This window comes from Dama dama, chromosome 28, assembly GCF_033118175.1.
Source record: "Dama dama isolate Ldn47 chromosome 28, ASM3311817v1, whole genome shotgun sequence".
Classification (NCBI taxonomy): Eukaryota; Metazoa; Chordata; class Mammalia; order Artiodactyla; family Cervidae; genus Dama; species Dama dama.
In genome coordinates, this window is record NC_083708.1 from 25,815,351 (window position 1) to 26,054,866 (window position 239,516).

General features: G+C 39.1%; 1 protein-coding gene and 1 pseudogene across 1 annotated transcript; both read right to left on the reverse strand.

The window, feature by feature from the left end:
* Positions 1-2,185: 2,185 nt before the first annotated feature.
* Positions 2,186-126,928, reverse strand: RNF217 (ring finger protein 217). The gene is made up of 6 exons (XM_061131939.1): positions 126,047-126,928; positions 52,473-52,706; positions 38,013-38,177; positions 18,930-19,131; positions 13,565-13,636; positions 2,186-12,160 (listed from the first exon to the last, which is right to left on the reverse strand). The coding sequence occupies exons 1-6, from the start codon at positions 126,926-126,928 to the stop codon at positions 12,087-12,089; spliced, it is 1,629 nt and encodes a 542-aa protein (XP_060987922.1). The 3' UTR covers positions 2,186-12,086.
* Positions 126,929-195,566: 68,638 nt separating this feature from the next.
* On the reverse strand, positions 195,567-210,912 carry LOC133048172 (inositol-3-phosphate synthase 1-like; annotated as a pseudogene).
* Between the last annotated feature and the right edge of the window lie 28,604 nt (positions 210,913-239,516).

A 239,516-nucleotide genomic window follows, 5' to 3' on the forward strand; every position in this document is an offset into this window, starting at 1 on the left:
ATGTGGGAGACCTGGGTTGGGAAGATCCCCCTGGAGAAGGGAAAAGCTACCCACTCCAGTATTCTGGCCTGGAGAATCCCATGGACTGTACAGCCCATGGGGTCACAAAGAGTCGGACACGCCTGAGCATCTTTCACTTTCTTTGTAAAAAATTGCAGATGTTAAAAAATGGATAAGGTAGCTTGCCTGATTCCCTGGTTAATAGGAGGAGATGAGGAAGCAATCTAGTGCTGTGACTCAAGTGTCTTCCTCAGCCTGGGTTCAGATCTCAGCTCTGTCCCTGACAGACTTTATGATGGGGCAAGTTATTTAGACTCAGTGAGCTTTCTGGGTGGCGCTAGTGGTAAAGAGCCTGCCTACTAATGCAGGAGACATAAGAGACGTGGGTTCAATCCCTGGCTTGGGAATATGCCCTGGAGGAGGACATGGCAACCCACTCCAGTATTCTTGCCTGGAGAATCCCGTGGGCAGAGGAGCCTGGCGGGCTAAGGACATGACTGACGTGACTTAAGACACACGCAATGCTAACAAATAATTTCACAGTGGTTAAGTCTAATGTTTGGGGGGAACCAGGACACTCTAATGTCACAAAAAAATGCCTTTGGTTCTGAAATCAGATGGGGTTTGCAACTGTCCTGACTTCACTTCATCTCCACCTGGATCCAGGCTCTTCCAGGTAACTCCTGGCTCCTTTTCCCTATTCTAGCTTCTCAAATGTCCTTTTCTTTCCTCTTCCCTTTCCCGTCTCCTTTTCATGCCATTCTCCATTTCTTTTCTTTTGGATACCGTTTAATTGCGATGTAGAGAATCCGTCAGCCAGATTTAGAAGGGGTGATCTGGCGAATGGGAGATGCAACCAGGACTCTGTGGATAGCTATCTTCTAGTCTCGCCATAACATTAGATTGCTTGAACTTAAAAATTCACCTCCTTAATTAAAGGACAAGCAAACAGAACAGCTTCCTTTACCCACGCAGGAAGAGACGGCCTTGGGAGGCGTTGCTGCAGGATGCAGACGTCACAGCCTTGCTGTCCCTCCCCTCGTGCATGTGCAGGAGACCCACTTCTCCTGGAACCCTTGTCCACAGGGTGGGCAATGGCGGATGCGGGCCCTGCAGGGAGGCGGCAAGCAGCATCAGGGCCCCCCGCACCCCATCCGTCCTCTGGCCAGAACCTTGTCTAACACCCAGATGAAGTGATACCGTATTTTTTTTTTTTTGTATTTTTTTTTATCATCCCTTTCTAGTCAGTAAGTGTGCCCCCCAAAGTAACCAGTGTTGTACCTTTTATCACCATTGATTAGTTTCATCTGCGTTGATGGTTGTATAAATATATCCTTGTTGCGTCTGCTTCATTTGTTCAGCAACATCTGTGAGTCAACCAGATTTTGGGGCATTGCTCTGTTGTTGAGTTGCTAAGTTATGTCTAACTCTTTTGCAACCCCATAGACTGTAGCCCACCAGGCGCCTCTGTTCATAGCATTTCCCAGGCAAGAATACTGGAGTATGTTGACATTTTCTTCTCCAGGGCATCTTCCTTACCCAGGGATCTAACCTGTGTCTCCTGCATTGGCAGGTGAATTCTTTACCACTGAGCCAGCAGGGAAGCCCACGCATTGCTCTGTAAGTTTTTTAAATATTATTTTTCATATTGTCCTGTAATATTTCATCATGTAAATATATGTAAATATACCCCAGTATACTTGTCCACTTTCCTGTTGATGGGAATGCTTATACATGTCCTTTGGCCAACACAAATGCCCTTGTTTCCCTAATGACAGATCTAGGAAGGCATTATAAGGAAGGCATATGTATTTAGCTCTAATGGCTAGCGATTTCTACTTTTCCCATTCCATGCCAGCCCCTTCTGTCTGAAGAGCAATCACTACCCTAAGCCAAACTCTTACCTTCACAGTATTTGTGTCTTTATCTCACTCCACGCAGAATGACCGTCACTGTCCTGCATGCTTTCCTCAAACTCTGCCACAGCAACACCACACGACCCGCCTTCTAAAATGCACACCCATGAATTTCTGTGCATTCCTGCTTTTCCATTCTTCAGAATCTGGTGCAGAAATGACTTCAGTAACTTTCCAGATTTACTTACATACGTGTAATTTCCACACTGACCAATTTTACCTTTTGATGTCTTTAAATTCCAAATCTACTGGGAAAAAAACCACGAGTCTTCTCTTTTAAAAACTTTTATTAAGCATTGCTAGATGACGGTGCATGATGTCCTGCACACATCATGCAAGTAAACAGCACTCCACAGGAATCCACACAACAGTTCATACAGTGACAAAGCAGCTGGTTCCCTTTATAGTCTGCATCCAAGTAGAGTGAATGTTGTTACACCCCTCCATGAGATCTGGTCTCATGATTAAGATTACCCTTCCATTCTAAAACAATCAACCAAAAACAACAAAAGATAAATGTAGAAGCCCAACCACAATACAGAGCCATAGGGACATTAGTAAAAGCTCAAAATTGTGGACTCCAAAGTCTTAGAAGGTGTCCATCTTTTGAAAGGCTTGACCCTAAAATTTGTGTGATCTGACATGTGGGTTGCTTTTACTGCCAGCAGCAAGTGAGAATGTATTTATGAAGAAGGATCATTACATTGATACATATCCACTGAAAATTCTTGAGGTAATAGATTTTTAAATTTCACTGCTTAAAGAAAAAAAAAAAATCTGTTAATTTCCATGTCCCATCCAGCAGGACGTATCTGTTGGCAGGAAGATTCTTCTCCTCTTTTTTCTTTGTCAAATATTTACACATATTTGCATATACAACCTGTGACTTTGTCTTTTCTAAACACATGATTTATTTTCATTATTCATTATACATTCATCAGGAAAAGCTGAATTATATACTATGGTACATAAAGAATACAACAACACCAGCTTTTTGTATAAAACTAACACAAAAGGCAAAGACCAAGAAGAGCAGGATAATATATTGTCCAAATGTCTCACTGTTGATAAAGCCCACTGTGAATGAGTAACTCCATTTAAATAGCAAACACCATCATTCTTCGGCATCTCTGTGGAATTACAGACAAAATATTATCAAAGACAAGTGGTAGTGAACTGGTCAAATTCCTGAAGTACCACATAATTACTTTTATTTTTAATACTTTGTAAAGTAATTTTGTCCTAATTGGAGCTATAAAGACTTATAGCCATTCCAATTCTTGTTTTAAACTTTAATAATCAGTATTCTTTTTGGTGGCTTAAAAACACATTTCAGTTGTAATGGCTTCAGTTTATGGTGTTTAAGATCCTTTTTTAAAATACTTTAGCTTAACAATGATGATGAATCTAAGAAAAATATATTGGCTAACCTGCTGTTCTGGAGAAAATACAGTGAATGAAGGTGGCGAATGCAGCCTACATATATATATTCCTAAAGTGTCTCATCAGCACTTTAAATAGAAGGACAAAGAAACACTCACAAAAATATATGGCTCTTCAGATAAGAAACAAAGTCAAGTGAAAAAATAAGGCACTAATAACATAGATAAATGTTTCATACTCTCATCACACAAAGCACCATATGGAAGGTTAAAGGGACTATACATTAGTGCTATTGGAAAATGGTAATAAACCCAGTTTCCCCAACCTTAATTCACTAATTTCTTCTTTTCTTAAAAGTAATTAATGTATAAACACTAGAATAGTGGGGGGAGGAATTATATATTATGCTAAAAGCACAATTCATGGGACCAACAGCATGAAATAACCACTTGGAGATAAGAAGCCGATCACTCTGAAAATGTAAGAAATCAAAGTCTTAAACACTCCCAATTTTTCAACATTTTCATCACAACAGAATTTGTTTCCTTTCCAATTTTCTTTTAGCAATTTCTACAAAAGAGTATTAATATTTTCTATTTTATTTCTATATGCCTCATTCTTAAAATATATTCAAAATGACTTCCTCCACATAGTTTTATGAATACCAAAGTTAATATGAAATGACCAATGAAATGTAGAAAGGGATAAAAAGTAAAATTACATAAATATTTGCCAAGGTCATTGAAAAAGCAAAGAAAATCTCTTTTCAACCAGGCTCATATGTTACTATGAAAAGGAGTATGGCATTATTAATGTTACAGAGAAAGAAAAGCATGTAAGGAGGCTATGGACAAGATCTGGTGCGACCTACAAGTGAGTCACCCATCTTAAAATTAAGACATTCTTCTCATTTGCTATTGTTTGTGAGAAGGTCATTTAAATGGACTATATTCTGGTAATTCAAAGGAAGTAAAATGTATTCCTTAGAACTGCAATTTCTAAATATACAATAATGGCAGGTTAAAGACTCAAATGTTTTCTTTTTAGTATTTTAAATTCTTTTTGAAAAAGAGAATAGGCCCACAATTTTGCAACATATACATATAAATAAATTTGTTTCACGAAGACATCTAATAATTTTGTTTGCAATAGAAACAAAACAACTAACTGTCGTGGCTTCTTAATAAATAATGTGTTAACCTAACAACATTTTTATGCCACTGTTTTTGTGTTCTCTCCACACAAAATTATTTTTATGATATCTCAGAACTTATTACTTATTAAGCTAATAATTTCTTTCATAATAAACAAGATTGCCAATTAATTTTTACATTCAAAACCTGTAACAGATTGTCCTTGTTAAGGTATATATATATATGCCAATATACCAATTAGTGTTCTAAGTTTCATACAAAATACAAGGTAGGTTTACTTTTTTCAAGACCATCTAAAGACTTTAATTATGATGAATATGATCAAATAACAAAATTAAGCTCTTGTCATATAGAATTTAAAATAATATGTCTTAAGGAAAGGGTTTGTAATCAGCTGATAAAAATCACACTTTACCTAGAATTTTCTTTATAAAGGAACACAAAGCATGCTAATTTTGTATAAACTGAAAATTTCAGATACCTCTATCATATATTTAGTGTTTACTTGAAAGAATAAAGGTATATTTGGACACAGAAGAAATAATATATAGTGAAAAGTATTATTTTTAAGAACTTGACTGACTTATTCACACTATTTCTCCAGTGGGAGCATGAGGTGAACACCTAACTTTACAGGGAACTGATAACCAAAGTAGTGGGCCAGCTACAAGGAAAAATCTGAAGTAACGTTATCTCAGCAATTTGGGGGGCATTTAACACCCAAGTTTGACTCTCCCTTAAGTTCTTCCATATTATATAATAAACCTATACTAAATATACCTTGAGTATGGGTTATCATATCAATGAAAATGCTGAACATTTGCAAACTTTGCATGGTTTCTCTAGAAAAGGGCTGATATGAGTTATATTCAATGCTATCCACTGTAGATTATCAAAAAGTCTAATAAAATGTTCACAGAGTAAGGATCCATGGTCAAGTCTTACATACAAATGCAACAACATTACAAATCCAGCCTTAAGACCAAGCTGTGGGATTTTTGTTGAAACAAAGACCCCCCAGGCACACATCTGGCCATTGTGGAGGAATCAAGAATGACTTGGGGGTCACACTGAATGAATGTCCACACGTGCTTTCTGTCCACCCAAGATGCAAACACAATATTGACCTTACAATAGTCCTGAAGCAATTTTGAAAGCTACATTTTAGAGTATTTCTAGGCTCTCTGATTCAACTGACATCTCATTCATTTTACTTCATTTTACTTCTTATCAGAGGGCTGGGCCTGGCATGCTGCCGTCCATGGGGTCACAAAGAATTCAACAGGACTTAAGGGCTGAGTAACAACAAGAGGGCAGGGCAGGGTGTTCCAACTCGTATCAAGAAGAGGGACAGTGTTCCAAGCTGTCCTGGCATGTTTCAACTTACAGAAAAAAGAGGCCAAGGTATATATTATATTTACTACCAAGGCCAAATTGTGGGGTCCTTTCAGTTTGATTTCATTAGAGTCAAAAAAGCTAATGGTCAGACAGAATTTATCCCACATTCGGTCAAGACAGTAAGGGGACTACAGAGGGAAAAAGCAAGATAACTAGGAAATCTAGAAAGAAAACAGAAACTTGATGTTCAAGTATGTGAGTATCACTTTACAAGCAGGGGAAAAAGTAGTATGATGGATCAGAGAGACAAAAATGTGGGATAGCCCTGAAAAAACAAAAAAATATTTTCTATGCTAATAAGGTTGTATAATCTAAGCAAAGCAGAGTTAAATACACCTAATGAAATTTCTTTTGTAAACTAATAGGAAGTGGCCAAAAAAGGTAGTAGCAAGCTTTTATGTCTTTTTTTAAATTCATTGCCTTTTAAGGCCATATTGATAGTCTTAAAACAGTCACTTCTTTAGCCAAAAAAGAACATAGTTTCTAACATGGAAAGTTACATGCTGCTAAAATTGGCACTGTGTATGGGGCTATATAGTCCATAGGGTTGCAAGGGGTCAGACATGACTGAGTGACTAATACTTTTTTTTTTTTAATGAGGAAATGTAAAGTATGTGATATTTGAAGGCTTCAGCTAATGATCCAAAGAGACGACTGCAAGTCTCACACTACTGAGACTCTGCTTCTTGGATTTTGGTTAAATGACTAAAGTTCCAGCCCCAGAACAGCGATGGACAGTACAAGCCCCACACGACAGTTGGCTGTGAAATGAGTATAGTTTCACCCTCTGTGCAGTGCCTAGTCCCTTAGTCATGTCCGACTCTTTGTGACCCCCAGGGACTGTAGCCTACAGGCTCCTCTGTCCATGGAGATTCTCCAAGCAAGAATACTGGAGTGGGTAACCATGCCCTCCTTCGGGGGATCTTCCCAGCCCAGGGATCGAACCCAGGTCTCCTGCATTGCAGGTGGATTCTTCACCATCTGAGCCACCAGCGAAGCCCCTCTATGATTTACAAAGAAGTATCTTTCTCTTTTAAAGGTTTGCATTGGAAAGGCAGCATTTCACAATCTTGAATACTCCCCAAATTTGGACTCTGATTTCATTCAGACCAAATGTATAATTATTTCATAATTATTAAAACAATAATTATGGATATTCATATTAAAATGGGATTTGCAACTTATTTTCCAGAGGAAGATGTCATAATTAAAATACAATGATTTGAACAACAAAATATGCTTACACCGGCTATTAACGGTAGTTTTTATTTACTATGGTACTAGTTGGTGGAATATCTTTTATAGATTTCATGAAAAATAAAAAATGCAGCTAAAACTTGCAGTGGAAACTAAGTTAATATTTTAAACAAATATACCAATGAAGTTATTAGGTAACATGTATTAATTGCTTGCTAAATTCAAGCTCCTAATACCAATTTTTAGAATTACTATATGTTTTGGAAACTTGGCTGAATCTTTTTCAGGTATGTTTTACTTGTTTTAAATTTTCCGCTTCTGATTCGACCCTTCTCCCTGCTTGCCTGCCAGATTTAAAGAAGTGACATCTATCTGCTAACACTGTTATTCTACTATCTCCACCAAAACATTGTGATCAGTTTCTTCAACTCTGTCAGATTACTTAAAATGACACAAGTATTTTAAAGTGCATTATTGGACCTTAAGGCTATATTTATAATCGGCATTAACACAAAACAATAAAGCTGACCACAGGAAAGATTACTTTCAAGAGTTGAGACAGATCTCGGCCACAAATATGAAAGGTTAAGCACACAATCCAATGGGAAGACTGACATTAAGGCATATGTGCAGCTTGCATAAAAAATTCAAATATAAAATGGCATTTGGTATGAATTTTTATCTTGGTACTTTAATGAAGTATACCAATTAATATTACCTAGGCCACTAACCTTTATAATCATGAATTCAATAGAGCTTATAAAATTGTAGTGTTAAAAACAACTGCATTGTTTAATAAGGGAGAAACTAGATCAATGTGTTGGCAGATGTACTGTAATTTGACAAAAGTCCAGGAGGAATGAAACTGCTTTGCAGGTTCCTAAGTGAGTTTTTAACCCACTCCTTTCCTCCTCTTTTCTACTGTAGAGGAGCTGGTTAGAGTCTCAGAGAAGTGGAGAAAATGAGGTTGGGTTGTTTCAGGGCTGGAAAACTGTTTGAAAGTCTTGTAGGGGAGCCTTGGGCCATCTATTTGGGTGATAGGATCAAAAGATAAAGACTCACCTGTGGCCTTGGGACTCAAGAGATGATGGGTGACACAAGACAGGGAATTTCCTGATAGGCACTAATGAATCTGATATCACAGAAAGGACAGCACAATTAAAGATATCAGGTTGTAACCTGACCAGTGTTTAATTATCTTTGATTGTTTTCCAGTCTGCTCTACCTTTAGGAAACAATAGCACCTATCAGAAAATCAGGGTGGTGGCAAGAGAATGCTGTTTGTGCCAAAAGGTTTGATTCCTCTTTTCTTCTTGACTCCACATACAGAAGTCTTCAGGAAATGCTGGGAATCGTTGTAAAATAAATGTCATGCTGTTCTGTTTATAAGCACCCCAACAAACCATCAACTTTATGTACACTCAAAATTATTTTTCTGTGGATAATGTGGTCATTCATAATTACCAACATATTGCTTCCTACTTTTCACAATGGCATAATTAAGCTCCTCTGTGGAACAACATGCATGAACATGGATAGTGTTTTTAAAAATGTGACAAACATGATCACTTTAGCCATTTCACTTAAATTCCTCAAGTTTTGAAACTAGGCAATCCAAACATCAATGTATCTTTCTCTCATTATATTATAGACATCTCATTGTATTTTATTTTTATTGGAATAAGGTGAATGTTCTTTTGTGTTGGCAAGATATTTATTGGGCTAATCAAGCATGAGGACAAATTATCCTGCAAAATATGCTTTTCTTTAAAAATGGTGCACTTTTACACAACTTTTTCTCCAAGAAAAGGGTCTTAAATATATTATCTCTATGATCTGCATTCATTGAAAGTGCATTAAAATTTTATTACAAATATAAAAACCAAATTTAAAAACTTATGAAAATGTTCACACAGTGACAAAAATATATGTAAAGGGTCTTCACCAATGTTTTGTAACAGAGAAGTGAAAACAATCTTGATGTCCACTTAATAGGGGGATGATTAAATTAATGTATGCCCCTCAATGGAATATGTAGTAATTTACAAAAGAATGAGGTAACTCTATTTAAACACTTATGGAAATATGTCTACCAACACATAGTAAAATGAAAAATAGTCACAGGACAGTGAGTATTATTCTATTTGTACAAAACTAATACATACACAGATACACACACACATACATATTTACTTATTTGTATATTTTTAGATAGTATCTGGAAAGACCTAAACCAAACCATTAACAGTGGTTACCCCTAGGAAATAAGGGGTGGGGAAAAGCAGAGGAATTTGTATTTTATAATTCCTTATAGCTGATTTTTTTAAAGGAGCATATATTACATTTATAATGAAAACATATTAAAATGATAAGCCTTGGATAAAAAGATATTCATCTTATACACATACTTCTTTTTCTAAAGTCATTTTTAAAATTTCCTCCAAAAGGTAAGGTTGTTTTACCCTCAATGTTGGCACTAACATATAAATAATCTCATTTATCTTTCTCCTTCCTTTTTAAGATCTTAATGACACTTAGCAAAAAAATTCACAAATACCTACTGTAAGTCACTAGCAGGGAAAGGCCTGATATATAGCAACTCTGAAAGTGAAAAATGCACACATTAATTTTAAAAAGTCTACAAAATATAAAAATGAAAATCCTGTGCAATGCTGTGCACACTATCACAAGTGTTGATGAGAGAGCCTTCACTGATAACAGACACTGCTCTGTAAGTGGAAAACTGGAACATTTCCAAATAATATAAAAATATCTCCAAAAGATAAGTTATTCAAAGAAAGGAATAAAAAATCCCTGAGTAGGCCAAAGACAACAGACACACAGATACAATAACCTAAGGAAATAGATTACCCAGGACCAGAGAGTATATTATTTAGCTAGTTGGTATATATGTATTCATATGCAGCTATGTATATATCTAAATATATATACATACACATATCATACATAGACACATCCACTAGATTTAGAATTCATCACATGCACACATCATTAAACTAACACCTAAGTCCAGGAAGGGAAAGACTAATTTACAAAAATTAAGCACTTTTCTGACAAAATTATGTGGATTTAGGGCTAGAACTTTCCATTCTCTCAGTTTTCATACTAAAGGATGTATACTAGGCACTCAATAAATAGTTGTTGGATTGGTAGATAGTTGCATGAATGAAAAAACAGTGTAGAGGCATGGATGAATTTGTGAAGCTACAGCATGACTTCTTATATCATGTTATGCTTTTGAAATATGCTATTCTAGGACCATAAATGGACACAGCCTCCTCTAACTGGAAATAGACTAGTCCAGCAGTAAAGTTTTTCTGAGTGTTACTCAGAGAGAATGGAAGTGCTGGCTTGTTATCTGTGCACATAAACTTCACAATCATGTACTTTTTAGATCAAATAAAAATGATAAATGTTATACTCTGAAGCCCAACAAGACAAACTATCCATGTTAATGCATGTTTTATCACATAATCTATTTCAATTAAGAAAAGGAAGCTGACAAGTAAATGCTACATCAATGCCAATAACTAATGTTAAGTATTTGGAGACAAGTGGAAACTAGGCTTCTTAGGGGTCTTTAATGATGAATACTCATAATGAAAACAAAATAAAACACAATTCAGTTATTTGTCCTTTTCTTACTTTTAAAGACTTCTCAGTTTGGTAAAACATCCTGAAAAAAAAATTTTTTTTTCATTTTTTGCTTCCTCCTCTAAAAGCAGTTTATGTTTTAGATAAACCTGCGAACATAAAAAGTTTTGTTTCAAGTCACCCCTCCATAAGAAGATACCAACACATTATTATGCATTGAAGCACTAAATATAAGAAAAATCCTTCAAAAACAGTATTTGTTTTTATGAAAACCTGGGGACAAATAGAGAGAGAAAGGAGAGGTGAGAGGGTGGGGTTTTAAATAATACCATATGCTTAATCTAAAGCATAATTACTATCATCACGTTGGTTAAACAATTAGCAGAATGGGGATATGTTCAAAGGCCTCAGCAGTTCTCTCTACAGCAAACTCATTTAAATTAACTATAGAGTGAAGCAAGTATGCCAACATGTAAGAAATCTGCTAAGAAGACTGAATGTTTAGGTCTCGAGAATTTCCTAGAAGCAACCTATCAGTTTTGTCAGTTTATAAAGTTTGATAATCCTTGAGGTGACAATGCACAAATTTCCGTGTGTGCATCTGAGACACACAGAGAAACAGCAAGAAATAGAAAGGTTCAACATCAAAATAGCCTGTTGTCTACATTGACTTTAATTCAGTATGTTACCAAATTATGCCCACAAAGGAACGATCATCTTTAAATATGTCTACAAAAATATGGAAAAATAGTGTAGAGGCATGGAACTCGACAAGAACAAGGTATTGGACCTAGTTTTAATATAGATATGTATATACACACACATTCACACCCCTACACGTATACACTTCGGTAACTATGATTCTTCTCATTTAGTTTCATTAGTTCCTTTTTGGGCATTGAGATTTTTGAACAATTAGAGCATCTGAAGGAGGAAGGAATTATACGCTTGGGCCATGGATGAAAACAGGTGCATGTGGTGAGCCTCCATCTTCTGAAAGGTGGCCTTGCTCGTTGGTGCAGGGGGCACTTGAGTTATTCACCCCAAGTCTCAGAAGAAGGCCTGGAGGGACAGTCAGGGACAGAGAGTCTAAGCAATGCTCGGGAGACACATGCTCAGACAGTTCTGAGGATAACTGGTTCTAACTGAAGTACTGTCTTCCAAGAACCATGAAGAGTTATGATATAGATGTTTATAGTCTATGAAAGTGACCGTTTCGTAAAAGCAGCAATCTGTATACGGAAAAGACAGGATACCATGTTGGGAACGCACTGGAGCTAGAGGCATTGTGGCCTGCAGAGAACACGGGGGAAGAGGAGGCAGAAGGTTCCTCTAGACGGTTCCAAGGTGCAGCCCTCTGACGCGGGTATCATCCTATGCGGTTCTTACCCAGACCAGCGCTGTCAGGCGACATCATCTGCATTTACCAGTGCATTCCTGTCCTTGATCGTTTTCTCTGTTTTTTACAAAGGCAATAGATAGGAAATACAAATAAACCTGGGGATTAAAAAAAAAAGAAAAAGATTAAAGTTAATTAAAAGGACAGGCTTTTAGTACTATAGATTTGTAATGTTTCTATTTTCAAATGTTCATTTTGCAAGCTATTTATTAATAATCATTATTTAGCAATACATGAAAAGAGGGAAGATATCTATGCTATGAAACGTACTTAGTTTTTCAAGATTCTCTTCTTTATTCTTTTTGTTTGTTTTTTAAACTCTCTCCTCACCTTTTAACAGAGTCTGTGACACCAGTTTTGATATAAATTTTTTTTAATCACAATACCAAAACAAGTTTAAGTCTTCTTTATTAACTCTGATCATATCTTTCACACTGATATTCATGCTTCGGTTTCAGGCCATATAACATGTTACTCAAGAAGATGGGGGGTGGAGCAAATGTCAGCTTTGATTCCCAATTCTACCATTTGTGAGGTCCTAGTGACTAGCTTTAATTTCCTCAACTGTAGAATGCAGAAATAGCATCTACTTCATAAAGCCTCACTCATTGTAAGCACTTATAAATGTCAGTTACTTTATAACTCTATCTATCCTGCACATACAAACTACTTGCTAAACAGAACTTTACATATAAAATCAATTTATGTAGGAAAAAAAGAGAAATCCTATCTACTACGTGGAACAATTATCCAAGCAGCCTTTAGCTATCATGTTTTCTTTTAAAGTCTCTAAAGCAGTGGTTCTCAAAGTGTGGTCCGTGGACCATCAGCACAACGGTCACCTAACCTTTTAGAACTAGAAATCCATGGGTCCCGTCTCTATAGTGAAGCAGAAACTAGGGCAAGGACCCGTTAACTTGTGTTTTAACCAGCCTTCATGGTTCTTATAAAGCACTCCAGAGTCTCAGAATCACTGCTTGAAATGTGTATTTTAATATACCTGTATGAATGAAACTATATTTATCACTGATACATTTTCTATTTGTCAGTGCTCAATTTTATGTTGGGCATGTGTTCCTACACACATCAAACGTATCTTTTTGACCCAGGAAATCCTTTCATTAGAACTAACCAAACTGTATCAGAGCCTCTTTCCTTTGATGCTCTAAACTGAACTCAGAATTGGAAAATCTGGGTTCTCGTCCACTGGAATCTTTTGGTAAAATACTAGTTACACTAACTTTTGTATTAAAAGAGGTCTAATAATGCTTTATAAGAAATATGAATGAGAGTATTCATGGACTGAAAAAGTGCCACACAAATACATCCTATATGAAACACACTCCTCTGAATCTATAAATCATGCACTGATGGCTTATCTAGAGCAAGCATGGGACAGGTATCTCCCCTACTTAATAACTGACTCACTATTACATTTACATTCGTGTTCTCTCTATGGCACCCAGAGAATTCTTATCTCAAATACGTTAAGTGTCTCTTACCGATGACAACTGCTATGGCCCCTAGTGCTAATCCCAAGACCAGAATAAGAGGTGCAACGAACAATTTTCCAGCTGGAAAACAAAAGGCAAACCATTTAGAGAGTCTTAAACTAAATCCAAGATACAAATTCAGCAACGCTTTTAAATATCACAGTGTGTATTTTTAAGGAGTCATTATAATTAAGGCAATATTTCTCTGGAAATGTATCAGGTGTAGAACAAATATGTAAATTTAGTAATTTCACTCAAATCCTGGGCACATGAGTCATCCATCTCATAAATTACTTACCTTATACAACCAAGAAAATTCTAAAGCTACTGACTCACTTTATTCCACCAGAACCATTCAGCTTTGTGCTTTTCCTTTAGATCGCTTCCATTTTAATTTTTTTTTTTTTAATATTCTGAAAGACTAAAAAGGGAGTGACACATCCTGAGCTGGTCAAAGAAAATCTAATTAGCTCACAAAATGGAGAGCTAGCAGGTGCTACTAAGGGTTCTGCCCAAGCCCACATCTGAAAACATGATTTATATATTTCCTGGGTCCAAAGAAAACTAATAGGAACATCTAATATACTGAATGACAAATGGGATGTTTCAATACTGTTGTTAGAGAAAATTACCAGTAGACACACAATATACTGAAGGGTATTCAAATAAATCATTTTAGCAAACTTTTACTAAGGGTTCTGCCCAAGCCCACATCTGAAAACATGATTTATATATTTCCTGGGTCCAAAGAAAACTAATAGGAACATCTAATATACTGAATGACAGATGGGATGTTTCAATACTACTGTTAGAGAAAATTACCAGTAGACACACAATATACTGAAGGGTATTCAAATAAATCGTTTTAGCAAACTTAAAAAGGAAGCGCCTATAAGAAGGCTAAACACTGGTAAGGATGCCAGGGGCATCAACCAGCATTTTTTCTTCTGAATGAATAACTGAGCAGTGATCACAATAAACTCTAGTTACAGCACACAGTTCACAACTAGAATCCCACTGGTGTTACAAGGCACTAGCACAAAAATAGAGGCTAACAGTTAACATCTTTACATTGTCATTTTTATCATTACATGGTCGTCTTGATCTCAAAGCATGTAGCAACAGCTACAGAACCCAAGCACAGCAAGAGAAGAGGAAGGGATGGGGGGACTTTGCAGTAGAATCACATTGCTATTGAAGAATCAAGCAGCAATGCTATTCTATAAATAAGGATGGTAATTTGGAATAACCAACTACATTAGAAAACAGAAACATAATGCTGCCGTTTGTTGGAAATTTGTCAGAAAAATATTAACATTTTTTATTCTTAAGAAAGGGTCTCTGGAACCACAGAAAACATATAGACAGAAAATATTTCTTTTAGGAAATTTATTTTTTAATATCTAATTTTGAAAAAATTGCCATTCAGTTGACAAAATGTCTAACCATGAGGTTTACTTACATTTTTCACCTATGATATAATTTATCAAGCAATACTAAATCCCATTGAACAATTCTATTTTGTACACTCATAAAGCTATGCTTGAGTTTAGAATATATTGACTTGCATATTTTAAGTGAATCTGTTTTTTCTTCTGTACATGTAGCTCAGTGTGCTCATTCATATTTCTTTTTTAAGTAATTATCAATTTTCATAAGAATGATATATTTTCATAAAACATGACTGCAAAGTAACAGCGCTATTACTTTCAAACATCACAGAACTCGAAGAACCAGATATGTGCTCTCTTTTTCTCTGGGAATAAACTTACTACAATCATGCAATCAATATTTGATACATGTTTAAGTTTACTTTTAAAACTGTCTTGAGGACAGTTAAGCTCAGATTCTGTTATTCCTAGATCAATAATAATTCTTTTAAAATACTATTCTTAATAGCTGAAACAACATTCTATCATATCCATATATCCTATCTTATTTAAATATTTTAGTACTTATTTTTTGTTCCCTTTTCTGCTATTTTAAATTATACTTGCATGTACACCATTGTCAGCCTAGATTTATCATATTTTAAAATGTCTATCACGTTACCATCAAATTTATTTGTAAAAGAACTGCACAAAATTTCCAATTCATTCAATAGAGTATGGAAATTCAGCACAGAGTATTAACTTGACAAAATATTTGCTAATCAATAATCCAAAGAAACCTCATTTTATTTTAATTTACATTTCTCTGACTACTAATAATGCTGAATCTTTTAAAACATGTTTATTAGCTATCTTTATTTCTTCAATTCTGGTTCCAAACTTCTTTTCTTTTTTTAAAAAAATTGATATTTATTTTTTGGGGGCCTCCATTTCTTTTGCATAAGCTATTTTTATATATAAGCTACTTGTCAACAAGAAATCAATGAAACACCTGTATTTTCTTCACCAATGTATGCTTTAATACTTTGAATATTTGTATGGAATAATATGAGAACTAAGCATTTTTCTGTCACTTTTATTCCCAATAAAAGTGAAAAATCTTTTCACTTTTAAAAGATGAAAAGTGAAAAATTCACTGAAAAACTCTGCCTCCTCCCTGAAAATGTAAAAGTGAAAGTGTTAGTCACTCAGTCATGTCTGACTCTGTGACCCCATGGACTGCAGCCCACTAGGCTCCTCTGTCCATGGGATTCTCCAGGCAAGGGTACTGGAGTGGGTTGCCATGCCCCTCCTCCAGGGGATCTTCCCGACCCAGGGACTGAACCTAGGTCCCCCGCATTGTGGGCAGATTCTTTACTGTTTGAGCCACCCGGGAAGCCATTCACTGAAAAATCTGCCTACTCCCGACTAGGGAGATACTTCCACGTCAGAAGCCGCTGACCATCCTCCAATCGCTGCTCTGTCTTATTCTCCAGAGGCAGCACCTCTGCTCTGAGGCTGGGCAGACGGTGACATGAAATGAAGACCTTGTTTCTCATCCTCCAGGCGTGAGAGGAGGGCAGGCCCTTTTCCTGTCTCTATCCAAGGACATCTGCAGGCTTCCCAAACTGTAGGTCAGGGAACAGAGGTGAGGAGGGCTTTGCTGCCATCCACCTACTCTCTTCCATGGCAGGGAGGAAGCAAGCTTGGGACTGACACAGTAACTCCTTGTCCTGCCTTTTGTAGGGATGAGATGTTTGAGACTGAACTGCTCTTTTATTTAAAAACACTGCTTATAAAATAATTTTATTCCATTTTGTAAAATGTAATGGGTAACATGGATTACTGTATTCTTCCCTGTTTGTCCATAGGAGAAAAGTCCACATTTTCCTGCCATAGCTGTGATGGTCTGACAGCAGTTTGAGGTGATCTGACAGCTGTCCTGAAGGTGGAAAAATATGTGTAGGAGGGAGAACTTATAAGGCCAGCTGCTCCCTGCTTTGTTAGGTACATCCTGACACACGAGTACACACGTGTACACACACACACACACGAAAATGGGCCCCAAAAGGAAACCATTTACAGAAATCGGTAAAATTTTAAAATGAAGACAGTACAAAGAAACTATTTCCCTGCTGACAATGTTTTTATGGCCTGTCCATCCTACAGGCTGTTAAATAACTTGGCTGTATTTTATGATCTGGGAAGAGGATTCTGAGGCATCAAGGCAAACAGTGAGAGGACCTAAAGAGAAGGTGTCCAAATATCACTGGACAAATAGGGTGGGAAACAGCTTTATTTAAGAATGACTAAACAGAAAAATGAAAAAAAAAAAAAAAAGCACAGTCTAATCAAAGATTATTAAAAATAAAAATGGAAGGAAACATCCTGCAACAAAATAGCACTGAAGTAGGAAAGAAAAGAACCAGCAATGCAGGAAAAGATACAGGCGTTGGTTTTCAGGTTGTTCTCTGTATATATAGACTTACAAATAGGTTATAGCTCAAAAACTTAATTTGCAATTAGCTTTCTCATGGTAGTATTGTTATAAATAGTGGTTACATTCCCTAGTTATCTCTCCAAAGCCTACTAAACTAGTAAGCATATATTGGTCATATAATTGTAACATACACTATTATATGCAAATAAACCAAAAAGCATTAAAAATCATTAAAACCAATCTTGTCTATATTCAATGCTACTGGTTATGGAACATTGCGTTTAACTAAATAAAGCTCAGGAAGAGTGTTTTACAGAGATCATATAAGATTTTAGAAAATGATGGTACTGGTTTCCACATGATAAAATTAAGTTTAAAAAATATGTTCTGTGGTTTAGCTGTCAGAAGTATATCATTACCACCAACTGTTCTGAGTAGCCTGCCATGATTCTAGCAAGGTGAGTGGTTTTACAACCCTAACGAAGTGATGGAGGGTTGAAGAGAGATATGAGAGAGTTTCATGAGGTAAGGAGAAAGGGAGAAATGTGGATGATGTTTAAAAGTATTGCATACGTGAGAAAGACTGCCAGAGGAAGAAATAATGGAGTTCTGGGTTATGAAAAAGAAAGGAAATTTCATGGTAGGTATATTCCAAAGGAGGAGGGAGCCATTAGAAGAAGAACTATTAGGCCAGAAGAACACTGCACGCAGGTATCTGTGTTTATGTTTGCATATTTGTATATGAGACCATGTGTTGTTGAGGATGAAGAAAGCAGGAAAAAGTCAATCCATAAAAGCATTTCATGCATGCATGCTAAGCTACTTCAGTCATGTCCGAGTCTCTCTTTGTGACCCTATGGACTGTAATCCATCAGATTCCTCTGTCCATGGAATTCTCCAGGCAAGAATACTGGAGTGGGTTGCCATTTCCTTCTCCAGGGGATCTTCCCGATCCAGGGATCAAAACCATGGATATTTAAACTTGGGTTTGTATGCAATGAAGGCATTTGATGCTCATTTCATTAACTGTTAGCTATTAATATTAACTTCTAATACAATAGAAAATACATACTAATAGAAAATATATATGACTTATCAACTATATAGGTACAGTGGAACTCTATCACAAGACTCTGAAACACAGGGATTTAAAAACTTGTACTGTTATGTCTTCTGTGAATAAACAGAGGTTATGTGTTAAGACCCATTGCTAGGTATCGTCACTACAAAAATAAATGTGACAGTGTCCCCTTTTACCAAATCACTTACAATAGGGTTTCAGAAGACTAATGACTTCACATTTCTGCGGTATATTCAATTACTCGTTTTTTGAACAAAATCCACTTGCTTATATAGGTAGTGTCCTGTTAACAAACTTCAGTTTTTTTTATTTTAAACACAAAAGGAGAGAAAATGTCTTCCTCATATTTTCAGCTAAAGGCTCTACTAGAATACATGACAGGTGCTGAGATTTATCATAGCTGCTGGATTACATTTCTAAGCTCTATCATCATCACTGCATACTTCCTGAGGAAGATTCCTATAAATAATGTTGGACACTCACCACAGACTGACCCTCGCACTAATCTCCTTAGGTGAGGTCTCTCTGGGAGGTAGCGATATTTGCATCCAAATATACTGAGGTTTGAGGTGTGGTCTCCAAAGAAACGGAGCTGGCGGTATCTCTCCCCACATCGATAACAAAAATTAGTGTTACACTGTGAACAGGTCATATGGTCACACCCTTCAGTTCTCTGGATGTGGATCTGTAATAGAGAAAGAGGGAAAGAAGAACAAGGTTATTAAATTTTTAATAAAGTATCTATGGAACAAAAGATACAAATTTCACCAAAATAAAAGCCTTAGATAGCATTCCTGAAGCTGTGAGTTTGCTTATAATCACATTCTTTAAGGCCATCTTTATATCAAACCCTTTAGATATGTAAAGCTCAACAACATTTCAGATGCTGAAGCTGTTCACTTATTTTGACTAGTATAGACAAACACATCCTGAAGAAAATTCACTTATCTTACTAAACATAACATCTCACTCAATGATTAGGAAGCAATGTAAAATGCTGTGAAGGTATATTTTGTTGATGCTATGATAAGCAAAAGTGAGGTGGCCTGCAAAATAAGAAGAGACAAAGATGATTCTTTTTTTTTTTTTTTTTTAAGATGATTCTTTAAAAGAGAGGATTACATAAAATTTTTTAAGGGACAGAAACTTCTCTTTGTGTAAGGGAATGACAATAGGTGTAAAGTGAAAGTGAAAGTCGCTCAGGTATGTCTGACTCTTTGCAACCCCATGGACTATACAGTCCATGGAATTTTCCAGGTCAGAATACTGGAGTGGGGAGGCTTTCCCTTCTCCAGGATATCTTCCCAACCCAGGGATTGAACCCAGTCAGGCAGATTCTTTACCAGCTGAGCCACCAGGAAAGCCCCAGTAGGTATAAGTGTATTTGCAATACCATTTTAGTTCCCAGCTCTAATTTTAGTTGCAAATGCCTCTACAGGACTGTGCACACAATGCTACCTGTACAACTGTTGTCGTTGACAAGTTAACAGGAAAATACAGAAGTTGTTGCTGTCAAGTTACAGGTAAATACTGAGGTTACTTCTTATCTCCCAGGCTACAATTTAGATGATATTACTTACGTGAGAATATAAAAATGTGATAATATCCATACAGGGACTAATCCATGTGGGGGCACATACTGAGTCAGATCAGTACAATATCGGTTCCATTTATCCCTCCCCCTTCACTCACCTAAAACTGTGAGGAACCAAATATCTGGGCAGTGTAACTGACATTCCCTGATTGCCAGGTGATCTCCTTTATCACTTCTTCATATGGATGATTCTTAGACTGATGCTAGACTAGACAGTACCTTCCTGGACAGGAAAGGACTAGCTATGGTCAAGGGCATCTGGGCATCAGTGGTCAATGGTAACTACCAATCATTATTTGGTCAATAGAAGCCAAACTTGCTTTTCCTGCTATTGGCCACCTCATCTTTTTCAATTGTATTGATTTTTTTCCCCTTTTACCTGACAGTCCCTTGAGAGTGGACCCAGGTTTTGTGGAGCCTGAAGGTTATCTAATTAGAGGGGTTCAGCGGGTGCAGTGGTAAAGAGTTCGCCTGTCAATGCAGGAGGCGCAGGTTTGATCCCTGGGTCAGGAGGATCTCTAGGAGAAGAAAATGGCAACCCACTCCAGTATTCTCGGCTGGAAAATGCCATGGACAGAGACTGGTGGGCTACAGTCCATGAAGTTGCCAAGAGTTGTAGATGACTGAGCACACACACACTTAAAGGAGAAGCGTGCAAATTGCAAATTGGATGCCTACATAGGGGCCCATGCAGGTGAGGCTCTCTGCAGCTTAAGTTCTGCAGCTTAAGCTCTGCAGCTTCCTGGTAACTTCTCCCCTGGTGGCCCTGTAGTGCCTGTTTCTATGAATAATCCTGACGAACAACTGCTGTGACTGCATCCACTTAGCTGAGCAGATGGCATTTAGGAACGATGTAGGCCAAGGCCCTACTTAACCCTTGAATTATTTCTCATCCTTTAAACCACCTGAGCATTAGGAGAAAACATGTTCAGAGACAACTGCCAAGCATCCAAAATAAAGGTTACTTCTTCATATCCTCAACCTTTGGACTGTATATTGTATTTGATCTTGATATGGAGATAATAAATCTTAACAGATTTCCTAGTCACATATCATAGTGTTGTATGTGACCTAAAAAGGGAGAAGGACTAATATTTGCTTAAAGTCTATTATACACCAAACTTTGTACATACATAGCATCTGTACCCTCATGACCAACCATAAGACTGGCATGTTTATTCATAACCAGAGCTCAGAAAAGTACTCTGCTTGAATGAATGGAGAAAGGATTTTGATTCCTGTCTATTTAGTTATTACACTAACATGAAAGTGAAAGTGTTAGTTGCTCAGTTGTGTCCAACTCTTTGTGACCCCATGGACTGTAGCCCGCCAGGCTCCTCTGTCCATGGACTTCTCCAGGCAAGAATACTAGAGTGGGTTGCCATGCCTTCTCCAGGGCATTCTTTACAACCCAGGGATGGAACCCAGGTCTCCCACATTGCAGGCAGATGCTTTAACCCTCTGAGCCACCAAAGAAGCCCAGGAAGGTAAGGACCCTCTTATCATAAACTTAAAAGATAAAACCAGAGGGTCAATCATATCCTTTGCTGACAGTGTCATCATGTCGGCCTCCTACACGAGGCTGTCTGAGTCTTTCTGCTTGGTTTAGTTGCTCTCTGGACCAATCCACATTCTTCCTTTAAAATAATATTCAAACTTTTTCTGACAAGAGACTTGTTCTAATAAGTTAAACTTGTCGCTGACAGTTCATTTACCTCAAAATTTCGTATTTAATTTTCACTGTTGTTTTACATCTGTTTGTAATACTTGTCATTGTGTTCTAAAATCTTTATGTGGTATACTCATTATTCACTTAAATACCGAAAGACTGTAATTTCTGGCCTATTTTAAGTCTTTCTTTATTTCAAAAACAACACTCAAAACATAGCAGGCTACTAAAGTACTGTTAGTCCAATAATATGTCTCCACAGAAAGTGATAAAATTCTAAGCTCTGATAATACTCTATAGGAACCCTATATGTTGCAGGGTAATATGGTTCTATAGAGTAATCTGAATGTTTTACACACATAACAGCAATGACTTAATCATGAAAAATGGTTTCAGAACTTCTGTCAGGTACATAGTGAATCCTTTAATACTGTTGCAAATATATCTTGATTATATATGAATATTTTATAACTTCAGGCTAAAAGAGAAATGAACTGACATAATGCAAGTTAACTTGTAACAAGAGACATGACTTTTCACATTTGCTAATATGCAAGCCATAATTTTGAACTTCTAACACCCAGAGGATGATAAATTTCATGTGCTAAATGAGTTCCCTGAATATATTTTTAAAGGTCAGTTCAGTTCAGTTCAGTTCAGTCACTCAGTCGTGTCCGACTCTTTGCGACCCTATGCACCGCAGCACGCCAGGCCTCCCTGTCCATCACCAGCTCCCGGAGTTCACCCAAACCCATGTCCATCGAGTCGGTGATGCCATCCGACCATCTCATCCTCTGTCATCCCTTTCTCCTCCTGCCCTCAATCTTTCCCAGCATCAGGGTCTTTTCAAATGAGTCAGCTCTTTGCATCAGGTGCCCACTCTTTTCAAAACATCAAAGCTTTTAAAAGTAGGTGTAAATTACATTTATGTAAAGTCCATTTTATTTCTCAGTGAAGCTTTACAAATATTTTTATTATAGCTTCAAAACATTCATCAGTTTATCTCTGCTAAAATACAAACTAATTGCCCAAGTGTAATTCAGCACCAAAATTCTGTATTTAATTAAGAGATGGAGACAGAGTAAGACAGATGAGTTATTTCTAATCCACTAGATTAAACTGACTACCCATAAGCCACAAACATCATGTGATTTGTTATCACAGACAGGGTTTCTTCTCTCCATCTATACCAAATCAAGATGGCAGGTACATAAGGAGCTGAATATTTAAACACTACATGTTGCTTATATATCTCTATATTTACAAGTCATAAGATAAAATGTTCAGGATATGCCAGATATTTCTTTAATATGAGTTTGATACTAGGTCCACATAGTAGCGGTAGATCGAAAAGACAACATGGAGCACCTCTGAGCCTGTGACATTCTTTACAGGACATATGAACACCTGCAATAAGACATTAATCAATGTATGTACCCTCCTCTTCAAGCTGTTTACATTTAGTTTAATAAAATGCCCACAAACTATCTTAAATTCTAGTTCTATTGAACTAGAATTCAGCTGTTTATTTTCATACAGATTCTACTTAATTTTAAGGTGGAAAAATAACAATGTACTGCTAAATATCCAACCCATTTTATAACTAAATCAATACACATCTGCCCACAAATATTTATCTCCACTTTCACCAAGAATGGAAGATTTATTTTACCCTTTAAGTGGAAAATGATAACTAAATTAACTGTTATCTATTACTGTTCCCAGTAAGATTTAGTCTATGTATAAAGTGATTTTAATGTACGCATTTGCCTCAATGGCTTTGATATTGGGAGGCATGAATTAGAAACAATAATTATGAGAGAAGGTTTTGAAGATCCGATGACTAACTCTTAGTTCCTTACTTATCTCACTATACTAATTCTCCCCAACACAGGGATTTTTTTTAATAGTTTTATTTTTGGCCATGCTGGGTCTTCACTGGGTGCGGGTTTCTTCAGCTGTGGTACGTGGGGGATGCACTCCAGGTGCAGTGTGCGGGCTCCTCACTGCAGAAGGGGGTGGGCTCCAGGGCACCGGCTTCCGTCGCGGCAGCACGTGGGCTCAGCACCGCAGCTCCCGGGCGCCAGAGCGCAGGCTCAATAGTGTGGCACACGGGCTTGGCTGTCACGTGGGATCTTCCTGCATCAGGGATGGAACCCACGTCTCCCGAGTCGGCAGGCAGATTCTCTAACATTGAGCCACCAAGGTTTCCCCAACACTGGGATTTTTAAAAAGCAAACATATATGCAAAGCCTTCAAAGACCTGATTAAAAACATGTACCTAGAATTATTTGCCCAATTGTGAAATAAACAATAATAAGGGCAAAAATGAAACAATTCTAGAGATGCTAAGACTCCTCTGTGCCTTTTCTGGGGCCATGACTTAAGGAAGCACTTCATTAAGTGAATGTGCAAGTCAAGAAGGACAATGTTACCACATACAAAGAAGGTGTAAGAAATCTCAGAGAATGGGTTCCAAAGCAATCAGTCCAATTTAGAACAGGAAGTCAGCCGGTTTCAAGAATGTCTTGAAAAAATAACAATGGAATATACAACAAGCAATAAAATTTATGAGGAACTAAATATTAAATAGCATGATAAATAAAGTGGGTATTTCTATTCCCAATAAGGAAGGAAGAAAAACAATAAGGACTTTCAGGAAAAACAAAACAAAATAAAGGGCATGTAAGGTTCAAATATGAGGCATAACAAACTACAGCATAATCGAGTAACAGAGTTCACAAAGATGCAAGGGGCTTGTTTCCTAGAAGTTGTGATTCCACAGACAGGGAAATGTAATCCTTGTTCCATAATTATACGTTCTTGATACATAAACACTCAACTGGTTTTCAAATAGTAGAATCGTTCTTTAGGAAAAAAGTAGTAAACATTAGAATAGAACGTGGAGGTTATTAAATTTGACAATACAAAAACAAAGTTACAGCTTACAGAAAATGGGAAACAGAGAAGTGGCAAGAATTGCAGGAGGACTAGATCCTCATATATGCCTAAAACTGTTAGACACTGGACAGAAGTTTCTATACCATATCTAAAGGTGAAAGATAATCAAAAGAACTAAAATAGCAACTATCAAAAACTGGAATAGAAAGACAGGGAAAGGATAGATAAGCAGCACGAATCCTGTAGTGTCAACTGTGGTTGCCTCTATTTTGGTAAACTGTTCTGTAAAAAATAAATGAGATGTTGATTTCAAAATCATTTGGTGTCTCCTGCTATGTTAGTTTTTTAAAGCCATGCTCTAACTTCAATTGTCCTCTAATGTAATCTACTTTGGCCGCCTGATGCGAAGAGCTGACTCACTGGAAAAGACCCTGATGCTGGGAAAGATTGATGGCAGGAGGAGAAGGGGACGACAGAGGATGAAATGGTTGGATGGCATCACCAACTCAATGGACATGGGTTTGAATAAACTCCGGGAGTTGGTGATGGACAGGGAGGCCTGGCGTGCTGTGGCTCATGGGGTCGCAAAGCGTCGGACACGACTGAGCGACTGAACTGAACTGAATGTACTGGTTTCCTTTCTTATAGGGAATTTCATACATAATTCAGTCTTACGATTGATTTATGATGACACATTCTTTGAAGAAGAGTGAGAAGACTGTCCAATTCTTATTCCTCAGAGTAGAACTGTACTACAAATTAGCCCCTAAGTTTCTTCCTTCTTCTTGACCGTACTTCCCTTGATTCCTCATGTCCTCAGAAATTTCCAGATGTCTGTTTTCCCCTCCTTCTCATTCATCTTTACGCCTTCCCTTCTGTGGCCGTGCACCACTTAGCCTGCTAATAGTTCACAAGTCTCCCCATCCTAATAAATCCTTCCTTTAATTCCACATGACCTTCTAGCCAATGATTACCCTCACCCTTCCATTTTAACTAAGCTTCTTAAAAGAATAGTCCCTTCTCACTGCTTTTCTTACTCACTTCTTAATTCTTCCCCAGTTGACTGCAATCCCATGTTACTGAAACATCCAGATCCACTGTGTTTCTCCAGGAAATAGTTGTTCATTCATTAATTCAATAAATATTTATTTGCTCACTGATAAAAGCCGACATGGCTCCTGCCCTTAAGGAGCTTTTAGTCTAACGTATTGACGTTGCTGCTGTTATTGTTCCGTCACCCAGTCATGCCCAGCTCCTTTCGACCCCATGGATTGCAGCACGCCAGGCCTTCCTGTCCCTCACTATCTCCTAAAGTTTGCCCAAGTTCATGTTCATTGCATGAGTGATGCCATCCAGCCATCTCATCCTCTGAAGCCCTCTTCTTCTGCCCTCAATGTTTCCCAGCATCAGGGACTTTTTCAATGAGTCAGCTGTTCGCATCAGGTGACCAAAATATTGAAGTCTCAGCTTCAGCATCTGTCCTTCCAATGAATATTCAGGGTGGATTTCCTTCAGGATTGACTGGTTTGATCTCCGTGCTGTCCAAGGGACTCTCAGGAGTCTTCTCCAGTATTCAAAGGCATCGATTCTTTGGCACTCTGCCTTCTTTACGGTCCAGTTGATAGACGTGGTAAGTTGTACAAATAAACAGCTACTCATAAGCTATGATAAATGCTATGAAGGATAAGGATAAGGCGTGAAGAGAGTACTTAACAAAAGGAGCTTGATCTGATCTAAGGGTCAGAAGAGGCTTGTCTAAGGAAGTGTCAGTTGATTTGAGAAATGAAGAACAAGTTAAGTTCACCAGTTAAGAAGACTCAGAGGTGGGGAGACCATTCCCAGAACAGTGTATTCAGGGCACTGTATCCATGAAATGATACATGAAGTGAGATGATTAGATAGCATCACCGCCTCAATGGACATGAATTTGAATAAACTTCGGGAGATAGTGAAGGACAGAGAAGCTTGGTATGCTGCAATCCATGGAGTTGCAAAGAGTTGGACACAATTGAGCAACTGAACAACACCATCCATAAAATGAGAAGCAACCTATACTAGACCTGTCACAGTATTTCTCAGTCTCTAAACCTCTTAGTTATATGCATCTCTCTGCTCAAACTCTCTACTCTCCCAGTTGATAAGATCTGAAAGGGTCCATGTCACATACATCATTTGTTATTTTATTAAAGGGAGTTGCACGGATCCTGTCACACAGCATGTTCTCAATATGCATTAGTTATTAAAAGAACAAGTGAGTATTATCCATGCCCTCTAATTGCCAAATCCAATGAATACATTTTTAATTCTTATATTACTGTATTTCTCAGTGTCATTTAGTCAGTTGGTCACTACTTCTCTCTGACCTTTGATATACTCTTGCTTCAATGCCACCTTTTTTTCCCAGATGTTCCTATCTCTCTTAGGTTCCTATTTCTTCACTTATCTCTTAATTCCATCCATGAATCACCACTTTGCACACACTTTTTGCGTAGTCTCTTCCATACTCAAATGGCCTCCACTTCCCTCCACTGGATTTCATTTTTAAATTACCACTGCAGACCTCGCTCCTAGGCTGCAGAGTCATATAGCAATTATTTGGGGGTCATATATACCTGTATGCCTTACAGCCATCTCAAAGTCAAATAAGCAAAACCAAACTCATAATCACTGCAAGGTTCCCTAGCCAACAACAACAAAAGTAACTCTATCTCCATTACTTTATCTCAGCTTATGGTATCTGGGTACCATGGTCCAGATGGTAAAGAATTTGCCTGCGATACAGGAGACCCAGGCTCAATCTCTTGGTCAGGAAGATCCTCTGGAGAATGGAATGGCAACCCACTTCAGTATTCTTGCCTGGAAAATCCCATGGACAGAGAAGCCTGGCAGCCTACAGTCTATGGGGTCGCTGAGTCAGACATGACTGAGCAGCTAACACTTTCACTTTTTATGGTATCATCACCATCCATTTAGATACGTAAGCTAAATATCTAGTTATTATCCTCTTCTCACTTCCAGCTATCTATCAAGATCAGACAGTTTCAGCCCCAGGATATTTATCGAGCCCTTCTCCTCTTCTCCAGCTTTTGACCATTACCTTAGCTCATACAATCAGCATTTCCTTCCAGATGTCTACAACTACCTTCACATGATCAGCAGCAACCAACCTAAAATACTGATATAAATTGGATACCACACCATTCCTTTGTTTACAACTTTTCAGTCTGGAGGATGAAATCCAAATTTCTTAATATTGCATGCAAGGCCCAGGCTTCTGTTTGTATCTGTTACCCCACCTTTCACCACTTCCTTCTGTGAATCTTACTCTAAAGGAACCACAAAATGCTTGTGGCTCCACTAGACAACACTCATTTCCTGACTGTGTGTCCTCTGCTTTAAGTGTTACACTCTCACCCCTGGACACCTTTCATGATGTCAAAATCCACCCAGGAATTCTCAATAACATAGCCCTCCCCGGTCTCCCCAAGATGAATGCAGATATCCCCTTTACCATGAACTCATCTGTAAAACTCTACGCAAAGCCCTAGTGAAGTGCAACGTGTTCTGTCATCTTCCGTGTAACCTCCGTGTGTTCCCTTATGTGGGTTTCATGAGAAAAACAACCATGTTGTACAGAGCACAGTGATGGAGTCTCACTAAAAGTGCATACAAGGAGTAAAGTAAAATGGCATTCATTCATTCATCAGCTGTCCATTTAGTCCTGGGCAGTGCCCAGCACTGCTTTTAAATGTTCATGGTATCTCAAGGATCAAAACAGACCAAAACCCCTGCTCTCACAGTGCAAAATATATCCACTGTTTTAAATAGTGATAGCAATATAGTGCTATGGAGAAAAGAAAACAAAGCCGACAAAAGGCATAAGGTAGGAGAAAGTGCTTACTGAGAAGCTGAATTTTGTTCAAAGACATGAAGGGAGAGAGCTGGGCATGCAGCTATCTGGGGAAAGCATATTTCAGACCAAGGAAGAGGAGGTATGGAGACCCTGAGAAGGGAACACCCCTGGTGCTTCTGAAGCATAGCAAGGAAGGCAGGGCGGCTGAAGGAGGGCGAAGGAAGTGGAAAATGAGGTCAGAGGGATAACGGGGTGGAAGTATGAGCAGAGTGTGACGTGTCATATAGCCACTGTAAGGACTAGCGTTTGCTCTGTGTGAGACGGGAGACATGGAGGATTTTGAGCAGGGAGTATGTAATCCTCCTTACGTCTAAAGAGTCTCCTTCTGGCTGCTGGGTTAAGAACACTGTGAAGAGTAAGAAACCATCAGGAGGTTGTGGCCAAAGTCTTCGAGAGAAAAAGATGTTGATGTCCTGAACCAGATTAGTGACAGTGGGGGTGTTGAGATACAGTCAAATTCTGAATGTATTTCGATGGTACAATCTATAGAAGTTTATGACTGATGGTATGTGGGGTGTGAGGGAATGAGGTCAGATTCTTGACTTGAGCAGCTAGAAGGTTGGCGTTGCCATTCACGGAGATGGAGAAACTATGAGAAGGTCCATCTTGGGGAGAGCAGAGGGAACTATGCTGGAGAAGTCCATTAAGGCAAGCAAGTGAAGATGCTCCTTATGCATTTGGATGTAGATCTTTTCTCATACCTCTCTAAACTGTTGATTTGCCTACGGACTGCTGCTACCAGCAAAACATGTACCCTGTCTGGAATCTAAGTTGAGTTTACTGCAGAAATAAAAAGCAATTTTTAAAGCTTGAAATGAAATGAAAAGGAAAGGAAATGAACCATCATAGAAAGCTTTAGATCCTTTAGAAAAACTGGCCCCATTGGTACCCACACAGAAAACGGGCAGATTTTTACTCCACTCTTCTATGTCTACACAGCTCACTAGAAAGCCTCTCAGAAGCCCTCATCTCTATCAGAGGCTCTCCTCATGGACTCTCAGCCCCTTGGAGATGTTTCAGAATTTCTTTGGTAAGGGGATGTTTGGTTGTCACAAAGGTGGCTGATGCTGGCATTTTGGGTTGTTCCTTAATGTTTCAGACATCTTGCTCAGGAGAGTATTAGGTTCCATCCATATTATTTTCTAATACACTAGACTATAAGAGAGTCTGTTTATAAATATATGAACATGGAACCTAACTTCATCTTACACATAAACACAAAATATTGTTTGTATGGTTTTAATAGATAATTTTCTAATTACTATATAACTACAGCATAAACTGAGAAAGACTGATTGATTTAGACTCTAACTCCATTTTATATATGTTTCAAAGATGTATGTGTGGTTTTAATGTATCCTGAATTTTCTAGCAATACAGTCACATGTATTCATATGTATATATGCGTACATTTATAAGCATACATACACACATATAAATATACTATTTTGTCTTCAAATAATAGGATAGGTATTGATAATATTTAAGCGTCCCTTCATGGTTTCTTAAATCCAAATTTGTGAGCCCATTTAAATGGGTTCAAAAATCTGATTGCTTCTTCTTGTCTTTTAATGCCATGGTACCTGAACATTTACATGTTGAAATATTCACTATTGTTATTCTATTCTACTATTCTATAAGAATAACAACAGGTGAATATATTTGTTATTCTATATTATTTTGTTTATATATATTTATTTGTTATTCTATATTTTTAAAAAATGGGGCTTCCCTCATAGCTCAGTCAGGAAAGAACCTGCCTGCAATTCAGGAGACCCGGGTTTGATTCCTGGGTCAGGAAGATGCCCTGGAGAAGGAAATGGCAACCCACTCCAGTATTCTTGCCTGGAGGATCCCATGGACAGAGGAGTCTGGCAGGCTATACTCCATGGGGTGGCAAGAGTCAGACACAACTTAGCAACTAAACCATCACATATTAAAATTAGGACAATATATTGATTTTTAATGAAATGCTGTATGTACTAACATTATACATTTAATCTCGGGCAGCTTATCAACATCAAAGTTATTAGTCATAAAAAATGGGCCATGGATGCAATACAGTTTATATCCTAGAAAATATCTGCCACCAAACAATCAGGCTCTTCTCACAACTAATGTTGAGATTTTGGCACTTCAAGAAAACAGTGCCAGTGATAACTACTGCATCAAAGTTAGTGATGTTAAGCAATCTGGAGAGTTAAAGTGGGTGATTAGTGGTCAAGGAAAAGCTATTTTATCCTCTATAACAGGCACTACCTAAAAGCAGTCACCAGCCCCTGAACATACTTTTGCAGTGCCACATGAAGTGCCAGAGATCTGCAGGATTCTCTAAAAAATCCAACATTAATATTCTAAATTCTTTCCTTAGCAACCACAGGCTACACAGCTGTAGCTCAGATATAAGAACCCATAGACAGAGATGTGTGCTAATTTGATATGAACAGGAGGAAATTAATCATTTCCATGAATCAATACATTTTTTTCCCCAGAGCAGCCTTTTATAGAATTTGGGAGAATAAAATATCTGAAGGGAAATATCTTGACAAGTAAATTCCTTTAATTTCAAATTCATAATAAATTATGGATGAATATAATTCACTTTTCTCTGCCTGCCTTTTGGCCCAGTTACTTAGCCTCTCTGAAACTGTCTCTGTATCTTTCTCACAACTTTCCTTAGAGAGTTAAATGAGACAATAAACGTAACTCACACGCTATTGGACTATTATTTTATTATTACTGTCACTGTTGTTCAGTCACTAAGCCGCATTCAGTTCTTTGAGACCCATGAACTGCAGCACGTCAGGCTTCCCTGTCCTTCACTATCTCCTGGAGTTTGCTCAAACTCATGTTCACTGAGTCGATGATGCCATCCAACCATCTCTTCCTCTGCCGACCACTTCTCCTCCTGTGAAACATCTTCGCTTCCTCAAAAAGCATTTAATAATTAAGATCTGGATGGCACACTGGAAGTTAGCATCTTAGTATCACATTTGAGGGTTTGCTGAGATAACTAATAAAACTGTGTAACGGCAATGGAGAGTAATATGTAATTAATAGCAGTAGATGTAGACAGTATTGCTATGATGATTGCTGTGCTAACACCAGAAAGAAAGACAGAGCACTGTACAAAGGCATTTTATGAGTAAAATAAGATGTCATATTAGAACTCAGCACTCCCTGTTCATGTCTTGGCATTTCTTTAAAAAAAAAAAAAAAAAAAAGAGAAGTGTCCTACCTCCTACAAATAGGAAATATGTTGACCTTGAAATAAGAAACAAGAGAAGACTCTACACATGGACATCACCAGATGGCCAACACTGAAATCAGATTGATTATATTCTTTGCAGCCAAAGATGGAGAAGTTCTATACAGTCAGCAAAAACAAGACCAGGAGCTGACTGTGGCTCAGATCATGAACTCCTTATTGCCAAATTCAGATTTAAATTGAAGAAAGTGGGGAAAACCACTGACAATTCAGGTATGACCTAAATCAAATCCCTTATGATTATACAGTGGAAGTGAGAAATAGATTTAAGGGACCAGATCTGATAGACAGAGTGCCTGATGAACTGTGGATGGAGATGCGTGACATTGTACAGGAGCCAGGGATCAAGACCATTCCCAAGAAAAAGAAATGCAAAAAGGCAAAATGGCTGTCTGAGGAGGCCTTATAAATAGCTGTGAAAAGAAGAGAAGCGAAAAGCAAAGGAGAAAAGGAAAGATATACCCATTTGAATGCAGAGCTCCAAAGAGCAAGGAGAGATAAGAAAGCCTTCCTCAGTGATCAGTGTAAAGAAAGAGAGGAAAATAATAGAATGGGAAAGACTAGAGATCTCTTCAGGAAAATTAGAGATACCAACGGAACATTTCATGCAAAGATGGGCACAATAACGGACAGAAATGGTATGGACCTAATAGAAGCAGAAGATATTAAGAAGAGGTGGCAAGAATACACAGAAGAACTGTACAGAAAAGATCTTCACAACCCAGATAATCATGATGGTTGATCACTCACCTAGAGCCAGACATCCTGGAATGTGAAGTCAAGTGGGCCTTAGGAAGCATCACTACGAACAAAGCTAGTGGAGGTGATGGAATTTCAGTTGACCTATTTCAAATCCTAAAAGATAATGCTGTGAAAGTGCTGCATTCAATATGCCAGCAAATTTGGAAAACTCAGCAGTGGCCACAGGACTGGAAAAGGTCCGTTTTCATTCCAATCCCTAAGAAAGGCAGTGCCAAAGAATGCTCAAACTATCACACAATTGCACTCATCTCACACACTAGCAAAGTAATGCTCAAAATTGTTCAAGCCAGGCTTCAGCAATATGTGAACTGTGAACTTCCAGATGTTCAAGTTGGTTTTAACAAAGGCGGAGGAACCAGAGATCAAATTGCCAACATCCACTGGATCACTGAAAAAGCAAGAGAGTTCCAGAAAAACATCTACTTCTGCTTTATTGACTATGCCAAAGCCTTTGACTGTGTGGATCACAATAAACTTTGGAAAATTCTTAAAGAGACAGGAATACCAGACCACCTGACCTGCCTCCTGAGAAACCTGTATGCAGGTCAGGAAGCAACAGTTAGAACTGGACATGGAACAATAGACTGGTTCCAAATTGGGAAAGGAGTAAGTCAAGGCTGCATATTGCCACCCTGCTTATTTAACCTATATGCAGAGTACATCATGTGAAATGCCAGGCTGGATGAAGCACAAGCTGGAATCAAGACTGTCAGGAGAAATATCAATAATCTCAGATATGCAGATGAAACCACCCTTAGGACAGAAAGTGAAGAACTAAAAAGCCTCTTGATGAAAGTCAAAGAGGAGAGTAAAAAAGTTGACTTAAAGCTCAACATTCAGAAAACTAAGATCATGGCATCCGGTCCCATCACTTCATGGCAAACAGATGGGGAAACAGTGGAAACAGTTGCTGACTTTATTTTGGGGGGCTCCAAAATCACTGCAGATGGTGATTGCAGCCATGAAATTAAAAGACGCTTACTCCTTGGAAGGAAAGTTATGACCAACCTAAAAAGTAAAAAGCAGAGACATTACTTTGCCAAGAAAGGTCCATCTGGTCAAGGCTATGGTTTTTCCAGTGGTCATGTATGGATGTGAGAGTTGGACTATAAAGAAAGTTGAGTACTGAAGAATCGATGCTTTTGAACTGTGGTGTTGGAGAAGACTCTTGAGAGTCCCTTGGACTGCAAGGAGATCCAACCAGTCCATCCTAAAGGAGATCAGTCCTGGGTGTTCATTGGAAGGACTGATGTTGAAGCTGAAACTCCAATACTTTGGCCACCTGATGTGAAGAGCTGACTCATTTGAAAAGACCCTGATGCTGGGAAAGATTGAAGGCAGGAGGAGAAGGGGATGACAGAGGATGAGATGGTTGGATGGCATCACCGACTCAATGGACATGAGTTTGGGTAAACTCTGGGAGCTGGTGATGAACAGGGAAGCCTGGTGTGCTGCAGTCCATGGGGTCGCAAAGAGTTGGACACGACTGAGCGACTGAACTGAACTGAACTGAAAAAAAATAAATGACTTAATTACCCTTAATTCATAAATCACATTACTTATATATTAGCCTATGACATGTATAACTTCCTAATTAATTCTCTCTATTCAAGGCTTTGTAAAATGTCCTAAATAGAGATACGTGGTTATTTATGAAAGAGAAAAATTCAAGTGGTCAGCTGCCTGTCATCTTGTTGGCTATGACTGTATTTGTGCCAAGTTATATAAATATTTACATAAATATTTCTCTTATCTGACATTAAGGAAGAAGGTAATTTGCAGCAGGGATGGTTAAATTTTCCAATTTAAAAAAAGCTAACCATTTTAAGAAATAGTACCCAAAGTTTGCTTTAGTAAACCAAGTATTCTGAGAAAAGTTTAACTTTAATGTGAGGAAGAAAATGAAAATGCAACAGTCACATCCTTAGAGATTGCAGGGGCAAATACAGATGTGTAAGCAGCTCTAGAAATCTGATGTTAGAGTTCTTCTGTTCCCTTGTTAGGTTTTATTTATTTTTAATCATGAACTATTTCCAACATTTAAAAATTAAAGATAATGGTGTAATAGACATGCATGAATTTATCACCCATTTTTAATAATATTAACATATTGCAATATTTAAGGAATATTTTTGAAGAGATATACTTACTTTATATATGCATATTTAATATAACTGTTTCTTTACTTTAACTTCCTGCTGGCTTTAAACTGGCTTGCCCCAAAGTATTGGGTAAAAGGGACTGAAAATGTGTCCAGCTCTCTTTTAAAGTACATATTTTAAAAAACATACTCAATTCAAAATATAAGAACAAAGTATTTTTAAAGTGTTAAATAAGCATTTAAAAATACTTGAAATGCTAAATAATAAGAAATGATCACACAGCAATAGTTTTTCAAGCTTTTCTGGTGATAAATTGTTTCAATCTTTTTAGAAAACAAATTGGCAATATGTACCAAATATTCAATATATTGATATCCTTTAACCTAGTGATTCTATCTTCAGAAAAGGTACAAAATATGGAAATATATATATTCCACATGAATATCCTTAACAAATTATAATATAGGGATATATTTTTTAAAAATCCCAAACCCAAACAAAACCAGCTTTGGTATCTAATAGGTGGAGGATATTTAAGCAAATATTACATAGTTAATAAATGTTGGGCTTCCCTAGTGGCTCAGAGGGTGAAGAGTCTGCCTGCAACGCAGAAGACCTGGGTTCGATCCCTGGGTTGGGAAGATCCCTTGGAGAAGGGAATGGGAACTCACTTCAGTATTCTTGCCTGGAGAACTCCATGGACAGAGGAGCCTGGCAGTCTACAACCCATGAGTTGCAGAGTCAGACCTGACTGAGCAACTAACACTTTCACTTTCTTTCACTTAATGTATGTTATAAAAACTACTCGGTAACATAAGAATGGTTTGAAAAGTTAAATGGAAAAAACAAGGGATACCAAATTATCCCCATATAACGATTTTTTTTTTAAAGTTACCTAAATAGGGGAAAGAGCAAAGAAACACTGATATGTTAATAGTGAGTGTACTAGCGTGGTGAATTCTCTTTCTCTGTTTTCCAAATTTCTATCGTATGTTACATGACCTTTATGAAAAAAATCACTTAAAAATCAAAATAATTATTAAAATTATGGATCAATCTAATATACCCATGCAGGGTATATAAATATACTTTGGTCCCAACAAAATTTTAAACACATTTGATTATCATTAATAAAAACATATTCACATGAAAATGTATGATAATTGTTTTGTTCACCTGGAAGCACTATACGAAAATTTTTTTCATAAGCTCCTAGCATCTTCCTTTTTCATTTATAAATCTTAAAAGACTATTTAGGAAAATAAAGCTTTGGCCCATAAAAGAAAGTATTAATTCACTGAGTAATATCTCCCTGTGGATTTCTACTCTTAGAGAGGTTTCATGAGCAAAAATAAAATTTTATGGCCCAAGAACAACAACAAAATCAGAATTAAGAAAATACAAAATTTTAAAGTCACATGCTTTAAAAAACCCTAAAACTATCTGTATTCAAAACAAGTCATAAAATATGATGTAACCTGACACAAATTTCATGGAACCTGAATCTCACCAGAAAGTGGGTTCTCTGCTACACATGGAATGAATGTAAACTCATTCCATGGTTCTTTGGCCCCTTTCCCTTCATTTAATCAAAACATAATTCCTTTTAAAACCTCAACTTTTTAGCTATTATTTCAAAAGAAAACCAGCATGTATGCTTTCTCTTAACTGTTTATATTTGTTAAAACTGTGGGGAACCGTCAGTGCATTCAGTAAATTCCTTACAGCTGGGTGCTTTTTCTTTCAGTAAATCAGAGTCCATTTAATGTTGGACTGAAGGATTACAGTAACAAACATATGTCTTTATGTACTACCTCAACTCATTCAGAACATCCCTAACATGTAATGTTGCAGTATTCTTCACTGAGAACCCATTCTGCCAGCCAGGCCAACCGGCAATTGTTTCACAGCTTTTCAGAGAAATATAAAGTATTATGAACAAAGTGTCAAGTAGAATGACTTAAACAAGGCTCCTGAATTCCCACTGGCCTTTATTTAGTTTGAAACGGAGCAGTAGCTCTGAATAAACTGAAAAGGCAGGAGGAAGGAGGAAAGGCCTCATTCTGCCATTGTTCTTCAATGGGTGAAAAATAAGTGTACAGAGCAATTGACGCAGCAATCTGAAACAGTCTTAAAACCAAAGGGGTAACTGTAGATGGATTTGCCTTCTACAGACAAACAAAAGAAGCTTTTTAACTCAGATATACATAGATATCACTTTTAATAGGACCAGGCCATCCAAACTATTTCAAAGTTTTCTTCCAGTTGCTAAGAACACAACATGTTATTTTAGGCAATGCTTTACTATTAATATACGTATAAACTAGTATGTGACGTAGGTGTAGTCAATCTGTGCATATATTTTTTTTTTTCATCTATAAGCTTCAGAATATACTTATGCTACTTCAAGTTGGGTTCACATGGCTAATTTTTAAAATTTTTCTGATAATTCAAATTTCCTTTACCTTGGTGCTAAGTTCTCCTGAAAGAAATGACAAAATTATTCTTGAAAGAAAATTTGAGCCCAGTTTAGACATGATTTTCAAAAACAAATTTGGCAAGAAATGAAAACCACACATGGTGGAATATACATATACACATATACACATCTAATTTTCTGCAGTGAGCTTTAGAAAGACAAAAACCTCAACAGATCCCTACCCGGTAAGCCTCAAATCCAAAGTTTTCTGGCTGGATTTATGTGCTGGTTTCTCTATAGGAGAAATTCCTTTCCCTGGCTGGCTGCACAGTTGACTTTCAACATCTAGGTCTCTGCTCAAATGCCTGCTAACTCTTGGTTATTTGCATGATTGTCAAGAGAAAATTGAAAAGTTGGATCCATAAAGACCTGAAGCTTTTAGCTTCTCCCTCACCAGATTTACTAAAAAAGGAAATGGCCAGTTTAATATAATCCTAAAATGATTAGCAATGGCAGAGAGAAACGAACAAACAAACAAAGGCTTACAAGGATTCAGAGCCTACCTAACTGAGAAGTGATTATAGTATAGTTCACTAATGTAAACTAGAAATACTACTTTATCTACTTTTCATATGAGTTTTTTCCTATATAAAAATTTCCATTTTTTTAAATTTCCACTTTTAAATGGGAAATAAGCATTTTGAAGTTTAAGACCCATAGTTTACATGTAGACTCCTTAAATTTTGAAATATAATGTGAATAAAAATATATACTATTTCTACATAAAATCTTCATTTTAGCTATATAATTACTCTTCTAAAATGAAACGGCAAGTATTCCTTTCCCCCAGGCCTGCATTAGGAAAGTCACACATAGAGTCACCTCGACACTGCAGACAGGGTTGCTCAGTGACCCCTTTCCCCCCGAGGCGGTCTCACCTTGCACTTTGGACACTTCTGGGCATTCCTCTGCCCGCGCTCAATCTCGCTGGCCCAGTGGCGCAGCAGTTTGTCTCCTTTCTTGTACTCCTTGCAGTTAACACCTTCATGCCAAGGAGAGTGGCACTTAAAACACCAGACGAATTGGCAAGTGGGGCACTGGATCTGTGTAAGGAAAAGTAACGTTCAGTACTAGTGGACATATTTCAAGTGTCTAAGGAGATAAGAATGGTGATGCTTGGAGAAATTAGCTGAAAGGCTGTAATTGGTCCAAATTTAAAATACCTCCCCCCACCCCCTGCCCCTGGATAAAACCAAAACTACAGTAAGATATGACTATTCTTATATTAAAGGAGGAAAGAATGGCTTTGGCCTGGGTGATCTGGCTGTCTGTAGACCTCAGTAGAATTAAACACTTGGGATGTTTTGGAAATCAATTTGGCCTTAAGAAAAGCCCTCAGATTGAAGCACAGAGGTAAAATCTGAAGGTCAAAATGCCCCGAATCCCCACTCAGGCTACCACCCTTGAACTTGCCTGGCCCTTGAACCAGTTTCCCAGGCATTTCCACTGCTCTTGGCTTCACTCACTTTTATAAAATCAAAGCCCCTCCCCCCTACCCAAGCTGTTTCATCAAATAAAAAACACACCAGCAAATGAACCACTACACCAGCATTTGCTATGATAGTGGATATCCCTGGTTTGCTATTCATATAAGGGAGATTAATTATAAAAATAATACAAAGGATCTTACTAGAAAACTATATGTATGGTGGTCTTGTGGCCTGTACCTAGGAAACTATCAGAAGATGTCTTTGTATGGTCACTATGCAGAGGTGTATAGAATGCATGTGTATGTTTTAAAAATATCTGTCTTCCTCTTGACAAGAAAGACATTTTATCTGACTTCCTGCGTTTTGAATAACAATGGAGTATCCTACTCTCAAACCATATTTCTGGTCCTCACTGTAGAAACATATGGGCAGAACTTGACTTTTCTATCTCTGTTTGATTAAAGTGATTAATAAAATGTCTCACTATAAATAACGATAACTGACTTTTCTCCTTGTACTCCTGCTTCTTCCTTCACTGGGCATCAGTGAATTTACTGACTATACTTTGAAGATGAGTTAGCAAGTCTTTTGGTAAACTGTACACCATGTCACTACTTTCTTTTTTTGAAAACAGTGGTTCCAATCTATAGGGTAACTGAATGCCAATTACAGTCAACTCTTCTGTTATAACTCTAAGCACTGCTGTATTCACCTATGTCAAGAATAGATAATGTTCTTCCTGTGCAAAAATGAGTAATAAAAATACTTTTGCTTTTAACTTGATTGCAAAAGAAAAGAGCATTTTGTCATCAATTTTTTAAAATCTTCATGTATATTTATTAAAATGCTGTTATATGATAATGTTTATTCTGTTGCATTACATGCATTATTTATTTTTATCAACAAACTAATGCACCAAAGTCAGTATGAACACTGTAAGTTTACAGATGAGGAAACTAATGCTCACAAAGATTAAATAACTTGCCCAGAGAAACACAGCAAGTAAACCTGTGACTCCAAGGCCAGCATTCTTTTCATTGTGTTAAAACACTTCCTCATACTAAACAGCATTCTTGCTTTGATGATTGAAAATTAAAATGTCAAAGTTAAAGAAAGTCATGTGGTTAATCTAATCAGTAAATTAGAATTCTATAACACTAAAAATATAAGGTTAATTTTGAAAATCCCTTTCAAGATTTTACGCAGATAAATTAGGAAACCTCTTGTGTCTTTTAAGAGATAATTTTTAGTTATTTAAAATAACCATTTTTGCCTTTTCTGATCATTAAAATTAAATTAATTTATTCTTAAAGTAAGAAGAATGAGTAATGTAATAAATAATGTAATATGACAATATTATAAACAATATTATAAAACAATGTAATAATAAATGTAATAAAACATTGTAATAATAATAAATGTAATAAAACAATGTAAAATGATCACTGAAAACAATGAAGAACACATGTAAACATCATATGGGGTCTATATGAATATAATTTTTTAATATAATGAATGAATGGGGAAGTAAAGAAGATTCACTTTACCTCTTGCTTCTGCCACTATGAAAGAGGGCCTGAATATTTAATTTAGTTCTCTTCTATTAGACATTATACACAATTCTAAATTACTGAACTCTACCATTGTTAAATTAAAAATAAAAAACCTTGTTGGTTTTTAATGCCAGTCTTAGATTATATTTATGAAATGAATAGCCAAAGAATTACTGTAACATGTGCCTTGAAACTGGGATTAACTCAAAGGATGTCAGACACTATAATGGCTCAAGGATCTTTGTGACTGATGCTGAACTATCTTATCTACAGATCTCTAATGACGACAATGAGAAATGTATGGTTCTCCTAAGCTACCAGAATGATAAGGAATCAGGTATTTCGTGTCCATCCCAGGATTCTGGCTTCCAGCATCACATAATAAACAACTAAGTTTCACTGCAGATCCTACTGCCAGTCCTCACCGACAACACACGCTTGGCAGCAAACTGTGAAGGGAGTTTTGCACCAAGTTCTCAAGTGAAGATAAATGACTCAAATTCAGATTCACCTGCTTACTGTCTCTCACTGAAAACATGAAAATAACTATTGCCTTACTTTGGATTCCCTCATAGCTCAGTTGGTAAAGAATCTGCCTGCAATGCAGGAGACCCCGCTTCGATCCCTGGGTTGGGAAGATCCCCTAGGGAAGGGAAAGGCTACCCACTCCAGTATTCTGGCCTGGAGAATTCCATGGACTAGAGTCCATGGGGTCACAAAGAGTTGGACACGAAGTGACTTTCACTTCACTTACTTCGGATTAAAATAATACAAGGACTAACAGGCAATCCCAACCACCTTGTTATTCAAAGGCTGCACCTTAATTGTTTAAAGACTGACTTTTTCGTTTGACGATGACCTATTCACTCCAACCTTAACCATACTCAAAGTTGGACTCATACGAAACACCTGTAGACATTAACACTGCATCTTCCTCCATACAAAATGCCATCCCATAATCACAGACTTCCCACGTGGAGTGCCTGCCTTCTGAGTAATTATATTCACACACAGGTTGCCGTGCTGGATCCACACTACTCAAAGCGTAGTGCATCATCACCTGGGAGCTTGTGGCCGACAAAAATCCAGGTCCCACCCCAGACCTCCTAAAACACGGCCTGTGTCTTCACAAGGTCCCCTCGTTACAGTTTGAGACGCACAGCTCTATAGGATGTGACCCCATCGCAGTGGCCACACCTGATCACACCAGGAACGAGTCCCTAAGCTAAAAGCAGGGATCTGCTGGCCGGCAAGCAACCTACGAGGCAGCTGGCAGGAGCTTTGTGCAGAGCATGCTGCCTGGTGAACAGAGGTTAGCCAAGCCAGATTTTTTTTTTTCTCGAGGAGCGAAAGCAGGGATACATACACAAGCACTCTACCCTTGCTATATAGGCAAAGACAGAGAAAACCTGAGTGACCACAGCACAGATCACAGAGAAGGGAACAACAGACATTCACTTCTAATAACACAACTGAGGGGCTCTCATGCTCCCAGAGCTAGGGTCCAGTTCTCCATGAGGCCCGCAGGGGTGGGTGCAGCTTGGACTGCTTTCTTGTCCTTCCTATTTCCCTGCAGCTTTATCCTAAAATACATTACGTGATGGAGCTTAAGAGAGATCACAGCCCTGCTTCTTGTAACTGGAAAAAGTCCAGTGAACACAATCTATTGAAACCTTTACTGGATCAAATGCTACTTGCTTCAGGATGTCTTCCCTATTTCTCCCAACCAGTTTTGGTATCTTGTAGAATTTCATTAGACATGTAGCTGTCTAATCTCCCTAACAGGCTACAAGGTCACAGAGGGCAAAGGCTGGCTTCTCATTCATTCTGTATTTCCTGAGTTAAGTAACATAGAACTTTTGGCACATGGTAGGTACTTGAGTAAGTTCTTTGTAAAATGAATGATTTTGCACAAAGCAAGTATTGCACAATAGCTAACATCACATGAATTCCAAGAAAAACCAACATGTCTAATTTACAACCAATGGCTGAGATGGTATTATTACCGTCTTAGATTACCGGATGAAGTTTACTAAATATTATATCCACATGACATTTTACAAAACATCATGATTAACGTGTAACTCTTCTACAACAGGCAAGGCTACAAGAAATTTAAAAATCAAGTTATCAGAGACAGGAATCTTCATTAACTCGTTCCATAATCCATGAAAAATAAAAGAACCTTATATTACATATTTTTACTTTTGACTTTCCTTAGCTTTTCTAGAATCCTGGGCTACAATGACACTCTGAGGACAAATTAAACCAACCCACCTGCCCTAAGCAAATGGTATTTTCTCTTAACAGTTCACCATGCCAATAAGGAAATAACCCACAAAATAAATACAAAATTCAAAACCAAAGAGCATCCTAGAAAAGTTTTTTCTTGATGAAATACTATACAGTCCTATATACATAGTTATTTTAAGTAAATCACAAAATCCTTACTTATCAAACTCAAAATATTAGACAACATCCATGTATAAATGTAGCATGGCCAATATGAATTAACTTGGTTTTCCAAGAAGAATTTGCTTTATTGTTAACAGAACTTCAGATTAAGACAAATACTCGATAATGAAACACTCATCAATTCATTTTCCATTCAACAAATACTTACTGAGCACCTTCAAATAACAGATACTGAGTGCACTGATTTTAGACACATCAGAAAGAATGGAAACACTGTTCTCAAAAAAATTAACGAACGTAGAAAAATATCAACCTGAAGAGCTATAAAACCATGTGATAACTACTGGAGTGGAAGCCTGGGCCTCCAGTGATAACTACTGGAAGCGAGCCATGGGAAAATTGCCTCAAGGAAGGGCCAAAGGGTAGAAGTCAGAAAGAATAAGGCCTTGAAAGACAAGTGAGGTGTCACTGGGACAAGTTATGGGATCACAGTGCAGGCAGCGAGTCCAACCGGAGCTGCCACCGAGGCCTGAGCGAACACAGTGCACTGGGGAAATAGTGGAACCTGAAAAGAGGTATCACTTCATCTGGCTCAACCCTGAATCACGCCAATGTGCCCAATAAACAGAGTCCAATCAGCTTTACATTAAGGTTGCTATACTCCTGATGTGTTTTTCAAAGCACACCGTGGTCCAGAAACTTCTCATATGAACCATATACAACTTATGGCTGTCAGACTAGCGTGTCCGAAAGAAACTAATCAATATATATGTAAGTAATTGAGACATCTCATAATTATAAATGTCACTTCAGTAGTGTCCGACTCTTTGCGGCCCCATGGACCATAGCCTGCCAGGCTCCTCTGTCCATGGGATTCTCCAGACAAGAATACTGGAGTGGGTTGCCATACCCTTCTCCAAGGGATCTCCCCAAGCCAGGGATTGAATCCACAACTCTTGAGTCTCCTGTATTTGCAGGTGTGTTCTTTACCACTAGTGAAAAAGTTCCGTAACAACTTAAAGTGGTTTTCTTGAAGAGGAGGAGATTGTGAGGAGGTGCTGAGTATTACAGAGAGGAGAAAAGAAGTCTGCAACGCATGGCTTTAAATGCTTTCAAGGAAGCACAATCTGCTCCCTGTTAAGATCAAATCTTATAGCAGGAGTGGCAGCGGGGGAAGGGTCTCTACATGGAATGATGACTTGACTTCTTGTTTTGATTTTTAATCCCTAAGATTTTACCTGCTCCTTGGGATTCTCACCATGACTGCAATGCCAATAATACATAGCTCCATGAGGCACTGCTCCTTGAACATGGTCCAAACACGGCCAAGTGACCCTTCCATTAATTTCTCACAGTACAGCTTAAATTAAAGTGGAAAATGAAAGGGAAACTTTCCTAAAGGTTAGGTACTAAATAAGGACAAAAATGCAGAATAACACATGACAAGATAACCTAAATGAGATAGTGATTATTCATATAAATCACCTTACCCATCTTCCTCTTATTGGTTTTCAGGCTCCTTTCACACAAGCAACACACAAATTTATTGCACAATAGGTGGAGCTAATGGTAAAGAATCTGCCTACCAATGCAGGCAGACATAACAGACTCGGGTTCCATCCCTGGATTGGGAAGATCCCCTGGAGGAGGGTATAGCAACTCACTCCAGTATCCTTGCCTGGAAAAATCCCACAGACAGAGGAGCCTGATGGGCTATGGCCCTAGGGTTGCAAAGAATCAGACACAACTGAAGCGACTTAGCATGCATGTACACACATTCACTTCAATACTAACTTCTGTTTTTAACTGAGAGGCAAGCTTTTCTAGGACAGTATATTGGAACTTGGGAATAGGGATTCTGTCCTTTGAAGAGAGTCCTTCCTCCTTCCTTTAATTTGAGAATCACTGTTCTATACTAATCCTTCTTGCCTGGAAACATCTTTAAGCATTTACAAACTCTTCCTCTAAACCTATAAAGCAAGACCCAGTGGAGTATCTGAGTCTATGAGGACCCACCTCTTCATAGACGAATATGAAGTCCTGGAAGATTCTGCTCCGATCTGTATAAACCCAAACTCCCTAGCCACGGCAGGATGACATCATCCAGTTTTCAGAAGGACGCCCTACTCGGAAGACAACACAAAAGACTAACCTCTCACAGAGATACCAGAGGGCCTTCTAAGTACAGAGTGTACATGAGAAAACGGGAGTATTCTCTGTGACCAACAGGTAAAGCAGGAGAAAGAGATCTCAGCCTGAAGGTAACAATGAATCTTTCAAAACGGAAGGGAATGATTCTATAAGTAGCAGGTTCCCTGACAATGGAAGCCTTCAGTGTGTGAATGGTCACTTGGCAGGCATTCTGTAGAAAGAATTTATGCGCATGTAGACTAGTGCATGGGATCCTGTTACAGCAAAGGCCCCCAGTCTCTGGGATCTAATATCTGATGGTCTGAGGTGGAGCTGCACAGGGTGGATCAGACAGTAAAGAACTACCTGCTCTGCAGGCGAACCGGGTTCGATCCCTGGATCTGGAAGATCCCGTGGAGGAGGGAACGGTGACCCACTCCAGTATTCTTGCCTGGAGGATTCCACAGACAGAGGAGACTCGAGGGCTACAGTCCATGGGGTCACAAAGAGTCAGACATGACTGAGCAACTGACACTTTTACACTTCCACACATACAGACTAATGCATGGAGTTTCCTTAATGCAAAGGTCCCCAGCCTCTGGGATCTAAATCCTGATGACTTGAGGTGGAGCTGCACATAAATGTAAATCCCCACACCATCCACCTCCCCCTGGTCCATGGAAAAAATTGTCTTCCACGAAACCTGTCCCTGGTGCCAAAAAGGTTGGGGACCACTGCCTTACAGTTCTGAATGGGTAAATATGGCAAGGTAGGAATACAGAATAAAGTAGGTGAGAAATGCACAGTCCTAACATCTTACAGAACATTTTACAATGAACACCAGACTTGGCTTACTTTTACCCACTATTTAGCAGGTCATCAAAAAGAAATGATTCTTCACTTGCCTCTTGTGCTAAAGATCCAAGGGGTGATATGATAAAGTGAAAAAAACAAACAGTTCTCAATCCTATGGCAGGTCAATTCACGGGAGCTATGAGCCTCTAATATTACAACTATTGTAGTTTTTTTTTATTTTTTAAGGTCAGATATAGGCTAAAATTTCAAATGAATTTCAATATTTGGCTTTTGTTGTTAGAAGTTTCATGCACAAGGAAAGGCTCTGTAAAATGTTATGGCTAATTTATGTGTCAAGAAAGGAAACAAAGAACAATTTCAGCAAAGCACCTCATTAGAAACTAGAGATACAAATGCATTCTAATAAAACTATTAGGCCTTGCATCGTAATTGAGCATGATACATTTTTTTCAGTGGACACATATATAACACTCTCTGTTTAAGATGGCTTTCCTGTTTTAAAAACTTTTGTTTAGTTGACTTACAATATGGTATTAATTTCAGGTGTATGGCAAAGTGATACAGTTATACGTACACATCTGATCTTCTTAAGGGGTTTCCCAGGTGGTGCTAGTGGTAAAGAGCCCGCCTGCCAACGTAGGAGACATAGGAGAGACGGGTTTGATCCCTGGGTCGGGAAGATCCCCTGGAGGAGGGCACAGCAACCCACTCCAGCGTTCACACCTGGAGAATCCCATGGACAGAGGAGCCTTGTGGGCTAATGTCCGCTGGGCTGCAAAGACTCGGACACGACTGAAGTGACTAAGCACACACACACATTCTTTTTCAGATTCTTTTACCATTTAGGTTATTACAGAATATTAAGTAGAGTTCCCTAGGCTATACAGTAGGTCCTTGATGATTATCTACTTCATATATAGTAGTGTGTCTGTACCAGCTTCCCTGCTGGCTCAGAGGGTAAAGCATCTGCCTGCCATGCAGGAGACCTGGGTTCGATCCCTGGGTCAGGAAGATCCCCTGGAGAAGGAAAAGGCAACCCACTCCAGTATTCTTGCCTGGAAAACCCCACGGTCGGAGGAGCCTGAGAGGTTACAGTCCGCGGAGTCATAAAGAGTTGGACTAAGCGACTTGACTCACTCGGTGTGTCTATGTCAATCCCAACCTCCTAAGTGATCCATCCCCACAAATGGCTTCTTCAAACCAGAATCAAGAATGCCATCTTTATCTCCCTCACAAATCTGTGCTAGCAACAATCCTTTAAGAAACGACACTTGTTTTCTCTCAGCTCCTGACATTCATGGTGCATTACTGCCAAGAGAATTCAGTGTGTGTCATGAGCTAAACGGATCTTGCCAGGCAGATGCACAATCTGACTCTCGATTTGTAAATACTGTCAACTTAAAGTGACGGTGTCGAGGGAAAGCTGAGGAGCAGAGCAGCATGCTAACCACACTTCCATGGCAAAGCTTTAAACATTTTTATAGACGGAAAAAAAATATCAAATTGTCTTTACTAGAAGGGAGCTTAAGCACATTTTATTGACTTTTTACTCTATGTATATATAAATGAAAATATGACTGAAGAGGTGCAGGGGGATTTGAACAAAGGACTGGCAGGTCCCTAGAAGCAGAAGTAGTGGGAAGTCATTGCCACTCCTAGGACCAAAGAGACAAGGGAAGAATTTTCTGGAGCCTAGTGAGCATGGGGGAGGCGGTGTGGGGGAGGACCATCTAGAGGGAAGCCACAGTCCTGGAGGGACACAGCTACTGCCAGAGCTTTGCACTGAAGCAGGAAGGGAATGGGCCTTCCCTGGTGGCTCAGTTGGTAAAGAATCCACCTCCAGTGCAGGAGACTTGTCTGCATTGCAGGAGATGCAGGTTCGATCCTTGGGTTAGAAAGATCCCCTGGAGAAGGAAATGGCAACCCACTCCCAGTATTCTTGCCTGGGAAATCCCATGGACAGAATAATGCATGCACTATGCTCTCTTTCCACTCTCCCCTTCCCTGCCAATGCCAACCCTTGGCTGAACCCAGACAGAAACTGAGATGCTAAGGAAGCGTGGAGAAGCAGTCCAAAAGCTGCCAAAGAGGCATCTTTCTGGAGTATAGGACAGATCACTGGAGATTGAATACAGACACAGGAAGAAAGTGAGTTGGGTAGTACCAGAATTCCAGCCTTTCACTTAAGCATATTTTAAAGTCCACCAGTTAGGAACAACAAGCCCATTGACTTGATTACATTCTTAAAGACCTTAGAAAAGTTCTCTTTCACATGAAGACATAATGCATTTGTGCAGTTTTATAAACTATGACTTCTAACCGGAAGATTTACGGTTACAAAAGGGAAAGTAATACATGAGACATAAGGTAACACAGAGGGAGTTTCCCCAGGATGTTTTTTTTTCCCCCCCAGGATGTTTTATGGGCTTTTTTCACTTTATGATGAGTCAGAGCACCATTCTGTGAATTATCAAGGTTCAGCTTAATATTTGTGGGAAGAGTGGGGATGATTCTGAGTTTTGCCTCAAGGAAATCATAGAAAGGATTATTTCCAGCATGTTCCCTTGTTGATTTATGCATGTTCTTCAACTTACTCCAAATAATGTGAAAAGGGGGATCATTTCTTGGTCTACACTTGGAAATAAGGAGGAAAGCCAGAATTGCCCATATCTCAGTAAAACTCCTAGGAGTAAAATAAGTATATTTTAATTATTTGCAATCCTCTACTCTTTCCCATGAGAAACTACCTTTTTCTACCTCTCAAACATACAGTTTTCATTTCTGTGAATTCAGTGACCTCCTCCTCTTCCCACATATTAATGATTTCCATCAGATCACTCCTGGCATTAGACCTAAGCCTCCTGGACATCTCTTTGATGCTCCAAAGGTTCTTTAAGCTCAATGAACTTAAAGCCTGTTTCATCCCCCTTTTACTCTGACCACCCATCAGTCACCCAATCTTTTACTCCACCTCTATTCTTTTTGAGACCTCCATCCCCTCCTAATAACCCAGGGTTGTTCATTCTGCTGACTTTTCCTAATAATGATAATAAGCATACTAATTTCTAGCATGTGTTGGGCACTTAGGATATATCAGACATGGTGCTATGCACTTTGTATGTGTGATTTTAAGTAATCCTTATTACACTCTTATGACAGGTATTTCTACCACCGACCAGTAAAAGGCGCAGAAGCTGTACTTAAGGTTACAGAGCTAGCATATGGCAGGCTGAGAATTTAAATCTGGTTTGAAGCCTGTGCTCTGACCCACCTTTTCCAGCATGGCAAATTCAACATTTCAAGGTTTAGCTTAATGCATTTGCCCTTTAATGAAGCTTTCCCAACCTCCTCTACTCTTTCTTCTCCTATGAGATCAGCATTTTCCACCCACATTTATTACAGTACACATTATTATTTATGCACTGGCCCATTGATTAGTTCCCTCATGAAATGTATTTTGAGAGAATACTCTGTCAGACAGAGTGCTTGACACAGGTTATCAGCAGTAAGCAAGCCTGGACCTGGTCTCCTAGAGACCAGTGGGAGAGACTTTAAGCAAATAACCACACAAATACACCATAAAATCCCAGATGATAATTGCTATGGAGAAAACCTTCAGGTGCTAGTGATGTACCTGTCTCCAGGCATCATCTGAGCACCGTTATAGCCCAGTTGCTTTTATTTTCTCCAAGCTAACTAGTTCTCTGTATTAACATGCATTTGGAGCTGCATTAATGAATTACAGAAACTGTTTAGGTTAGAAATTAGATTTCTAAATGGCAAGTGAAATCAATCTCATAGAAATGGAATGGTAAAACTTCTTGGCCTCATGAGTTTCAGGAGTGAGAAGACAAATGTTAGGAATGAGAAAGACTGGATTTGTCCACAGGCAAGGTTGTCTCAATGTAAGTTTCTCAATTCAGGAATGTGCGTGTTCTATTTCATATAATAAGAATTTTGTGGATTTCAGAACATAATGAAAAGCTCTATTTACTGAACTTTTGCCAAAAGATGGTGAGTGAGGGCCTGGAAAGATAAGCTGGCCCTTAAGAGTTCTTGTTCCTGCTTGTTGATATAGTCTGTTTATCCTTTTTCCATCTGCAGAGTACAAAAAACTTACAAAAATCTATTTAAATGGAATATTCAAATATGATATAACATGTGTGATATACTAAAAGTATATGCGTGCATACTCAATCGTCTCTGACTCTTTGTGACCCCACAGACTATAGCCTGCCAGGCTCCTCTATCCATGGAACTTTCCACACAAGAATGCTGGAGTGGGTTGCCATTTCCTACTCCAAGCAATCTTCCCAACCCAGGGATCAAATCTGTCTACTGCAATGGCAGGGGGATTCTTTACCACTGAGCCACCGGGGAATCCACTAAAAGTATTTCCTGGTATAAAACAGCTATAATATTTTGAAGCAATTTTAACCTTGGATGTTAAGTGCCTCTGAACTGACAGCAGAAACCACAATAAATCCTCAAAGAATGACATCTTGGATCAGGATATTATTAATATGACTTGACTCAGAAAGAATATTGAAATATAAATTGTAAGGGTTTCATCAATATATACAAAACACAATATAGACTCTAAGGAATATTATGAAGAGATTTTACATTGCTCAAACATGTTAGATACCAGCAGTAAACTTTTCTCTGTTTCTGTTGCCTTATGACGCAATTTATTGCATTCAAGCACTTGAATTCACTACTCTTAAAATTATGACAAACTATACCAATTTGGATTCTGTTACTGGGAAATCTGAATTTTAAAAAATACAGTCAACCTAACAAATAACCATTGGTTAATCCCAAAGAATGACACTATTAATCTCATTTAGGGTGCCATACTGTGATCATGAATGTCAAGTTCCTTTGCTAGAGTAACCAGGTCTGTGTTCCCTTTACTCATAAGATCCAGACAGGTATGGGCAGGTAAATGAGGTAGTTAATGCTAATGTGAGAACTTGGAAATTTAATGATGAAAATGCTATGTGAACACTGTGGGTGGTGGTGGTTTAGTCACTGAGTCGAGTCAGACTCTTGAGACCTCATGGACTGTAGCCCCCCCAGCCTCTTCTATCCGTGGGATTTCCCAGGAAAGAATTCTGGAGTGGGTTGCCATTTCCTTCTCCGTATAAAACACTGTACTAAGTAGTAAAAAATCACTGCTTCAGAAATTATTTGAATTATCCCTAGAACTCTGTAGAGTACAGAACAGGGGGATTATTTACCCCTTCTGTTATAGATCATCTCTTCTATAATAGTAAAACAATCATAACCACCCCCCAAATCTGTACTAGCTTTATTTTTGAGTTGCTTAATAAAATAAATATAAAAAAATAAAAAAGTTTCACTTGGAGATTTTCATCTCTCACCTATTACCAAGACTTTTAACTGCTTCCTGATCAACAACATTTAGTTTGTATTTATTTCTGCTTCATTTATTGCCAAGGTTCGCAGTTCTGCTGCCTATTAGAGCTACTTGGTAAGGTTCAAAAATGTGGAAGATAGCTGTTAGGGAGGGCTTAGGGACTGAGCAACTGGTGTGACTGAAAGCTCCCCAGGAGATTCTGATGCACAGTCGGGCAGTGAAGCAAGGGTTTGCTTCCGCTGTTGCTGCTGTGTTTCCCTGCCTCCAGTCTTGCCTTCTTCTGATATCTTCCTTAAGCTGCCAGAATGATCTTTCTGTAACGCCAGCAGACTTAAATTCAAGCCTGAGCACAGGGTGAAAGACTCAACATGATCTGCTCTTAAATACCTGACCTGCTGCCTGTTCTGAAAGTTATTCTCTTTCCAGTAGCTTTGTACCAAACACTTCCTTTCAGCATGCCTGCCCCAGCCTATGGGCCTGGCACTTACTCCTCCCTTGCTCTGAAATGCTTTCCCCTGTTTATCCGCCTGGAGAACTGCATCTTCTCCAGGAAGCCTTTCCTGACACGCCAGACCCCCTCCTCTGTCAGTGTTAAAGCACAAGTCTACTGGGCTTCACATTTTTGTTTGATGACTACTCATATTTTTTTTAAGTTTTCATTGGAGGAGAGTTGCATTAGTTTCTACCATCTAGCAAAGTGAATCGGCTGTACATATACATACATCCCCTCCTTTTTTGGATTTCCTTCCCATTTACGTCATCACAGAGCACTGAATAAACATCCCTGTGCTACACAGTAGGTTTGCATCAGTCACCTATTTGATACATAGTATCAGTAGTGTATATATGCTAATCCCAATCTCCCAACGCATCCCACCCCTGCCTTTCCCCCTTATGACCTCTCACACTGCCCTATCATTTTAGAACATAGGACGCTCCCACCTTCATTAGACATCTTGTGAGCAAGGACTATGTCACATCTGCCACTGATTCCCCCAAACTTAGCACACTGCCCACCCAGCATATACTGGCTTTTTGTATTTGCTGAATAAATGAATAAATAGCATATTACACTATTTTACTTATTACAGACAGAGTCACATTGGGTCCACTGAAAAAAAATCTCAGATGGTAAAGCATCTGCCTGCAATGTGGGAGACCTGGGTTTGATCCCTGGGTCTGAAAGATCCCCTGGAGAAGGGAATGGCAACCCATCCCAGTATTCTTGCCTGGAAAATTCCATGGATAGGGGAGCCTGGGAGGCTCCAGTCCATGGGATCACAAAAAGTCGGACATGACTGAGCAACTAACACACAATTATTTAGTATTTAGTAACAGCAGTGATAATTACTTTAAAAATTAGTCTTTTTATTTGGCTATGAGTGGATTTTAAACAGGGTAAAGCCAAAGGAGAACTTTAATTAAATCCTCAAGAGTACTCTCCTATTAGCAGTATCCCCAAACCACACAGTTTCAGAATTAGAGCCGTTGTATACTCACCTTGGACTCCGATAGGGGAAGGAAGCCCACTTAATGCCTACCACAAGTTGGCCTAACTAGGCTGCTCTCATTATGTGACATCTAACCCACAACTCTGGGGAACATGCTTACTTTGTATTTGCTTTCTGATCTGGAAGGGGTGGGAATATGTCCTTTTTTCTTGAAGGTTGTAAAGTGCTTGCACTGCGGACATGGCTTGGTGCTGGCATCAATACGGCCAAGTTCCAAGAAGTACTTGTATTTGATGGAGTCTTCATGTGTCAGGTTATAGACAACCATTGTTTCTTCCAAAAATTCAAAGCACTCAGTGATAGGGCATTTGATTTCCACTTGGCCAAGCTGCACCTGTGTGAAAGAACAAATGGGAGAGGAAAAAAAAAAAAGGCACTGGTTATTACAGTTCTCTTCTTTTTTCATATGGTAATGCTTATTTCATAATTATAGCAAAGGATTATCTGTCACTTTTCATGATTCCGTAACATAATAAATGATAATCACTTTGGTACCTATGTCAGGTGATACCAAATAATTACTATATAATGTTTCCAAAATGACTGATAGAGTATTTAAGCATTCTCTATCATTAAATATAATGATTATCAAATATGAGACCTGGAATGGGCCTACATCACAGGCTCACCTGGGAAGCAAATTATCATTCAATCCTCTGCAATCTGCAGGATGAGACAGCATTCAGACAACGAACCAAATAAAAGAACAGCTTGGATGAAAAGGTGTTTCAGATTTTTCAACCTTACTACAAAGTTCCTGCCAGGCTCCTCTGTCCATAGGACTTCCCAGGCAAGAATCCTGGAGTGGGTTGCCATTTCCTTCTCCAGGGATACTGATTCCAGACCCAGGGATCAAACCCAGGTCTCCTGCATTGCAGGCAGATTCTTCATCATCTGAGCCACCAGGGAAGCTCAAATTTTTCTTACCATAGCCTTACTCAGCCCTAGACTTAGGGCACATTTAACTTTAAGAAGACAAAAAAAAAAAAAATAGGATTTTATTTATATATGCAACATCCAGTAGTCTAAAAATTATTGCTAAAAAGAAAAAACCCTTTCCCCTGACTTTCCCAGGTAAAGAACATATAACTGTTCCCATGTCATGAGAATTATACAAACAAGTAAGAAAATTAAACCAGCATAACACTGTAAAAAAATCCCTCTGAGATCTGGCTGCTTCTGAAGTAATTTATAAAATGAACTCCTTCAAAGAACTACAGAGTTAGATTAGGAGACGGGAGAGGGAATGTACTGGAGTGATACATTTACTATTTATTTGGTAGAGAACTCAAAAAATGGCTAGCATTAAAAATTACAGTATAAGATTCAAGTACAAAGTGTGGACACAATTAAGTTTCAAAGGATTAAAAAAAATAAAACTACTTTTTAAGGATGACTTAGGCTTGTTTTCCATAAATAGTAACAAAAACCCTTTACATTCCTGGCATCATAGTCTCTTTTTGCCCTATCTTAGGGTAGCAAAGGGAGGCAGGGAAAGCTCTAAATGGAAAACAACCCCAAACCATTTCTTTCTCGCTTGGTGAACTTGACATTTTGAGAAGGTGAAACTCATTGACCTTAGTGAGAAAAGTCCACTATTAAGATGGAGAGAGGAATGCGAAAAAGTCACCTGATCTGGGGAAAGAAAACATCTATAATGAGCCATTAACAAAGACCCTAAGTTCATAGTAACTTTGAACTTTGCTGTTTATCTCGAGGAAAGGTAGGTAAGAAACTACACTCTATAGGATGCCTGGCAACGACATATTTATTATCAGTAAAGAACATAAGCCAGATTGATAATGAAAAAAAATCTAACTTTGGATAAGCCACCTTATTAGTACTGACCTGTTGAAATGTAAGTTTCCATATCATCTTATGCTACTATTGTACAAAGATGGTCCAGAGATGCTTTTCAAGTATTAGCCCAAAGCAATTTTTTCTACTTTTTTGATGAGTCTGCTTATAGTTACAATTATCTTATTATTATACTTGTTAGTTATTACAACCCAAATTATGTTTGTTTTTTTTTTCCAAATTATGTTTTATATTAAATTATTTTCAGTTATAGCTGAAGTCAGAGGCTGTGCAGATAAACTGGGATCCAAACAAGAGGGCAGAGTATGGAGCCACCTTAGGAGTCTGAAGTAGACACCTATGAAAATTGAAAACTTTTGTTTTCTGCATGTGAAAAGACAATCTCTTGTAATCCCACACAGAAAAGTTCACTTGGTACATCTCAAGTGACTCCTGCTTACTGGGGAGCCGCATACTTGTCAGAGTAAGAGCTGGAATATTTTACTCCCAGGTCAATGTTTAACAACCCCCCCTTGCCGCTAAATTTATTTAAGCAAATAAATACTAACAATGGAAGTAGTAATTTCACAGCCACCCAGGTAGTCAGGTCTTAAAGAAATGGAATGTAGTACAGGACCAGACAATCCAAGCAGCTCAAGGGAGTGGGTCTCATCTTGTTCCTCTGTCAGCAGCAGGTGTTCATATCACACTGGGACACCTACCGTCTGATGTCCAAACAAAGCCTTGTCTTCTTCATACTTCCCAAATATCTGCCTGCAAGTCTATTCCATTCCCAAAGAACAGGTTCCTTTTGCTTAGCACCCTCTGCATTTTGCCTACTTCATACCTTCTCTTCTCTCTGAAAGCTCCAAAATCTCTACCCTGATACACTGAGTCAAATGATCTCATATTTTATTAAACAGAAGCGATATGATTATGTCCCACTACCCTCCCACTACCAACTCTCCAATGCCTGTCCCCATCTTTTCTGTCTTCCCTCCTTTTTTTTGGTATTCTTCCCTTTTTATTAGCTTTTATATTTTTCTTTCATTTTAATTTTTATTTTATATTGGCATATAGTTGATTTGGGCTTCCCAGGTGGCACAGTGGTAAAGAATCTGCCGGCTAATGCAGGAGATGCAAGAGATGTGGGTTTGACCCTGAGTTGGGAAGGTCCCCTGGAGTAGGAAATGGCAACCCACTTCAGTATTCCTGCCTGGAAAATTTCATGGAGAGAGGAGCCTGGTAGGCTACAGTCCATGGAGTCACAAAGAGACACAACTGAGCATGCATGCAAGAAGAATATTTGATTTACAGTGATTTACAGTGTAGTTTCAGGTGTAGAGCAAAATAATTTAGTTATACATATACATATATCTATTCTTTTCCAGATTATTTTCCCATGTAGGTTATTACAGAGAATTGAGTAGAATTTACTGTGCTATACAGTAGGTCCTTGTTGATTATTTATTTTATATACAGTAGTGTGTATATGTTAATCCCAACCTCCTATTTGTCTTCCCTCCTTTTACAACACAGGGCCTGAATCTACTTCCAGATTGCATGAGTCTCTCAAAGTCTTGAATTCTGTTAAGAATTCAAGTTTCCTGGCCCACTCGGGGCCTATAAAATTTGAATTATTGCTGGTAAGATAATAATTGGCAGTTTGGAACAATTATTGCTGGTAAGCTAATAACTGGCAGTTGGAACAATTACTCATACAAGCATTATTCATACTTCTTCATACTAACATCCCCTTTTTCAAAATAAAACACTACTCATGACCCAGGCATTCTCTAGCCTGTACATGTCTATTTTTTCAGAATTATTTCCTCAAAAGATCACTAAAAAATAATAATCATAATTGAGTAACATATGTTCATTTATTTATTCAACAAGGTACATAATTCATCAATTCAAAGATGCATTTTTTCAACATTTTAATATTTCAAAAGTCAAGACTGTCTTACAATTGATAGTATTTAACACTGTGCCATAGTTTAATTAGTATCCTTTTCATTTTCTTAGAGACACATAATATAATACTGCATCCTACAATTGATCACAGCTTAGATATCAACTAAAAGTGGTTTCTACAGGTTTGGCTTGTTACGATGGACTCTGGGGAAATGAGAAGACAAAGAGAGAAAGAGACACAGGGCCTCTACTGGAGGAAACATGTGATAAACAAGTAAATGAATCAGGTAGACTGGAATCCGTCTGCCTATGAAGAAACTACACATCAAAGAAGATACCTCCGAAGAGGTGACGGCTAAGAACGACAGGGCCGGTCATGCGGAGAACTTGCAGGAGGGACTGAATGGCTAAGAAAACCAGGCCCATGGCTCCAGGGCAGAAAGCGCTGCGGCGCCCGTGTGCAGGGACAGAGCTGAGCAACTGACACGAGCCACGTGAGCCAGAAACGCAGGCCCTGCCAGCTGTGACAGGGAGCGGGATGCTACCCTCAGCTACCATGAATCGCCGACTGGTTTTCTGAGGAGGAGGGGCATACCCTGACTTACATTTTACAAAGAAACCATCCTGGCTCTTCCCAGAGGATACACGGGACCAGAGAGGGGGACAGTAGGTCTCTGGATGGTACCTGTTTCTTTCTCCCAGTGGGACTTGACTACTGCATTAATCCAGGCAGCGGACGATAGGTGGCTGAACTAGGTAGCAAGAGGTAGCCAGACATGACATGCATTTCGGAAATGGAACCAATGGGGTCTGGCGATGAACCAGATTTGGAGGATGAAGTAAAGGCAGGAGTCAAGAATTCCAGGTTTTTGGCTTAAAATAACCTGATGATTGGTGGGTGCTATTGATACTCCCTGAGAATTTCTAATAAAACATAGTTTACATGGATATGTGATACTTGCTGGAAATGACTCACTGCAAATTTAGTAAAGATCACTAATTTATCCACAAAACATATATTAAATTCCTATTATACTACAGGTAAAGGATATAAGAGTCCAGGATACAAGGTAGCTTAAACCATGAATCCTGCCCTCATGGAACTTGAGAATACAGTAATTAAACTTGTGTTGATAGCCTCTTCTAGCAATTTGGAATTTAGTGGTATTAATTCATTTAATATTCTATCCCAACATTTAAAAATTATTAGGAACACATATACATATTCACAAGTCTTCAGATTGGTATTATGAACCCTTCACCCTTAAGTACCCATGCTTCAGCTTGGTCAATTTTATTTTTCCTCTGCCCTGACCTACTACAGTCCTCCCATATTATTTACTCCAAATACCAGACATCATGTCCTTTTACTCATAAATATTTCAGTATGAGTCTAAAGAAAATAAGAAATCTTTAAAAAATAAATAATCACTATACCAAATATTTTTTTAAATGACAATAATTCTTTAATATCAACTTAGTTTCAGTAATGTCATCTAACTTCTATTTACAGGATTTTTTGTACTTAGCATAATTAAAACAAAGGCCTAAATTTCTGTTGTGTTCAATGCTAATACTACTATTTATATCACTGAAAAATATGCTCTCCAAATCTGAACAAAAGCATGTCCATTCTTGAAGACAAAATTATTTAATTCTACAACAGTCTCCAAGGGCGTTAGTAAGAGACAGAGTTACCCACTTAATGTTCAAGCTAGATGACTAATTTGCCACTTGAGAGAACTCAAAAGTAATTCAGTGACACAGGTGAGGGAGATAACTGGAAAAGTGACAGATTAATTAACTCTTCCAAAGAAAAAGACAGAGAAAATATAAACCTTGGACTTCGAGGCTTAGTTTATCAAATGCATGATTTACATGTTTTGATCTTGGTTTTGGTTGGTCATGACAGTGTACTTTATACAGTCTTTTGTTCACTTAAGACCAAGGGATTTCAGATTCCCTCTATCATTAAAAAGAAGCACATTAATATGGCAGAGGAGAAGAGAATACAAGAACGAAAGCAGTAACAACAGTCATGAAATGTATGCAGCACCTCGTCTATGCCAGGCATTGTTAGAAGCACTTTCTGTGCATTGGGCTTCTCTGGTGGCTCAGCTGGTAAAGAATCCACCTGCAGTGTGGGAGACCTGGGTTTGATCCCTGGGTTGGGAAGATCCTCTGGAGAAGGGAAAGGCTACCCACTCCAGTATGCTGGCCTGGAGAATTCTACAGTCCATGGGGTCGCAGAGAGTCAGACATGACTGAGCCACTTCCACTTTCACTTTCTGTGCGTTAATTACTTTGTGGAACACCATAAAGGCAGGTTCCTTTTTAGGTTCATGGAGTTCTCTGTAATTTTATCATTAATGAGAGGAAGATGGCTGCTTTCCTGATAAATATGCTCTTTTGTTTGCTCAGCAGATATCACAGATCATTGTGCTAGATGCCTTTGATAAAAATCACACTTAGACACATTAGGTAAAAGCGCCAAGTACCAAACGCAAAGAAAGTAACTTAAAAAGCAACAGAGGAAAAAGATATTCCCACATAGAAAACTTCAGCTCCAGGTGGTAAATTCTACTAAGAACTTAAGGATGAAATAACACTGACACTACCCAACTACTCTTAGTGAATAATGATAAAAAGAGGGGGAGGGATCACTATTCAGGTTGTTTATAAGGCCAGCATACTCATGATACCAAAATCTGATAAGGATATTGCAACCAAGAAAAACTACTGACTGATCTCTTTGTAAACACAGATACAAAAATTCTAAACAAAACATTAACAAATCAATCCAGATAATGCATGAAAAAGATAATATAATCAAAGCGGGTTTATTCCAAGAATGCAAGAATGACAACATTCAAAAACCCATTGCCATTAACTCACACATTAATAAAATAAAGGAGAAACATCATATGATTTTCTCAGTAGAAAGAGGAAAAGTTATTTGATAAATTCAACATTCAGTTATGCTAAAATCTTAGCAAACTAAGAAGAATGAAAACTTCCTTAATCTAATAAAGAGTATATATAAGAAAATCTATAGTAAACATAATACTCCATGATGAAATATTGAAAGTTTTTTCTCAAGACTGGAAATGAAGTGAATATGCACTAACATTGACTAGAGCTAGCCAATGCAAGAAGAGAAAAAGAAATCTGAAAATAAAATAGTAAGAAATAAAGATATAAAATCCCCCATTTCTTCCAGATTGAATAACTAACTGCAGGAGGGTTCTTTACCACTGTGCCACCTGAGAAGCCCTCTGGTCCTTTACTAGTTGCTAAATGTTTCCCTTGCCCAGCATCTGTAAAAACTGGAATTTACCAATAGAATTTGGTTGTTTAGAGGACTCTATGAGTTAATGTTTTGGGCTTCCCAGGTGGCGCCAGTGATAAAGAACCTGCCTGCCAATGCAGGTAGATGTAAAAGACACAAGTTTGAACCTTAGATTGGGAAGATCCCTTGGAGGAAGACACGGCAACCTTAGTATTCTTGTCTGAAGAATCCCCATGGAGAGAGGAGACTGGTGGGCTACAGTCCATAGGGTTGCAAAGAGTCAGACACGACTGAAGTGACTTAGACACAACTTAAGTGACTTAGTAAATCCAGTCAATCCAGTACCAAAGATTATCAGTATTACTCTAGTGGGAGAAGGAAGGCTTAAATTTTGTTTTACTCTGAGGTTTAATTTCAATTAAAAAGGGCAAGTGAAAATTTCAGAAACAACTTTAAACTTTAAAAAAGAACTTACAGAGCTCACAAGAGACCTTTTATAACTTCTTTCCCCTCCTCTTCATTGGTATCTTTTCCCTGACTTTCAAAATATGCTTAAATATCCTAAAAATGTCAAAGGCAAACAAAACCAAAAGCTGGTGGTTTAGTTATGGAAAAATATTTTGCCCTTCTACAAATTCGTTTAACAAGTCTGCAAAGTGAAATAAGAAAGTAAAATTTTGCAAATACAGGTGACTTTGAGGATTTATGCATATTAGTGCCCAACTAGAGCCACTAACTCAATCAAGGGCATATTTAAGGTAAAAGGTTCAAGGAAAGGCTTTCTAGGTGGTGCAAATGCTAAAGAATCTGCCTGCCAAAGCAGGGGACACAAGAAATACGGATTTGATCCCTGGGTCACGAAGATCTCCTGGAGAAGGAAATGGCAACCCACTCCAGTATTCTCACCTGGGAAATCCCATGGGCAGAGAAGCCTGGCAGGCTACAATCCATGCAGATGCAGAGTCAGACATGACTGAGCACACACACAGACGTTCAAGGAAAATTATTGTGAAACAGATATGTCAGCTCAGAAAGGCAATGTAGTAGCTCCCCAGTTTTCTTCTTCCTGCACACACAAAAGTAACTTTCATTCTCTCTCGGAAAATACATTTACCTAGGTGTGTGCAGGAAGAAAGCTAGGAAATCTACCTGTTTCCTAGATTTTTACCTTTGCTGCAACTGAGTATTCTCTTATTGAGAATATTCTTGTCGAGAAATAATATTCTCTCTGTGGTTTTTATCTCTTTTCTCATCTTGTCTCTTTCTCAGTTTCATTACTTTTACTCTGGTTCCTAAATCAGGCTCTCAAAATGACACTTTATTTTGTTTCTTAACCTTATTAGCTTTGGGCTTTCTTATCCTTTATATTGCTTCTTTCCCCCCTTTTAGTTTTCCTTTCCTTTGATTTTTACATTTAGTATTATGCTCCTCCGGCTTTTGTTTCATTTTTCTTATTCTTTTCCTAGCTTCTTCTGATCACTTGGTTTTCTGCTTTTACTCTTTAGTAATGAATAGAGTTTTTGCTACATTCCAAAAATTCCGGTATGAAATGTTCTCTCCATTATTTTCTAGGCAGTTTATAATCTGTTTTTACTCCCTCTTTCAGTGTTTTTTTTAAATTTCTATGTAGTTTTTTCAGTAACTTTTTTCTAAATTTATTTTCAACTCTACTTGATTATGAAAAAAGTAAACTATTTTATTGTCTGAGATTAAAAAAAGAAAAAAGTAAACTATAAAAATCTTAAATTTGAAATATTAATGTTTTTCTAGCCAATTACATACTCTTTTAAAAATGTGTTTTGGACATTAAAATATTTAATCAAGTAAAGTAAGATTCTATATAGATTTCTATTAAACCACAGCTTTGATGGTTTAAGTCCACTTCTCTATGGGCTCATTATTTATCTCAATCTGATTCTAAAAGAGGAATATTGAAATTGCTTACTATATTTTTTTTCAAATTATCTTTGCACTTCTAGGTTTTATATTTGACTACAATGTTGTGTGGTACATACAGACTTATGACATATCTTCATAAATAATGTTCTCTGTATTTAATGTTTTTACATTAAATTCTCCCTCTACCTCATCAGAAATTAACACTATCACTTCCTCCCTCTTTTGTGATTTTCCTCCTATGGCTCTGCTCTTCTCACCTCAACTTCATTTTAAGTCACTTTATTGTAAATGATTCTATAGACCAATTCAATACTCAAGTGTTTATTCTGTGCCTACCATGAACAAGGCGGTCTACTAGCTATTGGGGGGAATTTAAAGCTGAACCAACTACCCTCAAGTAATTTTCAGTTTATCAGGGGAGACAACATGGGCATAAATAACCATGGTTCAGGCAGAGAAGCACAAAAGCGAAATGGTTTTGACTGCTCATGGAAAGGAAGGCATTTTAGTTAAATCATGAAGAATGGAAAGGATCACAGTGAGTAGTTTTGACTACGCCTTATTTCTTAAATTGAAAAATAATGATATACATATCTTATAATGTTAGATAAGAAAACAGAATAAACACTGAATTTATATATTATAAAAATGTAAAAGCATACGTGAAAAACTGTAAACTTGGAAGAAGAAAGAATTGCTAAAAATGGATTTTTCAGGCAGTGGAATTATTTTTTTTCTTATTTAATGTTGTAGAATATTTGTTACATTTTTTATTATTCCGTAGTTTTTTTTATTTTTGTGTATGTGTTTTCTGCACTCTAGTTGGTGATAGTTAAAGAATGGACTGCAACACCAGTAAACTGAAACTGCATTGGTCCTGAAAACAAGACAGAGTACTGAGAATTATGGGTACAGGATTTTACTTATCAAAACTGAATTATGAACACTATTTTTGCTTCTGTACACATTTGGCAATCTAACTTTATAGCCTCTACCACTGCACTGAATTCTGGGCTCTGTCCTTACACTTTGCCGTGTGCAGTGGAGAAAGCAGACATTTCCTCGGTCAACTAAACCCTGTGGGAATCTTATCCCACACGGTGCTGACGTCATCACAGCTAGTTCACAGAAAGCAACATTCCTTTCATGGAGTTCATGTCAAAATAGTTTTTTTTTTTTAAGTATCTAGAAACCTTTCCTCATGGAAATTGTATAACAAATAGAACAACAAAAATCACTCCTTACGATACTCCTTGTAAACCTGGAAGAAGTCCAAGTTTGACAAACTTTAAAAATACATGTTCTGTAGCTTTATTCACAGTCATTTTAATGTCTGGGTTTTTTTTTCCCCCCCTACAGGTTTTGGGCTTTCAATATTGGCAAGCATCAATGCTTTCCTAGACGTTAAACCAAGTTAACATCGTTTTTTAACTTAAAAGGAGCAATTTCAACAGAGCTTTTTCATGCCAAAACAAAGTATCTTTGTGCACCATTCACTCAGTTCTAGGAATAGTCTGTTCACTACCTGGAGTTTTTAGATTCAATAAAAAAAAATATAATTCCTTTCCTGGTTTCTATTCATCATTTTCAGATATAAAATACTGCTAAGTGTAGAGTGAACAAATTTTCCTTTATATCTCTCAGGAACAAAGTTAAGTGTCTAAGAATATGAAAAGAGAAAAAAAAATATATCTTAAAAAAATCTCTTCTGATGTTTGAGTTTTAATACCTCCAAAATAGGGGAAAATCTTATCCTAGGAGTATAGAAATCTCTTTTTAAAAATGTGATTGGCTAGAGACATATCCACAAAAACTAGCCTGGTGAATGAAAATACTATAACCTCTCACTGAAAAGTTGTGTGGTTAGACTGAAAAAGGGTTGGAATATCTGGAATACCCAGTGTTGAATGTCTTGATTTACCTCAAGGGTATCTTATAAAATCCCACCCTGCTTCAACTGAGCTTCTTCACTTCTTTAGGAGACTCTAACACAAGGATAAAAACCTCTTAACTTTGCTGCCAGCCAACAAGGTCAATATTGCTCATGCATTAGCACTGAGACAGCTCAAATGAGAGGGTTTTGATTGAAATAACATTCACTTAAGAAAATTAGCTCAGATAATGTTTATAGAGGAAGATGGTAAAAATAGAGACCACATCAAAAGACTGTGAGCTATATGGAAAGAATAGAACACATCACCGCATTTTTACAGAGAAAATAATCATAAGTAAAAAGGAAAGATAAGTTGTTTTTTAAAACCCTTACCTCTCTTTTGTAAGCCAAACATAGGAAAAAGTGCAAAGGGAGAATAATAATACAATTTAAACATTTTAGAAAGCATTTACACATACCATGTACACTTTATACATACTCAAGTGAAAGTGAAAGTTGCTCAGTTGTGTCTGACTCTTTGTGACCTCACGGACTATACAGTCCATGGAATTCTCCAGGCCAGAACACTGGAGTGGGTAGCCGTTCCCTTCTCCAGGGATTAACCCCGAGGATCAAACCCAGGTCTCCCATATTGCAGGTGGATTATTTACCAGTTGAGCCACAAGGGAAGCCCAAGAATACTGCAGTGGGTAGCCTATCCCTTCTCCAGGAGATCTTCCCAATCCAGGAAATGAACAGGGGTCTCCTGCATAACAAACAGATTCTTTACCAACTGAGCTATCAGGGAAGCCCTTTATATATATACACACCAACACATCTGTATTAGTATTATTTTCAGTTTTATTATACATTCTTACCTCATTTTTATATTGAATAACAATAAATTGTGCCATTATACATATTCTAGAGATTAAATTCTCTAGGAACTGAGCAATCAGTGAAGCCCTTTATATATATATACTAACATGTCTGTATTAGTATTATTTTCAGTTTTATTATATGTTCTTACCTCATTTTTATATTGAATAACAATAAATTTTGCCATTATACATATTCTAGAAATTAAATCCTCTAGGAACTACACGGATTGTATATATATCAAGGGATCTTAGCCTGGGGTCCTGAGATTATCTTTTACTATTACTTTATTATTACTCTCTGTTTGTGAAAACAAGGCTACTGTACTATGAATATGGGTTGTTTTTTTTTTTTGTATTTAAAGTTTTTCATCCAGCAAAGGAGATAGATTTGGGCAAGTATCATCATTTCCCACTTGCACCCACCCCAATCCCACTCTGTTCTATGAAGTAAAAGGTCACCCAGTGATACAATGAAATTCCTAGAGAAGTTCAGGGGCTGCACAAGGAAACCTACTGACGAAAAAGACTCAGTGGATAAACATTGAACTTTAACTATTTTTTTTTCATCTTGAGAAAGTTTTTTAGTATTTGTTTTAATCTTGTCCTCTCCACACGGGACTGCCCAGGGCCTTCTGTCATTCTTTCGAATGCGGGAAAGTGCAGCAATGATGGCAAGTTCATGCTCTACAGTAAAGCCTTACACTGCAAACCTTCCAGAAACTTCTGGTATTGTCACAGTGAACTGAATGATGGTGATGATGATAGCAGCAGCTAACTTTTATTGAAGCTTTAATCCAAACCTAATCACTGTCAGAGCCTGTACACATTGTCATTAAGCCCCGCTGATGCTGCTCCAGACTTGGCAGAATCAGTCACTCAGAATAATAACGCCATGTTGCTACTGCCCACTGAGAATTCTTAAATGCTTAATCAGATGCAGTGCATGCCTTTCTAAACATGATACTTGGCCGAGCATAAGGATTAGACGTAACCCTCATTTCCCCCCTCACACAGTCCTGGAGACAAGCAGATGGTGCCCATGTGCGTCTAGGTTGTCATCACTAAGCAGCAGCCCTTCTTGGGGTCCCTCGAGGTCACGCCTTCCTTACCTATGAACCATTTCCAACGTCCACCTCCTCCTCAAGGCCTCACTCCAAATTTCCCGCTGCAACTGACCCACCCGCAACCCATAACCTCACTCCCACATGACACAGTAAAATCTCATGTGGTCAGATGAGAACCCCGTCAACTTCCAGTTCCCCATCAGTGCTCTTCTAACCTTCCTTCCTCTTTGGTAGAAAGAAGGACCTCCTCAGCATCCCAAGATCAGTATTTCTGCCTGCCTTGTCAGGGCTCTCTCCTCTCTCTGGGAACTTGAGACAATCATGCATACGCGCACGTTCAAGTTTCTTCCATCATAAAAGCAAAACGAAATAAAAACTTCTTCGCACCCTATATGCATCAGTCTCTACATCTCAGTCTCCCATCATTTTCAACCAAGCTAACTGAAAGACTGTCTAATGTTTTTGTCTCCTTGTCCACACTTAAAAACTCACTATTATCTGGCTCACTCCTCCCCTTTAGGTCACTCTCTACAAACAAAATTACCAGTGACCTTCTCATTCCTAACTGCCATTGTGAATAAGGATTATTTATTTACTCACCTCCTCTGCAGCACTGACCCTGCTGACCTCTGCTTCTTTATTGACCCCTAGGACATCACATTCTCAGGTTCTTGGTACTTCTTCTGTCCCTTTTGTGAATTCTTCCTATTTCTGTCTCTTAAAACTTCCTGAGTTTCCAAGGCTCCATTTATTACAGATGGTTCTCTGAGTGTTGTTCCTCCACCCCCACTGTTTCAATTCCATACATATGCTGAAGGCTTCCCCATGTAAACCTCCAGTCCAGATCTCTCTACTGAGCTTCTGATACCCACAGGCAACCCCCTACTTGATGTCTCCAGTCATACATCTCAAACCCAGCCTAAAACCAAACTAATCACCTCCCCATGCATCTCTCCCTAACAGACCACTGTCCTTCATCTGCTTATCAAGTGAGTGAGGCAGAAACCAGAAAACAAAGTATTCTCTCTTCTGACTTTTCTTTGCCTCATCTCTCCCCCAACCAATCAATCAACAAAATTCCATTTATGTCTTTGGATCTCTACTGCCACCAAGTTTGCACTGGCTCTGGAGTACCCTTTCTAAAATACACTCCACTAATGACATTCCATGACACTCCACTCCACATTTATGACACTCCACTAATTAAAACTTCAATAATATCTTTGTGCCTAGGATGAAGTGAAAAAAACCCCAATACGTGAAATAAAGATTCAATTAATGATTTGATGATTTTTCTGGATCCTCTGTTGCCATTGTCCCATCACAGGCTCTGTCTTACACTGATTTGCTTCTAGTACCTGCTGTTCCTTCTACTTGGGACATGACTCTTACACATGTGTCGTAAATTCTGCAGGTCTTAGCTTAGATGTCAAATCTGTAACAGCCTGTGCTCATTCCTGTCATTTTATCTGTCCTAGAGTGATTGCTTGGTATTTTCCATTATCCTATGAATTTTTTTGAGGGTAGGAATTATGCATTTATTCTTACATCTCACATACCTCACTCACTACCTAGCACAGGGTAGGTGCTTCATGAGTATTTGCTGAAATTCAAAAAGAGGTTAATATAGCTAGTGTTGGTTTTCTAGGTAGTGTTCAGGTAACGGATCTCCAACCATAGAAAGCTAAGGATCAAAGGAGGGAACAAAGATAGAGATGATAATACAGAGCGTGGGTGCAGCCTCAATTATAGGGTAGGAAAGGTGATTTTGTTTGTTCTGTCTAGTGCATAACACAGCCTTGGAGGTAGAATAATTAATGTCCAGTTCTAGATCATTCTAAGGGACTCTGGGAGTGAGGGAGGGGGTTGACAGTCAGATTAGCCTTCATCAGTAGTTCTAAGAAGATACAAGTGATTGGTTGTAACTATCAGGGCAGAGAACTCATGTGGGCTGAAAGCACAGCCTTCCTTAAGGGGAACAGACACATCCTTGACAGGACACAGGCTCAGCTATCGTACCCAACATGTTACTGGGAAGGAAAAGGGCTGTGATGTAGGGAAGGAAACACTACGGGGCCTCTCTGTTGGTCAGCCCATCCTTCCTAGTCCAACTTCTCTAAAGTCATCCTAGGCTACTCTGATTAAAGGGCAATGAGTATTTTGGGTTTGGGCTCTTGTTTGTGCTTTAAAGCTCCAGTTGCCAAAACTTACTGGCTGACCAAACTTTCACTGAATCCTTACTACATAAAATGGAACTAATTAAGTTTTATCTGAGCTTCCCTGGTGGCTCAGATGGTAAAGAATCTGCCTCCAATGCGGGAGACCTGGGTTCAATCCCTGGGTCGGGAAGATCCTCTGGAGAAGGGAATGGCAACCCACTCCAGTACACTTGCCTGGAGAATCCCATATAGAGAAAAGCCTGGCGGGCTCCAGACTAACACACACACAAGTTTTATCTAATTGTTGAATAATCTCATCATTTTGAGACAGAACAGAAACATACTTTTTCTCTCTAAACCAAATGAGTCTGGTTCATTCCTCACTTTCTCGAACCAACTGGAAAAGAGACGTCAATCATACTCGGGCCTGGAGTGTGGAGAAGCATTTGTCTCCTTTATAGAGGAAATGTGGAAAACAGAAAAAGGGGGAAAATTAGGATTTGTCTTATCCAAATGTGAATGATATTAACGTTTTCATATACAACCTTCTAGAATGCACTGTTGGAGAAGGCAATGGCAACTCAGTCCAGTACTGTTGCCTGGAAAATCCCATGGATTTTCCCATGCAGTCCATGGGGTCGCGAAGGGTCGGACACGACTGAGCGACTACACTTTCACTTTTCACTTTCATGCATTGGAGAAGGAAATGGCAACCCACTCCAGTGTTCTTGCCTGGAGAATCCCAGGGACGGGGGAGCCTGGTGGGCTGCCGTCTATGGGGTCGCACAGAGTCGGACATGACTGAAGCGACTTAGCAGCAGCAGCAGCAGAATGCACTGCAGGGCTTCCCTCATAGCTCAGTTGGTAAAGAATCCACCTGCAATGCAGGAGACCCCAGTTCGATTCCTGGGTGGGGAAGATCCGCTGGAGAAGGGATAGGCTACCCACTCCAGTGTTCTTGGGCTTCCCTTGTGGCTCAGCAGGTAAAGAATCCATATTTATTCTGTGTTCAGTCATGCAATCATGTTCAATTCTTTGCAACCCTATGAACTGTAGCCCGCCAGGCTCCTTTGCCCATGGAATTTTCCAGGCAAGAACACTGGAGTGGGTTGCCATTCCCTTCTCCAGGGATGCAACCCAGGGATTGAATCTGCATCTCCGGCGTCTCCTACATTGGTGGGTGGATTCTTTATCACCATGCCGCCTGGTAAGCCCTCCTTTAGGTGACTTGTTTTCAGTTCTGCTACCAGAAAAACTGCATTGTTTCATATCTCCTTGCTTCTGCCGTTGTTCCCTGTTGTTGGATTTACTTAACAACAACATCTACTAGTTGAGAAGGGTTCATTTCAAATACACCATCTGATTTCTGTAGTTTTTAAAATTCTACACGCACTCTAAATTCAATTTGGTATGTTGCCTTTCCACATAACACAACAGGAGCATTTTCCGTGTTATTACCAGTTACAATCATCATTTCGAAATGCTGTATACTATTTCAGAAAGTAGAAAACCCACAGTTAACCTGTGGAGGCTGTTTCCAATTTTACACTATTGTAAGTACTGTGGTGATGAATAACTTTATGCCTGAAGCTTCTTCAAAGTATTTCCTTAGGAGAGATTCCCAGATTGGAATTATTGGGTCAAAGAACATGATGACTATGATTCTTTGACACATATTGCCAAACTGCTATCCAAAAGCTGTATTTATTTACAGTCCACGATAGTAACCATTTTTCCACAACATGCTCTAATGAGTACCATAGTAAAAAAAAACAAGCTTGCAGAGTAAAACAGTGCTTGAAGACCTCTGATACTTTCGCCTTTAATGTGATAAGCAAAAATGGCAATATTTTTCTTTCTGTGTTTGTGGTTGAAGCATTTTTTTTCACTAATTATGTTTTAAGATACACATCTGGCTATTTATGTGTTGTTTTCTCCTTTCCTGTGAATCTTCTGGCCAGGTGCTGACCTGTAGTAGTTTGATGATCTGTACATACTACTCAGCATTCACGGAGATTATGTAATACTCCATGTGAAATAAGAATAGTTTCCACCAAGAGGGGCCAAAGCAACAAGCCTGTATCCAGAATGCAACTCTGAACAGATGTTTGCTTGGCAGCCTAGCTGCAATAATTAACATCGGAAAACAGGGCAATTAAAAAAAAAAAACACACACAACCAGATCTCACATCCATGAATCATGGTTCTGTAAATGTCCCAAACCATCTGGATGCCTGGGCTTTAAGCCTCCATTCTGAGAAAGACCTGCATGACAGTCCTAAAAGACAAGAGGACTCTGAACACCAAATGCTATTAGGATATTGTTGGCTGTCCCCTAAATCCACTCCTCATCCTCTGCATTTTAACAATAGATATTGATGTAACTGTCTCAAGCCCTCTCTCCCTGGATTATATACTTCTCTTAGGCACATACCACATTTTATTTATCTTGGTAGCCTAGGGAGCACCAGGACCCTGCCCTGCATACAGTAAGCATTTTCTATTTGTTTGTTGAAATAAACTGAGAGAGAATAACCAAAGCCTTGGCAGATGTCTGACTCCAAGCCAGAGGGTGTCTCTTAATTGCGCTGGTAGTTGTTTATCATCACGATAAACAGCTCTGTCGAAAGTCCTGCTGAGGGTGAGAAGTCTGGCACGGGGAACACACAGCAGTGTTGCTCGTGAAGAACAGCATAAAGAGGGAACAGCCCTTGGCTTCCGAGGCAGGTGGAACACCCTCACAGCACATATGGGGCTTGCCCAGGTTTGCTGGTTCTTCATAAAGCTGACTGAGCTAGCAGGCAAACTTCAATTTCTTGTGCAAAATGGAAACATACTATTAACTTAATATATATTATTTTAGCTAAGGATTACTCATTTTCTCAATAAAGCAATGGTGACAGGCAACTCTCAAAGGGAAAGAGAGACAGGTGTCCACTTGAATCAGCAACCTAGACAGATTTTCATTTTAATGTCTCAATATTCTTTGATCACCTATTTTCCAAAACATTTAACTAACATCTATCCCACATTTTAGGAAACATGCTAACTGCCTCCAATCCACACCATTTCTCTTGCAAAATCAAAATCTTCACTCAATCTGTACTGGCGAAGAGTTTGGTAAAGCACTTGTTAAAAAAAGAATGCATGGCATCATCTGTCCTTCGAACGGTTTCTTTCCAGCTTTCAATTATGAAACATTTCAAGTCTCTCTCTCTTTTGCTTCCTCTCTTTCTCTCTCTCTCTCACACACACGCATGCCTCTTAGACGTTTCATCTTTTTTTTGCTTAACCACCTAAGAGAATAGGAACATTATTTTTACTTGATCAAAATATAATCATTTCATAGGGAAACAGCACAGATAAAATATTCCTACCCAACACACACATTCTGTATTCATATTTCCCTAATTGTCCCCCAAATGTGATTTTTAAAAAAATCACTCAGGATCCAGGCAAGGATCACACAGTCCATTTTGTTGTCATCTCTACTTCTGTTTTAATCCGCCCCGTTTTTAAAAACAAGACAATTTGTTATTAACATGTTGAGAAATTCAGGCCAATTGTTTTGCAGAACGTCTCACAATCCATAGGCAAATGTGACTTAAACATTGTGGGCGATGCGTCCTTCCCATGGTGTCAAGTGAGAAGCACGGACTTTCAGCTTACACCATTATTGGTGGTGACATGTTTAATCACTTGGTTATGGTGATGCCCGTGCCAGCTTTCTTATTTTAAAAGTACTTTTCCCCCTTGTAATTAATCAGTTCTCTGATTGGTACCTGACCATGAGACTATATTTTATTCCCCCTCAAGCAGTTTACTCAATTGTTTTACCATCCATTGATGGTACTGAATCAGTATTGTCTTGGGGACTGCAAAATAGTGATTTTTCTATGATTCCTCCTATACTTATTAGCTGGCACTTTTCTTAAAAAGCATTTTTTTTCACATTAGTTAAAAAATAATATTATAGACCTATAGATTTATAAATTACAGATTTTTTAAATTCATTGTGTTATAATCCATTGTGCTGTGCTTAGACACTCAAGTGGTATCCAACTCTTTGCAACCCCATGGACTGTAGCCTGCTAGGCTCCCTCCTCTGTACGTGGGGATTCTCTAGGCAAGAATACTGGAGTGGGCTGCCATGCCCTCCTCCAGGGAATCTCCCCAACACAGGGATCAAACCCAGGTCTCACGCACTGCAGGCGGATTCTTTACCATCTGAACCACCAGGGAATTACCATCATTCAAATAGTTCCAAATTTGGCCACTGGGGACCTCTTTAAGTCAGTGTCCTTTTGAGAAGTCTTGAACAGTTAGTCTTGAATAATTCCTTGTTTTAGAGCTGGAATGAGATAACTCTCCACAGAACCCCGTTCTTTTAGTGGGAATTTATCTTGAGATCAAGATCCAAGCTTCAGATACTCTCATTTCTCCTAAAGTATCACTGTTTCCAGACTCTTTCAGTCATCACAGTTGTTAAATATATATATATATATATTTTTATATACTTATATATACTTAATATATTTTAAAATATATATTATTGAATTTTTCTTTATTATTTTAAATCAGCATTTCATACCGACGTCTCCACTTCTAACCCAATGCTACAAGGGGTCTTTCTCACTTTCTCTCATTCCATCCTTGTAACTCTTTTCTGGTTAGAACACTGATATAACATTTACTTACGTGCTTTATCTTCCAATACATAAATAAGAATTTCCTAATTACAGTATCAACCCACTCCAGTATTCTTGCCTACAGAATCCCATGGACAGAGGAGCCTGTCAGGCTACAGTCCATAGGGTCGCAAAGAGATACAACTGAAGCGACCTAGCATGCACAATTACAATATCAACAAACCAGCAACAACAAACCACTATAGAAAGATCAGGATTTATGTGAAATTCTTTCTACTCATAATATATCCTACTAACCACACACTCAGAGCACTGAGTGGATTAATTATTTCTTCTGTGTCTTTATGCTATTTGATAGTTATCCCCTTTGCTTCTGTTCATATTCTATCTTCAAGCTTGCTTTTTTTAAAAAAAAAATTCTTTTTAATTTAATTTTATTTTTGATAAGTAAACATTAACATGGTTCACAAGTCAAAGCTCCACGGAAAGGCATACTCCTACTCTGCTACCTTCCACCCCATTCCCACCCACCTCTACAGGTAACCATTTCACTGTGTCTCCTGTATCCTTCTTATGTATCTTTTTGCAAAAATAGGCAGATATATTCACATATTCACATGTTTCTTTTTGTATTTTCCCTAAAGTATTTTCAGCCTAGTTGGGGAGATAGAACATTCCCACATAAAAAGTTAACTAAAGAATATAAGGCAGAATAGTGGTGGCAAAATAACCCAGAAAATACATGCACTAGTACTAAAGGCTCTGGTGGCTTTCTTTAGTACACCTCCAAGAGGTATTCAGGGGCAGATTTCAACGATCAGTTTACTTACGCAAGTATTTAGCTATCAACATCTGGAGCCTTGTATTACCAAAGACATAGTACAGTAAGAAAAACATTTTCAAAATTAGCTAAATCAAGTTTTTGTCATTATTTGCACTTATTCTTAATCATCAAATGAGCACTAACAATGTGTCATGCACATGACAAGAAGGAATGGTTATTATACAAGAGACACTGGAAATCATGAAAATCCACCTTACAATTTTTTTAACATTTAGCAATAGGAGATACATGCTAAGGGGGCTTCCCAGATGGCGCCAGTGGTAAAGAACCAGCCTACCAAATCAGGAGACAGCAAGAGATGTGGGTTCAATCCTTGGAGTGGGAAAATTCTCTGGAATAGGAAATGGCAACCCACTCTAATATTCTTGCCTGGAAAATCTCATGGACAGAGGAGCCTGGCGGGCTACAATCCATGGGGACGCAAAGAGGCAGATACTACTGAATGACTGAGCAAGCACACGTCTCCGTATATAAAATATTTATGTGTGTGTGTATATACCTACACATGGTATATGATGTCACAGATGGTGACTGCTGCCATGAAATTAAAAGACACTTGCTCCTTGGAAGAAAAGCTATGACCAATCTAGACAGCATATTATAAAGCAGAGACATTACTTTGCCAACAAAGGTCCATCTAGTCAAAGCTATGGCTTTTCCAGTAGTCATGTACGGATGTGAGAGTTAGACTATAAAGAAAGCTGAGTGCCAAAGAACTGATGCTTTTGAACTGCGGTGTTGGAGAAGACTCTTGAAAGTCCCTTGGACTGCAAGGAGATCCAACCAGTCAATTCTAAAGGAAATCAGTCCTGGGAGTTCATTGGAAGGACTGATGCTGAAGCTGAAACTCCATTAACTGACTCACTGGAAAAGACCCTGAAGCTGGGAAAGACTGAAGGCAGGAGGAGAAGGGGATGGCAGAGGATGAGATGGTTGGATTACATCACCGACTCAAAGGACATGAGTTTGAGTAAGCTCCAGGAGTTGGTGATGGACAGAGAAGCTTGGTGTGCTGCAGTCGATGGGGTCACAAAGAGTCAGACATGACTGAGTGACTGAACTGGACTCTGTGTGTGTGTGTGTGTGTGTGTGTGTGTGTGTATAAAAATTTTTTTCCCCTCATGGGTTTCTCAGGTAATGCATCGGTAAAGAATCCACCTGCCAATGCAGGAGATGCAAGAGACGTGGGTTCAATACCTGGGTAGGGAAGATCCCTTGGAGTAGGAAATGGCAATTGACTCCAGTATTTTTGCTTGGAAAATTTTATGGACAGAGGAGCCTGGCAGGTTACAGTCCATGGGGCCACAAAGAGTCAGATGCAACTAAGCACATATATGCTAACAGCTCATTTTAAAATAGAATATATAAGCTAATTTTTTACTTCAAAATTGAAAACTTAAAGAGTTCTCATAAGTAACTCTAGCTGGCCTTAGAAGTAAAAAACATTATTAGTGCCATGACCTTAACTGGAAATTGATTAAATATTCAGACACAGTGTTCAGTTCTGGCTTTAAAGGTTAATTTAAGTAAGCTTAATTAAGTAAAGCCAAAGTGTTATCCAGATACAATCTGCTTTTCCATAGCTTATCAAAAACTTAATGGATTAGAGAGCCAAATACACCTGTACTAAAGTAGCGTTAATAATACCCATCATCAATAATATGTACCAAGCACTCTACCAAATGCTTTGTATGCATCATTTTGTTCTCTAACATTCATAGAAGGTTATTTTATTGTTATAATCATCTCCACTTTGCAAATGATAAAACTAAGTCTTCTTAAAAGTTAAGTAGCTTTCCCAGGGTCAGAGAGCAATACAATACTGTCTATGCAACTGAAAAATTAGAGTTAGGTAAGTCACTTGTGTGTGTCTGTCTACTCTTTTTACATCACATTATACTTGTGTGTTGTTTTTTTAAAAAAATCAAACAATTCTTACAAAGTAAATAAAAACAGAAATCCAACTCTAATCCTTACGCCTGGGAGGCATACAGTTTTTAACATAAGTCTTTCTTTCATATTTACTTTTTTGTTCCTAGAAAATATGTTTATGCTCCTAATATTCAAAGACTAGAATTCAAAACTCCCCTACTTTTCTCATCATTTTACTTACTTCCATCCTTCCTGTAAGTTATAACACAAGTTTTTGTTAATTAAAAATTCATTTTAAAATATGTGACTATACGTGATGCTATTTACAACTGACCCTAATATTTTATTACAACGTCATTTCATTTTTCACATAACTATTCCATTTCTAGGGCTTTTCATCTTTATTTATATTTTTAAGCTTTTTACATCCCTATTGCTAAACAGTTTCTGAAAACTCTCCACTCTTACAAACTTCCCTTGAAGATTCTTTTGCAGATCATCAGATGAGCCACTTTATCAAGTTCCATTTCTTCTTTCTCAGAGCATACTTTCTGAAACCCTTTGTACTGCTCCAATATGGACTGTTGCTAAGCCTGCTACTTTCCCCTTATGTTGGACCTATAGCTTCCTGGAGTCTATGTTATCCACTCTCTTGCTTCATTTTCCCCTGTTTCATTGAAGAACATCTCCATGGAAGAGTCATGCCATCCACATGTCAGAGTGGGAGAGAAAGAAGCTGATGGGGACATCCGTGAGCTGGCCTCACTGGCCGACTACACCGCTGTAATCAGGTGGCAAGCTGCCTTTCTGCTGGAAAATCACCATGTACCTGTAGGCTTAGGTATTTTCCCTGGAGATACCCTTTCTTTAGAGGAAAACTCTCTGGCTTTATGCCTGGAAGGGTATGTCCAACAGCCAGAGCCGGAACATGTGGCCAAACTAGGCGTGGGGGATTTGATGCCCTTTATCTGGACATATCTGCAGATCTCTGCTCAGTGCAGCGCCTCCATCCTATCACACCGGGTCTGCAGCACCCCTGTTAGACCTCTGATCACTCTGGCAGACGGGTAATCACCTCGCTGTGCAAGGTTCAGAAAGGTGGGAGCGGGGTGGGATTTCTACTCATATTCTCAACTACTCCTATGACCTACGACCTTCAGCCCCACAATGCACCACCATCTCAAAAATATCCTGAGGCTTTCTATTCTAAAGACTTTCTGAGATTAGCTGGTGCAGACTCACCTTTTTCCTTTTTTTAACCATCTAAAGTTTCAACAAGTTCCAAGTCAGTTATGTCTCCATCTACTTTCTCCTTCGAAAAATGGGTCTGAATTTCTGGTCCACCGTTGTCTTATCCCTCATTCTCATTGTCCTCCTGAGTTGAAACCCAAGTTTGGTGAATGCTAATATGTTTGGAATGCTTTCAAATAAAACAAACAAGATGTTATGTTTTCAATGAAAATTCTTGTACTCAAGGAGATGTGTCCTTGAAATAATACAATGAGCTCATTTGTTGTATCAAAATGAGGTATGAATTAGACCAAGCTTTGGAAAAAAAGGGTAAATAATTCTAATTTTTTATACAATACCAGTGACCCCTGCATTTCCAGCAAGTCACCTGATCTTATGAAAATAAAACTAATTATAAACTTTCCTCAAACATAAAATGAAAGGCTTAACTAAGAAGTTATTTAAAATACTGTAAAAAAATACAGATATATTGTGGTAGCACTTTCTGGTTCTATACTTCATTAATTGATGCTAATGCCAAAGAAGGGAGCCCTCTTACCATGATTCTATAAAGAACATAAAGCTTTTAATACTTACAAGTTGCTATATCACAAATCTTGAATAGTCAGCATTAGAAATGACTAGTGTTTATACTTATACAAAGTCTAACTCTACTGTGCACTACTAGGAAGTTGAGGGCAACATCAGAAAATCTGATTAAAAGAAATATGTGGTAACCTCTTTTTCTTAAGTGAATAAATACTTCTCTGTATCACTGGCTTTGCAATTAGGTAAGTTTTATCTAAATCTTTCACCATTGAATGTATTAATCTATTTATAATGCTTTCCTTTTGCCAAAATAACTACTGAATACAATTTGAACAGAAAGATTAACGTAGTTGGTGCCCACACTGTAAAAATATCCACTCAGCTGAAATTTAGTAATAACTTCCCCAAAAGTCAATGGCACTTAAATCTATATAACTAAGTAAAGAATCTATCCCTATTTTAATCATAGGATTATGTACACTTGAGCTTAAAGGCCTATGAAACACCTGATCCTAATATCAAGTGGAGAGAAATGCATATACTCCCTAAAACGTTACCTACCCAGAAAACTTTTTATTCTGGATAGGCTATTTTTGTCATTTTATGCCTCCATGTACATATTTTCTATACTTAATTTATAGCTTGTGATAAGACAGACAGATAAAATAAAGGGAAAACAACCCCTGCCTGTTCATCAAAGAGCTGCTATTGTTGACTCAAAAATCTTGCTAAGGACAACTCCCGTTAATCCCCAAATTTAACTGTTTCCCAGTGCAAAGACCAATGTGACAAGCGATGGAATGAATGTCTGATAGTGTCCAATAAAGAAAAGCATACCAACTCACTGAGAGAGAAACTTTTTTTCCTTCCTACATGAAATTCTAAGAAAATTTGTGTGACTCTTCATATAAACACTGAATACCATGAAAGGCAGAGTCACCAGAAATATTTCTGAAAGATGATTTCATATGGCCATGTATTTTTTTCTTTTCAGTTGTATTCACAGCTAAGACATTTCAGCAAAAGGAAAAATGAGCAAAGGGAAAAGGCACACAGGGTGAAATCCAGAGGAAAGCAGGCGCAAGTTTCCAAGAGTTCTCTCCCAGTGGAGTCATATAGAGAGCACGCAATCCCTCTAGCAACAGACAAGGCATGTGAAGAATCACAGTCCATTAGGGACCACGGCCCAAGGGTCCACGGGGGACGGCTCATGTTAGCTCCCTCTGCCCAGCACACACCCAAATTCCAGACTCTGGGGAGGTAGGTAGCTTTTCAGGATAAACTGTATTCTGTGTACAAACAATTGAGGGGCAGTGACCCACTCTTACCATTTGGGGGAAAGTTTTACATCAGTGTAGGAAGATGTTTCCCACTCAAGTCCCCAGCCAGTGGTCCAACTTGCAAGTAGCACTTTCTAAGGACAGTGGGCTCAAGTCTGCTATGCTAACTCCTTTCTACACAGATTCCACGAAAATAATGCACTGATAACCTATTAATGAGCCATGCCCATTTGAAAACACATCTTTAATACCAATATTTCCCATCTTAAACACAGAAACAAAAACATCTCTTTCCTGATACCACATTCCCTGAAACCTTCTGATTTTTTTCTCTTCTTTCTTTCATGGTAAATTTTTTAAAATCTAGAAAAGTATAAAGAATAATGAAAGAAAAATATTCCTATCATTTAGTAATAACTATTAAGGTGTTATATTTTCTTAGACTTTCATTTATGTGTGCATGTATGATTTATGTAACTACTTAAATAAATTAAATAGTATAAATACTTTTTAATCACTTTTAACTAGCCCCATTTTCCTATTTCTTTTCCTAGTTCATCAACTGTCAGTAGAGTGGCAGGCTTCCTGCAAGTCATCTTTATATTTTTATGTAAAAGCATATCATTTGCCTATATAGTCAGCATATATTGTTCTCTATTGTACCTTTCTTCACTCACATTTTTTGAGACCTACTTATGTTGGTATATAAAGATTTAAATTTTTGTTTGAAATATTACATAACACTTTATCATATGAATATGTTATATTATATTAACCCAGTATGTTTTTGGTGGACTTGATGTTGTTTCCAAGGTTAGTTATTAGAAATGGTATAGCAATAAAAATGTCTATACATGTTACTCTATGTGTGCATAAGTATCTTCAAAAGTAAAATTCTTGGGTCTTGGTGGAAGTATGTCTCTTTTTACATTACTATTTTCTTTACAATAATGTGAAAATACTGAAAATACAAAAAATTACACAAAGTCATATCTATATTTATAATTTTATAGTATCCATATTTATATTAGGTTGGTGTAAAACAAAATGTGGTTTTGCACTGCTGAACTTTGCCATTTGATATGGGAATACATACTTAAATAAGTGCATCTATGTTACACATCATTTTAATGTGCATTTCTCGCTTTATGCTTTTTCCTAATGACATTACTTGCTGTTTACTTCATACTACAGAAAGTATAGACAAAAAGCAAACTTAAGCAGTTTTTTAATTCAAGTTCAAAATGAGTCATAAAGCAGTGGAGACAACTCAAAACATCAACAATGCATTTTGCCCAGGGACTGCTAATGAACATACAGTGCAGTGGTGGTTCAAGAAGTTTTGCAAAGGAGACGAGAGCCTTGAAGATAAGGAGCACAGTGGCTGGATGTCAGAAGTTGACAACAACCAATTGAGAGCCATCATTGAAGCTGATCCTCTTAAAACTACAGAAGTAGTTGCCTAAGAACTCAACAATGACTATTCTATGGTCATCTGGCATTTGAAGCAAATTGGAAAGGTGAAAAAGCTTGATAAGTGGGTGGCCTCATGAGCTGACCAAAAATAAAAAAAAGTCATTGTTTTGAAATATTATGTTCTTTTAGTCTATGCAACAACAACCACCATTTCTCGATTAGATTGTGACATGAGATGAAAAGTGGATTTTATACGATGGTGATGACCAGCTCAGTGGTTGGACTGAGAAAAAGCTCCAAAGAACTTCCCAAAGCCAAACTTGCATCCAAAAAAAAAGGGTCATGGTCACTGTTTGGTGGTCTGCTACTGATCTGACCCACTACTGCTTTCTAAACACTGGCAAAACCGTCACATCTGAGAAGTGTGCTCAGCAAATCACTCAGATGCACCAAAAGCTGCCATGCCTGCCTCTGTCACTGGTCAACAGAATCGGCCCAATTCTCCACAACAACACCCGACTGCAGGTCACACAACCAACACTTCAAAAGTTAAACAAATTGGGCTATCAAGTTTGGCCTCATCCACCATATTCACTTGACCTCCTGCCAACCGACTACCATTTCTCCAAGCATCTCGACAATTTTCTGCAGGGAAAATGCTTCCACAACCAGCAGGAGGCAGAAAATGCTTTCCAAGAGCTTGTCAAATCGTGAAGCAGGGATTTTTACTCTACAGGAATAAGCAAACTTACTTCTTGTTGACAAAAATGAGTTAATTGTAATGGTTCCTATTTTGATTTAATAAAGATGTGTTTGAGCCTAGTTATAATGATTTAAAATTCATGCTCAGAAACCACAATTACTTTTTCATCAATCTAAAAATAAACATATACAGTCCCAGAGCCAGTTCATCTCAGGGCACAGGTGGCCTAAATAATATCATGAGCAGAGTCAGTATGATTCAGCCGGAAGCAGCTTTGGATTTGCTCAATCAAGCAAATGACTAATAATTTCTCACTAATACTATACTATAACATATGTCAAGAGATGACCTTAACCTGAAATAGTATTCATTTTTAATTAAAAGTAATTTCCCTTCATTACAAAAATGGAGTCTTCAGAAAATTGTACCCCAGGTAAATGAAAGAGTCATAGGAAGAATGGAAGTCTTTATTACTGTCCATCAGAATATCAAGCATTTAGTCAATACCAAAAACTTGGTTTTGGCTTGTTTGATTTTTGAACTGTTTCTGACAATAATTGGCTAAAAGAGTCAGTTACCTCTCGAGGCTAATTATAGAGAAGAATTCATATCCTATTTCCATCATCAGAAATTGAATTACATCTCCAGGGGATCTTCCCAACCCAGGGATGGAACCCAAGTCTCCCGCATTGCAGGCGGATTCTTTACCACCTGAGCCACCAACGAAGTCCTTTCATTAGCTATGTAAAATAATTTAATCATAATATTAATTAGAGGAAAGCAGAGCTTTATAGCAATTATAATTTTTCTATATGTCCCTTAGTTTTATCATCTATAACACCTCATAGAGTTTTTCCAAGGATTTAGTGAGCTAATCCATGCCAGGCATTTATAGGAGAGCTTGGAATGCAGGCTTAACTCAGTAAGTGTTAGTGGTTACCATCATTATTCAAAATCTTTTCCTATCTACTCTACAGTGTTATTTTGTTAAAAGCACAGAAGAGATTCTAATCTATCCTGGGGTCACCTAGCTTGGTCAGGGCCATTCATTCTGCCCCAAACCAGCTAATACAATATGAATGGTACCACCTGGGGCTGTCTACCTGAACAGCGCCATCTGGAGTTGTCTAACATGTTAGCCCTGAATCTGGTCCAGAGATAGTTTCCATTTAAGAGAGTAACAAGTTGATGAGTTAAAAAAGGGCTGGCTGATTTAGTACAACCTGTATACACAACTCAGAGGGCATTATATGTCTAGGATTTATACTAACATTTTACAAGTTAATTTCCTATCCTAGAGCAACAAATAATTGCTGCTTTTACTTCTTGGTGCTGTCATATGTCATTTACGTTATAAACATTATCCAGTAGGCAAATAATAGCCAAGCGGTGATCTGGACCTTGATCCACTAGAGGAAAAATATTCTGCTCTTTCCAGTTGCCACTCAGTGAGAGGACACACTGACTTATTAAAATACAGCAAGTAAAAAAAATAAAAAATTAAAATACAGCAAGTATACATGGAGTATTCTTGTTACGTCCTTTCTTTCAGAATCCACATACTTCTTTTTTCACTACAGTATTTAATATGAATTGGGTATGGAAGATGAATAAGAACTGTGCGATGAATAAACTGACATTAAACACAGACAAAGCTTACAGACTTTGGTTTTTGTACAAGTATACTCTGGCCTCAGCACTTTTGTGCCTGCTCACCTTTCTCCCTGGAAGGCTCGTTCACTGGGTGTTCACATGCCTCATTTCCTTGCTTCACTCAGGGCTCTTCTGAACCATCCTATCACCCATGAAGCCTTCCAAAACCAGCATTTGAGCACGCGCGCGCACACACACACACACACGCACGCACACACACCCCTACCCTACCTATATCTACCTGTCCTCTCACTTTGGTTCTGTACCTCTGGCAATAACCATTATCACCACTGTCCTGCTGTGGATATGTATTTATTATCTCTTTCTTCTCACTAGAATGTAGCTTCAAAAACTATCATATCCCTAGAACTATTTCCCTAATCTATGTTCTACACAGTAGGTGCTCAATAATACAATAAAGCTGAATCAATGAAAAATCAAAATTAAATATCAGTTTTTCAAATACTTTTTTCCCCCAACAGGCCTTTAAGGATAATTTTTAAGAAATGCTAACTTTCAGGAAACAAACATTCAATATTCTATATATGAAAAACCACCATGACAAATGAATCCATTGTACAAAGATATTTTACTCTATGCTCTGAAAAGATACTTTCAATTTGAGGCATGAAATAGGTATTTTTAAAGGACATGGAATATAATCATCAAAATATAATGAACATGAATAAGAAATTCCAAGATGACCACAGATTTGCCGATAAAGCCAAAACTCAAACTAAATCATTATTTCTAATTTACTCAAACATAAAGGACACAAGCACACTACAAAAGCAAAATATAACTTTAAATCCCATAGGCTGCCTGTTGCCATCATTTTGCTAAGGAACACTAAGGGAACACACTGGACAAATTCTTGGAAAATTTCAAATAGAAAAACATTTCTGTAAAATACAAAACTAATGTTTTCTAAGAAAATATAAAATCTTGAGTCTGTGGGACATATACACCATGGAATATTACTCAGCCATTAAAAAGAATTCATTTGAACCAGTCCTAATGAGATGGATGAAGCTGGAGCCCCTTATACAGAGTGAAGTAAGCCAGAAAGATAAAGAACATTACAGCATACTAACACATATATATGGAATTTAGAAAGATGGTAACGATAACCCTATATGTAAAACAGAAAAAGAGACACAGAAATACAGAACAGACTTTTGAACTCTGTGGGAGAATACGAGGGTGGGATATTTCAAAAGAACAGCATGTATACTATCTATGGTGAAACAGATCACCAGCCCAGGTGGGATGCATGAGACAAGTGCTCCAGCCTAGTACACTGGGAGGACCCGGGAGAATCGGGTGGAGAGGGAGGTGGGAGCGGGGATCGGGATGGGGAATACGTGTAAATCCATGGCTGATTCATATCAATGTATGACAAAACCCACTGAAATGTTGTGAAGTGATTGGCCTCCAACTAATAAAAATTAAAAAAAAAAAAAGAAAAGAAAATAATACTAAAAATAAATAAATAAATAAATAAATAAATCCACCTTTATCAGGAAAGCTCATGTTAAATTACAGTAATTATCAAAATATATTTTGAATAGAAGCCCAAAAGCAGTATATACAATTGTGAACCACTAGACACAATGGATATATGTGGTTATTAGTACAATTAATATATAAAAATACAATGCAGATATGATGAGAGACATTTAAAATGTTATATTCATTATAGCTACCTTATATTTATCAATGAATGTTAATTTTAAAAAATTTCCCAAATTCTGTTAGGTGAGTTACTCAACTTAATACTTGCCAATCTGTGATGCTTAATAGGATAGGTCTTTGTAATGCTTTCTATTTTAGTATTATATATTTAAAATATAACATATATTTAAAACTATATTCCAATATAGTTTAAATATTTAGAAACATCTAGAAAGCCTGATTTATTTTATTCCTTGGAAATTTCTTATTGCTTCTTTTTACGGCTGTTTTCTCTTACAAAGAACTAGATACCAAACTACCTTTGATTATCTTTTTATTTAATCAAGGCCTTTCATCATATTCAATATATATTTGTTCAATAAGTGTCCTTTTGAAAGAGGAAAGTGGCTTTTGATTTAAAATTGATATCTGGCCAGCACCTCCTGATGGGACTCCTTCAACTCCCACTAAAATGCATATGAAGACAAAGAAAAAAGGCAAGAAAACACAGCACCAAAAAACTAGACCTGGCAGTTAATATCCTACTAGGAGGAATTTCTTGCAACACCACAGCTGATGGAAGGAGATACAGAAGAGGAAGAGGAAAGAAAAAACAAGATGCAATGGCAAATAGAGAACTACATGGAAAAATACCATGAATACTAGTTCCGATTAAGCTCTCATTTTTAAGTTAAAAGTGACTTTTCCAGAATCTAACATTTCCTTGTTGTCTCATGTAAAACTGTTGGATCTAATTCAATGGAAGATACATTCATGCTAATGAATGTTGGCAGACGCTATAAAACATTACCTAACCAAGTGATTTTTGAGTAATCACATGAAGAAAATTTTTAACAAGGCTAAGATAATCAGATCAAGAAACTGACACAGTAGTTACTTAATAAACGGTGGCTATTATTATTACCTGTACCATCAAAGGTGAGAGCCCATTTAATTAGACTTTGGCTGTCCACTGTCTCTGGAGATTAAAATTTTTGTGAAACAAAACCTAGGTAAACTTTAAAATAAGAAAAAATTGTCTTGTATGTTCTGCTTCCTTCCCTTTTACCTTTTTTTTTTTTTTTTTAGTTGGAGGCTAATTACTTCACAACATTTCAGTGGGTTTTGTCACACATTGATATGAATCAGCCATAGAGTTACATGCATTCCCCATCCCGATCCCCCCTCCCACCTCCCTCTCCACCCGATTCCTCTGGGTCTTCCCAGTGCACCAGGCCGGAGCACTTGTCTCGTTCATCCCACCTGGGCTGGTGATCTGTTTCACCATAGATAATATACATGCTGTTCTTTCGAAACATCCCACCCTCGTATTCTCCCACAGAGTTCAAAAGTCTGTTCTGTATTTCTGTGTCTCTTTTTCTGTTTTGCATATAGGGTTATCGTTACCATCTTTCTAAATTCCATATATATGTGTTAGTATGCTGTAATGTTCTTTATCTTTCTGGCTTACTTCACTCTGTATAATGGGCTCCAGTTTCATCCATCTCATTAGAACTGATTCAAATGAATTCTTTTTAACGCCCTTTTACCTTTTACATGTCATTTCTTGAATTCTTGGTTCCTTTTTATCACTAGCACCAGTATACCTTCACAATTATTGCTTTCTAGAGTGATTTAAGTCTAAAGAGCCTGTGCTAATGTGTCTGATATGTCAAAAGTTCAACGGGTTAGCATTCCCAGGTTTTTACTGAATTTCACTCCCAGTCTTTCTGGAGATACATCTGAACTGAAATCACAAATCTAACAGCAGAATTTTAGGTTCCACGGCCAAACAGGGAGGGTTGGACTTGGCAGCTGGCAGACCTTAGGTCGTTCCTCAAACCTCTGTCTGCTGCACCCAAACATAGTAGCTAGGGGAGACTACTAAAGGGACGTGGACTCCGAAGTCTCTGGTTTACCTGGGAAGTCATGTGGTGGATAGGAGCAAAGAAGCAAAAAAAAAAAAAAGCACTCTTTCTGTAAATATTACTTAAGGTATTAAATACCTGGGTCTAAGAGGCAGTACATATTTAAAACAAAGCAGTTGTATTTTTTCCTACATTTGAAAAGGTACACTATTTTTTATACAACCAACTTTTTATTGAAAAACCTCAACTGAAGAAATTTTAAACATTTCCTAGAGATTCAACATGAAATAGTTTGTGTCAGGAAAAACAGAAAGAGGTATAGGCATTCAAATATGCAAAATGCAATTCTACCTTGAGCTACTCTGTCAGCTGCTTATTAAGAAGGCAGTTAAGATAATACAGAAATTAAATATTAAATATCAAATCAGTTCATACATTATACTTCATTAGCGCTCTACGACAAGGAAGCTCAGTTGAAACTAAAGTTAAAGATATCTGATCACAAATAAACCAAGAATAAAATCAACAAAAATATGGTAAATCATTATGTCCTGGCAGTTTCCATCTTAAGAGAAAATAATTTCTAGTCACACTAGCAGCTTTGGGTCTGTTACTTGAACGCCATCTTCATTCCTTTAGAGCAAATACTCACGAAAAATAATTTAAGAAAATGCTGCTCATTTCAATTATGTGAAATGTATGAGATGTAAAGAAGACAGACAGTATACCCAGAGGGCAACTGCTGTCCGAATTTCTTCCGTTCTCTATGAAAGCCACACCTGCCAGTCTGAAAACCTATCTGACTCTTGAGTGAGTGAAGTTGCTCAGTCGTGTCTGACTCACTGTGATCCCATGGACTGTAGCCTACCAGGCTCCTTCATCCATGGAATTTTTCAGACAAGAGTACTGCAGTGGGTTGCCATTTCCTTCTCCAGTTTGACTCTTAGATTGAGTTAAAAAAAAATGCTGAGCTGTTTCTGCATCAGCAAATGGGAAGTGGAGGAAGACAAGCATGAACCAAAAAAACTATTTACTGAAACTAGTCTAAAATAACTGAAGCACTAGAGAAATCTCATCATTTTTTAAAATTCTGTAATATAACATGGGTAAGATCAAACGAAAATAAAATTGCAAGGATATAAACAGTTTTTGTTTTTGTTTTTTTCCAGAACCTTCTCCCAATGAATGTGCAGAGAGAGAGAATGCAGCTTGTCAGGAGTTTATGCCTACTAGTTAGGAAAACAAAGGCTTTGATATGTGTCTGTATCTTTCAGAGAAATAATACAATAGAAGAGAAAGGAAGGAGAGAGAGGGAGGCAGGAAGGGAAAGAAGGAAGGAAGGAGGGAAGAAACAAATTCTTTAGAGAGTAAGAAAAAAAGTCTATCTCAAATGATTATGCCAGTACAATAGTCAGCTGCCAAAGTCCTATGGCAACATGACACATAATTACTATATGTATAGTAATTACTATAAGTATAGAGCTATGTATATAGCTCTCCATGGTATATATTATTATTCCTTCTCTCTCTCTCTTGCCTCCTTCTTCCTCTTCCTAGAAAGACAAAGCATCATTTAAAAAACAGTCACTTCTGCTTCTAAGAAAGTGAAAAAAATCTACTGTCCAGGTGCCATGTCTGTGACCGGGCTTGACAGGAGGTATTTTATAGAAATCACGAGGGCTCCTACAGGACAAATAAATGTGCTCTTTGTCTATATACCTATCTTCAACCCTTTCTTGAACTGACTTGGAAGGGTGGATGAGAAGAGAAAAAAAAAAAATCTAGATATACAAGAGACTTGATTTTCATCCTATGCCTTTTCCCAAGTTCTACCAACAGACTCATGAAAATGAATAGAGAATAAGATGGTGCAAGGAGAATATATATTCTTATGCATGCATTTCTGATACCTCTGCTCAGGGAAGTTCACTCTACCTACTTTTTTGTTCTTTGTGAACTACTTATATAAAATTACATGCAATGTGGTACAAAAATACATATAACAAGGTATTATTTTCAACCATTAAGTCAAGAAAAAACTTTTTAAATGATAGCTGTGAATGCTCATGTAAGTATGAAGAAACTAACACTCTCAAGTATTGCTAGTGGCATAATATATTATAAACCTTTTGGGGAAATAATTTAGTGACTTCAATATGATGAATTTAGATGATATGAAAATTTTATCACACACAAATAAAAATCCTGAATAAAATAAAACATTTTCACTATCTAATTAAGCTTGACACCAAGAGAGGGAAATCACCAGGATCCAGAAAAAGAGGAGTCTCCAAGGAAGGGGCCAACCACAGGCCATAGCTGAGGGCAAGCAAGGGAGGAGAAAGGATCCAGCCACAAGGAGATCCTGATCTGAGCTAAATGCACAGGGCCACAGAGGGCTACTCCATGTACAGGACTAGCCAACACCCCACCAGGGCAAGAGGCTTCCCATCAGCCTTGACTGACGGTAGAAAGAGAGTCATTTCAAAAAACTGGAGATAAAGGCATAAACTGTGCTCAGGACTGGGACGTCCAGATCATAGCCTTCTGTGATTCATGGACCCCAACAAGAAACTGGATGAATGGACTAGGATTAGTTAATGCTCAACTTCTTTGTAAGTATGGCTCTCCAACCTGCAGCAGAAGGGATGGTTGTCAAACACCATCCCAGTAACAATGCACATAACCATAAAAGTGTAGAAGGTTTAGAAACAAGGAAACATGCTTTCATGAAGCAACAGTCACCCAAACAAGAGATTTCTGTGTCCCAAGCAATGGAATGCAGCTGAACAAATGAAAAAAGACTTTAAGGTAAGTAGGCTTAAAACCTTCAAATTGAGTAAAAGAAGAGTAGAAATTTCTAGGCAAGAATAAGGTTGCTGCAAGAAAAAAAAAAGAGTAAAAGAGGTCAAAACGAAGTAGACAGAAATTCTACATGAGAAGCAGTCACTGAAGTAACTCAGCCAACAAGTTGATTTATTAGGCTCAACAGAGTCGAAGACAAAATTAGAGAATTAGATGACAGACCCCAGAAAATTATCTAAAATTTAATTTTGTGTATGTGTTGAATATATATAAATACATGTATGTATTCAATAACTGTATCTGTCAATCAAATCCAAAATACTGACAAAGTTATATATACAAAGATGCTCATCAAGGAATTCAGTTTCAGCAATAAAAACAAAAACCGCAAAATAATTTTAACATACACTGATGAGACTATGAGGTTGTTATAAATTCATTTAGTGGAATCACATGCTTTCATTAAAATCAGTTATAAAGTCTGTGGAGCAAATTGGTAATTCATATGAAAGAAATCTAAGTGGAAAAAATGGATGGCAATTTCTATGCAATAATTATACCTATGCAACATATACAGAAAAATAACATATATTGTAAAACAGCATTGCTTTAGTGACTGTACCAGGGAAGTGAGGCTACATATTTAATCTCTTCCATAGCCCTGTGGGCTTCCCCGGGGACTCAGCGGTAAAGAACCAAAGAATCTGCCTGTAATGCAGGAGCAGCAGTAGAGTCAGGTTTAATTCCTGGGTCAGGAAGATCCCCTGGAGGAGGGCATGGCAACCCACTCCAGCATTCGAGAATCCCAGGACAGAGGAGGCTGGCGGGCTATAGCCTATAGGGTTGCAAAGAGTCAGACACAACTAAAGCACCTTAGTACCACGTGTAGCCCTGTAGTTAGGACCTGACTAATACTAATCACCTGTATTAGATAAGTCCTCTAAAATTTCTCCCACATCACAGCTATAATGTACATTTTAGAATCTAGAGAAAAATGTTCAGGCCTCTTTTCTCTTCCTTAAATACAACTTGACATCTTCAACAAAAGGGATGCTCTACTTCTATATTCCATTCTTCATTCACCCTTTAAATGACACCCTTACGGACAAAAGCCCTCTCTGAGGAAGCAAGAGCTCCCTGAGAAGTTTTTTCTCAGACCTCTGGTCCCTTGCAGGAACTGCCAGAGACGATCCAGACTTTGACAGTTCTTTCCTGGGCCTGGCAGAGTGCCTCAAAAAGTATCTATTGAGTCAACAGCCCATTACCAAGTCCTTGGAAATGGACACCGTTTCTTACTGATTTTTCAAGGCTGTAGACACAGCATAAATCATCTTTGTCGTTGCTGTTGTTGCTTAGTTGCTAAGTCATGTCAGACGTTTTTACAACCACGTGGACTGTAGCCCACCAGGCTGCTCTGTCCATGGGATTCTCCAGGGAAGAATACTGGAATGGGTTGCCATTTCCTTCTTCAGGAAACCTCCCAGGGATTGAACCTGCGTCTCTTGCATTGGCAGGTGAGTTCTTTACCACTGAGCCACTAGGCAAGCCCCATAAATCTTTACCTGCAGTTTAAATATTACTCCTGGAAATTATGATATAAATCAAGCCTGAATCTGCTACATAAATAATTTCCCATAATTCCTAATTATGCTCAAATTCCTTATCCTAGGACTCTATACTTGAAAGTATTCTACTTCATACACTTCAATTAAAAAGAATGGCATAAATTTATATTTTTAGAATACTAACATGATACATGAATTTCAACCACCATATCCTGAAAATTCTGAAAGATTAAATGTCTCCTAAAGATTTCAAAGATTCAGATTTAAGGAAAAAACTCTTTTCAAAAGATTTCCAAAGGAAGCTTTGAAGCTCTGTTATTGGAAACATAGGCAATACCGCGTGATGACTGAAAATCCTATCCGGATATCTGCTTTTATCAAGAAAAATTTTCTTGCAAAGATCAAGTTTCTCATTATCTTGCCTGCAAAACAGAAAAGTCTTTCTGCTTTGTCATCATCTTTAAGAAGTTTCACCTTATACCCTTATGTTATGCAAGATCTATCTGTCTTTAAGTTGCAGAGTCAACATTGTTGCATGGAATTTTTTATCCTTTGATGTCTCAATATGCTGATATTTCAAAGTCATAAAGCTTCAGATCCTTCCCTGAATGGCCTGAAGCACCACGCTTGAGGCTGTTTACAAAATCAATCCTTTCTGTTGCGGCTATAAATCCTACATACAGGCCCTTAGAAAATAACTTTTATGCTTCTTCCTCTTGTCAACTATTGAAAAAACCTGAATATACATGTGACTGTAGAGTAGTGAGACCACTGTTGTGTATACAGAAGTTGAAATACAATACTACACACACAATCGTAACAAAGTTTTACTAAAAAGCAAACAGGGAAAGTCTGAAAACCATCACAGACAAGAGAAGCCTATGGAGACATGATGACTAAGTGTTAGATGGTAACCTTGATAGCATCCTGGAAGAGAAAGGGGACATAGGGGAAAAACTGAGGAAATCTGAATAAAGTACATACTTTGGTAAATAAGGATGTATCGATATTGGTAATGTGACCAGTGCACTATACTAATATAAGGTGCTACTAACAGTGGGTACTGGGTATGGAGTATAAAGAAACTGTACTATCTACGTAATGATTCTATAAATCTACAACTGTCCTAAAATAAAAGTTTATTTAAAAAAATAAAAGATAGGAGACTAACTTTCAAAGGAACAAATCAGAATAACCTTTCAAAATGAGTGTGGTCCTTGTCCTCTTCTGCATTTACAATTTTACCTTTCCGTCCACACCAAAGACTTGTAATGAACACAACAGAGGATCATTAAAAAAGATGCAGACCCTCACAGAACCTTGGTAAGAGCTTTGTTCTTTCTCCAACAGAAGCTATCACGGCTCAGAACACTTCTGTACCTGCCTTTGGGGACAACTTCCTAGCCAGGCAAGAAAATCATTCTCATTATCTTAAATCTGCCAGGCATTTACTCTCCCGAGGGCTAGGGCCTTGACTGCCCCGCTTATCTCCCTCAACGTCCACCCCCATACCTGTCACCTGTGACTCACCAGCACAGAAAGACTATCCTAGCTGGATGTTGAATTGAGACCGAGGGCAGAGGAAGAGACCAGGACGCAGGCTAGCCCTGCTGTTGGATGATAGGCAGTCCTGCACCAACCGCTTCCTACTCTGAGATATACACCCGGCCTTACCTCGGTAACAAGGGTAAGATAGGATGTGGACCCTAAGTGAAAAGCAAAATAGTATCAGTGCTATGCCTTGCTTCTTTTAATATTTGGTTTTAGATCTTACTTATACATTTCTCTGAAACTTTCCCACTGGATTTTTTTTTCCTAAAACTACCTGAGAAAGGTCACCTTGTTTGATTGCTGAATTTTAAAGAAAAACAAAAAAACTTAACATCACTAAAGCAAAAAGATAGACACAATTTCAAAACATGCATTTCAAGTGCAGAGTTTTGCAGAGTCTGATATCGTTTGGTTGCTGGACAACAAAATTAAACACAGATGCTGGGATCAGTTAGTTCTAAGTTTCCACCACAGTCCTTCTGTAACTTCTCTGAACCTCAACTTCTTCCCCACCCCAAACCATTTATCTCACAAGGGGATTTTGAGCACTAAAAGGGGTAGCATAAATGAAGAGGCACAGTATGAGATCTTCAATAATAAGTTCAGTTCAGTCGCTCAGTTGTGTCCCACTCTTTGTGACCCCATGAACTGCAACACGCCAGGCCTCCCTGTCCATCACCAACTCCAGGAGTTTACTCAAACTCATGTCCATCGAGTCAGTGATGCCATTCAACCATCTTATCCTCTGTTGTCCCCTTCTCCTCCTGCCCTCAATCTTTCCCAGCATCAGGGTCTTTTCCAATGAGTCAGCTCTTTACATCAGGTGGCCAAAGTATTGGAGTTTCAGCTTCAACATCAGCCCCTCCAATGAACACCCAAGACTGATCTCCTTTAGGATGGACTGGTTGGATCTCCTTGCAGTCCAAGGGACTCTCAAGAGTCTTTCCAACACCACAGTTCAAAAGTATCAATTCTTTGGCGCTCAGCTTTCTTTATAGGACCTTTGCTGGCAAAGTAATGTCTCTGCTTTTTAATATGCTGTCTAGGCTGGTCATAACTTTCCTTCCAAGGAGTAAGTATCTTTTAATTTCATGGCTGCAGTCACCATCTGCAGTGATTTTGGAGCCCAGAAAAATAAAGTCAGCCACTGTTTCCACTGTCTCCCCATCTGTTTGCCATGAAGTGATGGGACCGGATACCATGATCTTAGTTTTCTGAATGTTGAGTTTTAAGCCAACTTTCTCACTCTGCTCTTTCACTTTCATCAAGAGGCTCTTAAGTTCTTCTTCACTTTCTGCCATAAAGGTGGTGTCATCTGCATATCTGAGGTTATTGATATTTCCACAGACAATAAACATTTAGCTTTTCCTTTGCTACAATTACCTTTTGATAATGATAATGATGTTACTGTCTACTAATCTCTGGGTGTTCATTTTGTGCTAGTTACTGTATCTCCATCGTAACATGAGGGCCAGGAGACCTGGGGAAGTTAAATACCTTTTTTAAGGTCACAAGCCCACAAGCAGCAGTGCAGGGAGATTAATCCATACCTGCCTGACTCCAGAGCCAGTCCTGTTTGCCACTAAAATACTTTAGTCCCTTTTCATATCAGTCATTATAGACACGTGCAGTCTCTCCATTTCTGCTTCTTCCTGATCTGACCTTGAATAAACCTATCAGATGTAACAATGCTTTTTAGTTTGATTTTAAAAAGTATAAAATCTGGATTGCCACTCACTACCATGTATGCCACAGTTTGATAACAAATACAGAAAAATATTCAAACAAGAGGAAAAAATGAAAAATGAGAATTCTGTTTCATTCCAACCAATGCATCTTAAACTAAATGCCAATGCTAATAGCTAAAATCATATCTTCTCAGCACTGCAAGTCAAGGTTTTAAACCTCACCTCCACACATCTGATTCTCAGCCACCTGTACATGTCTGAAAATGCATGCGTGTATGTGTGTGTGTGTGTGTGTGTGTGTGTGTGTGTGTGTGTGTGTGTGTGTGTGTGTGTGTGTGTGTGTGTGTGTAGACCAATCACTCTTTGGCCAATGCTGGTACTAAATCAATCTTTCCAATATACAACTGTGTTTTTCACTTTCTCCTTATCCTACTATAAAGGTTTCCAGACTCCAGGGCACGCTGGTTGCTCTTATTCATCTGACATAACTGCCTTACACCATGGCTCCAGAAACGATGACTATACAACAAGTAGACGCCTCTGACAGAGTCAGCAAGATTCCTCCAACTACATATAACAGAACCAAACAGATTCCATGACAAATACATCAAAATACCTAGCTACAAAATAAGACCAAAGGGAAGACTCTACTCTAGTGAGGGATATGAAGTTTCATAAGCCAGCATAAAAGTCACATGGACACTGTCAGGAAGTAGAGAAGATGAAGATGAGGGACTGCCGGCAGGAAAGCCACAGGCCCAGAGTTAAGCTGGTAACGGTTAATAATAATAATAATAAGAGGGTTGAAAGAAATAATAACCTGCGGGATGCAAGTCAGGGAGGGGATCCAGATTGGAAGTAAATGAGGAAATGAAGCCAAAACAAAGCACAGAGAAGCAAGTGACCTCCCACAGGGAGGTGAGGAGTGGCCAGGGGAGCATTTTAGACATTGAGACGCAGGCAAAAGTAGGACGGTGATTCTAACTAAGCCAGCGGAGCCAGTTCAAAACCATGAAGCCCGCGATGAGGACGATTAGAAGACTTAAGGTCACAGTTTACTCCATCCACAAACGAGCACATTGTTTCAGTGCCTGGAAAGTGGCAGCTACATTTCTCAGCAGCCAAGCAGGCTTCCTCCTGCTCAGATGCAACAGACCAGACAGAGAGTCACTTCATTTAGACGCTCACGACTAGACAAAGATGTTGCAGTTGGGAAAATCAAAGTAGGCCACTGTGAGGACTGTTATTCTTTTCAGTATTTTACTAACAATACCGAAATAATTCGATGTATACCATCCCTTAGTTTGGAGGTTATGAAAAAAAAAAAAAAAACTTCTGTCACTAAAGATCTTATTTCATATTTAGAATACAAAAGAACTTAAAAAATATACCTGTATAAATTATTTTAGTATGCCCGGCCCAGATGGAAACAGGAGCTGTAGAAGGCCTGCTTCAGAACACTCCCTCATCTGTCAGGGATAATTGATGGCACGGACATTTGTTCTTCACCTGCTGCGCATTTTTTCACTTATCATTGCTTTGGATCACACCAGTGAGGATTAAAAGATAATCACTTTGTTTTCCTCTCTCAGCGCAAATAATGCGGAATCCATGCAGTGATGCATGCAGGATTCCATTACAATGTACTCCTATCACACAAGGAAGAAATCCTATACTCCACTCAGAACTATGAAATTAAATGAGAAAACCAAGGCAAGTGTCTCAATTCTGGACTTGAAAGCAAATGATCCCTATATTTAACAACTGTGATTCAATTTTTAACTTCATGTTTTAACACTTGGTGGCTCAGACGGTAAAGAATCTGCCTGCAATGCAGGAGACCCAGGTTCGATCTCTGGGTTGGGAAGATCCCCTGGAGAAGGGAATGGCAACACACTCCAGTATTCTTGCCTGGAGAATCCCCATGGACAGAGGAGCCTGGTGGGCTACAGTCCCTGGGTTTGCAAAGAGTCAGACACCACTGAGCCACTAACACTTTAACACTAAAATAGTGTATTCATAATTAGGAAGAAACTAACTTATTCCAGTTTATTTCTACTCTCATGTTTAATTACTAGTTGAAAATATGTTAGTACATCTTTATCATAAGATAGTAATGGGTGGTAACATTAATATAGGATTCTACATACCTCAGCCTTCACTAGATGCTTCATTCTATAGTTCTCAAATTAAGTCCTACAAGCCTAAAAGCATAAGGCTACTTATTACTGACCTGAAAGACAGAGCCCCCAAAAACAGATGGTAGCAAAAAGGGAGTATAGGAGGAGAATAAACACATACGGAGACCAATAACAAGAAAAACCACAGTAAGAATACCTGAAAATTTATTTAAAATTTTACATAAATATTGGACTCAGTGTTCCCTAAGAGAACTCTAAGCTTCTGAATACTATTGCCTTCTTTTATTTTCCACGTGGGAAAAATCTCATAAATAAGCAACAAGTGCATATTAATCAATAAGGAAATCAAAGGACAATTAAAAAATAATATTCTGCAAAATGCCAAATCAATAAGTAAAAGGTAATCTCTAGTAATCAATAAGTAAAAGGTAAGTCGATGAGTGAAATTTTGAGACTCTTTGACAAAATTTCCAATGACTTTTTGGAATTTTTAAATTCTGTGTAACTGAAGTATAGTTCTTATATAGTATACTTTCTTACATATGAAACACACTAACATTAAAAATAAAAGAACAAAAAATTGCTTCATAAAAATATGTTACCTTTCAAATTTCAGATTTAAGTTTACTCTATGTTTTAAAAATCTGTTTACATAGTAGTCCATTCAGGACTCTTCCATTACTGGAGCATGCTGCTGGACTATAAGGCCTGATTCAAATTCAGATATGGAAAACTTTCTCAAACTGGATTGGTCAGAAAGTTATTTCCATTCATGCAGCTACCCCCATATTTCAGTCAATATATTCAGATAAAATATATTCCAGAATGTCTATTTCTCAAAAGGTTACAAATCGGAAATGCATCATGTTTTTCCTAGAATACTTGATTAACATGAGAGCCAAAATTTCCTTAGGAAATCATGAAAGAATATACTTTCGGTGAAAGAATCAAGTTGCTATTTTTTAAAAAATAATAAAAAGTTTTCTTTACAGCATTTATATTCATATAAAATGGGAGCAAACAAATGGTAACTGTTGTCTGACAACTCTAATAGTCACTCCTTGAATTTGTACATTGTGTTAGATATAACACTTCATATATTATAACATTATGTGTTAGTGTTTCTCAAACTGGAATTCAATATACAGTGATCCTCACCATACTGGTTTTTTTTTAAAAGAAAACTCGTTTTTGAGTGATTATCCCTCTTACACCACTTAAAAAGAATATGTCTATAACTTCTAGATTCTTAAATAAATTCAGGGTAGACCATAGCAAGGTTTTGTATCACCAATTGCCAAGGCCTAAAGGAAAAGGAACAGAGATGTTACTGCAGAAAGTAGGTATTAAATGATGAGACTCCATTATATAGACCAGGGTATCTCAGTAGTCTGAATGAAGAAAGGCTTGAGAGAACTTGGTCATCACATGACCAATGGCAGGCTAATAAGGATAACATTCATCTACCCTGATCAAGTTTCAGGAAAAATTTATTATATTAAACCGACCTTGTAAATTTGCAGTTAAGTTATTGGTTGTGTAACTGTCGGGGCCTGCGTTAAAATCTCTTTCCATTTTATAGCTGTAGGACTGTGCGAGAGAAGTACAAAGTGTGTGGAAAGCGTAACTGGATGTTTGCATATATGTTAATGTTAAGTCAACAGCAGGGAGTCCATGACCTTTTTTTTTTTCCCCTTTTTAAAAGCGGTCTGAATATTTCTCAATTTTAAGAAACACTGTTGCCTACTTTCCAGAGCAGTCTTTATCATTTCATCTGATCCTCCAGCCGCCCTTCCAGGCTTATGCTTGACATTTTCACCATCGGGCAAATGTGGCACAGCTGGGTTCTCTGTCCTGCCTGTAACTATGCTTTCGGCTCTGGCTAAGTATGGTGCTCTGCCTGTAATACCACACACATATTCGTGAGTCTAAACTATAATTTTAAACCTTGGGAGAAGGAAAAAAAAAAAAAAAGAGAGACCATTTGTACTTGCTATTTTTCTAAGAGAAGTGGGAGAGATGAGAGAAGAGACACACCCAGGGGCATTCACAAGGCAGAAAGCCTCCCGTGAAACTGGAGAAGAGCTCCGCAGGGCCGTCCGCTGGGGAAGCGGTGAATCCCTGCCAGCTCCAAGCGCCAGCGTCCCCGTGCACCTGCGGTGAGCCATTGATGTCACGAGCAGGCTAAAAATGGAATGGCATTTCGACAAGAGGAAATTTAAAATAAAATACCCCTAGACCAACCGCTCTCAGGACTCCAGGAGGAGACTCAGAACCAGAGCTAACAGGAGCCGGCAGGCCCTGCCTGCCCTCCCGGTCACGTGTTTCTCCTTGTATGTTCATCAGAGGACCTAAGTCACCTTCAAACATGAAGGCGTGTTTGATGGCAAATTCTGCTATACATCAGCTGCAGGTTCGAGACCACGGGTAAAGGTGTAAGGAGACATATTGATACCTGAGAACAAAAAGTGGCCGCAAAAAGCACTCTTGAAGGACTCAACTCAATATCCATTATACGTATTTGGTGGTGGTTTAGCCACAAAGTTGTGTCTGACTCTTTTTGATCATGAACTGTAGACCGCCAGGCTCCTCTGTCCGTGGGATTCTCCAGGCAAGAATACTGGAGTGGGTTGCCATTTCCTTCTCCGGGGATCTTCCCGACCCAGAGATCGAACCCAAATCTCCTGCAGCTTCTGCATTTGCACATGGATTTTTTATCACTGAGCTACCAGGGAAGCCCCATTAGACTTATTTAGTCCACTATACACAAGGTATTGTTCTTAACCAAAATGAGAAAACAGATTCCTTGTCAACTACAAGTTTATAATCTTATAGGTGCTTATAATCTTATGTTGACAAATAATTACTATAAATCTGATAATGGTTATGCCCAATCTAAACATAATGTGTATAGAAAATGGTATTTCGAGAATCTAGGATTTTGGGATGTTGGGCAAACTGAAGATCTAGGTAAGCTTATGGGTTTACATTAGCATTTAAGAAACCTCCAGTGAAATTAGTCTTCACTAGCCTTTGTCCATACCCCACAGCAGTTTGTAGCTCTTAGAGAGTCTGAAACAGGGGAAAGGAGTGGAGTGAAAAAGGCAGATATAAGTGACACATAAGATGTCATCCACAGAGTGGGATAACCAAAGGGGCAAAGAGGGAAACGAAGTGTATAACCAACACTCGGTAACTGTCAGAGATGACCAATACGGAGATGGCAGTAACTGAGAAAGGAACCCTGGAAGATGAAGTAGTGAATGTTCTGGAGAAAACATACAAACTTTCTCTCTGGACACAGTTCATGTGAGGTGTGTCAGGAGGAATGTCTCTTAGGAGATGTCCTCAGCTCACAATCAGAAAAGGGACTCCGGAGCCTGCAAAAAGAGATCAGGGCTAAACAAGGAACTTCTGGAGTCACCCCTGCGTAAGAGCAGCTGAAGGGACAGGAACATCGAGGTCAAAGGAGTACGAACAAGGTGGAAAACGAAAGCCTGAAGGCAGATCATGGAGAGATACAGTAACTGAGAAGACAGGGTCAAGAGACGCCATGGGATGCAGGGGTGGGGGCGGGACAGCAATACAGACAAGGATGAAGAGAAAGGAAAGACAACAGCATTCACTGCAGATAGAAGATAGAGCATTACTCTGAAACCGATGTCAGCGTCTCTCATGTGCAGTGACTCCCTTTAAGGTCCTAGCAATGTACTCATGGGGTCATGTTTCTGCAGAAATAAGATCTTTTGCCTGCAACTGGTTAATACTCTTGTCCCCTTCTACTCTGACCTGTTGTTACTGCAGCCATGAGTGAACATTTTTTAGATCTTCCCAAAAAGAATGGACACAAAACGTCTGAGCCTGGGGACTATGCCTACGTGATTTCAGCCACTCATGAGTACAGTTAACTAACCAGTTGGGCCCCAGGGTAGGAATGTCTCACTCCCTCCTGTAATGACTCCCTGGGGATACCAGCACTGTATCACACACTGCGGTGTCCTATGGAGCTCAGGGCAGGAAATACGCAGGCAGTGCAGGAGAAAAGAGGTTTGAAATACAGGGAAGCAGACCTTTACCTGCGGCAAACTCCTCATCATCGAACACAAAGCATTGAAGCAGGGATCTTATGTGCTATGCCTAGGTCCAAACGGAGTTTCTCTCCAATCAGTTTAACAATTAAGACACATCAGATCTTTTCTTCTTTTTTTTAACAGAACTATGATGAAGAATTTATCAGCATACCTGTGTCTATAGGCCGCAAATTTGTAGGAGTACAGTGAGCAAGTCTGTGTGAGGACAGGTATGTTTCATGCATCCTAGCTACCAATACCACAGACATATGACAGATGTAAGAAGCAGTTAAAGCCATATTATATCTTAAAGCTGTGTGATTTTTGTCGTATTTTTCAACTTTTTAAATCTGAAATTTGCTTTTTTTACATTTTTACTGTAGTAAAAGCCACCTAATATAAAACAAAGTATTTTCACCATATTTAACTGTACAGTTCAGTCTCACTAAGTATATTCACATTGTTGGGCAACTCTCCCCCCCCATCCCTCTCCTGAGTTCTCACCTCTTAACTGAAGCTCTGTCCCCACTAAATACAAACTCCCCACTCCCCCTCCTCACACTTCTACCCCATGACCCCTGGCACTTACCAATGTACTTTCTGACTATGAATTTGACTATTCTAGGTTCCTCACGTAAGTGGAATCAAACAGTATTTGTTGGCACCTACTGTATATACTGGACACGGAACAACAGACTGGTTCCAAATAGGAAAGGGAGTAAGTCAAGCCTGTATACTGTCACCCTGCTTATTTAACTTATATGCAGAGTACATCATGTGAAAAGCTGGGCTGGAAGAAGCACAAGCTGGAATCAAGATTGCCGGGAGAAATATCAATAACCGCAGATATGCAGATGACACCACCCTTGTGGCAGAAAGTGAAGAGGAACTAAAAAGCCTCTTGATGAAAGTGAAAGAGGAGAGTGAAAAAGTTGGCTTAAAGCTCAACATTCAGAAAACTGAGATCATAGCATCTGGTCCCATCACTTCATGGGAAATAGGGATGGGGAGACAGTGGAAACAATGCCAGAATTCATTTTTTGGGGCTCCCAAATCACTGCAGATGGTGATTGCAGCCATGAAATTAAAAGACAAGCGCTTACTCCTTGGAAGGAAAGTTATGACCAACCTAGACAGCATATTAAAAAGCAGAGACATTACTTTGCCAACAAAGGTCCGTCTAGTCAAGGCTATGGTTTTTCCAGTGGTCATGTATGGATGTGAGAGCTGGACTGTGAAGAAGGCTGAGCACGGAAGAATTGATACTTTTGAACTGTGGTGTTGGAGAAGACTCTTCAGAGTCCCTTGGACTGCAAGGAGATCTAACCAGTCCATCCTAAAGGAGATCAGTCCTGGATGTTCATTGGAAGGACTGATACTGAAGCTGAAACTCCAATACTTTGGCCACCTCATGCGAAGAGCTGACTCACTGGAAAAGACCCTGATGCTGGGAGGGATTGGGGGCAGGAGGAGAAGGGGATGACAGAGGATAAATGGCTGGATGGCATCACCTACTCAATGGACATGAGTTTGAGTAAACTCCAGGAGTTGGTGATGGACAGGGAGGCCTGGCGTGTTGCGATTCATGGGGTCGCAAAGAGTCGGACACGACTGAGCGACTGAACTGACTGTATACTGGTGGAGAAGGAAATGGCAACCCCCTCCAGTATTCTTGCCTGGAGAATCCCATGGACAGAGGAGCCTAGTGGGCTACAGTCCGTGGGATCGCAAAGAGTTGGACACAACTGAGCGAACTCACTCACTCACTGTATACTGGAATGCATTTTTTAAGGTTAACTTAATATATGCCCTGGGGCTCCCCAGTTGGCTCAGTGGTAAAGAATCTAACTGATGATGCAAGAGCCTCAGGAGACATGGGTTTGATCCTGGGTCAGGAAGATCCCCTAAAGAAGGAAATGGCAACCTACTCCAGTATTCTTGCTGGATAATGCCATGGACAGAGGAGCCTTGGGGACTACAGCCCATGGGGTCCCAAAGAGTTGAACAAAACTGAGCATGCATGCATATATACATCCTTACAAACAGATTATAACTTCTTTTTTTTTTTTTTCTGGTGCCATACAGTAGGTTCTCATCAGTTATCTATTTTATACATAGTGCTGTATATGTGTTCTGATTCTCCTAACATTTTCTTTTGCATCTAATTTTGTATTCATAACTTAACGGTTCTTTGTCTTGAAGAGTACACCCATAAGCTTTAGATTCCAAAAACCTGGATCTACCCTTGACAACAGAGCTTACTTTCAACAGAGCAGTATCAGTATAATGGTGGGAATCAGATTGCAATAGATTAAAGAAAATTTTTAAATTCTTCATTAAAAAAATAATAAAAATAACAAAAGGAAAACCATGGATGAACTGGGGAAAGATATTGGTCATACACATAACTAACAAAGGATTGGTACTCTGAGTATAAAAATAGAACTCCTATGAATCAATAAGGAAGAGACTAAGTAACCCAAGAGACAAAGAAAAATGTGCTAAATGTAAAAAGGCACCTCAAAGAAAACATGAACCATAAAGTTAAAAAAAAAAAGTTCAATGTCACGCACACATTAAACTATGAAGTTGGTTTTTTTTTTTTTTCCGTACCCATGAGATTGGTTGAAAACTTAAAGTATGATGCTACAAAGTGCTGTTGAGGTTATGAAGCAACAAGAACTTTCATCAGTTGTGAGAGGAAGTAAAAACTGGCACAACGGCCTTGGCAAACAATCTGGCAATAGCAAGCCAAGCTAAAGATATCCATTCATTTAGAAAGATGGGAACGATAACCCTATATGCAAGACAGAAAAAGAGACACAGATGTACAGAACAGACTTTTGAACTCTGTGGGAGAAGGCGAGGGTAGGATGATCTGAGAGAATAGCATTGAAACCTGTATATTATCAATTGTGAAACAGATCACCAGTCCAGATTTGATGCATGAGAAAAGTGCTCAGGGCTGGTGCACTAGGATGACCCAGAGGGATGGGATGGGGAGGGAGGTGGGAGGGGGGTTCAGGATGGGGAATACATGTAAATCCATGGCTGATTCATATCAATGTATGAAAAAAAAAAAAAAGAACTGCATTTCACAAATAAAGCTAATCAGAAAAATTCAAAAAAATAAAAAATAAATAAAGATGTCCATTTGTATAAATGGACTGAATCGTATGAATCAATACCTTTCCTGGACATAAACTCTGCAGAAATTCCTGTATGGGTGTGTTGTCTGTAACAGAGACAGTAAACCACAACACCAAAAACAGTTCAGATGTTTATCAATAGTAAAGTGTCTGAGTAAACTGGGATTTATTCATACAATGAACTACAAAACAGCAATGAGAGCAAGCAAATTGCTGTCACACACTTCAATGTGGATGAACCTCAGGAATTTAACTTTGAATTTAAAAAGCATAGCATAAAAGACTATATAAATGTTTGCATTTATATAAAGGTGAATTAGGCAAAAATAAGCAATACTGTTTAGGTGAATTTTTTCAAATGTATTTGTAGTGAAACTATATTGATAAACTATTCAATAAAATCCAAGAATTAGTATATCTCAAGGAAAGAGTGCAGAACGTTTTGGATGGGTACCACAAGGCAATAAAACCACATTAACTTAAAGAATTGTGTCAAGAAAATAAATGTACAAATAACAACGAGTCACAAACATCTTCCTACTCAAGGTTCTAAATACACTCCAGAATTAGCAGTAATCTTGTTTCAATTATTTCTTAATGGAAATTGAGTTTTCCTTAGGTAATATCTGAGTACTTAATATCACAGTTTTGCATAACGCTAGCAGCCGGGATTTACAAATGACATTTTACACCCCTAGACCATCAGAAATTCTCATACTGTATCCTTGACTATCTCAATGCTACTTCTTTGGCGGTGAGCTCTAAATCCCTGAGGCTGCCAACAGTCAGCCACAGAGCTATAAAATTCAGAGTCAAGTACAGGTATAAACTCTCAAGTATAATTCTTATTCCTAAAAAGCTGAAAGTGTAATTAGAAATATAATGCCAAACAACTGCCTACCATAGCATCGCTAACACTGATGAAAACACCAGGCAGCTCAGGATACATCAGCTGCAAAACAATTTAAAAGAAGATTGTAGAAATTTCTGGTACCTATTAAAGTCATGCTAGTAACGAAGTCTTTCTCCAAATTGGAAGCAGCAATTGGAACTGAGGGAAATTTGGGGCCACAAGCCTGGTCAATCTTGGTTATTTCACTTACAAGCTTGTGAATTATGGCAATTTTGAGACAAATGGAAATTTGAACACGGGCTGGATACATGATGATATTAAGAAAGTATTGTTCATTGTTTAGGTATAATAATACATTCTGGTTATGCTTAAAAGAAAGTCTTTATAGAGATACATACTGAGATATCTGAAGATGAAATTATGTCTGGAATTTGTTTCAAAATAATAAAAGGAGGGGAAGTTAGTGGGAATGGAGACAGAAAAAAATTGGTCACGAGTCACTAACTATTGAAGTTGGGTGATGGGCACATGGGGACCACATGACTCTGTCCATATTTTATGTATGAATTTTTTCATAATAAAAAGATGCATATGCATATTTAGAACACACACATATTCCTTACATAATTGTTTTCTAGGTAACACTTAAAAATTATCATTTCTTCTAGCCTCCCTTTTTCTTCCTCCCCCATCAGGCTCCCCTACCCTTCTGCAACTCTTTATAGGCCATGCAGAGTAATTCATTTTCTAAAATGTAGAACATTGTTGCTTAAATGACACTCACTGCCTGCAGGATAAAGGCTCAAGTCCCCTGCCCTTGATTACAGACAGAGCTCTTTGTGACTGACTCCCCCCTCGCAGACCCATTGTGTCTCCTGCTTCTACTAACGCAGATGAGAAAGAATTAAGAAAGAATTGTAAAAGAAATATCCAGAGTAGAAGGGGAAAAAAAAAACCTCAAGAGACTGGGGTCCTTCAAGTAAAGTGAAGAAAATGTTTCAAAAGTGAGGGAATGATCGATTACGTCAAATATCGTTAAGAAATTAAGTAATGTTAGAGTGAAAAAATGGCCATTAGATTAAGCAACATCAAGGCCAATGGTGACCTTTACAAGAGCAATTATAGTGGAGAGGTAGAGGGAAAGCTTGACTGAAGTGTGTTCAAGAAAAAATGAAAAGAAAAGAAATAGGAGATGAGGAGTACAGACAACTTTTGCAAAGAACTGACTGTAAGGAGAGTGGAGGAAAGGAATACTAGCTGCAAAGGAAAATGCAAGCCATACGAGGGCTTTTCTATTTATTTATTTTTTGCTGTTGTTGTTTTTAAAGAAAAGAACAATAACAGAGAATGCTGATGAGAAAGATCCAATAAAGGGAAAAATCAATGATGTAGGACAGAGTTCAAAGAACTATTTGATACATGGGCCAAATCTGGCCTGCTGACTACTTTTTTTCTTTCTTTTTTTTTTTTTACTGTTGACTATTTTTATAGCCCATGGGCGAACAGTGATGTCTACATATCTAAACAGTTGAAAAGAAAAATCAAAAGAAAAATAATATTTTACGATATAAGAAAATTATGCCAAATTCAAATTTCAGTGTCCACAAATAAGGCTTTATTGGAATCTAGCCATACTCAGCATATCCTCACTGTGTATGACTGCTTTTGCTCAACAATGACTGAGTTGAGTTGTTGTGGTAAGAGCTTATATGTGACATTTTATTGATTCCCACTGTTGCACAGAGCTCCATGGATCACAATGATGGAGTTATAACTTGACAATATTTCAAGTGCCACATGTATCACTATACTATGCATTTTATTTTCTTACTATCCACGCAAAAGGAGACTAAATGGACTTGGAACGGAAGGCACAGAGTTGATTATTTTGTTACTGAATTAGATGGCAACACATTTTGTTTGTTATGTAGCAACACCATAGCTATGCTAAAAGAATACAATACATGTCAACATTACCCCAGCCTATGCACTCATCACAATTTCTCCAACTCATATGAAAGCTTCAGAAAAATCAGAAAATTCTAAACAGAATATCCTATTACAGAAGAATTTCCTCACAAAATATAAAAACAAAATGAGGCTGCCACCAAAGTTAAGTGGGCAAATGGTATATTTGTTAGACAAGCAAAGAAAGCTGTTTACCAACTGCATATTAAATAAATTACATTATGTGGTAGCTGCCAAAGATATGTTTCTAGAGAAAATAAACTCATTTAAAACTAAGCCTTTTGGTAAGAACACTACTCACAAGAGTTCAAGAAACAGGAAGCAACGTCAACAGTCAATTTAAAAACAAATGATTAAAAACAAAACCAAATGATTTCAAGTCATTTTCCTTATCTCCTTACATGTCAATAGGTATACAGATACAACTTATTGTTTTTCAGAGGAGTCAATGCTCTTCGAAGTGATAGGAAAATTAGCCTTGTATGAACAATCTGCATGAAATAAACCACAGGCAAGGATATTTTTAAAGAAGCTGAGAAAACATAAATTCAGTAACATCTGAAGTGGAATCTGCTAATATGTAATACAATGGATTTGTCCCCAAAATCAACATAAATTAAAAAAGGTTTAGTTTGTCAAATTTACAAAGCTAGTGAAAATTTAATGCATTTAAAGGCTAGGATTACTCACTGTTTTATTCATTAGCAGGTACTTTGTGAAAAAACTCAAAAAACAGAAATCCGTCCTGAATATTCATTGGAAAGGGCTGATGCTCAAACTGAAGCTCAAATACTTTAGCCACTTGATGCCAACAGCCGACTCATTGGAAAAGACCCTGACACTGGGAAAGACTGAAGGCAAGAGAAGGGGGAGACAGAGGATGAGATGGTTGGATGGCATCACTGACTCAATGGACATGAGTTTGAGCAACTCAGGGAGATAGTGAAGGACAGGGAAGCCTGGTGTGCTGCAGTTCATGGGGTCGAAAAGAGTCAGATATGATTTACTGACTGAACAACAACAGCATTATGTTGTTAAACCAGCAGTGTTAACACTGGAATTAATTTGCTTTCATGAAGTTAACTATGGTTAGCTCTGTGCATTTTGTCAGATAAAGAAGCTGAATATCCTGACTTACCACACAGTAGTGTGATGGACTAACAGTGGTAAAATTTAATTGCAATTTTTTTAGCTCTGATTAGGGCTGAATTTTTTTTTTTTTTGAATGACAAGAACCACCTTCAACCACCATCGGAAATTAAATTTTGCTGAAAACCTGATGTTTACTAAGTGCTTCCCTGGTGTCTCAGAGGTAAAGAATTCACCTGCAATGCAGGAGACCCAGTTTCGGATCCCTGGCGGGGGGAAGATACCCTGGAGGAGGAAATGTCAACTCACTCCAGTATGCTTGCCTGGGAAATCCCATGGACAGAGGAGGCTGGTGGGGTACAGTATATGGGGTCACAAAGAGTTGGACACAACTTAGCGTTTACTAATGAATTCAACCTAAAATCATACTAACCACAGTACCTGTATTCAAGAGTTACTCTACAGTAAAATCATTCTGACAATTACCATTGGAATAACAAGTCATGTCAAGCTGCTCTATATTCTTATATCGCTAAAAATTAAAACTAGAAGCAAAATGTCCAATTCCACACAATTCTTCAGCTGATATTCTTTCTAAGCTCAAACTACAATTCTATCAGCATTTTGTGGACCCTGATTGCAGTGCAACGGAAATTTTGTATTTCAAAATTCATCTGTCAGTCACAAAACACCACATATTACAGAATTCCATTTACATGAAATATCCAGAATAAGCAAATCTGTACAGAGAGAAAGTTTTTTATCAATGGTTTCTCAGGACTGGGAAGGATTTGGAGGGGGCAAGAAGTGACTGTTAATGGGTATGGGATTTCTTTAACAGAGAACTAAAATGTTTTAAAATTAGACTGGTAATGGTTTTACCACTCGGTGAATATACTAAATAACATTTCATTATATACTTTAAATAGGTGAATTGTATGATATGTGGAGCATATTTTAATAAAAATGTTAAAAATTCATTTAACTGTGCACTGAGGAGCTTCCACCTAACCTTCAATTGGAAGCGATCAATTCGCAATGTAAAGACAAGAGTCTTATGGGAACAAGTAGTGTCTAAATTTCCAGGTGGTACTAGTGGAAAAGAACCCACCGGTCAATGCAGGAGATGTGGATTCAATCCCTGGTTTGGGAAGATCCCCTGGAGAAGGAAATGGCAGCCGATTCCAGTGTTCTTGCCTGGAAAAAATCCCATGGACAGAGGAGCCTGGCAGGCTCCAGTCCATGGCATCACAAAGAGTCAGACGCAACTGAAGTGAATCAGCTTCACTGGGATGAACACAAACATCCCATTACCCCACATACTAACCAGCACTTGGTTTCCATCAGATTTTTTGATCTTGCCACTTTTAAGACCCAAATGTTATCTTGTTTTGTTGTTGCTAATCTGTGCTTTCCCCATTATGTATGAATCATAGTGTATCCTAACGATGAAAATGAACTTTTTTGTATACATTTATTGGCCACTTATGTCATTAAATTTTGTATTTTTCCAATGAGTAATTAGTCTTTTTTAAATTGATTTGTAAGAGTTTTTCTACATAATGCATATAGAATGGATAATAATTCTTGAGTTCTGTATTTTAGAAAATAATTTTCCCAGGGTGTTACCCTAATTTAGAGTAACATTTTCCTCCCTCAGAGATTCTTCATATAGATGGAATCAAACAGCAATTTTCATTTAGAGTTGTGTTTTCCAGATGCTGCCTGAAAAATCTTTCCCTATAAGGTTATAGAGACATCTGTAAATCTCTTCTACTAAAATAGACTTTAAATTTTATTTACACATATAGAGCTTTAACATATCAGACTTCATTTCTTCATGTGTTGAGATAAAGAATCTTACTTAATTTTTAAGTGGAAAGCCAACCATCCTTGCACATTTCCTAAAATATCTATTCTGTCCTCATTGACTCATAGGGCAATCTCATTATGTCCCAAGTCACCATATACAACTAGGTTTCATTCTAAGCTCTTTTTTCTGTTTCATGGGTTTGACTATATCTATAAAAACACCCCACTGTCTTAATCAACTTTTCTTTAAAATACACCTTTTTATTTACTGGGGCAAATGTGCCCTTCCTACTTATTCAAAATTTTCTTTGTTCATCTTGGACATTTATTCTTCTACACATACTAAATAAATCTCTTGATATGCATTAAATTTAGACTAATTCAGGAAAACTGACATCTTTATGACATTCTATCTTCCCATTCAATGGGACATATCTCTGTCTTAATTCACTTGTTCTTTTATTTCCCTCAAGGATTAATAATTTTCTCTGTCAAGATCATGCATGTCTTCAGATTTACTTCTAGGTATCTATTTGAAGGTAATTCTTTTTCTCACTGGTTCTGGCTGGTAAATAGTACACCAAGACTTCCATGGTCTACTCCCATATCCAGCAAAAATAATACTCTCTTTGGTTCTAACATCTTATCTCCAGATTCTCCTGGACATTTTATGTAGGTAATCTTATTGTCTAAAAATAATGATCATTTTTAGACAATAACATTATTTTTTTCAGATTATATATTTGTCTGTTTCATATTACACCTGCTAGGACCTATACAATAAAGCTAAACAGTAACAGTGACAGCAAGAATCAGTGTATTTTTCTAATTTAGTGAAAATGCTTCTAAGGTCTCACTGCTAAGTTGATATTTACTGTAAGTTTTTGATGCATTCTTATAAGCTTAAGGAACTTCTTCCTTTTCATTTTAATGAGTGGCACTTATAACCCTTCTGAAGATAATCCATGAACTATTAAGTCTACCAACTTAGGACACCCTATTTGGAAACAGGGGATGCTGAAGTGATGATGAACAGACATTATATAGAAAGCTTGTCTTTTCCTTTAAAACAAAGTCTTTCTAAAGTGGTCCTTCCACTCTGACAGTTATATGTTTCTTCCCTTTCCTCACCAGACAATAAACCTGCAAGCCAAGGAAGGATGAATGACTTCCCTTCACAGTTCTTAAATCTTATTCAAAGAAAACATTTGAGTAATACAAACCCATTTTCATTCTGCTCATCAGAAACTAAGTAAATAACTTTCACATACTATAATGTCATCAACTTTTGACATTTTTTCTTTACAACTTTATCAATGGTCTACCCAAGACGACTTGGTAAACATGTGTTTACATATCATATAGAAATTTTTAAAGCCTTCAGAGAGTAGGTAAGTAGGTAAAATAATTTTTTATTTGTTTTTCAAGCAGAATCTACCATAACATCTTATGTAAATATTAATAGATTATTAAGTCTACAAGATGGCAATGGTTAGAAACTATTACATGAAATATATAACGACATACTGTGTAATCAATATATACAAAATGCAATGCAGGAATTTTTTGTGCATGTGGTTGGGGATAGGGTTTTGACTATGGAATTTTTGAGGTATCAACCACATTTTTCCTATAGAAGTATCTATAAAGTGAGATAAATATTAAAGTTTATCATGTATCACTTTATGAACTAGCTTTCATTTTTCAATAAAATAGGTACTTCTAAGGAAAAACGTTAAAGTGCTGAGATCCAAAATTAAAACTCATTCATATTTATAGAGGAAAAACAATGAATCCACCTTGAAATGAGTTCTTCTTGACAAGAAGATTAATCTAGAGAAAAAAAGAGCTAAATTCCTCACAACAAATAGAAATGGGGTATTAGATACTTAATGGATGTTCTAAACATAAAATATAAAGTCCAATGTTTCTAACTACTTAAATTCTTCTCAAATTGTTTTATAAACATTAAAGTACTCCAAGATGCTACCTGATATCTGTAATTGTTCACACTATCTAGATGAAAATATTTTAAACTGAGTAAACTTTCACCCCGTGGAAATTGTTATACAGCAAGATAACTAAAAAAATGTCATGATACCAATGCATATGGTTTATAATCTTCTAAAATGTATACAACCCACACACGGGACAAATCTATTTTAAAGATAAATACTTGAGGCTTTCTCAAAAATAATTTAAAAACCACATCAATATTTTATTGCCTCCAACTGAAATAGTACTGGTTCCATGATGAATAATAAAATGTAATGAGAAGAAACACTTTAGAACTCTGAAATAAACAAATGAAGGTTCATACAGAAGGGAGGGGAAACTCAGTTACTCAGCATAAAATCAGCGAAGTAAATCTCTGTTTAAGTAATTACTTTATCAGTGTGCCCTTATTAAAAACAAAGAAAAGAACAACCACAATCAAAATGAAACAGCCAGTGTACAGTGAAGTCATGACCTCAGGGCCTCTGCCATTAAAGGTAGAGGCAATGGAACTGACATCTAAAGGGAACTCTGTTACAAAAACAAGAATTAGGAGTAAGAGATGAACGTGTGTAATTAGATAGGAATTCACTGAAGGAAAGGATGGTCATTCAAAACAATTCAAAACCGTAATGACAAGAACTAAGTAGAATTACAAAATAATTCTAACTTCCTCTCAGCACTGAAGGTGGACCCATAAGACCTCTGTTATTTGTGGGAAGGAGAGGGTGGGAGTTTCTATTTGTTTTAAAAAGTGATGTAAGCAAACTGTTGAGTATAAAGTGAGGAAAGACTAAGAACAGCAAATTGCAAAAGACTTGGGCTTCCCTGGTAGCTCAGATGGTAAAGCATCTGCCTCCAATGCGGGAGACCCGGGTTCAATCCCTGGGTTGGGAAGATCCCCTGGAGAAGGAAATGGCAACCCACTCCAGTATTCTTGCCTGGAAAATCCCATGGACTGAGGATCTTGGTAGGCCACAGTCCATTGAGTTGCAAAGAGTTGGACATGACAGAGTGACTTCACTTTCACTTAGGTAGCAGAGGAAAGCTCAACTTCTTTGATAAACCGATTCTGACAATCAGTAAAATAACAACCATGGACAGGTTTCCAAATCCATATTTTTCCGCCAGTGATTTTCTCCATGGTGTCTCTGGACCAAATAATTAAACAAAAAACACATTCAGACAGGCAAGATGTGAGAGGGGATCAAGCTGAACAGCAGTTAATCACACGTGGCTTGAAAAGATAAAGATGGCAGCTGCAGTTATACTGGGTTGGCCAAAAAGGTCATTGGAGTTTTCCTATAAGATCTTAGGGGAAAACCACCCAAATGAACTTTTCGGCCAACCCAATACAACACAGACCTCTGAACATCAAAGGCTACAAAGACTGGCAGGACATCCTGCTGGACCAAAGGCGAAGAACTCCCTACACCTTTGAAAACCGAAAGCCAGGTGAGTGATGGGACAAGAGACGGAACCATTTCCACAGTAGCCCAGACCACTCCTCTCTGCCCTGGACTGCTGCAGCAGCCTCCTAACCCACTGCCCTGGTTCTCTTCTGCCACACCCCACCCTCAAACACTGTTTATTCTCCACAGGGAAGCCAGGCTCTTTTTGAAGCACCAACTATAATTTGACAGCGCCACTCAACTCTCCGATGACTTCGTATCACAGAAGAAAGTACCCATTCCACAGAGGGGGCTCAGAGCTCTCTGCGATCTCATCTCGCTCTGTGAGTCATGACCCATGGGCTCCCGCTGCCCCTGCCCTGAGACAGAGCACCCCTGGGGGTCTGCTCAGCCCACACGCCGCGTGCTCTGCCCGGCACCGAGACCTCCGTTCCCCGGCTCCTGCTCACCATCCAGCTGCACCTCTCCACTCCTATTTGCCCTACGGCCCTTCTAAGCCCCTCTCTCTAGCCGTGGTCACTTTCACCCTTCCTCTTTATTTTGGGACTTCCCTGGTGGCGCAGCCAGTAAAAGCGTCTGTCTGCAATGCCAGAGACCCAGGTTCGATCCCTGGGTCAGGAAGATCCCCTGGAGAAGGAAATGGCAACCCACTCCAGTATTCTTGCCTGGAAAATTCCATCGACTGAGGAGCCTGGTAGGCTACAGTCCATGGGGTCGCAAAGAGTCAGACACGACTGAGTGACTTCACTTTATTTTTGAGAAAGAAATAGCAACCCACTCCAGTACTCTTGCCTGGAGAATTCCATGGACAGAGAAGCCTGGCGGGCTACAGTTCCTGGGATCACAGAGTCAAAAAGACACAACCGAGCGACTGAGCCTGTAAACATTCACCTGTGTACTTGCTCACTCCATCTCACTTGAAGACACATCCCACCTCGAACTCCCTTCTCCTACGTTTCTTGTGTATCAACTAGTACTTTGTATAAACTAGCCGAGCTTCAACTTTTTCTACTCCCATCAACACAGCTTCTTCCTAGAACCACTTAAGTCAACAACCAGCATCACACAATGTAGTTATAAACTTTCCCTAACCTTTTGCTTGGACACCTTACTTTTCACTTTCTGAATTTCTACACTTGGTAAGAGGATGGATCATAGACTACATCTTCTCGAGTGATCAGCATGCTGCTAAACAAATATTCTGCACTCAGAGAATGTTTTTAATAAGAAAGTTCTAGCTTCCCCTCGCTTTTGATTGCCTTAAATCAGCTGAGTTATTAGAGAACTGACCTTCTGCAGTGTGACTACAGTAAAAAAAAAGGAAAGTCTTATGCACTGGAAAAGATTTCTCTGTGTAAAAGTCTCTGCAGCTCACTATCTATCTAGCAGTATATGTGTTTCCATTTGTTTTTCCAGAAGTGGTGATGAGATTAATAGTAATTCTTCCATCGTGTCTTCTCATCAGAAGCAGACACTTTACAACGTGACCACATGGGGGGAAGGGTAATTTATGGCCCCAGATCAGTGCTGTGTCATTAGCCAGCCTGTGACAGGACTGTCTGCTTGACCTTTCTTTATTCGCACCCTGAGCAAATCAACAGGGTTTTAGCCAACCCATCTAGATTGTAAAAAGAATCCAAAAGTTCCAGTGATTTTTTTAAACATCCGAGTCTCAATTTTATTTTATTAATGATGCAAAATGTCTTATCATCACTAATAGAATCATTAGTAATTGTGAAAACAGTGAGTTAGAAACAGCATTCGTAATTTTAGAAATCTCTGACATTCAGTGACACTGGGTCTCTAAGCTCTATGTTCAGTTTATTTTGATACACTGTTTCAATGATGGTGTTAACTGAATAAGCACCACACAGAGACACAGAGAGGCAAAAAAAATACCCCGCTCCCTATGCTTACTAAGTCATTACACTTCTTTTCATGTTTCATCTACCAAGCATTCAAAGATTGCTGATGAAATTCAGCTAGTGAGGTATATCTTTCCTAACTATAGCGGCAATCAACTATTCTTGGAGCTAATCATAAAGTGCTATTTTTTAAACCAATGGGTCAACCAATGGTCTGAAAGCAATTCAGTTGGATGATTTTTAAGCAAGATTGAAAATTCTGTTTTCAAATTTTCTAAGTCTGTAGTGATTTTTAAAGAGAACATATCTGGACAAATGGTATTTTTCAGAAAAAAAAGAAGCAAACTCAAACTCTTGGGAAAAGACTGACTATTGTTTCACATGTTTTCTTTTCAAGCATTCCTCTTTATCTTTAAGAGTGAAGCACTCACTGACTCACACTGGGACATATTAAAACCTACCAGCAGGAAAAAGGTAAACACCAGAGACTAAGGTTGACTCAAACTAAACCCGAAATATGCGAATTCACCTGGAAATGACTATACTTAGATTTTTATAAATCAAAATGAGCACACAATCTTCTTGTAGCACACAAACTTGCGACCTACACACACACACACAAACACACTCATAGCATAAAGCACCAGAACATTGAACAAAGAGAACATTTCTTTTATTTTCAGGAGCCTGTTATTTTCAAAGTGTTTCACAAACAATCTTGAGGAAAATGGTAACATAAGGGGAAAAAAAACACTGAAGTTAATGGTTCAGCTCAGTTCAGTCACTCAGTCGTGTCTGACTCTGCGACCCCATGAACCGCAGCACGCCAGGCCTCCCTATCCATCACCAACTCCCGGAGTTTACTTAAACCCATGTCCATTGAGTAGGTGATGCCATCCAACCATCTCATCCTCTTTCATCCCCTTCTCCTCCTGCCCTCAATCTTTCCCAGCATCAGGGTCTTTTCAAATGAGTCAGCTCTTCCAATCAAGTGGCCAAAGTACTGGAGTTTCAGCTTCAGCATCAGTCCCTCCAATGAACACCCAGGACTGATCTCCTTTAGGATGGACTGGTTGGATCTCCTTGCAGTCTAAGGGACTCTCAAGAATCTTCTCCAACACCATAGTTCAAAAGCATCAATTCTTAAGCAGGATTAAAGTAGAACCCTTGGAATTGCACCAATCATTTCCCACCATGGACATCTCAAGCAGAAAAAAAAAAAAGCCCTACACTCTGTAGAACTAATGAAGGAAATTCACTTTCCCCACCAAGGTCACATGTTCATACAAACATGGTGTACTAAGATCAAGCCATAGCAAAGTCATTTCAGATTTGATTCAACGGTTCTAATTAGACATAAACCAGTAATAAACTAAACTCTAAACATTAGGGAAAATGGCATTGTCAAAGGAAACAAAACGCTAGGGAAACACTATAACTAAGTGTTTTATTTTACCTGCTGTTTAAAATTAAGCTGGTTAAGCAGAGGGAAAAGCCCTGGTGATTTAACTGGTCACTTACGTCTCAGAGCTTCAGGAACGCTGAGAATGGCCAATAATTGAGTGAGGAAATAAGGCAAGAATCAACACCACAAAAGGGGAAGTAATTTGCTAGGTAGCCTATAATTAGCCTCTGAACCTTACAGTAGAGAATACCATTGAGGCAAACAGCTTTGGAAGATTTAAAAAGGGATTAGTCATTCACATGAATGAGTAAGTGCAGAATTTAGTTACCTGAGCTGGGGAAAATGAAAAAAGGCACATCATGAAAGCAATACACCTCCTCCTTTTCAGGGGGCACAGATCCTCAACCAGGAGATTTCTGAGCACAACATACTTGCTTTTGCAAATGTAAGGGCTACCTATGTGAGAGGACACTACCTGCATGATAAAATCAGCCAAACTAGAATATCATAAACAATAAAAATCCAACAGTAAGTCAATTTAACAAACATTAACTAGAGTGGTTAATTCTCAGGTATCATTAAAAATAACAATTTCTGTATAGAATATCCCTGCACCACAAAAACTTTCCATTACATCAATTCTTTTTATTCAGCAAGGTATTCAATCTTTTCAAACGATCTTTTAATCACTACTGAAGCTAAAATTTTGATACGATAGAAATTATATTATGTAGAATAAATGGTGTTAATAATCAGTTATTGATAATTAACATAATATTATATTAATAATAATTAACATAAATGGTGTTAATAATCAGATATAATTAGAAGCTGACCCTGATCTCAAGATATTCAGTTACAATGAAATTCTCTAAAATACTTAAGCTTAAAAGGAAACAACGTTTGGACTTCCCTGGTGGACAGTGGGTAGGAATTTGCCTGCCAATGCAGGGGACAGGAGGTTGATTGGGTCCTGGGGGATTCCACACGCCGTGGAGCAACTAAGCGTGCCCCAGAGCCTGTGCTCCGCAACAAGAGAAGCCCCCACGATGAGAAGACTGAGCGCCACAACTAGAGAAGAGCCCCGCTCTCTGCGAACAGAGAAAGCCAAGCGCACAGTAACTAGGATCCAGCACAGCCAAATAAATAAGCAATTAAAAATAAATATTAATGAAAGGGAACAACTTTCATATAAGCTTCGCTTAAAGCTTTATTATTAAATTATTCAAAGATAAAGCACAAAACTCCCGCAACACCAAAGTACATTAATCAATATAATGATATGAATGTGTCAGTCGCTCAGGTGTGTCCGACTCTTTGCAACCCCATGGACTGAGGCCACCAGGCTTCTCTGTCCTCGGGATTCTCCAGGCAAGAATACTGGGGTGGGTTGCCATGCCCTTCTCCCAATGATGTGAACAGGAAATATGTAATTAAATAACTGATAAGACATGAAACTTTAAATTAAAAACAAATTAAAATCCAGGCTCAAAAGCTTTACTACCGAAATTCACAACATTCCTGATTTTTTCGTCTGAAGTACTGCGGTGGTTTAAAAATATGGCCCCAAATTCTTATACATATTCACAAAATAATGAAGGTGTGGGTCTAAGTGTCTTTCTGCTGAAAGTGAAAAAGTGAAAGTGTTAGTCGCTCAGTCATGTCCGACTCTTTGTGACCCCATAGACTGTAGTCCACCAGGCTCCTCTGTCCATGGAATTCTCCAGGCAAGAATAATGGAGTGGGTTGCCATTTCCTCCTCCAGGGGATCCTCCCCACCCAGGGACAGAACCTGGGTCTCCTGCATTGCAGGCAGATTCTTTACCGTCTGAGCCACCAGGGCAAGTGATGCGGAATGACTTCCCAAGTTAAGACAGCCTCCACCTGGCTTCCTTGAGACTCTGGCCCTGGGGAGGCCAGCCTCCATGTAAGAAGCCCACTGCCCTGAGACTACAGTCTATCAAGGCTACATGCTGGCACTGCTGTGAACAGCCACAGCCAAGCATCCTGTCACCAGCCAGCACCAGCTGCCAGCCAAACAAGCGAGCTGACATCTGACCACCACCGCAGCAGAAGCCCCAAGTGTGAACTACCAGCTGAGCCCTTCCCAAATTCCTGACCCACATGCCATGATCAAAATAAAACGGTTGTTCCTAAGTTCCCAGGTTCTGGAGGAATCTGTTAAGCAGAAGACACGAAACCAGAATAGGTTTCATAATTAAAGAAGCATCTCAATGATAAACTGGTTGCCAAGATAAAGACTCAGGCCATGGCATTCCATTGCATTAAAAATGTAAATTTACTCTGGAATAAAATATCAAAAATTCAGGTTCAAAATCTACCTTAATTTTTCTACAAACCTAAACATACTAGGTTCAAAATCGATCTTAATTTTTCTACTAACCTGAACATACTATAATTTACTCTCAATCATTCATTCAGTCTTTTAACAAACATTTGTTGAGTAACTATTATACATTGGGCTCTGGGCTAACTGCTAGTTATAAAAGCAGCTCAAGTAATATGGGGTGGGAGAGAGAATTAATCAAATATCAAATCATCTCACAAACATATAATTACAAAAGGGGATTAAAAAAATGACTACAGGGTAAAAAGGACTCTAAAAAGCATAAACGGTGAGACAGATTCAGTCTGGAGAACAAGGAAGGCTGAGAGCTGAAGGATGAGGAGAAATTAACAAAGGAAAGGATACTTGCCTGGAAAGTACTGGAGCTGGAGGGATGGAGAAGAGATTGAGGAGAGCAGCAGGGACTAAACCTCATCAGCACTGTTATGAACCAGAATCTTTTCACTACAGCAATGGGAAAGGGTTTGTAGGATTTTAAGCAAGATAATGAAATGCTGAGATTTTCATGTTAAAAACCATCTTGGCTATCTATCCTAATACTTTGTATGTTGACAACTAGCCTCTGATGTATTAGTTATTTATAGTCTAACTACATAAATCCACTACACAAATACTCATTTCACATGGACAGTATGCCAAGAGCTAAGAAATCAATCAGAAAAAAAAAAAAAAATGAAAAAGGTCTCTACATGCATCAAGCTTTATAGTCTAATGGGAGCATGGAACAGGAAACAGGCAATTTAAATACAGTGAAATATGAAGAATCTTACAGTGAGTCAAAGGGTTGTCAAAGACCACAGGAAGGATGTTTAATCCAGATAAGAGGGGGTCAAGAAGACTTCTCAAAGGAAGAAACGTCTAAGTTGAGACTAGAATGAATCAGTGTGAAAGAGGCAGAGATGGGGATTAAGGGGAAAAAGTAGATCCCGCTAACACAGAATCACGTCACTAAACTGAACGTTCATAATTAAGAGAGCCATAGAGTACTCAATGAACAAAAATAAGTTTAATACAGCTATAGGGACAGATGGGGGTTGGGGTGGGGTTGAGGGGGGTTGATGAGAAACAAGAGTGGTAAACAGGAGTTAGCTCACCCAGGCACATGCAAACCATGTTCAAAGTCTATTCTAAAGGCACGCAGCAGACTGGAAGGCAAAGAAGGGGAAATGCCAAGACCAGTCTTGTATCTTACACGACAACTTTGGCGGCAGTGTGAAGAATAGATTGGAAATGGCCAAGACTGGAACACCCGGACAAAGGAGGAAGCTGTGGTTGGAATCCAGGAGAGAAATGGTCAGAGGCCTGAGCAAGGGAAGTGCCAGTGGAAATGGAGAAAAGTAGAGAAGACGACAGGAATAATTTTAGGAGGTAGGACTGAAAGTGATTAGTGACTGGTGATTAATGAGATGTGGGAGGTGAGGGAGGAAAAAAACTCGAAGATGACACCCACGCTTCTGGCCTGGGTATCACTGATGGAGAAACATGGAACCCCAAAGGAAGAGCAGAGCTTTAGGGATGCAGGAAGGAAGAGGAGGAAAGGGAGGTTAGTTCTGGGAGGTTTAAGGTGGCTGTGGGTGGAACATACAGGTGGAAATGTCAAAGACAGAGCCAGCAATATGGTAGTGTAGGTGAGAAAAAGTCATCCGGGATGGAAGCAAAGATTTAGAAGTCAAGAGCATATAGGTGTTACCTGAAACCATGGGAGTGAAATACATGGTCCCAGGACTAATACACAATGTGAGGAGTTGTTCAGTCACTAGGTTGTGTCTGACTCTTTGCAATCCCAAGGACTACAGTAGGCTAGATTCCTCTGTCCTGCCCTATCTCCCGGAGTTTGCAAAAATTTGTGTCCATTGAGTCGGTGATGCTATCTAATCATCTCATCCTCTGCTGCCCCTGTCTCTTTTGGACTTCAATGTGAGGAGAGAGAGGGTTTAACACATGACCATGCAGATACCAACATTAAGAGACGGTAACATAAGAAAAAGTTCAAATGGAAACAAAAGGCACGGTCAAGAGTTAGGAAGAAAACAGGAGAGTGTGCTGCCATTAAAACTTAATAGTAAGTTAAATCATAGCTCTTCTCAATTCAATTCCTCTTGATTTTCTTACATGAAGATGCAGCTGACTTTGGTTGAAATCTTTCTCTGGATCTAAATCTGGGCAAGAGACTTCCACTTCCTCAAAACATGTAATTAAGTTTCTTCTTGGACTGGAAGCCTTGTGACTTTGTACAATATAGATATAAACTTTAAAGTAAAATCAACATATTTAACTTATAAATAAGATAATAAATGCAAAGACCTTGGGTTTTAGAGCCAAACGTAACTGAAATCTCACCACTGCCATTTCCTAGCTATGTGATTTAGGACAAGTTCTTTAACCTTGCTAACCTTGAGTTTCCTCATGTAACATTCTACTACCTTTAGTACAGAAATTGAGCTGTTCCTGTATTCTTGAACCCATTATAATCAGAAAGTCAACTCCACCAGTGCCAATGAAAACAGCACTACTCACACTTACAAATAATCTCCTTGTTGGGAAATCCAATGGTCAATTTAAACTCTTATCCTGCTGAAACTATCAGAAATATTAGACAAAAATGATTTTTCCTTCCTTTATAAAACATCATCTTTGTTTGGCTCTCATTAACCACTCTACTACCTTGGTTTCCTTCTTGCCCTCTCCCTTTCAGACACCTTCCTATTCTTTCATACGTCCCAGGGTCTGGATCTGCAAGCACTGGGATGCCCAGACCCAGTCCTCAATCCTCCTCTGGTCTCATGGCTTTAAACATCTTCTCTATATCAGAAAGATTCAAATTTACATCTCCTATTAAGGTCTCTTTGCTGAATGCCACACGCCAACTGCCAACCTTTCATGAATGTCTAAACAAGCTTTTTGAACTTCGCACGAACTCCTGATTCTCCTTAAAATAAGTCCTCCTACAGTATTCCTCACCTTATTAAATGGCAAACCCATTCTTCTAATTGCTTGGGCTCAAAACCTGAGTCAGTCTGGACTCTTCTCCTCTTATCCCACACCTCATCATGAGCACATTCCGTCAGCTCGGTTGTCGCAATACATTCAAAATGCCACCAGTTCAAACCGTATCTACCTCTAATCACCCTAGTCTGAACTGGCACATCTCCTCTCTGGCTTATTGCCAAATTCTTCTAACTGATCACTTCCATTCTTTTTTTATTTCCCCAAGTTTTTGTGTTTTTTTTTTTTAATGGCTTTTATTTGGCTAGGTAGCATGCGGAACCTTCGTTCCCTGACCAGGAATCGAACCTGTGCCCCCTGCGTTGGAAGCACAAAGTCTTAACCCCTGGACACCCCTTACTTCCACTCTTGACTCCCTTGATGTATTCTCCACAGAGAGCCAGAGTCCTCTCTCTTAAAGGTAAAGTCACATCTGATTAACCCAAAACCACCTTACCGCTTTCCAGCTCATTCGGGGGAAATGCAAGTTCTCTATGGCCTTAAAGCCCTTTACTTCAGCTTTTCCCACTTCTCCTTCTGGTTTCTTCTTAGTGCTTGCCACCTCATTCCATATGCTTCACCCATATGAATCTTTCTGTCATTCCTGGAACTCCCCCACCAAGCAGGCTTCTGTCTCTGGAACTTTATACTTACTGTTTCCTCAGATATCCTCTTGTTTTACTCTCTCACTGCCATCATGAAGATCTCTGCTCAAAAGTCACCTCCCTGACAATTCCTAAAAACACTACAAATACATAAAGAAAAATCTCCTTCCCAATATTTATCACCCTTCCCTTGTTTTTCTTTCTTTATAGTATACTATAGTATACTAAATAATATCTAGTGTACTAAATAATTTACTTATTTTATTATCAACCTCCCACCAGCCTAATAAATAAACTCCATAGAGTAAGAGGTTTTATCTGTTTCAGTTCTCTGTGTTTCCAACACCAACAACAGTGTCTGGTATGTAATTAGTATTTAATACGCAAAGGAATTAAAATTAAATAATAAAATACACTAAATGGAAACATAATAACATATTAATAGAAACTGAAACACCATAAATATAAAAAATGCTTGAAATATAGGTGTTCAATTAATGGTTGTTGTTATTTATGGAAACTTCAAAGCTCAAGTGTAATTGCCGAAAACTGATGGGGCAAATAGTAGTGATCACTTTGAAAGAGAATGTTATTCTAGGAATTACTGTCCTGAAGACACTGAATTTTTCTTTTAAAACAGAACTTGATTTGGAAAGGTTCAATGAGTTTATCACATAAAACTCTGCTGACAAAGTGAAGTTGAACAAAGAATTTCTTGAAAGTGTCATAACTTTAAAGATTGGCCATATTTTTATGAATGATCCAAACACAGTTAGCAAAATGTTTTCTTTTGAATATTTTTTTGCAAAAGCGCAAAAGTAATAAAACTTTTGAAAGAAGCAAAGCATTAACTAATATTCTATTTACAACAAAGAGCTCTAAGAAATATGTTAAGAAAATTTAATTATAATAATAATTTATTACAATAATGTTTCTTATTACTTTGAAATAAACATAAGAGGAGGAATAGTAATATGTTTACTAAAAAGTTAGCTGGTGTTCCAGAACTGGCTTAATAAAATCCTCCCAGAAAGGAAAAAGAAGAGGAGAGCCACACTTGTCTGAGAACTTAAAGGAAAACTTATTTATGTCACCAGATAAAGCTTGGAGGAAACACTGCCAAGAAGGCTCTGAGCCAGTTACTTGGGGGCATTTAACACATTTAAAAAGTCTCTCAAGGTCCCTGACATACAGGTAGCCAATAAATATTTGTTCTATGTGTTAATGGTATATTAACAAATGAAAATGTTAATTATAACAAATTATGACTCAGGTATCTGTCCACATCCCCATCACCAACACTTAAGGAAAAGCTGGGAGCTCAAGTCTAATCTTCTTTTTCTGTCTCTCACATGAGGAGTAAGGAACAGCCTTCAAGTATAAAAAGCTGAGCTAGGAGAAAAAAAAATCACCACTCCAAAGGTGACACCTGAGGGAAGTAGTACTGGTCAAGTTATCTGAGACCCGCAGGCAGTGAAGATGCAAGAAGGAAGACACCCAGACACTGTCTGCACCAGTCCTGAGGGCCCAGCGAAGAGCCCCTCACAGGGGACTGACTCCTCCGCAGGACTCAAGTGCTATTTAAAATCAAATTTTGAAAAGTAAGAGGAAAAAGAAAGAAATTATTAAGGGGAAAGAAGAAATTATTAAAAGAGACAGCATTAAAGAGTCAGAAGAGGAAAAGAAGTGCATGAGTCAGGAAGGTGTGAAAGTGAATGTTAACCACAGCTCCAAAATACACACCACACACACACGCACACACACTGTACCCAGGAGAAGAAGTTTACATATGCCGGAATTCTCACTTTTTAAATTCGCAGAGTGATGTAATAAGAGTTCAGTCTCTTTTAATCTTCACATTTTCAAGACTACCAAAATCACACCTGGCGTGAGAGGATCTGTAAATTCACCTGTGAAGGCGGCTGCTGGCAAACTCCATCTTGAATAGGCCAGTTTCTAAAAATACACAGGTTGCTTTCAGGTTTAAAGGGAAAACGCAGGCTACACTTTTACCCATAAAGGTCTGGATGACTCAGAGTTTAATAAAAGGATCTAGAAGCTTTCACCCCTAGGTCACCGGTTCTAGGATGACTATAGTAGACAGTCATTTCAGGACATTATCATCTAACAGCTGTTTTGTTCACAAACTGCCGAAGAAATGTTGCTTGCCTCTATTAATACTCATTTGACAGGTGTATACATTCCAATTCATATGCATGTGCCATCACAAGCACTTTGAAGCAGAGTGATGAAAGTCACAACAGCTGTTACCTTTAGAAAGCCCTTAGCATGCCCAATTCTCTCTTTTCTTTATATAAAATGCTAAATATTAGTATTTCACATCCTACCAGATTTTACCGTCCCCAATCAAAATCATAAAGGAAAGATACCTGCGGAGAATTTTTGAACTGAGTGTGGTATCATTCTATGAAACAAGGAAAGTAACAATCCTTCCTCCTAGGAAAATGGGGTAACGGCCAAACCATCTGAGAAGGTCAGTTCTCAGAATGGCTCAGTGCCCTGAAGGAGACTGCAGACGTCCCTGGGACTGCATGCTCTAAGCCACGCCATACATGTGCACACAGGCCATTGGAAATGGACCTCTGAAGTTTATGCACCAAAGATTTATGTACTCATGCAACACAAACCAATCAAACTCCCACTGTCTGTGTCATGGTGCTCCAGGGCCTCTAAATCGACCCCATGCATGTGTGCCAAGGATTGTAATGTACCAGTTCACCCCTTCACCACAGCAAATGATACCTGTTGGCCAGATAGTCATTCCACTAAGGATTCTGCATAGTCCCCAGGCACAGTCATAACTGAAGAAGAATTCTTATCACTAAAGAAAAACTACTTTTAGTTTTTCAAATCACTGTTTTGAAAAACTAATATTATTATTTTTAAACCACAATATAGAGGAATTTGGGCTTCCCAGGTGACACTAGTGGTAAACAACCCACCTGCCAATGCAGGAGACATAAGAGACGCTGGTTCAACCCCTTGGTCCGGAAGATCCCCTCGAGGGGGGGCATGGCAACCCATTCCAATATTCTTGCCTGGAGAATCCCAGGGACAGAGGACTCTGGTGGGCTATGGTCCACAGAGTTACAAAGAGTCAGACATGACTTAAAAGATTGAGCATGCATGCTTGCACATTGAGGTATTTGGGTTTCCCAGGTGGCTCAGGGGTAAAGAATCCATCTGCCAATGCAGGAAACATGGGCAAGATGGGTTCAATCCTTGGGTTGGGAAGATCCCCTGGAGAGGGCATGGCAACCCACTCCAGTATTCTTGCTTGAAGAATCCAGGGGCAGAGGACTCTGGCAGGCTACAGTCCACGAGGTCACAAAGAGTCGGACACAACTGATGAACTGAGCACGCACAGAGGTATTTAAGTCACCACCCAATCTCCTATGAGTACACTGAAATAATGAAGACACCTACCCGCTGGCCTTTGCCACATATTCAGTCCATGGCACTAATGTAAATAAGACTTATCATCTAAAAATTTGCATTCCTGTCTTCCAACTTTGTACCTTCTTCCAAAGAATTCATCAGCTCCTTTTAGAAGAATATTATTTAACCAGGCAATATTCCAGCTCACATTTAGTATGCATTTTTAATAACTGCATAAAATGCTTAATAGGGACTCTGCTTTATTTTCTTAAATGATATTAACTAATACACTAAGTATTTGGCATAAATCCAAAAGATGATGACAAAAGTGACTATTAACTTTTTATTTCAAATATATCACTTTAGTTTAAAAAGGCTTAAGATGCCTGCCAGTTCAAGCTTGACAGATTTACTACTGTCAAAACCAAGAAACCTTAGGAAATGAGAAAGAGGGCCCTCTTTACGCCCTTTTGATCTGGTTCAGTGAGGCAACAAAACAGCTCTGCAGCTTGATTTTGTTTTGCTTTAGAACTGGTGTGTCATTACAGAGCATGGTCTGTAATTCCATTTCATTGACGAGGAAATTAAGACACAGAAAAGTTAAATGACGTGGAAACAGAGTCTTTGCGTAGAAGGGACCTTAGAATTAACACAGATCACATTTTGGAGGCAAAAAAAAATTTTGCTTTCAGGAAAGGGAAATGCTTAAGGAAATCAAAGCAAAAAGCAGAGTACCCCAGCTTCTAATGACCACCTCCCTTGAACCTCTAAACCCACACTGTATTTATATTCAGTGCTTAAGAGCTACATGATATTGTCACTCTGTTTACACCTCATCATATGCCACCTTGTATTGTTCTTGTGTATACATCTTGTATACATACAAGGGAGCTTCCTTGGAGTAGAGCCCATAGCTTGGGAATGTCTGAATCCCACCACAGGGCTTTGCCCATGCCTATCTGCTTGACTGACAGTGATATCCTAGAAACTGCCACAGTGAGAAGCGGGCTTTCCCCGTTTGAAGTATCTGTTTGCGGATAAAGCACGAAAGAGACATCACAGTCTCTCACAGGCGCTTGGATAATCTCAACCATCTTGGCCAAGTCACTGCTTGTGTAACATTCCATTCTGTCTAAATTCCCCTTTGCGTTTTCCATTGGGCAGGGTACACACTTTCAGTCTAGACACAAGCACAGATTAGCCACAATACACAGAGGAACTGCTCGGTGTGAAATCCTGTTTAGTTTCCCTTCGGCCAAAGTTATTAAACACTGTTACGAGGAAGGATACCAACATGAATCTATCAGACAACAGAGGCTCTAAGACGCTGTCTAGTCAGACAAACAGACATGTGGAACAACTTCAGTGCATGCAAGACACGCAGAAGTGTTTGCAAGTATATAAGCCGTGGCCTGGAGGGTGAGGGAAGGCGTCACAGAGAAGTTGGCACCTGAACAGCCCAGGGTTTTGAAAGATGAATAGGCCCAGGACAATCAGACGTGGGATCAAAGGGCATTCCGGATTGTGCAAAACACTGGCAGAAACATAACAGACTGAAAACTGCTAGAAGGACGCATTCACCACCAGGGAAGGAAAGCGGGTCAACTGCACTCTTCCAACTTTCCAAGAAAAAAAACAAGCTTTCAAATAAGCAACCGAGGAGGAAAGTTTCACCAGTGCTTGTTTTGTTAAGCCTCTTAGCCTTGCCTCGCTTTGTTTGGCTTTTTCTGTTTTGTTCCCTCTTAAAGAAATAAAACATTCTGCTGGCTTAAAACTTCAGTGAGTAAAAGTACTTCAACTTTACTGTGGAAAAAGAAACTGAAAAGTGACCCAGGGGCAAGGAATACATAATTAATAACACTTTTCTCTGGATTATCTGAAAGTAGCAAAATTTCAAAGTCAGGAATCACTCATTGCAACCCTTCTCTCCACGAACTCAGTACATATTTATTTTCTGCCCACTATTTGTCAGTTTCTGGAATACCAGGCCTCTGAAGCAGGCTCAACTGCCCTCCTCTTTGAGCAAGCTCCTTGCTCGCAATTTAGTAAAAGCAATAGCAGAGGGCAATGCATTCATACCCTGTTCCTTCTATGGCGGCCAATCAAAGCCCAAAGCTCACCCAGAGTTAAATTCCAGTCGAGCTAACCCACGAAGACAAACACACTTAAATATTCTAAGGGCAACAACCGAGATGTAAGACACTGATAGAGGTCCTCGGTAAGGGTGTTCGTCAGCTCTTCCTGTGAGCAGGGAGCGGGCGAGCGGGATTTCCTGGCCACGGGTTTGGAAAGCTGAATGGGGACAGAGGAGGCTCGGAGGGGCTGAGGTTACCTGGGAGCTCAGGTAGACTTTGAGGCACTCCTCGCACACGGCCTTCTTGCAGCAGGGCAGGGGCTTGATGGGCTTGTCTTCCAGGCACACCCGGCACATGAGCACCATGAGGGGCGCATAGGGATCCCCGACCCCACCCAGGTCGGAGTAGGGTGGGGCTCCCAGCAGGCTGGGCACGGAGAACGGCTCGGGCGCCAGGTAGAACTCCAGCTCGATGCTGCCGCCGTCGGGGGACAAGGGGTCCGCTGGGAGCGACAGCTGGGGGCTGGGGAAGGAGGAGGGGGTGCCGGGAGGGTTGGTCACCGGCGGAGCCCGAGGTGGCGACGCGGGCAGCGACAGCCGCTCCGCCGAGGGCACCTCGGGCAGGTCGTTCTCCACGCAGAACACGGAGCAGAACACTTGTCTCTTGGCCGGGGGCGGGCGCCGCGGGCCCAGCACGTCCAAGACCAGTCCGTCCGGGGCCCCGACGCGGACGCGGGTCGGGGGCTCAAGCTCCTCGCCGGGGGGCGCCTCCTGCTGTTCATCCCCGCTCTCTTTTCGCTCCCCCGTTTCCTCCTCCTCCTCGGCCAGCTGCTTTTGCAAAGCCTGGGCGTTGAGGGGCCCGGGGAGGGCCAGTCCCGCGGGCTGCCCGGGTGCCCGGCTCTTGCTCCAGCTCGGGGCCCCCCGGCTCCCCGCGGGTTCCGGGGCTCCGGCGTCCGCGCAGCCGGAGTCGCTTCCGCAGCCGCCGCCGCTCGGCTCGGAGGGGGCGGCGCGCGGCCCGGGCGCCCCGGCGCTGTGCCCCGGCGGCCTCGGGGGCTCCGGGGGGCCCGCGGCGCCGCCAGCGGGGGTCCGCGCCTCCAGGGGCCCGCCGCCGCCGCTCACCGTGCTCTGCTCCTCGCCCATCGCCGCCCGCGGCCCGAGCCGCCGCTGCCCATCCAGCCGCCGGGACCCCCACCCGGCGCCGGCGGGCAGCGGGGGCAGCGGCTCGGCTCGACTCGGGGCTCCGCTTCTGCTTCCGGGTCCCTCCTCCGAGGCTGGGACGCCCCGAGCTCCCTCCAGGGAGCCCGTGCTCCCGGGCGGCGGCGCGCGGGGAGCCCGGCCCGGCCTGCTGCTGCTCCTCCTCCCGGCCCGCCCGCGCGGCCGGGCACCGCCTCGGGGGCACCGAGGGCCGCTCGCTCCGGCCGCCGGCGCGCGCGCCCCACATGCAGATCGGGGCGGCGCCGCGGCCCCCGGGAGCCCCCGGGCGGGACAGAAGGGTCCGGAGGGAGGAGACCGTCAGTCCCGCGCCATCGCCGGTCCCCGCTGTGGGCCAGGCGGCCGGAGGGCGGTGGTCACAGGGTCGAGGGGCCTGTGGCGCCGCCGCGGCGCGCACCGAGAGCGAGCCAGCCGCCGCGGCCCCTCGGGGAGAGGCCGGAGCGCGCGACCTCCGGCTCCCGCGCCTCGTGCTTCACCTAGAGCCCTCCTCGCCGCCCCTCACCCCACCCCTTTGGCGCACACCTCCCCACACGTACACACGCGCGCGGCCACCGCGCGCTCACTCACGCACACCCCGAGTGGGTGTGATCTCAGACCGGGATGCGCTCCCGCGCCCGGAGTTTACACTCGGCCTCCACCAGACACCCTCCGGAGCCCGCAGGCTGCCCCTCGGGCTACACTCGGAGGAGAACTTCCTACAAAACTCTCTTTACTGAAAGCGGGAACCAGAAAAATCCTGGCTACTTAGGATTTTTGCTTTCGCTAGTTTCTCTTGAGTTCGTCCCATTTGAAATCCTCCGAAGATGGGGTTCAGAAAAACAACGCTAGGAATTCTTGGTTTAAAATGCTGTATATACGACTCTGCTTTCTGCTTAATGAAGTAGGAAAGATGTTTGAAACCCACACGTGTGCCAAAAAGGACGTTTAACCTTGAGCGCTGGTAAATAACGAAGTTCACGTTTATCCCCTTTTCCTCCTTTGCAATGTCCTCTTAGGAACTTTTTTTTTTTAACCCTTTGAATAGTCCAAAACGAGTAGCCTTAATTAAGATAGTAAGATGGTCTGGCCTAATTAATAAACCAAATCATTGGTGGAAATCATGAAAAGTTTTATTAGCATAACCATATTTATCCCCAAAACTGTTTCCAAGACAACAATTATATTTGAGCCAGAATTTAATTATGTGTTGATCTATCTTTGTTTTCCAGGAAGTATTAGTCACCCAGACTGGTGCGTTTTAGTTCCCTAAAGCCAATGAAAACATTTTTGGGAAGCCAACCTTTGTTTTTTTTTCATCTTGAGAGGGAATTCAATTTACACATTCATGTAATAGGAGCTATGAAGTGTGTAGAATTTTTTATCTTGAAATTGTTATTGGATTGTTCTAAAATATTTTCCAAATCAGATATAAATGATAGAAAAGTGATTAGGTACAGGACTAAGGGTTTCCCAGGTGGCTCAGTGGTAAAGAATCCACCCCGCCAATGCAGGAGACACAAGAGAGGCAGGTTCAGTTCCTGGGTGGAGAAGAAAGGCAGCCCGCTCCAGTATTCTTGCCTGGGAAATGCCATGGACAGAGGAGCCTGGTGGGTATAGTCCATAGAGTCTCAAAAGAGTCGGACATGAGTTAGTAATTAAACAACAGCAGCAACAAAACTCTGGTAAGAGTGATAAAAATAGAAAGTGAAAAACAACCATCAATAACATCAAGAATGAGATAGGTGACATCACTCTATGCAGCAGTCATTAAAAGGATAATGAAGTACTACAGACAATAATATGCTCATAAATTTTACAGTTTGGAAGAAGCTAATTCTTTGCAAAACTAGTGCAACTCAGCCATAATTGAGCAAACATAAACATGCAGGGCTAAGAAAACAGAGTAACACCAAAGAACACCTCTATCACATGTGTCTGATGTTCAGCAGCACCACAAAGGTATAAGTCTAATCAGTCGGTCTAAATGCCACCTCATTTGTCAGTTCAACTCAAGAATGAAGAATTTGGGACTCCACTGGTGGTCCAGTGGCTAAGACTGAGCTCTCAATGCTGGGGCCCTCGGTTTGATCCCTGGTTGGGGAACTAGATACAACATGTCACAACTAAGACCCTGCACAGCCAAATAAATAAATAAAAATAAATATTGTTTTAAAAAGGAATGAAGAATTCTTATTTGAAAGATTAAATGTTATTTAGGGTGTTTTTTTCATCATGGCTCACTGATTTCCTGATAACTGCTGTTTTTTCCAAATGATCCTAGTGTTTATTGCTTTAAAGGCAAGGACAAGAAGCCCGCATGTATGTGTCTTTTCTGTATGCCATCTGATAACTACTTATCTGTTCTTTCTAAATGGATATAAGAGTAATCCATGTTTTCTAGATGACAGTAGTCTGAGGGTAAGACTGAAGTAACAATGACGGATACAAAAAAAGTGTATCTCTACAGTGTCCACAAGAATCAAACCCCTCACAATCTTCCCATAACTTTGGGACCCCCTCTCCTACAGATACTTGTCATAGGTGTCCCAAAAACATGTTCCTGCCCTGTCCCATCATTCTGTTCCTTATTCCTCAGATTTGATTCACTGAAAGTGGCTTTCCTTGACACTGAATCAAGTCACTGCTGGGATTCTTGAAGGCTGCCTGGCATCTCTGCTGCCCTTCTGCTTACCATGACTTCCTCCCATGGGATTCATCTGGTGTTTTGTGAAAATAGAACCTCGGCATACCAGTCTCTAGACAGACTCAGACTTGAATCAGACCTGGGCCCAGCACCCCTGGTCTGGGACCCATGGGACACCAGCAGCTTGGAGTTAAAATGCAAAGTTAATATGATGATCCTACTCTCGATTTCCCCTGAAATAAAGCACATGCAGCAGGTATGATGATTGTGCTGATAGGATTCATTAAATATATATATATATATATATATATATATATATATATACACACACACACACACGCACACACATATAGGTTGAAAATATAGTTACCATTGTGAAAATTTCACTTCTCCAAGGCAAGCTTAGTATTCTCAGACTCAGACCACCTGCTCCATATCAGGCTATATACAGTTTTTAGCACAATATGAGCACTATCACCAGTATTCTGTCACTAACAGGTTCAACTTTCAATGTTTTGTAATTTGCAGTGAGCTGGGTACCTTCCCTAAAACCAGCACTTGATTATTGGGATACAGTACTGACAGTCAACTGCTTTTGATCATTACTGAGCATTATTTTTTTCTATTACCACCTTTCCTGTCCTGGCTTTTAAACATGACTTACTTCTGCTTCCTTGGAAAATTTTTTTCAGGCTATAGTTTGATAATTACAGAGCTACTTTTGTTAATTTATTAGAAAATGTTATGAAAAGTCAGAAAAGCTGTGAATTATTTGAATTTTAAACAATAAAGGCAAAATTAATTTCTTTGTAACTGTTGTGGAAAAAAAAATATAATGTTTAAATACCATTAAATAATTATACAGCGAGTATCTGACTTGTTTTTCTATCAGTCCTTCAACTAATATGTGTATGTATATATTTTATATATACATGCATACATGCTGAGTCACTTCAGTCATGTCTGACTCTTTTCGACCCTATGGATAGCCCGACAGGCTCCTCTGTCCCTGAGATTATCCAGGCAAGAATACTGGAGTGGGTTGCCACGACCTTCTCCAGGGGATCTTCCAGAGGGGATCGAACCTACATTTCTTATGTCTCCAGTGTTGGCAAGAGAGTTCCTTACCTGATACATGTGTGTATATATATATATATATATATAGCGTACCACCTAATACATGTGTGTGTGTGTATATATATATACACACATATATACATATACATCTATATTCCATGGACTGTGTAGTCCATAGGGTCACAGAGTCAGACATGACTGAGAGACTTTCACTTTCATATGTGTATATATATATATATTATATATGTGGGCTTTACAGAGGCTGCTAGTGGTAAAGAAATTGCTTGCCAACATAGGAGAGGTAAGAGACAGACATGGGTTAGGAAGATCCCCTGGAGGTTGGCATAGCAACCCACTCCAATATTCTTGCCTGGAGAATCCCATGGACAGAGAAGCCTGGCGGGATACAGTCCACAGGGTCGCAAAGAGCCGGACACAACTGAAGTGACTTCGCATGCACACATGCATATATAGGCTTCCCAGGTGGCACTAGTAATAAAGAATCTACCTGCCAATTCAGGAGACATAAGAGACACGGGTTTGATCCCTGGATCAGGAAGATTCTCTGGAGGAGGGCATGGCAATCCACTCCACTATTCTTGCCTGGAGAATCCCATGGGCAGAGAGACTTGGGCTGGCTACAGTCCATAGGGTCACAGAGTCCAAAATGACTAAAGCAACTTAGTATATACATATATAAATAATTCATTTCCTGAAGAGGAATGAACACGGTGGAATGATTTTCTAGGTCTGCTTCTGAAAGACACAGTGGAATGTTGTTCCTCATACTCCAATTTTCTCTCTTCTTCACCCATAGAGAAAGAGAACTTGGAATCATTAAGGAAAAGAGGTATTTAGTATACCAGAGAGGAACATTTTGTTTTTCTACCTAAATTCCCTAAGGAAAATCCAAATAGCAGACTTTATGAGACAAAGTTAAAAATAAAGCAAAACAGTGTATTCCTTCAAATTATAAAAGTAGAGCCCAAATGCTTGGAAAACAGAGGAAACTGAGAATAACAAGGAAGATCAGCAGGGAAAAAGAAGATGAATAGAAGGGAGAAAGGGGGGGGGAAAAAGGAAGGAGAGGGGAAGAGAGAGAAAAAGGGAAGGAAGGGAAGAACTTTATTATCCACTACCCAAAATAACCACATAAACTACTTAAACACCTTGATAAATTTTATTCTAGTGTTTACATTTGTGTGTATAAAAAATATCAAATGGCATATGTTCTTTTTTCTGCTTTTTTTTCTTAAAAATTTAATCATATATCCTGACCATTTTTCACACAAGACATCTATACATCATCACAATTGATGACCATATAGAATTTTACTTTATAGATGCATCACAATTTATTGAACTAATTTCATTTTATTTTAAAAATTAGTTTTTAAAAGTGAATTTAAGAAAATGTATAAAATTTAATATATATGAATATGTAGTATAATTTTTGCGTACATTCCTAACCATATCATAAGGTCCTAGAAATTAAATTGCTGTTGTAACAAGAGTAGATGTAATTTTGAGGCTTTTGGCACACATTATCAGAGAAATTTAGCACCAATTCATAACCCTTTTAACAGAGTATGAGAGAGCCTCTCTGTTCTGTTCAGTCACTCAGTCGTGTCCGACTCTTTATGACCCTTTGGACTGCAGCCTTCGAGGCTTTGCTGTCTGTGGGATTTTTCAGGCAAGAATACTGGAGTGAGTTGCCATTTCCTTCTCCCATGAGAGAGTCTACATCCTTAATACTTCTGAGGAGATTTTTAAAAATTAAAGATATTATAAATAACATTTTGTTTTTAATTAATGAGCACATTCTTTTAAATTAAAAGGGAAAAATCAAATATTAATTGTCAATTCTCTTTGGATATATATAATTTAGCATGTCCTGTATGTTCTCTGTTCCTGAGGTTGTGGCTTCCCTTCCTCATCTTTTTAAAAATTTCTTCATCACCTGCTCCTAACGCTCTAAAAATGCTTGGAGATAACCTCAGACATAGGTAATACTTTTAAGTCTGTGATAGTAATTCCTCATTTCCTAAATATAGGCGCACCTATTTGAGTGCCTGAATTCATTCTCAGATGAACGCCATGCCAAGAAAATCTCATCTTTCAGCCTACACTGTGGAAGCTCTTGGAACTGAGATGGGACATAGTACAAGATCAACTCTTCTCGACCTGAGAGAAGCCAGTTCTGCCCTCACAGAAAAAGTCGCCTTGGAGTTTTAACAGCAACTCAAAGCAACTCAACTCTACTCTGGGGACTTTGGTTTACCATAAAGATGTCAACCCTGGCTCTGCATGTAAAAATCCCTGATCTCCTCTTCCCAAGGCATAGAATGACATAAAGAGAGAGAGATGCTCTGTCTTTCTGTTCCCCAGCTTCCCTTTGTGAAAAGGGTGTCAAGTCACAGCCTCTTCCTGATGGGCTTTGTTTATAGCAGGAGTCAGAAAAATTTACAGCCTGGCCCCTCCCTGGCCCTGAGACCAGAATGCCTCGTTGGTTTGGTAAGCAAAGAGCGAGATACATCTCTTCTTATACAGTTCTCGGTACCCACTGCCTCATTGCTGGGTAATTCACAGCTAAGGAAATCATTTTGTCCAAACCTAGGCATAATCAGGCATCAGTGCAACAGAGCTGAAGATGCATTTGTACAACCAACGCTTTGCTGAAAAGCACAGAGATTTTCTTAGCAAAAGGAAAAGCAGATCTCTTCCAAATTACGGAAGAAGTAAAGGTAATTTAAAGAAGATTTATTTAGAACCATGGAGAAGTGCTTACAAAACAGGGTTAAATAAAAAAAGACAGGAGAATCTAATGGATATGATTACAACTGGGTAGGCATGCATGTGATAAAATAAGGACAAAAGTAATAGGAGTTATTGTATAAGGGTGATGATTTTTTTCCTCATTTCTGAAGATTTCTAAAATTTTATATCATTTTAAAAATGGACAAGAGAGAAAACAAGATTTTTTTTTTTTTAAAGAATGAAACAGTTTCATCCTAATGAATAGGGAAATAAAGTTGGTGTTAATAGATGTTATTTGCCTGCACACTCGTGAAAGTTAAGGTATGCAAGTCCTCCTGTTTGTGTTACAATTCAATTCAACAATCATTTCCTGAAAGCCTATTAGATCCTGTGGCAAACTTTGGCAAACTCAATTTGCTAATTTGTTCCCTAAATTTTCCTTTATTTTTAACTTCCTGACATCTATGATACCCTTTAAGCTGTCCTGAGCAAGAACATATCTTAGCTATATACAGAAGCCCAGTTCTTCGCATTCTGCACATATTTAGTTTTCAACAAAACATTTTAAAGGAAAGAAACAATGAAGGAATGATCTTCTGTAGTGACAATCATTATACAGAACTATGGTTCTTAAATTGTGTGCCAAGGGGCCCTAAGGCATAACAGTAAATTCCCAATTTCTAATTGATTAAAACTCTTGGACCTCCCTCCCACAAGAAGGAAGGGACATGTATACCCCCATAATTGATTCATGTTGATATATGGCAGAAACTAACACAATATTGTAAAGCAATTATCTTCCTATTAAAAATAAATAATTTTTTTCTTTTTAAAACTCGGTATATTTAAAACTCTTCAGGGAATCGCAGCATCACCTTTGGATACCACATAAACTACTGCTATTGAGTTGTTTGGACCTCGTTACTATTAGAAATTTCTTTTGACCTCCGTTAAAGGGCAGGGCTTCCCCGTTGACTCAGCAGTAAGGAATTCACCTGCAGGGCAGGAGCCACAGGAGATTCGGTTCGATCCCTGAGTCAGGAAGACCCCCCAGAAGAGGGCATGGCAACCTACTCCAGTATTCTTGCCTGGAGAATCTCATGGACAGAGGAACCTGGTGGGCTACAGTCAGACACGACTGAAGTGACTGCGCTCACATTCACAAAGGGCAACATGAGACTCCAGGGTGCCATAATCTGAGGAAGTTTGGAACTTTAGGTTGGAAACCACAGGTATAGATCGAGCAGAAGCATCACAATCAGGAGCCTAACTTCTTAGAGGTTTATATTTTAAATGTATTTTAAACGTACCTATGTCATAAAGAAGTAACCTTAAAGAAAACTCTTGAGAATCCCTTGGACTGCAAGGAGATCCAACCAGTCCATCCTAAAGGAGATCAGTCCTGGGTGTTCATTGGAAGGACTGATGCTGAAGCTGAAACTCCAATACTTTGGCCACATCATGCGAAGAGTTGACTCATTGGAAAAGACCCTGATGCTGGGAGGGATTGGGGGCAGGAGGAGAAGGGGACGACAGAGGATGAGATGGTTGGATGGCATCACCGACTTGATGGACATGATGAGTAAACTCTTGAGTGCTGGTGATGGGCAGGGAGGCCTGGTGTGCTGCGATTCATGGGGTCGCAAAGAGTCAGACACGAATGAGCAACTGAACTGAACTGAACAAAAGGTCTGGTCCTTGCTGCCAGCTCCTGGAAAGTAAGTATAGGGCCTGACTACAGAAATGGGTCTTTCTGTCTGTATGAGGACCTTCAACCATACACAGTCTGTGCTAACAACATCATGTATGCAGTGAGGGAGGTGGTCTTTGGGTCACATGGTGTCAGGTTGACCTCTGGAGGGGCAGGGAACTAACCTGAGTCACTGGTGTGGTCTGCCATGTCTATATCACTGACTTCCCACAAAAACCCTGGACACCAAGGCTTGATGAGCTTCTGTGGTTGGCAATATTCCATGCCTGTTGTCACACATCACTGCTGGGAGAAATAAGAACTGTCCACCCTGGCAACCCATTCCAGTGTTCTTGCCTGAAGAATCTCATGGACCAAGGAGCCTGCTAGGCTACAGTTCACTGGGTCGCAAAGAGCCGGACACGACTGAGCAACTAAGCATATGGCACTGGAAGGAGCCAACTGCTGGTCTCTCCTGTACCTTGCCCTAGGTACCACTGTCTGCGGCTGATTTGGATTTTTGTCTGCTCATTGTAATAAACCATCACTGTGAGTAGACATTTTTGCTGAGTTCTGAAAGTCCTTCTAGGGAATTATTAGATCTGAGGGTGGTCTTGAGAACTTATTGAACTATGTCACTGCAAAAATGGAAATTGATAAACTTTTATGGGTTTTCATTTTCTTTATTTTCCCAAGCAGAAAGATGTCATTAAGAAGGTATGGTATCCACTAATGCAAGAATATGACAAGTTTAATATAAAAAAAGGACAAAATGCATTATTTTGTTCTTATCACTCAAGAAAGTTGATTTTCTCAGATAATATAGATAAGTAACTGACCCTTCTAATTTACAAACTGTTTGAAATTGGTTATGACATTTTCCTTGACATAATCTAGCAAAGGATTAAATGATGCTGAAATTTTCTCAGCTGATACTTTGTCATTCGGTTATATTTATTTTTAAATTATGGCAAATAATTTTATCTATTTATCTCAACACATTTGCTACCAAGTTGGAATGGGAGCACCCAGATGCCTTTGGAGGATATTAAATACCACAAGCTGTTTCTCAAACACTGTGAAATCAATAAAGCTCAAAATATTTTCTCAAATATCTCTTTGAAAATTCTCAGTATGCAAGTATCTTAAAAAGCTTTTTATTCACAAATTCCTAACTCACTTACATTTTTTTCTTATCTTTATTGAATTTTGGAGTTGTTATTATAAACTTTATGAGAATGATGCTTTATTCCATAATTATATAATAGAAAACGCACAAGCCTGGGTAAATTAATATCTGTATCCTAGTCTTAATTTTGCCACTAATTGTCTATTTCCAGGCTTCAGTTTTTACTTCTGTAAGATGGGCAGATTTAACTGTATGAGCCTAAGTTCATTGCAATATTAAAACTGTTATTTTCAATTTAACCAATAGACATTAATCCCTATTTTGTGCACATTGTTGTGAAATTATAGGGCATATAAATGGTGAATATAACTCAATTTATGCCCTGAAGAATCTTGCAATTAAATAAAGAAGACTGATTCCTAGCTGTAATAGCAGACAGCTTTTCGTGGATGGTGTAAAGTCATAAACTCAGGAATATGGGAGTTGCAATTCAGGGGGTATTTCTGCCTAGGGGGATCATAGAAAGTTTCATGGAGAGCCTAGAAGGCAAATTAGATTTTTACAGATGGGGAAGGTGGTGAGGACAGTAAATATTCCTGTCAGGGGACTAGATGAGCAAACACATGGTACCTTGATTGGCAGCTTGTGGTCCCTGGGTGTCTGGTCCTATGGGACGTGTGGAGAAAGGACAGGAGAAGAGGCAGGAAAGATAAGCTGATGCAATATTGTTTAGGGACTTTGTACTGGATAGTTCTATTTGTCCTTTTAGATCCACTCGTTGCTTTTCTTTGCCTCTGGAAGCTGACTCACAGGGCCACACATCAATGGCCTCAATTACCTTCTGCTTCCAAAGCAGGTCAGCCAAGGGAAGGCACGGACAGGTGATCAGAGGGTTGGTGTGTTTATTTTTCTGGCTCTCAATCTGCCAGGCCCCTCTATGCTGTCTGTGCCCCTCTATTGAAGGCCATAAATGCTATCATCTCTGGGTTCTGAGAATTTCTCCCTTCAGGGAAAAGGGAGGTATGTTAGTTTCCCAGTGCTGCTCTAACAAAATACTGCAAACAGGAAGACTTAAAAAAAATAAAATTTATTGTCTCCTAGCTGTGGTGGCTAGAAGTCTGAAATAAAGGTGTCAGCAGGGCTATGCTCCCTCTGAAATCTGTAGGGGAGACTCCTTCTTCACCTTTTCTAGCTTGTTGGGTTTGCTAGCAATCCTTGGCATTCCTTGGTTTGTAGGAGCATCGTTCACATCTATCATAAGATAACATTCTGAAATACTCTGGGTTAGGACTTTACAGATCTGTTTGAGGGATACAGTTAACCTCATGACAGGAGGTAAGGCTCCCCACAGCTGCTAATCCCCAGGTACTGTGCTATCTCTCATGCAAGACCTAAACCCTATCCACACTTTTGTAATAGATAATTACTAAGTTCTGCTATGTTACTTGGGCTTCTCTGCTGACTCAGTGGTAAAGAATCTGCCTGCAATGCAGAAGGCCCAGGTCACATCCCTGGATCAGGAAGACCCCCGGAGAAGGGGACAGCAACCCACTCCAGTATTTCTTGCCTGAAGAATCCCCATGGACAGAGGAGCCAAGTGAGCTATAGTCCATGGGGTTACAAAGAGTTGGACATGACTGAGTGACTCACACACACACACACACACACACACACACACACACACACAATGTTACTTAGTTTGTTTTTACTGTCTGTTTCATTCAGAGATTCTGATTATATAGATTCGATTTTCTTCACAATGATTGGACCAGGCATTTTGTTTTGCTTTTGATAGTGGAATATATTTAATAGTTTAAGATCTGGATTTAAGAAAAATAGATACCGTAGCAAAGTAAATATGCAATACAGGAAGAAGACAGGGTGGAAGGCTAGATGTGAGGTAAAAATCTACTCTCATAGCTCACTCGGTAAAGAATCTGCCTGCAATGCAAGAGACCCGGGTTCAATTCCTGGGTCAGGAAGATCCTCTGGAGAAGGAAATGGCAGGCCACTCCAGTATTCTTGCCTGGAGAATCGCATGGACAGAGGAGCCTGGTGGGCTACAGTCCATGGGGTCACAAGAGTCGGACACAACTTAGCATCTAAACCGCCACCACGGTCTATTGTTGTGCTACTTCACCATGTTGGGACTCGATGTGGTGTGAAGTGGGAAGGGGTACCAGTGGTTCCTTGTATCCCAGAATAAAATCCAAAGCCTTCCCGAAGGCTTTTCATACGGTCTCCCTTTTCCTCACACCTGACCCTCATCTCCCCCTCACTTACCACACAGACTCTCACTGGCCCTTTGCACTTGCTCATACTCTTACCCCAGGGCCTTGACCCATTTTGCCTCTTCCAGAAGTGCTCCCTGGCATACCCATGGCCCGCCTCACTTCCTTCTGGTCTCTGCTCAAAGTGTTCCTCTTCCATAGGGGTCTTTCTTAACCAGCTTCAATAAAATATCACCTTCATATACCTCATCCCCCATCATCTCCAGCCCTTTACATTTTGTTTGTTTATCCTCACAGTGATCATCAAGTGAGACAGAATTTATTTCTTTATTTGTTAATTGTCTTCCCCCTCCTTAGAATTCAGACTTCCCTGGTGGCTCAGACGGTAGAGCATCTGCCTACAATACAGGAGACCTGGGTTCAATCCCTGGGTCGGGAAGATCTCCTGGAGAAGGAAATGGCAACCCTCTCCAGTATTCTTGCCTGGAAAATCCCATGGATGGAGGAGCCTGGTGGGCTACAGTCCATGGGGTCACAAAGAGTCCGACATGACTGAGTGACTTCACTTTCACTTTCCTTAGAATTTAAGATCCATGAGGACAGGGATATTTTGTTTATCTGCTATTCTGTCCCAGTGAATATAACTGTACCTGATACAAAGAAAATGTTCAACAAACATTCATTAAATGGTAGGCAATCCACTCCAGTAATCTTGCCTAGAATATCCCATGGGCAGAGGAGTCTGGTGGGCTACAGTTCATGGGCTTGCAAAGAGTCAGACGTGATTGAGCGACTAAACACCACCACCACCATTAGAGATAGAATCTGTGGGATATGGTAATAGATATAACATGGTGGAAAAGGTGATAAAAAGGAGGGGAAAAAACTAAAGGATTTTTTCCTCTTAGGTAAATATGATTTTAATACATATTTTTGTGTGTGTGGCAACCCGGTTTAGTTACTTTTTTCATTTTACATTTCACAAAAACATTTCTTTTACGCTCAATGTCCTTTTAAAGTTCTAATGTTAGTCATAGAAATAAGTAATTCCTATGAGAAATGTGACTAGGTTGTGACTCATAAAATACATTTTCAAGATTGTGCTTCCGATTTGCATGCTGTTATTCTATTATCAGATTCTAGTATATGTGCTGCCGAAGCGAGCACTATTACCAGATTCTATTGATGTGATTCGGTCTGTGGGTTTTGGTAGGAAGTCTAGCACTTTCCCCTCATTCCTTTAACTTCACGTAACAGTCATTACATCTACGCTTCACCAACTGACTCAATACTTTCCTCTTTACATCGAACAGTTACGTTAAAGAATAAGTCAGTGTGTTTAACATGATTATCCCGCTTGTTCTGTGACGCATGATATTTGTTACTTAACTTCTTGCTTCCAGCTTTAGGGATGACTAAGAGATATTGTGAAACTACAACTCAACATTGCTTTATGAGACAGGCGTTCCCACACCTAAGAAACTGTCCAGCCTTGAGCGAGCACTTCTCAAAATGGCGTCTGTGGATAAAATTCTGCAGGCAGAGGGAGACAAGATCTGCTGACCTCCAACCGTCCAGCTGAGTCATGAATCTGCAAAACCCCTCAGGTCCTGGGCTCTAGAGACTACTTATGCTATTATTTTAAGAATAATACTTTTAAATTCATAGGGAATATGAAGTAATAAAATTAGGGTAAATTTAAATGTTATCAGTGATAAATAACTCTCAATGCACTTGAATCCAACAAGGCATGAGTCAGCAAAAGACCTTCTTTTTTTCCCCTATAAAATATTAAGATTAATAAAGTAGCTTTTCACGTCTATGAAAATGGAGCAGTGAAAACTCAGAGCATATGATCATTCATTTTTTTAATATATAATATTCATTTGAAAGACAAATAAAAGTTAAAAGTAGGAGCTTGGAAATTCAAGTTTAGTTCAATTGTTTACTGAACACCTAAGTTAAAATCAAATTATGAAAACATCAAAGTGTATTGCCTTCCTGGCTACAGAGGATTATGACTGTTGATTGAAAGTGAAAGTCACTCAGTCAGGTCTGACTCCCTTCGCCAGGGGATCTTCCCAACCCAGGGGTCGAACCCAGGTCTCCCGCACTTTACCAGCTAAGCCACCAGGGAAGCCGAAGGATACTGGAGTGGGTAGCCTATCCCTTCTCCAGCAGATCTTCCCCACCCAGGAATCAAACCAGGGTCTCCTGCATTGCAGGTGGATTCTTTACCAGCTGAGATACTAGGGAAGCCCATGACTGTTGATTAAATGCCATTTTTGTCTAATTCCAAAGCAGCCAGATTATTTTTGCTGAGGTTAGACTTGGAAAAATATTGTGAAGTAAACAATGTGTGCGTTGGTGTTCCCTCTACCTTGCCTTACTCGTGGTGTAAGTGGTAGGATCTTATGCTGGCAATACCTAGATAGTAATGTTGCCTCTCAAATTCATACTGGTAAGACTCAAAATATTCCTTTATCATTTCTTTCATCAAAACTTCCTTTACATATGTCCAATTCCCTCAGACCTTTGTGCTGCACTCAAAATGACAGCAGGTAATTATTATCATTAATAATACTAGCACATATCTATGAGCAACTTCCCTGGTGGCTCAGACGATAAAGCGTCCGCCTACAATGCAGGAGACCCGGGTTCAATCCCTGGGTTGGGAAGATCTCCTGGAGAAGGAAATGGCAACCCACTCCAGTATTCTTGCCTGGAAAATCCCATGGACGGAGGAGTCTGGTAGGCTATAGTCAGTCCGTGGGGTCACAGAGTCGGACACGACTGAGCGACTTCACTTTCATAGCATGGTTCACAACATATTTTCATGTGCCTTATGTCATCTGATTCTTCAACATTGTGCAATAGGAGTGTCTAAAACACATAAATCAGCAAAGTACAGTTCATTTGTACAGCCTTCCAGCTAAGAATGGTTTTTACATTTTTAAGGAGCTATAGAAAAAATAAATAAATAAATAAAAGGGACCATGAAACAAAAAGTTGCCCACAAAGTATACAATGTCTACAGTCACTTTACAGACAAAGTTTCCTTATCTCTGGATCAGTCTTTTAATGTTCATTAAGAGATGACCAAACAGATGCAAAGCTACAGATAGGTTAAGAGCTAGAAGCCTTTGGCTTTATTTTTAACAATGCCAAGAAACTAGTATGCTCTGTCTCTCTTTCTCTCTCTCAATTTCTTTTGCTTACAAAAGAGTGAGAAAAATTACCCACTTCTCACTAATCACAGCCTGAGACCTTGCTGACCTCATCCTGCTTACTGTCTCTTTGAACCTGTAGTCTTGTGAAGGCAATGAAAGGGTAGGGATAAACAAGATGAGGAGCGAAGAAAGACTGCATCTATGGAAGACTTGTATTATTTTAGAACAGGAATAAAATAAAAATTCCAAACAGGAGTGCTGCTTTCCCTTGTCCTCCTTAAATGGAAATGCTTTCTCCTGAAAGCATGGGCAATTAATAATAGGAAAGAGGAGAAGTAGGTAGAAGATGAAGAATAGGTACTTACTGACATTTATTTTGTACCAAGAACTTTAGGGCATGCTTTTTAAAACATCATCTAAATTAATTCTTAATGTATCCAGTATTATCCTATGTATAACAACTACTCAAGAACTCTCTCTGACTCTTAGCAGCTCAGGAAATAATACATCCCTAAAGATAGCCAACAGAAGGATAGAGTACATAGAGTTAATAATATGTAGTGACATACCCCAGAAATAAAATCCCTAGGGTATGCTACAAATAGCTCTTATTGGACATAGAACATCAGGAAACTTTGTCTCATGACCATTTGTGCTAATGTTTAAATCACATAATCATTTGGTCTTCAATTTCTCATCTGCAAAATTAGAGGGTTTATCTGGATACTTGAATCTGTTCCATCTCTAAGCACTGTAAGTCTGAAATGCCTCCACCGATTAAACTGTAGAGAATTACATCCTTCTAATTCAAAAATATACCAACAATTAAAACAATTAAATGTTGCAAAGGAATTGTATCATGACTTTGATTCTCTTATTGTTGTTTTGTTGCTAGGTCCTATCTGACTCTTTTTTTGTTGGTTTTTTTTTGCTTTTTAAAAAATTTATTTTTTTATTGAAGGATAATTGCTTTACAGAATTTTGTTGTTTTTCTGTCAAACCTCAACATGAATCAGCCATAGGTGTACATATATCCCCTCCCTTTTGAAGCTCCCTCCCACCTCCCTCCCCACCCCACCCCTCTAGGTTGATACAGAGCCCCTGTTTGAGTTTCCTGAGCCACACAGCAAATTCCTGTTGGCTCTCTATTTTACATGTGGTAATGTAAGTTTCCATGTTACTCTTTCCATCTCACCCTCTCCTCCCCTCTCCCCATGTTCATAAGTCTATTCTCTATGTCTATTTCTCCATTGCTGCCCTGTAAATAAATTTTTCAGTACCATTTTTCTAGATTCTGTATATATGCATTAGAATACGATATTTATCTTTCTCTTTCTGACTTACTTCACTCTGTATAATAGGTTCCAGGTTCAACCACCTGTCCAACTCTTTCGTGACCCCACAGACTATAGCCCACCAGGCTCTTCTGTCTGTCGGATTTCCTAGACAAGAATACTGAAATTGGTTGCCATTTCTTTTCCCAGGGGATCTTCCAGACCCAGGATTGAGTCCGTGTCTTTTGCATCTCCTGCATTGGCAGGCAGATTCTTGACCACTGAACCAACTAGAAAGCTGAAAATAAATAGATTGAATTCAGTAGAAAATACAACTTTTGGAAATACTTACCTACTTTCTTTGACCTTTTAGACACTATTACTGGACCTTTTCTCCTAGAGACTCAACAGTTCTGTAGGATTTTAAAATTTCAAAAACTGACACTCAAGTTATGCTTCTACAGTCATATAAGTTCTTAGGGAAATGATCCTTCCTCATGTAACAGCTATAAACTCTGAATCAAAACCAAAAATAAAACAAATACACAGACCAAAAAAACAACTACTGAAAGCTCCGGAGAGTGAGTAAAAGCAGCAGATTCTGGAAGAGTCTACCTCTAAAAAAGTAATTGGCTCAGGACAAGTCTCCTGTTTGTATAGCTTGACCCCTAGGACCCGCTGTGGTTTGTGCTACACAGGATGGCAGAAAATAGAAAACTCAAAATTTGGATGAAACTCAGAATTGTGAGTGGATGAAAGACAGTTTGGGCAACATCAGCTATCAGAAAGTGAGGGTGAATCTCATAAAGTGAGAGCCAGAAGGCTAAGCTGCAAACACTAAATATTAATTCTGCCAAAATCTCTGGCTGACCCTGAAACACACATGCGTGGGGCAAAACTGTAAGCATCCAGCTAAGGATAAAATAGGTGAAATGAAATGAAAGCTGGTACCCAGAGACAATACTTATAGTTTAAATCCAGCCAAGCTAATTCCTTATTTAAAGAAAATCAACAAGCAATTAATTAATTTTTGTTTTTGTTCAGTCTTTAAGTCATGTCTGACTCTGCAACCCCATGGACTACAGTACAGCAGGCTCCTGTCCTTCCTTATCACCTGGAGTTTGGTCAAACTCATGTCCTTTGAGTCAGTAATGCTATCTAACTATCTCAGTCTCTGCCACCCCCTTCTCATTTTGCCTTCCATCTTTCCCAACATCAGGTCTTTTCCAATGAGTCGGCTCTTCGCATCTGGTGGTCAAAGTATTGGAGCTTCAGCTTCAGCATCAGTCCTTCCAATGAATATTCAGGAGTGATTTCCTTTAAGATTGCCTAATTTTTATCTCCTTGCAATCCAAGAGACTCTCAAGAGTCCTCTCTAGCACCACAACTTGAAAGCATCAGTTCTTCAGCACTGAACCTTCTTTATGGTCAAGTTCTCACATCCATCCATGAAAGTGAAAGTTGCTCAGTTGTGTCTGACTTGTTGAGAGTCCATGGACTATACAATCCATGGAATTCTCTGGGCCAGAATACTGGAGTGGGTGGCCTTTCCTTTCTCCAGGGGATCTTCCCAACCCAGGGGTTGAACCCAGGTATCCCACATTGCAGGCAGATTCTTTACCAGCTGAGCCACAAGGGAAGCCCAAGAATACTGGAGTGGGTAGCCCATCCCCTCTCCAGCAGATCTTCCCGACCCAGAAATTGAACCGGGATTTCCTGCATCGCAGGCAGATTCCTTACCAATTGAGCTATGAGGGAAGCCCCACATCTATATATGACTACTGGAAAAAGCATAGCTTTGACAATATGGACTTTTGTCGGCAAAGTGATGTTTCTACTTTTTAATATGCTGTCTAGGTTTGTCACAGCTTTCCTTTCAAGGACAAAGTTCCTTCCAAGGACCAAGCATCTTTTAATTTCATGGCTGCAGTCACTGTCTGCAGTGATTTTGGAGCCCACGAAAATAAAATCTGTCACTGCTTCCAGGTTCCTATGCAATATTGTTCTTTACTGCATTGGAATTTACTTTCACCACCAGACACATCCACAGCTGAGTATCATTTCCACTTTGACCCAGACACCTCATTCTTTCTGGAGCTATTAGTAATGGCCCTCCACTCTTCCCCAGTAACATACCGGTCACTTTCTGACCTGGGGGGCTCATCTTCAGGTGTCATATCTCTTTACCTTTTCATACTGTTCATGGGGTTCTCCTGGCAAGAAAACTGGAGTGGTTTACCATTTCCTCCTCCAGTGGACCACGTTTTGTCAGAACACTTCACTATGACCCGTCTGTGTTGGGTCGCCTTACATAGCATGGCTCATAGCTCATTGAGTTACTCAAGCCTCTTCAATCCATGAAGGGGAATTAATAAATAGCTAAATCCAAATATCTTTACATAGAACAATTTGAAGAAATATAGAGAACTGAGAATTGTACTATGTATCAATTCCAATGTTCAGGATACAATCCAAAATTATTTGACTTGAATGATGAGGAAAATGGGACCCATTTTCAGAACACAAAACATCAACAAAGGGCAATCATAAAATAACCCAGATGTTGGAATTCGCAGACAAGGATATTTAAAGTGGATATTATAATTCTGCTCAATGAGGTAAAGGAAAATCTTCTCACAATGAATTTTAAATCTCTGCAAAAGTATGGAAACTATAAAATAGAACCAAATGAAAATTCTAGCTGAAAAATACAATATGTGAAATTTTAAAATCCATTTTATTGGCACAATTACAAAATGGAGATGATAGAGGAAAGAGTCAGTAAAACTTGAAGGTAAATGAATAAAATTATTTAATCTGAAAAAGAGGGAAAGCATTTTTTAAATAGCAAGAGCATCAGGTACCTATGAGACAATAGAAAAATATCTGATTTATAGGTAACTTAAGTCTCAGAAGAAGAGAGAGGTTTGAGGATGAAAAATACTTGAGGAAATTGGATCCAAAAATGTCCCTGATTTAGTACTCAAATATTTCAACATTTCTCAAACAGTGTAAATAAGAACATCTGCTCATCATAGTCAAATTGCTGAAAGCCAATTATAAGAGGAAAAATTCCAAGCAACCAGAGAAAAATGACACTTTACATACAGAAAAACATGGCTTTAAATGATCACTGACTTTTCTGAAACTATGAAGGTACTGGAAGGACCTTCTTAAAGTGTTAAAACAACACTAACAACAATAAAACTGCCAACCCAGAATTGTATAGCCAATGAAAAGATCCCTTGAGAATAAAGGTGAAATAAAGACATTTCAGATAAAAGAAAAACAGAAATACTTACCAGCAAAACTTCCTGTAATACAAGCAGTGGTAAAGGCTTGTAGGGAAAGGGAAGGGAAATTATGCTAGAACAAAATCTATACTAATGATGAAATTAAGAGCATCAAAAAATGTGAAGCATTATGTAATTTAAGTATACAATATTTTTCTTTTTAATTTCTTTAAGCTGTATTTGAACATTTAAGGCAAAAAATATGACACTGCTTTCTGGGAAATAATTTTTATTCTGAGCTCTTTTTTAATTTTTAGTTTTAAAATGCCTTGTAAGGCAAGAGTATCCACCTTTACCATTTCTACTCATTATTTTAGATGTCCTGGGGCTGCTAAGTCACTTCAGTCATGTCTGACTCTGTGCGACCCCATAGATGGCAGCCCACCAGGCTCCCCCATCCCTGGGATTCTCCAGGCAAGAACACTGGAGTGGGTTGCCATTTCCTTCTCCAATTCATGAAAGTGAAAAGTGAAAGTGAAGTCACTCTGTTGCGTCCGACTCCTAGCGACCCCATGGACTGCAGGCTACCAGGCTCCTCCGTCCATGGGATTTTCCAGGCAAGAGTACTGGAGTGGGGTGCCATTGCCTTCTCCGATATTGGAAGTCCTAGCTAGTTCAAGAAGAAAAGAAGGGATGTTAGGGGGATAGAAGCAGTCAAGTCAGTTTGCCTTTACTCACACATGACACAATTGTTTACAAAGAAAATTCTACAAGATGTGAAAAAAGGTTTTAGAGTTAATGAACTTAGGTAGCAATGCCATCGAATACAGTTACTATATAAAATGTTACTGTATTTTTCTAAAAATAAAAAAAGCAGGAATTAGAAAGTGAAATTTAAAAGATTTTTAAAAATCATTTAAGATAGTCTCAACATAGAATACATGGCAGTGAATGTAACAAAATATGTCAAAGACATTACATTGAATATTACAGTTTTGTGATAAAACAAGCACAGTAAATATTAGTGGTAGAATCCACGTGGTGGGTATGTGAGTGTTCACTATAATAGTCTTTCAAATTTTCTGTATATTAGAAATTTTTCATAATAAAATTTAGAAAAAATCATAACCAGGAATTATATTGTGGCAATGACTAAAAGTTCAATTTATTTAAAGTTCTTGAGTTTACTTAAAGGCATTTTGGAAAGTCTCCTTGTATCCCTGGCACCTACTTGAGCACTTGAGGAAAATTCCACAGTAAGCTACAGAAACTTGAAGTTAATTCTAATGGTAATTTGTTTTTTAAATTATCAACAAACTCCTTAATAATGTACCGGTAAAAACAGAATGAATGCTTTATAAAAGGGAAAGTAGAAATAAGGTGCTATACACTGTTTATGTCTCCCCCAAATTCCTATGCTGAAATCTATTCTCCTAGTGAGGTGGGATTTGGAGGTGTGGCCTCCAGGAGCCCTCATGAATGGGATGAGTGCCCTCATGAAAGAGACTCTAGAGAGCTCTGGAGAGCCAGACTCTAGAGAGCCTGGCACCTTCCACCACCCCTGTAGCCAGGAGGCAGCCATCTGTAAACCAGGAAGCAGGCTCTCACCAGACACAGAATCTGCTAGTGCCTTGATCTTGGACTTCTCCATCTTTGCAAATGTGAGAAACAATTTCCATTGTTTATAATCTATGATATTCTGCTATAATAGTCTGAATGGACTAAGACACTAGGCTTAATTGCCTTGTACAGAAATTTAGCTTTAATCCAGGAATTAAGAAAACTTGAAAACATGAGCTCTGTCAGAAATGTGGTCAGATAGAGTCCCCTAAGAAAAGAAAGCACAGAGCCCCTAAAAGACATTGCCCAATACCAAACGTATTCTTGGTGCATTTGGCCATCTACAGGAATTTAGACATGAAAGCATGGAATATATTCTTTTTTTAAAAATACAAATGTTAGTAATTGCATCTGTGCAGCTCCTTTGACCACTCTCAAGAAAAAGAAAATTTTCAGCTATTACTAAATGATCTTACAATTAGCCTTGAACCAGAAGACAGTAAATGATCTACTAAACAGATGGCACAGTCTCATAACGTATCTCCAAAGCCTGAGCAGTCACAAGATATACAGTCTTTTTCATGAAGCATCTTCAGGAATCATAGGGACAATCACCATAATGCTGTTACTGACTTTATATGCATTTTTGTCCTCCAAATGTATATTTCCTAGAAATTTTTTAATTGTATTACATTGCATTTTATTATTTATCAATAGTATCCTGTTCTGGTTTCAGGGAAGGAAAAGTTTAATGAGTTGGATTAATAGTGTTTTTAACAACACAAAGAGTCCTCCTAGTTTTCCTGCCCTCTCTGACTTGATTTGAAATTATTCTTGGATTGTATTAATATTTACTTTCACAGCAAAAAGATTATGACTCACTAAAGACTGAGATGATGGTTAGCAATTTTTTAGCAATACAGTATTTTAAAATTTGGGCACATACTTTTTTTAAAGACATAACACCATTGCATATTATAGATTACAGTATAGTCTAATACACATAATTTTAAATGTACTGAGAAACCAAAAAATTAGTAGATTCACTTTATTGTGCTACTGCTTTATTGTAATGGTCTGGAACTGAATTGGAAATATTCAGTTGTCTTGAGGTATGCCTGTATTGCTCCCTCAGTAATGAATACATGGCGATTATTTGATGGTGGTCCACGCAAGGAGAGATGCCCTCTAGCTGGACATATGGAACTACTCTGCAGTAGGGAACAGGGCGTTCAGATTGGGATTATCAACACACAGATGAAGCCATGGGGCAAAACTCTCATAAACAGTTGAATGCAGAGGGAAAAGAGCAGAGAATCCTAGAGAGGAACTCTGTGGAGGTAAAGTAGGAGAAGTAAGAAGTAAAATAGAGGAAAACTCACCTTTTAGAAAAGAAAAGTTGAGAGTGGGGAGGTAGTATATAAAGGAAGCTAGAATTTTAACAGAGTAATTAACAGTGACTTGGCCAGAAGAAATAGTTTCAGTAAAGCTGTGGGATCAAACATGATTACAAAGAGTTCTGGAACAAGGAGAGTGTTTAGCCACATATTTGGCCTTAAAAATTCCTTCTTTAGTTCCTTAGCAAACAAAATATTGAATAAATTATTGTAATTTAATGGGCTAAGTTGTCTGACCTGCTTTTGCAGAAGGAACATCCACACAAATGTATTTCTATTGCCTTAGATTTATTGGTTCCAACTGTAATTGTATCTGGATGTTCTCCATTTATCTGTGCTTTATTCATTTCCTTTCTTGATAGCCTTACTTTTTACTGCCTTTCTTTTTGCCTCTAGATAATTCCTGAAGTCATTTTAAAATGCCAAGTGGGGACAATCTACAGAATGAGAGAAAATATTTGCAAATGATGCAACTGACAAGGGATTAGTCCCCCAAACACACAAACAGCTCATAGAGCTCCAAAAATAAAATTAAAATAAAATTAAATTAAAAAATGAACAGAAGATCTAAATAGGCATTTCTCCAAAGAAGAAATACTGATGCCCAAAATGCATGTGAAAATACGCTCAACATAGCTAATTACTAGAGAAATGTCAGTCAAAACTATAGGACCTACTGTATAGCACAGGGAACTATACTCAATATTTTGTAATAACCTTTAAAGGAAAAGAATGTGAAAAAGTATATATATTTTTTTATTATATATAATATATGTAATCACTTTGTTGTGCACCTGAAACTAACACATTGTAAATCAACTATACTTCAGTAAAAATAAATAAATATACTAACAAGGGTTGATGGTTCCTTGGGGAATACTGAAGCGATCACAAAGAAGATACTTAATGTGCATAGAGAAGGAGATAAGATCTAGCAGGTAACATAGCTCCACTCTAACGTTAAGAAGGAAAGAGAGATGTGTATATTGAAGAGTTACCCAAGGTATGTTGGAATATCCTTGAGAAAGTGACTGAAAGCTTTCCAGGAGCATTGGATTCTTGAAATTAGAGTGAAAAAATTTTGTACCTCTCTTCAAAGCAATTAATTTATCAGCCCAAACAAGTTTGGAGTTCTAGTGCCAAATCCATCATGGACTGGTTAGATGATTTAGACCTATCCTTAAACTTTTACATTTTCAGCTCTCATATTTGAGTGGAGAGAGTTTGGACAAGGTGACCTCTAAGGTCTCATTGAGATCTAACGTTGGGTGATTCCTTGGAGAAGAAAGTTGGAATATGCCAAAATAAATAATAAATGTGTGGGGAAATCAGCCTGCTAACAGATAAAGAGCCCAATGACAATCTTTTTTTAATTTAATTTCCAGATTTCTATAACCATTAATAAGTTCATAATTTCTCAATTATTTTCATGGATAAGTTTGACATTTCTCCTCTTTTCTGCCAGATTAATAAAACTCATAACATGCTAAAAAGAAACCTCAAAAACACAAGGAGATGATAAATGCTGAATAAAATTTTCCAAGTTTACTTGTAAGTTATATTGTTTAAGGCCAAAACTTCATAGTCAAAACAAAAGGGAGAATTGAGGCAAGAACTGATTTGAGTTCTTATAAGGATAAGAAGAAAAAAAATCCCACAACTGATGTGACATAGTATAAAGAAATACATGCTTCTTTTGTCTAGGCCCACAAACTCTGATATGCAGACGACACCACCCTTATGGCAGAAAGTGAAGAGGAAATAAAAAGCCTCTTGATGAAAGTGAAAGAGGAGAGTGAAAAAGTTGGCTTAAAGCTCAACATTCAGAAAACTAAGATCATGGCATCCGGTCCCATCACCTCATGGGAAATAGATGGGGAGACAGTGGAAACAGTGTCAGACTTTATTTTTCTGGGCTCCCAAATCACTGCAGATGGTGATTGCAGCCATGAAATTAAAAGACGCTTACTCCTTGGAAGGAAAATTATGACCAACCTAGATAGCATATTAGAAAGCAGAGACATTACTTTGCCAACAAAGGTCCGTCTGGTCAAGGCTATGGTTTTTCCAGTGGTCATGTATGGATGTGAGAGTTGCACTGTGAAGAAAGCTGAGCACTGAAGAATTGACGCTTTTGAACTGTGGTGTTGGAGAAGACTCTTGAGAGTCCCTTGGACTGCAAGGAGATCCAACCAGTCCATCCTGAAGGAGATCAGTCCTGGGTGTTCATTGGAGGGACTGATGCTGAAGCTGAAACTCCAATACTTTGGCCACCTCATGCGAAGAGTTGACTCACTGGAAAAGACCCTGATGCTGGGAGGGATTGGGGGCAGGAGGAGAAGGGGAGGACAGAGGATGAGATGGCTGGATGGCATCACTGACTCAATGGGCATGGGTTTGAGTAAACTCCGGGAGTTGGTGATGGACAGGGAGACCTGGTGTGCTGCGATTCATGGGGTCTCAAAGAGTCGGACACGACTGAGCGACTGAACTGAACTGAATAAACTCTGAGAGAATGACCTGCCTGCCTTTTTAATTTATTAAACCCCACCTTCCTTCCCTAAGTAGTTTGTAATTCTTTGATTACTGGTAGCACTGAACATCTTAACATATCTTTTTTCACTATTTTTAGTTCTCCTATCATAACCTTTTGTCTATTTTCTATTTATGTATTTCAAAGATATCAAACTCTTGTTTACTATAAATATATTAAGTTGCCCTGTTGGTCGGCAATGTAATGATAGCTAATCACATTTTATTTTATTCAACAATTATTTCCAGGTTTCCCTCTTGGCTCAGTAGTAAAGAATCCACCTGCCAATGCAGAAGACACAGGTTCAAGCCCTGATTTAGGAAGATCCCACAAGCTGTGGAGCGAATAAGCCTGTGCACTACAATTATTGAGCCTGTGCTCTAGAGCCCAGGAGCTACAACTACTGAACCCACACACCCGAGAGCCCGTCCTCTGCAACAAGGGAAGCCGCCACAGTGAGAATCCCTCCTGCTGCAACTAGAGAAAAGCCCGTGAAGCAATGAAGGCTCAGTGCAGCCAAAAATAAATAACTAAGTAAATTTAAAAAAATATTTAAAAAAGCAAATATTTCCTGTAGGCACCCATGATTTCATTGGTGCAACAAATCAGATGTCAGTCTATAGGTCACTGAAAGTGAAAGTCACTCAGTCCTGGAGTGTCTGACTCTGCGACCCCATGGACTGTAGCCTGCCAGGATGGAATTCTCCAGGCCAGAATACTGCAGTGAGTAGCCCCTCCCTTCGCCTGGGGATCTTCCCAACCCAGGGATCGAACCCAGGTCTCCGGCATTGCGGGTGGATTCTTTTTTTTTTTTTTTTTGGGGGGGGGTGGGGGTGGATTCTTTACCATCTGAGACAGGAGAGAAGCCCCTATGGGTCAGAAGTCATACGAAATCTCTAAAGGTCTCATAGGCATTGTCTGTTAAGTTAGTTTTCAAAGCCTCCTATTACTAACTTGAATCAGTAGGATTACAGCACAGTGTTTTCATTCTTCTGCCTCTGTGTACCTCATGGCATCTTTCTAAATAATGATGCTTAATGTGTTATATTTACTCTGTGAAAACTCTCCAGCATGCATAACTTTATCCTTTAAGAGTTTGGAAATAGTAAAAGTGCCAGAATTTCAACAAGGACCTGAGAAAAGTAAATGAAAGAGAGGAACCATTATTGGCAATGAGAGCAAAGAAATTGAAGACATTTATACAGATGCATTGTCTTGACTTTATGTCCCCTCTAAAATAGTCCAATAAAATGAGAGCATAGTTTTAGAACTAGAATTGTAAAATCAGAATGAAGAGACTTACTTAGTCTTATGTTCTTTGGGAAAGTTTTGGAGAAATCTAAATTGAAAATCTAATTTACTGAGAGTTGCAATCACATGAGAAGAATAGGCATACCAAGAGCAATTTTTTATTTCATAGAGAAACTTTGGGCAATAGTCTTCTATGCTATATTGAAATTAAGAAATATTTTCATAGTATTATATGACAAATAAGGGGCAGATGAAAACTATAACCAGGAAGCAAATGAATTATAGCAGAAATTATTAAATTAAACAGCTGTTCATTCTAATACACAAGTGAATGTTGGAATAAATTAAGACTAAGTCATTGTATTACCCAATTAGATTATGTATAATTCTCAACAGAACAGCTTATCATTTCCCTCTTTTATTTGTTTTTTTCTTACTTGAAACCTTATTTAGCATTGAGCATTGGTAAGAAATTAATTTAGAGTGGTCGTATCACAAAACTCCATTCAGAATATGAGTTTCACAATATTAATAATTTTAAAATATTCTGGAAGATAATCAAATTAAGCAATCAAATTTGATCAATCTGTATGGATACATGACATGCCACAAATTTGCCATGTAATTACATTTTTCTTTCTGGGAAAAATTTGAGAATTACATGTTTTTTTTTAAGTCTTTATACTTACAAGAGTAGATGAAATAAAATTTCCTTTAATGCTTGACTTCACATAATCTACTTGTTTCCTAAAAGAAATTCATTTTATTCAGAAAGAGTTACTGATAATTATAGTACAAATATTCAAATGAGGTATAGCTAAACTTCAATAAATTTGAAGTTAATACCTCATGTAATACAAATCCAAAGAAATTATCTGAAAAATAAAATAATTGTAACTTATGGACTCACTTCTATTTCTTATGAAGAGCTGTCAGGAAATACTGTCAACATATCATTTACATTTCTTTTAAAGTAATCCAATGATATCTTTAAAACTGGCCAGGTAATTGCAGTCAGATTAATTTAAATGTTAGAAGTAACTTTTAGTTAAGATTTTTCTCAAACAATTTTTTTTCTCCAGCACATGTAATCAGTTCTGGTAGGGACTTGGTGGCCTGGTGTGCTGGGGAAAGTATCAGGAACCCGGCTAAGGGTGATATTCATCTCCTTCACCTCAAAATAGCTTCTTGTTGGTCATTGGGTCACAAAGTTTTTGTATTTGAGACACTCTTTTGAATACAAACTTGTTGAAAATTTGGAACAGTTAAAATTCTCAAAACAAATCAGCAAACTTTACATTAAAGTATCCTGTATGTAACAAGATCCTACAGGCTTTAGAAAAGGCATGGATAGAACTACATTACGTCTTCGATAGCTTCCTGAAATATGCCTTTGAGAAAAATTACTGCTCTAAGCTCTGTCATATACTCACAAAGCATATTTCATGGCCATCCTTGTAAATATGTGACTTTTCCTTAAAATCAGTTGGATATTATGATATGCTTTCTTCTTTAGAGCCAGCTTGATTTCATTTTGTCAAACTTACTTATCTAAGTGTTCACATTGTAATATTATGTAGTTTCATTTTTAATAGAAATGATTTTCCACATTGTAAAAAATTTCACAGTGCTTTGGAAAGCACTTTGAAGTTCCCAGTAACACCATGTATGGTTGAGAGACACCCTGCTAGAATCTTGTCTGCTTATGCATCCATTTCCTTTTCTCCTGATTTATGCTTTCATACTCTATCTAAATTTTCTATTGTTCTGCATCATTTAATATTTTCCAGGCATGTAGTGAACTTTGTTTCATTTCCTCTTTTCTTTTGCTGTTGAACAGTTGCCTTTTTAATTCTCATTTTTCTAAATCCACTACCAATGGTTACTTTTCTTTGGACTAACTGCAACTGTTGTAGTTTATAAAAGAGGTAGAGGGGAAATCAACAAAGGGGTGAGACTAGGCTCCTAGGGTAGTGGCAGAGAAATATAGCAATGTTTGGGTTATGCTCCTCTCCCCATTCTTCTCACAGTCTAAAATCTAGACCATTGGAGTGACTCTAGAGGGAGTGCCATTTTGGGGCTGGGGAGACTTGGCAAGCATCCAAAACCACAGGTTTGGGAGCATCTTCAGTCGTGGTCTGACTCATCTTGAGACAATGAAACTGCTCCTCTGAGCAGATACCAGCAGTGTCGGAGCTTTAATCCTCTTGCTCAAGCAAGGGCCGCAGTGTACTTTGTTTGCATTGACTGTCTGGAAAAAAACAGTGTGAACAGCTTGAGGTCTGAATAATGGCCAGCTTTCAACCTTTCTAAAACTGCCAAGGAGCTCACTGTTTTTGCAGAATTGTGTCTGTGGACCCACATTTCCATTAGACTGGAGGCCCTCCAGGTGTTTGCTTAAGGAAGTCATTGAAATTCAATGCAAATTAAGGCCAGATTTCCAGAAGAAATTCAGCAGTAAGAATTTTCCAAGCTCAAGTTTTCAAGACATGATTTGGATGTTCAATATGTGCTTACAATATGAGGAGTTAAAGTAAGTTTCAACTTTTAAAAATATAAGCTATTTTGCAGTTTGATATAAGGAACACTAGGTTGGAGTATAAAGAAAATTTTAGGTTCAGGCGAAGTTTGTTTAGTTAATATTCATAAAATACCATTACCTCAGTTCCCAGGGCCTTGTTCAAAATATAATTTTCCATTGAGAATTTAAAAGCAACATATTGTCACACAGAAAAATCAAGAAAGGTTAATTTATGGGGAAGGTCACAAAAATCATTAAACAAATAATATTAAAAATTCATTTTTACTCTACATGGAACTAGTCAGGTGTTACCTAAGAAAGAAGATCTTATATAAAAAGTCAAAAAAATTAAGTTAAGGGACTCATTGAAATGTCAGACTGAATGAAAAGATTAGATAATAAATGACATGCTGCATATGCTAAGTTGAATGTTTGCAACTTGTCTATCTAGCATCTTCATTTTGAAAATGAGGAAATCCAGGTAGTAAGTGGTAAGGTTCACTTGCTTTCACACATCTGGTATGGTTGAATGCTTGAACTGATTTCTTGACCCCTGATCTAATGCTAAGTAAAGTAGCTAATAAAAAGTTATACATAAAAACAAATCTTTAATAATTAAAAAAAACAGCTATAAGAGTTATAAGTTTGCAACATTTTGATGAGAGAACATATTTTTCACAGCTACGATTATAGGAATTAACTTCCAATAACATCCTAATCAATACATTCATATGAGTATTTGAAAAAAGAAACATACTAAACACTTTATTAGGATAACTAAAATATCAGTTTCATTTTAAAATGTTAATATAGCATATTCGATTGCAAAAAAGTACCATTTCTTCCCAAGACATACTGAGCCACAACTATTTCCCCATCCAAAATATGAGTCTATTTTCTCTCGAAGTTGTTTTGAAACAGAAACAGGAGTCTTTTGAAAGGAAGTAAAATAGGTGCTTGGGAAAAGGCTCATAAAGGCACAGGAAGGATACAAAGAAAACAGAAAAGTGTTGTTATTCTTGGTAATTGAATAGTTTAAGGAAGTTACTGGACTGATTTTTAAAAACAGATCTGATGAAGTCTTGCTTTTGCTCAAGACCGTTCATTGGATTTTCTAAGGTAAGTAAACAAAAATCAGCCTGCCCCCTCTAAGATAACCCTTCTCTCCTGCTCCTCCATGATGGATACCTTGGCTCTTTTCCCCCAAAGTCATTTCCTCCTCTGGGCCTTTTTCCTTCTCTTCCTGTTGCCTTTCTTGTCCCCAGATAACAGCATGGCTGACTTCACACCATTTAGATCTCTTGACAGATGTCAAGCTTGCAGAGAAGACTTCCCTACTATCTAAAACAGCCTCCCTCACAACTCTGATTATCTTTATCTTGTTTTATACCCTACTCAGCTCTTATCACTATCTAGAATTAAGTTATCTATTGCCTGTTTCTCCCGTGAGAATATAACCTCCATAAGGGCAGAAATAGACAATTTATAAGAACATAATATGTTTCTGTTTGTGTAAGAATAATAGGGTTTCTTTTGCATTTATTGTCATTCATGCCTTCCAAGTGGTTTACATTAGTTTTCTCATTTTATCTTACTAGTAACCTTACTAGAAAAATATTGTTGTCATCATTTGCAGGTAGGGAAGTCAAAGTTTGCAGACATCAAAAAATTTAAGTCATGTGAGTATTAAATATTTGGGACAGGCTTCAAACTTTGGTCTTTTTGGCTTTGAATTCTGACCTGAAACAATGAGAGAAAGGGAGTTTCAAGGCAGGTAAGTGACATAATCACTCTTGTATATACAAAGTGATAGAGCTAATGCAGGACATAGGCAGCGTGACTCTCAGGAAATAGAATCACAAAGAGAAACTTACATAGACCATGAAGAAAAAATATTATGTGCTCTAAGATAAAGCTGAAAACACAGTTCAGTTCAGTTCAGTTCAGTCGCTCAGTCGTGTCCGACTCTTTGAGACCCCATGAATCGCAGCACACCAGGTCTCCCTGTCCATCACCAACTCCCGGAGTTTACTCAAACCCATGCCCATTGAGTCGGTGATGCCATCCAGCCATCTCATCCTCTGTCCTCCCCTTCTCCTCCTGCCCCCAATCCCTCCCAGCATCAGGGTCTTTTCCAGTGAGTCAACTCTTCGCATGAGGTGGCCAAAGTATTGGAGTTTCAGCTTCAGCATCAGTCCCTCCAATGAACACCCAGGACTGATCTCCTTCAGGATGGACTGGTTGGATCTCCTTGCAGTCCAAGGGACTCTTGAGAGTCTTCTCCAACACCACAGTTCCAAAGCATCAATTTTTCAGTGCTCAGCTTTCTTCACAGTGCAACTCTCACATCCATACATGACCACTGGAAAAACCATAGCCTTGACCAGACGGACCTTTGTTGGCAAAGTAATGTCTCTGCTTTCTAATATGCTATCTAGGTTGGTCATAACTTTCCTTCCAAAGAGTAAGCGTCTTTTAATTTCATGGCTGCAATCACCATCTGCAGTGATTTGGGAGCCCAGAAAAATAAAGTCTGACACTGTTTCCACTGTCTCCCCATCTATTTCCCATGAGGTGATGGGACCGGATGCCATGATCTTAGTTTTCTGAATGTTGAGCTTTAAGCCAACTTTTTCACTCTCCTCTTTCACTTTCATCAAAAGGCTTTTTAGTTCCTCTTCACTCTCTGCCATAAGGGTGGTGTCATCTGCATATCTGCGGTTATTGATATTTCTCCCGGCAATCCTGATTCCAGCTTGTGCTTCTTCCAGCCCAGCGTTTCTCATGATGTACCCTGCATATAAGTTAAATAAGCAGGGTGACAATATACAACCTTGACGTACTCCTTTTCCTATTTGGAACCAGTCTGTTGTTCCATGTGCAGTTCTAACTGTTGCTTCCTGACCTGCATACAGGTTTCTCAAGAGGCAGGTCAGGTGGTCTGGTATTCCCATCTCTTTCAGAATTTTCCACAGTTTATTGTGATCCACACAGTCGAAGGCTTTGGTGTAGTCAATAAAGCAGAAATAGATGTTTTTCTGGAACTCTCTTGCTTTTTCGATGATCCAGTGGATATTGGAAATTTGATCTCTGGGTCCTCGGCCTTTTCTAAAACCAGCTTGAACATCTGGAAGTTCTCGGTTCACGTATTGCTGAATCCTGGCTTGCAGAATTTTGAGCATTACTTTACTAGCGTGTGAGATGAGTGCAATTGTGCGGTAGTTTGAGCATTCTTTGGGATTGTCTTTCTTAGGGATTGGAATGAAAACTGACCTTTTCCAGTCCTGTGGCCACTGCTGAGTTTTCCAAATTTGCCAGCATATTGAATGCAGCACTTTCACAGCATCATCTTTCAGGATTTGAAATAGCTCAACTGGAATTCCATCACATCCACTAGCTTTGTTCATAGTGATGCTTTCTTAGGCCCACTTGACTTCACATTCCAGGATGTCTGGCTCTAGGTGAGTGATCACACCATTGTGATTATCTGGGTCGTGAAGATCTTTTTTTTGTACAGTTCTTCTGTGTATTCTTGCCACCTCTTCTTAATATCTTCTGCTTCTGTTAGGTCCATACCATTTCAGTCCTTTTCGAACCCAACACAGTAAGCTTTTAAAAATATTTGCTAACTTGATGTGAAAATTATTCATGCTATTATGAAATCTGTTACAGTACAATATCTGAATATAAAATTATGAATTCTTAGACACGGACAATGTTTTAATATCTCCTCGTGCCTGGGCTTCCTGCCTCATTGAATCTAGTTTCTAAAACATTAGAGAGATTCTCTTCGTATATTAAAGATTCCTGAAGTGGATTTTTCTTATCTTTCTATCAAATAGATTCTTCTCTCTTTGTACCTGTACTTACTTTTTCTCAACAAGGTTTTTCCCTTTTGGTGTTTTTGTGGAATTGGGAGAACAATAGATCTTTGTTTTCTCATCATATGTCATATTGGTTATAGATGTCCTTCTAACTCTTAGACCTTCCGTCCATTTCTATTGACAGTAAAGTGTCTCTTTGATTACTTGGTAACCAATTCCTCTCTTTACAGGAACCATTAAGTCTCAAGAGATGGCTACAAAATGTGACAAAATGTTTGTTTTTCTCTGGAGCAGTTGGGAAATTACTAACTGATTTCTGGAGTAAGCACATTTGCTGGGTTATTCCTTTGGGATCCTCAGGTATTCTGGAATACATCTTCAGAAGACTAAGTCCTGGCAACACAAGACTGAAGTATCAACTAATGACATCACCACATTATAGGACTAGGGTGGAAATTGAATCTGTTTTGGTTGAATAAGCCTGATCAAAGCTAGTTCCTCCAAGTCAGCCTTCTATTTAAATGCACAGATTGAATGTGACTGTGAAAGTCACTCAGTCATGTCTGACTCTTCATGACCCCGTGGGGCATCTCCAGGCAAGAATATTGGAGTGGGCAGCCATTCCCTTGTCCAGGAGATCTTCCTGACTCAGGGATCGAACCTGGGTCTCCTGCATTGCAGGCAGATTCTTTACCATCTGAGCCACTAGGGAAACCAAAATGCACAGATTACAAGCTAATTATTCTACAGGAAACACAATTGACTCATTTGCCTTTTGATGCTTAAATAGAAAATCAGTAGTGTAGACTGACTCAAATGAACTTCAATGAATCGAGCTTCCTATGGAGTTAATCAAATGACTGAATCTAGTCGTGGCCCAAACATACTCTCAGGGATTTTTGGATAGATGATATGGTGATTAAGGCTGGAAGTGATGGAGCTAGACCCCATGCAGGCATATCTGTGCTAACCACAAATATTTCTTTTTGTGAGGCACAGTGTAATTTTTGTCTTTCACATGGCCAATGAAATCCCTAAAAGCATGAAATATTATTAAATTCAGAGTTTTTCAGGTGATTGAGGTTGTCTGTGTGAATAAACATGCGGTTCAATTGGACCTGCTTTAAAAATTCCTTGGTCGGCTTCTCTGTATTTGCTTTTGCTGCTCCCAGTGATTTAAAATGGTCCAGTTAAATCAGACTGTCAAAACGGTGAGGTTCCCTGTTTGATTTACTCATGCCCCACAAACCCACGCAGACTGTTATGAATGCCACATTTGAGAAAACCTCCCATTTGTGAAAACATATTGGGTCACATTAAAAAAAGGAGATTAAATGAATCCCTTTTTCGAAAAGGTTTTGGTAGGTAGAAAGGAATGCTGAGGTGACGCCTGTGTAATGGCACAACTATAGATGTCTCTTTCTCGTGGAAATATGCTCTATGGACTTCATTTCATCACACTGGGGGAGGGGAGGAGCAGAAGAAGCATGCTTCAAATTACCCTGAAATGGAAGGCTGGCAAATTAAATCCTGACCTTCTGCAGGGTAGTTAGAGTGCAGAGCAAGAAGCAGCCCACACATTTTCAAAAGAAACGCCGTTGTGAGCTTGGCTATTCCTCAGCTCTGCCAGGAATGCCCGCCTTCATTGCTCTGCATGATAGCATGGTGGCCGTCACGTGTGTGACCTGTTTATTTTATTGCTACAGCATTTACTTCAGGCACACTTTATTTAAAAGATCTCAATTCTGTGGCGTTTAAGTGGAACTATATAAGCCAGTGGATTTAAAGGCACATGTAGGTAGATTATGTAAATGTTAAATAAGATGCTGTTTTGCAGAAGCTGGAGTGTTTTCCAGAATGGAGTGTGCATCAGCGTGCCCAGCAAAATGCATGTGAGAGGCTAGGACGACTAATGACTCTTCCTGGGGACCTTGATTCATGGGCAATGCTGGGGATGAAACAAGGGATGGATGAGCATACCATTCAACTGAATGACCCTCTGTGTAGGACTGGAGTCAGGCCCATAAGGAATGATTCTTTTTTTTTTTTTTTTTTTAGGAATGATTCTTAACACTACTAGCTCAACTGTAAGTAAAATGATGGTGATTGGAGAAATAGCTTCTTTTGAAATGATTACTTGTAATCCTGAAACTGAAGGACTTTAGGTTGAAAGATGAGTAACAGAAGGGTGAGCAAAACTGCCGTGTAATTTTGGTTATAATTTTGCTGCTTAGAGACAAATTAAACAAGCAATGAAAAGGTTTAAAGAATGCACCATTTATTAAAGTCATGTGTGTGCATGCATTCTTTAACATAATTTGCTTATCAATTGAGTCCTATTGGACTTATACCACAACTGCAGTTTCAAAGCATCACCACAATCACTGTACTGTTGTAATTTAAAGGAATAAGAAGTCCTTGTTGCTCTCTAGGAGCTGTTCGGTAACAATTCACACAATTTTTCTTCTGCCCCTTTAATATTACAAATTAAGCTATTTTTCCATCTGGTCCATTTTTCCTATCATTTGTGTTTCCCTGGTGGCTCAGTGGTCAAGAATCTGTCTGCAACAAAGGAGACACGGGTTGCATCCCTGGATTGGGAAGATCCCCTGGAGTAGGAAATGGCAACCCACTTTAGTATTCTTGCCTGGAAAATCCCATGGACAGAGGAGCCTGGTGGATACAGTCCATGGGGTTGCAAAGAGTTGGACACGACTTAGCAGGCATGTGGACAGCTATTTTTACTGCATTTGTCTTTTAACCACCTTCAGGCTAGCTTTATAAGTAATTAACCTACTACTGTTTTACTATATATTTACCTTTACCAGTGAGACTTAGACTTTCATATGCTTTCTTGTTACTAATTAACATCCTTCCTTTTCAACTTAAAACAATTTCCTGTAACACTTCTTGCTAGATCAATTTACTGGTGCTGAACTGCTTTAGTTTTCACTTGTCTGGAAAACTTTAAACCTCTCCTTCAACTCTGATTGATAGTTTTGCTTGATAGAGTCCAGTAGTCCTCCCTTGTCCACAGAGCATACATTCTACGACCCTCAGTGGACGCCTGGAACTGCAGATAGTACTGAACCCTGTATATACTATGTTTTTCCCTTGCCATGGAGTGAGTGAAAGTTGCTCAGTCGTGTCCGACTCTTTGCGACCCCATGGACTGTACAGTCCATGGGATTCTCCAGGCCAGAATACTGGAGTGGGTAGCCTTTTTCTTCTCCAGGGAATCTTCCCAACCCAGCGATCGAACCCAGGTCTCCCACACTGCAGGCAGATTCTTTACCAGCTGAGCCACAAGGGAGGCCCGTTTTTCCCTTAATACATACCAATGATAAAGTTTAATTTATAAATTTAGGCACTATAAGAATTAATGACTATAGCTAAAAATAAAACAGGACAAATATAACAATCTATTGTAATATCAGTTGTGTGAATGTGGTTCTCTCTCTCAGAATATTCCATGGTACTATACTCACTCTTCTGGCCGTAATGAGAGATGAGAAGATGCCTGTATGATGAAATGAAGTGAGGCAAATGAGAGAGACTGGTGCTCTAGAGTGTGGCCAAGGGTGAGTGTTAAGAGAGTGCCCATCCTCCCAGGTCTCAGAAAAGCTTTACAGTCAGTCCTTAGATATGTGTTTAATTAGAAGCCTGCCCCTCGGGCTACAGTTATGATAATAAGCTAATAAACTTCTTCCGCACGAAGACTGAGCTCCTGAATCCGTTCCTCTTAGAATCATCTCTAGTGCACTAGGGGTGATAACTGTTTAAGATCACTTTCTTCATTGGGTGCAGCCCCTTAGGACCCATGAACATAAGCCCTGCTGGCTTAGGTAGCCACACGATACAGCGGTGGTGCCGACAGCGACTGCTTTATTGTGGCTTCCCTCTTGTTTGCCCAATGCGAAGGTGTAATTCTGCCAGTTTGTAGCTTTTTTTCCCCATAAGAAATTGTTCTGTTTATAGCTGTTGATTCAGTGTTTCTCTGCAAGGAGGTGAGTTCAGGTTCTTTCCAGACTGCCATCTTGAACCAGAACGATCCAGCTCTTTCCAAACTGAAATACTTAGTGTTTAAAACACTAATTTCAAAGACTAAGAAAGACCTAAGGGACAAGGACAATGGCTAACTTGATTTATTGCTATGGATTTTCCCTTTCAGACAGGAATAGAATGGAAAACTTTACTTAGAACTGGAAAGAAAGCAGTTTTACCTGATCCATTTGTAAAATCCTTCACACTATTAATTAGCTTTAGAGCCTAGATGAGTCGAAAATTAAATATGTATGAAGGCTGTGTTTCACGTATTGAGTTTCTGGGATTGTGTCTACAGGTGCCAAAACATGTAAAGGAATATATGTAGTTGAGAGTAAACATAGAACATTGGAAGGTGTGTCTGGAGGGTGACCAAACATAATAAAAGCATGATTGGCCATGGGCTGCTTTAACAGTAAGGGCTGATAGCCAGGCAGACTCCCTTAGCAGGGCCAGGAGCATCACTGATATGGGGGACTGTCCTGAACTCAGCATTGTATTTCTAAAGGAGACTTCAGGACCTCTTGATGACTCTTCCTCCTTACAGAATAGACTTTGGTTTCACTCCAATCAATATTGGGTCTTATCCAAGAAAGTACTCTGTAGACGTATCAAAGAGATTAATTTGGTTTTTAAGTGATTTCTCTCATAACAGAGGCATGTTGCAAAGATTTAAAGGTCAGCACAATTACAAGTCCACTGTTTTGTTTTATTATTTGGGAATTTACAGTTTAAGCTCTATAGCCAGCTGCCATAGTAAGACTATATCTTAAGTATTAATTTAACATCTTTGAAAAGTGGTGAAAGCCTTTATACCAAGAGAAGACTTTGGTGAGTTCTTGGCATGTGAGGGTATAAAATATAATAATTTATCTTATCTTCAAGTTCTAAAATCTAACCAGATTCCTCCCCCCCCCAAAAAAAATAGGGCCTAAAACACTATTCCTTAAAGGTTACATAACTTTAAAAATAGAATTTCTTAGCAAAAAAACCTATATCAGAGGCAGAACTTATTAAATTATACTTTCTCATGATAGCAAATGATCTAAATATTAAATATTGAACAAAAACTTAAGTCAAAAAGTTTTAAAATTTACCACATCAGTTATAAACAGCATCTGAAAAAATTATAGGAGAAAAAATTCAAATGAATTTCTATTCATGTGTGCCTCACTTGGAGTTAACAAGTATGACTCAAAAATTTGTTTAAAATATCAGGATTTAGAGAAAACTTAGCAAAAAATCATCCCATGAGCAATCAGTCTTCCATCTATAGATAGAAGATTTGAAGATGTACATTAATTCTCTAAGAAGTGACAATGTTTAGAAGATTGAACTTATAAGAGCTGTTGTTCTGTGCGGTCATTTTTTAAAGTGAAGTTGATAAATACTCTTTGGCTGCATGGGTGAATTTTGATAATATGTGGCAGGCAGATGGGCCAATTTTTTTTGTTTGTTTATTTGTTTCTAAGGAACTAACAGTTCTTAATAATGTGAGACATTATGCTATAGGAGGGAAGTAAGTGGTAGACGCTGGAAATGTTGTGGGGGTTGCATAGAAGGAAGGATCGAGTTTTAGAATGAACTCGAAAACAGGAAAAACTTCTGAAATGAACTAGGGTCCCAGCTGCATCTTGAGATGATGGAGAGGCCTCATAGAGAAGGAATTTAACTGAGACATGTGGACAAGAGAAGACTTTGCATGGAAACTACAAAAAGAAACAAAAGAAATAGAGATGGTGATTTCTCCCTTTATAGAATGTACGTATACATGACTCTTCACACAGAAAAGAAATCTCATGAAATTATTTAAAAGAGCCATATTTTATGGACAATTCAAACTAATATTGTGAACTATACACAATGTTGAGGAAGCATTAGAATGGCAGGACTATTCTGGGCTAAATTAGGGGAGGATTGTAGAGAAAATGGGTTTAGAGTTACAGTATAAAGAGAGCCTTTGGCATAAATTTCTTAGACTTAATTCGACATTCTCACTGAATATTTGATGGTCCAGTAAATATATCTTGACTGTTCGTTCTGTTGAAGGTTTCCAAAGCTTAATAAACTGAATTTGAAAGGTTTTCTCCCTTTATTGTTCATTATAAATGTAACTTGTAATTGCTGCAATGAACCATAATTACCTAAAGTCAGATCAGATGAAATCTAAGTGCCATTACTATCTCCCTTAATTAGAGAAGGCGAGCTCATGGGAAAAAGAAAATGGATCCGGTGCTGCTTGCTTTTACTTAAACAGAGCAAGGACACTCAAGGGAAGTTAGACTACAATACTCTACTTCCAAGCTCATTCATGCATTACAAAGTTTACCATTTAAAAACTATTATTACTGCTGTTTTAAAGTCATATCTCAATTCCCTGACACTTCCAGTGTGACCTTTTCTGTTCAAAAGTCTTTCTTATGTGTATGCAATGAAAATCCCTGTTCTGATAACTAAATATAGAAAGAGAATGACTTTATGGCTGGAACTGTCAAATGGGCTTTCCAAATTTTATATTGATGTATTTACTGTTCTCTTTAACTATATGTGCATTGTTTATATTTTCTTTCCAGTATTTTGTTTTATAAGGGAAGACAATTCGAACCCAAGTTAGACAGAGGAGACTGCAGAAAGAGCCTTCTGTTTCCCTGCAGAGAAAACGAATTCTGCAAATGTAGACTTGCCGTATTTGTTTCCTTTTCTTCTCAGTCTCTTTTATTACTGAAACAGTGGTAAATAAATCTTGGAGAGTTGTATAGATAAGCTGCTTCCAACTATCAAGGAAATAAATCCGAAAGCAAACTACAAAGCAAAGAACAATGTAGATCTTCTGCTTGAGTGCAGTCAGAGCTCAATTTCCCCAGTGAGTCTAGTCGGGAGGCTAGATCTTCCCATGCAACCCAGAGCTGCTGAGGGAGTGCTAGCATCCTTCTCAGAAGGCTCGGGAGGAGCGCTGGGGCATGTTTTAATACCACTGGCACTTCCTACAGTTCTTTCAGTAAACAGGATTTCATTATTGTTCAACAGGGGCTCAAGAATGTTTTCTGATGAATTACTTAAAAGGGGGTTGAGACCTAAAAGGGGGCAAAGACTTGTCTTCTACATATGTTATACTGGAGTTGGGACAGAAAGCAATATGATGCTTAAGGGTGTAACATTTGCAGCAAGAAGACTCAAGAGTTTGAATGATTCCTGCTGCGTGACCCTAGAAAATGCCTTTGTTTTTGCTGCAAAACAATGCATGGCCGCTGTAATCAAAATATCCAAACTATATCTACAAAATGCAGGATAAAAATCAATCATTTCTTTTTCTCTTTTACTCTGGTCGCCCAGAGGAAATCATATTTGTAGTATGTCCACAGGGATCTCTTTCTGTACATAACCTTTCTGTGTCATGTGGATGCTATTTTTTTAAGCAACAACAAAAAAGGATTTTATTTATCTGACAGAAATACTTCTACTGAAAATGATGTAACTAGATGGGTGAATTACTTAACCTCTTGCCTTAAGAGTCCTCCATTTTAAAATGAGAATGTTGATTCCTGTTTCAAAGAAATTTGATGAGGATTCAGTGAGCTCACAGAAGCCAAGTGCTTCAGACAGAGACTGAAATATGGAACTGGTTCAGTAATGCTGAGTGTTATACACGTATTTGCTCACTTTCTCTCATCTCATTGCACTTCACTTCTGGGGTTCCACAGTGGCATAAAGCATGTTACTCATTTATACCCTTCCAAATCCTAGAATGGGTTTATGGAATTTGCTTCATCTATGGTTACCCAGTGAATGAAAACACTGCAACTCTAATACTTATTGAACTGTTTTGCAATGACCAAGTGTGTCAAGTTTTTTTTATGCTAAAAGCTCTTCAAAGACATTGTCCTATTCATTTTCTTCGCTACACAAAGTGGGTCTTAGCTGATACTTGGTAAATGTGTAAGCGTGCTCCTAATCTAGTCAAGCCCAATCAAGCCTAATCAAGCTAATCTTTACTTCAGTGGGAAGGAATCTGAAAGAGCAACTTCTTTTAAAAAAATATTTCATTGAAATGCATTCATTTTATTTACATTTATTTTTAGAGGTTCATTGAAGAATTTTTGGCATACATTAAACCTCACATACTTAAGTAGAACAATTTGATGAAACTGACATATGTATATATCATTGAAACCATCCCCTCAATCAGATTAGTGAATATAGCCATCATGATCCACCTTTCTTTTTTGACCCATTGTAATATTTCCCCTCCTCCCCCTCCTGGCCCTGGCGCTTGCATATACTGGACGCCTACTATGGGTGGACTGAGAGCCTTATAGCCCTGTTTCTCCCTGGTCCGTGGTCATCATTATAAGTACAAAATAATCCTTTCTTTTGGACTGAGAATGTTTGTTTGAGGACTTTTAGGACAGGGAGAGCTGAAGACTGGACTCGTGACTCCTCTTTGAGAGAAGTCACAAGGGAGGGAGAATTCATTCACGGTTAAGAGACGGCCAAATGTCTCTGGGGTCCTTTCTGGTGATCCCCAGGCCCGAACTGCATCCTCTCTTCTAGTCCTCTAGGTTCTTGGAGAGCAAAATCTTAACTAAGCACAGGTTCTATCTCTTTATTTTCATGTCAAAAATTGTTTCACCTATGTGACTTTCCAGTCTGGGTATGTATCCCCTGGGATTTATCCTGAGGAATTAGATAATTATCTTTTTCTTTAATTGATTTTAAATATATCATTTAAATTAAAATCTTCTAGTAACCTTCCCTGAATTTCCTGGAAGCCCTTCTGTTTCTTTGAATGACACATTATCAGTTTACTGCCCTGGAACATAAAGTCACTTGTACAAGCAGCAATTTCCAATATTTCTAGGTCTGCTATCATATCCTTCATATTTCCCACAGGTCTTCAATTACATGTAATATTTTTTATTTTGTGCATTTGTAGGAAGCTTCCATTTAGCAAAATTTTGTATTTGAGACAATAAACAGGATTTAAAAATTAGTGATAAATATACATAACATAAATTTTAACATTTTAACCATCTTTAAATGTACAATACAGTGGCATTAAGTATACTCATAATGTTATATAACCATCACCACTATGTTCAGAAAGGTTTTGTCATCTTAAACAAAAACTTAAAATAGGCATTAAAAGACTTTATTTTGTGTGTGTAGTTTTAAGTTCACAGCAAAATTGTGTGGAAAGTACAGAGATTTCCCGTCTACCTACATATACTCCCACATATGCGTAGCCTCCCCAGTGATAAATATTTCCTACCAGAGAGGTACATTTTTTACAACTGATGAACCTACATTGGTACATCATAACCACCCAAAGTCCAGAGTTTACATTAGGGTTCACTCTTGGTCCTGTATATTGTATAGGTTTGGATAAAATGTGATAACCTGTGTCTATCATTATGATATCATGCAGAGTATTTTCACTACTCTGAAAATTCTCTGTGCTGGACCTATTCATTTCCCCCACCCCCTCAATACCTGGCAACCACTGATCTTTTTACTGTCTCCATAGGTTTGCCTTTTCCAGAGTGTCATATGACTCCAACTATGCAGTTTTTTCAGATTAGCTTCTCAGATTTATTTCTTTTTAGTGCTGAATTATATTCCATTGTCTGGCTATACTACAAATTATTTATCTATTTACCTACTGAAGGACATCTTGATTGCTTCCAAGTTTTGGTAATTATGAATAAAATTTCTACAAACATCCCCGTGTAGTTTTTTGCGTAGACAGAGGTTTTACCTCCTTTGGGTAAATACCAAGGAACATGATTGCTGAGTCATATGGAAAGAATATAAGGTTTTTAAAAACCATCAAACTGTCTTCCAAAATGACAGTACTAGTTTGCATTCCTATTGGCAATGAATGAGAGTTTCTGCTGTTTCATATCCTTGTCACAATTTGAGATGTGGGCCTTTCTAATAGATGTATAGTTGAATTTTTTTGTTTAAATTCGCATTTCCCTAATAACATATGATTTGGAGTTTATTTGCCATCTATAGATTTTCTTTGATGATGTGCTTTGACAGTCTTTTTAAATAAGGATTTAAAAAAAAAAATCATTAATTTAGAAAGCATTTGAAAAAACTCATGCAATTTTTCCTCAAAATTGGGAAAGAATATGAGGAGACAATATATAGGATATTATCTAAGCAGTTATGTGTGTTTACTTTTTAATCACAGCTTTTAAAGTAATGTAAAAACAAGTTGAAAACACCCTTCGTTGCCTATAGAAACAAGGTAGAAACAGCAGTAGAAGAACCAATTAATCAACAAAAATGCCTTGCTTCATCTTGGTTTCCTATTTCTTTAGAACTAGTTCAAATTGTACTTCCTCAAGGAAGTCTTCTTTAATCTTCACCAGAAATAGTTTCTCATTTCTTTCAACTTTCGCTCATTTCTTAGCTATTAGTTTGTTTCACTGAACTTCTACTTTGTATCTTATTTAGAAGACATTCTTCCAGCAGAAAACTAGCTCCTTGAGAACAAGTTCCCATTCATTCATGAATAGAATATTTTATGGTATGTGTATGATAAAAATCATTATCTTATCTTACTTTTAAGTGACGTTACTTCCTCATTAAAAATTAGTTTTTCCCCAAATAGCCAAAATAGTCTTCTAAAAAAGAAACAAGTTAGAAGTGTCATATTTCCTGATTTCAAAATTTATTACAAAGGCACAGAAATCAAAGCAGTGTGGTACTGGCATAAAGACAGACATATAGATCAATGAAATAGAATAAAGAGCCTAGAAAGAAACGCCGAAGTCAAAAGACTTTATACAAAAGTGCCAAGATTACTTAATGGAGAAAGGATAACCTTTTCAACAAATGATATTAGGAAAATTGAATATACACATGCAAAAAGATGAAGTTGTATTTTTACCTTATGTGCATACTCAGTTGCTTCAGTTATGTCCGACTATTTTCGACCCTATGAACTATAGCCCACCAGGCTCCTCTGTCTGTGGGATTCTCCAGGTAAGAATACTGGAGTGGGTTGACATGCCCTCTTCCAGGAAAATCTTCTTGACCCAGGGATTGAACACGTGTCTCCTGCATTTCATGTAGATTCTTTACCCTCTGAGCCACATTATACCATATACAAAAATTAACATAGATCAAAGACATAAACGTAACAGCTACAATTACAAGTTTCTTAGAAGACAAATGATAGGGATAGAGTAGGATAATCAAATAGTTAGCTTAGAAACCTCATTAGGGAACTGGAGATAAAGAGGAAATTTAAGGGGCTTTGGGAGACCACAGTAAGATTAATGATCACTCAAGAGAGTAAAGGGAAAATTCTGAAACAATGTGGGCTTGCTTAACTCATAAAGCAAAACAAATCACTTAGCATCAAAGCCAGATTGGCTTGCCTAACAATAAAAATCAAGCTAACTTGCTTAACGACAAAACCATAAAACAGAAACATGAGACATGCCCCAAAACAATGAAACAATGGTGGCATGAGACCTATATCCTTCCAGTGAGCTCAGTGAGTTAATGAACCCCAAAACATACTCTTTGACCCGTAAGATATGCTCTTTGCTCAATGTCCCTCAAACAATAAAACAATAGTAGAGAATAAGGCCTATAACCTGCCCAGTGGTATCATCAAGTTAATGACCTCAGGACATGCTCTGTTCATACAAAAAACAATCATTTGTGGAAAGGTGACTTTTTCAAAATGAAAGATGCTTATTGTACGGAAGGCTTCCCCAGAGGCTCAGGGATAAAGAATCCACCTACAGTGCAGGATATACAGGAGACTCAGGTTCGATCCCTGGGTCAGGAAGATTCCCTGGGAGAGGAAATGGCAACCCACTCCAATATTCTTGCTGGAAAAATCCTGTGGACAGAGGAGCCTGGTGGGCTATAGTCCATGGGGTCACGAAGAGATGAACTCAACTGAGCAACCGAGCATGAGCACATATTAATAGAATATTTATATGATCCTAGAAAGTGTTAAATTCAAGTGCTCAGAAGTTTCAGTTCAGTTTTTTCATTGTACTGAGACCAATTATTTGGAAAGATAATTTTTCCAAAGTGCTCTAACAATGCTGGCCTGACCATATAGGAACAAGAAAACTCCCCTGTCCAACCTAGGGGAGGAACTCATGATGGAAGCATAATGTCTACTCAAGAAAGACGAAGGAGGTCTCCTTCCCCTCCCCGCTCTTCCTTTGATTATAAAAAAATGTATCCCACTGAGCACTCAGGGCAGTGCAACATTTGTCTGCCAGCTTGTGAACCTTGTAAGTGTCCCCTTGTAATAAATCTCTTATCTATCATTTTGCCTCTTGCTGAATTCCTTTCTGAGACATAAAGGACTGTGGTACCAGAGCTCTTCGGAATCCTGGAAATCACACCTAGCGGTTTCAGAAAACCTTCATGACATTGAATTTGCAATGATTTCTTGGACATGACATTAAAAGCCTAGGAAATCAAAGAAAAAAGATACATTGGATCTCATTAAATTTAAGAATTTTTGTGGGTCAAAGGACAATAGCAACAGAGTACAAAGACAGCCTACGGAGTAGGAGAAAAAATTTGCAAATCCTATAACTGATAAGGGATTGATACTAGAGTATATACAAAGAACTCTAATAACTCAACAACAACAAAAAAAACCCAATCAATCTGATTTTAAAAATGGGCAAAGGATTTGAATAAATATTTCTTCAAAGGAGATATACAAACAGCCAACAAGCGCATGCAAAGATGCTCAACATTACTAGTCATTAGGGACATGCAAATCAAAACCACGATGAGATACCACTTCACATCCATTAGGATAGCTATTTTGAAAAAAAAAAAAAAACAACAGAAAAATGACAAGTTTTGGGGAGGATATGGAGTAATTAGAATCTTTGTGTGTTGCTAGTGGGAATATAAATTGGTGCAACTACTGGCAGTTCCTTAAGAAATTAATCTTAGAATTACCATATGATCCAGATATTCCACTTCTGGGTTTATACCTCAAAGAAATAAAAGCAAGGTCTCAAACTGAGTACACTCCTATCCAGTACAGCATTATTCACAACAGCACAAAGTTGGAAGCAACTGTGTTCATCAACAAATGGGTGGATAAACAAAATGTGGTATCTACATACAATAGAATATTATTCAGTCTTAAAATGGAAGGAAAATGTGGCATGATAAAGCCAATAACCGAAAGACAAGTACTGTATGATTTCATTTCAATGAAATTCCTAGGGTAGTCAGATTCATAGAGACAGAAAGTAGAATGATCGCTGCCAGGGCCTGGGGAAAAGAGGAATGTGGAGTTAATGTTTAAAGAGCTTTATTTGGGGAAGAAAATGGGTGGTGACGGTGATTGCACAAGAATGTGAATGTAGTTAATGCCACAGGACTGTACACATTAAAATGGTCAAAACTTAAATTTTATGTTATCTATATTTTACCACAAATTCTAATTTCTGCTGTTCAGACTTGCATGTTTTCTTTTCCTAGCTGTCTAAAAGCAGATAGTACTCTTAGGTGATAAGAAGCAAAGAGAATATTTTTTTTCTTCTTCTTCTTTTTATGTTTGTTAGCATCTTTCTGGACCATGTTCTTGAATAAAAGTTGTCTAGTGAGATTTAATCAATTATATTCTGGAAGCATCTGTGACTTCTATAATTTTTTCCCAGAATGGAAAATCAGCAACAGAACCCTTGAGCTCAAAGATAATCTAATCTAACCCCTGAGTTTTACAGACAAGGATGCTGAGACCTGGGGGGATTTCGTGACTTGGGGAGATAACACAGCTGCTCTCTGATGCTGTGGGTCCACTGGCATTATGGCTCTGATAGAAGCCAGGTTTATAGGCTGTGTGCTTCTTGTGGTGCAAATCATATTAGCCGGGAAAACAAAGCACTGACAAATTCAGTAAACAAAACAGCCATTAGGAAAACAGGATTAGGACAGGGCTCAAAGAAGCCTAGGAGCAGTACATTTTATGATGGGAGAGGATGTTAGAGTCTTTGATCCCCAGTCGCATACTCAGCCGTTGCATGACCAAGGGCACTCAACTGCTCACTTTGCTCTGCTGCAAATTGAGCTTAATTGCAAGGAAGCCATCATAGAGCTCCTGTAAGTTTAAACGGGATCATGTTTTTAGATGAGCTTGTACTTTTAGGTGGCTCTACGGAATTCGCTGTTTCTGTTGCTTCTACATTCTATTCCTCTTGCTTCCAATTCTTTTATTCTAAAAATGCAGCAACCCAAATTCATAGACCAGCTATGATTTCACAACCCCCAAACTGTAAAATGCTTGTGCTCTAATCTGGTCCTCTTATCCCCCTTATTCATGAATTTTGTTCACCCATTTGCTGACTTCTGTGTCTGGAAAGTTCTGATAAGACATTAGTCTTACATGTTCATTGCAGTATTTGAAAGATTTAAGAGGTATGAAATAGTAAACTTGTTCATAACTATTTATGCTTATTAGTAACTTATTAAACTTATTAGCTTTTGTAACTTGAGGTTTGCAGGTACAATCAGATGGTAGACTGGAAAATCTTTAAGGAAAAGAATATTATTCCTTCTGTGCTTTTCTCACAGTAGCAGGAGGCATGTAATAGATGATCGTTGAATAAGTAATAGAATGAATAGAGAAATAATTAACTACCTGTTTATTACTCATTAATATTGATGTAGTCTTATTTTTTTCTAGTATACATTTTCCATTCATCTTCTATGTGCTATCATTTTGGTTCACTTCTTTCATTAAAAAATTAGTTAAGGCAATAATGCTACAATGCTGGACATTCTTAATCCCTGAACTCAATATCTCTGTTCTACCAGAATAGATTTATGCTGGCCACAGTCCCACATCCTGTCGTGATTAAGAACATGGGTCATCCCGGGCATTGGAGTTGGGAAAAAAGCAGATTAGGAACATCCCAGAGTGAGCTGAAACAATAAACTTGCAAAGTATGTAGGACTAGGTCTCAGGCTTGGGATGACATCAGTGAGTGTCAGACTCCAGTGTGGACTGGTCCAAAAAAGCTGCCAATTGGTTTTCTTTCTAATTGTGCATTTGGTTTCTTTTTATCCTTAGCCATCTTAATTAATGCACTTTTAAACATTATATTTGTCTGAATATTCATTGTTTTTCTTTTTGCCCCCCGCTTTCTGTTTTTGGTCTTTTCCTTTATCAAACACATGATAAAAGTTTCTTCCAGCTTTGTTTTCTGTCCCTTAAAGCCCTTAAGAATATTCACAAAGTACAATTACTTTGTGAATTCACAAAGTACTTTTTAAAAGAAATGTTGCAAAAATCAGATGAGGTTTACAATCATTTTGGAGCTGGAGTAGGACCAAAAGTTAGTCATGTATAGAAAAAAAGTTTATTTGCTGCTATCTGAGAAATAACTACTAAGTCTACTGTTTCCTATAATTTTTCCAAGAAAAGTGAGTGAAAGTCACTCAGTCGTGTATGACTCTTTGTAACCCCATGGACTATGCAGCCCACAGAATTCTCTAGGCCAAAATATTGGAGTGCATAGCCTTTCCCTTCTCCAGGGGATCTTCCCAACCCAGGGATCAAACCCAGGTCTCCTGCATTGCAGGTGGATTCTTTACCAACTGAGCTATCAAGGCAAGCCTTTTTCAAGAAAGGGATTAGAATTACTAAGAAATTAAGTGTATGGTCTTATATTACTTCTAGAAAAAAATAATTTATTACCTCCATTTGACAGGAGGCTCTGTGTATGTTCAGAAAACATAGAAGCATAGTGAAATGAAAAATTTGTAAAAGCCTAGTTCCTCAAACAATTGAACGTCTAAACTCTTAAGTTCAGTTCAGTTCAGTTCAGTTCAGTTGCTCAGTCATGTCCGACTCTTTGTGATCCCATGGACTGCAAGACGCACATCATTTTTAAAACAAGAACTTTAAGAATTTGTTTGATATTCAGGAAAAGGTAGAGAGTCAGCACCTCTGTGACCCTAGTCACGTGTCTTTCTCCAATACCGCTTCTTAGATAAACTCATAGCTCTCTCTTAAGACATGGATTAGTTTACTGAAATTACTTCTTTAAAATATCTATTTATATTTCTGTTTTCTAACTTCCCAATTGTCTAATTTAGATTTGGTTCATTTGAAGAATTTTACTTTTTATTCCAGAAAACACTATTTGGTTATTACTGAATTTCACATTACCTCAGTCAAGTTCCTCTTTGGTTTATGTTCACATCTGATTTATGGGCAATAGCTAGATGCAAGTGCTGCTAATTTCTCAACTGCTTTCTTCCAAGTTCTCATTAGCATTAGTTAAGGTAACGCATTACCATTTTTACACAGCACTAAGAAGATGAGTGCAATTGGCAATGTAGGCAATTCAAGGGGAGAGTGGAGAAATTCATCCAAAGATGTGGAAAATGTGATGTAGGGAAGCAGGTGGCAAAAGGCGACTGTGGAAGGGTGCTAATTGATTGTCCTTGGAGATGCAAATGGAGAATTTATGATGATGAAATCTGTTAGTGAGAGGCCAGCATGTTCTAAGAACAAGGAGGCAGCCAGGGTAGCTTGAGGGGAGAGAGCAAAGGAGAGGAATAATAAGGGTTGACACCAGAGACAGGCAACAGGATCATTCTAGCGTCTCTATGAAAAATAGGCTATTGGCAAAAAAGCTGAATCAAGGATAAACAGTACATTGCAATAATGCAGGGCAGAAACAAGAGACTGGCATGAATTTGGCATAAGTGGTCAGATACTGAGCAGAGTTTCAAGGCAGAGCCAACAGGATTTGCTTATACATAAGGTGTAGAAATTGAAAGAAATAGAGAAGCCATTCTATATTTATTGAGTCAGTATATGTGTCAGACATTGTGCTAAGTAGCTTGGCCTAGAAATACAAAAAAGCACAGTTCCTGCTCTTAAGGAGAAGATGACCTAGTACATTTTTTCCCCCAAACATTTTGATTGCAACAGTAAAAAATAAATTTCATTTTGTGATCCAGTATGCATATATACACATCAACATAACTGAAATGAGGTTTTAATAAACTATGCTTATCCATGTAATGAAAAACTTAAAATTAATGTAAAAAATAATTTTAATAATATAAAAATAGCATTCTTTTAATTCTATTTCATTTAAAAAAATACTGGTCACAATCCATTAAATCAGCAGCTCTCAAACACTTTGGTCTCAGGAACTCTTTACACTCTTAAACATTAACAACATCCTAAAAAACTTTTGTTTACATGGCTACATCTATTGATTTGCTATACTGTAAATTAAAATGGATAACTAAAAAATATTTACTTGATCTAAAATGACAATAATAAGCCTAATATAGGTTGACATAGTTTATTTTTAATGAAAAATATTCTTAAGGAAACATGCAAAAATTAGTGAAAAGAGACATTGTCTTATGTTTTTGAAAATCCCTTTAATGTATAAGACAGCTAGATTTTCATATCTGTTTCTATGTTCAGCTGGTTGAGATGTGTTGTTTAAATCAAAGTACAGGTGGCCCTTGGACAACGCAGAGGTTAATCTGAACTTAGCTTACAGTCAGCCCTCCTTATCTGCAGTTCTTCTGCATCCATGGATTCAGTCATCCATGGACCATGTAGTAGTATTGTCTTTACTATTGAAAAATATGTATATAATTGGATCCTCGAAGTTCAAACCTGTGTTGTTCAAGGTAGACTGAATATGAAGAAAGTGTGGCCTTATACAGATATGTAGGTAGAAAAGGGAAGAGTGTTTTAACAGCCTTTTAAAAGTAATCATGTGTATGTTTTGTTACTACACCAAAATTCAATGATTGGTATTAATAGTTTCTTAAAGGTCGCTTGCATCATGAAATCTGAAACTGTGTCAATGAACTTTTAGCACATTTTCATTTAAATCCACTGGCTTGTCTTGCACTTTAAATGGATCTTTTACCCATGCTTGATTTTGGAATGTCATGCATTAGTCATTTGGAAAATACTGGTTCACTGAGTTATAAAGATTTTCCAGATGGTTTATACATTTCATTATATAATATCTGAAAATTGCATTTGTTAATATCACCATCTATTTCATCAGAAAAGTGGTGCTGGCCTTGTGAATCTCCTGAAAATATCTTGAGACCCCTCTTCTGCCAGGGTTCCACAGATAACACTTTGGGAACTACAATGCTAAGTTGGTTTGGCAACCCACTAACAGGTAGGAAACCACAGTTTTACAAGAGAGAGCATGCTAAAGCAGGAAAAATTTAAAAAGCAAGAAATCTGAAGGAAATGAAGGAAATATCATTAAACTAGATTTTAGTTTTATCCCCACCAACCAAGGTCATGGCTAATAATTAGATGAGAGGGAATTTGATTTAAGTTTATCCAGTTTCAAAGACCATGTGTTTTCTAATGTAAACGCCATCCTTTTACAGGAAATTGTTGTGGAAATAATCATTTTTTTCAACAAATATTTATTTAGTATCTGCTATAAGCCAGAAGCTATTTTATTATTGGGATTCTTCTTATTCTAGGTATCATAACAGGAAAAACCCACTGGTGTGCTGTGTTCTAGTCGTGTCCAGCTCTTTGTGACCCCATGGACTATATCCCACCAAGTTCCTTTGTCTATGGAATTCTCCAGGCAAGAATACTGGAGTGGCTTCCTCCTCCGGGGGGACTTCCTGAGTTGGGGATCGAACCCCAGTCTCCTGCGTTTCCTGCATTGCTAGGCGGATTCTTTATTATGTGCTACCTAGGAGAAGAGAGTCCAGTGGTAGCAATATACATTTTTTTAATTTTTTATTTTATTTTTTAATGGATAAAATACAAACAATAAAATATTTTAGGAAGTTTTGAAGTCTATGATGGGAGTATGGAAAAGTAAGAACAGTACTATCCAGAGCCCATGCTTTAAAGAACTTCACTTTAAAGTCGAGGCTCTTTAGCCTATCTCTGGTGGTACTAGCGGTAAGGAGTCTACCTGCCAGTGGAGGAGACACGAGATGCAGGTTCAATCCCTGGCCACAGCTGTGAACATTCCTGGGATGATTTCTGGAAGCAAGGAGGCTATACTTGGCTGTCCATCAGAGCATGAGATCTTGGTGCAGGATGAAGTAGAATGGGGAGGAAGGTGGGCATGTGGCAAGAGATTCCATTTAAGCTCTGCTTTGTCCTGTAAATGTTAAGGATGGGCCTGAATAAAGGGATAGAAGAGCCTGGGTGCATGGTTTGGAACCTACTTGTAGTCAGGTAGGTCTGTAGGTTACTTTTGAACATTAGACACACTTGTAGAGGCCCTATCTCATATCATACCAAACATAGACTACACATTAAATATTAATTTTTTCTTTAAAATTTTTAGAGGTCTTTAGGGACTTCCCTGTTGGTCCAGTGGTTAAGAATCTGCCTTGTAGTGTAGGGGATATGGGTTCAATCCCAGGTCAGGGAACTGAGATACCACATGCCCCAGAGCAACAAAGTCCGTATACCCCAACTAGAGAGCCTGTGCACAACAAAGATCCGGCATGTTGCAATTAAGATCCGACGCAGCAAGAAAAATTTTTAAAGTATTTTTAGAGGTTTTTACAGTTTTGTTTATCATAGAATTTGACCATGAGAAACTCACTTAATTTGCAATTGGCTATGATTTGATTTCTTGGCAATTATTATGTATACTTGGAATTCTTGTGAAGAGGAAAAATAAACAAATTATGTGGAAACATAACGCAATTTTCTTTGATTCTTTAAATAAGATTTTTAAAAAACTGACACCATATGTTTTGCAATATTTGAACATTTATTAATTTTGAATTTGATGTTTGCTGTTATTTTCTAAAACTATTTCCAGGTTTTAAGTATTTTCTCAGGTCCTTCGGAAAACTTATTGTGTTTAATAGTTTGAACTCTCATAGCACTATTCGATAGCTGAGGTCCTAGAATTAGACAGTGTTGTCCTGTAGAGTAGTCACTAGACACATGTGCTTTTTAAATTAAAAGTAAAATGGAAAATTCAAGTCCTCAGATGCCCTAGCCATATTTCAGGTTTCTAGGATGATGCTGAGCCAGGTCAGTCATAGTCCTGGAAGTGCAGACATTGATTCATCTGCAGACTATAAGTCAAGTTAGTTATAAAGGGTTGGAAATTCTCTCAACTGGGTTGAAAAGGAAAGGAGTGTGAAGGAGACAGAAAATGCTTGCAGAATGTCTTGGAGGAAGGTCTCCAAACCAAATACAAATGAAACAGAATTGAGTGCAAAGTGAAAGAAAGGCTGGAAGAAAATGTAAAGAAAAAGTGAGTAGAAATGATGATACTAACCGATTGAAAAAACAAACAGGACTTTGAGACCCTGTGGCATGTAGGAAAATGAGAGCCAATTTAGTCAAAGACTAGAAACACTAATCCAGGTATCTGTCTGCTGTACTGAGAGGAAGGAGCAGATCTCTCCAAGATAATGCAGAGGAAACAACAGTAGAATCTGGCAACTGGTTAAGTGTGATAGAGGAAAAAAAAAGGCTTCTAGGAGACAGAAGAGAATGGAGAGATGATTCGACAGAGTTAGTGCAATTGAGAAGGGTCCTGTCTGTGAGACTGGACAACCCTTGGGAGGAAATGGAGACTTTAGTGTTTATTATTTTCAACTGAGAGGGTAGGCAGAGGGTGTCACCATCAGAAAACAGGAAGAAATGTGGGACTTGATGGGGCCGGGGGTCAGTGGGTAAATCACTGATTAAAAAAAAACTATGGTTGCAGAGCTGAAGCAGATGGGCTTTCTCAAGGAAGGAAGAAGGGGAAAAAAAAAAAAAAGTGAAACCAGTAATCCTTGTTTGGAGGGTACTCAGCTCAGTAAAAGGAGGGAAAAGTCATGCCAAAAGGAATGTGTAATAAACAGTCAGTAAAGGTAACAGTCCAGAAGAGGAACAGTTCTAAAGGCCAGTAGGGAGATCTTAGGGAAAAGGAATGACACAGAGAATCACAAGTAGGAAAAACTTTGAGATTAGAATGAAAATGAATAGATTTAGACCTCTATCACTGAACACCATCTTATAGTGCTTGAGTATGAGGGTGAGAAAATGTCTTAACCCAAGGGCATGATGAACCACATAGAGAATTCTAGAATTAGGACTTCTCATTGCAAAAAAGGGTGTGCACACTGATTTATGGGGTGGTAGCAGAGGGGACATGATTCTGGAAGCCAGTGTTTAAAAGGCAGAGGCATGTATTAACAGTGAGAACAACTAAGACCTGTGGAACACAGTCTTGTTTCCAGAGCATACCTCTTGAGCCTAAGGATCTTGTAGTTTCAGTTGCATCTGACTCTTTGCAACCCCATGGACTGTAGCCTGCCAGGCTCCCAGGCTCCTCTGTCCTTGGGATTCTCCAGGCGAAAATACTGCAGGGGGCTGCCATTTCCTCCTCCAGGAGACCTTCTTGACCCCTGGATGAAACCCGGGTCTCTTATGCCTCCACATTGTCAGGTGGGTTCTTTACAACTAGTGTCACCTGGGAAGCCCACGAACTCATTTAAGCTCAGGTGTGTGTCATGTGAAGGCGACTCTGCTCTTTCATTTCATTCATTGATAATGGAGTAACTGAAATAAGACGATTGTTTGTCTGGGACTATCAGCTCCATCTATCGTGGCCCTACCACTTACTTCTCCTCACATTCCTAAGGCTGCATGCGAGGCTTTGCCCTCTATTCCCCTTCCAGTTATAACCAGGTTCCATATGCTTTTTTTTTTTTTTTAACCCACTATCAAATTTTGTTGAAGTGAATCTAATTTGCCCTAGGAGTATGTAATGCTTTAAAAGTTCACCATTGACCAGAAAAGAAGAGAAAGTAAAGAGTGTTCAAACGTACTTTCCTGACTATGTTCCCAAGTCAGAAAATTATTTTCTGGGTCAAACCTTATGCCTTACTCCTAGTGTAGATTTTGTGTTTCTCTAATCTTAAAGAGGCTGTTTTGTCACAGAAGGAAAGGAAGATTTTGGACTTGATAGCAGCAGACTTTGGAGTAATAATGGAAACTTACATGTAGATGAATCTACACTTTACTGGTAGTTTCCACATAAAAACCTTTGAGAAAAGTATATTTCTTTTTTTATTAAGGTGTAGCTGATTTAAAATGTTATAATTGATGCTTTTTGAACTGCGGTGCTAGAGAAGACTCTTGAGAGTCCCTTGGACTGCAAGGAGATCTAACCAGTCATTCCTAAAAGAAATAAATCCTGAATATTCATTGGAAGGACTGATGCTGAAGTTGAAGGTCCAATACTTTGGCCACCTGATGCGAAGTACTAATTCATTACAAAAGGTCTTCCTCCTGAGGGCATGAGGAGAAGGGGATGACAGAGGATGAGATAGTTGAATGGCATCACCAATTCAATGGACATGAGTTTGAGCAAACTCTGGGAGATAATGAAGGACAGGGGAAGCCTGGCATGTTGCAGTCCATGGGATCACAAAGAGTTGGACATGACTTACTGACTGCACACATAATATGTAATATAATTTTTATAAATTATAGTCAATTTAAAGTTACTATAAAATAATGGCTTTATTTAAATAATGGCTTTATTCTTGCTCTATATATTCTTGTACATTATTTGTTTTCTATATTGTAGCTTGTGCTTCTTAATCTCCTGCCCTGATCTTGCTCCTCCCTCCACCCATATCTCCAAACTGGTAACCACTGGTCACCACTAGTTTTCCCAACGAGTGTTTCATTTAACAGTAGGACTCCCTAGGTATATTGAGAGAGAAAAAGGGTAGGAGAAAGCAGGGGAGGGAGGGAACAACTCAACAATTGTAAGGAATTTTTGAGCTATGTAAATACCAACACCACCTCAAGTAGGCAGAAATGGCTGAGACCTTCAGGCTACTGCTTAAAGGACTGAATGGTACTAATGTGGAAGTATTAAATGTTGCAAGTTCAAGATAGAGGGAGAGAGAGAGAATCATCTAGATAAGAAGGCAAATGATCCATTTGGTTCCATGAGTTTATTTATTTTTTTTTTTTCTGTTATTATGTGGAAAAACATTTTAGAAAAATTTTCTGTCTTACACTAAACGTCCACATCTGCGCCAACTGAAGATTTCCTACTTTGACTATGAACAAAAACAAGGTGGGAATGAGAATGGAGAGAGAAAGCGTTTTTCACAATAAATTGTCCTGGGCTTGATGTAAACCCTAAATCTTTTCAGGAGTGAAGTTTATTTTGAACAATGCTTGTAAGATGGGAATCTCAGTGTATCACAATGTAAGTTGTGTGTTTGACCAAAAGGATGATACAAAACAACACACATCAAAACAAAAGCAACCAAGAACAAATTATACAATAATGCTAGTTTCTCTTAAAAAATTCTCCTGATCCAATTTCATATGACAATTTCTACCTTTCTATTTCTGGCTGTTTGGGGGGGGGTCTGGTCTTTTTTTCTTCTTTGAAAGAACCTGACAGGAAATGATTCTTACCAGTAAAGTCAAAGGAGGCGTATTTACATAGTTCCTCATGATGTGATCAGGAAATCCTGTTGTAGAAAAAAAGTTGCAGAAAAATGAAGGAAAAAAATGTAGTCTGCTTATGTTTTCTTAAACTTCTCCTGCCCCACCCCTGGAGCCATTGAAAATACAAGAATGGTCACATGTGTATGTATGGCTGAGTCTCTTCACCGTTCGCCTGAAACCATCACAACACTGTTAATCCGCTACACCCTAATACAAAATATTTTTGGTGTTAAAAAATAAATAAATAAAATTAAAAAAATAAACAAATACAGTCTCACTGTTTTTTTTTTCTTTTGAACCATAGATGTCAGCACCACATTTCATATTTCTGGTTTTGCTTGTCTCTTGTTGTTGAAAAGCTAAGAAGGCTGAGGTTTCAGATGCAACTTCCCCTCATTTCTAGATCTGTCCAGTTCCAACAGGGATGGCTGAGTGTCCCAGGGCAGGAGAAGGCATTCCAGCTTTGCAGGTTTCTAATCTCTCTCCTGACAGGCCATCAGGTCTCCCGCTGACGTCTGTGAGATGTGCGTCAAAGGCCGAAAGGATCCCGGCTCTGTGATCTCTCTCCTGAATGACAGCGACGCTGCCAGCCAGGAGGGGGCTGTCACTTCAGATTCCACAGCAACTTGAGCGGCTGCAGCTGCTGCCTGAGGGAAAACCAGATGCACCAATATTTTGAACGTGCTGTCAGGTTTGCTAGGAATGTACAGACTTGTTGCAGTTGTTTTGTGGGGTTCTGGTATTTGAAATCTGTCACAAAGCCAATTCCAATTTGGGTAATAATGTGATAACTCTGAGCACTGGGTGCCAGGTACTAAATTTTACTTGAGAGTTCACACATTCTTCCTGACAAGTTCTGTGAACCCCATGTTATAAATAGGGAAACTCCCCAGCATTGCTAGGGACACATGGTGACTCAGTTCTATAAATGGTCATCTGGCAGCACATGGATCCTCCTGTAACTTTCAGCCGTTTGCCTTCTCCGTGTAACATATTCTATCCCGGGAGGGATGGGGGCCATTTGTTACCACCTGGGAATGAAGAATTAGCAAGTTAAATCACTTGCCTTAAGCACATTTTGTTTGGAAGCACTATTATCGCAATTCAGAGACAAAACCACACCTTTTATATTACATGTATTTGTCTGTGGTCGATATCAGGTAATCAAATGGCACACATTCCCAAATTCCCTTTCTTTGTAAAGAAGGCAGACTTTGCACTTTCCTGATGAGATTTTTCTCTTCCTATAGCCGTTTCCCCAAATTTGCTGGTTTTTTTTTTTTTTTTTTTGTCACTTTAGAAAGTGTGAGCATGACAATTTAAGATTATATCACAGAGTTCACAGCTTTAAGAGCCATTTTTCTTCTTTGCTCTATTGACTGGTTGATTCTCAACCTAATTGATTCTCAACCTAAATGATATTTGATCCTTTGGGAATTTTGTTGCATTCTTTGATCATTAAGGATTCTCATTAAGCAAAAGCATGAGCAGGAGAAATTGAAGACCTAATTTGATGAACTTCCCCTACAGGAGAGAATTTCCACTTTAAGGAAGAGAACATGGGCCTGTTGCATAAGCAAGGATGTTATTTTCCATTTTCCCATTTTCCCTGTGTCTCTGGCACATGGAACAATGCCTGGCCTGAAGTAGGGCCTAAATAATAATAAAATTTATTATATATTTATCAAGGAAAACATGAATGAATGAATAAACAGATGAATACACTGCAGACTTTCAAGAGGAGTTTTTGATGTTATTCTGGGAAGAAAAAAGAAGACTGGGCAAACTCAGTGATTGCATTTTTCCTCTCTTTTATTAACATCAAAGTATATTATCTGCAATAGAGGGGTTAAGATAAGGTCTCTGCTCTCAAGCCATTTTCATAACAGTTACTGATTCTGGTAAAACAACTGGCTTTAGGTCCTCAGTCCTAATGTCAGAGATATACCACTATTCCTTAGTAAATATTCTTGTATGCTGTTCTCAAGATTCAGAAAATGTGAACTTTGCACCTACATCATCATTTTTTATTTGGAGTTTCCTTCAGCTCCAATTCTTTCTACCTACATGGTGTTCTATTATTATTGTTGTTGAATTGAATTATTAAATTTCAAAGGCATAGTTTTAAAGACAGTTTCAGTATTCTTTCTAGATGATTAATAGCTTTTTCATTACTTTTTGCTAAAAAAAAGGATGCTTAGAGCATTCCAGAAAGTTCCTTATCACTGAACTCTTTTACATGGACATTAATAATGTGTCCCAACTGTGTATTTATTTTGACTCTCAAGCTTAGTTGTGGTGTATCTTTTATTGACCCTCAGTTTTCTCATGTAGAAAATGGAGATATTTACCTTTTGAAAAGTTAGTAATTTTAAGAGAACCCATATAAAAACACTGAAAATTTCTGCACATTGTAAGTACTCTGCCCAAAGTTGCCAATTTTTAGTATTGTATTTGATTTTAACAATCAAATGAGGGTTCCATCCCTGGGTCAGGAAGATCCCCTGAATCAGGGCATGGCAAACCCACTCCAGGATTCTTGCCTGGAGAATCCCATGGACAGATGGAGCTTGGCAGGCTATAGTCCATGGGGTCGCAAAGAGTTGGACACGACTGAAGTGACTTAGCACGCATGCATTTATATGGGGTATAAATGACAGAGACACTGCAAATGAATAATATGTTGACTTTGCTCTCAAGTAGAAACAGTCACAGCACCTAAATAAATGAATCATAATGCAAACCTGTGATAACAATAAACGAATAAAGTGCTCAGGAACATAGTGATTGACTTCATCCTAGGATACACCGGGAAGACTTCCTACCGAATGGAATTTTATTTCAGACTTGCAGAATGGGTATAAATGTATCAGGCAAAGAAAAGGGCATCATTTTAGGCAGTGAATATACATGAAATAGAAGTTCAGAACAACCAGAATCTTCAATGATGGTTCCATCAAAGTGGAGTTTGGAGAGAGGTGGTCGAAAAAGTGAGAAAAACTTGTTGAAGACAGATGTGAAGGAACTTGTATGGTAAGGGAGGAATTTGGTTTAATTTTCTGCCATTAGATCTATATTTTAGAAAATTAACTCAAGAGGTAGTATGAATGGTAGTACAGCGGTTACCATCTGAGTCATCAGGGAAGCCCCCTCTACCGTAATGGTACCCTCATCCAGGACTTCCATCTCCCAAAGCTGTGAGAAATAAATTTCTGTTGTTTATAAGCTAAAAAAATAAAGGACAGAATCTAGAGTTAGATGAAGAGGAAGTCCATCACTCAGTCCTGTTGGACTCTTTGTGACCCCATGGACTATGTAACCCACCAGGCTCCTCTGTCCATGGGATTCTCCAGGCAAGCATAGCGGAGTGTGTTGCCCTGCCCTCCTCCAGGGGATCGTCCTGACCCAGGGATCAAACTTGGGTCACCTGCATTGCAGCCAGATTCTTAACCGTCTGAGCCACCAGGGAAGCCCAATCTAGAGCTAGATGGCTTGGATTAAAATCTTGCCTCTACTCTTTACTAGTTCATGACTTTAGAGCAAGTTATAGCAACTCTGTGTGCCTCAGTTTCCCTGGCTATAACATGGGGATAGTAAAAATACATGCTTTACAAAGTTATTGTGAGGTATCAGTTAAGCTATGATTAGACTAGTGCCTGGCATGCAATAAGCATTATAAATAACTGCTGGTTAAACAATAATATAAAATAGAAAGAGAGAATGAAAGCAGTGAATGAATGAATGAAACCCAGGTAGGACGCTGGTGAGGATCAACTCTCAGACTCATTCATTTTAGTGGACTGCAGTAGAGCTGAAGAAAATTTGTCTGGCCCGAAACATAAAGAAATTTGAATAAAAACAACAATATTTCTTAAAACAAAGGCGAACTTGAAACCATCGATTAGGGGCTGATACACAAAAACCCGTGGTAATTTTCCAACTTGATCTAGGTCCTCTTGGGGACCTCTAGGGGACTAGTCCCTCTAGGGGACTGGGACCAGAATGAGGTGGAGAAGCAGACATAAGTACACAGAGAGCTGAATTTAAGCTATCGATAAAAAGCTAGAAGCATTGAAGAGAGGTTTAAGATATTAATATGAAAATAGGGCCAGAAAAATCTATCTATGGCCTGGAGGATGTGACAAAAATATTCTTATTCTATATAGTTCTATAGATGGAAAAAAGTGCCACATGTAAAACAAATAGGTATGCAAAACAGCTGTGAGGTATTAATGAATATTGCCTACAATGTATAGAGATTTTATTCTAATGAAATGAATATAAAAATGTTTATGAACAAACCAACTATGTACTATATAAGAAACACTCTTCAAATTCAATGCCATGGGTAGTTTGAAAGTAAAAAGATAGATAAAGAAATTCCACACCAATATTCCAAAAGAGTGGTTATTTAAAGAGTGGTTCTACTCATATCTGATAAAGTATATTTCAGAACAATAAAAATTGCTAGAGAAAAGGAGGAACATTATGTAATGATAAAAAGATAAACTCACCAGGAAGACATAACAAATTGAATTGTGTACATACCAAACAATACATATGAAGAAAAAGAATCTTGAAACAAAAAAAAACCAAACTGAAAAGTAGACAAATCCAAAATTTGTTCATAGATAGCTGAACAATATAACCAAACCAGCAAATCTAATTGACATATATAGAGCATTTAACTCAGCAATAGCAGAGTATGTATTTTTTAAAATCAAGCCTCCGTGGAAAAGTAGCTAAGACAGACTACATCTTGGGGTATAAAACACCAAATTGAAATCATACAGAGTATATTTTCTGACCATAATGAAATCAAACTAGAGATCAAAAACAGAAAGACAATAGAAATACCTTCAAACACAGAAATTAAACAACACACTTTTAAAAGGTCATGGATCAAAAAAAAAAAAAAAGTTCATGGATCAAAGAGGAAGTCTCGACAGAAACAACAACAAAAAGAACAGAATGACAATGAAAATACAACATATCAAAATGCTGTATGAAATGTCATGAAAGAAGTTCTGAGAGGGGAAGTTATAGCATTAAATGCTTGCATGAGAAATGAAGAAAGTCTTCAAATTAGTAATTTAAGTTTCTACATCAAGAAACTAGACAAAGGAAGACCAAATTAAATCCAAAGCAGCAGCAGAAGTAAGATAATACAGAGCATAAATAAATAAAATTGAAAATAGGAAAACGATAGAAAAAATTAGTGAAACAAAAAGTTGCTTGTTCAAAACAAACAAACAGACAAATAAAAATAAAATGGATAAACCTCTAGCAGGCTTCCCTGGTGGATCAGTGGTAAAGAATCTGCCTAGCTTGAATTTAGTGTGGAGTAGATGAAGACCAATATTAAGAGTTAAAAGTTTTTTTGTCCAAATTCCTATAAGATCATATGATAAACTGTGGCATAATGGTTTAGTCACATAAAAGCTCTTGATTACACTGCAACAAGTGAGTATTTTATCCTGGCAAGTAGATCTTAGAAAGAAATTATTTTTAGAGAGTAGATGAAATAAGTTAGTTTCTTTTGGGTAGCTACTAACTTACTCTCGATAGAGCACTTTACTAGAGTTCATGATGGTTGATGGTAAGGAAGCATTCACTGCTCAGTTTATCTTCCTTTTCAGTTTTGCTCAAACAAAATGGGTTATTTTTGCAAAAATTCTGCTGAATTTTAACCAGTAATGAATGAAGGGGATGTCCTCACTTATTTATACATTAATATACTATGTCAGTGTCGATAAACTTATAACTTCAATATTAGTTTACTATTTACCAGATTTTCCATTTTCTAGGACAAAATTGTAATGATAATATAGAAACCTGTCTGAAATAATAGAATTGGAAATTATGATACTTGTTTTTGTTGCTAAGTCATGTCTGACTCTTTGGTGATCTCATGAACTGTAACCTACCAAGCTCCTCTATCCATGGGATTTTCCAGGCAAGAATACTGGAGTGGGTTGCCATTCCCCTCTCCAGGGGATCTTCCCAGCCCAGGGATGGAACCCGCATCTCCTGCATTGGCAGGCAGATTCTCTCACTGAACCACCAGGGAAACCCCACTGCAGTAATTTGACTAATCTTAAAAAAAAAAAAAAAAAATTGCGATGCTTAGATATTACTCAAATTAACAGAGTTGGCACATATGTAAAATCAATTCATTTACCAATTTGTTAAAATGTATTAAGAGCTGGAATTCTACTGCAAAAATGTTTAAGCAAACTTTCTGCTTTGGAACATATTTGAGCAGTAAAGGGCAATAGTTAAGAATTCTGGCTTTTGTGGTCAAACATATCTGCTCTGTGATCACTAGTTGTGTGGTTTTGAGTCAAAGTAGACTTTTCACACCTTCCTGGGTACAAAGATGACAGAAGGAGGTCTTTGTCTCAAAAAATTCTGATAATTGAATTAAGTCCAGCTTGTGATATACAGTGCCTGATAAACTGCTCAAACAATGTTAGGTTTTACTAGAATTGATCATTGCCTCGGTACTATCATAATGCTGTCAACTATTGATTCTACATATGAGAAAGCTTTGACATGGAAATCTGATTAATAGAGTTTTCTATATGTATGTGTATGTAAGACTTTAATGATGAAGTTGTTGTAAAATTAGAAAATGAGACAGCCATTTATATTGAGTTTCTGGGTTACAGGCACTGGTGACGAACTTTCACATATTTTATTTCATATTTCACATGTATTATCTCACTTTGTGCGCAGAAGAGCCATGTAGGGTAGCAATATTCTTTTCATTTCAGAGTTGAGATAAGAAAATTTCTGTTTCGAGAGTCACAGATACATAGCCGCAGAATCATATTCAAATATCCTAAGTCCCTATTTTTACTGTCTTGTAGGAAACATGATTAAGCCATAATACTGATTGAATGGAGATTAACTTTGATACTTCTGCCTGTTTAACAGATTGAAGCAGGTCATGACACAATCTTCTACTCCTGCTGTTGTGTATATGTATGACTGCACTGGAAATGTCATAAAATAATTATTGTCATAAAATGTCATAAAACCATTATTCATAGTTTTCATTTGATTTGTGATAAATTATGGTTACAAGGTCTGACCGATTAAATTATATGATAGACGGATAGATAGATACATACAGCTACTAGGAAAAGTAAGAGGCAGTCTGGCTTTATCATAAATGGATAAAAGACTCATTTTGCTAAGAATCAAGGAACCTGGGCATTTGTAAAGCCTCAGGAAAGTGCCCCTAAACTTTAGCAACCAGGAGAAGTGAAACTAGCAGAAGGATGAAACAGAGGGGAAAATGATACCCTTATCCACACTTCTCAAACATTTTTAAACATCAAAAATGACATATCATAATATACTAAAATCTTTTAAGCATTTGTTTTTTAAATATGAGTGAACATGCTGTTTTATAAACATGCATCGAAAGAAAGCATTTCATGTTAATAAATTAGAGTTTATATTGCATTTGAAAAAATAAGTCATTCAATATTTAAATATTTGGGTGAAGACAGAGTTTTTGATATTTTTCTGGATTTATTATATAATTTAGGTATTTTGGGTTCTGCATTTGCATGTTAAAAATGTGCTATTTCATGTCGAAAGTTTCATATTGAAAATTTGATATTGCATATTTAAAATATTGATATTTAAATATTTCCATATTGAAATTTTGATAGCTTTAGCTCTAATGCTGAAGTTTGTATTCCAATCTCTGTACGCCCTCTTCTGGTTACTGATAAGTATAAAAAATTCTGAATTTTATCAAAGGATTCAGAGATTTGTATCAACATTTCTATATTTTTATGCTTAAATTTCTGAAATGTGACAGTAAGTCCACATCTGATAGTTGGTGATTGACCAGTTGACCTTAAATATAGTGTACGATGATCAGAAACGATCTGTATGCCCCAGGGACCTCTAAGAGGCTTACTTCTGGGAGCCAGGATGCTTTGAATCTCAGGGGTCAAATGGGAACACCATATGGGGAGAGGAAGAAAGAAGGAAGAAAACAGCTGTAATTAGGCAGCTGTTATATGTAAAGTGAAGTCCTAGGTATTTTCGAGCCATTGTCTCAAAGAGATCAATAGTTGCTGTTTTGACAAGAAGGAAATTGAGACATAGAAAGCTTAAGTGATTTTCCCAAGATTACACAACTGGTAAAGCCAGACATCTGACACCTTCTTGACTTAAGTTCTGTTCTCTCTTCATTAATGGGCTTCACTGGTGGCTCAGACAGTAGAGAATCTGCCTGCAATGAGAGAGACTTGGGTTTGATCCCTGCATTCAGAAGATCCCCTGGAGAAGGGAATGACTACTGAATCCAGTCTTCTTGCCCAGAGAATTCCATGGACAGAGGAGCCCACTACAGCCCATGGGGTCATAAAGAGTCAGACATGACTGAGCAAATAACACTCCGCTATCTTCATTAATACATAATAAAAGGCAGAGAGGCAGGAAAAAAGTAATATACAGCACAGAAAAGTTTGTGATTTATTCATTCAATTACTCATTTAACAAGCATGATTTGATTTGTGGATTGTAAAGTACATACTGTTAAAATAATTTAAATCTATTTTAATTTACAGTATTTTAGTGGACAGACTGACCTATAAATATTGTCAGATGTCAGATAATCTGTTCATTATGTAGTGATAACATGAAGTAATGAGTAATGAATAAGAGCAAGTGAGAACAAATTTCATTCTTCTTATTCTTTATTTTAACAAACACACAAAAACTGTGTTTTTCTTATCCCGTGGAGAGAAAGGGAAAAAAAGAGGATAGAAAGACAGTGATTTTTACCTAGTGCTGACTATACATAAGTGTTTTATATATTTTGTTTTTATTAATTGCCTCAATAAACCTGTGATGTGAGGCATTGATTTTTAATTATAAGATAGCCATATGTCCTGGCTTGCCAGAGTGTCCTGGTTTACTTCTGCTGTCCTGGGATAATAATTATTATTTTTTTTTCTGGGATAATTATTAATAACACCTTCTTTCACTCTTCAAAATATCCTAATTTGGTGTGTGGGTGTGTGTGTGTGTGTCAGTCACTTAGTCGTGTCCGACTCTTTGCCACCCCATGGACTGTAGCCCACCAGGCTCCTCTATCCACGGAATTCTCCAGACAAGAATACTGGAGTGGGTTGCCATTCCCTTCTCCAGGGCATCTTCCTGACCCGGGTATTGAACTCTGGTCTCCTGCATTGCAGGCAGATTCTTTACCACCTGAGCCACCAAAATATCCTAATTTGGACAATGTGTTACATGTCCTTCTAACGATCTATGTTTTGTACTTTTACCAAGTACAAACCAAGGCCCAGACAAGTTAAGCAAGTTGCCCAAGGTGATCAGTTTGTGAGCTGCTGGGTGAGGACTGGGAGAAAACTCCACCTAACCCTAAAGCCCAGACTCCTCTTGCAGTGCCAAGGTTGTATCTGTCACACCTTCAGAATTTCTTCAGAGCCTTTTTGACTCTCCCTTGCCTCTTGAGGTAATGTGATTTATTGCTTATCTTGCAGGCTTTATAGGCTAAGTCATAACTGTGATTAAACTCTCCATGTAAAATATATTTTCATTTTCAAAAGGAAACAGAGATCTTGCTGATAGAACCACTCATGAATGCTAACAGCCTTCTTAACTGCAGTCTCTGGTTGCTTTGTCAACTGATCGCCATACAGTGCTTAACTCAGTCATATCAAAAGGTTCTTGTGATACTGAAAGGCTCTATTACCTTTATTTAATATTCTGCCCTTTCTGTGGTGCTCTATCAGATCAAAGTGTTAACCTTGTTGAATGATCATTTTGCTAATGAGTTCCTGGTAAAATTGTGTCATTGTCAGAGAAGAGAGAATCCTTTGGATGAAAACTTTCAAATGTCAGTTAAACCAGATCCTTGAAATTTATCCTCCGGAAAGCTGTCCATGGGTGAAACATACTGTATGAACATCGGGGGCAGAGCTGGAGGGTGGGGAGTAAGTTGCAGTCAAAATGTGAAATGCACAGCAAGGAGGCCCGTGGGGGAAGAACTTACAAAAAGTCAGCTTGCAGGCATATACAAAGGGAAGTGGTTTTACCCCCCTTTGCTTAAAGATAGTTGAGAGTGGGTGATCTAAACAGCTAGACAGTAAAATACCATGTTTGATAAAACTCATTAACTTTAATGTGACTTAACACATTTCTTCTCCCAGGAGTGCTTTTTTTTTTTCCTCCTAGAAATTAAAAAAATGAGAATATAGACAGAAATTTCAACATCGACTGACAGCCTAGACACACTTCAGTGAGGGGGTCTACTTGGAAAGTCTCAGTGCAGAGGTGAAGTCAATCTACTCTGGCAGTTGCTAGGGTGCCTCTCAGGAGGCATGTGTTTAGGTGGACTTAAAGAAAAATTGTGAATGACGATTTTAAAAAGCTATTCCCTTTCTGGGCTCTGTCCCTGACATAAAATTCCCAATTATATACTCTATTTTTCTCTCTCTCGGCTTAAAATAACATATACATAATACAAGTGTGTCATAAACTTTCTCACTTTTGTGTGAGAAACACTGTGTTTAATGTGGGGAGAAAAAAATTTTTTGGTGGATAATGAGGGAGTAGGAAAGAAAAATAATTCAAAACCTACTTTGTACAGAGAAAAACCACCCTGGATTTTGCAAAAGCACTTCTACAAAGTCAGTGAGCTGGGATGCTCTTGAAGGTTTGCAAAATCCAACTGGAAGAATAATTTAGCATTTTACAGCATCTTCTTTCTTATCTTGGCTTATTAGGGATTGCCAAAATGTATTCCAAAGAACATTAAAAGAAGCTTCCCTTTCTTTTTTCCACTCTCATATGCTTGTGTCTAGCCTCTTAATAGCCCATAATCAGGTGAATTGTTTATGATGCTATTAAGTGAAGACAGCCTTACGCTGAAGGTACTCTGATGTGTTGCCATGGAAATGCCACAAGCACTGATTCGGCATTAGGATTTTGGCCACATTGTAGAAATAAGCATAGAGAGAAGACAGGTTGAGATTTTCTTTAAAAGAATTCAAAATAACCTCAGTTATATTCATCCTTTGCTTGTGCAACAGATATGTCCTTTAAAGAATTTATTTTTCATAACTTAAAAATATACTGTTATAGATATTTTAAAGAACCCTGATAGCCATTGTTGGCGAATCTGGAAACAACAAAATTGTTGTTGTTGTAAGCGATAATAGTATCTGTCCTCTGGTTATATTATTAGTATAATTAGATATCATAATGTATGTTAAGCAAATTCAGCAAGGTTTTTAACAATGTAGTAGGTAGATTTCTGGGCTTCCTAGGTGCGCTAGTGGTAAAGAATCCACCTGCCAATACAGGAGATGTAAGAGAAGCAGGTTCGATACCTGGGTGGGGAAGCTCCCCTGGAGGAGGGCATGGCTACCCTCTCCACTACTCTTGCCTGTAGAATCCCATGGACAGAGGAGCCTGGCGAGCTACAGTCCATGGGGTCACAAAGAGTCGGATACAACTGAGAGACTAACATTTTCACTATCTTTATAGTGAAAAACTTTACAGTGTAAAGTATAACACTTTATAGTGTTAGCGACTAACACTTTCACTATCTTTATAGTTATAGTCACTAACGTGACTTTTCATTGGCAATTCAAAATAAGAATTTTAGAACTCTTGCAGGTCAACATAAGCTAAGGAAAGCATTTTCTTTTTGTTTTCCTGACTTGCCAAGTGATGCTCTCCCCACCACTTCCAGTGACTCACTTACAGACCTCATGGTTCTCATTCCTGTAGGCTCTGCTAGGCTGGATGGAGATCCTGGTTCCTGGGGGATGGAGGGAGGAAGGGGGGGTCCCTACAAAGGATACAGGAAGTGATCCATTGAACCTGCAACTATAAAATGCCACCTGGTCACTTAGAGGTTCTCATGCCAAGGGATGAGGGGGCATAGAAAGGAATACTGTACTGGCAAGGATAATCAATCTGCCCTCTTTCACAAGGCAATAAAATTGCTGTAAGTTTCTTTCCCAAGATCTCACAACTGCTGAATGGCTCAAAAAGCATTTAAACCTAGTAATTTTTGCCTCTGATGTCCATGTTCTTACTATCATATCTTAAACGAGGTTATCAGGAAACCCCGAGATGAATGCTCATAATTCCTGGAATACGTATAATCAGATCCTGTATTTTCTAACAAAATCAGAGCAATTATAGAAACAAAATTTGGGATATGAATAAGAAATAAGAGATCATTAAGTAATTTAATCTCTACCAGGTAATTGAAGGCATTAAAATACTAATATCCAGATATTAACTAATAGAAGTATATATTAACATGTTAAGTAGTATTTTAAAATTTTACATGGAGTCACTTAGTGAGATAAAAGAATACTGCAAATATGGTAATTAAGAGAAATGGTATATGAATGGTAGACTTTCACCCAAAGAAAGTCATAGATCTAGAGCAACAGGTCATCTGGGCTTGGCACTCATATTAAAATAATTCAACAGCATGCTTTCTGATTGTATTTGACTTAGGGAATCAAGTTAAAAGATGGGAATCAGTGAGCAAGATAGACTTACCATACTTAAGAATTTAGAGTCAGATAATCACAAAAACAAACATGAAACTTTACTTTGAGACAGAGGGACGTCGAGTTCTGAAAGGAGGTTCTGCCCCAGTTAGAGGTGGTGTCCTTTGGGTTGGAACTTTGAATGAGATCTCTTTGAGTTGGTAAAAAACTGGCCCAATTTGGTGGCATGAAACAAGCATTTATTTCGGTCATAAGGTCTGTGTGCAGGTGATGAATGTGGTCAGGACACAGCAAATGTATTCTATTGCTTCTGCTCCATGGTGTCTGGGGGCTCCAATGGACGATCCAAAGGCCCCGTGTGTGTGCTGGAGGAGCGTGGGGAGGTGGATTCTAAGGTCGGAATCAGAGTCTGCTGAGTGCTCATCACTCAGCTGCCTGTAGGCAGGGACTTCTGACCAGAGCACCCACCCGGGTCTCTCCATACAGCCAGGACTTCCCCACGAACAATGAGTGGGTGGGTTCCCTGTCCGGGCATCGTGAGAGGGACAGAGCCAGTCAGAAGCTGGGGTGTTGCTTCTGCATTCTGTTCTCAAGGCAGCCACAAAGGCCAGCCCAAGTTCAAAGGAAGGGGAAAGCGGCTCTGCGTCTTCACAGAGAGAGGCAAGGTTCTGGGGAAGGTTACAGCGGACAGGAAATATTCTTGTTTCTGTAAAAGATAACCTATCACAGATCTGAAAAATGAGTAGAAATTAACTGAGCTAAGGAGTGGGTGTGAGACAGGATGAAGAGGAAGAGCATTCTAAGGGAAGCAAAGAGGACCACAGAGAACCTGCATGCCTGGAGAGAGGAGTGGTACTATTTAATGAGACAGGAAACACTCGTCCTGGGGGAAGATCAAGTGTAGATTTTTGCTTTGAGATACTTTTAAACATTCAAATTCAAATGTCAGTTCACAGTGCCAGGAACTCAAAGTATTTCATCAGACTATATCAAATAGATTTTCCCATGGTTCAGTCTCCGCTTACGAACTGGAAACTCTAGCCTTCCTGAAATTGCTGTCATATCAAGAGCTTCTCATTTAGTCATTCCTTTAACCAATAAGTATATATTGAGCACCCTAAGTACCAATTACTGTTCTAAGCACAAGTGGTGGTGCTGCTGGGAAGAAATCAAAGTTTCTGTGCACATAGAACCTACATTTCAGTGATGTAAGTTCCATCACAGATAGACAACCCACAGACAGATAAGTACAGCCATCCCTTGGCATCTGCAGGGCATTGATTCCAACGTCCCCGACCCCAAATACCTGTATCCTCAGATGCTCAAGTCCCTTATATAAGATGGTATTGTTGTACTTAGTCGTTCAGTCATGTCCAACTCTTTGTGACCCCATGGACTGTAGCCCGCCAGGCTCCTCTGTCCATGGGGATTCTCCAGGCAAGAATACTGGAGTGGGTTGCCATGCCCTCTTCCAGGGCATCTTCTCGACCCAGGGATCAAACCCAGGTCTCCTGCATTGTGGGGCAATTCTTTACCATCCAAGCCACCAGGGAAGCCCATAAGATGATATAGTATTTGCATATAACCTGTGCACATCTTCCTGGATATTTTACATCATCTCTAGATTACTTAGAATACCCAATAGAATGTAAATGCTATGTAAATAATTGTCAGCATGCTACAAATTCAAGTTTTTCTCTTTGGAGCTTTAATATTTTTCAAACATTTTTGATCCACATTGGTTGGATCCTTGGATGTAGAACTTACAGATTAGGATAGCTGACTGTATAAATTATAACTGTAAGTGCTACTAAGGACAAAGATGAAGCATGTATGGTAGAAGACAGTGATAGGTGGCAGTCATATCAGACATTAAAAAGAAGACATTAATAAGGTATAAGGTGATCTATAATGGTGGCCTGCTGGTGGGGATGGCAGGGAAATGATTACCTGAGACCAGCTGAGCTGCTGTATAGATCCACCTGAACAGAATTCAGACTTTCAAGTGTTCAGTCATGATTCCACAGTAAGAGCTTCATCCTATTGGTTCCTCAGTTCCTCAGTCAGATACACTAAATATCTGATGAGTCAATTCAAGCGGAGTTCCAGCAAGCAGGCATCAGTGAGAAGAATGTTTGAGGCAAAGGGTAAGGCAACTGTAAAAGCCTGAGTGAGGTTTATTTATTCATCCTGATATATTTAAGAATAGGGTGGCCAGTTTGACTGGAGAGAAAGTGGTGGATGAGGTTGCTTATGTATCCAGGAACGTAAGCAGCATGGAGGGCTGCTTACGTCAACGTAAGGAAGGTTGGCTTTATTCTAAATGTGAAAGGAAGCCGTAGATAATTTTAGGTAGAAGAGTGGCATGACCTTAATTATATTTTAAATAGATCTGTCTGGGGGCAGTGTGAAAACAATCAAGAAGGGTTCAAGAGTGGGAGCAGGAAGTCGGGTAGGAGGTTATTGCAGTGATCCAGAAAGAGAAAACAGTGGCTTAGACCAGGGAGATGGAGGCAGAGAAACGGAGAGCAATCAGGTTTGGGGTAAGTTTAAAGGCGAAGCCTACAAAATATGCTCTCTCCTACAGGTCATCCTGTAGCAATGCGGTTTCCATTCACCAGCCCACATGAGCTGGTTTGGTTCATTGTCCAGACTTTTGTACTCCTGTCGCTCACCTGGTCCATAAAGTGTCCTTTCCAGTCACATCACCTGTTGCCTCACCTGAGTGGGGAGAGCATGCTTCCCGCCCCTCTGATGTGACTCACGGTGCTTGATCACAGCATGCATGCTTTGTCTGTTCCTCCAGAGTGACTTTCCCCCGCATGATGCTTCTTGATCTATCAAGCAAAAAGGCCCTATTGATCCCATTCCTCAGCTCTCCAGGCAGTACTGGGTATGTCCTATCGAGGCACTACCCAACGACAGCCTCCTCAAGAGTCTCTGAAGTACCGTGGGCAGGAGAACGTTAAGACTGTGTGGTGCAGTCACCTTTAAGCTCCAGTATATCAGTTAATGATTTTCACCATTGTAGGGATCTTAGAACTTTAAACGATGAAACCAGCTTATGGTGAATTGAATAATAGCATTCACTCTTATATTTGAAAGCACTTGTTCTTCCTCTTATAACGCCACTCATTTATTTAATTTTTAAATGTTTTCTTACCTTTGATTTCCTTTGTGCTTTATCCTGAAAATTATCCCTTGAATCTGTAATTGGAGGGATAAGCTTTTAAGCTTTTCTGGAACCAAGAAAGGATTTCTATGTTAAATAAATGAACAAATGAATGAATATTTAAGTAAATAAAATATGTTGTCTTAGAGAGCTTACAGTGAAGACCTGGAAAAAAGAAAAACTATTTACCAAATAGAGAAAAGCTTCACAAGGCATCTTAAAGCTTATTTTTCACATGCATGAAAGGCAATGATGAACTAAGATTGAATTTCTTTGAGTACAGGACTTTAGAAAGTGATCTCAGGTATTTTTTCAAATTGCAATATATTTGACATATAACACTGTGTAAATTTAAAGCATGTGTGCATGCTGTGTCACTCAGTCATGTCTGACTCTCTGCAACCCTATGGACTGTAGCCTGCCAGGTTCCTCTGTCCATGGGGTTTTCCAGGCAAGAATACTGGAGTAGGTTGTCATTCCCTTCTCTAGGGGATCTTCCTGACCCAGGGATCAAACCCGCATCTCCTGTGTCCCCTCCATTGGCAGGCAGATTCTTTACCACAGATTCTGAGCCACCTAGGAAGCCTCGAGATTAGCCTTTCTAATGTGTTGAATATATTGGTGTAACCATTTTATAAACTGGTAAAAATCCAAACACTAAACAACTCACAATTTTCTTTTCCACTGGACATTTAAAATGAACCATTTTAGCACGTTGATTTGATGCATTCAGGTATCGTAATGTGATTGCCACATGCTATGCTGTGCTGCGCTGAGTCACTTCGGTCGTGTCTGACTTTTTGTGACCCCATGAGCTGCAGTCTGTCAGGCTTCTGTCTATGAGATTCCCCAGTCCAGAATACTGGAGTGGGTTGCCAATTCCTTCTCTAGGTATCTTCCTGACCCAGGGATTGAACCTGCGTCTCTTATGTCTCCCGCCTTGGCAGGTGGGCTCTTTACCACCAGTGCCACCTGGGAAGCCCTGTGATTGCCCTAGAAGTGATAATTAGCACCTGTATGATCTTGAGAATATATCATGCTGCTAAGTCACTTCAGTCGTGTCCGACTCTGTGTGACCCCATAGACGCCAGCCAATAAGGCTCCTCCGTCCCTGGGATTCTCCAGGCAAGAACACTGGAGTGGGCTGCCATTTCCTTCTCCAATGCATACATGCATGCTAAGTCGCTCAGTCGTGTCCGACTCTGTGCGACCCCATGGACAGCAGCCCACCAGGGTCCTCCGTCCACGGGATTCTCCAGGCAAGAATACTGGAGTGGGCTGCCATTCCTTCTCCAGAATATATCATAAATACTCAAAAACAGAATATGTGTTTACTAGGAAGAATTTCTGCCCAAAGAAAATTGTGATATATTGGGAAGAATTAATGAAAGTAGTTATGATTGACGCTTTTTAGATGATTCTTTAAAAAAGTGTTTTCTTCTGCTTGAGAAGTTCTACACGGAAAAGAAGATAGAATAGATGGGTTAAATAAAAAGTAATTCTTACAAGTAAAAAGATACAATATGCAACTTATTTTTGGAAAAAAATTTAAAATAGCATGTGGTTTTAAGATATTTTAATGAAAACTTTTGGTTTTATAATGCACTGTATCACATTTGAAACAATTTTAAATGAGCTAATTAGAGGAGAAAATGATGACTTATGGGCAAAACACAATAGCAGATCAAATTTGTGATATTTTTTCTTGTTTGTGCTTCTATAGTCAGTTTGAGAACTAGCGCTCTAATTGACTGTAGGTTAGAATTGTCAGACCTGATTCAACCATTCACTAAAATCAGAATACTCATTGCTATTAGGGTTAAGGATGAATATTTTAAGAAATATTTTGGGGGAGCTCTTTTCACACTGAAACTCTAATCAGTAGGTAGAATTTAATAGCACCTGGATTAAGCAGAAACCAATGAGGTAAACATTGCTTCCTCTCCACCCATCAAAAAAATTTCTCCTTTGCACTAGAAATTTTTAAAGGGAAAAATCATTCAGAGTATATTTTTTTGAGTACCTGGAAGGTATAGCAAGTTAGCTGAGAGCCTCTCACAGGAGAGAAAAGATATATATGCTTTTGGATCAGAGAGGAATTCACAGCAAAGTGTACTCTATTGGGCTACCAGTCAAAGTGGCTTATCTGTGCTGCTTGCCAGTTAATACACACAGATTTGCACAAACACCCACACACACCTACTGCCACTGGTGCTCTCCAAGATTCAGTATCAAAAAAGGGAATTTCCAGCCAGACACCACTCACTTGCCTTTTACCACATTTCTTTTTCCTCCCTTCGGACTGACTGGCGTTCAATATGTCACACTGTTGATTGTTAACTTCTTGAAGTAACTCATCTTTTGTTTCCATAACTTCCTGGGGGATCATAAAGACATACTCTTATTATACATGGTAGAGTGGCTCCTGGCCTGTTGCACGCTTGGCCTAGATTGAGCATTCTGGGAGTGACTGCCTCTGCAGACACAAGCAAATTGAGACGTGTGTTACGTGTGTCTCCTAGGACCCAAGTGGGAGCATGACTTCAACTTAAAAGCACTAACTTTAGTCCAGAGATAATCCATGTTTCCGGGCATTGCTGCATCCTTACAAAGGCTGGTGTGAGCCTAAGGGAGTGCAGTTTCCTACTCCGATTTTTTTTTTTTAAGCTGAGGATATAATGATGATGATATTTTCTGGATCTTGTGGTATCTGTAGTATGTATTGTTTTTCAAAATCTGTAACTTGTTTTTACTGTCTCAGTCTTATCCTCTGATTCTAAGAGCAAGATGAATTTAATAGCATGTAAATTCAGCTGTTTTATTTTTTTATTTTTATTTTTTTAAATTCAGCTGTTTTATATAGTCAACGAATTAATAGTAAAAAAAGAGAAAGAACAAATTTGTTACCGGTATCCCTTGCTGTTTCTCGTGGTGACTGCAGAAATTTCTTTTTTAGTTTTATGTTTCACACACACATAACAACACAGCTTAAATAAATTTCTGTTTTGTTAACCTGGCATTATTTGTTATGGATAAAATACTAAATATCAAGCAAGTTGTGTTTTGATTAAATAACTTAAACATTCGGTTTTGGTTATCATAAACCTACTGATTTACTAAGTAAAACTTTTTATTACTTTTTTTTTTTTGGATAATAGGTGCTAAGTCAATTCAATCGTGCCCGACTCTTTATGATCCATTGGGCTGTAACCCTGCCAGGCTCCTCTGTCCCTGGGATGGCACTAGCTTTATTTCTTCGGGGCTCCTGAGGAGTAGCTGTATGGTCATGGGCTTAGGCGGTGGGCATCTGGGATGCCTCAGCTTGGAGTGCCCATTGGTGTCACCAGTAAAGCCATTGGGGGAGGTTGGCGCTGCTCCTTTCTTACAAAGCACAGGGCAGGCAGTGGCCACAAGCCCAACTCGCTCGAGGACAGGGTGTTTCATCTCGTGCTCCAGAAGCACGTGGTTCTGCAGTGGGAGCCCCACGCAGACTCTGAGGGTACTCTCAATGCAGTTGGTGCTGGTGGAAGAGTGGGTTGGCCACCGGGCTGCCCCATCGCCCAAGCTGTGCTTGCAAGAGGAAGCCAAGCCGAGCAGCGATTGCTACCGGTTGGAAGCTCTGTAGCTCTGGGTTGACATCTGTGCAGAAGATCACGTGCCGGCATGGTTTGGCAGCGGCTCCAGTTTCCGGCGTGAGGGGCTGGCCAGGAGCGAGTCCTCGAACGTGTTGTGTGCAGTTCCAGCGTGTTGGTACCGCCCAGCATCCGCTCTGCTGTGTACTCATCCAGGACACGCTTGCTGTCGCCCACGTGTAGCACGTGCTTGATGACCATGCAGTGATCTGGCTCCTCGCCCTGCAAGTAGAGAGCAGCGTCGCCGGGCACCAGCACATCGTATGCCACGCTGCTCTTGGACACCTCCTTGGAGCGGAACTGTGTTGGCGCCGACCGGTTCTGCCCATCATTGTTGCCAGGTGGCTGTAGCTCACGATGGACAAGGTCTTGAGGCCAGAGACAATAAGGAAGTCCGCGAGCACGAACCTGACCTTGGTCTGGCCCGACTGATAGTCGTCTCCACCCACAGAAACACGGCGCTGCCACATGAGCTCCAGGGCTCCAGGCACCGGCGTGGTCCGTGGGTACCCACCAAGGCAAGCGCAGCCCTTCAAGATGCTGGCCACCGTGGACAGCGTGGAGGGCAACACTTCCAGGCCCAGCTGGACGGCGTGCAGCAGGCTCTCAGCGGTGTCACTGAGACCCAGGAGCACTTGGCAGAAGCGCTCAGAGTTCGCGGTCCACACCGCGAGGACGTCTCCTCCGGCTGCTGCGTGCGCGTGCCCGGGAGGACGTCGTCGGCGTGCGCGCTCTGGTTAGTTAGTTGCGAGGAACTCGGGGGATACAGGCAGAGCCGAGAGGGCTCAGAGTCTCCAAGAGCGGCCACAGTAGCTCCTGCAGAGCCTGTGAGTGCTGTGACACCTGCAGGTTCAGAGATGATCATGCTCGAGTCGGAGAACAGGCGGTCGTCGAGCACCACCAGGGGCAGTGAGCTGAAGGTCACGAATAGCTCCTGGCCCTCGTTGTCCAGACTCAGGCTAACGAGGGCCGCGGGCGTCAGCCAGTGGTTGTAGCTGGCCTCCTTGCGGCGGGTGCAGGTGGCCCAGGACAGGTGCAGTCCAGCATGGCAGGGCTCTGCCTGGAGCGGTTGTTCCTGTCCCAGCCGAGCCGGACCCCGAGCTGCGGCACCTGCTGGGCGGCCTGCAGGGTGAAGCACGTGGACCTGGCTTCGCGGTTGACAAATGTGACCCAGTACTTAATATAAGTCCTTGGCGTCCGGCTGTAGACCGCAGCGGGCTCTCAACCTTGAACACGGTTTTCGTCCATCACAAGGAATGGTGGGGAGTCAGCGGAGACAGCAGCAGGTGGCTAAGTAAAACTTTTTAGAAAACTTTTAATAGAGCTATAAAGTTAATCATATATTTTTTTTTATTTAAAGAGATAACACATAACAGTTTAAGTTCAACTGGGTTTGATTCAAACATATCCTTCTCGACCTAAGACTGTATGAAACATTTTATCTGGGCATTACACTGAGAACGAGTCCCTTTGTGTGTGTTTAAATTGGAGGATAATTGCTTTACAATGTTATGTTGGTTTCTGCTGCACAAAAATGCGAATTAGCCCTAAGTATACATATATCCCGGGTGTTGGTGATGGACAGGGAGGCCTGGCGTGCTGCGATTCATGGAGTCGCCAAGAGTCGGATACGACTGAGCGACTGAACTGAACTGAACTGAAGTGATACATAAATCCCCTCCCTCTTGAGCCTTCCTCCCCCCTCCCCCCATCCCACCTCTCTGCTGCTGCTGCTAAGTCACGTCAGTCGTGTCCGACTCTGTGCGACCCCATAGACGTCAGCCCACCAGGCTCCCCCGTCCCTGGGATTCTCTAGGCAAGAATACTGGAGTGGGTTGCCATTTCCTTCTTCAATGCATGAAAGTGAAAAGTGAAAGTGAAGTCGCTTAGTCGTGTCTGACTCCTCGGGACCCCATGGACTGCAGCCCACCAGGCTCCTCCGTCCTTGGGAGTTCCCAGGCAAGAGTACTGGAGTGGGCTGCCATTGGCTTCTCCGTCCCACCTCTCTTGGTCATCACAGGAGCACCTGGTTAAACTCCCAGTGCTACAGAGCTGCTTCCCACTATCTAGCTAGTTTACACGTGGTAGTGTGTATCTGTTAGTGCTACTCTCTGGATGTGTCCCACCCTCCTTCCCCTCCTGTGTGCACAAGACTGTCCTCAACTTTTGGGTCCATTCCTTCCCTGCAGATAGGTTCATCAGTGCCATTTTTCTAGATTCTAACACACCCTATATGTGTTAATATAGGGTATTTGTTTTTCTCTTTCTGACTTACTTCACTCTATATAACATGATCTAGGTTCATCCACCTCAGTTCACCAACTCAATTGCTTTTCTTTTTACAGTTGAGTAATATTCCATTGTACATTTGTACAACATCTGTCCATTCATCCGTCGATGGATGTGTAGGGTGCTTCCATATCCTGGCAATTGTGAATAGTGCTGCAATGAACATTTTGGTACATGTGTCTTTTTGGATTATGGTTTTCTCAGGGTATATATCCAGTAATGGGATTGCTGGGTCATAAGATAGTTTTATTCCTAGTTTTTAAAGAAATCTCCATGTTATTTTCCATAGTGGTTGTATCGATTTGCATTCTTGCCAACAATGCTAGAGGGTTCCTTTTTCTCCAAATCCTCTCCAACATTTATTGTTTGTAGATTTTTTGGCGATGGCCATTCTGACTGGTGTGAAGTGGTACCTCATTGTAGTTTTGATTTGCATTTCTCTAATAATGAGTGATGTAGAGCATCTTTTCGTGTGTTTGTTAGCCATCTGTATGTCTTTGGAGAAATGTCTGTTTAGATATTCTGCCCATTTTTTGATTGGGTTGTTTGTTTTTCTGATATTGAGCTGCATGAGCCGCTTGTATGTTTTGGAGATTAATCTTTTGTCAGTTGCTTTGCTTGCAACTCCTATTCTGAGGATTGGCTTTTAACCTCATTAATAGTTTCCTTTGCTATGTGAAAGCTTTTAATTTTAATTAGGTCCCTTTTGTTTTTATTTCCATTACTCTAGGAGGTGGGTCAAAGAGGATCTTGCTGTAATTTATGTCAAGGAGTGTTTTGCTATGTTTTTCTCTAGGAGTTTTATAGCTTCCGGCCTTACATTTAGGTCTTTAATCCATTTGAGTTTATTTTTGTGTATGGTGTTAGGGAACATTCTAATTTCATTTTTTTTACATGTAGCTGTCCAGTTCTTCCAACACCATTTATTGAAGAGGTTTTCTTTTCTTGCCTGTCTATTTGTCTTACATAGCTGATGTCTTGACTGACATCTCCTATAGAATTAGTGAAGGGATGACTTAATTCCTTTTATTTCACGACAGTTAATTTATGTAAACTCACATAATCTTACAATTCTTTTATTGTCAGATTTAATATAAAATCTTAGATGGAATGACTGGGGTATAGAATCGAAGAATATATGTTGACACAATTTTAAAAACTAAATTGTTTGCATGTTTATTTACTCTATGATAAATAAATAAATAAATATTTACTCTGTGAGGGCTTTCCTGGTAGCTCAGCTGGTAAAGAATTCTCCTGTGATGCAGGAGACCTGCATTTGATGCCTGGGTTGGGAAGATCCCCTGGAGAAGGGAAAGGCTACCCACTCCAGTTTTCTGGCCTGGAGAATTCCATGGACTGTATAAATCCATGCTCGCAAAGAGCTGAGCGACTTTCACTTTACTCTATGAAGCCCTTTAAACACTAGATGGCACTAAAAATATATCATGATAAATTTTGTTATTCATCAAGCAGATGTAGTATTAATTTTATGACCTTGTAAGTTGGTACATACTTTGTTTAAATTTTTTAAACATTTAAAACAACTGAAGTGCTACTAGTGCAGTTGATTGTTGAAAGAGGTAATAAAATCACCAAACTGGAGAAATACAGAATTTGTAATTAAAGCTATTCAGTGTTTAGTGGACAACAGATATTACCTTTCTGAAGGCTTTTTCATCATATGTGTTTGCTCTCTAAATTCACTAAGGGAAAGAACTACTTTGCAAATGAACTTAATGGATAGGTCCTTTTTATTTCTTTGTCTGCACTAGATCTTAATTGTGGCAGTTGGTATCTTTGATCTTCATTGTGGTGGCATGTGAACTCTATATTGTGGCATGTGGGAATCTAGTTCCCCGACCAGGAATTGAACTGGGACCCCCTGTATTGGGAGTGCAGAGTCTTAGCTACTGGACCACCAGCAAAGTCCCCAGTGAATAGATTCTTGAACTGTTTAATAATCTGATTGATGATGTAGCATGACATATGAGCACATTGATAAAAGATTTAAATTCTTGACATGTAATACTTCCTCCAACAAAAATAACATAAAACTAGTTATATGCCACTACATGAGGACATCAGTGACTCATGATAGATTTATCATCAGTTCAAGGAATATTTCCAATTAGTCACTGCACAGAGAGCTTTGAAATGACCCAAAATATCACATAAAGAGTTTCTTAAATTTGACAGCTGTCCTAAAATTTTACCCATTATTAGTAGATAGTTTGTGAAGCTGAAAGAAACTTTTATATACTATTGCAAGAAAACACAGTAAGATCAAGTATGCTGGAGGAAAGCCCGAGTTATCTTCTTTGTCCTGTGGAGACAGGATTGATGAGGATAGCGTCACCAGGGAGAGGTGTGTTAGGTGGTAATGTAATTCAAGTGTTCCAGAGTGTCTGGATCTTGTGATATTTGTAGTATTTGTCTGCTTTATATATATTTCGTTTGTTGTTATTTCTCATTACAAACATGTTATTCATTTTTGTATGTAATGTTGTATTTTTTTCTTAAATAGGGTTCAAAAACGGTATAAGCTTCAGATTGCACAAATTATTCATTTTTAGCCCATACAGTTTCTGCTTTTTTTTTTTTCCACAATTGGACTTTTGTTTATGTTGTTTTCTTTGTTTTTATGTCCTTTCTCTCAATATTGCCTTTCTAATTTCTACTTGCCTAGGACTATAAGACCTGGTACATATATCATATTTCCTTCATGAAAAGGGCTTTGATCTCTCTCTCAAAACTCTACATTTCCTCAAGTCAATCAAGACTAATTTCTCCATCATCTAGAGAAATGTATTTTTATTTCTTTTGTGACATGTTACTTTGTATATCTTATATATACGTATGAATGTGTTATTTTTCCCTGTTGGGTTCTTAACTTTCTAATGAAAGAGTCTAAATCTTACCCATATGCATCCTGTGTAATACTTAGCATAGTAATTTATATCATAGGTATCCCCCAAATATGTGTAAAATAATGAAGGCGTGAACATTGTTTGATCTGAGGGTCACAGCATAATGTTTTTCTCTGCCTATTTATTTGAACTCTGGATATTTTGGTCTTAGGTGTATGCTTGTATTTAAAATAAAATATGCAACAACCAGAATCTTGGAGAAAATAGTGGAGGGTATTCTAAGTTTACAAGAAGTCATGGCTCTATCTTGATATTGGCAACATTACAAGACCACAGATACCTCTTCAAGTATATATTTAGTCTATATCAGAAGGCAGCAAACTATAGCCCATGGGCTAACTCCAGTCAGCTGCCTACTTTTGTAAATAATGTTTTATTGAAACACAGCTGATTCATTTTTATCATGTCTGTGGTTGTTTTCAAGTCACAAAAGCACATTTTGAGTTGTTTCGACAGACTGTTATAGTGAACAGAGCCTAAAATCTTTACCATCTGATCCTTTAACAAGAAAATTTTGCTGACCTCTGATATGAATCTTTTTGGTAGTTAGGTAGTCAGATGACCGTATAGGAGAATGCAAAGCTTTTCTTTTAAAAAATGAGTTGGGAATAAGAGAACTACTAAAATTTTAGCTTTGGAGTTATCACTTTTTCAGAGTTTTTGAAAGATTAGTTTTCTCTTGGTGCATATACACCCCATTGGGTAGTAGGAGCTACTTCATAGAAATTTGCAAACAGTGGAGGAAGACCCACACATTTTAGTTCCACACTAAGTAGGCCAACCAGTAGTCACTGAATCAGTGACTTTTGAAGTCCTACCATTCAGTTCAGTTCAGTCACTCATGTCCGACTTTTTGCAACCCCATGGAATGCAGCATGCTGGGCTTCCCTGTCCATCATCAACTTGTGGAGCTTGCTCAAACTCTTGTCCATTGAGTCGGTGATGCCATCCAACCATCTCATCCTCTGTCATCCCCTTCTCCTCCCGTCCTCAATCTTTCCCAGCATAAGTGTCTTTTTCAATGAGTCAGTTCTTTGCATCAGGTGGCCAAAGTATTGGAGTTTCAGCTTCAGCATCAGTCCTTCCAATGATTATTCAGGACTGATCTCATTTAGGATGGACTGGTTGGATCTCCTTGCAGTCCAAGGGACTCTCAAGAATCTTCTCCAACATTGCAGTTCAAAAGCATCAATTCTTTGGCACTCAGCTTTCTTTATAGTCCAACTCTCACATCCATACATGACTACTGGAAAAACCATAGGTTTGACTGGATGGACCTTTGTTGGCAAAGTAATATCTCTGCTTTTTAATATGCTGTCTAGGTTGGTCATAGCTTTTCTTCCAAGGAGCAAGCGTCTTTTAATTTCATGGCTGCAGTCACCATCTGCAGTGATTTTAGAGCCTCCCAAAATAAAATCTGCCACTGTTTCCATTGTTTCTCCATCTATTGGCCATGAAGTGATGGGTCTGGATGATCTTAGTTTTCTGAATGTTGAGGTTTAAGCCAACTTTTTCACTCTCCTCTTTCACTTTCATCAAGAGGCTCTTTAGTTCTTTGCTTTCTGCCTTAAGGGTGGTGTCAGTCCTACAAGGCCCTGACAAATGCGTTAACTGGCAGTGGGGGGTGGCATTTGGGGGAGACAAGAATTCCAGTGCTCTCCATGGCATTCGCTGGTTTCGGCACAGTGAGGTAGGTCTGCGGTGATCTCAGTGTGTAAGGGAGGTTCTTTTTTTTTGAATTCCCACAACAGTTAATCACTGTTGTTGCACAGCAGGACACTGGTTACTGTCATCACAAAGACGCCATTGCTGTGATCTTTCTGGAAGCCAAGGAGAAAAAGCCTAGAATTTTTAAAGGTTAAGGATTTTAGTCCTTACTTTGTATATCCATCCCTGGGTAGCACGGAATGGGTACAAAGGTATAATTCTTAGCATCTGCCCTTCCCAGCTCACATTAAAATAAACACACACATACTCACACTCTCTATTGTGCACAGAAGGCCTGGCTCCATCCAGTGAAGGATGGATCTGGTATGCAGAGTGAGGGCTCTGTCGTGAGATGAGAGGCCCTGGAACACGAGACCTTTATCACATAGGCAACTGGCTTCCGTTCTCTGCTTTTTCTCGGTGCCTTTCACCTGCCTCGGCTTCTCCTAACCTCTCTGCCCTACCTTTTCCTGTTCAGACCAATTTCCAGTCTTCCAAGAGTAGGAGATCAAGTCATGGGGCAACCGAGTTAAAATCTCGCCTCCTCTGAAACATTGAAGGTGGAGAGATTTCAAGAGGGCACTTGAGGGGCTTCCCTGGGGGCTTCGTGGTAAAGAATCCGCCCGCTCAGGTGGTTCAGTCCTTGATCTGGGGAGATCCCACGCTGCATGGAGTGGCCCAGCCTGTGTACCACAGCCATGGAGCCTGGGCTCTAGAGTTGGGGGCGCACCACAGAGCCCCAGGCGCCTAGAGCCTGTCCTCCGCAATAATAGAAGCTGCTGTAACGAGAAGCCCACACACTGCAACTAGAGAGTAGCCCCCACTACTTGAAGCAACTAGAGAAAAGCCCACACAACAACAAAGACCCAGCACAGCCAAAAATAAATACATCAATAAATAAATTAAAGAAAAAAAAAAAAAAGAGGACACCACTGCAGAAAAGCCAGTTCTGCTTGGCAAAAATGAGATGGCTCAACAGGCTATATATGCCAAAAAGTTGTTCTCTGTGGTGAGAGCAGCAAGGGGTCCCGCTGAGCAGACCCAGGGCCACTGCTTTCTTATCCCTGAGACTGCCGGGTAGGAATGAGCGCCTTAGATGAAAACACAAAGCCAGGATATTTATATTAAGACAAAAGTTAAAATACTCAAGATACACCACCTGCACACAACTCGTCCAGTTGGCATCCTGAGACAGCAGGACCCAAGGTGCAGTTTTCTAAGGGAGCAAATACGTAACGAGTGTGTTGGCTCAGAAGGCTGTGTGGGTGGGAGTGGGCAGCTGTTCCTCTGAGCAGCCCTTTTGCCTGTCATCACAACACATTTCTTGGGACAGTTCCTGGCACCGTATTTCAGGAATGGAGACGACATGGAAAAAATCTGACCTTATCTGGGAGAGATTCCATCCTGCGAAATATAGTGACTGGTGGGTTGAACCCATCAACCTGATCTCATGCCTTAACTTTTCATTCTGGCATGGCAAATGTTATTACTACATACCCCTCTTTAAAAGGAAGACACCTTCTCTACTCCAGCCACTTTCAAAAGCTGGAGATTCTGGCGTCAGAGATTTGGATAAAGTGTCCAGGCTCCAGAGGGAATTTCTTCCAGAGCCCTCCTGAGCATGTGAGCAGAGCACGGATGGAGTTCCTTTCCTCACCACCACCTCAATGCACGGGGACGAGGGGCCAACGGTGTGGACCGGCCTGAGGTGCACGGCAGTACCAGCTGCCCCTACCCACCCTGTCCCCGCTTTCCCACTCTGCAGATTGATGCCTGCACCTGGGAACTCTCCTGATGGCAAAAGCCTAGTCCCCACACCGGGGCTCAATTCTCCTCCAAAGCAGGGCAGGGCCCTGGGTCTCATCGACCTCCTTGGAGTCTGGCTTTCCCGGTGAGCTGGGGACTTTCAGTGGACAGGAAGCAACATGTAGCGGATGCTCCGGCAGATGCAGCATTTCTGGACCTGGGGTGGCCGTTTGCACTCTTGGCTGGTTGGTCTAAATCTTCACAGTTACGGCATCTGTCTCCCTTTCATCTTTCTTCTGCATGTGGTTCCCTTTGGCCACCTCTCACTCCCAGTTCAGAACACGCAGCAGGGCCGGTGACACAGAGATTCCAGCCCCTAAGGGGGCTTCTCAAAGGTGAGGTCCAGGGCCTCATCCTCCTTCAGGCCCTGGAAACCCTCCGTGCGTCATTCACTCTGGGGCACAGAGTGTGGCACAAGCTTGATGCTGCCGTTCGTGAACAGCAGGCCTGACCCATGTTCCCACTGGGACCCACGTACAGGAGCTGGCGTGGTGCTGCAGCTCTGCCATCCGGGCCGTGCACTCTGGCACCTTGGCGCAGCCACCTGCAAACTGCTGGCCTGACCTGGAGACCATGGTGGTCAGCTGAGCGCCTGATTAGGCAGTGGCTGCCCCCTGAGAGTCCAGAGGCACAGAGGTGGGCGAAGAGGCTGCTGCAGCTGCTCTCCGACCCCAGGTGATGCTTACGACACCAGCATTTGAGAATCGTGACTTAGACCAAGAGAGTGAGGAGCGGGTTTAAAAAAGGGTATAAGCTCATTGTGGTTTTGATTTGCATTTCTCTGATAATGAGTGATGTTGAGCATCTTTTCATGTGTTTGTTAGCCATCTGTATGTCTTCTTTGGAGAAATGTCTGTTTATTTCTTTGGCCCATTTTTTTCGAGAGAACAGCATTGAAACATGTATATTATCAAGGGTGAAACAGATCACCAGCCCAGGTTGGATGCATGAGACAAGTGCTCGGGGCTGGTGCACTGGGAAGACCCAGAGGGATGGGATGGAGAGGGAGGTGGGAGGGGGGATTGGGAATACATGTAAATCCATGGCTGATTCATGTCAATGTATGGCAAAAACCACTACAATATTGTAAAGTAATTAGCCTCCAACTAATAAAAATAAATGGGAAAAAAATTGTATAAGTGTATATGAAAACTTGCTTATGATAGACCTGCAGCTTCCAAAGCAAACACTGGGCAGGTTCAGGGATGTGCTCACGGAATGGGGATTTGAGCTTGGGCTGCGTGATGGGCGAGGCATCAGATATTTGGCATCTGGACTCTGACCGGTTCTGGGAGGGTAGACTTGGGCCTGCGGTGCTTAGGAAGAATCTCAGAAACTATTAGAGGAGAGGTGTCTGAAATAATTGAAAAGAGAAGAAAATTGCACTCAGCTGTGCAATTTATTCAAGATCCAGTCTTAATTTTAGATCTACTAGTTCCCACCCAGGTCTCATTGCAGTAGCACCAAAATGGAAGTTACTGCTTTTACTACTTGAGGAGCATTCAGCTTAGCTTCTCAGAGTCTCATCTTTCAAGTGTGTCTGACATGAACGTAAATGAATTTTTTCTACTATTTGAAATAGACAATTTAAAAACAAATTTTGACTTTTCAGCCCCCTTTTGATCTAAATCTTGTAGGACTACTTAACACATGCTTGTGTCCTTTTGCATGATCCAGCTAGAACCAGGATAGGGGTTTCTGATTCTTCAACTATTTTGAAAGTAAGGCAATACAAAAAGGTAAAATAATTTGCATAATTAGTTGCAACTTATATTGGTCTATGCCCCCTTTCCTCCTCCTGCCACCTTCCTGTAGGCTCAGAGGAAAGATACAAGATGGGATAGAAAAAAACGAGAGCAAAATGAATTTTACATTTTCTGCATTTGACTGCTTTGTTCTTTGTATTACTTAATGGTACCAGAGTATGAGCAGTTTGTTAAGTTTTTTCATAATGTGAGTGCCTGTCTTCATCAGGGGTATTTTTTCCTCACTAAGACTATTCACTCTTATTTGCATAGTGAAATCACAGGAGCGTGCAAAAGACACAAATCCCTGAAATTCAGACTATTTTTAGCCGTAAATGATTCTGATCAGCATACATCTCTATGTCACTCACTGCGTATTTACCATGGATTATTAATTCTTTATGTTCACTAAGGCATATCTCTCAGTCTTAAAGTTCCTTTGTATTCCATCAGATTTATGGTACATAGTTAGTCCTCAATACATATGAGTTGATTTATACAGCTGGGAAAGAGGATAGGTTCAAAGTTATTGATAACGCCAGTTGGAAAATTTGCGATCTGTACAACTGCACATGGATGAACGTTTATAAGTGAAATGTATGGTGGATAATGTGAGAATACTCTAGCAAGCATTATTTGTGAAAGGTGGGCAATTCTTGATGCACTGAGAAATTTACAACAGAATAGTGATGTATTGCAAAACTTGTCTATAAGATTTGCACCCTTAAGCATTTTCCAAAATTAGAGAAAAAGATATTATAAATCCTTTTTGGAATCGTTACTGCAATTTGCATACATAGATACTCTCTGGAGACCCTTGGTTATCAGTTTCTTCTTTTTGATAAAGACGGAGCAGGTTTTCCGTCCCTTGCTGACCACACCTTGTACATATACTGCATCTGTCAGGAACACTCTTCATCTTCGGTGTGCCCCATCCTAGAAAGTACCCACATGTGATACTCTTTGTTTCATTTCTAGGTGTAAACGTTTCTCTTTCCAATTTGTTATATCAAAGGTTGGGGCTATTTTGAAATATTGAGAAACAAATGGAAACCCATATGGCAGAGATTCTTTTTTTAAAGACATGTTTATCACCATTTGGGGAGTGATAAGGAAGCTATTCTGTCTTCACTGAGGACAAAGTAATTGTCAATATGCTTAAATTGCTGGAAAGTGTACTGAGAATGGACACAAGGAAGTTTCTCTGTAGGGAGTGTTGTTAGGTCCTTGAATGGGTGACATAGGAGGTAGATCACTTTGATTTTTATTAAAAACTCTTTGGTATCTTACTAAGATCTGAATTCTTGAATTTTGAATTCTAGTACATTTCTTTTACTTTGGAAATAAGCAAAACCAAAAATTCCCACTAGAATGTCCTTTCTTTAAGGCCTCAGTTCTTCCTAGAGCTAGTGATAATAGATAGAATCTGGAAGATTTCACTGAAGACTATGAGTGCTGCTATAGAAAAGGCATTTGAGGAGTTTTATTAAGTGTGAAAAAGCAAGATGCTCTTATGGCATGTATAACTATGGCTGCCTTCAAAAAGGCAAGCATGGTGTCAGAAAACAGGAGTGGAGAGGGATTGTTTTTGTAGCGAACCAGCCTTGGTAGCTCAGCTGGTAAAGAATCCACCTGCAATGCTGGAGTCCCTAATTTGATTCCTGGGTTGGGAAGAACTCCTGGAGAAAGGGTAGGCTACCCACTCCAGTATTCTTGGGCTTCTGTGGTGGCTTAGACTGTAAAGAATCTGCCTGCAATGCAGGAGACCTGGGTTTGATCCCTGGGTTGGGAAAATCCCCTGGAGGAGGGCATGGCAACCGACCCCAGTATTCTTGCCTAGAGAATCCCATGGACAAGGGAGCCTGGCGGGGTCCAGTCCATGGGGTCTCAAAGAGTCAGACACGACAGCAATTTTTCACTTTTTCAAGTGCATATATTGCCTGTTCTGAAACAAATAAAATAGTAAAATTCAAAAAACTCTTAATTCGTGAACAACAAAAGCAATAACACCCTGGATTCATTTACTGTTGACCAATAGGGATGTAGTTAGATAAATCACTATGCTCCATCTAATGGAATAAACTGCACCTGTTAAAAAGAATGAGGTAAGCATAGAGAACATAGTAAGTGAACAAAAGCAAAACGCAGTATGTACAAAGTTTCATTTCTATACATTTTTAAAGGTCGCTCAAAGAGCTTTGTATACATAAACTCTTCTATGTGCCAGTATTGTTTTCTGGAAGGACACACGTGGAAGGATAAATAGGGTTTTCCCATGGGAAGAGAATAGAGGGTGAATGAATGGGGAGGATGGTTTTCTTCGTCATACATTTTTAAGTGTTTATAATATATGTGTATGTTACTTTAATGAATGCTTAAAAATTATATTATGACTTTGTGGAAAAGTTCAGTGTCACATTCCATATTTTCCTAAACTGATGTGAATCCAAGTAGATAAGTTATATAATATTATAGAAAACACCTGTAAAAATTTCACAAGGAGATAGTAGCTAATCCATTCTAGACATTTTCTTTTTCTTTTCTATTTTGCAGTCACACTCTTTCTTTAGAAGTGATTTATTAAAAATGGTTGGATTTTCCAAATTATTAGCAACAATATGATGCAATGGAAATAGTAGTAGCCTGAGAGTCTCACTAGGAATTCCACTTGGACCCCTTCAGCCTAAGACCCAGCAAATTTCTGTGTTCAAAGAAAGAGGTGACTAGTTCATCTTTAAGATTCTGTCCCATGTTAGAATCCCAGGATTCTCTTACTGCTAGAAAGCAAAGAATTAAATGCTGATTTTAGTAACGTTGAATTTAAAGATTTAAATCTGTGACTTAAAGATTTTTAACTTCCTGTGTGATATTATATATCAGCAATTAAGAATGCTGGCTTTTACACCAGTGTGTGTAGGTTAGTACCTTGGTAGAGGTGATTATGGTTGGTATAATAATGACCCTTCAAAGATGGCTATGCTTTAACCCCTGAAACCTGTGCCTGCTGTATGTACATGTTGCCTAAAGTAACAAAGGGATTTTTGTAGTCCCTTTTGTTCACTTCAGTTTGGTTGCTCAGTCGTGTACGACTCTTTGTGACCCCGTGGACTGCAGCACTCCAGGCTTCCCTGTCCATCACCAACTCCCAGAGCTTGCTCAAACTCATGTCCATTGTGTCGGTGATGCCATCCAACCATCTCATTCTCTTGTCGTTCCCCTCTTCTCCTGCCTTCAATCTTTCCCAGCATCAGGGTCTTTCCCAGTGAGTCAGTTCTTTGCATCAGGTGGCCAAAGTATTGGAGCTTCAGCTTCAGCATCAGTCCTTCCAATGAATATTCAGGACTGATTTCCTGTAGGATTGACTGGTTTGATCTCTCTGCTGTCCAAGGGACTCTCAAGAGTCTTCTCTAACACCACAGTTCAAAAGCATCAATTCTTTGGTAGTCAACTTTCTTTATAGTCCAACTTTCACATCCATACATGACTACTGGAAAAACCACAGGTTGAGTAGACGGATTTTTGTTGGCACAGTAATATCTCTGCTTTTTAATATGCTGTCTAGGTTGGTCATAGATTGTCTTCCAAGGAGCAAGTGTCTTTTGATTTCATGGCTGCAGTCACCATCTGCAGTGATTTTGGAGGCCAAGAAAATAAAGCCTCTCACTGTTTCCATTGTTTCCCCATCTGTTTGCCATGAAGTGATGCGACCAGATGCCATGGGACCAGAGTCCCTTTTGTAGTTGTGATTAATTTAATGATTTATGAGATAGGAAGACTATCCTGAAATATCATAATATCATAATCTTTGTAAGAGGGAGGCAGGAGGATCAGTATCAGGACCGGGAGGGGTAAAGATGACATTAGAGGTCATAGAATCAGAAAGAGATTTAAGGATGGTATACTTCTGACTTGGAAGGACCTAAGCCAAGGAACACAGGAAATCTCTAGAATCTGGAAAAAGCAAAGGAATAGATTTTTCTCTTGAAACTCCAGAAGAAACAAAATCCTTCTGACACCTTGATGTTAGCCCAATGAAACCCATTTTGTACTTCTGATCTCCAGAATGCTATCTTAGTATGTTAATAAGTTTATATTGCTTTAAATCGCTAAGTCATGATAATTTGTTACAGCAGCAAAGGAAACTAATGCTGTGATATACATGTAGAATTAAAACTTAGAGGTCATATCAATTGTTGTACGTGCTTCCATCTTCTTTAATACAAATAGAAATTGTCAACCGAAGCAAGACTGAAGAAAACTTGTGACCACTCACTACCAATCAATAATACACATAAAATGTTGTTGACTTTTATAGACAAAATATAGGAAAAGATAAATCAATAGTTAAGTTTAAGGAACTTCCCTGACTTTTAGTTGTAAATGTACACTATTTCAGAAGGATAAGTTGCCAGTAGTCATTCGATGAGACTAAGAATGAAGGAATACTGTTGTGCTTGGCATGGATGGTGGAAAACTGTATGGGACTGTTTCAGTTTTTTCCTAGCCTTCTAATGTAAATAGCTCTATAGGAATGGGTGACATTTTTGTAGTGGTATCAAGGCCTGCCTGTAAGAATGATTAACAGTGGCAACAAATACTGAAGTCCTGGTTCACTGTCCATCTGCATCCATTTTACTCTAGCTCAGCACTTCTCTGTCAGGTACAATTTTAAATGTCAAGCACAACTCAAGTGGGACTTACAGAGAAGGGAATCTGTAAACATAATGTATTACAAGTGTCTTATTTTCCTGCAGAATTGACCATGTTTACCAAGATTTACTGTGGTTTTTTTTTTCTCACTGTGCTTTTCCTCCTACCTTACAGAGAGAGAGGGAGAATGTTGATGAGAGACGTCCTGTGGTAGTGATAGATCACTTGGAAGCCCTGGTGACCTTTAGGGAAGGCGAATTTCAGGATTTTCCCTTGAAGTCCATCCTGGGCCTGATGGCCTTTATTATCAGGAAATCCTGTTTTATTTAACATTCAGTGAAGTGTGCTTGGGGAGGAGGGGTGGGTGGAAAGAAGTGAATTCCTTGAATAGGGACAGAACTGCAAATTCGGTGAGTGAATGAGTAAGAATCTACTATAGTCAGAGAGACATGTCTTCTTTGATGTCATAGGGGAACATAGCAAGCTATTTACTTCTGCGGTCTAGAAACTTTATTAGAACTGTGGGCTCTGTTGACAGACTCTGGGTTTGAAATTTGAATTTGTTAAATTTCACTGGCCATATAGAATACTGTGTGGCACTTATCCTTAATATTATCTTCCATTTCAGACTGTTTATAATAGAAAAAAGAGTAAGAGAGGTAACTTTGCTATTCTAATGCTTTGATATATGCCCATGTAGAGAACTGTGAGAGAAGAAAATACAGTATCTCTCAATTACATAAAATATATCATCTCAATTGTCTCTTTTGACAGTGTCTTGTTTCATGATGCGTTGTAATTAGGTGTATTTTCCCTTTCTAAAAGCATTTTAGCAAGAAATCTATCTTATTTTAAATGTATTATATGCTTGAAGAAAATATGCAAAGAGATAATATCTGAAATTAAAAGGAGCTAGTGACCCAAGCTCAGGAAGCACAGAGTCATGTACAGGTTAAACTCAACATATGTGTCTTAACATGCTGAGATACATATTAACCAAATTGACAAGAATTAAAGACAAAGAGGGAAAATATTAAAAGCAGCAAGTAACAGAGAAAGGAAAGGTTATCAGCTGGTTTTTCAGCAGAAATTCTGCAGGCCAGAAGGGTATGGCATGCTATATTTAAAGTGACAACGGGGAAAACCTACAACCCAAAATACTCTACCCAGCAGGACTCTCAGATTTGATGGATAGATCAAAAAGTTTTACAGACGAGAAAAAGCTAAGAGAACTCAACACACCAAATTCAGCATTTAAACAAATGCTAAAGGAACTTCTCTAGGTGGAAAAGAAGAGGCAACAACTAGAAACAAGAAAATTATGAATTGGAAAGCTCAGCAGTAAAGGCAAACATACAGTTAAGGTTAGGAAATCATCCACAAACAAATATGATATAAAAACTAGCAATCATGAGGAGAGTACAAATGCAGAATATTTGAAATTAAGAGGCCAGCAGTTAAAACAGTTGTGTGTGTGTTTGTGTGTGTATATCTGTGACTGCTATGTCAAAACTTCATGGTAATTACAAACTGAAAATCTACAATAGATACTCAAATACAAGGAAAAGGAATACAAATACAACACTAAAAATAGCCATCAAATCACCAGAGAAGGGAACAAAAGAGGAAGGGAAGGAAAAAGACAGACAAAAGCAAATCCAGAACAGTTCACAAAATGGAAATAAAAACATACACATCTATAATTACCTTAAAATACAAACAGATTAAATGCTTCATACCAAAGACATATATTGGCTGAATGAATACAAAATCAAGAGCTATGTATATGCTGTACACAGCAGACCCACTTCAGATCTCGGGACACATGCAGACTGAAAGTTATGGGATGGAAAAAGTTGTTCCATGCAAATGGAATTCAAAAGAAACCTGGAGTAGCAATACTCATATCAGGCAAAATAGACTTTAAAATAGAGACTTTTACAAGAGACAGAGAGGGACACTACATAATGATCAAGGGATCAATCCAGGAAGAAGATAGAACACTTGTAAATATATAAGGCATCCAACATAGGAGCACCTCAATATATAAGGCAAATGCTAATAGCCATAAAAGGAGAATGACAGTTAACACAATAATAATGGAGATGTCACTGTTATAAGGACACCCTATCTACATCAATGGATAGATCAGCCAGAGACAAAAATCAATTAGGAAACATAGGCCATAAATGACACATCAAATCAGATGGACTTAATTGATACTTGTAGAGTGTTCCATCTGAAAGCAGCAGAATACACATTGTTTTCAAGTGCACATGGAACGTTCTCCAGGATCACATGCTGGGCTGCAAAGCATGGCTTGATAAATTTAAGACAATTGAAATCACATGAAGCATCTTTTGTACTAATAGTGCTGTGAGATTAGAAGTCAAGTACAAGAAAAAAACTGAAAAAAACAAAACAAAACCCAACAACATAAACACATGGAGGCTAAGCAATATGCTAAACAGCCAGTGGATCACTGAAGATATAAAAGAGGAAACAAAAAAAAAGTACCTAGAGACCACTGAAAGCAAAAACATGATGATCCAAAACCTATGGGATGCAGCAAAAGCACTTCTAAGAGGGAATTTTACAGCAATATAATCTTACTTCAGGAAACATCTCAAATAAACAACCTAACCTTATACCTAAAGCAACTAGAGAAAGAAGAACAAAAAAAACCTAAAGTTGGTAGAAAAGAAAAAAAAATCATAAAGATCAGAGCAGAAATAAATGAAACAGAGATGAAGAAAATAGTGGCAAGGATCAATAAAACTAAAAGCTGGTTCTCTGAAAAGATAAACAAAATTGACAAACCTTTAGTCAGACTCATCAAGAAAAAGAAGACTCAAATCAATAAAATTAGAAATGAAAAAGCAGAAGTTACAGTTGACACCACAGTAATACAAAGGCTCACAAGAGACTATTACAAATAACTATATGCCAATAAAATGGACAACCTGGAAGAAATGGACAAATTCTTAGAAAGGTACAATTTCCCAAGATTGACCGGGAAGAAATAGGAAATATGAAAAAATCAATCACAAGTACTGGAATTGAAACTGTGATTAAAAAGCCTCCCAACAAATAAAAGTTCAGTACCAGATAGCTTCACAGGCGAATTCTATCAAACATTTAGACAAGAGTTAACACTTGTCCTTCCAAAAAATTGCTGAGGAAGGAGAACTCCCAAGCTTATTCTATGAGGCCATCACCACCCTGATACCAAAACCAAAGATATCACAAAGAAAATTACAGACCAATATCACTGATGAGCAGAGATGCAAAAATCTTCAGCAAAATAGTAGCAAACTGAATCCAACAATACATTCAAAAGATCACATACCATGATCAAGTGGGATATTTCCAAGGGATGCGAAGATTTTTCAATGTCTGCAAATCAATCAGTGTGATACACCACATCAACAAAAGGAGAAATAAAAACCATGTGATCATCTCAATAGATGCAGAAAGAACTTTTAACAATATCCAGCATCCATTTATGATAAAAAAAAAATTGTCCAGAAAGTGGGCATAGAGGGAATATACCTCAACAGAATAACGACCATGTGTGACAGACCCACAGCTAACATCATACTCAGTGGTAAAAAGCTGAAAGCCTTTACTCTAGGATCAGGAACAAGACAAGAATGTCTACTCTGACCATTTTTATTCAACATTGTTTTGGAGGTCCTGGCCACAGCAATCAGAAGAGAAAAAGAAATAAAAGGAATCCAAATTGGAAAAGAAGAAGTAAAACTGTCACTCTTGCAGATGACATGATACTCTACATAGAAAATTCTAAGATATTACCAGAAAGCCACTAGAGCTCATCAATAAATTTGGTAAAGTTGCAGGATACAAAAGTAATACACAGAAGTCCATTGCATTTCTATACACTAACAGCAAGAGATCAGAAAGAGAAATCAAGGAGACAATCTTATTTGTCATTGCATTGAAAATAATAAAATACCTAGGAATACATCTACCTAAGGAGTAGTTAGGTAGACTTATTGGAAAAGACCCTGATGCTGGGAAGGATTGAGTGCAGGATGAGAAGAGGGCGACAGAGAATGATATGGTTGTATGGCATCATCAACTCAATGGACCTGAGTTTGAAAAAACTCCAGGAGATAGTGAAGAACAGGGAAGCCTGGTGTGTTACAGTCCATGGGGTTGTAAAGAGTGTTGTAACTAGTGACTGTACAACAACAAGGAGCTAAAAGACCTGTAATCTGAAAATTGTAAGGCACTGATGAAAAAAATCAAAGGTGACACAAACAAATGGAAAGATATACCATGGTCTTGGATTGGAAGACTCAATTTTATCAAAATATCTGTACTACCCAAGGCAGTCTTGGGATTCAGTGCAATCCCTATTGAATTACCAATGGCAATTTTTGCAGATCTAGGAAAAAAGAATCTTTATGGAAACACAAAAGACCTCAAATGGCCAAAGCAATCTTGACAAAGAAAAATGGGCATGGAGGAATCAGGCTTCTTGACTTCAGACTATATTATAAAGCTACAGTAATCAAAACAGTATAGTAGTAACACAAAAAACAGAAAGATAGATTAATGGAACAGGATGGAAAGCTCAGAAATAAACCCACAAATCTATGGTAAATTAATCTACAACAAAGGAGGCAAGAATATACAGTGGAGAAAGCACAGTCTTCAGTAAGTGGTACTGGGAAAACTGGACAGCTACATATAAAAGAATGAAATTAGAATGTTCTCTAATACCACACACAAAAATAAACACAACATGGGTTAAAGACCTCAAGGTAAGACCAGATAATATAAAATTCTTAGAGGAAGACATAGACAGAACACTTAGACATAAATAGCAGCAATATCTTTTTTGATTCATCTCCTGGAATAATATAAATAAAAACAAATGTGACCTAATTAAACTTAAATGCTTTTGATGACAAAGGAAACCATAAACAAATGAAAAGACAACCCACAGAATCAGAGAAAATACTTGCAATGGATGTAACCAGCAAGAGATTAATCTCTAAAATAGATAGCTCATGAAGATCAATATAATGAAAACCCAATCAAAAAATGAGAAGAAGATCTAAGTAGACATTTCTCCAAAGAATACATACAGATGGCCAAAAAACACAAGAAAAGATGCTTAACATCTCTAAGTATTAGAGAAATGCAAATCAAAACTACAATGAGGTATCACCTCTTACTGGAATGGCTATCACCAGAAAGCCTAACAATAAATGCTAGAGAGGATTTGGAGAAAAGCGAATCTTCCTACACTGTTGGTGGGAAAGTAAATTGGTACAGCCACTATGGAGACCAGTCTGGAGATTTCTTAAAAAACTAAAAATAGAGGTACCATATGATTCAGTAATCCCATTCTTATATCTGGAGAAAACTATAATTCAAAAAGATACATGCATCCGGAGGTTCATTGCAGCATTATTTACAATAGTCAAGACATGGAAACAAACTAAATGTCCATCAACAGATGCATGGATAAAGATGATGTGGTACATGTACACAATGGAGTATTACTCAGGCATTAAAAAGAATAATAGATATGGCAAGTGTGAACATTGACATTCTCTAGAACTAAGACCAAAAAAAAGATGTCCTTTTCATCATAGGGGACTGGAATGCAAAAGTAGGAAGTCAAGAGACCTGGAGTACTAACAGGCAAGTTTGGCCTTGGAGTACAAAATGAAGCAGGTAAAGGCTAACAGAGTTTTGCAAGAGAATGTACTGGTCATAGCAGATACCCTCTTCCAACAACACAAGAGAAGACTCTACACATGGACATCACCAGATGGTCAACATTGAAATCAGATTGATTATATTCTTTGCAGCCAAAGACGGAGAAGCTCTATCCAGTCAGCAAAAACAAGACCAGGAACTGACTGTGGCTCAGATCATGAACTCCTGATTGCAAAATTTAGACTTAAGTTGAAGAAAGTAGGGAAAACCACTAAGCCACTTAGATATGACCTAAATCAAGTCCCTTATGATTATACAGTGGAAGTAACAAACAGATTCAAGGGATTAGATCTGACAGATAGAGTGCCTGAAGAACTATAGATGGAGGTTTGTAAAGTTGTACAGGAGGCAATGATAAAAAAACATCCCCAAGAAAAAGAAAAGCAAAAAGGCAAAATGGTTGTCTGACAAGGCCTTACAAATAGCGGAGAAAAGAAGTGAAAGGCAAAGGAAAAAGGCAAAGATATATCCATCTAAATGCAGAGGTCCAAAGAATAACAAGGAGAGATTAGAAATCCTTCCTAAATGATCAATGCAAAGAAATAGAGGAAAACAATAGAATGGGAAAGACTAAAGATCTCTTCAAGAAAATTAGAGATACCAAGGGAACATTTCATGCAAAGATAGACACAGTAAAGGACAGAAACAGCATGGACCTAACAGAAACAGAAGATATTAAGAAGAGGTGGCAAGAATACACAGAAGAACTATACAAAAAATGTCTTGATGACCCAGATAACCACAATGGTGTGATCACTCACCTAGAGCTGGACATCCTAGAGTGTGAAGTCAAGTGGGCCTTAGGAAGCACCACTATGAACAAAGCTAGTGGAGGTGATGGAATTCTAGCTGAGCTATTTCAAATCCTAAAATATGATGCTGTGAAAGTACTGCACTCAATATGCCAGCAAATTTGGAAAACTCAGAAGTGGCCAGGACAGGAAAAGGTCAGTTTTTATTCTAATCCCAAAGAAAGGTAATGCCAAAGAATGTTCAAACGACTGCACAATTGCACTCATCTCACACGCTAGCAAAGTAATGCCTCAAATTCTCAAAGCTAGGCTTCAAAGATACATGAACTGAGAGCTTTCAGATGTACAAGCTGCATTTAGAAAAGGCAGAAGAACCAGAGATCAAATTGCCAACATTCATTGGATCATTGAAGAAGCAAGAGAATTCCAGAAAAAACATCTACTTTTGCTTGATTGACTAAGCTGAAACCTTTAACTGTGTGGACAATGAACTGTGGAAAATTCTTCAAGAGATCGGAAAACCAGACCACCTTACCTGCCTCCTGAGAATCCTGTATGCAGGCCAAGAAGCAACAGTTAGAACTGGATATGGAACAACAGACTGTTTCCAAATTGGGAAAGGAGTACATCAAGGTTGTATAATGTCACCTTGCTTATTTAGCTTCTATGCAGAAATGCCAGGCTGGATGAAGCACAAGCTGGAATCAAGATTGCCGGGAGAAATATCAATAACCTCAGATATGCAGATGACACCACCCTTATGGCAGAAAGCAAAGAGGAACTAAAGAGCCTCTTGATGAAAGTGAAAGAGGAGAGTGAAAAAGCTGGCTTAAAACTCAACATTCAGAAAATGAAGATCTTGGTGTCTGGTCCCATCTCTTCATGGCAAATAGATGGGGAGACAATGGAAACTGTGACAGACTTTATTTTCTTGGGCTTCAGAATCACTGCAGTTGGTAACTGCAGCCATGAAATTAAAAGATGCTTGCTCCTTTGAAGAAAAGTTATGACCAACCTAGACAGCATGTTAAAAAGCAGACATATTACTCTGCCAACAAAGGTCCATCTAGTCAAAGCTATGGTTTTTCTAGTAGTCATGTATTGATGTGAGAGTTGGACCATGAAGAAGGCTAAGTGCCAAAGTGTTGATGCTTTTGAACTGCAATGTTGGAGAAGACTCTTGAGAGTCTCTTGGACTGCAAGGAGATCAAACTAATCAGTCCTAAAGGAAATTAATCAACTCTGAATATTCATTGGAAGGACTGATGCTGAAGCTGAAACTCCAATACTTTGGCCACCTGATATGAAGAGCCGACTCATTAGAAAAGTCCCTGATGCTGGAAAAGATTAAAGGCAGGAGGAGAATGAGATGACAGAGGATGGGATAGTTGGATGGTATTACCAACTCAATGGACATGAGTTTGAGCAAGCCCCGGGAGATGGTGAAGGGCAGGGAAACCTGGCGTGATGCAGTCCATGGGGTCACAAAGAATTGGATATAACTGAGCGACTGAACAATAGCAGTCTATCAGGCAATAGAGGCAGGTGGAAAGTATAAACTCCCTCCACAACCCTGTAACCAGAGAGTGCATCACAACCAAGAGGAGGCTTACAGCCTATTCTGATAAACATACAAGCATCATTAGCAATCAAGCACCAAATAGTCACATATTCTCTCTATATGTAAGTTCAGAGAGTCCCTACACTGTCCTCAAGCATTCCAAAAATAGGGTGAAAATTTCACTCTGGGGGCAAATGCACTGATACCGAAAATGCAGAACCAGTCAAACCTTTCATCTCTTCAGGGATTTGAGACATCCGTGAAGGCAGAGCACCTGAGGGGGAGGAACCCAGCCCCACAAGGGGATCTCAGTACAGGATACAGGGGCAGTTGCTGGGCTGACGGGCTGCCCGGTCCCTACATCCTGTCCTCCCAAGGGTGATGGTGTCTGTGCAGTTTTCAGGGTAGTCATTGAAAATGACTTGGCCATTGCTCATTGTGCCAAAGAGAAATTACTTCTAATGTTCTAGAAGCAGGGGAAGGTATTTAAAATACTTGGTAGTCTTCTCTAGATACAGATTCATATTTAAGTTATTTCAAAGTTAACTAAAGGCCCCACAGGATATAGACTAAAGCAGCAGTCCCCAACCTTTCTGACACCACAGACCGGTTTTGTGGAAGACAGTTTCCCACAGAATGAGAGCAGGAAGATGGTTTGGGGATGATTCAGGCACAGTATGTTTAGTGTGCACTTTATTTCTAATCTAATGCCGCTGCTAATCATACAGAAAGAAAAAGAAATGCAAGAAGGCAGGCCAAGTGGTTGTCTAAGGAGGCCTTACAAATAGCTGAGAAAAGAAGTGAAAGGCAGAGGAGAAAGGGAAAAATATACTCAACTGAGTGCAGAGTTCCAGAGAATAGCAAAGAGAGATAAGAAAGCCTTCTTAAGTGACTCATGCAAAGAAATACAGGAAAACAATAGAGTGGGAAAGACTAGAGATCTCTTTAAGAGAATTGGAGATACCAAGAAAGCATTTCATACAAAGAAAGGCACAATAAAGAACAAAAACAGCAAGGACCTAACAGAAGCAGAAGAGATTAAGAAGAGGTAGCAAGAATAAACAGAACTATACAAAAAATCTCTTAATGACTGAGTTAACCATGATGATGTGGTCGCTCACCTAGAGCCAGACATCGTGGAGTGTAAAGCCAAGTGGACCTTAGGAAGCACCACTACCAACAAAGCTAGTGGAGGTGATGGAATTGCAGCTGAGCTATTTCATATCCTAAAATGTGATGCTGTGAAAGTGCTGCACTCATTATGCCAGCAAATTTGGAAAACTCAGCAGTGTCCATAGGACTGGAAAAGGTCAGTTTTCATTCCAATCCCAATGAAAGGTAATGTCTAAGAATGTTCAAATTATTGTACAATTGCACTCATTTCACATGTCAGCAAGATTATGCTCAAAATCCTTCAAGGTTAGGCCTCTGCAATATGTGAACTGAGAACTTTCAGATGTACAAGATGCATTTAGAAAAGGCAGAGGAACCAGAGTTCAAATTGCCAACATCCGCTAGATCATAGAAAAAGCAAGGGAATTCCAGAGAAACATCTACTTCTGTTTTATTGACTGTGCTAAAGCCTTTGACTGTGTGGATCACAGTAAATTGTGGAATATTCTTAAAGCCGTGGGAATACCAGACCGCCTTACCTGCCTTCTGAGAAACTTGTGTGCAGGTCAAGAAGCAACAGCTGGAACTGACCATGCAACATTGGATTGCTTCCAGTTGGGAAAGGAGTATGTCAAGGCTGTATATTGTCACCCTGTGTATTTAACTTCTGAGCAGAGTACATCATGTGAAATGCCAGGCTAAATGAATCACAAACTGGAATCACGATTTCTGGGAGAAATATCAACAACCTCAGATATGCATATAATACCACTTTAATGGCAGAAAGTGAAGAGGAACTAAAGAGCCTCTTGATGAAGGTGAAAGAGGAGAGTGAAAAAGATGGCTTAAAGCTCAACATTCAGAAAACTAAGATCATGACATCTGATCTTATCACTTCATGGCAGATAGATGGGGTAAATGTGGAAACAGTATCAGATTTCATTTTCTTGGACTCCAAAATCAGTGCAGACTGTGACTGCAGCCATGAAATCAAAAGACACTTGCTCCTTGGAAGAAAAGGTATGACAAACCTAGACAGCATATTAAAAAGCAGAGACATCTTTTGCCAACAACAGTCTGATAGTCAAAGCTATGGTTTTTCCAATAGTCATATATGGATGTGAGAGTTGGGCTATAAAGAAGGCTGAATGCAAAGAATTGACACTTTCAAACTGTGGTGCTGGAGAATACTTTTGAGATTCCCTTGGCCAGTAAGGAGATCAAACCAGTCAATGCTAAAGGAAATCAACCCTGAATATTCATTGGAAGGACTGATGCTGAAGCTGAAGTTCCACTACTTTGGTCACCTGATGTGAAGAGCTGACTCTGGAAAAGACCATGATGCTAGATTGAGGGCAAGAGGAGAAGGGGACAAAAGAGGATGAGATGGTTAGATGGCATCACTGACTCAATGGACATGAGTTTGAGCAAACTCAGGGATATAGTGATGGACAGGGAAGCCTGGTGTGGGTGGAGTTCATGGGGCTGCAAACTGTCAGACACAACTGAATGCCGGAACAACAACAATCAGACAGGAGGTACCAATCTGTGCCCCAGAGGTTGGGGACCCCTGGACTAAAGGTATTTAACACCTTAAACTACACTGAAATATTTTTATCTAAACTACCCATAAACAACATAATAAGTTACTTTTAATATGTGCATATCAATTAAAGTAAAACTTCACAAGTGAATTATTTTCAAGATAACTTTGCTTTAACACCAAAGCTAGCAGTGAAACAAAAGCTATTTAATTCATTGAACTCACTGGATTTCCCAATCCTAAGGACAAATGAAATAAAGAAACCCCCAACTATTGCAGAGTTAAAATTCCAGATTCCTATGTCTAACTGTTAAGTAGTTAGAATAGGAGACAGGAGTCCAGAATGGTGGTGGCTAAAAGACAAGGAAGGGAAAAGCCCGCGAAAATAGAACAAAGGAAGGTCTGAGGACCAGAGTGAGGACCTCAGGTAGAACAAACAACACTCCTGTCTAGCCCAGTTTACACAGGGCAGGCCCGGGGGAGGGAAAAAAAAAAACATATAAAAGGAGGAGCCAAAGGGCCAGGGATCTCTGTCTCTCCCGCACGCTGGGGCGCTCTTCTCTTCGCCTCTTTGGGTCGACATGCCCTCATGCCTCGAGGATGGATTTTCCTGCTATTTTCTAAATAAAATAGAGCTGTAACACGGAGCTGTAACACTGATTTGTCTAAGAGCTATAACACGGTCTGTCCGAAACCTGAGAGCTGTGACACGCCGAGGGCTTTAATGTCCGTTGCTCCAAATCTTTGTTGCGACGAGACAGAACCGAGGAGCATACACTCGCCTGACATAACCATTTACATTCCATTTGTAGGGTCTTCGCCTTTGGAAATTCCTATCATCTTTCATGTGAACTGAACCCTAACACTAAACACTTGACACTGAATGCCTCAAATAGGGAATAATCACATTTCTTTAAAATACCTCCTGAGACACAGTTGGTAAGTTTGTTCACAATTTATACCCGTTGAACAAATCTCACAGAGCTCTCAGCCTTTCTACCAAACTTTAAAACAATTTGAATTGTGAGAAACCGAGAAAGCGTCCTGTCCTTAGGCAGAGCTGAGAGATGTCTAATGTAATTTATAAATCTGAGTGGTTTCAGTTGAGTTCAATTGCTCAGTTGTGTCTGACTTTCTGTAATCCCATGGACTGGAGCATGCCAGGCTTCCCTGTCCATCACCAGCTCGTGGAGCTTGCTCAAACTAATGTCCATCGAGTTGGTGATGCCATCCAATCATCTCATCCTCTACCATCCCCTTCTCCTCCTATCTTCAGTCTTTCCCAGCATCAGTGTCTTTTCCAATGAGTCAGTTCTTTGCATCAGGTGGCCAAAATATTGGAGTTTCAGCTTCAGCATCAGTCTTTCCAGTGAATATTCAGGACTGATTTCCTTGAGGATTGACTGGTTTGATCTCCTTGCAGTCCAAGGGGCTCTCAAGAGTCTTCTCCAACACCACAGCTCAAAAGCATCAACTCTTCAGTGCTCAGCTTCACTGTCCAACTCTCACATCCATACATGACTACTGGAAAAAGCATAGGTTTGACTAGATTACTTTGCTGGCAAAGTAATATCTCTGCTTTTTAATATGCTGTCTAGGTTGGTCATAGCTTTTATTCAAAGGAGCAAGCATCTTTTAACTTCATGGCTGCAGTTACCATCTGCAGTGATTTTGGAGCCCAAGAAAATAAAGTCTGTCACTATTTCCATTGTTTTGCTATTTGCCATGAAGTGATGGGACTGGGTGCCATGATCTTAATTTAAACCACTCATGATCTGAGTGGTTTGGAAAAACTCAGAAGCGATTAATTAAAGCGAAATGCTTCCTTACAGCTCCCAGTCCAACCCCTGCCAGTTGTGGGGGGGCCAGTCTAGGCACCTGTTCACTGTGGAGTTTCTCCCTAAATCCTGGGCATTGGGGTTGGGAAGAAAGTGGCCACATCTTCCTGTGCTTGGATGACCAGCCTCTGGTTTGCCCAGGTCTGAGGGGTCTTCCAGGACAGAGAACTCTCAGTGCTAAAACAGAGACAGTCCCAGGCAGCAGGGCCAATCTCTCACCCACCAGAACCCTTGTTCCTCTCCTAGAAGGATCCTTCCCAAATGGCTGTTGCCAAGGCTGGGAAGATCTCCTATGAGTGGTTTTCTTGTTCAGAGGAAGCTGCTGAGCCTCAGAGTGCAGTTTCCAAGCTTCTTGCCTCTACCCTACGTGGCCATGTTCACAGACTCCACCCCTGGAGACCCCAGCTATCTCTCCTCAGCCCCCCAAGCCTAACCCCACAGAGGCTGATGGGGGCGGGGCAGGTGAGGTGTTGCAGGCACTGGTGCTGGAGTTCCTATGAACTGGGAGGGCTGGAAGAAAGCAGGCTATAAAGAGGAGGGTTGCTTCACTCTTCTAGAGGCTGCCCTGGGGTTCTGGCTGCTCCTTGACAGGTGTGGTGGTGGGGTTGCTCAGCATTCATTTTTCAAACTTGCAAGTTTGGCTCTTTCTGACTTGAAGATGCTCCTGCCTGCCTTTCTTTCTTTCTCTAGCTAAAGCATAAAGAAGTGGCAACCAGCAAAAGCCTCCTTGGTGCTTCTCCACTGGCGCCTTCTGGCCGCCTCTTTGTACCAAGAAGCTTCTTTGTCTCTAGGCCTTTGCTTCATCCTCAGAAGAGGACTAGGAACTGCGCATCCTTGGTCCAGGGTGCTGAGGTGAAGCTTGGCTAGTTTATCCGGGAGAACAGGACAGGAGGAGTTGGCTAGGGCCCTATAGCCCAACCTCAAAGAGAATAGTGGAGCAGGGTGTTGAAAGCTCCCTCCCTCCCTGCCCCCTGGCTCCTGACAGCACCATGAAAACCGGTGCTGGCAGAGAGCCCTGGGCAGGGCCTCTGTCGAGCTAGTGAGTTGAAAAATGGGAAACTTTGAGGGACTGGGGCTGTCATCTCAGCCTTCCATGAGAAGCGGGCCAGCCTAACCCTGTTAGAAAAGTCAGGTCAAGGGAAACATGGTGGGTGGGTGTAAATGGATGAACTTGAGACCCTACACTGAGCTATGGGCCTTCCCATGCCCAGGCTGGGTCCCTGCCCTGAAACAGGTGCTAACAGCTTTCATTCCAGTGCCCCTGAGCACCAGGCATTGTCTCCCAGGTGCCACCTCACCTGCTCCTTTTGGGGGTTTGGAGGGCTGGGTGGCTCCCCAGACCTGAACTGATAACCAAGGACTCCCGACTTAATCCCTCTCTGAGCTGCCGTCCAGGTGCTGGACACTCAGCCTCAGGAAGAAGGTACTCTGCAGAGCCAAGATGGGCAGATCTTACCACGGCTCTGGCCGAAGTTCAGGAGGCTGGTCCCTGCTCTCGGCAGTGGGCGACTGAAATGGAGGCTCTTGTCCTTAGACCCCTTTTAATAACTTTTTAAAATTTATTTTATTGGTGTATAGTTGATCTACAGTGCTGTTTGGTTTCTGCTTACATCAGGTGGATTTGTTTATATGGATATATATTCATATTCTCTTCCATTGTTCTATCACAGGATACTGAGTGTCGTTCCTTGTGCTGGACAGTGGGACCTTGTTGTTTATCCATTACACTTCATGGTTTGCACCTGCTGGCCCAGTCTCCCCAGTCCCTCCCTTCCCCACCCCACCCGACCTTGGAAATCACAAGCCTGTTCTCTATTAGACCTCTTTAGTAATTAGATCAGACTGAATGTGGATCAAGAGAGCTGAGAAGTAGCAGGAGGTTATGGCATAGCTGACCACTAGAAACCTCTTAGGACCATGTCTCTCTAGCTTACGAAGTACAGGGCATGCTGCCTCCTGCCATCAAAGTGCTCCATGGGTACCAGACTGTCAGCATGTTATGAGCTGCAGAGCTTGGCTGTTTGTGCGGGTTTAAACATCACTCCTCTAAAACCCAGCACATTGTGAACTAAGCTTAATTGAACCCAGTCATCTCTTTCCTTAACCTGGCAGGGATTCAACACCGCTTATCGATCCCAACACTTCTCAGGTAGGCACTCATGTCACCAAGAGGAAATGAGCCTGAGCCTAGTTCTAGTGTGGTGACACGCACCCACACTTGCCTTATTCTCTCCTACAGGACACATAATCCCATTTCAGGCAGTGTCTTGTGCATTGGGTCTTTCTCAAAGCAACATAACCAGTTATTGGTGGAGAAAAGATTTAGGCCCAGTCCCACCCAATCAGTTGGCTTCTATTCCTTAATGCTGGGAATGACGTTGTAAAATGAAAATATCTCCTGCCATATCAATAAACAAGAAATGTCACAGCCATCAGCGATTTCTGGCCTCCAGATGTGAATGAGGGCTTCCCAAAATGTGATCCAACAGATGCTGCCACCCTCCGTGGTGATTGCTGAGGAGCTGGGGGATTGCAGGAAGCAGCCCTCTGCCACTCCTTAAGGTGAACAAGAAAACAGGATTTGGTCCCAGACAGCTGAGGTGCATATGAAAGGAATGAATTCAGTGGGCCCAGAGGCTTGCATCTTCCCATACAAAGAATGCTTAATTCCTTAACTTGACACCTGATCTTTGATGTTCATACTGCCTGCTCCCTTTGTTGCAAAGTTGTATATGGCCTGACTCCCCTGCTCCTGCCTCCTTGCAGCAGTTTTTCCTCGGAGCTACTGAGATGCTGTCTCCTAGGCTCGGAGTCCTAAACATTCCCACTAAATAAAATCACTCTCTACTTTCAGGTTGTGACTATATATTTTAGTCAACAGCCTGAACCCTGTTGTAACCCAAGTCCTTGCTTTCATCTGCACCTCCCCGCCGCCCAAAAGTATTAGATATGTACTATGACCAACCTCAACAATTAGTATCTTAGAATTTTAGTGGCAGGAATTGAGAAATAACCCTTGTTGGCATTGAAATTTATTCTTCAAGTTGTTACTAGATTGACTTACAGCCATGAAATGTTAGTGCCCCTGCACCGCAATGGATTTCAGTTATCCATTCAAAATCTTTCTCTAATAGAAGTGCAATAAAAACCTGACTAATCATACATATAACCAGTATTTGATCCAATTCACTAGACGTTTTGAAAAATACCAGCCTCAGTATCCAAGGCTTCGTATCAATTTATTGTTTTAATTCTTTTTTGAAACATCTTTTTTTTTTTTTTTCATTTAGATAAAAAATCCCAGGAATATTTTTCATAATAAATGAAATATATCCTAATTCTGTCTATTCCAGTAACAAAATGGGGGTAAATTTGAAGGTGGTAGAGGGGGAAGAATTTTTGCTCTTGGCTTCTCTAGTGAGCAGGGCCAGCTTTATGGGCATGGGGGTGTGTATCATACATGATCCCCTTGCTCGGAGGAATCTGTTACCTGGCTTAGTGCTCTACTGTCCTCTTCAGGAAATTCATACTAGATTATTTGTGAGCAGCTAGTGAGCAGGGGAGATGCCCTGGGGGGACAGCCCCTCCATTGTTTGTGATCTCACAGCAGTATCTGAAGGCTCTGACTCGCCTCTGGGCAGTGAGTGCAGCAGACGGAACAGTTGGCCTGGCCAGCCCCCAGGGCAATTCAGGGAGCCCCTGGGCTGAGTGGGTGATTGAGAAGGGACCTGGGGCCAGATTGGCAGTGGTGAGAGTGTCAGTAGCAGAAGGAATGACTGCTGTGTGCCTGGGGAAAGCAGAGGCCCCAGGCAGCCCTGGGACCTGGGGGGCCAGCTGGCCTGTTCATTCACCGGGAGAGCTGGTCCCTGCAGCTCCCGCACAAATACTTAACTGTGGTTTACACTGGGACAGGAATTGCTGGTTCTCCGGCAGTTAAAACTTCTGTCAATAAATTATTACAAGGTAAAAGTGTACAATATTGCAAAAAAGAATGTCAGAGAGTTATTCAAATTATTCAGAGTTTAGAGTCTCTGGTTGTGAACACTGCTGCAACATTGTAAACAAATATCTGCAGGCTTACCTGTAGAAATTAAATGTAGTTAGCAATAGATATAAAGGGGCTCTTTTCCTATGAACTTCAGATGAACAGATTACTAACTAGGAAGACAATTTTTTTTATTGTCTTTCTAGTTGTTGGAGACTGAACAGTGAAATTCGTGAATGAAAAGTGAAGTGAAAATTGCTCTGTTGTGTCCAACTCTTTGTGACCCCATGGACCGTAGCCTGCCAGGCTCCTCTGTCCATGGAATTTTCCAGGCAGTTGGAGTGGGTTGCTGTTCTCTTCTCCAGGGGATCTTCCCAACCCAGGGATCTAACCCATTGCAGGCAGATTTTTTACCATCTGAGCAACCAGGGAAGCCCCAAATACGTGAATAGGTGTTTTCAATTATATAGAAATCATGAAGCCATTTTCAGTTTCTTAAATAACCTCTTCAAGTTATAGGAAATATCAGAAAATATTAAAATGCCATGGTTCATTTTTTATTAAAATTCAATTCAGATTACATGAAACATATTTATGAAGAGTTAAATCTTTTAAGAAAAATTGTTCTGTGAACCATAAGCTCAAATGACTAAAATTTGTATTTCAAAATAATTTATCAGAAATGTATCCAGTGTTGTCACTGCTTATAAAATATTCTTAACAGCTCCAGTCACAGTTATATCAGAAAGATTCTTCTCAAACTTAAAAATTATAAAAAAGCCATTGATGTAAATTTGCAAATTTTCATATTCATTTATATTGATTGAAAATGAATTGGCTAAGAGTATAGATTTTGATGACTTAATAAATTGTGGAAAAGTGACTCACATCTTCAGTTTAGTTCAGTTAGTCAGTCATGTCTGACTCTTTGCGACCCCATGGACTGCAGCATGCCAGGCTTCCCTGTCCATCACCAACTCCCAGAGCTTGCTCAAACTCATGTCCATCGAGTCAGTGATGCCATCCAACCATCTCATCCTCTGTCGTCCCCTTCTCTTCCCGCCTTCAATCTTTCCCAGCATCAGGGTCTTTTCCAGTGAGTCAGTTCTTTGCATCAGGTGGCCAAAATATTGGAGTTTCAGCTTCAACATCAGTCCTTCCAATGAATATTCAGGACTGATTTCCTTGAGGATTGACTGGTTGGATCTCCTTGCAGTCCAAGGGACTCTCAAGAGTCTTCTCCAATACCACAGTTCAAAAGCATCAATGCTTTGGCACTCAGCTTTCTTTGTAGTCCAACTCTCACATCCATACATGACTACTGGCAAAGCCATAGCTTTGACTAGATGGACCTTTGTTGGCAAAGTAATATCTCTGCTTTTTAATATGCTGTCTAGGTTGGTCATAGCTTTTCTTCCAAGGAGCAAGTGTCTTTTAATTTCATGGCTGCAGTCACCATCTGCAGTGATTTTGATCATAAGACCCACATTAGGATCAATCAAAATATCCCACTTAATAGATTACTACATTTATTGTATTTAAAATTATAATATAAACATATTATGTTTTATAATTTTTATATTGTTATTTGTGTTACTACTGCCCTTATGGGTAATAGTAATGTTTTGTAAGTAATAAAGTATTTTAAGGAAAAGCCCCTTTTAACAACACTTTTTCCTGTTCTTTGTAAAGGAGGCCCCACATATTCATTTTGCGCTGAGCCCCACAAACCATGCAGTCAACCCTGATGGCAAGGTTTAGCACTGATGCTCCCTTCCAGACATCTCCTGCTTATGTTCTTATTCTTTACAGTTTGAACTGATAGAAGCTTTTGTCCATTAGGAATAGAAATGCTTCATGTTTAAAAATATTTGTCTTTCAGCACTCAAAACAGCATACTTAATGAGTATGCTTTATTTTTCCATGAATTATTAGGCTCAGCCTCAGCCTCAGCCTCTCAGCCATCTGGCTCTTCTCTCCTGCCTGCTTTTGAAGATGGGAAGGCTAGTTCTATGGTGTGTGGAGCACAATGTTGTTACATCCTTAGCAATGGAAATTTTTTTATAGTTTTAACTCAGTCTGACATTTCCCCATTGACTTACCAGTCATAACTCAGTGTCCATTTGTTTGACTTCATCCTAAGAGTCTTGGTCAGCCTGACGTTACACTGACAAGAGGTTCACCTGTTCTGGTGGCCTCCACTGTGAAGCTGAAAAGATTTATGTCTAGACAGCTGTGTGCAAAACCCCTCTGCGCATGGAGATCCACATATCCCCAAAGGATATAATGAGTAAAACTAGAAGAATAATGAAGAAAAATGACAGGCACATGGAAGGGGAACAAACAGGGTATGCCTCTGGTAAATAACTCCCTGAAGGACTCTTAGAAAAGACTTACTGATTAATTGAATCAATCCATCATCCTTTGGGTGACAGCATCAATTTGCAATCTTTTTTGGGAGTTGTTTTCTTTCATTGCTGTTATAGCTTAAATTCATGTAAGGGTAGAATGAGAGGTTAAAAAATATACCTGTTTTATTATTAGGCTACTACAGTTCGATGCTCTCATTGTAGAAATGACTTACATTGATTTTAATAATAGTTTAAAATGTCAGAACGCCAACATGTGTCTTATACAAGGATTTTTCCTCTCTGAATTATCTTACAGAAATCAGCTTTTAATACCCATCAAAATTTTAAACTCATTTATTTGCATATGTTTAAGAATTTTTGAAGAACAATCTTTTTTTGGGGGGGGGACTATACAAAGATCTATCTTTATCCTTTTTAGGAGGAAGTCACTTTTGTTTTCTTTGTGGTCATTGGCAACCATGGTTTGTGATACTTGTGTAGATTTCAGTGGTTAATGAGACCCGTGAATGTATTCTGCAGTTCGAGCTTTCATTGAATTAAAAGGAATAGAGTATATACATGTCTTGGAGATTTTGCTGTCATATCTAGTAAAAGTGATTGTTTCAAGACACTAGCATGTTTTAAATTGGACATAATATATCAATCACAAATTCTGTCCTTCCCTTTCTTGGGGGTGTGTGAAAGGTGGATATAATACAATGAAAAGGGGATTGATCGTGGGTCCTAAGCAAAGACTGACATGTGAGGAGAATAATTTGGGCTTCATTTTTTTTTTTATAATATAAGGATTTTGATATCAAAGCTTCCTGAATACAAGCATTAGGTACCATAATTTTACCCAAGATTCATAAAATGTCTGAAGGAAGATTTATCTTGACAACCATAGGAAGTATTCAGAAATGAAACAGTTTGAGTAATCTTAATTTCTCTAATATTAGCTACTCATTAATGTATTATAAAAGAAGTTGAAAAACTTCTAACCCTGAAACTGAATGTAATTGGTTGACTAATATATAAGAACATATCATACATACATGTTAACATATGGGTTCATGTTATTGATATTTAAGAGAACTCTAATATGAAAAGCATTGCCTGCCATATCAGTAAACAAAGGATGCTACGGCCATCAAACCAGCTGCCCCTGCAGCTGCCCCTGACTGCACCTGGAGGGGAATTCAGGGTGGAGAAAAGTCAGATACTGGCCCTAGATAGCTGAGGTGCATATCAAAGGAACTATTACAACGAACTCAGACCCTTCCATCTTCCCATACGTAGAAAATACTAAATTTATTAACTTGAGGTGTCTGGTTTTCTTTAATAGTAATCTTTTGATATTCTGATTACCTGATTGTTGTAAATTAGGTTGTTGTAAATTAGATTGTTGTAAATTACCTGATTGATCCTAAATCCCCTGGCTCTTCCATTACCTCTTGGGAGCAGTCTCTCAGAGCTGTCTGAGAGGCTGTTTTCCAGGCTTGCATTCTCAGTTGTCTGCCAAGTAAAACATAATTCTCAACTTGTAGGTTGTGCATTTTCTTCAGTATACAAAATATAAAGGCATATTTAACATGAAACTATACTGAATTTAATATACAATAATTCAGAAACATGTTCTGATCTTATATTACCTTAGAAAGTCTTCCTTATCAGCGTTCATTGTGGTTTACACAATCCAAAGTCACTTGACAAATCCCCACTGTCTGGGTGTAGTTTATTCTGTTTTGACCAGAGTGCCCCAACTGGAATTTGTGGTGGAATGGCGACATATTTGCATTTGCAGAGTAAATGGTAATCTCAAATAGTCTCTTAACCTTAGTTTAACTGTTTTTATAATGCCTGCATTTACGTATCTCCAAGTTTTGTCCTACAATGTGGTCTATTTAAAAGGTTTTTACATGAGTTCAGATTGTCCACTTGTTATGGTACAGTGGAATGCTGGATTTTTGCTTCACCATTTCAGAGATTATGCTTTATAGTAGCTACCAGACGAAGATGATCTTGGTACCCCCTGTTATTTACCAAATGTACATCTTATTTAATGGAGAACTCTAGACTAACGAATCTTCTCTTTACATCATATATACATATGTGATCTTTACTTAGGGTTGGTCTATTAACTTAATCTATTAACTCTTTTTATGCAACCCAGGTCTGGTGTGCATGTGCCCTCATGGTGGGAAGCAACATCCTAAAAATCATCCACCCTACTTCGATGAACACACGTCAGCATACTTCCCCGCAGCAAACATAAGTGAGAGCAGGCTTGATCATTCACAAGGCTCTCACCATGTGGCCCAGAAGCGAAATACTACAAGCTGATCTTCAGCTTCTTGGAATGCTGCCTCAAAGCCTTCCTTGTTTTCAAGCAGCTCTGGCATTTCGGCTTCTGGGGGCTGCTGTGTGTCTGTGCGCTGTGAGAGGAAGGATATAACCCCAGCAGCCTGGAGCAGCCCAAGCCCTCAGCCCCTCGAGTACGTGTGGTAAACCTCCAGCTGAAACTGTGACTCTGCTGTCAGAGTGCTAGGGGTTAGTCTTCTCACCTTGCCTATCCTGTTTCAACATGTGCATTAAAATTGTCATCAAAGCTTCATCATCAGAGGGGCAGGAAATGGGTACTTTATTTTATTTTAAATAATTTGACATGCAAAAATGAAAAACCCTACCTATGTTAAGGTAAGGGTTTTTAAATATAGTGCTCTATAATCTAGCTGTTAGCTGGATGCTAACTCTAAATTCCAAATAGAGGAGGGACAAAAAAAAAGTTCTCCAAATAACAGCAAGTCTGTTCCAGAAGGACTTGTGAAAGAACCCTTAGTGTCAGGAGATAATGAAAGTGCATGTTACCTGTGACTGAGCTGAAATGGTGCCAAGACCTGGCAATCCCTTCTTACTGCCACACGGTGTGGAACATCAGCCCTGCCTCCATGCCACTGCAATAGGGTTTCCCTGTCCGTGACATCATCAGATACACTTTGAGAAGGAACATGGACTTCCAGGGATGGCCCAGAAACTTGGTGGTTTTTCCATTTATTTTTAAAATGCAAATTACACTAGTAAGTCAAAAAAATCACTCTGTTAAAAATACATTCATAATTAACAAATGCAAAAGAAAGAAAGACACATCAGGATTGTAACTCTTGCCTTCTGAATATTAGGTTTATAACAAAAGCTCAGCCTAGAAAAATAGCATTCTTCACCGGATTTTGAGGAGGATACAGCTGTACACCTTAGATGTTTCTCCAGATAGAATCACACTACTGTGCTCCCTGTTCACTGATTCCTGTTTAGTAGTCAACAACTGGTTTTGAAAATTTTGGTGGTGATGATCGTAGTGATTAGATGG

Coding starts and splice junctions, on each gene's coding strand:
- RNF217 (XM_061131939.1), bottom strand. CDS start 126,928: ATGGGCGAGGAGCAGAGCACGGTGAGCGGCGGCGGCGGGCCCCTGGAG. Junction 52,707..126,046: donor AAGTCTACCTGAGCTCCCAG/GTAACCTCAGCC, acceptor TCTTTCACACAG/GTGCAGCTTGGCCAAGTGGA. Junction 12,161..13,564: donor GGCCATAGCAGTTGTCATCG/GTAAGAGACACT, acceptor TTTAATCCCCAG/GTTTATTTGTATTTCCTATC.